This window comes from Aythya fuligula, chromosome 2 (genome assembly GCF_009819795.1).
Source record: "Aythya fuligula isolate bAytFul2 chromosome 2, bAytFul2.pri, whole genome shotgun sequence".
In the NCBI taxonomy this organism is placed as follows: domain Eukaryota; kingdom Metazoa; phylum Chordata; class Aves; order Anseriformes; family Anatidae; genus Aythya; species Aythya fuligula.
In genome coordinates, this window is record NC_045560.1 from 158,544,839 (window position 1) to 158,812,678 (window position 267,840).

Sequence of the window (267,840 nt, forward strand, 5' to 3'; positions counted from 1 at the left end):
ACTGTCACCTGGCCTCTGTCACTTGGCCTTTGTTACCTGGCCTCTATCAACTGTCACTTGGCCTCTGTTACCCAGTCTCAGTCAACTGTCACCTGGCCACTGTCACCTGGCCTCAGCCAACTGTCCCCTGGCCTCTGTCAAGTGTGACATGGCTTCTGGTACATGGCCTCAGTCCCCTGGCCTCTGTCACCTGGCCTCAGTCAGTTGTCACCTGGCCTCTGTCACTTGGCCTTTGTTACCTGCCATCAGTCAGCTGTCACCTGGCCTCTGTTACTTGGTGTCTGTTACTTGGCCTCTATCAACTGTCACTTGGTCACTGTCACTTGGCCTCTGTCACTTGGCCTCTGTTACAGAATCACAAAATCACAGAATTTCTAGGTTGGAAGAGCCCTCCAAGATCACCCAGTCCAACCCCTGACCTAACCCTAACCAGTCCTCCACTAAACCACATCACTGAGCTCTACATCTAAATGTCTTGTAAAGACCTCCAGGGTTGGTGACTCAACCAGGGCAGCCCATCCCAGTGCCTCACAACCCTTTCCGTGAAGAAGTTTTTCCTAATATCCAACCTAAACCTCCCTTGGCACAACTTTAGCCCATTGCCTCTCATCCTGTCACATGGGGGAATAGACCAACCCTCACCTCACTACGGCGAGTTACCTGACCCTGTCACCTGCCCCAGCTGGCTCCATCCCATCTCTTGTCCCACCAGCTCCCCTTGTCCCTCTCCCAACCCTTCCATGATCCCAGCTCCCCCAACCCCACCTAAGTCCGGAGACCTGGACATAGTGGAAAGTCCAACGGAGGGCCACCAAGAATCTCTCTCCTGTGAGGAGAGGTTGGGAGAGCCGGGCCTGATCGGGTTGGAGAAGAGGGGCTGGTCCATATCCATCAATATTTGAGAGGAGATGCTGAGAGGACAGAGCCGGGCTCTGCTCCACCGGTGCCAGTGCCAGCTGCTCTGGGTGTCCCTGCTCCAGCAAGGGGGGTTGAACCAGATGGCCTCCAGAGGTCCCCCTCAACCATTTTGTGGTTTTGGGATCTGCTTTTCCCTGTGCCCCAGCCCCATCACGACCAGGTCTCCCACCCTAACGTGGCACAAGGAGGAGGATCTGCTCATGACGGACTCCGTCTCATAATCATCTCCCTTAACTTCACACATCAGCCCCTTATTTCTCATATGTAGGTCCTAATTGTTGAAAACGCTTTGCAGGAGAGATATTCCCAAAGCTGAGCTGCAGCAGTGGTGCTAAGTGGGGTAACCCACAGCTGTTTTAGCCTCCTGCAAGAACGGGCAAGTTGGGTCCCTCATTTGAAGTCTTTGTTGTGTGCTGGATGTAGCAGTAGGGTTTCGGCAACAGCACGGGTGAAATAGCTGCACAGTCAGGGTAATTATGAGACATGCAGCTGAACAAGGGAATTTGCACCTTCGGATTAAATGAGAGAAGAGGGTGAGTGGCTCTGCGAGTCTCGTTTTGTAACACGTTTCCTCAGCAGCTTTCAGGGCAGTTCCTGTTGCCCCATTACTCAATTCCTGTCAGAAACAAATCCAGGAGCAGGAGGCAGTTTTCTTAGGTCTGGTACCACTTTCTGTCTCTCTAAAAGTATTTTTTATGAGCTGAACTGTCCCCCTGAGCTCACTTCCCATCCTGAAAGTCAGATGGCCCCATGTTAACTGCATAAACCAGAAGTATCCACAAAGTATAACCATAAAATTGAGAGCACAAGCACAGAAGAACATTATTTGTACGGACGTTATCCTTAAGGAGCTTGTTTTCTGAATAATCTCCTTCTTTCCTAAGGGAACCAAACCCGTAATAACGTTAAACAAAGCTGGAACAATAGCTCAAGTCTGCAAAGGAGATAAAAAGCCATCCTAAAATTATTTCTGAAACAATTTGGGGAAAAAAAAAATAAATAAATAAAATAAAAAAGCTGAGCCAAGTCGTTGTAGCAGCACACTATTTCCTTCTAAACACTCCCATGATAGGAACTTTATAAAAGCAACCGATCATCAGCCTCGGATGGCTGCAAACAGAAGCTGTCTCCTGGGACAACTCCCTTCCCATCGCAGTTCGGGAACTCTGCCTGTCCCAGCTCTGATCAAATAACGTCCCCGGGACAAGCCCATGATCCGCCTGCCTGGAAAGGTGGCTTTAGTAAATTATTTACAGCGTGCTGAGTGGCTTTTTAAAGATATTCGGCGGAAAAATATGGGGAAGAGCCAGCCCGGAGGAATATACCACTTGGTGCAGATGGTAGCAGAGGCTTCAAAACGTGAAGCAGGCGAGGAGCCTGGCCCCTGTTAGCCTCCCTTGAAGCCTTCCAACTGGAAAAAAAAATATATAATTAAAAAAATAAACCACACAGCCTCCGTTTACACAGTCCTGCATAGGTGGGACGGGGACAGGGATCGGGGGTGGCGGCCTCAGATCAGCTTCGATCGATTCGCAAGCCTCACCCAGAGTTTCGTAACTGCTCCGAACTGGTAGAAATTGGCACTCGTGCCAAAAGAAGCCTCCTCCGCTCCCAGCTGCTCGCTCCCTCCCTCGTGCTGGCACACGGATTGGAGCGGCTTTGCATACACGAGCTAGAACGGGCTGCTCCGAATTAAAATTCATTCAGCACACGCAGGGGGAAAAGCGGATTTTTCACAGAGGGAAGCCAGGCACCCACCACTCCCACAACACCCAGCCTTGGGAAAGAGTGAGCTAAAAGCAGGGAGGGGGGGGGGAGCTGCCCTGTTTTGCTGGTCGAAACACCAAAATACATCGCTAGAAAAAGCAAGCTACGGGGCAAGGCAGTGCTGGGGGGTCTCAGGCTCCTCGCGGAGCTGCTTAAAATAAATCTTTTTTGTTTTTTTTTTGTGTTTTTTTTTTTTCTTTTCAGAGCATTGCGAGGAAGGATTACGCATTCAGCCACCTCGCCGCTCGCTGCCTGTTCCGAGCAGCACGTCTGAAACCTGCAGGAATTCGCGGGGCTCGTCCTTTGTTTCTTTTGGTTTGTGACTTGTATGAGACTTGTTTTGTCTAATTTAATTAAAAAAAAAAAAAAAAAAAACACAGTAAAATGCGAGTGCAAGGTTTTGGCGCTGCACTAGCAGGGTGTCTGCGTGTGAGAAAACGCCCGAGGGATGGTGGCACGTTTAAGGGATATTAAATTGCCTCGTTCAGCCCAGGATCAACGTGGTGCTCATCCCTCTAATGGCCTTAAACATCACCAGAACTGCGGCTCCAGCGACAGGCGTGCTGTAGGCCCCGACGAAGCTGCTCACACGTTCAAAACCGTGGCCTCAGCAGCTTGTTTTTCGTCTGGAGTCTCTCGGTGGCTTGCCGTGAACTTGCTGAGACAAGCTGAAGCCCTAAACCTCGTGGAGCCCTGCACCAGCAGATTGCAGGGACCTGATGACAAGGGTGAGTGGGAGGCAGCGGCGTTTCTGCTCCCACAAGACACTTCCCAAAGGGACGGGGGTCTCCTAGGATCCCCAGATCTTCCAGCTTTGTCTAAAATACCCAGCGGTGCTCAGAATTCATTAGCAGAAGCATCCTTCATAGGACAGAAGAGTAATTAGTCCGTGGGGACACCTGCGGGTCTCGGCTGGGGCACTGCACCAAGCCCCGAGGGAGAAAAGTTAATGAACATGTAGGAAAATTGGTGGGCATCCAGAAGGATGCGGGAAATCAAAGTGGCAAAGGTTTAGAAAGTAATGGTTGATGAAGAAAAAATGAAAGCTTTTTGTGTAGTGTTATTGAAAAGAAAAGAGGAAAGGGGAAGGGGAAGGGGAAGGGGAAGGGGAAGGGGAAGGGGAAGGGGAAGAGAAAAAGGAAAAAAGGAAAAGGAAGAGGAAAAGAAAAAGAACAAGAAAAAGAACAAGAAAAAGAAAAAGAAAAAGAAAAAGAAAAAGAAAAAGAAAAAGAAAAAGAAAAAGAAAAAGAAAAAGAAAAAGAAAAAGAAAAAGAAAAAGAGAAGGATAAAAATAAATTTAAAAAAAAAAAGGAAAAGGAAAAGAGATAAAAGAAAGGAAATAATATTAGAAATAGATAGCTGATCAGATGTGCTTGGTGTTCACTAGTAGTAGGGATTTGCTTCATTTATGGCAAAGGAGACTCAGGTTACATCTCTGGCAAAACTTTCCAACTTCCCAGAGAAGAAATAATTCAGGCGGATGGGAAGGTTTAAGGTCAGTGTGTTCCTGGGAAGGTCGATTTGTGCCAAACCTGCCAGGGGCTCAAATTAAGGTGTTCTCCTCAGCTTGTTCTCAGCCCTCTGTTTCTACTGTCTTGTTGGCTCCGTGGTGTCCTGTGTTTGTTGTTCCAACGCCGGTGGTTGCATCCTGCATCTTTCTGCTGAAACATCACCAAGTGTGTCGAGTTCCCTCCTGTGCCAGCAGCAGCACTTGTTCAGGCATGGCATGGATTTACGGGATGTGATCTGATTGCAGAGCAACTCCTCCTTCTCCTTCTCCTTCTCCTTCTCCTTCTCCTTCTCCTTCTCCTTCTCCTCCTCCTCCTCCTTCTCTTTATTTCTCCTTCTCCTTCTCCTTCTCCTTCTCCTTCTCCTTCTCCTTCTCCTTCTCCTTCTCCTTCTCCTTCTCCTTCTCCTTCTCCTTCTCCTTATTTCTCCTTCTCCTTCTCCTTATTTCTCCTTCTCCTTATTTCTCCTCCTTTTCCTTCTCCTCCTCCTCCTCCTCCTCCTTCTCCTTTTCCTTCTCCTCCTCCTCCTCCTCCTCCTTCTCCTTCTCTTTCTCCTCCTCCTTCTCCTTCTCTTTCTCCTCCTCCTCCTCCTCCTCCTTTTCCTTCTCCTCCTCCTCCTCCTCCTCCTCCTCCTTCTCCTTCTCCTTCTCCTTCTCCTTCTCCTTCTCCTTCTCCTTCTCCTTCTCCTTCTCCTTCGCCTTCTCCTTCTCCTTCGCCTTCGCCTTCTCCTTCGCCTTCTCCTCTCCTTCCTGCTCCTTCTCCTGCTTCTCCCTTCTCTTTTCTTTTTCTTTCTGCTTTAGTTTTCAGCTTGATCTGGCCTCTGATGGGATTCACCATGTACCCTCAGGAGTGTAAGCAATGGGATAAAGGTCCATGGGAGGAGAGTAGCATGGGGAGCTCTTTTCTAGGCAGCACCATGGACCTGAATTGCTCTAACCCAAACACAAAACCACACCGTTTCAGGACATCTCGGGGTGGCCCATCACAAGCTGAAAGCCTCTTTATTAGACAGAAGGCTCAAATCCACGCTCCAGCTGCTGAGAAATCTCCACCTCAGCTTTCTCGTGGCTGTCCAGGTACCCGTTTCCCCAAAACGAGTTGCTCAGGTGGCTGGTGGGAGCTGTGGGGGCTCCTTGGAGGAAGATGGAGCATCCGAATTCACCGTGGAAGAAGACCAGGAGCTGATGCAGAGCTTCAGGAGGAGGTGCGACACGGGCCAAGCAGCAGGCAGGGGAGATAATTTTAGCAGCAGCAGCAGCTCGCTGGCCAGACTTAAGCAATGAAAAGGCAAAAAAAAATAAAAATAAAAAATAAAAAAAGAAGGGGAAAAGAACGGACCACGGAGAGGATTGTAGGACATGTTCATGGTCCTGGTAGCATCGTTGTAGAAGACAGAGGTGAAAACTGCCTTGCAGTGTCGTGTATCAGGCTGTATTGGAGAAATAAGTTCAGACTGGAAGAAGTGTAAGGAATGAGATTGGGAACGGAGAGCCTTTTGCTGGAAATGCCCAAAACAGCCGAGTTTTCTTAGCCTCGCACTCGAAGCGAAGACGTGGCTGCTCTCTCAGCGGTGTCCAAGGCAGAAGGGCAAATACCAAGGGAAAAGGAGGAGCTATTTTCTATTTTAACTCTTGGAGAAAAAGAAAAAAAAAAAGAATAATAATAAAAAAAAAACTGCCTCCCAAGGGCAAGCAAACTCCAGAATCTCATTTTTGCTGATAACAGCTCAGGAGCGCGGGCTCTGGGGAAGGACGCGTCTCCTGGGTTCGATGGAAACCGGAGAGGAAAATGTCAGTAAGAGGAGAAGAAACTGCTGCGTGGTCCTAAAGGAAAAGCCACCTGCATTTATCCAGTGGGCAACAGTTTTTTGCTACGATGCCTCTTTTTTTTTTTTTTGCCCTCTTTCTCGCCTGCAGTCTCGCCGCCGGCGTGTGAGCTGCACGCAGACCCCAATGAATGGGGGAATTGCCTGGAAATGGCAAACATAAACCCCCAAATAATTGGGGAAGGGCAGAAATCGGATGAATAATCCGTGCACTTCTTCGCTGCTGTTCCTAGAATTATTTTCCGGGATATTTAACGTTTTCTCTCCACTTTCACCTGCTGAAGTATGCTTTGAACTTGCACGGGGATGGCAGGGACTGAACATCCCCAGCTACTGCCGCTGGCTCTCCTGCCCTGTGAGGCCAGAGACGTCCCCGCAGGACGTCCCCTTGTCCCCTGGGTCCCCTCTGCTGCCACCTCGGAGCCTCCCCACCCTCACTGTGCCCACCACCGACAACGTTTTTTGGGCTGGAGCCAGAGCTCTCGCAACACCGGCTGCACGAGCAGTTGCAACACTCCCGCTGTGCAAACCTACTTGGAAAGCAACTTGAGGACATTTCGGGATGTTTGGGGGGTTTGTTTTGACCTGTCTCATCTCCTCCCAGGGGTTTGGGACTCCGCAGGTAGCTTTACCTCCAGGAAGGGACATGGGTGAGCGGCTGAGGCTCACGTCTAGCAGTGATTCTCCAACCCAGAAAGCTGCAGAAGAAGCTAAACTTGCTGGAAGGAGAATTTTCTCCCGGAATTGTTCTTTATTTTTTCCACCATACAGATAAATTGCACCCTCTGGAGCTCCCCTGTGCTTTGCTGGGGGGTTGTTGGCCCCTTTTGGTGGAGATTTGCTCTTGCAACACCCTTTGGTGCCTTTGTGGCTCTGCTGTCCTTGCATGGGCACCAGCACCACTACACCATTCCCCCGTCTGAGCTGCAGGGATGAGTCGTGTTGGGGTTTTTAAGAAGGGACACGCAGATTTTGGGGTGCTTGCCTTCACCTTTCGGGGTCCCTTCCCTCCCTGGAGTCCCACACATGGGAGGATGGGGAGGCTGCGATCCCTCAGCCTCTTCCAGCCTCCGTAGGGTGCTTTGCTTTGGTAACGGCTTGCTTACAGCTTTGCTCCGGGGAAGCTAAAATTAAAACAGTGACTCCATTGCAGACTGAAAACAGAGCATTCCTTCTCCGCCCGCGTGCTTTGGATGGACATCAGAAGCCCAAGCCCTGCTGCAAAGTCCCCTGTGTCAAAACAATCTGCTATTCTGATCCTCGGCTCGCCGCGGTCGGGATGTTCAGTTCCCAGACCCACGTTCGGGGGGCTCCGAAATGGGATTTGCCTGGAAATGGAAAACGTAAACACCAGAAGCCGGCATCTCTGCAGCTCGTCGCTTGAAACAAAAGCTGATTCTGCTCCAGAGAAGGGGGGAAAAAAAAAAAAAAAAAAAAAAAAAAAAAAAGAAAAAACAGAAGTTGATTCATGAATAAAGGAAGAAAAAAGCAACTTCAGGATCTCGTTTTTACCCCAGGGGTCCCCTGATTCCTCAAGGAAGGGGAGATGTGGGCGGCCAGAGCCCAGGTGGAGATTTCTGCCTGTCCCCATCACCGCGGCGATGCACAAAGCTGCTCCTGGTGCATCCAGTCCCTGTTAAAGTCCTGCCAAAATCGCCGTGGATCGGTGGCAGCACCCTCCCAAGCTGGGAGGACTTAACGTTATGGTTTTGTCCTCAACTTTATGGTTTTGGAGGGGTGAATGGCTTTAATTTGAAGCTCTCCCTTCGGTATTTGCATGTGAGCACCAAGGGAAGCCAGCACACCCCATGCCATGGCACTGGGGACCCCGTCAACCCATACTGGTTTCCACTGGGTCCATACATGCCTGTCCACCACCACCACCATAGGGGCCATCGGTGGCCTTCACCGCGTGGCGCTGGGCTCCTCTGGGCCAAAAAATAAATCAAACGTGGCTGGGGAGAGGGAAAAAACAGGTGAGTTTTCAAGGAAGGGGAGAGCTAAAATGCAGGCGAGGATTTTTCTCCGTGGAGGAGAGAAACGAACGGCTCCTGGCAGCGGAGGGTAAAGCTGCAAATCTGGGGGGATTTTGGAAACCCCCAGGATGGGGATAAGGGTTTGATGTTGTCCAGATTGAAATATGAATTGCTCCTGTATTTGAAATATTAATCGCTCCTGTTTTTAAGGACCATACAGGATTTTGAGGGACTTCAGTGAGGCTTGAAACAAGTCCATATTCACAGCAGGTCCTGTGTCCCCCCCATATCACCTGTTTTCCCCTTTTATTAGTCGTTTTCCCCCCGAAATGCCCCATAATCCCCCAAAATGAGCAGGGCTGCAGCCCCATCGCGCCACCGCCTCTTTGCCCACCCAGCACCGGGCACGGGGGTGAAAGAGGGGCTGTGAGGCTGTGCCCTGTCCCCCTGTCCCACCTTCCCCTTGCTCCCCGTCCCCGTTTTTGTCCCCCCCACCACCCCCATCCCAATTTCAGGCAGGACAAAACTCATCACAGCAGTGGCTCGTGGGCTTCGGTCCTGGCTCAGCGCTGCAGGCACCCGGAGCTCAACCCAACACAACCATTTTCTCTACATTTCCTCCCTTTTTTCACCAATTTTCCACCCAGATCCCCCCCAGCCCTGATTTTTTTGCCCTTTCCCCCTACTCGGGGCAATAATTCCTACAAGCAGGAGCACGGGGACCACCTGCATTCACGCGCCCGCGCCGTGCCAAAAAATCCACCACCCCCCTTGCTCACGGAGCCCCCACCTTCTGCAGCCCCCGACCCCGCTGCCGCGTCCCCCTTGGGGGAAGCCAGCACCCACCCCGTCCCCAAGGTGCCCCATCCTTGGGGTGCCCCCCAGTTGTCTGTAGGGCCTGGGGACACCCCCCTTCAGGAGCCCTTCCCCGGTTCGCCTTCCTCTAGATGTCACCCTCAGCCGCCTCTTCCGTCGCTGCGATTTTCCTTTCTCCAAGATCCTGCATTTTTTTTTTTTTTTTTTAAATTCCTTTCTGATCTCTTTCCGGCCATGTGTGATTGCAGTTTCCTCTGGGCGTCCATTTCATCAGCCCGAAATTAAGGAGCGGAGAGGGGCAGCGGGCGACCGGCGAGAGCGAACCTCCCCCCCCCTTTTCCTATCCCCTCACCCCATCCCAAAAAAAAAAAAAAACAAACCCACCACCCGCATCCCACCCTGGGGGGTCCCCGAAGACCCCACACCCTACCTCCCCTCCTCACCCCTCTCCCCTCTTTGCACGGAGGCCGGGGATCCTCCGGCTCCTCTCCGCTTGCTTTTGGGGTGACTTTGCTTTTTCGGGGCGCTCGCTCCCGCGGCCTTTTTTTTTTTTTTTTGCCACCCTCTCCTTTTTTTTTTTGGCCCCGCCGAGGTGTCCGTCCCCGAGGCCTTGAGGTGGCCGGATGGTTTGTAGCCCTCTGGCTCTGAAGCCGTCCCCCGTCTCTCCTCGCCACCGCTGGATGCCAACGCCGGAGCCGGGGCCGCACGGCGAGAAGGTCGCGGCGCCTCCAACCCGAGCCTCCCACCCCGACGCCGGGGGAATCGGCAGCAGAGGAAACCCGTGCTCGGAGCAAATCCCCGGGGAGGCTTCGTTTTTTCCCTTTCATGCATGAGACAACTCCGCGGCTCCGGCGGGCGATGGCCACGCAGTGAAGATGTCCGTCTCCAGGCTCAACAGCGTCAATGGCTTTTTGGAGGACGGCAGGATGGAGGCGGGGGACATGGGCAGGATCCTCCGCTGCCTGGAGATGGGCACCGTCCTCACCTTGTTCTACCAGAAGAAGTCGCAGAGGCCGGAGCGAAGGACCTTCCAGGTCAAGCTGGAAACCCGGCAGATCATCTGGAGCCGGACGCCTGAGAAGGTGGAAGGGGACAGTGAGTATCGGTGGCGGCGGTTGGGGACGGGTTGGCGGGGTGCGTGGTCCCCGTGGGATGTCCTGCCCCGATGGGGTGATCTGCTGCCGTGGGGTGCGTGGCCGTGGTGGGGTGTTCTACCCCGGTGGGATGCCCAACTGTGGTGGGATTCCTGGTTTTGGGGTGCCTGGACATATTGGGATGTCCTACCATGGTGGGATGTCCTACTACAGTGGGATTCCCAGATGTAGTGGGATACCAGGATTTGGGGCACCTGGCCATACTGGGATCTCTTACTATGGTGAGATGTTCTATAAGGATAGGATGTTCTACCCCAATGGGATGTTCTACCCCAGTGGGATGTTCTACCCCAATGGGATGTTCTACCCCATTGGGATGCCCAGATGTAGTGGGATACCAGGATTTGGGGCACCTGGCCATACTGGGATCTCTTACTATGGTGAGATGTTCTATCAGGATGGGATGTTCTACCCCAGTGGGATGCCCAAATGTGATGGGATTCCTGGTTTTGGGGTGCCTGGCCATACTGGGATGTCCTACCATGGTGGGAAGTTCTATCAGGATGGGATGTTCTACCATTTGTGGGTTGTTCTACCCCAGTGGGATGCCCAAATGTGGTGGGATTCCTGGTTTTGGGGTGCCTGGCCATACTGGGATGTCCTACCATGATGGGATATCCTACTACAGTGGGATGTTCTGCCAAGGTGGGATGTTCTACCACGGTGGGATGCCTGGCCATGATGGGATGCCCAGAGGTGCAAATGCACTCGCCTCCTCCATCCCAGCTCCCCTCGACCCTAAACTGCCATGGGGCTTGAACTGCTGCCGTGTCCGTCCTGGGGCTTGATACCTTAGAAAGGGGGTAAAGGGACCATCTGCTGCCTCGCCTCCTGGGGGTGTTTGTAACCCCGAAACTGGCACCAGACCTCGCTGCCCATGGGGTTCCCGGGCTCCTGGGGAAGGCAGGCCGGGTGGGGTGGTCACGGTGGTGGCCCCATGCGACGTAAACGGGGCTGAAATGCAAAATTTGGATGGTGCCGAGGCCTCTTTGGGGAGAGGGGATTTGGGGGCTGAGCGCCAGCTTGTGGGGTGCCACCAAGCACAAAGGGGCACAGGAGGGGACCGGCTGGTCCCTCGTGGCCGGCTGATGTCCCCTGCAGGTTTGTTCCCCCATGGCCTTTGTAGGGAAGAGCTCGTTCCCTGCTCGCGGAAATAGCGCCTTTCCGGCTCCTTGTTTTTATTCGGGAGCACCGCACACAGCCAGGTCGGGAACTCGGCGCCGCTTTCCCCTTGCCATAGATCTCCTGCCTCAGTTTCCCCAATCAGTGCCCGGAATCTCCCACACAGCAACCCAAAACCTCCCTCTGGGAATGCGTGAGCGTCCTCTGAGGTCATCCAAGAGGGAAAAAAAAAAAAAAAGGAAAACCCCTAAAAATGTTATAATCCTTCCATCCAACCCCACCACCTGCTTCCCCAGCGGGGCTGGGAGCAATCCCAGTCCTGGCGTGGGGCTGGAGCACCTTCACCAACCCTCTCCAGCCCCATTTGGGATTTTTCGGGGGCTCTGGGACCTTCAGCTTCGCTCCCGAACCTCACGCCTGCCCGGGCCGTTTCAAATCCTCTCTTCTCACCCGGCTTGAGAAGGGATTAGCGAGAAAACCGACAGAGCTGATGTCTCTGTTAGGAGGCAGGACGGGGAACCTGGTTCTGCTGGAGATGCCCCGCGCCCTGCAGGCTAATTACACGCTTCGTTAAGCTGCTGTTAAGTCGCGTGGCCACGCGGATGGGGTCCCCCGGCGCGGCAAGGAGATGCTCTGCAGCTTCAAGGTTAAGAGCTACAGGGGAGCGTGGTGTCCGGCTTTGCCTCCAAAATTCGTCTCTTCCCAGGTTGTTTCCAGTCCCTGGCAACCCCAAAAACATTTTGGGGGGGTGGTTCGCAGCTTGGTGACGGCTAACTGGGACTCACCCCTTCGTCCTTGCTGATGCCAGATGATTAGAAATAGGATGGTTTGGGGAGGAGAAAACCCAGGTTTGGTTTCACACCTCTGGCCCGGGAGGAAATCTTTTATTTCAGGTTTTAAATCAGCTCCTCAGCCTCACAGGGAGCCCTCGGGGACGTGACCGCCCGGTCCTTCACACAGGGGCTCCCACAGGAAGGACCAAGGCGACCCCGAGGGGACACAACTCGGCCACCCGGTGGCACTTCCCAGTCCAGCAGCATCCCTCCAGCCACCTCGGTTTGCTTTCCTCTCCTGCATTCAGGAAAATCCCAGGCTCTCAGCCTGGCTAAAAGCTGCTGGGCAAACCCTGGCCCTACAGCACCCGGGAGCCACAACCTCCCCGAGATGTAAAGCCTTTGCAACGTGCTGCTCGCTTTGCATGAGAAGAGAGGAGGGATTTTCGCAGCTGGAACTGGCTTCCAGCATGTTTTAATCACCGGGACCCCGGAGACAATGCAGGGAGGAGTTTGGAGACATACTTCTGCCATGATCCCTGCAAATCCGCTGCAGATGTGGTTTCCAGGAAGCCGCCAGCGCGTTGCATTGTGCTGCACGCTGCTCCCTCGCCGGGAGGCTGGGGCCAACACCGGGTCCTGGCTGTGTTAGCACCCGTCGGCAGAGCCCCCAGCATCTCACCCCGCTGCCACGGGCACGTCTGGGGACACACACCCGGTTCCTATCCTACAAAAGGGTGTCTGGCCCCGAATATCCACCCGGTTGAGCTCAGGACACCACCGTAAGTTAGCTTTGAGCCACGAGCCATGGGTCTGTGCACTGAGGGTGGCACCCAGCTTTCGTTTCCCAAAATCACACGCCTGGGTGCAGACCCCATGAGCATCGCTTTGCCGCCGAGCACTCACAGCCTGCCCTGGCCCGCGAAAGTTGGCTCGCGTTCCTCCCAGGGAAGGCTGGATAAAGCCACCAGTGTTTTCCGGAGCCTTTTCCGCCAAGAAAAACGACCCCGCACCTCTTTTCCCTCTGCCTTTCACTGAATCGGCCCCGTTTCTCCCCCATCCCTTACCCTTCCACACCTCCTCCAGCTTTTTCCCCTCGGCTCCGGCACCCTGCACTCCAGCCCCACCGCCACGTAGGAAGCAGCCGGAGCCGGGCTGGAAATTCTCCGGGAAATGACCCATTTCCTGCAGGACAATGACCCTGCGTGGTGTCCGGCCACCCTCAGCCACACAAAGCCCTTTCCGGAGCCGAGCTCTGCCCGGGAGCAATGCCCGTGGGAAGAGGGATGGGTTCGAGTGTCAGAATCGATCCCCGAATATTATTATCCCCCTTGATCCCCGAATTTTATTATTCTGCTCCCACCACCGGACGTGTCCGCTGTGCGCAAGCAGGGGGGATGGAAATCCCCCTTTTGGCAACGTGGTGGTGAGGAAGACCACGGTCCGGAAACCCAGCCCTCTTGGCTTTATATAGCGAGATAATGAGAGAGCAACGCGGCAGGAAAGAAACGCCCTGCGGTCCGGGCTGCAAATTGCCACCTTTGGGCAGAAATCTTCTATTAAAAGATGAGCTCGGCCCGTCCCAGAGCTTGGGGTTTGTCTCGAAGAGGGGAAGGCAGCTGGAGGGATTGTAGGGCCAGGATGGGAAAGGCTGAGCTGGGAGGAGACGTGGCACCCGTGGTGCCATCACACTAGTGGACACGTCACTGCAGGGCTGCGGGGACATCTCCCTTGGGGGACACACGGTCACAGCACCCAAAGTGCCATGGGGACGTCCTCTCCTGGGGACAAGGTTCCCCAAAGGACACGTGGTTTCTACACAGTCCCACCTCCCACAGCCTCCCCGAGCCCCGCGCGTGGCTCCGCGGTGGCAGGGCGGCAGGGGACAGTCCCGTGTCCAACTCTGTCCCCGCAGTCGACATTCGGGAGATCAAGGAGATCCGCCTGGGGAAGAACTCGCGGGACTTTGAGCGCTACCCCGAGGACGCCCGCAAGCTCGACTTCACCATGTGCTTCATCATCCTCTACGGGATGGACTTCAGGCTGCGGACGCTCAGCGTGGCCGGTGCGTGGTCCCCGCTCACCCTTGTGGCCATCCTGGGGGTGCCGTCTCCCCCATCCCGGCTTCACCACCCTCTCCTCTTCCTCCTCCAGCTTTCTGCGAGGAGGACATCAACCTGTGGATAACGGGCCTCAACTGGCTGGTGGCGGACACCCAGAAAGCCCAGACCCCGCTGCAGATCGAGAGGTGAGGAGGGACGGTCGGTCCCGTTTCTTGGGTCCCCATTTGGGGGTCTGGAAGGATGAACCCCACTCCCTGGGTACAGTCCCCCAGGCTGAGCGCTGTCTGTTTGTCCTTCCCTTCCTCCCAGGTGGCTGAGGAAACAGTTTGATGGGATGGACCGGTCGCGGGAAGGCAGGTGAGCACCATGTGAGGAAACATGCTGATGGGCTCAGCATGCAATGGCCAAAACGTCCCCGTCCTTCTTCTCACAGGGATGTTTTACCAAAGGGCAAAAGTTTGGGAAATGCCAAAATGCCGCAACGCCCTGGCCTCACCCTGCAAGGCTTTGCTGGCCTTGGATGGGGCCGAATCCTCCCAACTGTGCCCCAAATCTGGAGGCTGGGAGCAGGGGATGTGGGGCGAGGCAGTGTTGGTTTATTTGGGGTGCCCAAAGGCACCTAAAAACAGAGTCTGGAGTGCAGGTCCCTTCCTTGCTGCTGTAGGGACAGCAGGAACCCAAATGTCCTCGTGCCCGCTGCAGCACCAGGAGGGGATGGGCCATTAATGCAGCCCATAAAAATCCTGTTGATATAGTAAAAAAAACAAATAAACAAACAAAAACCACAAAGCAAGGGAATGTGGACTTAATTATGGAGATGGGGATAGGGATAATTACGGTATCCAGATGTGACAGATGCCCAGCAGCAGTGTCCCCATCCCCAATCTTCTGCTCAGGGCTCTCACACTCACACCAGAGCCTTCTAAATTATAAAGAAAAAGGGCAAAAATGCTTCTTCTAAAAAATTAGAGAGCACTGTGCACTTGTAGGGATCCAGAGCCTGGCAGAGCGGGAACCCCAAGCCAGAGACAGGGCTGGTGCTGGGATATGGGGTCAGTTTGGGGGCTCTGTCCTTTGTGGGTGTCCCCTGGGGTCCCAGTGGCTCCGGCCGGTGCCCTGACACCAGCTCACCCTCCCGCAGCATCACGGTGAAGGACCTGAAGGCCATGCTGCCCCAGGTGAACTACCGCGTGCCCAACATGAGGTTCCTGCGGGACAAGCTCGTGGTAAGACCCACATTTTGTGGGGAGCGGGGCTTCGAGTCCCCGCAACAGGGCTGGAGCCGGCCCCGCTGTCACTGGATGCCCCTACACCAACCCCCCTCTCTCACACCCTGCCCCACAGGAGGTGGAAGCCAGGAATGAGATGACCTTCTCCCACTTCATCCAGTTCTACAAAAACCTGATGTTCGACGCGCAGAAGTCGGTAAGAGCCGCGATCCGTCCCCCTGAGCATCCCTACCCCGCAGCGCGTCCCCGGCCGTCTCAGCCCCGTTCCCTTTTGCCTTGCAGGTCATCGAGCAGCTGGAGCTCTCCTTCCCCCTGCGGTGAGTCCCGGGAGCCCCACGGCTCCCATCCAGCCCCACCACCAAGGGTGGGAGCTGTCAAGGGGCAAACCCCGGGATAGAGGAGGTCCCGGTGGATGCACGCATCCCTGGAGCATCGCCCAGTGCCTGGGGTGCAGGGAGTGGGGAAGACAAACGTGGTCTGAGGGGCAGGGATGGGAGAAAGGGTGAAAGAAAGGATGGGAGTGGAAACGTGAGTGCAAATGGAGATGGGAGCAGAAATGAGAGCAGGGACGCTCACCCCAAATTCTTCGCTCTGAGGGCGGTGAGGGACTGCAGGGCCAGGGGATGCAGTGATGTGGTTTGACGCCTGCTTCCCCACATCCTTGGGCATCCTCGTGCCCAGCTCTCCCGGGTCATGGGGTGCCACTGGGAGTGTTTGCACGGCCAGCACCCAGCAGCTCAGGCTTCCCCTGGGCTACTCTTTCCCAAGTCCCTCTCCCAGCTTCTGCTGCGGGCAGGAGCAGGGCAGGAGCCGGGGACATCAGGGGCTGAGCCGCGGGTGGGCAGCAGTGGCATCTGCCCCGACTTCTGCACCCAGTTCCCCTGACGGCCCCTCTGTGCCCCAGGAACGTGGACCGCCCCGAGCTCTGCCAGGTCTCCCTCTACGACTTCCAGAAATTCCTGCTGCACGACCAGAAGGTTGGTTGCCCTTTGAGACCCCCCCGGGGACCCCTTTCGGTCCCAGTCTCGAGGATCCCCATGGGATGCCCCAGCCCAGCTGCTGCACCGCCGTGGCTCCCCCCGTAACGGCAGCCGTGTTTGCACCCCCAGGAGCCCTGGGCCAGCGACGTGGGCATGGTGAGGGACTACATGTGCTCCTACCTCAAGGATGGCTCCAACGATGCAGCAGACCCCTCCTTCCAGCTGGATGAGGTGGGTGGCCCCGTGCGGCACCTGCCCGATGAGACCTCCTCATCCCCAGCGAGCCCTGACCTCTCTGCTTCCCCCCCTCCAGTTCCTCACCTACCTCTTCTCCAAGGAGAACATGGTGATGGACCCCAAGTACGAGCGCGTGGTGCCCGAGGAGATGAACCACCCTCTGTCCCAGTACTGGATCTCCTCCTCCCACAACACGTAAGGATGGGGTGGGCTCACCTCGGGGACCCCCATGAGCATCCCCTCCTGGCCAGGGCAGCCCCAGCTGCTGAGCATCCCTCTCGCTCCTCCTCAGGTACCTGACAGGGGACCAGTTCTCCAGCGAGTCCTCCCTGGAGGCGTACGCCCGCTGCCTGCGCATGGGCTGCCGCTGCATCGAGTGTGAGTCCCCCCCCCAGCACCCAAAATTGCATCAGATGGACCATCCCGCTCACCCATCCCATGGCAAAGGGAAGAGGGGAGCCTTCCAATTTCTTTCGGGGTCCCAAAAACATCGTTCTGGTGCACAGTTAGTGGCCAGCATGCGTTAACCAAGGTGTCTCCCCCTTCAGTGGACTGCTGGGATGGCCCGGATGATCTCCCCATCATCTACCACGGCCACACGCTCACCTCCAAGATCAAGTTCCTGGATGTGCTGCACACCATCAAGGAGCACGCCTTTGTCACATCCGAGTAAGCCCTGGCTCCCCCGAGACAGACCAGTTTTTGGCTGCTCAAATTCCCCCTCTCCTTCGTCTTCATCCCAAGCCACCTTTCCCACCTGCTTCCTCCAGGTTCCCCATCATCCTCTCCATCGAAGATCACTGCAGCATTGTCCAGCAGAGGAACATGGCTTCGCACTTCAAGAAGGTCTTCGGGGACATGCTGCTCACCAAGCCGGTTGACATCAACGCCGATGAGCTGCCCTCACCCACCCAGCTCAAGAAGAAGATCCTAATCAAGGTGTGAAGCCAGGCACCATCCCATAGCCCTTGTCTGCAGGAGGGTCAAAGACTGTATTGGGCTGGGGGACAACCCTAAATCTTGGGGCTCAGAAGCAAGCTCTCTCCATGCACAGGCAGTGCAATGTGAGGGTTGTCTGCAAGGAGAGATCTGCAGGGAATGGGAGGTGGTGGTGATGGTGGATCTGTAGATACTTAGGGCTGGGATCTCAGCATGATGGGGACACCATGCCCCCTGCTGAGCTCCCATTCCTGGCCTGTCCCCAGCACAAAAAACTGGTCGAAGGGAACCTGTATGAGGAGGTCTCCACTGCCAGTTACTCAGAGAACGACATCAGCAACTCCATCAAGAACGGCATCCTCTACCTCGAAGACCCCATTGACCACGTAAGTGTCTCTGCCGCTGATGGCCGGGGGCAGAGCAGGACCTGTAAGATGGGGATGCCCTAGAAGGGCAGAGCACCAAGCTTTGGGGTGGGCATGGGGTACTGGTGCAACGCCACATGGAGGGATGCAAGGCAGGAACGGGGGTCTCAAATCCCTGTGCCTCCATGCCACCATCCTTCCTGTCCTGGTGATGCTCTTCCTCCCTCCCAGACCTGGAGCCCACATTATTTTGTCCTGACGAGCAACAAGATCTACTACTCAGAGGAGACGTCCCGCTACCAGTTCAATGAGGACGAGGAGGAGGTGGAGCAGAAGGAGGTGCGTGGGGGGCAGGATTTCCACAAGAACGGGGAGAGGGCGGCGATACCCTCGTCGATGGCATCTGCTCAGGAGGACACTGACCTTGGGGTGTCTCTGGTCTCTGCGTGGACTTGCAGGAGTTCAACAACAACGAGCTGCACTTCACGGAGAAGTGGTTCCACGGGAAGCTGGGAGGTGGCCGCGATGGGAGGCAGATCGCCGAGAAACTGCTGCACGAGTACTGCACCGAGACGGGCGGCAAGGACGGCACCTTCCTGGTGCGCGAAAGCGAGACCTTCGTGGGCGACTACACCCTCTCCTTCTGGTAGGAGGCCTGGTCTGGTCCCCATGGGGTGGAAGGCAGGATCACACCTTCCCCAAGAGGCAGATCCCCAGGCATCTGGTGGCTGCCTCCTGCAGGCCCCAGTTTGGAGGCAGAAATGAAGTTTTGAGGGAAAAGCCACCTTTTTGAGCACTGTGGTGCCCTGAACCTGATTATCCCCAAGCACAACATGTCATGGTCATGGATGTGAATTGACTCGCTCCCATCTTGTCTCCCCATGGCAGGAGGTCGAACCGCGTGCAGCACTGCCGGATCCACTCGCGGCAGGAGGCTGGTGCCACCAAGTTCTACCTGACGGACAACCTGGTCTTTGACAGCCTCTACAGCCTCATCTGCCACTACCGCGAGGTGCCGCTCCGCTGCAATGAGTTCGAGATGCGCCTCACTGACCCCGTGCCCCAGCCCAACGCCCACGAGAGCAAAGAGTGAGGGTGAAACCTGGCCCCTTGGTCCCTTGGGTCCACCATCCTCTTCCACCATGTGTCCCACCCTTGGGTCCACCATCTTCTTCCACCACTTGTCCCACCCTTGGGTCCGCCATCCTCTTCCACCATGTGGTCTACCGTTGGGTCCACCATCCTCTTCCACCACGTGTCCCACCCTTGGGTCCACCATCTTCTTCCACCACTTGTCCTGCCTTGGGTCCACCATCTTCATCCCTCCCCGTGCTGGCTCCGATACAGCTGGTGTCACATTTGGGGTGCTCCCTGGGACGCGGGGATGCCATTGCCAGCCCTCTGCCTCCTTCTTGTGCCTGCCCAGGTGGTACCACGCCAGCCTAACGCGCCTGCAGGCTGAGCACATGCTGATGCGAGTCCCGCGGGACGGAGCCTTCCTGGTGCGCAAGCGCAGCGAGCCCAACTCCTACGCCATCTCCTTTCGGTGAGTGCGGCCATCCCGGCACTGGGGAGCACTGGGCCCCCAGTACTGGTAGGACCTAGCCCAGGGCCCTGAGGAGAGGCTGCGAGAGGTGGGGCTGCTCGGCCTGGAGAGGAGGAGGCTCAGGGGAGCTCCCCCACATCTCTGTGGCCCTGTAGGGTGCGAGGGGCTGGGGCCGGGCTCTGCTCGGGGGGGCCCAGGACCAGCCTGGAGCCCAGGAGGCTCCCCCTGGCCCCCACACAGCACTGCTGGGCCAAGAGGGTGCTGGAGCCGTGGCACCGGGACCAGGAGCTGGGGGCTCCTCTTTGGGGGCTCCCCGAACCCACCAGGCCTCGGGGCTGGGCACCCTGCTATGGCGGGGGTTGACCTGATGGCCCTGAGGTGCCTCCAACCTCCATCACTCCGTGCTTCTTTGGGGACACCACATCTACATGCTGCTCCCATGGGTGGGACAACCTGGCTGTGGTGATGGTGAAGCCACGTCCTCAGGGCTCTCACACCAGCAGCACCCCACACCCATTTACCTCCTGCCCGTCCCCCCTTTTTTGAGGTGGGGTCCGGCCACCCCTCACGGCTCCCCCCACTGGATCTCTTGGCCCCAGGGCGGAGGGGAAGATCAAGCACTGCCGCATCCAGCAGGAGGGCCGGCTCTTCATGCTGGGCAGCTCGGCTGAGTTCGAGAGCCTCGTGGACCTCGTCAGCTACTACGAGAAGCACCCGCTCTACCGTAAGATGAAGCTGCGCTATCCCATCAACGAGGAGACCCTGGAGAAGATGGGCACCACGGTGAGTGGTCCCAGTGGTGGGGACAACGAGGACGGGGGCTCTGTGCCATGCTATCCATCCCCATCTCCATAAAGGTGGGAAGGTCTCCAGCTGTCCCAAATCTTTGGGACAACAAAGATTTGCCCAAAGGCCAACCCAAACCAGCCAAGTTGTAATCTACTGCCATTGTCCCTGGCTATGGCCAGGCATCTGTGCCAAACATAAGTCCCCTTCGATGAGTTTTAAAGGTTCATTGGGTCCTTGTCAGCCTCCTCTCGGCCACCCATGGTGGCCCAACTTCATGAGTGTTCCCTCAGTGTCCCCACAGCCAGGTGACCTGCCTTGATGTCTCTCCTTGCAGGAGCTGGACTATGGAGCTCTGTACGAGGTGCGGACACCCCACTTCTACGTGGAGGCCAACAAGATGCCGATGGCCAGGGTAAGAGGCTGAGCTGGTGTCCCCAGGAGGTGCAGGGTGATGGGACATAGCGATTCTGGTGCTGGGACTCCTGCAGGGTTCCTCTACCACATCTCCCACCATGAACCTGAGCAAGCCCCAACAGCAAGGACGCCTTGATGGGTCCTCTTGCACTGGGGAGAACCCAAAAAGAGCAGCTTTAGGGTCATCTCCCAGCTGGTGCACTCTCCATCCTTGGAGGTTTTCAGAACCAGGCTGTTCTCAGAGCTGACCCTGCAGGAGCCCTGAGGGCCCTTCCCTGTGACCCTACAATCCCATGGTCCAGCACTGCTGTGCTTTCAAAGTCCTTTTGCAGCAAAACAGCCCTCAGGTTAAGATCAGACATAGGAAGACTTAACCCAAAGGGGTTTCTTCCAGGGGGGTGTGGGAATATCAGGGGATAATCCCCTTGAGTGAAACAGGAAAAAAAAAATTGGGAACCCAGAAGAGAAATGTGGTGGTTGCATGGAACCACGGGCACTTCTTGTCCTCTCTAACATATCTCACTTTTGGGATGGGCTTTTAGGGGACAATGTTTGGGGGGTCGCGCACCCAGGAGTGCCAACCCTGGGTCACGACAACCCCCGTGCATCATTGTGGGGGCTGAGTGAGCAGCGCTGCCCATCGGCATCCCCAAACTGGGCATCCCAGGCTGGGTGGTGACACGTGTGTCCCTCTCCCTGGTGGCCTAGTGCACGGTGAAGGCTCTTTACGACTACAAAGCGCAGCGGGAGGACGAGCTGTCGTTCTGCAAGCAGGCCATCATCCACAACGTCGACAAGCAGGACGGGGGCTGGTAAGGGTGGTCCAGTGCCCTGGGCAGCATCACGGCGGACAGGGGCGGTGGGTTTTCCTGCGGGTCTTCCTGCGGTGGGTTTTAACAACCTTCTTTTCTGTCCCTCTCCCCCTCCCTTCCTTCTCCAACTGCTCCCCGACATCACATGCGGCGTTAACACCCCCTGTCCCCCCAGAATTTGTCCGCTTGCCTTGATCCTCTCACCCCTTGCAGGTGGCGGGGGGACTACGGGGGCAAGAAGCAGCTGTGGTTCCCGGCCAACTACGTGGAGGAGATCGTCAGCACGCTGGCACAGGAGCAGGACGAGGCTGTGAGTACGATGTCCCCGTGTCACCTCCCTTCTCCAATGCACCTGGGACCAAAGCCACCTGAGATGCTTCCAACACCAGTCCAGCCCAGACCCTTCTCCGGAGGCTGTGGGGTGCTCCAGGCTCAAGCCATGCTGTGTTTTTTTTGACTTTTGCTCAGACTTGGCCAATTTGGAGGGCTGGATGGAGGCTCGGCCACCACCTACCTCTCCCTCTTCTTTCTTCTCTTGCAGTCATCCGAAAACAGCCCCCTGGGGAACTTCCTGAAGGGCTTCATCGACGTGCCATCCTGCCACGTGGGTGAGTGTCCCCACCACGTCCCCAGTAAGCCTGGGGGGACATTCTAGGGTGGTGCATGCCCCAAGCTGGAGCTCAGCACCATGCGCTGAGGCTCTCCAAACTCATCACACACATGGGGGTGGCTGGTGGTGAACCACGTGCTGATGGGCACTGGCAGCTCTGGCGTGAGGCACGGCTGGCAAAAATATCCAACCACAGAGAAGGAAAGGCCTTGTGCTTGGCACGATGTGCTGGGGGCAATTTTGAGCTGATTTCGGAGAGATTTGGCTGATTTTGGAAGGATTCAGAGGGATTCAGAGGGCTGGATGGTTTGAGGGGGGGATATTTACCCCTGGCTCAAAGGAAAATGCATTTCGGAGTGAAAAGCTGAAACCACAAAAAGGGGAAAAAGAGACCATTTTGGGTTGCTGCTTTCACTTCCAGCACATTTTCAGGGACTGACCGCAGTTTGATGGGTGTTTGGGTTTGCCTTGCCCACCTTGTGCTTCTCATCGATTTGCAATTTTGGGGAGGACCCTCAAAAGGAGGAGGATCCCGGCGGGTGCTCGGGGAGGGCTGGTGGGGGCCCAGGAGCAGGACCGCTGAGGTTTCGTTTGCTCCACAGAGCCATCCGTTGGGAATGTCTTCAAGTAAAGCCCCCCCTCTGATGTCCTTATAGTTATCTCCAAAGACGGGAGGAGCTCCAAACCATTTGTCTTCACCATCCATTCCCAGCAGATGTCCCACGCAGCCCAGTCGCTGGACGTGGCCGCGGACACGCAGGAGGAGCTCAGCGAGTGGGTGGCCAAGATCCGAGAGGCCACGCAGAACGCCGATGCCAGGGTGAGGGGCCCTGGGGTGCAGCCGGTGGGGGAGGGACATCCTTGTCCCCAGGGGATAGACGCTGGGTGGTGGTGGATGTCCTATCCCGTGGTGGGCAGATGATGGATGAACGATGGTGGTGGACATCCCCGTTGCCTGGTGGACGGTCCCTGGTACCCCTGAGGAGAAAGAGTTTCAGATCCTGTTTTCCCTCGTGCAGATGCAAGAGGGGAAGATCATGGAGCGGAGGAAGAAGATTGCCCTGGAGCTCTCCGAGCTGGTCGTGTACTGCCGCCCAGTGCCGTTTGATGAGGACAGTAAGAGCCGGGCCAAGGGGGCTGGTGGGATCAGGAGGGGAAGAGCCGGGTAGAGGGGAACGGAGCGGTCACAGGGCTCCCAGAAAACCCCACATCCTCTTCTGATGGCCACCTTGGTGCTTTCAGAGATCGGCACGGACAAGGCGTGCTACCGGGACATGTCCTCCTTCCCGGAGACCAAGGCGGAGAAGTACGCCAACCGCAGCAAGGGCAAGAAGTTCCTGCAGTACAACCGGCGCCAGCTCAGCCGCATCTACCCCAAAGGGCAGCGCCTGGACTCCTCCAACTACGACCCGCTGCCCATGTGGATCTGCGGCAGCCAGCTGGTGGCCCTCAACTTCCAGACGCCCGGTAAATCGTCCTCATCACCACAGGACACCCCAAAAAAATTCACATTTCTGGTGGCTCAGCCACCGGGCCCGTGGTTGGAGGTGGTTTGGATGAGCTCGCCAACCTCTGTCCCTACCTTGATGGGGATATCCCGTGGGTGTTTCGTGCAAAATCCTTCTAGCCAGGGTTGGGGGCTTTCAGCAGGGGGCTTGCCAGGGCTCAGGGACCTTCTGCTTGAGCCCCGGGGCTCAGATCTGCTCTGTCCCCCACAGACAAGCCGATGCAGCTGAACCAGGCGCTCTTCATGCTCGGCGGCCGCAGCGGCTACGTCCTGCAGCCCGACATCATGAGGGACGAGACGTTCGACCCCTTTGACAAGAACAGCCTGAAGATCGTGGAGCCCATCACAGTGCAGCTGCAGGCAAGTGGGCAAGGATGGCGAGTCCGTCCCAAGGTGGTCACCATCACAGTTCTTCCTGGGTTTTGGGTCAATTTTTACATGTTTCAGACCCGCGTTTGCTTCGTAGAGTTCAGCACCCTGTGATCTTTCATGGCGTGATCTTTCCAGGAGGAGAACCCCACAATTACACAAAGCTGAGCACAACCTGAGTGAATTTGAGATAGAGATAAAATAGCTAAAACATGCCCAGAAGCACCTTACCCAACCTTTTGGGTCCTTTTGTGGGATGGGTTGGTTCATAGGCATCTGACTTTTGGGCATTGCATGGACAAAGCAAAAGTTTTTCAAATCATTTTGCAGGTATGGCAAAAACCAGGCTAAGGCCATAAATAGGTCCTAAATAGGGGGTTGGACCCAATGATCTCGGGGGCTGGACCCAATGATCTCTCGAGGTCCCTTCCAACCCCTACAATTCAGTGATTCTGTGATAAAAAAAGGTGTAGGGTGGCTAATTATGGCCATGAAGCTTATGGCAAGCCCAAACCAGCCAACCCACAGGAGTTGGAAACCCACTAGCATGAAGAGCCCTTCCTTGACCACAAGGTCATCATGGCCAGCCCTCACTCTCTTCCTCCTCCTCCTCCTCTTCCTCCTGCAGATCCTCGGCGCCCGGCACCTGCCCAAGAACGGGAGGAGCATCGTGTGCCCCTTTGTGGAGGTGGAGGTGTGTGGCTCCGAGTACGACAACAGCAAGAACAAGACGGACGTCGTAGGTGAGGCTCCATGGGGACATCGGGACACCCTTTAGGGTCCCATTGGGGCTGGGTTTCACGAGGAGCAAAAGGGAAAAGCATCTCCCACCAACGGGGGAGCCGTGGTGCTGTGCTGGTGCTGTCCGTGTGTCCAGCCCTGCTCTGTCCTCACCCCCTAGCCGACAACGGCTTCAATCCCGTGTGGCTCTTCAAGCAGTTTGTCTTTGACATCAACAACCCCGAGTTTGCCTTCCTCCGCTTCGTGGTGTACGAGGAGGACATGTTCAGCGACCCCAACTTCTTGGCACAAGCCACCTTCCCCGTCAAGGGTCTCAAAACAGGTACGCTCCCTCCCTCCACGCCCATCATCTTCATCACCCTCAGCCCCTTGGAGACCCAACCGTGGCCACGGCGAGGGGCTGGGACCCGGATAGAGGTCGAGGACTTGTTAGTGCTAGGTCAGGGGTTGGACTGGGTGATTTTGGAGGTCCCTTCCAACCTAGATGATTCTGGGATTGATTTTGTGAGCTTTTATCATGGTGTCGTGTCCAGGCTACCGGTCGGTGCCGCTGAAGAACAGCTACACCGAGGACCTGGAGCTCGCCGCCCTCCTCATCCACATCGAGATCATCAACGCCAAGGCAGGTGTTGGGGCCAACCCGGGAACCCCTGATCCTCGTTCCCCCGACCCGCAGCCATCTTGGGGCGTCCCGGCCCGCTCCCAAAACCTCACCCTCTTTGTGTCAGAGCAGGAGGAAGACGAGGAGAACCTCTACTCGTCCATCCAACAGCTACGGGACCGCGCCAGCGAGCTCTCCAGCCAGGTCTCCAGCTACGAGCGCACCAACAACTGCGACTCCCGCTACCAGCAGCGCCTCGACGAGCTGCGGGCGGCCCAGGAGCGGCTGATGGAGCTCACCGAAGTCCGAAACCGCAAGTGAGTGCCCCCCCCGAGCTCGTCCCCGGACCCTTCTACTCGAATAGGGTCCCTAAACGCCACCCCCTTGCTCCACCCCAGGCTGATGGAGAAGAAGAAGAGGGACCGGCAGCTGGTCACCAAACGCAGCTGAGCCAGGCGGGCTCGAGGCCACCAGCCCCTCGTGGACCTTCCACCCCCTCCCCGCTGCCTCCCACCACCTCCTCTCCTGCTGCAGAGGGACAGGAGGAGGTGGAGGGGGGCCGGATCCGGACCTCCTCCACCCCATAACAGCCCCTAAAGCCTCCGGGGGGGGGCGAAGGTCCCGGAGGTGACAGCGGTGTGACAAATCTGGGGAGAAAAAGGGAGTTTTGAGTGGGTCTGCCCGTGAGGTTTCCCCGTCGGAGGACGTAAATCTCAGACGCCTCGGTGTCACCTCGTGTCCCCGATGTCCCCTGGGGGGGGGTGACATTCCCTCGGGGGGGGGAATCACTGCGACCGATGGGGAAACTGAGGCACGGAGGAGCTCTCCCGGTCCCTATTTGATCCGGGATGGGGCAGGACCGGCCACCCCCCTCCTGGGGACAGTGGGGACAGCGGCATGAGGACGCGTGGGGGACGTTTTGGGGGCAGAGGGGCGTGTTTCGGCCCCCCCCACCCCACTATAAATATCTGTATTTTCTTCTTTTATCCAGCCTGTACATATGGCGGGGGGATTGTAGGGGGGGAGGGCTCTGTGTCAGCACAGTATTAAGGCACGAGGGGACCCCAAAATGTCCAGAGATGTCCCTGAAATGGGAACAAGGCAGCGGGGGGGGGACCCCAAAATATCTGGAGATGTCCCCAGCACAGGAGGTGCCCGGTGCAGGTAAAATTCGGGCACCGAGGCAGCCCTGGGGTGGCTGGGGACGTCCTTGGGGTCACCTGGGGATGGGGACGTTCCTGGGGTCACCCGGGGATGGGGACATCCCTGGGGTCACCTGGGGAGGGGGACGGATCCTGCCGCTCCTTCAAGGTAAGTCCCACAGTTTGGGGCATTTCCTAAAAAAAACGCCAATGAGGGAATCCGTTGGAGGCCCCAAAAAACCCACACAGGACAGGGACGACCCCAAAAATCTCACCTCCGGTCCCCGCGAGGCCAGGATAGGGACTGGGGACATCTCGGGGTGTCCCCCCGGGTCGGGGTGCCCCCATGGGGGTGGGGGTGGGGGATCTGTGTATTCTTTGTATGAAAATAAATCTATTTAGCCAATATTTATACCCCGCTGTCGTGGTCCGGTTCCCCCAGCTCTGCCAGCGCTGGGTTACGGGGTTTGGGGTGTCCCCAAATGGGGTGGTGTCCCCAAAGGGGGTGGTGTCCCCAAAGGGGGTGGTGTCCCTAAATGGAGTGGTGTCTCCTTGGGGCCATAGGGACACAGGGACAGCCCATGGGGAAACAGGGCTATGGGACTACGTGCCATAGGGTTATGGGGTCACAGGACCCTGGGGACACCTGACTAGGGGGACACAGGGATATGGGGCCATGGGGACACAGGGGACAGAGCTGTAGGGATAGAGGGCTGTGGGACTATGTGGCATAGGGTTATGGGGACACAGGACCATGGGGACACCTGACTATGGGGACACAGGGATATGGGACCATGGGGACACAGAGCTTTGGGGATACAGGGCTATGGGACCATGTGACATAGGGTTATGGGGACACAGTGGACAGGCCATGGAGACACAGGGCTATGGGAGTTATGTGGGATAGAGTTATGGGAACACAGGACCATGGGGACACCTGACTATGGGAATACATGGATATGGGACCATGGGGACACGGGGCTATGGGGACACGGGGTTATGGGGACACAGGGCTATAGGGCCACGGGGACGCAGGACACAGAGCTATGGGGACACAGGGCTATGGGACTATGCAGTATAGGGTTATGGGGACACAGGACCCTGGGGACACCGGACTATGGGGACACAGGGATATGGGGCCATGGGGACATAGGGCTCTGGGACCGTGTGGCATGGGGTTATGGGGACACAGGACCATGGGGACACTGGGATACAGGGCCAGGGGGACACAGGGCTTTGGGAACACAGGGAGATGGGGACTCAGGGCTATGGGGACACAGGGCTATGGGACTATGTGGCATGGGGTTATGGGGACACAGGACCATGAGGACACCTGACTATGGGGACACAGAGATATGGGGCACAGGGATATGGGACTATGTGGCATAGGGCCATGGGGACACCTGACTATGGGCATACATGGATATGGGACCATGGGGACACAGGGCTATGGGGACACAGGGCCATGGGGACACGGGGATATGGGGCCATGGGGACATAGGGGACAGGCTATGGGGACACAGGACACAGAGCTATGGGGCCACAGGGCTATGGGACTATGCAGTATAGGGTTATGGGGACACAGGACCCTGGGGACACCTGACTATGGGGACACAGGGATATGGGGCCATGGGGACACAGGGCTATGGGACTGTGTGGCATGGGGTTATGGGGACACAGGACCATGGGGACACTGAGATACGGGGCTATGGGGCCACAGGGCTTTGGGAACACAGCGATATGAGGCCATGGGGACACAGGACTATGGGGCTATGTGTTATAGGGCCGTGACACCACAGCCCCACGGGGACCCAGGGCCATGGGCCCATGGCACCACAGCACCCTGAGAGGGGGGGCGGGGCTAAAGGCGGCGCGGTCCCGCCCCCCCTCCTCTCTCATTGGGCAGCCGTGGCTCCGCCGCCGCTTCCTATTGGCTGGCCGCCCGGCGCCTGGTGGTTGTGACGGGGCGGACCGGAAGTGCCGGCGTGAGGGGGCTCCGTGAGGGCCGCGGCCGGGGGCCGGTGAGGAGCTGGGGGGGGGGACACGGGGACAAGGGGACAAGGGGGGGGACACGGGGACACCGGGGGGGACATGGGGACACTGAGGGACATCACTGGGGTCGCGCTGAGGCACCCCCGGGGGAGTGGAGGGGGTTTCTTGGGGGGTTGAGGGGGTCCCTGGGATTGGGGGGGGCATAAGGGGGGCCTTGGGGACAGTAGGGGGGCAAAGGGGGGCCTTGGGGACATTGCGGTGGCAGGGGGCCTCTGGAAGCAGCAGGGGATAAAGGGGGGAGCTGGGAACAGCAGGGGACAGAGGGGGCCTTGGGGATAGGGGTGTGAAAGAGGGGTCCCTGGGGACATTGGGGTGGCAGAGGGGGGCCTTGGGGACATGGGAGTGGCAGAGGGGGGCCTTGGGGACAGTAGAGGGTCAAAGGGGGGCCCTGGGGGCAGCAGAGGGACAGAGGGGGGGCCTGGGGACATTGGGGTGGCAGGAGACCTCTGGGAGTAGCAGGGGATAAAGGGGGGAGCTGGGGACAGAGGGGGACCCTGGGGACAGGGGGTGGCAGAGGGGGACCCTGGGGACAGCAGGGGACAGAGGGGGTCCTTGGGGATAGGGGTGTGAAAGAGGGGTCTCTGGGGACATTGGGGTGGCAGAGGGGGGCCTTGGGGACAGTAGAGGGACAAAGGGGGGCCCTGGGGGCAGCAGGGGGACAGAGGAGGGGGGCTGGGGACATTGGGGTGGCAGGGGACCTCTGGGAGCAGCAGGGGATAAAGGGGGGAGCTGGGGACAGCAGGGGACAGAGGGGGGCCCTGGGGACCTTGGGGTGGCAGAGGGGGACCCTGGGGACAGCAGGGGAGAGAGGGGTCCCTGGGGGCAGCAGGGTGACAGGGGACATTTGAGGACATTGGGGTGACAGAGGGGGTACCTGTGGGGACATGGGAGTGGCAGATGGGGGGGCCTTGGGGACAGTAGAGGGACAAAGGGGGGCCCTGGGGGCAGCAGGGGGACAGAGGGGTCCCTTGGGGACAGCAAGGTGGCAGAGGAGACCCCTGAGGACAGCAGGGTGGCAGCCCACCCACCCTCCCCTGGTGCTTCCCCCCCATCTCCTCCATCCCCATGCCCTCGTCCCTCACGTCCCTATCACCTAGGACGCTTCCCCCACTGTCCCCACCGTGCCCCCGTCTCCTCCTGCTGCGGGGGGGGGACAGCAAAAAGCCCTGAAAGACCCAAATGCCACCCGTCAGTCTGAACTCACGCTCATTTCTGTCACCCGGGGGGCAAATCACAAATCTTTTGGTGCTGGAGAGATCGGGAAAATGTTGAATTTGTTCTTGTTTTTCTCTTTGCACGATCAGAAATTAGCTCGATTTTATTTTATTATTTTCTCTATTTTAATTTTTCTCTATTTTATTTTATTTTCTCTATTTTATTTTATTTTCTCTATTTTATTTTATTTTCTCTATTTTATTTTATTTTCTCTATTTTATTTTATTTTCTCTATTTTATTTTCTCTGTTTTTCTGTCCGACAGCTGCCTTCACGTTTCCTGCCGTGAGCCCTTCCACTTCCCTTAACGCCGCCTCTCGATTCCTCCTCTCTCCTCTTTGAAGTTTTAAGAGCTTTTAATCTCCCTTTTTAATATTAAAACAAGCAGCCTGGGTCCCGTTTCGGTGCGCTATCAGCCAGCAGGGGCTGATTACATGAAAGCAATGGACAAATTTGTACCTTTTCACCCCGGATATTTAATTAATTTGGACGTATTTGCTTTTAAAGTGGCGATCTTTAGGATCTTAGCCTAGCACCGAGGTGGTTTCCATCCTCTGCGTGCGTTTGGAGTATTTATTTGCTTCGAGGCAACTTTTTCAGACCAGAAGTGGCTTTTTAGAGGATTTTTAAAAGGGAGAAGCTCGCCTTTACCCCCATTCAGCGAGTAAGCTGCAGGAGAAGGCAGAGCTTAACGATGCGATGAGCCTGAAGCGGGGGAATTTGGGGTAGATGCTGAGGGATCTGTCCTCCCCGGGAGGGTGGGCTGGTGCTGGAGCTCAGAACAAGGCAGAAGACACTCAAAATCTTTTGGAAGACGCTCCAAATTCAGACGGACGAGGGCTTGAGTGCGCTGCTGGGTTTGAGACCTCCCAAAACCTCTTCCAACCTGATAAAAATCCTACAATATCACGCATGGCTCATCCTTGACTTGGCTCTCCTATTTCTCACAACTCAGGGCACCGACGATGAGCCTCCCGCCTTCGGTCGGGGATGGGAACTGCTACTACATCCTGACGGAGGGCTGTGCCTACGGCAGCAAATACTTCCCCCCCGGCAGCCTCTGCTTCTGCAGCGAGCGGAGTTACCTGCGCAGCTTCGCCGACCGGCCCTCGGCTCGTTTCCTCAAGGTCGTGATGCTGGACGAGGGCTCCACCGTCGCCGTCACCGTGGAAATCCTGCAGCCGGTGCGCAGGGAGGTGGCCGCCCTCCTCCTGGGCATCGGCGGCCCCAGCGAACGTTTGGATTCCTTCCTGGAGAGGCTGAGCCTCGAGGCAGCTCTGCAAGCCGGGCCGGGCCAGAAGGTGACGGTGGAAATCGAGCGGCAGCACTTCCCCGGCGTCGTCCGCTACGTGGGGAGCATCCACAAAAGCCCCCTGGCTGCCTTGTCCCCGGTCTTTTTCGGGGTGGAGTTACAGGTGAGCGGGCGAAAAAGGGCAAGCTGCTGCTTTTTTTTTTCCCCCCCCTCCTGTTTGTCACCACGCCGAGCTTTTCCGGCTTCTTTTTCTTTATTTTTTAGGGCGAGGGGGAGAACAGAGGGCGCAGCGACGGCTCCTACCGCGGCACCGAGTATTTCAAGTGTAAGCCCGGCTGCGGGATCTTCCTGCCCTTCAGCAAAATCCGTTTCACTCCCGGCCCGGAGAACGAGCCCGGGAAGCAAAAGCCAAAAGTGGAAGCGGAGGAGGGGGTGCCCGTGAAGGTGGGGGACGCCGTCAGCTTCTACGTGGACGAGGTCCTCAGGAAAGGAATAGCGATGGCAGTCTACAGGGAGGGATCCCAGTGGTTCGTGAAGGTTTGCCCGGTAAGAGCAGCCTTGCTGCCTTTTCCTGATTATCTTTTGTGTTTTTTGTTCTTTTTTTTTAATCCCCGTTTGTTTGAAATTTTATACGAGTGAGGCCTTAAAGAGGAGTGGAAGCCGCATCCAAAAGGTTTCACGCAGAGTCTTTGGGCCTGTTGGAAAAAATTGGTTCATATTCCAACCGCTTAGCTGATGTGTTCTTTGCGCCTTTCAGGAAGAAGAAGGAACAACTGACATCTTCAGAGAAATCCCTCTGGACTCCGTCGTGAAGGAAAACCTGATTTCTCAGAGTAGGTTGTCATCAGATGGGTCCACACTGTGCGTGTCCTCAAGCGTTTAGCGCTTCTCTGCGGGTTACCTGTGAGCTGAAGGTCCAAAAAACCTTCATCTCGTCCCAACTAATTAAATCAGGAGGCTTGAAAGGTCTATAGAAACATCTCAAGTTCGTTGCAGCATGCTTGGCATTAGGCACCTAGAGCTGAGCCTGCCATTTAGCAGGAAGAAGAAGAGAGATCACGGCGCGTAAATATGTCCTAGGACAGAAAGCTCCATGGGCTAAAATCTTTAATTTAGCTGTAGGAGGTGGAGCAAGCCTTGTGCTGACGCCAGAGGATCTCAGGAAGGCACAGATGCTGGCAGTGGTGTTGTGAATCACTGGACAAGCCAACAGATTCGTGGGATTTCTCTGTTGCCATCAAGAAATGCTGTGGAGATGTCCAGGCCAGACCGAGGGGAGCTGTTGTTAGACTTTCCATTGAATTAACCTCACTAAAGGCAGAAAAATAACCCGGAGACACCCCCACTGCCATTTCCATAGCCTGAAATGGCTCTGCGAAGAGCTGTGCTAGCTCCGGGGCTGGAGAGAGCAAGGAAACAAGGGGTGGAATCATCTCCTCTCGCCCTCAGCAAGCTGCTAGACCAGCTTGGCCCTGTCATCGAGACATTTCCGGAGGATTACAGTTCGTGGCCCTGGCGCTCAGCTTTGTGCTTGCACGTTTAGTCTCTAATTTCAAAGCCGACCTGCTATTAGGGACGGCGACGGGATCCCAAGGTGGCTGTCACTAAGCGTCGCCTTCCTGTCTCTCCTGACGTGCTTTTTTTTCTTTTTTTTTTTGCCTCCCAGGTGTTTTTCCAACCTTCGGCTCCGACGTGGGCCTGGGCCACGCGAAGCAACCGAAACGGCAGGCGAGCGAGAGCGGCGAGGAGGGCGAGAGCGGGAACCCGCCCTTGGAGGTGAACTCCATGGTCCAGATCACCTTGGACAAGGGCAATCAGGTGTTCGGAATCATCCGCTGGCTGGGGTACCTCCCCCAGATCAAGCACAAAATGGCAGGAGTCGAGCTGGTAAGGAGCAAAAGGAGTTTTACTCGATGATCCTCGTGGGTTCTTTCCTTTTTGGGGTGTTTTATAAGCTGTCAGGTTGCAAATCAAAGCACCCTGAAGACCTTCAGCTCGTGATTATATTTCACAGCCTGAGCAGAGACGAGGCTCTGGCGTGTCAGGGTCTGGACTATGAGGGCAAGCACACCTGATCCCGAATGATTTGGATGGGTTGAGCCGGGGAGGGCTGCGTGCCCCCTTGAAATGGGGAGGAGGAGCTGCAGAGAGACTCTGAGGGTTTATTTAATGTCTTCAGGAGCAGTTATTGGAGCATGGGGCAAAATAATTTGAGAATCCTACAAGTGGGGTCGATAAATATAAAAAAATAACCAGAGTAGGTGAAAGCAGCCAGCGAACCAGCACCAAAACCTGTGCACAGCTCTTAAAATCCTAAATGGCCGTAGGGGAAATCACACCTGCCTCATATAAAACCTGCTCTCATGGCGTTCCTCGATGTTTTTTTTCCCCCCCAGGATGAAGATAAGGGGGTCACTGCTGGCGAGTGGCTGGGCAAATATTACTTCCACTGCGCCCCGAAGCGCGGCCTCTTCGTGAAGCTGCAGTCCTGCCAGCCTGACGTCCGCTTCCAGAGTTCGCGCGGCAGCGACCTGAACCTCGTGGAGGACAGTAAGTTCTCTGGGAGAGGGGGACACGGTGCCGTGCTGGGCCAAAGCAGGCTACAGGGGAGCCCTTTGTGCAGTTTTTTGCCCGGTGGTTTCATCCCCGGTGCTTTCTTGGAGTGTCCCAAGAGATGCTGGTTTTGGCTGCGGAGAGCTGGAGGCAGGAGGTAACGGTACCCGGGGACGGAGAAATAAAGGGAAGTTTGGGAAGTGAGAGTATTAAACCCGTTTTCATGTCGAGTTTGATGTGGTAACACGTTCACAGGAAGACACGGGGAAGAACGGGTCGGTGTTGTCGTTTAAATAGGGAGAAACGCCTCCAGAGCAGAGAAGATGAAATGAAACAGCCACTTAAGATGTTGTAAATGAGATCAAAGTAAATAAAAATGCAGGATTCCCATAGGGACTGCCCAGAAACTAGGGACAGGGACAGGGGAGGATTGTTTGAAGGACCTGCTGAAGAGAGGAGATGGGATTGTAAAGGGAGAACACTGAAAAAATCAAAAAATATCACGCTGAGAAATCGACTTAATCTTCAAAGGTGGACGTAGGTCGTTTTAAAGGATTTAAAATGACGTGGGACATCTTAAAGGTCTTTCCAAAGAGCTTGCATATAACACAGCACCAGCCTGTTTGTGTTTTTCTCCTTGTCTTGCTTGGCGCAGCAGTGGCAGAGGCGTTGTGGGTTGCTCTGGGGAGGAAGGGCAGGTTTTCTCTCCGTTTCCAGCAGATAAATGACTAAAGAGACCGATTCCCATCCCAACGTGGTTCAGTCCCAGCAGGAGCAGCACAGAACAACGCTGTGCTGACCTCTGAGCTGTCTTTTGGGGCTCTGGGGAAGGGCAAGAGCGGTCCCAGCCGAGGTGGGAAGCTAAAAGGGAGCTGCTTGTGTCGCTTCTCTTGCAGGTGAGCACGAAGCTCTTCCCCATGCTCCCGTCAGTTTTCCTCCCCTCAGGAATGAGGACGCGGTGTCCGTCCTGCGAGGGCGGATGAAAGGGATCCAGGGCCACTGCAACTCCTGCTACATGGACGCAGCTCTCTTCAGGTAAGTGGTGGTTGATGTTTGCCCAAACATAAAGCGATCGTTTAAGAGCTGCAGCACTTCCCCGGACTCCCCACGTGGCTGGAAATTTTGCCCTAGACCAGAAAATAACTGCGGGGGGATGCAGCTCGCTGCCTCCTGCTCTCCTTCCTAACCTCTGAGGTTCTCAGGCCCTGAAGCACCCTCGTGAGTACCTCAGGTACCGTGCGTCTGTCACGCAGGGTGCTGAGATCTTGTAGCCCTCTGGACTGGACTGTGCTGCTTCTGTCACTGGAGGGGAGGCAGTGGCTGGAAAAATATTTCGAAAGAAACCACCCGGGAAGTCCCAGCTTCACTGTGCAGCAGTGTTGGGAGCCGAACAGACTCGGTGGTGCCCCCACGAGCAGTTTTGGCTGCAGAGTACGAGATTTCCTTCTCCCTGGGCTGCTTCCTTGCTCCCACCGGGTGTTCCTTAAAGCAGCTTTGGTCTTGCTGTGGAGATGTGCTGGCGCTCACCCCTCCGCCATCGGCACGCGTGGCCTGTTGGAAATAAAACCCACCGATTGTCCCGGAGCACAGCGCTTTGGTTCTAACTGCTGCTGCAAACCCGTCGGGACTCACGCAGCCCTCTCTCTTCCCAGCCTCTTCTCCTGCACCTCCGTGCTGGACTCCATGCTCTTCACGCCCTTCACGCTGTGCGACAGGAACGTGCAGGAGATTCTGCGGGAGGAGATCGTTAACCCCCTCCGAAAGTGAGTACAGCGCGTGGGGATGCTCCAGCTCTTCCAGTTGTTCCTTCTCCTTCACAGTAATGCTGTCCCAACACTTCCTGCACACCTGTGAGCTTCCCCTGCTCGGCAGAAGCCTTGTGATGCTTCGATTTCTGAATGAGAGATCACCTGTGGCTGCTTTGCTTCTTGTTTCTAGGACTGGCTTCGTCAAGGCTCGGAGCGTGATGCACCTTCGGGAGCAGTTAACCGAGAAGGGCAAATGCTCGAGCTTTACCAACGCTGAGAAAGGTAACGTGCTTCCCCAAGCTGCTTCAGCTTCTGCTGCCTCACCCAGGCACCAAACTGGCAGCTTAATTGCGTGCTTCTCCCGTGCACACGCGTTGACGTGCGAGCTGTGCTGCTCATTTATGTTAAAAAAAAGTGCCTGTGAGATATTTTCGGCTTCTGAGAGCTCCCCGTGCTTCTCGACTGACATTTGTCTGATGGGAGGATGGGGATTGCTGGGGCTCTCTGCCGCCTCCCAACTGGTGGCAGCTGCTGCCAGGAGGGGAGAGGATGAACCGCGTGAGCAGAATTTCAATCAGGGGGATTTCCTTGACCTTTATACTTTGAATCGGCCCTGATAAATCCGTCCCTGGCGGCCCTGCCAGAATCCAGCGTGGTTTTCTCGTGTTGCCGAGATCAATTTCTCTTCCGAGCTCTGATAAATTATTTGGGGTTCCTCAGAGACGCTAGTTTGGTTAAAAATAAGCCAGAAAACGCCGACATCTGGAGCCCACCTCTCTGATTCCCATTGCTACATCCCTGTCTGTGCTCAGCAAGGCTCCCTGTAGTTTATGACACAAAAGCAGGTTGTGCCAAACATCGTTGCAGCAAGCTCTGGGTTCCCAAATAGCAAACGAGTGGCATTGATTCTCCTAGAAGCAGCAGGTAGCTCATCACTGAACAGCAGCTGTGGTTCTGTACGGCTGTGTATTTATTTTAGCTGGGGGGTGGTTTAATTATTGTTTGGTTTCTTGAATTTCTGAATTTTTCTAAATTTTTCTGAAATTTTTCTTGGTTTCTTGAACTTCTCTTTGAATTCCTGCTCCTGGTCTTGGCTTCCCCTTAACGCCTGTGGAGTGACCCCTGCTTTTCTCTGCCCTTCCAGATCCCGAGGAGTTCCTCAGCCTCATCATGCAGAAGATCCTGGGGATAGAGCCGCTCCTGAAACTGCAGTAAGTTACCCGGGCCCGAGTGATGCAACTCCCCTAGGCTCACGAGTTCTTCGCCTCGCAACCACCAGGTGTTACTGCACCTTCTCAGCAAGGCCGTGGAGGCACAGCTCAGGGATTTGTGCTCAGCTTTCTGCTCTCCAGTAGCTGTAGCCCGTGATCTCGCTTGCTGTCAATTTATCCCGGGTGGGCCCACCCAGGAAAAGACATTTTTAAGTTCTCCCCGGAGGCGCCACCTTTGGAAAACGCTGAAAAAAAACCCTCGTGCCAGCCTTAGGCAAAGAAAGCAGTGGTCTGAGAAACGTGGAGGGCTCTGTTTGACAGCCTTGGGATGCGTTTGGGATGCGTCCAGGCTGTTCGAGCTGGCTCGGATCCCGCAGCCTCTCAAAACAGGGAGCCCCGTGGATGCGGTCCCGGTTTCTCAGGACCCTACAAAGAGGATGAGAGGCTGGAGGAAGGCCAAAATAACCGGGCTGTTGGGAAGCATAGAAGGGGATTGTTCGGTTTCTGTGCTCGTTTGTGGGGCCGTTGGCCAAGCCTCACATTGTGGAGCGCTCGCAAGGGCCGAGCACAAAGGGAACTCTGTGCTGCAGCTCCCCTGCGGAGGGGCATCTGAAGGAAATCCCTTCTCTGCCAGTTCAGGGATGGAGAGTTTTTGGGGGACCTGCTCACAGCTCACCTTTTGAATGCCCGAAGCCTCGCTCTGTGGGTTTTCTACGTGCAGTTATAAAGAGATCCTTCATTTGAGAAGGAGTTTGCTGGTCGTGCTCCGTAGCAGTTGGCTTAAAAATACCAAAATGTCTTTGCTTCGTGTCCTTGCAGGTCTGGAGGCCACGAGGGACTGGACTGTTACTGCTACCAGATATTTATGGACAAACAGGAGGACCTGGTGGTTCCTGACGTACAGCAGTTGGTGGAACATTCCTTCCTGACCTATGACCAGAAGCTAGTGGAGGTGAGCCCAGCTCCTTTCCGTCTTCGTTGCCATCTGCTGCCTCTTTCTTGCTTTCTCCACCATCCCTGCGCCCGCCAGTGGATCTGGTGGATCATCCCCAAGAGATGTTGTAGGGGATTTGACCTGGGAAGAGGGCCGTGCTTTCCCTGCTGCTCTCAGCCCTCGGGAATAACCTGAGCAGAAAACCTTTCCTCCCAGGAGCAGCACCGAGACGAAACTCTCCGGGATTTGCCTCTTCTGGAGCAGTGACTCGTTTGCCTTCGTTTTCCCAGATCCCCTCTTGCTTCATTATCCAAATGCCGCGGTTTGGGAAGGAATACAAAATGTTCAGCAAGATCATCCCTTCCTTAGAGCTGGACATCACCGATCTGCTGCTCGACAGTAAGTCGTTAGGTGGTGGTGGGAGTCACCAGGACACGGGGCTGGGCTCTTGGGGCCGTGAGCAGGAGCTGAGGTGGGATCGTGGAGTGATTCCCATCCCCTGAATGCCTCAATTCTGCGGGGTTGCAGCTGAGGCTGAGGGAAGCTGCCTCCTCTCACCCCTTTTTCCCTCTGCAGGTCCCAGGGAGTGCTGCGTGTGCGGCGACGTCGCCACCCTGGAGTGCTCGGGGTGTTTTAAGGACAAGATGTTCGCGCCTACGGGCCTGAAGCAGTTCTGCAGCACCTGCTCCAAACAGGTATTCGGTCTCTCTGGGCGCTCGTGACATCTGCCGTGGTGACCCCACAGCAGGTTAAACCCCAAAAAACGCCCACGTTCCCCTCGCTGCCCCTGCAGCTGGCCAGGTTGGGTCCAGAGGAGGATAAACTGGAGGTCTGACCCCTTCACGCTCCTCTTCCTAGCAGGCCAGGCTCGGTCCTGCCCTCTCAGCGCTGCCACCCCGTTGTCTTCCCTCAGGTTCACTCCCACTACCGCCGCAGAACCCACAAACCCACCAGGCTGCACGTCCCGGAGGAGTTTCAGTGCCGGAGCCCCCAGGGAAGCCAACGGGTCCCCCGCGAGAAGATGGAGCTCTTCGCCGTGCTCTGCATCGAGACCAGTCACTACGTCTCCTTCGTTAAATACGGCCCCGAGAACGAGCACTGGATGTTTTTCGACAGCATGGCCGACAGGCACGGTGAGGATGGAGCCAGGAGGGTGTAGGGTGAGCGGGGCGGGCGCTGCTCTGCATCGGGGCAGCGTCAGGGAGGTTCTGCACCGATCCTAAAAGGAGCCCGAGGCTTTCGGAGGGAACGCAGGGTGCTGGGAGGGGGCAGCTTCGTGTGACAACGGACAGCCCGTTGCTCTGAACCCGTGAATTAGGATCCCAGTGCCACCAGTATGCGTTTAAGCCAACCCCAGAGAAGAGCAGGAGCAGGGCAAGGATATTTGGGAGTTGCTCCTGGTGCTCTTGTCCCCTGGCTGCATTCAGGTTGGGGACTTCCCGAGCCTGCAGGTGGCCCCCAGATCTCCCAGCCGAGGCTTGGACTTGCTGCCGGGCGCGACGGTGACTGCTCAGGCTGTGGGCCCTCATCCTTTGGGGCCACGTTTTGGACTCAAACGTCTCTCCCTTTCCCCGATTTTAGGTGACGAGAACGGCTTCAACATCCCCACGGTGACTCTGTGCCCCGAAGTCGCCAAATACCTGGACTTGCCGCTGGCTGTGCTGGCCCTGGAACAGCCCCGGGACATGGACGGGGTGGCCAAACGCCTCTTCTGCGACGCCTACATGTACATGTACCAGAGCAACAAGATGGCTCTCTACAAGTGACGCCGTTTCGGGCTGGTGTCAGAGATTTGAGCTTGGGGTGGCCCCGCAGCCTGTAACGGGTGAAAGCAGCCGGAGCCTGGGTGCCCCGAGCTTGCACTTCTTGCCTCTTCTTGCCTCTTTTTACCTCTTCCAGCGTCTGCCCTTCAGGCTAGCTACGGGAGCCTGGCTGGGTTTGGAAATCCTGCGCCGGGTTTGATGGAGAGAGAGCTTGGGCCTTGCTGCAGACCTGGATTCGGCGTTTTTACGCTCAAATTCTCTCATTCCTGCCTTCTTTCTTCCTACCTCCTTCCTCCGCAGGTGCTCTGCCCTACCTCAGTGTTCTCCCCGCACCCTTTCCCTCCCAGGACCAGCATCTCGAAAACTCGAGGAGTTTCCCTCAGGTTTGTAAAGACCGAGAGAAAAACCACGGCCTGGCGTGGACACGAGTGAGAGAACCAGGTGCCAGCCGTGTGGCTGAGATGGGTCAGGAAGGTTTTCCCTGATCCCACCCCAAAAGCTGGGGCCCTGAACTGTCCTCCCTTCCCTTACCCAGCTTCTTAATACCTGTGGCACTTTTACCCACTTTTATTTTCCACCGCGAGGTTAATTGGATGTCGTGGGCTGCAAACATGCTCGAAACCACGTATTTCTGTAGGAACAAACATAGGAAAAAAGGTGGAGCAGAGGAACAGCAGGTGAGCACGAGGCACGCTGTCATCTTTTTGTGAAGCCTGCATTATTGCTACGGGGCAGGAGGCGTCCTAACAGCCCTTCTCTCTTGCTGTCCCATCTTTAAATCCACTTCTGGGATCCGTACCAAACACCAACAACAATTTCAGGACAAAACTGGAAGAATGAGCACTTTTTACGTTCCCTTTGCCACGGCAGCAGGAAGGATTAGGGTCCCCGAGTTGGGAAGAGGCGTCCTTTAAGTTAAATAATTTAAATTTGCGAGTTAGGAGGGTGTCAGGGCAGTGGGAAGCCAGTTGGGGACTCAGTGCTGTGAGCTGTTTGAGCCAGCTTCGAAGGATGGATGCAGTGTAATGAACCCAGGCTAATTAATTTTTAATTTTTGGGAACACTGCCATCTGATTTAGCTCCCACCCTTCGGAGAGCTGATGTTTGGAGGAGAGCCACGGACAGCGGTGTGCAGGGATGGGGAAGGCTGTGACCCTGCTTCTGAGCCCTGAGGGCAGCCTCGCTGCCTTTTCTTCTCTGCTCAATGGTACTTTTATTTGTTGTCATGTAGGAACTCAGCCCAGGCTCTTTTTGAGAGTACTGGGCGCAGGTTTAATAACAAAAAGTGTTTTTTTTTCTCTCTTATAGTGCAGTTACAGTGCCTTATGGAGCGCAGGCTCAGCTGTGCTCCAGCCTGACGTTTTTTTTTTTTTATAAACAGGACACAATCAGGCAACTCTTTGTGTTTTTTGTTTTTTTTCCCATCAACATATGCTGCCAGGACCTAAGCGATGGAGAGAAAAAAATAAAATAAAGCATCTTTTATCAAGCTTTCTGCTGGGAGAGGGCTCAAGTCATTGGGGTCGGTGTTCAACCACGCGTTGCTTCATCTGTCCTGCCTGCCCCCCAGGTGAGCTGTGCTCCAGCTGCCACCCCGGAGGCTTCGCTGCTGGAATTAGGTACAGGATCCCCAAAAATGGGGACGTGAACATGTGCTGGGGTCCCCCCCAGCTGCTATCATCGCTCAACGCTCGCTTCTCGTTTCAGTTTTATTCAAATGTACACCACGAAGTGAAATGACAGGTGATGAATTAGACATTCAAGCTGAAGGAGAGTTGTTTTTTTTTAGGATTGGGGCAGGCACGCAGCGTGCTCGCAGCACTGGTGTGTAAGGCTTTGATTTTGTTTTGTGCTTTGGATGAAGTAAGGGCAGGGCTTGGTGCCACGCTTCCTCTCTAAGAATCGAGGTTTGAGGTCATGGGGTTTGATCTGAAACCGCCTTCCATGCTCGGGAGCCCTCGTAGAAAATGGAAAGGTAAAAAACGGGGCCACAGAGCCAAAGCTTAGGGGAGAAAGGGGGGCAAAGTGCATCTGCCACGGCTCCGTGGGTGGGAAACCTTCTCGGCAGGGATTTTAGTGCCACCGCTGAGCCTCGCTGGGAGCTCTGGGACACGAGGATGGTCCCCGTGGCCTGGAGATGCCACCACAGAAGGCACAGGGCGGGTAAGGCCACCAAGGCAGGCAGCGTGGCCACCGTAGAAGGCACAGGGGTGGCAGGGCCACCGAGAGGGGCAGAGAAGGAAGGGAAGTCCCAGGCAATGCGGTGACAACGCCGGTCACCGCCGTGTCCCAGCCCAGGACGTGGTGGCCCCGCCACCTCCCAGCTCTGCCTGCCCCATCCGCGGGCACCCGGGGCGCGCGGGGAGCGCTTCCAGTTCCAGCGTGGTCCTCGGAGGGGATCGGCGGAGCAGCAGCCTCATTAGCCTCATTAATTCCCAATTAATCACCCGGCCTTCCGAAGAGGACTTGGGAAGCGCTGGCCCCCAGGCGGGGGCTTGGCAGAGCGCGGGGGGCGCGCGGGGACCCCCCTCACTGCCTGGCCTGCCGCAGCTCTGCGAGGAGGAGGTGCAGCTTCTCCGTCACGGCCACCTGGGGCGAGAGGGGACATTGAGTGTCCCCAGGGACACCGCAGGAGCCCGAGGGCTTCACCAGGGCAGAAAATTGGGGATGGGATCGGGATTAATCAAGCCAAGCAAGCGGCGGATGTACCGGGTAGGGCTGCGGCTCGCGGAGCCGGCGGTGAGCGGGGCTGAGCTGGCTGAGGGATTTCTGCGCGTGGCTCCGCACCTCCGGCAGGCTGGGCAGTTCCTCACACACCTGTAGGATGGGGATAAAAGAGTGTCCCTACATGGGGCTGCCACCCCGACCCGATCCTGAATGACCCAGGGCTGCGGTGGCAGCGGCACAGCTCCGCCAGCACCGTGGGGACGGGGTGACAGCAACGGTGACGGTGCAGCTGGCAGGGTTGTCCCCATGCAGGACAGTTGCTCAGTATTGAACTTGAACAAGGGATGGTGTCTTTTATGCAGAAACTTTTAGGGTTTTCGCAGCAGAAGCCCCAAAACTTCGTGGTGAGAGCCACCTGGCCGAGAGCAGCCCCAAACCACGTCTCCACCTGCGTGCCCAGACCCCACAGACCCTTCTGGAAAACCCCGGGGGACCCGTTTCAGATGGGGCACAACCTCATCCCTCCCCTGGGAACCCGAATTTCCCAGGGAACGGGGAATTTCCCATCCCCTCACCTGGCCGTCTCTGAAGTACGTGCGATGCAGGGGCTCCACGGTGCTCGGCAAGACCTTGGTGGCTTCTCCTCTCCTCCCCAGGACGTGGGCCACCAGCTCCTGCCCTGCCTTGGGTGCGGGTTCATCCTCCAGGGCCATGAGGTCCATGACGGGGTGACCTGCAGGGGGGCTGGGTTAAGGGTGCTGACAATGGCGGGGACAGGATTTAGGGGCGATCAGGATTTAGGATCAACGGGGTTCCCAACACTCACCAGCATCGTCGTAGAGCCGATACACTGCCTTAATCCCGGGGATCGTCATCTTCTCCTCCTCCTCCGTGAGCTTCAGGCAAGGCGAGCCGTTGACCTCCACCAGCTGTGGGACAAGAGGACGTTATGGGGACGGGCGCCTTGTTTTTGCCACGTGAAACTGGTGCCAAGAGCCGTGCAGAGCTCCGTGGCCCCTTGCGTGCCGGGGAGGCCACTGAGGCAAAACAGCCGAATAAATCATTAAAAAAAAAAAAAAAAAGAAAAGAAAAAAAAAGAAACAACCCTCAAACCTAATAAATTATTAAAAAAAAACCATAAACTATCCCCAAGCCAAGCGGGGCCGCGCTGCCTCTCCTACCTTGTAGACGCAGCCCAGCGATGGCTGCAGGGGACACGTCACCAGGTTCGTCCCCACACCGATCACGTCGATCTCGCTCCCCTGGTGCAGCGGAGAAGACAACAACCATCAGCAGCCCGTCCTGCCTCTCATTTTTTTTTTTAAATCCATGCTAAAACCAGAGCCACGGGGCAGGTCAGAGGCTGCTCTGCCCAAAAATGTTTGGTTTCTGTCTGGCACACCCAAAATCCGCTTATTCCAGCCTGGAAACTGCTCTTACGCAGGAGAAACTGAGTCACGGGAGGGTGACAGTCCCGTTGCCACCCCTCGTGGCTGCCTCACCTCCTGGATGAAGCTCTCCAGGCTCCGTTCGCTGATGTCGTTGCTCACGGCGATGGGGATGCTCCCAAACCAGGGCACCTGGAAGCTGGAAAAGGAAGGTGAGGAGCTGGGGAGGGAGCAGAAGGATGGCCCCGGGGGACTTGGGGGGGGGAAAACCTGGGAGCCTACAAGCACCCAAAGGTGTCCCAGCACCCCCATCGAGCAGGGAGGGCACCCACCCCAATACCCAGGGACGACGGAGGAGGTGCTGGGTACCCGGGGCAGGGGATGCTCTCCGCAAGCTCCCTGCTCGTTTCGGGGGACTCACGTGGTGCCACAGGCTCGGAGCACCCGCCGGATCTCCTTGGACTGTTGGCCCAGGTCCCCGCTGTCCAGGCGCACCCCGATGGCGCGGTAGCCCAGCTGGTGCAGGGCCAGCGCCACGGCGCAGAAATTGGGCAGGCCGCTCCTGGAGAGGGCGAGGAGAAGGATTAGAGCCCGTGGCCTCTTCGCACAGGGGTCGAGGACCAAGGGCAAGCTGAGCAGGAGGCCAAAGACCTGAGGCAGGTGATAGAGAAGGATGGGGACACTGCGAGGAGGCGTTTCGGGAGCTGCCCTCTCCTCCCAGCTCCTCCTGCAAGCCCAGGGGGACGGGAAGGGACAGGAAGGGACCCGTCCGTCCTCACCTCATAACGCAGTAGGTGTCCAGCAGCCCCTGGAAGTTGTGCGGGAAGGTGATGGCGTAGGACACGAAGGCGGCCAGCTCGCCCCGGTTGGCCTTCTCGGGGGGGCTCTGCAGCAGCTCGCACACCTGCTGCAACCACAACTCGGCCAGGGCTGCGAGATCCACCGGCTCCCCGCCCGCCAGCGGTGCCAGGACCTGCTCGGGGACATCAGCACCGCGTCCAGGGTGTCCCTGCACCACGCACGTCCCACAGCAGCCCCGTTGCCCTTCCGCGAACCCGGAGCAGCAGCACTGGGGGGGACACACGAGGTCCCGTGGCCGGAGCTGGGGCGTCCCATCCCGCTCACCTTGGGCTGCACCTCGTCCAGCGACGTGAAGGACATGATGAAGGAGTGGGCGATGGTGCCGCGCACCGGGATGCCGTAGAGCTTCCCCGCCAGGACGTTGCTGGTGAAGTCGAAGCCTGCGAGGAGGGACGGGGAGGGTGGGGTGACGGCACGGCCGCGGCACCGCGCGGCGCTGCGGGGCACCACTCACCCCCGATGTAGGAGTATTTGGAGGCGGACAGGCCGCCGTCCGGCCCCTGGGCGCGACGCAGCCCGATCTCCATCAGCTTCACCTCAGGGCCAGCGAGGAGGCGGAAGCGGGCGGCGTTGGTGGCCACCAGGCTGGGAGAGAAAGGGACAAAAACGGGGTTTCGGAAGAGCTTCTTCACCAAAAGGGGCGTCAGGCATTGGGGCGGGCTGCCCAGGGAAGCGGTGGAGGGCTTTAAAAGACGTTTAGACGCAGAACTTGGTGATGGGGTTTAGTGGAGGACGGGTTAGGGTTAGGTCAGGGGTTGGACTGGGTGATCTTGGAGGGCTCTTCCAACCTAGATGATTTTTTGGGATTTTCTCAGGGTGCTGCTTAGCTCGGACACAGACAAGGTTCAGGGACAATTGGTGCAGCAGGGACGGATGAATTCTGCAGCCAGGGCATCCCCAAAAAGCAGGAAGGGCCCTTACCTGGCGTAGTTGACCAGGCACAGCAGCGTGGTCTCCAGCAGCTGCACCACCAGCAGCGGCCCCTTCACCTGCAGGAGCGGGACCTGCGGGGACAGCGGCGGTGACGTCTCCCTGGCTGAGCTTGGGGACGTGGGGACGCGGCCGAGCCCCGTTTGCTGGCGGCCCCGGGTCCCCCTGCGAGGCTCAAGCCAGGTCCCACCCTGGAGAAGACGACGGAGCCTTCTGGCACGGAAGAGACGGTGACCTCCGAAGCGTCCACGGTGCAGAGGTAATCGAAGAAGGCGTCCTCCGTCGTGCTGGGCAGGACCGAGCGCAGGTAGGCGATGTCTGCGGGGGCAGGGGACACCTCAGCCCGCGGGGACGGGACCCCAGAGCCCGTCCCCACCCCTCAGAGGGCACCACGCCGAGCCCCCATCCCTCTGAGGGGCTGTCCAAGGGACCCCCCCGAGGGGCGCCCTGGTGTCCCCTCGGTCCCCAGGCTCCTCTGAGGGAACCCCAAGTGGCACTGAGGGGGCTCCTGGTCCCTCTGGGTGATGTCCCCGTTCCCTTCCTGGTCCTTCTGAGGGGTCCCTCTATGCCCTGAGACCCTCTGAAGGCTCTGCTGTTCCCTCTAAGGGATGTCCCCATGTCCCCACACCGGGTATCCTGTCCCCAGGTCCCTCTGAGGGGTCCCCCATCCCACTGAGGGCTTTCCCTGCCCCTCTGCCAGGTCCCACAGTGCTTTTGAGGCCCCCCGTATCCCCCATAGGGACATCTCTGTCCCCTCCTCCCCCCCACCCAGAACTCCTGCCCCTTAATTCCCTCTGAGGCATGTCCCTGTCCCATTACCTCAGCCCCTTGTCCCTCAATGTCCCCTAAGGAGTCCCTTTGAGGCACATCCCTGTCCCCTCTACCTCCCCCTGAGGACTCAGATCCCTCTGAGGAATGTGAGGAATGTCCCCGTACCTGTCCCCCCCCCCCCAACACCCCCATCCCCCAAGACCCTCTGAGGCATGTCCCTGTCCCTCTCAGTCCCCCTGAGAACTCAGATCCCTCTGAGGGATGTCCCTGTCCCCCACCACCCCAGATCCCTTGTCCCCAAAAAACCTCTGAGGCACATTCCTGTCCCCTCACCTCAGTCCCCCCTTCCCTCAAATCCCCCTGAGGAACCCCCTGTCCCTCTGAGCCACGTCCCTGTCCCCTTTACATCCCCCAAAGACTCAGATCCCTCTGAAGTTTGTCCCTGTCCCCCCCCAAACATCTCCCCAGGTCCCCTTCCCCCAAAACCCTCTGAGGCACGTCCCTGTCCCCTCTCCTCAGCCCCCCCCCCCCTTCCCTCAAGTCCCTCTGAGCCACGTCCTGGTCCCCCTGAGGAGCCCCCTGCCCCCACTATGTCCCCCAAAGACTCAGATCCCTCTGAGGGATGTCCCTGTCCCCCCCCCACCCCAGATCCCTTGTCCCCAAAACAATCTGAGGCACGTCCCTGTCCCCCCTACATCCCCCAAAGACTCAGATCCCTCTGAAGTTTGTCCCTGTCCCCCCCCAAACATCTCCCCAGGTCCCCTTCCCCCAAAACCCTCTGAGGCACGTCCCTGTCCCCTCACCTCAGCCCCCCTTCCCTCAAATCCCCCTGAGGATCCCTCTATCCCCCCTACGTCCCCCCAAAACTCAGATCCCTTTGAAGTTTGTCCCTGTATCCCCCCCCAAACACATCCCCGGGTCCCCTTCCCCCAAAACCTTGTCCCCTCACCTCAGCCCCCCTTCCCTCAAGTCCCCCTGAGGCGCGTCCCCGTCCCCCCACCCCACCAACCCTCCACCCACCCCTCTTTCCCCCAACCCCACCCCGTAACCCCCAAATCCCCCGACTTTCCCCAAACCCCAAGAAGCGACGACGACCCCCGCTTGTCCCCCTATCCGCGTCCCTCACGCACCGGCGGCGGAGAAGCGAAAGGCGCGGAGGAAGCGGAGCCCCTCGGCCAGGCCCGCGCCCAGGGCGAAGGCGCCATGGAAGGGCTCGCGACGGAAAAAGAGCTCGGCGGCGGCGGGGACACGGTGGCGACCGGCCCGCCAGTAGCCGTAGGCCATGGTGAGCTGGTAGAGGTCCGTCAGCAACGCCATGGCCGCCACACGGCGCGAGGGAGCCTGGGAGTCATGGCCTGGCGGGGAACAGCGGGGCGGGCAGAGGGCGAGAGGGAACGTGGTGGCTTGAGGGGGGACGTTGGGACACGGGGAGGGATGGTGGGGGCATAGGGCAGAGGGCACGAGGGGACGTGGTGTGTGGAAGGGCATAGGACGGAGGGGGAGGTGGGGTATGGGGTGTGGGGCTGCGTGAAGGGGACACGGGCAGCAGGAGGGGGGAGCATATGGGACACGGGATATCGTGGAGTATATAGTAAGTGTGACATGGAACATCAGGGATAGGACACAGGACATCATGAATTATATAGGACATGGGACATTAGGGATGGCAGCATGTGGGACACGGGACATCATAGTGTGTATAGCACATGGGACATAGGATATCATGGAGTGTATAGTACATGGGACATAGGGCATCATGGATCATATAGCATATGAAACACATGACACCAGGGATGGGACACAGGACATCATAGATTCTATAGGACATGGGACATCATGGATAGGACACGGGACATCATAGAGTGCATAGTACATGTGACACGGGACATCAGGGATAGGACACAGGATGTCATGGAGTATACAGCACATGGGACACATGACACCAGGGATGGGACACAGGACATTGAGTGTATAATACATGGGACACAGGACATCACGGATCATGTAGCACATGAAACACATGACACCAGGGACAGGACACGGGATGTCATGGAGTGCACAGTACATGTGACACGGGACATCAGGGATAAGACACAGGATGTCATGGATTATATAGGACACGGGACATTAGGGATGGCAGCATGTGGGACACAGGACATCATGGAGTGCATAGTACATGGGACACATGACACCAGGGATAGGACACAGGATGTCATGGAGCATATAGCACGTGACACATGACACCAGGAATGGGACACAGGACAGCATGGATTATGTAGGACATGGGACACGGGACATCAAGGGTGGCAGCATGTGGGACACAGGACACCAGGACAGGTAGCAGATGGGACACAGGACACCGTGAAGGGTAGCTCGTGGGACACAGGACATCACGGAATGCATAGCACATAGGACACATGACACCAGGGATAGGACACAGGACATCATGGAGCATAGAGCAGGTGACATGGGACATCAGGGATAGGACACAGGACATCACAGAGTGTGTAGCACAGGGGACATCAGGGATAGTGCAGAGCACACAGGACATCATAGAAGGTATAGCACAGGGGACACCACACAGCTGGGACACGGTACATGCAGCACCAGGCACCTATGGGACCCGGTGGGCCAGGACACAGGGCTCTGGGGACAGCAGGACATGAGACAAAGCATACAGGACACCAGCCAGGACAACACCTGGGACTCTGAACATGCAGTTACAGGCACGTGGGGCTCCAGGGATGACAAAATATTACTACCAAGGACCCTGGGCCCATCCAGCCACCAGGAGATGTGGCACACGTGACACCAGATGTGCCAGCAGATGGGACACCAGCCCCATGAGGCTCTGGGGACAGCAGCAACCGTGACACCAGGCTCCTGGGAACTGGAGCCATCACCACTTGGCTGGGGGCTGCTGCAACTCCATCCCGTGCTCGCAGCGGGGCCCCACGGTGCTTCTCATCTGCTCCGTGTTGGTGGCGTGCAGCCTGCACCCAGACCTTGGACTCTGGCACCGTGACAGAGGACTCTGGCCTACGGTTAGGAATTCCACCTCCCCTTTCCGCGGGCCACACTCAGCACAGCCCCAGCTCCTCACGAAGCAAAGGATCGGCTGAAGCGACCTGCACAGGGTATTAAAAGCAGCAAGGAGAAAATTAAAGAGGAAATTCAGTGGCTTTTTTTTTTGTAGTAGTAGTAGACCTTCATTTCAACACAGAAACACATCTTGAGGTCTTTCCTTTTATGAAGGGAAACACCCAAAGTCTTCAAGACATCACTTTGGGGAAGCTACACTCAGGAGAGAAAAAACATACAATCTGCATTCCTTGATCTTTATTAGTTACAGTTTCAGAGAGGATACAGGTTTGCTTCTAGATCTTGTTGAAAGCAGCAATGTCGACGCTCTGCACCTGCAAGAGAACGAGAACAGCAGCTAGAGGTCACCAAGGTGTTTTCAGACACAAAAGAAAGCACTCACAGTGGGGATTTCTTCACAGCATGCACTAGTTCTGCTCAAAAACAGATCAAGCATCGCCCAGGGCTCTGAGGCCAGCTCCCCAGCTGTGCTGAGAGCCACCTTCACGGACTGTTATTTAATATTCCTGTAACACCAGTCATAACAGGACACCACACTGTGCTCATCATTGCACGAATCTTTAGGCAGTCCAGCTGATGAAGAACATCCATATTTAGCTTCTAGCAACACACCTAAGATCAGTTCCTGATTTACTGTAAATATAAGCAAAAAAGTATGCGAGGAAAATGAATAAAAACGGGTATTTGGCCTGCTGCTTCCCCCTTCCAGTGGTGAGGCAGGAAGCACTACTAAATCTGTGTATTATCTGGCACAGAGCTGGAGCTCCTGCTGCCATTTCCATGAAATTGGAGGCAGGATGGGGCTGGAGACATCTCCAGCCCCAGCCACCAGGGTTAAACGCATGCATTTGTTGGGGCTCCTCAAAGTAAGGCTGGGTGGTAAGGAGCAAGAGGCTGTAAAAATGGCTCTGTGAAGTATCTGCAAGGTGTCTACGTCAGGCAGAATTAAATATCTACACACACAAACACACAGGAGTATCTCAGCAGGCAGAGATATCACTCCACGTGGTTTTCGATTTGAGACCCAAGCTTGCCAAAGTCTTATTTAAAAGTGACCCCATGGGCTAGGCGCCTCCCACCCCAAAAAAAGACTTACGTAGTCCTCAAACTTGGTGATCTCCTCCTCCAGGATGTCAGTCCCGACTTTGTCGTCCTCCACCACGCACTGGATTTGGAGCTTTTTAATACCGTAGCCTACCGGGACCAGCTTGGAGGCTCCCCACACCAGCCCATCCATCTGGACGGAGCGGACGCACTCTTCCATCTTGGCCATGTCAGTCTCGTCGTCCCACTGCAAGGGGCACCAAGTTGGAACTTTAAATGCTCTCCTAGATGTCACCGTCAGCCCCAGGAGGTGGCCAGTGACCGAGGACTCTGCGATCTCCTCCAGGGGTGCACGATAGCCCTCATCCCACAAAAATTAAGGCGTCCTCCTTGATCAGGCTGGTTAAGCTGAGATAATCAACGTGCAGGCAGTTGTTTTATTACACATCTGCGTGCAGTCTGACCAACAGGTAACACTCACCACTCCTCTCCTCCTCCTCTCAGTAGATTTCAGCTGATGCAAACTGCCCTTTCTGGGCTGTTATTTTCGCCAGAATTAGCTGCAGGGGTTAGACGAGCTAAGTTTTGCAGCAATGCTACAAAACACGTTGCTTCAATTCTGCCCTGCAGGGACAAATTTTGTCCCTTTTGTCCCTGCAGGGACAAATCTGGCCCTGCAGATGCAGGGGGGATCCCTCTGCAGCAGCAACATCCCTGTTTCGAAGCCCTCATTTTAAAGTGACTTTTACCAAAGGCAACTCTCTTGTGCAAACGGAGCACTAGACAGCCCATAGTTTGGTTCTACTGTGACAATTTGACAAAAACGGGTTTCTTTTCATTTTTAGGACATTATTTGGGTTTGGTTTAACTGATGGAAGTCCTTTCTTCAAAGACAGGAGCCAGTCCTGCTCAGAGAGGGATCCTTCAGCCAACAGCCTGCGCTTGCCATGGTCCAAGGACCAGAGCAGAAGCTCAAGTGCTGCAGATCCCAGCTCACCCAACCTCACTCTGAACCCTCGTTTGGAAACGTGCAGGTCAGATCTATCCCCGGTCAATACAGATGTGAAAATGAGATGGTTTAAAGCCTCCTGCACGGGACATGCAGCCTCAGGCAGGAGCTCTTACTCACCGGCTTCACGTCCAGGAGGATGGAGGACTTGGCAATGAGACCTGGTTTCTTGGCCTTCTTCTCCGCGTACTGCCGCAGCCTCTCCTCCCGGACCTTGGCAGCCTCTTGGTCTTCCTCTTCATCGTCACTGCCAAAAAGGTCGATGTCATCATCGTCATCTTCCTCTGCAGCAGCTGGCTCGGCTTTCTTGGCAGGTGAAGCAGATGGCAGCTCCACTTTCTTGGAGGGAACGCTGAAGGGTTCCACTTTCTTCATCGGGGTGACGTGGATTCAAGTTTGCATTCAGGAAAAAAAAAAACAGGAGAACGTCAGTGCTGCTGTGATATAACTTCAGGCTCAGGAAAAACTCAGGAAGAGAAACCTACTTTGCTAAAAGCAGACCTCTGAGCTATCCCAACGCAGCTCTACTTCGTAGAGAAAAAAATATTCATGGAGAAAAAATACCCTGAAGCCAAGAGCTGACCCTTCTCTTAAGGACTCAGCGGTTCAATATATCTAGAACATAAAGGGGGGAGAGCTATTGGGAACCTGGCCTTACAAATCAGCCTTACGACGTGCCCCAAGGCAAGGACTTATCTAGAGGAGACCATATCTTGCCCTGAAAACCTTCTAACAAGGAAGGTTTCCTTCTAACAAGGAAGATTTGTTTAAAAATAAAAGTAAAAGAAATAAAAGTCACCAGTTCTGCTCACTTATTTTAACAGTGGTGCTTTACGTGGTGTGTGCTGAGAAACTTGCAGCACCGTGGGCTAAATCCTTACCAAATACTTGTTAGCTCCAAACTGCCACAGATCTGTGTCAGCTCTCCTTTGTTGAAATCTCTTAACATCATTTTTCTATCTTTGGGCAGAAAAACTGCCTTTTTGTCTTCTTTCTACACATACCAATTAGGGAAAGATGACAAAGCAGCTGCCAAAACTGCTTGAAAAGCAGCAGCGAGCTCTTCCTAAGCTCTTCCATCTCTCTTTTTCATCCTCCAGCCAGGCAGGAGGCCTCAGAAATGACCCAGCACTTTGTGACAGCGAAGGATTCGAGAAGAGAACTTGGCTGAGGCTCACCTGGGTCGGTGGAACTGGGGAGGGCTGGTGGGAGGTAGATTTTTCCAGAGCATTCAGGCGGCTTTCCAACTTGAAGATGGCCATCTGAAGATCTGCAACGACTGCAAAAAGGGGTGTGGGGGGGGAGAACCTTAGCTTGTAGGCTCTCAAGACAGATTTGCTCTTGCTCAAAGTGGGATTTAAGATCACCAGGCACACCAAGGTTAATAAAGGAGACAACCCACAGGAGCAGGACCCCGCTCGGTTTGGTTTTTTGCTTTCATGCCAGGAGATTCTCCTACTTACCACTGCGAAGGTTTTGATTTTCTACCTCCAGGTGAGAAATTCTGGAAAGAAGCTCATTTTGGTCACCGGGCCCCGAAGAGGTGGTGCTCGCGCTCTGCAACAAGGAAAATTGAGATGAAACAGATTTGTTCACTTACATGTACTCCCACAAAACAGTGAAACAAAAGGTCAAGCCTTCGGGAAAACAAAATCTGAGAGCCCATCTAAGAACAAGGCCATTTTATCTGCAGGCTTTGAAGGCAATTTAACAAGTTCTACAGAACAAAGTATGAAACTTCACAAAATTTCAGCTGGCAATGATGAGCAGGGGATGAAATCACTCTCAGATCACTAAAAACACACAAAGTTTTTTGGGTTTCACACTGAGCTCCTCCAGAAGGGCAGCTGGTTGTCTCTTAGAGCTGAGCTGAGGCACGGAGCACAGGACCTGCCTAACGTCATGCAGCAAGTCCCCGTGGAAGCTGGAAGGAGATCCCAGCATTTCTGCACTCCCACTTACCCCAGTCTGGCCTTTGGTTCCTCTCAAAGAGGATTAAACTGATTTTAACACGTCCTGAGGGAACAACGACAGCGATTCGGCTTCAAAAAGTATTCAACAGCAAAAAAAAAAGAAGGAAAAAAAGGCTTCTTTTTTAAAACAAGCCCTTATCTGCTATTTGAAATCGGTGAAAGGGAAGAAAATGCAGCCCTTCATGCCTCAAGTGCCATTTATAACTGAACACAATAGGAAAAAATTGTATTTGAGTGCACCCTGCATGTAATTACGGTGGTTCTCTGGCAGAGCTGACGTGCTCCTGGTACCTCGGCAGTCAGCAGAGATGAAGAAAAAGGAACAGGGGGGCAGAGGGAAAGCAGTTAAGGATGCCAAGCGCAGATCTGCAGCCCCTAAATGCTGGCAAGACCCTGTTGTATAGGGTAAACTACAACCACGAGTGGAAGGACAGATGCTCCTCGTGGTAAGGACCAAGAAGTGGAGCTGTTTCTCCCTGCAGCCTCCTCTCAGATCCCAAAAGCAGCTCAATCCGTGCAGAGGTGACTTACAGTTGAGCGGCCCGACTGCCTCTTTTGACGGGCAGGAGCTTCTTTGCTCCGCGGGGCTGTCTTCTGCTGGAAAGGGCAAGAGGTTTGGGGGTTTGGTTCAACGAGGAGAGGACAGAAAAAATGGTTTTGCTCATGCTGGAGAGCAGCTGGAGTGCAGGACAGGGATCCACATGCAGGCAAATTCATCAAGCAACACCAATTCATCAGCGGCACACCAACTCCACACCAAACAAAGCCTGCTTCAAAAAAAAAAAAAACTCATCCACCTTCTTGCTGCACGTCTCAAGAGCCTGCAGAACACGCTCAGCTGGGAGGCAGAGCTAGGATAAGACGCCTGGAGCATGCTCTTAGTCGTGTCTGGCGACACGAGTCGAGTTATCTCTCTTCTACCTTGATAATATTGAAGAATTTCAAGTCTTGCCAGCCTGGCAGCCACTAACCAAACCCCTGGGAGATGGCAGAGCCGAGCAGGGGCAGTCCCTTCGTGCTTGTCAAGCAGTGTAAGATCCTGGGATAAGAACCAAGCTGTCTATTAGCTCAGGTGCTGTTTGTGTAGCACCACACAGCGCTCATGGGATGGTGCAGAGCTCTACAAAGCAGAAATCAGCTCCCTGAAGTTGCTTAAAACTATTGCTTAAGTTTAAGCAATAATTTTGGAGCTGATCTCATTAGTGATACGCTGAGTAGCAGTAAAATCGACTTAAAATATTCCACGTAGCAAGCCTGGAAACCCTCTAGGGACCCAGAGGACACAAGGAGCACAAATTCAGCCACCCAAGCAAATTAAAACCCTGGGAACCTCCTTGCTTATTGCAAAGGACAGAAAATAGGAATTGCTCTCTTAGCCTCAAGAGGCTTTCAGCATCTGGTCCTCTCTAAAGCGTGACTCTAAAATATTACTTTAAAAATCAAGAGAAAATACTAACGAAGGAGAAAAACCGGCAAAGGTCACACTTCCCTCGCTCCAAGAAGTACCTGGAGGCATCAGCCCTTTCCCTTCAATTGAGTAAACCAGTTACAACCAGCACGGAGATTTTACAAGCTGTTGTAGATTGGATAACGTGCAGGTTCTCCTGTCTGGTGTTCACAGAGCACTCACAGCTTCAGAAATTAAACCTATTTTATGCACGTAGGAGTCTGACACCTCTCCCCTTGGGTCAGTCTAGCTGAGCTCTGAGCTGAATCAACTCTACCTGAGCTCTGGAAACCCCAGAAGCTTTGGAAATCATCAGATAAACCATGCTGAAGGACTAGAGCAGGCTTTTAGGGATGAGCAGGATGGATCCGGGCTGGTTTCCTACAGAATGTGCACCACTCGTGCACATGGATGTGTTTCTGAACATGGCACAGGTGCCTACCTGTAGGATCTCTCCCCACCTGTAGGATCTCTCCCCACAAGCTGCAGTCTCTCCAAAATTTGGCCTGGGAAAGCGTCAGTGATCTAGCAGGAGGCGGCCTGGGGTGACGGTTCAAAGCAGAGATGACCATGCAAAGCAGGATGAAAGGTATGTGCAAACAAATGTTTCGGGCACGGCAAGTTCCGTGCTCTCCTTCAGGAGGTGCAGAAGGATTCCCTTCAAGCCTTGGAGCGCTCCAGCAAACATTTCAGACCACCACCAACCAGCTGAGGCAGATCTGCAGTCAGCCTCGGCTGAATTTCACGGGGATAAGCGCTCATCTCCCACCTTCCCAGCGTGCTAAAACCACGTCTGCTCGTTTCACCTTTACATTCCTGACCAGAGCTCTGAGTATTCAGGTGGAAAGACTAAATCCTGACTAGGAAAACACCATTCTGGATTGTTCTGCACGTTCAGAAGTATGAATCTGGCCTTCTGAGATCTAAAAATGAAGGTTAATCATGTTCTGAATTCAAGCTTACCCTACGGCGTGGCTGTCCAAGGTTAATAATCCTTTAGATAAGAAAGCTACAAAAAAAAAACCTACAAAAATCTTGATGTTTCAGCTTTATTTCTCAACAGCTGAGCTCTTCTAACCCGCCCAAGAGCAGAGAAGATCCAGCTGTGGCTTACTGCTTCAGGTTGCTGAGATATGGCAACGTGTGGAGAAACACAACGCTTTCCCTTCGAGCCATCGCTGGAGAACCCCAAACCACTTTTTATCATGCCCCAAATTCCCAATTTGAGGTCCTGCTGCTCAATCTTGGCCTAAAATCCTCAAACCTACTGAGTCTTCGTTGCAGGAAAGGAAAAAAAGCAGAATAATTGTTGATATTCAATGCTAACTCCCCCAAGAAACACCACAGGGGGCCAAAGGACTTGACTCTCAGCTCTGTTCTGGTTTTAGCCTGGGTTTTTACCAGTTCCCCCAGTCCTGCCTGTTACAGGACTTGGCCATCCCAAATTTAGGTGCTTCTCACATGCAGGAGGTGCAGGCCAGGACAAGGAAGTCCTCAGGCTGAGCTTGGCTTGGCAAACCAGATGCTGGATCTGTTTGAAAAGGTTTTTGAGTCCTTCAACTCTTTCCGTGCCTGAAGTCCTCCAGCTCTGTTGGAGCTGGAGCTCAATTCCCCACGGATTTGCCCCAAGTCCAAGCTAAAATCTTAGATAGGGGCTGGTAAATCCTACTGAGCACCCAAGCAGGGTATTATTTTCCCTAAGTTGTTGGCCGAAAAACCAGTGCTGAAGTCAGAAATTAGCATTAGAAACCTTCCAGGTATTTTCTTTCTCTTTTTTTTAAAATGTTACTGAGTTCAACAGGCAAAGCGAGATCTCAATCAGGCACAGAAATCAAGACATGTCAGCTGCATTCTGTCTTTTCTCACCTTTTTTCACCCACAAAACCAGCCCACTTTTCCATTTAAGCCACCAGCTTTGTCTTGAAAAAATTTCTGCCCAGTCAACCTTTAATTTCAGCACGAAAACACCTCCAGAAAGCACTCGGCTTTTACGGGGTGGCGAGCTAGCAGCCAGGCTGAATTCCCCAGCTGGAAGACACCTTTTTTTTTTTTTTTGCACATACCCTAAACCCAAAGTGAGACAGGAGAGAGAAGGTGGCAGCTCAGTGTACCCCACGAGAGACGAAGCAGCTTGGTGCTTTGCTGCCCGGCGAGGTTATTTTAAGCATTACCCGTTAAGATAAGACTCGGGGGAACAAACTAACATCCCACCAGGAGAAAAAAAAGTAGAGAAATGCACAGCCAAAGAATTTTGCCCCAAATCCAGTTTGGTTTTCAAAGCCAAGCGAGCAGATAAGCAGCACGAGCTCTGGACGGAGCTACGCGGGTGGTACACAGCACCGCACACCTTAACTTCTCTCCTCTAAACTGAAAAAAAAAAAAAAATCGGCCCCACAATTTGGGAAGTGGGATCCCGAGGGGATTTCTGCGAGATGCGCCACGGCTAAAAATGGTTGCGGGTAGCCAGCTGGTGAGAGAGCTCGGGTACTCACTCCGGCCAGCGATTTCTGGATATTCTCCCTGGCTCTGGCAATGTCGCGGAGGATCGTGCTGGCTCCGTTCTCCTGCAAACAGTGCAGAAAGAACCGAGGTTTTTTTCTTTTTTTCCCCAAAAAATAGGAAAACGCGGGAAACCGATCAGGGAAAATTAATAAAAAATAATAATAATGTAAGGGTAAGAACTGGGGGGAGGGTTCCTTCCAAGGATTCAGCACGCGCTGGCTCCTCGCCTCTCCCAGCCTGCAACCTCCCCCCCCACCCCGAGGAAGATCTGTGAGAGGAAAACTCTCCACGAGCCCCCGTCGTGTAAGCCCGGGCTGTTGCGTGGGCGTTTTCAGGTGGGCAGCCACTTCCACGCCGCAGATGGGCTTTAAGGGACCGTGATTTTTTTTCCCTCAGCAGAGAAAAGGCTGAAAAACCACTAGAGAAGCCTTCAAACCCCCTCTCGCAGGCTGAACTTCCTCACTGGAAGCTCCTGACGTGGCTCAAAGTCGCCTAACTCCCTGCAGCCACCTCAAAAGCACATTTATTTGCTCTTTTCAGGCACTGAAAGCTCCTAGTTTTTAGGCAAGAGTCCTAAGGTGCTGTTCCACCGCTCCCCTAGCAGCAGGAACGGGCGGAGAGTGCCTGGAAATTCAGCGAGAAGCTTCCCCCTTCACCACCCCGGGGAAAGAAAGAAGCAAGGGAAACTCTAAGCAGCTTTCCAGGGAACCGACTCAACGCACAAGCAGTTAGCAGCCTTTTTGCGTCGCAGGAAGAGGTTACGGCAGCTCCGGGCTTTAAAAGGGAGACTTTTGGGACTAAAAAAAATCGAGGGAAAACTGCTTGAGGTGGGCTGTGCTGCGGCAGCACCGCGCTCCCACTCCTCCCCTCCAGGTGATTGGTAGTGGGGTGAGACTTCCAGGCTTAAAAGTGCAGGGGTGCAACGAGAGGAACCTAATTCCTGGTCTTTTCGGGGTCCTGGCACCTCCCTTCCAACATCACCTCCTCTATTTGATGCAACCCCTGCCAGGAAAAGCGTAGCTGCTCCAGGAGTGCAGACAGAAGGCTTGGGGAGCCTCTCAACCCTTGGAAAAAGCAAAACCCCGAGTGGAAATCATACAGAAGAGCAAGCCCAGGTGGATAATTTCATTCTGCCTGCTCTGTGATAGCTCATGAGGCTGCTAAAAGCTGAGCTCAGCACATTTTTACCTGCTGCTGCTGCGAGGAGCCGCCCACCGGGCCGTTCATCTGCTCGTAGTACCTCCGCTCGGCCTCGTCATACTTGAACTTCTCGAACCAGATCCTCTCGTGGGCGAGGAACTCGACTGCCATTTTTCTGCAGGAAAAAGGAGAAAAAAGAACAACGAAGTGAGGTCCTGGAAGCGGTTGAGGTTGGCAGCTTGCAGTGGGGGTGGGAGAAAAGAGCTCTCTGCCCTCACAGAGCTGCTCCTGCTGCTCGTCTCCCCCTCTGGGGTATGGGGTTTAAGTGAGCAGGATCCTCTTAGGAAAGCAGGGCAGGCTAATCGGCCGCCCGTCTGCCTCGCCTGACCTGCATTTGGCCACAGGGCACCGAGTGGGGACAAGAAATCAGCTCCTTCCCCCAAAAAAAAGCTCTAGGAGCAGGGTTTTCTACGTCAGGTTTCAACACGTGATTAAATCTGGAGGAAATTCCCCGCGACAGGCAACTCCTGACCCCGTGCCTGGTGTTATTTCAAGCTCGGACACAGCTCCAGACCCAACGTTGGTCCAAGAAGGTGGTGGGAGCAAGAATCAAGCATCACGACCCGGCCACGCCGTTACCAGGCTGTATCACGCGATAGAAAAGGCAAAAAAAAGCCCCAAAAGCACCTCCAAAACCCCAAATCTCTCCTGTGAAACACGCGCCCTCCTCACCTACCATCCTCCATCGGGTCAAGGTCTTCCACCTCGAAACCCTGCTCGAGGTGCCAGACAGGATTACAGAGAAAGAATCCCAGAAACAGACAAATTACACCCAATTTTACCCCACCCCGACTTCCCTGGGGAAGGGAAAAAGGCGTAACACCTGCTTCTGTCCAGCTAAGGGGAAATTATCCTAATTAGGACAGGGTGAAAGGCTCTGAAAGCGCTCTCTAACCCCGTATCTATCACGTTTCACATTAAAACTTCTCAAACAACCCCTAGAAAACCCTGAAATCTCCTTTTTTTTCCCCCCTCCGAGGGCAACTGCACGGTAATATTTGAGCGCCGACCTTGAGACGAGCTCCCCCCTCGTTACAGCAGCAAATTTCAGGGTTCAAAAAAAACCCCAAAACGGGTGTTTAAGAGACAACAGCATCGGGCAGCGCCTTACCCAAGGCTTCACAGGGAAGCTTTTTTTTCCAAGAGCTCTGCCCTCAAGATGCTTCACACCTCTGATTTAGGTGACCCCCAGAGGTCACCCCAACGAGCTGGAACCCAGCCAGCCTCATCCCGCAATTAGCAGCTCGCAGGGCCCATTTCCTAACGAATTAACCAAGCAGCCTTCCCCCTCTGCGAGGTGAGGGGCTCAGGGGAGCTTCCCAAAAACATTTTGCCCGCAAACGGGGGGCTCCCCGCGCACGCAAACGCCGCCAAGCTCAATCCTGAGCCACCCCAAAAGAAAATTCCTCCTACTTGGGTTCTGGAGCGGCCGCGCTCGGAGGTTTGGCAGCTGGCTGGGAGGGTTTTAGGACCGGAGGTTGGGGTGTTTTCGGGTTTTCTCCTGCTTTGGATGCTTTCAGAGCCTCGGCCGCGTAGTACCGAGCCTCGGCGCGGTCGTACGTGGGCTTGCTGAGCCACACGGCCTCGCTGTCCTGGTGCAGGAAGAAAAAAGGAGGCTGGAGGTGCTCGGCGCCGCTCGGAGGAGGAGAACCGGTGGGCTCCGTGCGCTCAGCACCCTCTTTTTGCCCCCTGCCGGGGTTCTTCCCATCCTCCTGGGGTTTTTTGGAGGCTTCGGGGCTGTCGATTTGTTCCGCCGGGGCACCCTCGAACATGTTCTCGTAGAAGCTCTTCTCAGCACCGTCGTAGAGAGGTTTTTCCAACCACACCTCCGAGACCAGAGCCTGCAAACTGGAAGCTTGGGGCTTGCCGTTCACCGTCGGGTGGAGGGAATCCGGCAAAGGGGTATCGAGGGGAGGAGAGCTAACGAGGTCGGCAGAGCTAACGAGGTCCGGAGCCAAGCTGGGAGTAGCGGGGGTGGGCAGGGCTGTCCCGTAGCCTTCATCCGGCGTCCTCGACCCCCCGGTTTCGGCGCTGGGCACGAGGGAGGGGATGGCCAGGAGGTTCGGAGGAGCGAAGAGCTGAGACCTCTGGACGAAAAGCTTCTCGGCTTTCTCGAAGTCAGCTTTGTTGAGCCAGACGCCCTGAACCACGTGGTGGCAGGCGCTCAGGCTGCCGTGGGTGCACGGCAGGGCCGCCAAGAGCATCCGCGGTTTTTGGGGAAGCTCTTGGGCAGCTTTGGAGGCCGGCTGCTGGGTCTCAAAAGCCTCCTGGCTCTGCAAATCCGCCGCTTTTTTCCTGGCCAAGCTCTCGGCGTGATCGTGGGAGGGTTTCTCAAACCACACGTGCTCGGTGGACAAACCTGAGAGGACCGAGTCGGCCGCCTTGGGGGCCGCTGCCGCCGCGCCTTTGGGTTTGGGAGACCTCTTCCTCTTCCTCTGCTTTTTCCCGTTCCTCCCTCTTTTCGGATCCCCTTTGGGCTCACCCTCGACGATTCCCTCATCGTTGAGGACCCCGTTCACAGCCTCAAGCTCCGGGCACTCCTCGGGGGCAGCAGCCAGCATGGCTTCACGCTCGTAGTGCAGCCGCTCGGCTTCGTCGTATTTGGGTTTGTCTACCCAAACTTTCTCTACCGGGCACGGAGTTTTCCTCGTCCTCATCTTCCAAAGAAGGGGCAGCATTAAAAAAGAGAAGCACAACAGTGTAGTCGCGGCAAAAGCCAACAAAGCGAGGGCATGCAGGCTTCAGGAATTAACAGAGAGCTGACAAAAGGCACCGTGCTGTCATAATTCACATTTAAGAGCCTAAGAATTTAGCTATTTCTCTTTTTTTTTGGTATAAATTGTAGCTCAGAGAAGCAAAACCGCCTCCAAACATGCTTAATTTGTGACGAATCGGATTCCTCCTCAAAACACTTCCCTTTTGAGAACTATATAATGATTTAAAAATAAAGGCACTGATTGAAGTCACCTCCAATTTCACTTTTGGGTGATAACCACCAGGATAAGGCTGCTGGGGTCCTGCTCAAAGCCCTGGGACCTAAGAGATTGGCTCAAATTAGCAGGTTAGCGCTTAATTACCTGCTAGGTATCGTCAACCAGGCACTGATTTGCTAAAAAAAGTAAGTTGTCCTAATTCCTGAGGATTTTTTAGAGGTCATTGCTTGCAACTCTTTGGGTTTTTGCTAGCAGAAAGCCAGCAGGGGGAGCTGACGGAGAAATTATGAAAATTTGGGGTCAAAAGCCTGGGTGCTGGTGAACCAAAAGCGACCAAAAGCTGGAGATTGTTCATGTAGATTACACAAAAAGATCAGTTCAGGTAAAAAAACATTGCTCGTGCTTTGGGTTTTCCTGCCTTAATCGTAGTGGACAGGGGAAAAAAAATAATCGGGCAGGTTCTAGTAGATGCAGATAATTGGAAATGGTGAAGGAAATACCTCTGATTGTTGGAAATGGTAAAAGAAATAAAATTTTAAGCACAGAATTCACTGCTCAGGTAGCTAACGAGCAGGTAGGCGAGCAGGATGACGTGGTCAGACCCCTGGATAAAAACAAGCAGGAGGCCAAGTGCCCCTAAATCAGCTCAGCTCCCCTTTTAGCGACAGACAGCTGTGGGTTTCGTAACTGCAGCTCATTTGGCAGCCTGGCACAGATCAAAACTCAGGCAGCAAGGAAATATCCGCCAGGACTCAGCCACGGCTCGCAGTTCCAGGAAGGTTTTACGAGCCTGGAGCTCAGGGAGCGACAACTGGCCGTTATTCCAACCGAAAACCTTTGTCTTTTTAAGCTTTGTTTGAAAAAAATGCAGTTTAGATTAGTAGAGCAGTGAATTTAAGTCATCAATGTACCAATTTAAACGGGATTTTCGGAGGGGAGCATCAAGACGAGGCAACATCTGCGAGCTGCACCTGAATTTTACTCATCTGATTTCTCCCAGGCGACAAAGGAATAAAGTAAAAGCTCCAGGCCAGCATTTCTATACCCCGATTTTCCACGGGACAGCTGGGAGTACTTACATTTTTCACTCCTACGACAGCATTAAGAGAAAATAAAAAGAGTTAAGAGAGATTTCCAAGCACTAGAGACGCAGCAGCTCGGCAGCAAGGACAGAAACAAGAGCTGAATGTATTAAAATCGAGTTAATTGCCCCCATAATATGTAAGATCATATATTTAATTCAACTTACAGCTGGGTAACTCGCCAGAACTATGCATCTTCAGCAGGCACCACCACAGCCACCCAATTACCTTTAATTTTAAGCAACAATTACAATGTATTTATGCAAAAAGGCTCCCGGTGATGACAGGGAGCAGGGAGAGCAGGTGACCAAGGGGAGCTCGGGTGCCCCTGGTTTAAGGTAAGCAAGGACAAAGAGCAAATCCTTAAATAAACACTGAAAATTTAAGGATTCTAGGGTCAAGTCATGAATTTGCAGTTATTTCGAGCCAGCAATTTATGTATGAGATGGAAATTGGATGTTAGTGCCTATTTTCTCAGCCTAATTTTTCAGAAAAATCCTCAAAACGACGTGTGTGAGCTCGCAGAATCCTTCCAGAATTAATAAACGGAGCCACGGCCACGGGGCTGCACCTCTGCAGCCCGACGAGACGCGGATCCTCCGGTCACCGAGCACCCCAAACCGGTCGGTTCTGCACGGGAGAACAAACCCCAAGCCCAAACGACCACAGATTCCCCAGCAGATTTTAGCTCGGAGGAACTCAAAGGCTTGTGGTTTCCTGAGATTATGGCCGGGGAAGGGTTTTGCAGAGGGAAAACACCACCCAGAGGAGGCATCAGCACGCCCAAGACGCTCGTGGTCCCGTGGTGGCCAAAGCTGAGGCTCACTCGGGGCCAAAAACCCCATTTTCAATGAGTTTATAACCAAGAAAGGAGAAAAAAAAAAAACACATTTTTTCATCTAACAACATCTGCAGGGACAAATTTAGCTCTTCCGAGGATTTGGAACAAATTTTAACCAGGTAAGCTTGGACTCCTACCACCCTGAGCTTTATTTTTAAAAGCTTCAAAAGCTGAGCAAGGTCCCTCAAAAGCCCAGGCACACTCAGAGCCAAGAAAACCAAGAGTTTTTTCCTCCTCCAATGACTTTACGATGGGAAAAACAAATTAATATTTCTCAACGCCAAATATCAAACGCTCCCCGGGAGCGAAGCACCTCGGGTGAACGTCCCCCAGCATCTCCTGAAGAGCTGACCAAAAGCCCGACGGGTTTTTCACTCTCTGCTCACCACTTCCCGGGTGTTTCGAGCCAGAACAAACCTTCCAGCACTGCAGGACAATGCCTGGAGTTTAAAAATAGGCCCTGAAAAGGTCCCTGCTGCCCGTCTGTCAACCCTTTTTATTGTTGTTCCGTGTAAGCTTTGGGTTTAAGCTATTCGGCGGCGTTATCCCCTGAAATCCTGCTACTTTTTGGGTAAAAGCACGGCGCACAACGCATCGTCCCGCGGCTGCAGGCAAAAAAAAATAAAGTTTGGTCAACTCTGAGCATCGATTTAGCAGCAGCTGGTCCTTTTCTGTCCAGGAACACGTTTGTGCTCTTCCTGACGGCGGGGCTGTAAAGGAAACGCACCTTTTTGGCTGTAAAAGTGCACGTTGCAGCTTGCCAGGGTCCTAAATCGCAGCAGAGAGGTGTTGGGAGTGCTTTCTGGTGATTCAGAGCGAGTTAAAGAGAACCCAGACTGGGAAACTGGGAAAAAAAGAGGCTGCTTTTGCACCGGAGGGGCTGGAGGCCTCTCACAGAGGTTTCACCCCCTCCTCCACATGGGCACCAGGTCGGCACAGGGAGCAGAAGGGAAAGGAAACGTTAAGGCTTGTGTGGTGCAGGTTTTTTTTTTGCTGGTTTCACTCCTTGAATCAGCTCTGCCCTCGTCAGATCACCTCTGCTGGAAGAGGAAGCTCCCCGCTAACGTTTAGGCAGGGAAACGACGACGACACCAACCTCAGCCGCCCGAAACCTTGACTCTTTGCTCCCCCAGCGATTTTCAGTGCTAATTAAAACACAAACCCCGGGCTTGGGAAAGCAGCAGCAGGGGAAGAGAGGAGGGGAGCAGTCACCTTCACACGGCGTGGCACAGTCAACAGCAAGAGGAACAGGAAAAAAAAAAAGGCGTACCTGCAAAGTCAGGGAGGGAAAAGGCACACCTAGAAAAGGAGAGGACAGGGTTACAGCCCCACGGCCCAGCAACGGCGTTTTCCTCTCTGTTCTGAGCACAAAAGGGCTGGGAACATCAGATTGCAACCAGTTGGGAAGCATCAGCAGCCTGGATAGCAAGAAATAACCCTGCAATGATCGAAAGGACAACCCCGTGCTGGTTTTGGTGACCACCAGGAGGGGAAAAAAGGATGGAAAAAGGAATGGCAGCAGCCTCAACGACTCCAGCTACCGCTGCAAATCCTCGGAAATCCCAAGAGGGCACGGGGAGCCCCCTGGGCTCTGCCTGCTCCCCCAGCAGAGGGCTGAAGCTGGGTTTCCTGGGTGGAAAAAAAGAATAGTAAAGGAAAAACACGAGCAGAAGGAGGACGGAGGAGAAGACAAGGCGAGACGAGCAGGGAAAACGTGAAGGGATTCGAGCAGAGCCCTGACACAGCAGAGCCCAGGCTGGGTCCCAGCCTGCTGCAGGGGGGTGGAGCGGTGCCAGGCACCAGTAACGGGGTGGCAGCGGCCAGTAAAGCTTACTGGGAGCCTTCAGAGAGTTTAATCCACGCCGATCTCTGTCCCTTAATGAAGTAAGGATGATTGGGGGGGTGTGTGGATGGTGCAGGGCTCCAGGGTTGGAGCTGCCAGGTTGAATTTCCCCCCCCTTGAACCCCCCAAAATATCCTTGCCAAGGGTCTGGGGGGCTCTCACAGCCTCCTCCTTCAGGTTTGGGATTAAAAAGGGGTTTGGGAGCCCTAAAAGCCCCTTCAGTGAGCCTGGAAAAAAAAAAAGGGGTGTTTTTTTTTGGGGGGGGGGCTGTGAGGGGGTAATTATGCTTGGAGGAGCTCGCAGGGTTGATATAACAAGGGAAGGGTGCTCGGAGATTTGGGGAGGGGCAGCACACACCCCTCTGAGGGAAAAAAAATAAAACCTAAAGGGTAAAAACACCCCAAAAACTGCTCCGTGGGGGGGGGGGGGCACATGGGACACCCTCTTTGTGGAGATAGAAGGAGGGAGGAGACCCCACAGGGGATGGAAAAAAGAAATAACCCCGTTCCCTGCGGCAACATGAGGGGAACGGACCCCAAACCCCTCAGGGGACCCCAAATCCCTCAGGGGACCCCCAAAAACCGCTGCCCGTGAGGGAAAGGCCCCCCCAGAACCCCCCCAACCCCCTCACCGCGGCCTGGAAACGTGACGAGGCCCAACGGGCGGCGCCCCCGGTGGGCTGCGAGATGCTGAAGAGGCTCCAAAAGGGGTTTAAAAGGGGAAAAAGGGGAAAAAAAAGGGGTCGTGGGGGCGGCACTCACCGGCGGCGCTGAGGCGCGGGCGGCTCCTCTCCGCTCGGCGTCCGCTGGGCAAAAGGGGGCAGCGCCCGGCGCGCGGGGGGTTGTGGGGGCGGCGCGAACCACGCGCGGCGGCGGCGGGGGGGGGACGAGGTGAGGGGAGGGGAGGATAAACGGGATAAGAGGGGCAAATCGGGCAGAAAAGGGTATAGTAAAGATTATTTTATTAAGTTATGCTAGGAAAGGGGGGATAAAAGGTGAAGGGAGGTGGGGAGGCGGAGAGAAAAAGCGAGGCGCCCCCCCCGCGGTGCGAATGGTACCCCCCGAAGAGGCACGGGAGGGATTGAGGGAAGAGTCCAACTGCGCGGCGGGGCGGGGGGGGAGAGAGGAGAGATGGAGGGGGGGAGGGAGGAAAGATGGAGGGGGGGGAGCGCGCATGCGCAGTAGGCGCCGGGGCTGGGAGCGGAGACAAAGGCGCCCCCCCCCCCCCCCCGCGAGCCCCTCCCCCCCCGCTTATAACGCGCCCCCATGGCGGCGGGGGCGGCTGCGAGCCCGGGGGGGGGGCAGAGGCGGGGAGGGGGTTTTAAGGGCTTTAAAGGCGTTAAAAGGGAAACGAGGGGGGCTCGGGGGGGCGAGAAGGGGCCGAAGAAGGAGGCTGGGGGGGCGGCGATGGCGGGGGGGCGGCGGGGGGGTGGCAAAAGGAGGGAGGAAGAGGAGGGGGTGGGGGGTAGGGGGGTGTCGGTGAAGATGGCGCTGAGGCGGGCGTACTCCATCAAGGACAAGCTGCAAGCCATCGAGAGGGTGAAGAAGGGCGAGAGGCAGGCGTCGGTGTGCCGGGCTTTCGGGGTGCCGGGGGGGACGTTGCGGGGTTGGTTGAAGGACGAGGGGAAGCTGAGGTGGTTCCTGGAGCAGCTGGGGGGGGAGGTGGGCACCCAGCGCAAGAAGATGAGGTTGGCCAACGAAGAAGAGATCGACCGAGCCGTCTACGCTTGGTTCCTCGCCCTACGGCGTCACGGCGTCCCCCTCTCCGGACCTCTCATCCAAGCACAAGCCGAAGCCTTCGCCCGGCAGATTTACGGCCCCGAGTGTACCTTCAAGGCCAGCCACGGTTGGTTTTGGCGCTGGCAGAAGCGCCACGGCATCTCCAGCCAACGCATCTACGGCGAGCACGAGCAGGCGCCCGCCGTTCACCCCAAACCACCACCACCACCATTATCACCAGTTCCCGATACTGGGGGTTACGGGGACGAGCAGATCTACAACGCCAACGTCACCGGGCTCTACTGGAAGCTTCTGCCCCATCAACGACCGGCTCCTCGCCACCGCGTCACCGTCCTGCTGGCCGCCAACTTGACCGGCGCCCACAAGTTGAAACCTTTGGTGGTTGGAGGCCTCCGCCAGCCTCCCAGCCTCCGCCACCACAACCAGGACAAATTCCCCGCTTGTTATCGCTACGGTCCCGAAGCCAGGTTGGGACCGGCTCTCCTCCGGGCTTGGTTTTTCGAGGACTTCGTGCCGGGCGTCAAGCGGTACCTGCGGCGGAGCTGCTTGCAGCAGAAGGCGGTGTTGTTGCTCAGCTCGCCGACGCCGCTCAACGGGGGCGGCCACGAGGAGCTCCCCCAGCTGCAGACACCCGACGGCTCCATCCGTGCCCTATTTCTCTCCAAAGGTCCGGCCGGAGGGGGCGGCTCGGCCGGAGGGGGTGGCCGAATCCCGGCCCCATTGGAGCAAGGGGTGGTGGCCGCCTTCAAGCAGCTCTACAAGCGGGAGCTGCTGCGTTTGGCCGTCTCGTGCGCCGCCGCCGGGGGTGGCGGCGGTGGCCCCGCGGACTTCGTGAGGTCCTTTCTCCTCAAGGACATGCTCTACTTGGCCGGCCTCTCCTGGGACCTCATCCCCCCCGGCGCCATCGAGAAGTGCTGGCTGCTGGGGCTGCGCGCCGCCTTCGAGCCCCAGCCCGGCGAGGAAGAGCGTGGAGATGGGGCGGAGGGGGAGGAAGGCGGCGGGGACGCCAAAGTCTTCAGCGACCTGACCCACTTGGCCGCCTTGGCCTACAAGTGCTTGGCTCCCGAGGAGGTGGCCGACTGGCTGCACTTGGACGACGCGGCCCCGGGTCTCGGGGAGGACGATGGGGACGAGGACGGCGAGGAGGAAGGCTCCAGAGGCTGTAGGGTGGAGGAGGAGGAGGAGGAGGAGGAAGAAGTTGCCGGAGATGGGGCTGGTGGAGGGGACATCGGGGCTGGTGGGCTTGGGGAAGAGGGTCCCCCTTTGGTCCCCACGGCCCGGGAAGCCATCAGAGGGCTGGAGACGGCGCTGCGCTGGCTGGAGGGCCAGGACCCGCGGCAAGTGGGGCCGCTGAAGCTGGTGCAGCTCCGTTCCCTCATCAGCACGGCCCAGCGGCTGCACCGCGCCGGCAACCCCGATCCTTAGGGCAAGGATCCCGTCGCCTACCGCCCGCCTCGCCTCCCCGGGGACACCCGCGGGGTTGGGGACACCCCGTTTGTCCCGGCAGGGCTGGCAGCAGAGGTGCCAGCTCCTCTCCGAGGAGGCTCAGATGCCCGTGGGTTACCGTGGCTGAAAGGGGGGAAGAGTCACGTTTTAGGGCTAATGGTTTGGGGGTTTTATTTTTGTGCGACACGCTCCATACGTCGCAGATCCATGGGGACGGGGTGGGCGGCGTCCGTGCTGCCCCCGCGGGGAGATGGGGTGACGGAGAGACCCGCGAGGAGCCGGGACCGTGGGGCCAAGCTCTGATTCCCCAAATCTCAGAGCAGGATCGGGACGTGATCGGGATGTTTCTCACCCCACAGCAGCGTGGAAGACGGACGCGGAGTCGTAGCGAAGATCTTCGAGGAAAGGGATGGGGTTTGGGGGGGCACAGATCCTGCGGGGAGGCGATGCGGGTGCAGGATCTGGCCGGGGAGCATCGCCTCGGCGTCCTCACCTCGTCAACCAGACGGCGGGGTGCTGCCCTAAAGGGGATGGCGACGCCCTTCCCGCTGCCAAAAACGGTTTCCTGCGAAACCGGGGGGATTTGGGGCTGCTTTAAGACAACTTTTGTCATGCACTGGATTGGGACGGGGACACGGGGACAGCTGCAGATCCCCTGGTGAGGGTCGCTAGCGGCACAGCAGCACCGGGACCACAGGTGCCATCACCCCAGCGCCCTCCTAAAACCAAGTTTTGGGGTCCAGGCTCCCGTTTTGCCCTGTGTCTCGTGTGAGATATGATTAGGAACAGCTCCCGGAGCTGTCATGAAATATCGGAGGCATCGGATGTGAATTCAGCCGCTCTTTTCTCGACCTGATTTTGATAAAATTTTAGCCTACTTAGCCGAATTGTTGGAAAAAAAAGGGGAAAAAAAAATAAAAATCAAGCTGACGGGGCCCCGTGTCAGCAGGCGGGATGGGTGTTTTTACTTGTCGGGTCTTTGTCTCATGATTTCAGAGTTTATGGAGATTAAATGGATTTTTATGCCCGCTCGGAGGTTGTCTTTTGTAAATGGTCCCTCGGAGCTGCCGCTCCGCCGTGCTCCCAAGCACGGGCAGCTCGGTGCCCAAAACGCTGCATCTGTCCCCAAAACGCTCCAAGCTGGGGTCAGCCTTTCCTTCCGAGCCCTATTTCCAAATACAATCCCATAAACTGAGTCCAGGAATTAATAAAGTGGCCTTTAAAGCCCGTTTTCTCCTCCAGTTGGATGCTCAGCTTCCAAGACCTCGACATCAAGCGGGGATTTTGCGTTACTGCGTTATTCCCATCCCAAAACTGCCGCAGAACCACGGTCAATATTCCAACTACTGGAGAAATAAAATTATTTTTCCCCTTCAAACCCAACCAGCCTCCCAATTTCGGCCGCTGCCAGGCTCCGAGCGTAGAGCCCGACCGCTTTTGCGCTTTTCCCTTCCAGCCTTGCACCCTAAAATATCCTAAAACTTGAGCTGTGGCTGACTTCAAGCACCCAACTGGGAGGAAACTGGTGGAGGACAGTTTGGATTTCACTCCCCTGGCAAAACCAGTAAGGCAGTGGCAATAATTGACCCCAAAATAGAGCAGAGGACCGGGCACTGGTGCCCACGGGTAACCAAGAACCGGGTGCTGCAGCTTAGGATCAGCTCCAGCCCTATAAAGCTGCTATAGGGGAGGGTCAGGATGGGTGGTAGGGAAAGGATCTGCACCCAGAGGGTGGTCGGGCACTGGGGGCATGGTCATGACCCCAAGACTGTTGGAGTTCAAGAAGCGTTTGGACAACGCCCTCAGACACAGGGTCTGGTTTTTGGGTGCTCCTTGGTGCAGCCAGGGGAACTTGACGAGCCCTCATGGGTCGTAACTTGAAATATTTTGTGATTTTACGATTCGTCCTGGCCCTGATCCCCCAAAAACCATGTCCCCATCCCTTTTTTAGTGCCAGAAGCGCCAGCAGCCATCCTGGCATGCATCCAACGTGGTGCCACCACCGCCAGCCCTTTTGTGCCATGTGGGTGCCGAAACGCCGCCACAGGCTGCCCAGTGGTGGAGTCTCCTCCTTGGAGATCTCCAAAAATCGCTTGGACGTGGTGTGCTGGGCACCCCGGGATGTCCCTGCTTGAGCAGGGAGCTGGAGCTGATGGCTTCAGAGGTGCCTCCCACCCTCGTCCCCTCCAATTCTGCCACCTCCCTCTCCCCGCTGCCCCAGCGTGCCACGAACCCCACTGCCGTCACCTCCTCATGAAAAAAAAGGACCAAAAAGACCAGAAAAAGCCAAGCCCGCCTCCGTGCCGCCCGCATTTATTAGGTCCCAGCCCTGCAGCCGCGTGCGCGCCTCCCGTCTCCACCCAGCATCTCCCCAAGGCTTCGAGTGCTCCCTCGTAGGGCTTTGGTCCGGGCTCGCCCCGGCTGGAGGACGAGAAGCAGCAGCACCTCTGGTCCCTGGCACCAGGGATGGGGACGGAGGTGGCCGTCCCCAAGCCGCCCTTTAATCCTCGCCCACGTCGCAGGCTCGCTGGGTGGCAGCCTCCACGGCGTTCATGACGGTGGCGCGCAGGGCGCCCTTCTCCAGCTGGTGCAGGCCGTGGATGGTGGTGCCGCCGGGCGTGCAGACGTCCCCGCGCAGCTTGGCCGGGTGCTCCCCGCTCTCCAGCAGCATTTTCGCCGCCCCCTGAGGGTGCACGGAGCAAAAAAAAAAAGGGGTCGTTCCCACCTCCTCCCAACCTCCGTTTCGCTCGGGGGGGACCGCGGCGTCCTCCCGTCTCCTCCTGTTTTTCGGGGAGAGGAGGTGCTGAAGCCCCCTCGCCACGGCTTTGCTCCCAAGAGGGGAAACTGAGGCAGGACGAAGGCAGCTCCGATCCTCCGATCTGCCACCCCGTTGGCGATGCCGCCTTTATCCCGGGTTGAAACTCAGCCCTGACTTTTCCCTCACGGCCTCGTGGCGCTGATGGGGCGCCCGATGCTGCGTGGGGACCGCTCGCGTCCCTCTCAGCCCCGTTCCCAGCCCCGTTCCCACTTTTATTCCTCGCTGCCCCCCCCGTTTTGGCTCCGGGAGGAGCCGATGACATTAAAAACTCGCACCCAGCCTGGATGGTGCTGCAAAAACAGGGGGAACGTGGGGTGAAGAAGGACGCGGGGAGCCCCCCGAGCGCCGACCCCGACTCACCAGCAGCGTCTGGGCCGCGATCCTACTGGCCAAGCCCCCCGGCATCCCCATTTTCACGGCCCCCTCGGCCAAGGCTTCGGCAAAGAGGTAGACCTGGGGAAGGCGAAGCAGCGAAGGGGAGCAAAAAAAAGAAGAAAAAGGGACCCCGAAGCTACGAGGAGCGGGGGTCTCCGGCGCCGCTGTGCGCTTTTGGGGTGCGCGGCGCTTACGTAGGCGACCCCGCTGCCGCTGAGGCCGGTGTGGGTGTTGATGTAGGATTCGGGCACCTCCTCGCAGAGCCCGCAGGAGGTGAGGAGGTTTTGGAGGAGGGCGGCGTCCTCGTCGCTGGCCCCGTTGCCCCGGGCGAAGACCATGGCCCCCGCTTGCACCACGCACGGGAGGTTGGGCATGAGCCGCAGCACCTTGGTGCCGGCGGGGAGGAGCTGGGGGCGAGATGGGTTCGGAGAGGGGGGTGAGGGGGGGTTTTTTTTGGGGGTTTGGAGATGCTGGGTGTCAGCCGTGGGGGGTGGCGGGGGAGGGAGGTGGAGGGGGTGGCGGCTCGGGGGGGATGGAGGGGGAAAAAGGGAAAAAGGGAGGAGGGGGAAAAGGGGAAAAAGGGAGGAGGGGGGGAAAGGGAAAGAGGGAGGAGGGGGAAAAAAGGGAAAAAAGGGAAAAAGGAAAAAAGGGAGGAGGGGAAAAGGGAGGAAAAGGGGAAAAAAGGGAAATAAAGAAGGAGAGAAAAGGGAAAAGGGAGGATGGGGGAAAAGGGAAAAAGAGAGGAGGGGGAAAAGGGGGAAAAGGGGGAAAAGAGGGAAAAGAGGGAAAAGGGAGGAGGGGAGAAAGGGGAAAAGGGGGAAAGGGAGGAGGGGGGGAAAGGGAAAAAGGGGAAAAAGGGGAAAAAGGGGAAAAAGGGGAAAAAGGGGAAAAAGGGGAAAAAAGGGGAAAAAGGGGAAAAAGGGGAAAAAAGGGGAAAAAAGGGGAAAAAGGGGAAAAAGGGGAAAAAGGGGAAAAAGGGGAAAAAGGGGAAAAAGGGGAAAAAGGGGAAAAGAGAAAGAGGGAGGAGGGGGAAAAAGGGAAAAAGGGAGGAGGGGGAAAAGTGGGAAAAGGGAAAAAGGGAAAAGGGGAAAAGGGGGAAAAGAGAAAGAGGGAGGAGGGGGAAAAGGGGGAAAAGGGGGAAAAGGGGGAAAAGGGGGAAAAGGGGGAAAAGGGAGGAGGGGGGAAATGGAAAAAGGGAAAAGGGGAAAAGGGGGAAAAAGGGAAAAAGGGAAAAAGGGAGGAGGGGGAAAAAGGGAAAAAGGGAGGAGGGGAAAAAAGGGAAAAAGGGAAAAAAGGGAGGAGAGGGAAAAGGGAAAAAAGGGAAAAAGGGAGGAGGGAGAAGAAGGAGGAGAAAAGAAAGAAAAAAGACTAGAGGAAAAAGGGAGGAGGAAAAAAGGAGGAGGAAAACGGATGGAGGAGGAAAACGGAGAAAAGAAAAAGGAGGGGAAAAAAGAAGAGGGGGAAAAAGGAAAGAGGAGGAGGAGGAGGAGGAAGGGGCTGTCGGGGTGCCCTCACCCGCTGCAGCTTCTGGAGGGTGACGCCGGCCGCCAGGGAGACGATGAGGTGGTGGGGCCCCACGGCCGGCCGGATCTCCTGCAGGACCCCCGGCAGGACGTGGGGTTTGGTGGCCAGGAAGACCAGGGTGCTCTCCTGCAGCACCTCCAGGTTGCAGTGCGTGGTCCTACAGCCCAAATCCTACAAGGCCGAGCGTCACAGCAGCCCCCACAACCCCGCAGCGTCCCCCCCCGTCCTCCCATCCCCACGTGCCGGGCATTTGGGGACCCCCCACCCGCCTCCTAATTTCACCCCGATCCTTGCAAGGATGAGACAAAGCTTTGCAAAAGGGGGAAAGGGCGCCCTAAAACCGTGACCCCAATGTGCCCCGTGGCACCACCGAGGGGTTCATGGCCGGCCCCGTGGCCCCACTCACCCGCCAGGCGTCCAGGTTCCTGTCCGAGGGCGCGCTGGCCAGGATGCTGCTGGCTGGCACCTTCCCTTGGGGGGGACACGGGGATATGGGGTGGCCCCACAGCAGTGGGGACAGCCCAGCAGGGTGGGGACGCGCTGCTCTGTCCCCAACCCCAATAGCCGGGGGGGGGGATATGGGATGATGGGGGCCTGATCCTGGCTTCGGGGCACACAGGGGGCTGTCCCCATGTCCCCGTGTCACGCTTATAGGGGCCAGGACCACCCCCGTATCCCCTCAGCGCGCTATGGGGCAGGGATATCTCAAGGAGGACAGACCTGACCCCGTGTCCCAAGGTCCCAATGTGCCCACATCCCTAGGTCCTCATGTCCCCACGTCCCCACATCCCTAGGTTCCCACATCCCTAAGTCCCAATGTCCCCACATCCCAACGTCCCCACCCCCCTACGTCCCCATGTCCCCATACCCCCACATCCCAACGTCCCCACGTCCCAATGTCCCCACCATCCCACATCCCAGGCTCCCCATGTCCCAACGTCCCCACATCCCCAAATCCCAATGTCCCCAGGACCCCACATCCCAAGGTCCCCATGTCCCAGGGTCCCTGCGTTCCAAGGTCCCCATGTCCCAATGTCCCCCACATCCCCATGTCCCTAAATCCCAATGTCCCCACATCCCAGGGTCCCCACGTCCTCATGTCCCAAGGTCCCTGGGTCCCAATGTCCCCACTCCCTAATGTCCCCAGGTCCCCACATCCCAATGTCCCCACGCCCCTACATCCCCATGTCCCCATACCCCCACATCCCAATGTCCCCATGTCCCAATGTCCCCACGATCCCACATCCCAGGCTCCCCATGTCCCAATGTCCCCACATCCCCAAATCCCAATGTCCCCATGTCCCCACATCCCTAGGTCCCCACGTTCCTAAGTCCCAATGTCCCCAGGTCCCCATACCCCAATGTCCCCCACATCCCTAGGTCCCCACACCCCCATGTCCCTAAATCCCAATGTCCCCACATCCCACGGTCCCCATGTCCCCAGGTCATCATGTCCCAAGGTCCCCGGGTCCCAATGTCCCCACACCCCCACACCCCAATGTCCCCATGTCCCTGCGCCCCCAATCCCTGCGCCCCCAAATCCCTGCGCCCCCACATCCCCGCGCTCCCCACGCCCCAAAATCGCCCTCCCCACCCCCCCCCACATTTCCGGGCCACCCCGGGGGAGGTGACAACGTTGTCCCCAAGCCCCCCCCGTGTCCCCCCCCCCACGTCCCCAGCCCCCTACCTGCCCTCAGCAGCCCCCTGGCCATGCCCCCCGCCATGCGCCCTGCGCCCACGAAGCCCACCCGCAGCTCCGCCGCCTCCATCCCTGACGCCCCCCCCACTCCGTGGACACCCCCCCCGGACCCCTCCCTCGCCTTCCCATTGGTCAATCTTCCCCCTCCCCCCTCCTCTGATTGGTGGATGGGGCCGTAAGAGGCGGGACTTGGAGGTGGGGGGGGCTTGGGGTGTGCGCAGCTGCGGGTGCGCCACGTGGAGGGGGGCGCAAAATTGGGGACCCCCCTCCCCGGGGGGGTGGTGGGGAGGGGCTGACCCCAACCCTATGGGTGGGGGAGTCCCTAACCCTGCCCTATAAGCTTATGGGGTGCTGGGGGCCCCCTTCTTGGGGAGGGGGCCCCCTTCTTGGGGAGGGGGCCCCCTTCTTGGGGAGGGGGCCCCCTTCTTGGGGAGGGGGCCCCCTTCTTGGGGAGGGGGCCCCCTTCTTGGGGAGGGGGCCCCCTTCTTGGGGAGGGGGCCCCCTTCTTGGGGAGGGGGCCCCCTTCTTGGGGAGGGGGCCCCCTTCTTGGGGAGGGGGCCCTCGTGTCCCCATGCCCTGCTGCTGTAGGGGCAGGGACCCCTGGGGGAGGCATCATCGGGGAGGGGGTCCCCTCGTTGGGGAGGGGGCCCCAGTTGCGTGCCCTCCCCAGGATTTGGGGAGGGGGCTGCCCTAGCTTTTTGGGTGCCCCCCCCCCCTTATTTTTTATGCTGCAGGACCCCCCCCACCATGCTGCCCCCTTGTTGCTGCTGGGCTCTGCTTCTCCTCTGCGCCCCCGCTTTTGGGGGGGGGCTGCTGGGCTGGCTGGGTTTCGGGACCCCCCCAGGACCACCGAGCCCCCCCCATGTCCCCTTCGAGATGACAACAGGGGACGAGCGCTTCCAAGCCGAGGGGGTGCAGTGGGAGCTGTCCCCCCTGGACGCCTGCCACCGCCAGGTGTGGCCACGGGGGTCCCCTTGGGTGGGAAATGGGGGGCACAGGGGGTCCCCCCACCTTGGGGTGCCACCCTAGGGTGCTTTAGGGAAAGGTGCTGGCCCCTTCATGGCACTTTTAGGGTGAAGGCGAAACGCTGGGGTTATCTTTGGCTTTGCTTCTCGATTGCCACCCTAAAAACCACCCCGGGGTGATCCGGGAGCACCCGTGGGTGCCAGGTCCCGGTGACACCGGTGTCCCCGCCGCCAGGTCGTGGCGCGGCTCCGCTCGTCCTGCGCCGACCTGAGCGAGGAGGAGGTGGCCAAGCTGGGGGTGGCCCTGTTCAACTGCCAGGCCAGCGCCGAGGGCCGCCGCACCTACCCCTGCACCCCGGAGATGGTAAGGGGGTGGCGAGCCCCAATTCCCCCCCCCTTTAAAACCCTATAGCGACGCCCAACCCCGCAGCAAGCAGCCTGAGCTGCTCCTGGCCTGCTCTGCCTGCCTTCTCGCCCTCATTTTGGGGTAAAAAAAGTCTCTATCCCATTCCCCGTGATGCCATATTTGTGCTCCGTCCTTGGGCACTGCTGAAATTTCCCCCCCTAAAAAAAAAAAAATGCGCTCAGGGGATGGCTCCTGGAGCCCACGCTGCTCCTCGTAGCATCCCCTCTCCCTCAACCGAGCGCTTTTGGAGCGGGATTTGGCTCCGGGGGGCTCCTTTTGGGGATAAAAAGTGGGTTCTGCGGTGGTGGGGGTGACGCCAGCGCCCTCGCGGTGCCGTCCCCAGCCGCTGGCGAGCTGCACGGCCCCCATGGACCCCGACACCTGGAGCGCCTACCACGTCGTCTCCAACCGTGCCCGCGCCGTCTGCTACGCCGCCCGGCAGCTGGAATTTCGGCGCCGCGCCGAGCACGCCGTGGCCGCCTTGGCCGCCGCCGCCTCCGACCAGCTCGCCGCCGCGCGGGCCCTCAAGGTGCGCGGCGGGGGACGGCGGGGTCGGATACGGGGTGGGTGGCCGCGGGGTCGCTGCCTCACTCCTCCGTGTCCTCCTCCCCGCGGGCAAGGAGAGGCACGAGGAGCTGCGGGAGAGGATGGCCGAGGGGCTGCGGCGGGCGCTGAGCGGGCAGAAGGCGCTGGAGGAGCAGCAGGAGCGGCTCGCGGGCGAGCAGGGCAGGATGGAGGCCGCCATCCGCCGCGGGTTGCGGCAGCGGGCGCTGGAGGAGCGGCTCCTCGACGGCGGGCGACGCCGGCTGGCCCGGCTCGTGGAGGGCATGGCACGCAGCGTGGGTAAGAGTTGGTGGCCGCCGGGTGGGGTGACACGTCCCCGTTGCACCCCGGGGACCGAGGTGGCTTTTCTCGCCCAGGGGACATCGGCAGGAGCTTGGCTACGCGGGACCGGGGGCTGCGGGACGGGCAGCGAGCCATCCTGGCCGACCTCCGCCGCCTGCAGGAAAGAGCTCGGGACATCTCCACTCAGCTAGGTGGGAGCAGGGCGACCCCAAATCCCGGATTTTTATCCTTTTGGGGTGCCCCCGTCATCCGTTTGATGGCTCACCCCATCCTCGGTGCGCAGAGAGCGACCTGGCCTCGCTGCTGGCGCAGCGGAGCCGCGCGGCGCGGTCCTTCGAGGAGGTGGCGGGGACGCTGCAACGCCTCAACCGGAGCTTGGGGCTGGTGCTGGCGGCCGCCGAGGGCGTGAGGAGGGTGCAGAAGGGAGTGGAGAGCCACCTGGAGAGCTTCCACGCCGCCCTCGCTTGGGCCGGTGAGCGGGGCGAGGGGTGGCGGGGTGCTGGGTGCCTTCATCTGGGTGCTGGGTGCCTTTTTCTGGGTGCTGACGCTGGGATCTGCTCCTAATCCCTCAGGGTTGAGCCCCGGGGCCGTCCCCACCTGCGTCCTGCACGGTTCCTATTTCCTGCTGCTGGCCCTGCTGCTGGCCTTCCTCCAGGTGCCCGCGCCGCCCCGCGCCCTCCTCCTCCTCCTCGTCCTCTCCAGCGCCCTCAGCGAGCTCCGTGGCGCCGAGCCCATCGGTTTCCCGGCCCTCGCCGCTCTCCTGGCCCTGGCTGTGGCAGGTGGGATGGGTTTTGGGGTCGGATTTGGGGACGTGGGCCGAGGATGCAGCGGGGTTGAGCCGCCCTAGGGTGCTGCAACCCATGTGGGGATGGGTTGGGGTGCTCGGCCCTCTCCCACCCTCCTTTCCCTGCAGGGCACTGGGTGCTGGTGGCTGCCCTCCGCGTTGCTCGGCTGATTTTCCACCAGGCTGAGCCTCACCGTCACCTCACCTCCACCCCAGAAAGGTAGGGGGCAGGGGGAGACGGGCACAGCACCCTTGGGTGCTGCTCGCACCCAGCTGAAGGAGCAGAGGTCCTGGTGGGGAGGGTGGGCTGCGGGTACCCGAGGGCGCAGGACGCGTTTTGGTGAGCTTCCCGTGACCTCGGGCGCCTCATCCCGGAGGCTTTTGGTGGTGGGTGGGTGGAGAAGGGTCCCCCCCATGGTGAGTGGGGCCGAGGAACGAGGCGGGGAGGTGACGGAGCTCGAGGCTTTCCCCCCCTTTTCCTTCCCAGGGACTGCAAAATGGGGTTGTTGCAGGAGGAGCTGGCCAGGATGGAGATGAGCTGCCTGCAAGGTGAGGGCTGGGGGGGGCCTCTAAGAGCCCCGCGGGGTACTTGTGCCACCCCGTGGTGACCCCATAACCCTGGGACACCGCTGGGAGCCCATCACCACCCCCAATGCGTCTTGCAGAGCCCTCGTGCCTGGAGCAGCCCCCGGTGATGGCCGGGGACCCCCACGCAGCAGGGAGGACGTCGCTGGTCCCCGGCAAAAAGGGGCTGAGCTTGGTCCCTTCGCCCGGGCACCCCATCCCCAGGAGGAGCCCATTTGGGGTAAGCCCGAGCCAGGATACGGAAAATATGGAAATATTGTGGGGTATGTGGGATAAAGGGACATCTGCAGCACAAACGGGTCACCGGGGATCATCCCTGTGCCCCGCCAAACCTCTTCTTCCCTCGGCCAGGTGATGTTGGAGCCAGGTTTTGGAGCTGGGCAGCGCTGGGAACCCAAACCCTACAGCCCGAGCCAGTCCCTGGCCAGCAGCAACGCGTGAGTACCGCCTGCAGGGGACATCCCGGACTTCGGGGACGCTTTGGGGGACTGGTGTCACCACCCTTATGGCTGGGAGCCTTTTGGGGCCGTGGTGCTGATGGGTTTTCTCCCCCCCCCCAGGTCCTCGCTGTCCCCACGGACCCCGTGCCGGGGGCTCACCAGGGCCGGGCAGCGGTGTCGGAAGAGAGCGGTCCCCGGGCAGGATTTCTGCCACGTCCACATGGATGGGTCCCCACGCCTCTGACCCCCCGAAGTGGGGCTTTTTAACCCAGTTTTGGCTCAGTTTTGGCAGGTGGAGAACGCGGAGCTGTGCTCAGCACCCTATTGGTGCCCCTTGGTGTGGCTATGGGACTGCTGGGCTCCCCCTCGAGCCCCGTGGGGTGGATACTCCTCGTCCCACCCGTTTTATGCTATTTTTACATATTTTAATAAATGCCAGGTTTATTTATAGCTATTTATTTTCCCTCTTCTGGTTCCTTTCCACCCTAAGAGTCGCTGGGAGCTATGGGGCTGTCCCCACCCCGTTGTGCTTACCCCATGCACCACCCCACTCCTGTGCTGCAGGAACAGCCCCAATCAGCTTCTCTTTATTACAGCCTAATTACACGTAATTAGCAGCAGCCAATTAGCAGCAGCTTCCAGCCTCTGCCCTGGGGGAGGAACACGGCCAGTGGTGGCTGCTACTGCCCCATTTAGGGTCCACCAGCACTTTTGGGGTCCCCAATCCTCCCCCTACCTGAGCACGAGGTCTTTTCCTTCGCCTTTTCTACCTAAGATGCTACTTTTGATTATTTTTTTCACTCTTCCCCGCTCACCCTCAAGCCTAACCAGCACCCCGGTCCCCCTCTGGCTTTGGAAATGTCACCGTCACCCCCCGAACCCTGTCCCCTGCCCCAACAGGGGACAACCCTGAGTCGAAGAGGATGCCAAGAGCGCCGCTCCCTCACTTCCTCGCGCTGGCGTAGTTGGCGCTGAACCAGGCGCAGGTCTCCTGCACGGCTGGGGAAGGAGAGGAGAGGATTTTTGGGGATGGGGGCGTGACGGGGTGGCCGTACCCTTTGCCCTCGGTGCCCCCTTCTTTTTTTTTTTTTTTTTTTTCTCACCTTGTTTAAAGGGGGTGAACTGGAAGCCGGGGAGGTAGCGCCGGAGCTTGGCGTTGCTGGCTGTCTTCTTGAACTGCCCGTCCGCCTTGGTGGTGTCAAACTGGCACGGGGAGGGAGGTTAAGGGGAAAAAAAAAAAAAAAAGGGGAAAATTTGGAGGCTAGCGGGGTGAGGTTGCGCTCTGTGCCCCCTTACATCCTGGATGGGGATGCTCCGGGCACGGTTTTGCCCTGGTGTCTGCGTTGGGGGGGCTCTACAGGGACTGTGGGGTCGCAGGTGGGATGTGGGGGCTCTGCTGCGACCCCACAGTCCCTGGTGGGATTTGGGGCACCCCCCTTTGCTCCAAAAGCCTTGCCCTAAAGGATACGATGAGCTCTCCTTTGAAGTCCATGGCCTCCACGATGGCATCCGCCGCCTCCTTGATGGAGACCTCATCTTCTTCGCCCACTGTGGAGAACGGGGATGAGCTGAGGCTTTATTTTTATTATTATTTTTATTTTTATTATTTTTTTTTTTTCCCCCTTCCTTCTCCCTCGTGGAAGGGGGCCGCTGCTTCTCACCTGACAAGATGATGGGCTCCACCTCCTCGTATTCCCGCAGCACCCAAAGGAAGAGCCGGGCCAGATCCTGATGAGAGGAGTCGAGTTGTTGGGTTTTTAGGGGGGTGGCTGCTCCCCCCCCAGCCCCAGGACGACCCAGGAAGGCTCAGCCTGGGTTGAAATCCAAGCTCTACACCTACCAGAGAGTAGATGAACTGCCTCCGGGGCTTCCCCGTGCCCCAAACGGTCAAAGCAGAGCCCGATTCTGCAGGAGAACAGAGAGAGCATCTCCAGACCACGGCTACCCCTCCCAAAAATAAAAAAAAAACAACCCCCAAAAATGCCCCAAACTGCTCACGTTTGGCCAGGTACACCTTGTGGATGAGCCCCGGCAGCACGTGGCCGTCCTCGATGTTGAAGTTGTCGTGGGGCCCGAAGATGTTGGTGGGGATGACGGCGGTGAAGCGGCAGCCGTGCTGCTCGAAATAGCCCCTGGGGGGGGAGAGAGCATGGGGTGAGTGCCATCCCATAAAGCAATTCTTGGGGTTTTCCCCATGTGTTCCCTGGCAGCTCTGGCTGCTGAGCTCAGGTGTCACCCCAGCCCCATTAGGCAGCCCTAGAGGTTTCCCCTGCCCCGATATTTATAGGATGCTCACAGCCCTCTGGCACCGGGATGGGTTTCCTGTGGCCCCGCACCTATTCTGGACGTCGATCATCCTCTTGGCGTAGGAGTAGCCGAAGTTGGAGCTGTGGGGTGGCCCGTTGTGGATCTGGGGACAGGAGAACAGAGAAATCCGGTGGGAATTCAGCAGCCACCTCCTGCCACGTGCTATGGGAGCCGTGTGGGGTCAGAAACTCAGCGCAATTTTGGATGTGGGGAGCCGGGGTGGGTTTTGACCCCGCTGCACACCTCGGAGAAGCCAAAAATGCTCCACGGAGAGGTTTTGCCCACGGATGGGCTGGATAAAAAGGGTGGGGATCAGCAAAAGCATGCCAGGACCTGGCTGCATCCCCGTGTGTGAGGGGATGGAGACCCTCACCATGGTCTCGTCGATGGGGTATGTCGTCTTGTCCGGGAAGATGCAGGTGGAGAGGCAGGAGACCACCTTCTGCACCCCGCACTCGTAGGCCGAGTGCAGGACGTTGTCGTTGATGTGGACGTTTCTCCTCTGGGGACAGAGAGAGAGAGAGAAATTCGTCAGCGGCATCCTCAGCGGGTGGAGCTGGAGGGGGGAACCCCAAAACCCTGCGCTCTGTAGGGTGCAGGCTACAGAAACCAGAGCAGATGTTTCGGCTCCAGGACGGAGCAAACTGGGTCTCGGGACCCCAACGCTGCGTGCTCACCCAGAAATCCAGGTTGCAGCGGATGTTTTTGAAGAGGCCCCCGACCATGGCCGCCAGGTGGATGACGTGGGTGGGTTTGTGCTTCTCGAAGAGGGCTTTGGTCTCCGCGGCGCTCCTGGCGGGACGAAATCGCGGGGTTCGGCGGGGCGTGGGACAAAAAGGAGCACGGTAAGGGGTGTGGGGGGGGTCACCCAGACTCACGTTAGGTCGGCGTCCTTGGAGGACACAAAGAGCCACTCCTCGTCCGGCCGCCCCTCTCCATCTGCCACCACCTTCTGGATGGCTCTGCCCACCAAGCCGGTGCCACCCGTCACCAGGATGCGCTTGGACTTCGGCCCCGCCGCCTCCGTCATGGCCACAGCCCTGTGCCACGAGGGGAGGAGAGGGAAAAGGGGGGGAGTTAAGGCAGAGCCACCTTAGGGGGTCCTATTTGGGACCACTGAGGCGACCCCGACCCTGGCACCGGCACCGGTGCAGCCGGGCGAGCCGGTGGGCTTTTTTCTTCTGCCTTCGAGCTGCTGCAGCCAGCAGGGACAGAAAGGAAAATGAAAGCGGTGTGCCTGGCGGTGCCGCTCCCGGGGGCGGCAGAAACTCGTCAGCTGCAGTCGCTAATTAATGGGAACGGGGTGGCGGCCCGCGGGCTCGTGTGCAGGTGGCTGTGGGACACGGCCACACGGTGCCACGCGGCACCGGGATGGCACGGCCTCCCGGAAACAGCTGCGGGTCCACCCCACCTTGCACCCTAAAACATGGGGATGCGACCCCCCCCACCGCACCCCAAATCCCAGGGCTGCACACCCACACCTCCCTGTGCACCCCGAATCCCAGAGCTGCGCCCCTCTGCACCCCAAATCCCCCCCAACACCCACCCTGCACCCCCCAATCCTACTGTTGCCCCTCCCCACGGTGCCCCCCGCACCCCAAATCCCATGCAGCCCCCCCCAGGAGCTGCCCCATTTTGTGTAGGGGGCTCAGGCCCCGCACCCCCCTTAGGGTCTTTCCCCTCCCTGCTCCCCCCCAACCCCAGGGGTGCCCCCACTCCTTTGGCACCACCACAAACAGGGGTCTCCCTCCCTCGACCCCCTAGAGGGGGGTGCCCTCTGCTCCCACCCCCCCCAAAACTTGACGGGGGGGATCCCCCACCTGTGCCCCCTCCCTATTTCAGACGATCCCACCCCACCCCGTGTTGGGAGCGATCCCCATCCCCACCCCACCCCCGGCACGGAGAGGGGGCTCCATTCCCCAAGCCCACCCTGGGCGCGGGGGGGGGTAAGGGAAGGCGGAGAGCTCCCTAACCCCGGGTACCCCCACCTCGGGGGATTTCCCCCCCCCCTGTTATAGGGCTCCCCACCTGCCTCGGCACGGCTCGGCTCAGCCCAGCCGCGCTTCCTTGGCCGTCACCGGGCGCCGCCGCTCGGCTCCTCGGGAAATGGAGTCCAAGCAGCGGGGGCGGGCACCGAGGCGGGGTGGGGGGGCGTGGGGGGAGGAGGTGGCATCGGTGTCCCTCGGCTGTGCAAGAGGGGACAGGTTGGGGACCGGCATCGCGGCTCCTTGCTCGCCGGAGAGCTTTGCGCACGGACGCGCAAATGCGCAAATGCGCACTTTACGCGCGGGCACGCTCCCGCGGAGCGGCACTCGCACAGGCGTGAGCGCGCACAGGCGCGTGGCAGCTCACGCGCGTGCACACGCGTGTGCACGCCCGCATACACACGCGTGTGCGCGCCCGCACGCGTGTGCGCGCTCCCCAGGGGCACTGCCCAGGGCACCCCCCAAGGCAACGCAGGGTGCCCTGACCCCCCCCCCCTCCCAAAGGCACCTGAAGGTTTTGGGGTAACTCAAGCTGAAGGTTTTAGGGGAACCTCAGCCCCCCCTGCAGGTCTCGCCTCCAGGACCATCGTGGTTTCCTAGGAAAGAGCCCCAGATCTGCTCCTCTGCTTGCCCTGAAGCTTTCACCGCTGAGATTTCACCCGGGGGGTGGCCCAGCTTGGAGCTGGCACCCCAGCTGGGGGTGCTGGGCAAAGCCCCCCTTGCCAGAAGGTTGGGATCTGGTGGGAACAACATTATGGGGGGCATGAGCAGTGCCCCACATCCTCCTCCTGGGCTTTCCATCAGGCAGCGGTGCAGGGGAAAGGGGTGCGCAGCCTCCGTCCCCTCCTCCCCAAAGCAAGGGCTCGCCCAGCTCTTAAAAAAGGATTTTAATGAGCACCTTTAATGCACTGAAGCGGAGATTAAAACCCAGCAGGGCTTTCTGGTGGCTGGGGGAAGGTTTTAAAGCCCCTCCAAGCTGGCTCGTCCTTTGGGATTTCTGCTAAGCGAAGGCAGGGCCCTGCACTGCTCTTGATTGAAGAATGGGACTAAGGGACACCCAGGCAGGATTTCCCACTTCTCTTCCAAAGATGTGGTCCCCTTATGGAGGAGTAGTAAAATATCTCAGCTTTTTATGCCTTTTCTTCCTCTTTCTTTCTACTGGGTGAGCCCTGGAAGAGGAACAACCCTTTTTCCTTTGGGGAAATCTGAGGAAAAGCAATTTCTTTGGGGAACCCCTTCCTGGAGCTCTCTTTTTTTTTTTTTTTTTCCCTTTTTTCCCCAGCACACCAAAGGGTGTCACCTTGTCCTGTTTGTGCTGTGTTGTGTGGAAGCATCCGGCCCTTCTCTCCCAGCTGGGTGAGTCCCAGACTAACCCCACAGCCACAGGGTCCTGCCTGCCCAAAAAGGGTCACAGAAAAGGGGCACGGCAATGGGATAAACCTGGGGGTCTGGTGGCTCCACATGCAGGCATTTCTGGGGAAAGAGGCCCCACCACTTGTCCCTGAGCCATGGTGCCACTTCACGGGGTGGGACATTTGGGGATTAGCCCCTCGCCTTGCTCAGAGCAGCCCCCAGCCCTCCCAGGGCTTTCCCAACTCCAGCATCCCCCTCCTGGGAGCCACTCCAGCCCCGCTGCTCTTTCCCCCGTGAAACACGCCGGCTGATTTTACACCTGGAGCCCGTGAAGAGGCATGGAGGGTTGAAGCTGCCTCGCCATGCGAGGCAATGCCTCGTTTGCCCTGCAAACCTCTTTCATCCTCCAGCAGACGCCAAGAAGAAACCTCATCCCGGTGTTTTCTGCGCGGCCCCTCCACCTGCCCCAGCCCAAGGCAGGGGGATGAATCGCAGCCGCCCCACATCCAGCTGCATCCACGCTTCCAGCTCGCCGCAGCCGGTGGCTTGCGGTAAAATTAGCCGAGCCAGGGAAATGCAAAAAAGGCCAGGGAAGGCTCTCCAGGTGCCTGTGGGTGGAGAACGGCTTCCTGCCGTACCCCGAGGCCTTCGGAGAGTAATCACGGGTAACTCCTGTTCCTGCCAAGGCATTGCCACGTGCAGCTGGAGCTGCAGTCCGGCGCCTGGACCGCTGAGCCGCCCGCCGCCCCGCCGCCTTCCTGGGCGACCGCGGCGCTGGATTTGAGCATGGCAGCGCTGGAAGCAATGTTAGGGCAAGGAAGGAAGGGGAAGATCACAGGGAGAGGTGTAAACGTGCACTGACCGCACGGGATGGGGCTGGCTCTCTTGCTTCTGAAACCTGGGCTTTTGGTACAATCCAGCAAGATCTGTCGAGTATGGAAGCGTGGAGCAGACCCCGTAGCTCAAGCAGAGAGGTCTCCAGGGTGGCACAACCCGGAGACCTCGCAGCAGCCAGGGGAAAGCTTGGGTGGCTTCGTCAGATCCAGCAGCAGCTGGAGAGCCCACTGCCTTCGCCTGCTGCCTCATTTCTGCAACGAAGCTTCCTCGTGGGTGACCTATTTCTCTCCAACTGGTCTGGTTTCGGCTCCAGCCCTTCTCTGCCCTCCCCGTTCCACCCAGGGAAGTGGGGAAGACGGAGCCGAGCCACCCAGATGCTGCCCACCCCAGGGTGGGAGCCAGCTCGAAGCGATGATTCAAGGAACAACGGCCACAGCTTGCCCCAGACCCAACCCCCCACCCTCCGTCCTTGCTCTTGCTAATGATGGGAGGTTTCTCTGCATATGAAATACGAACCAATCGCAATTCAAATGAAGCATTTCTGGCCTTGGGTATAAATAAAAGGTATAAATCCGGCTCCTCGCAGGCTCCTGGCTTGTGGGGAGCGGCTGCTGCGCGCTAATGCCCTCGCCACCGCTTCGCCTTTGGCCCTGCCGAGTCCAGTCCTCCCGAGGGAGACGAGGGAAAGACCCCGCGTGGCTGCAGGCTGTGACCACTCTGTGACGAGTTTTGGGCCAGCTGAGAGTCACAACGCGAGTCAGACACTGGGAGAGGTGCCACCCGCTCCACCTGTAGCTCAGGAGGGTGAAGGTGGACCTGCTCCGGCAGGTTTCTCCTGCTGCGTGCCTGGCTTGGGGTCTCCTAAGGATGAGGTACAGCAAATATCCAGGCTGGGCAGGGAAAAGCCAAGGCGACCTCGCCTCTGGCTCCCCTGGGGGTTGCTGGCACGAGGGTGGATGGGAGGGAAGCATGCGCCGGTCCATCCGTGCTGCCAGGAGGTGGGGGATCTGGGTGGAGGACAACGTGGCTGTGAGCCTCCTCCCAAGCGCTCCCTGAACCCGTCTGAGCTGACTGTGCCCGAAACGAGCAGCTCTGGAGCAAGTTTGGGCTCAGACGGCCTCTGAAGCATGAGGCAGACATCCCGCTGGGCCTGGCTGCTCAGGCATGTCACAGGGCTGCAGAGAGACGAGATCGGCACCCGTTCCAGTCCAAGGGTTGACGTCGAGCTGGCAGAACTCCAAGGAGAACAACTCTCTCGTAAGAGCAGGTAATAAGATTTATATTTTTTTTTTTTCCTTGTATTGAATAGAGATTAGTAGAAGATGAACTGAAATAAACCCCTCAAGGCCAACGAGGCACGTCTCCAGGGGAGATGAGCTATCTGCACTAAATCACGGCATGAAAACGCCAAACAGATCCAAGCCCATTCCTCCTCTCTTTGCCTGGCTCCAAGGCAGGTGATGCTTGGTTTTGATTTCAGGGAAGGCCTTTGTTCCCAGCAAAAGCTTCGTCTTTGAAATGAGGCCGACTGCAGCTGTGTGCCGAACTCTCCAGCGCTCTGGACTCCAGCTGCTGCGGAGAGGTTCTCTAAATTTGCTTTTGATGAATATTTCAGTGCTGCCAATAGCCCCAGAGACTGCAAGTCTCACCCCAGAGCTCACCTGTTTTGCAGGAGCCTTCCTGCACGGCAGGAATTACAGAGAGCAAAAACTGAAAATAAAAAAATAATAAAAAAAATAATAATAATAGAAAAAAAAAAAAAAAGAAATGAGAAGAAAAAGTGAACGGCATCGGTGATGGGCAACAGGAGGAGGGGGGAGGTGGTAGTACTCAGAGATCAATGTTTGAGTACCAACATGGGAAGGTGGCACAAGGGAAAGTGCCTTCACCCCACCAGCTCTTACCCGTGCAGCCCCACAGGAGTCCCATCTCCACAGCAGAGCAGGGTCTTGTTCCTGCTCCTGGTCCCCAGCGTCCCCATACGATGCCTTGAGGACCCCTCCGTGGGGAGGATGGTGACCAGGAGCTTCCTGCATGGGTACCTCGGGGACACTGGGGCAGAAGGATGGTGACTTGTGTGAGAAAAAAACTCAGTAATTTTCTCAGACAGGGTCTTCTGTAAAGCTATTTTCTTTGTGATTGCAATGGCAGGAGTACACAGGAAAAGGATATCATAACCTTATATTCCCTAGTACCCAACGCTCAATTCCTCCCCTGGTTCCTCACTACAGGTTCACAAACTACTCAACGCACTTCTGTACCATAAACGTACAATTTTATTTGTCCAACCGTTCATTTCTCCTTTTTCCTTTTATTTATTATTTTTCCTTCTTCTCTCATGACTAGAGGGCCCATGGTTTTTGCTTTTACCAATTTCATACTGCTCATCCTGTTTTTCTTAGCTACCCTCCTTATTTTGGGACTGTGGGTCCTTCCCCTTATCTTCTTAACGTACTCCCCACTGTTATGCTGCATAATCACTCTTGAATATGAAAGGTTAGTGGAATTTTTCACTGCAAAAACACATTCTGCTGCAAAAACACCTTTGTTTCTCACACTTGGGGTCCCCTACACAGGTGGCCCAGGGACCTTGCAGGAGTCAGGTTGGTGGCCTGATGGTCACCTGGGCATCCCCCCAAAACAGATCATTTGGTGACCCTGGAGCAAGAAGTGACCAAGGCCTGAGGACTCCCGTGTGGGCAGAATGGGAACCACACGGCGGGGTGGATGGTGGAAAAAGGACCCTCTTCTTGGTCAGCTGAGGACTCCATGGCAAGGGGGTGGTGACATGGGCACCTTGCATGGCTTTAGCAGGGTCCTCACAGCAAGGGGGACCATGTGAGGATGACCGTGGTTCCCCACAGGGAGAGGACACCGTGTCATGGAGACTCCTAGGCGGTTGGACACCAAAGGGAGATCGTGACAGGGGAATCATGACAGGACCATGAACAGGTCTCCCTGGCATCTTGCAGCACAGCCAAGATGAACAGTGCGTGTTGAGGTATTGACTGCAGCTTTTGGGTGTTACCTTAATGGGGCATTTTGCTTTTCTTCAATCCTTCTAATCTCCCTAATATCTGTACGTGCAGTATTTTGTCTGTTTTTCAGCAGTATTTCTAGTCATTTGTTTCCTCACTTGCCCCCACCGCAGCCCAGCAGTTGTTTGGCGGGCAGTTTGGTGAAGATCATGTCCTTATTTTACGGGGAGGTGTTGATTGTGGGGTCCTGGTGGGCACTTTCTGGAAGCTTCCAGAAGCTTCTGCAGGTGCTGGGGCTGCCAGGTGCCCTATGACTGGCAGGCTCTGGTTGTTAGCTGCCTGCTGGGGCTGTGAGTGCCCAGCTCTGCTGAGGGCAGGCTGTGGTTGCTGGGGCAGAGGCTGGTGGCATTGCCCAAGGAGGAATACAAGCCACAGGAATGGCAGCCTGGTTAGTGATGGCCTTTATGGTCTCTTGGGGGGGTGGTTGAGTGTCATGGGGTGAGGCCATTTCTCTGTTTTTGCTGAGCCTGGAGTGGGATTGAATAGAATAGTTTGGGTGGAAGGGACCTTCAAAGATTATCCAGTCCAACTGCCTAGCCACTTCTGGGCTAACCAAAAGTTAAAGTTAAAGACATGGATCTATTGTAGCAGGTTCAGAGGAGGGACACAAAAGTGATGAGAAGGCTAAAACACCTCTTAAAAACTGAGAGAATTGTGTTCTCGCAGAAGAAGGCTTTGGGGAGATCTCATTGTGGCCTTTAAGTATTAAAGGAAGCCTATAAGAAAGATGGAAAAGAGCTTTTTACCTGTAGTGACAGCACAAAATGTAACGGTTTTCAAAAAGGAGGACGGATTTAGATTAGCTATTAGGAAGACATAATTTACTGTGAGGGTGGTGAGACACTGGAACGGGTTGCCCACAGAAGCTGTGGAAGTGTTCAAGGTCAGGAGAGTGGAGCCAGGCTCTTCTCGGTGATACCCAGTGATAGGACAAGGGGCAATGGGTGTAAGCTGGAACAAAGGAGGTTCCACTTAAATATGAGACAAAAATGTTTTACAGTGAGGGTGACAGAACACTGGAAGAGGCTGCCCAGGGGGGCTGTGGAGTCTCCTTCTCTGGAGACTTTCAAAACCCTCCTGGATGTGTTCCTGTGTGACATGATTTAGGTTTTCCTGCTCAGGTAGGGGCATGTGACTAGATGATCTTTTGAGGTCCCTTCCAATCTCTAATATTCTGTGATTCTGTGAAAAAGTAATGTTGTTGGTACCACTGTGAGAGCATATTTAACTGAACTTCCCCTGCGGCACATGGAGAGTCCCCTGGTGGAGCAGGCTGTGCCCCTGCAGCCCATGGGTCCCACATGGAGCAGATCTCCACGCTGCAGCCCCTCCATGGGTGGAGGAGCCCCCAGTGGAGCAGGTGGATGTGGCCTGGAGGAGGCTGCGGCCCATGGAGAGCCCCCACAGGAACAGGCTCCTGTCTGGACCTGCAGCCCATGGGAGACCCACGTTGGAGCAGTTTGCTCATGATTGATGACCCTGGGGTATGGACCCATATTTGGAGCAGTTCTTGAAGAGCTGCTGCCTGTGGGAAGCCCACACAGGATCAGTTCAGGAAGGATGGCAACATAAGGGGAGGGACCCCACCTTGGAGCAGAAGAAGAGAGTGACCCAGAAGGAGCGGCGGAGATGAAGTGTTACAGACTGATCACAGTCCCCATTCCTCCATTACCCTTTGTCACTCAGTGGGGAGGAGGTGGAAGAGGTTGGATGGGTGAGAGGCATTTTTAGTTTGTTCTCGTTGTCTCTCACTTCTCTAGTTTGTTAACAACAGTTAATATATTTCTCTCATCTCCCTATACTGAGTCTGTTTTGCCTGTGACGGTAATTGTTGAGTGATCTCCCTGCCCTTATCTCAATATTTGAGCGTTTTTCATCGTATTTTCACCCCCTTTCCCTTTGAGGAGAGGGAGTGAGAAAACAGTTGTGGTGGAGCTCGGCTGCACACCTGAGTACAACCACCACAACAGAGGATTAGTTTTTGGGTCCTCATCCTTGGAGATATCGAGAACCCAACTTCACGTGGTCAGAACAGACTTAGTATGTTGTGGGAGTCCACTCTTCTCCTGCGCTTGACATAAGTGTGGCAGAGGCTTATGAGGTCTATTATGAATCACAATAGACCTTAATGTGACCCTTCCTTGACGGGCAAATCCATGACCAAAAAGAAAGGCGGGTACCTCCTTAAAAAATGTGCCTATTGAAATAATTCATGGGAAAATGATGTATCACATCAGAATCGAAAAATTGTATGACTACATGACAATCACGTTAACTTATAAATAAGTTAGAGAAAAATGTGGTGGAGTATATTTTTCTCAAACTCTGCTATGATTCATGATTAACTAATGTTACATCAGTCCTGAAACTCAGATGCCCAGCTGGGTGAAACCACAACAGCCCATTTCTGTGCTTCTCTGGATTGTGCCTTGACAGAAATAGCCATGGTTGTGGAGCTGATGACCCAGTGGGTCAGGGACGGCACAAAGGTGCAAACACGATCCACGAGGAGTCTCGCACCATACTGTGTCTGTGTGAAGGACAACTCTGTTTAATAATACTGGCCTCAATAGAGACCACAGAGGGACACCACTCCTCCCTGGTGTCCACCTGGGCACCGAGCTGTTGAGCGCAACTCTTGAGATGTGACCATGCACACAACTCCTTATCTGCTGAGTGGCCCATCATATCTTTCCATGGTAGTGAGAAGGAGCTATGTAAGAGCCTCGTCCAAACACTTCTTGAACACCAAGAGGCTTGGACCCTGATGGCCACTTGAGCCCTGCTTTTTGTTCTTTTTGTCGGGTGAAGTTGGAAGAGCGTTGGGAGAAGAAAACAAGAGGAGGCATCTGAGGATATGGGATGCAGATTGATTTTATTGAGGAAAACATGAAACAGAGGGAGCGTCAAGGTGCACATTCTGAGGTGCCTGAAGGGCGACCACCAGCCTGTGTGCCTTGCGCAGAGCAGATTTTCCCAGAGCCCCAAGGTCTCCCTACTCCGTGGTAGGAGCAGCCCCAGAAGGTTTCCGGAGGGATTGTGCTAGTGAGCAAGGCATTGCAGCAGAGAGTAGCAGCTGTAGGTGGTGGTGCTATGGAAAGGAGAAAAAAGAAGAAAGAAGAAGGTATGTTGGCCATGTTTCCTGACAGCAAGGGCTGGCCCCTTCCTTGCTTGCTGGCTTTCTTGTGCCATGGAATGATGAGCCGAAGCCGGTGAGCCCGTGTGCCATGAGCGGCACAGAGGAGCGTCCTCAGCCTGAGAGCTGGCTTGCACGGTGTTGGAGGCTGCTGTCAGGGGTGTTGGCGTGGGTCCTTAGCAGGGGTAGCAGGCTCTTCCACCAGAGAAGCAGCCCAGGCCTCCGAAGCCATAGCCCCCAAAGCCAAAGCCTCCGAAGCCTCCAGAGGAGATGGGCACTCCCTGGGCGCTGAGGTTGCTGCCCACAGCAGCTGATGCGGAGGATCCAACGGCGGTGTTCTGGGGGAAGGAGCTGAGGATGGGTCCTGGCAGGGTGACCAGCACGGCAGGAGGCTGGATGACGACGCGGGAGTCCTCGCACTGCCTGACACAGGGCTCGTTGCAGCTGTTAGCCAGCGGGGTGGGTCCGCAGGGGTTGCAGAAGTTGTAGCAGGACATGTCTGCGGTGTGGAGGGTCCCTGGAAGAGAGAGTGTTGTGAAGGCTGAGGGTGTTGGGGGTGTGTGGAGCGGTGGTGGGGGAGGCCAAGGGGGTAGGGAGCCTAGGGTTGTGTGGAGCATGGCTTTGGGGAGGCAGAAAGGCTGCTGAGGCTGGGGGGGCAGAGGGCGTGTGGAGAGATGGGTCAGATGGGGCAGGCAAAGGTTGGGAGTGGGGTTCAAGCTCACCTTGTTGGTCGCAGGGGAGAAGGTGTCGAGAGGAGTGTGTGAGGGTGCGAGGCGCAGGGCCGGCTTTTATGCCGGTCCTTGAGTGCCTGGGGGCAAGAGAGCCTTTGCGCACAACAGCATTTTGCAAGAGCCGCTCTTGTATACCAAAGCCTGGCAAGTAATGAGGTGGGGTGTGCTGTTCTTCCCGCAACTCTACCTTTTCATTTCCTCCTGTTTTCCTCCTGTTGAGTTGTCCATTCCAAAGTCCATTGTTGTCCATTCCAAATCTAGTGATTCCTTTGGAATGAAAAAATTAGAAGTTCAAATATGTATTGTCTCAAATGTTTACTGTCTGACCAAAAATTGCCTAAGGAGTGGTATCAGTCACTTCTAGTCCTCAGGAACCGCTCACAAATCCTGTGATATTCAACAAGTAATTGAAAATGGCCTCAGAGAGACATGAGGGAGCTCTGACAGTATTCATGGGTGCAACCTTTTTGGTTTCCACCTGAGCTGAGGAAATATTCGATCCCTGCTAAATACCCGTGTCAACAAGACCCATGTCAACTGCCAGACAGTCACGTTCCTTGACCAGCCAGCAGTGCTTTTGATTTATCCCAGTACATGGTTTGCTCTTTTGGCTACAAGGGCACACTGTTGACTCATACTCATCTTGCTGTCAACTAGAAGCCCCAGATCCCTTTCCACAAGGCAGCTCTCCAGCTCTCTCATCTCCCATTCTGTACATATTGCCAGGGTGCCCTGTACCAAGTGCCAAATATGACAATTAGTCTTCAACTTCATGGGATTGGTGGTTGCACAGCCCTGTGGTCTATCAAGATCTCTCTCGACAACATTGAGGGAGACAACAGCAACTCCTTATTTCCTATCATCTGCAAACTTACTTAGTATGCATTTGAGACTTATATCCAGATGATTTACAGAAACATCACAGAGAACTGGGTCCAAAATGAAGACCTGGTGAACCCCACTAGTGACTGGCTGCAGGACTCATATAACCCCATTTACTACAACCCTTTGAACTTGACCAGTCAGCCAACAGTCCACCAACTGTGTTATGTATTTATATAACTACATGCTAGACATTTTGTTCCGGAGGATGTTGTGAGAAACAGTATCAAAAGGTTTGCTGAAATCCAAAGAAATTGCATGTACTGCCTTCCTTTGGTCAATTAGATGGGTAACCTTGTCGTAATAGGAAGTGGCTGCACCTCATGCCCACTGTATGCAGGAAGCCCCTCTTGACAATGAAGCCGCAACCACACCACATGAGAGCAGCACCATGACCTCACTGAAAACACCACTCCTCTCCTATGCTTGGGTCACGTCTTCTGCCCGCCCTGACATGCACCTTCAAGAGCAATCCCTTGGCCTCTAATAATTACTTTCACGTGAAAGGTGCAACCATTGCCAAATAGATGTCCTCAAGAGGAGGACGTGAAAATTGAGTGTTGCAGGATCAAAAACACACCCCACCTCATTACTTTCCAAGCTTTGACATGTAAGAGCAGGTCACGCCAAATGCTGTCATGCGCAAAGGCTCTCTTGCCCCACGGGCACTCAAGGACCAGCATAAAAGCCGGCCCTGCACCTCGCACCCTCACACACTCCTCCCGAAGCCTTCTCCTCTGCGAACAACAAGGTGAGCCTGAACCCTGATTCCCTCCTTCGCCCACCCCACCAGGCCTGTCTTTCCATACGCCCTGTGACCCCAGCCTCAGCAGCCCTTCCAGCTTCCCACCCCCATGCTCCCCACAACCCCAGGCCTCCCCACTCCCTTGGCCTCCCCCACCACCGCTCCACACACCCACAACACCCTCAGCCTTCACAACACCCTCTCTTCCAGGGACCCTCCACACCACAGACATGTCCTGCTACGACATCTGCCGCCCCTGTGGACCCACCCCGCTGGCTAACAGCTGCAACGAGCCCTGTGTCAGGCAGTGCGAGGACTCCCGCGTCGTCATCCAGCCTCCTGCCGTGCTGGTCACCCTGCCAGGACCCATCCTCAGCTCCTTCCCCCAGAACACCGCCGTTGGATCCTCTGCATCAGCTGCCGTGGGCAGCAACCTCAGCGCCCAGGGAGTGCCCATCTCCTCTGGCGGCTTCGGAGGCTTTGGCTTTGGGGGCTATGGCTTCGGAGGCCTGGGCTGCTTCTCTGGCGGAAGAGCCTGCTACCCCTGCTAAGGACCCACGCCAACACCCCTGACAGCAGCCTCCAACACTGTGCCCGCCAGCTCTCAGGCTGAGGACGCTCCTCTGTGCCGCTCATGGCACACGGGCTCACCAGCTGTAGCTCATTCCATGAGCAAGAAAGCAAGAAAGGAAGGAATAGGCCATCCCATGCTGTCAGGAAACATGGCCAACATACCTCCTTCTTTTTTCCTCTTTCTCCTTTCCATAGCACCACCACCTACGGCCACTACTCTCTGCTGCTATGACTGGTTCATAAGCCAAATGCCAACATGGATTGACACTCTCTCTGCTACTCTCCTCAGTAGGACAGGAAGTTCTCAGTGCTCTGGGGAAATGTGCTGTAGATGACGGAGAGCAGGTGGTGGTCACTCTAATAGGACCTCAAACCCTGGCTCTTGTATTGTTGCTCCTTCCTTTTATTTTTTTTTCCTCTCAATAAAATCTATCTGCATCCCATCCTGACATTTGTTGTCTTTCTTTTTTTCAACCCAATGCGCTTTCTGCTTTACCTACTACTAACGCTTTGCTCAAGAGGCCATCGTGTGGGGTTGTAAAGGCTCACTGAACCTCCCCTCTCAAGGATGTCATCACCAACAACACAGGTGGGCACCAGCTGGTTTTCCAGCCCATCATCAATACATATGGATGACCACACTAAGGGTTGGGCACGTCATGGAATTAGATTTCACACTGCTTTAATAGAGCAGCAATTTGGGATTTATTTTCTATTTTGAGGTATAGATGGTATGATTTTAAACAGCTCTTCATCAACGTTTGATCATCTGAGAATTTAAAAGAATTATTTTAATGGTATTTGCTACAATAGAAACAGTGACTTAAAGGCTCAAGAATGGCAAAGTTCAGCTGCGACTTACTGCAGGGTTCTTGGGGGTATATAAATTCAGTCATGCACTTCCAAAATACACCCTAGAGTATACCCTAATTCCTTGTTGGTGTTTGTCTGCATCTGAGATTGTTCCTCAAGGAGATAGGCCTGAGATGCACTTCCCTTCAGGGCTATGCTGTGAGGCATACCCTTTCTCCTGGCACCAGGCAGTAACTGAATTTAGTCTGGGTCCCTTGTCTTTGTACCCAGCCATCTGGGATTTGGAACAAGAAGGAGATTCAGCCTGAGCACCCTTCTCTGTGGGTTGAAATCGCCCAGCTCTCTCACCTTCTCCTCATATTGAAGAGGCTCGAGGCCCTCCAGCATCTTGGTAGCAATGCACTGGAATTGCTCCAGCCTGTCTGCTTCAACCTTCCACTGGGGCGCCTCAAACAGGACAAAGGACTCCACAAGGGGCCTCACCGGTGCTGAGGAGAGATGACGGAGCACCTTCCTCAATTTGCTGGCAACGCTCTTCCCCATGCCCTCCTGGAGTCTGGTGGCCTCTTTTGCCGCAAGGCTGCATTGCTGACTCCAGGTTCTGCTCGGTAAAGCTGACTGCCACTGTAAGTCTGGTTACATTCAATGTATCTTGAATTATCACCATCATGCATGCACACTTAATGCAATAAGCATTATAAGCACAATTACACAATCACGATCACGGATTCACAAACAAGAGAATACACTTTCAGGCTAGTAAATTAGAAGCAACAGGAGTACAAGTTCTTGTTCACCAAAAGGTCATGCTTTGGTTATCAGTTTGAGCCAGAGCTGCCCATGCAGTCTGTCAGTTCCACAATACCATCTGGTTCCTGATCCCGGAAGGGATGTCACAGAGTCTGACCACAGTGCCTTTGCTCTGCTCCACTCTCCATACTATGTCTCTTAGACTCAGCACACCAAGAGTCCCTGGTGTTACAGATACCTAGGGTTGCAGGCTTTGTTGCCAAAGACAATACCATGTAAGTACTTCATTGCATATCCTCCGCATCTGAGCCTTGAAGTTTCCTCAACACTGAACCATCACTTAAGAGGTGAACAAGTGTTTAGCCTCACCGAGACACCTCGAGCACTTATTCCAAAATTTCAAATAGATGTCTCTCCATTTTACTGAGACATCAGTCTCACTAAACTCTCAACTAACTTCTCAAGACAAGCTAGCTGTGTGTGCAACTCTTGAGATGTGACCATGCAGGCAATTCCTTATCTGCTGAGTGGCCCATCATGTCTTTCCATGGTAGTGAGAAGGAACTATGTAAGAGCATTATCCAAATGCTTCTGGAACACCAAGCGGCTTGGGCCCTGATGGCCACTTGAGCCCTGCTTTTTGTTCTTTTTGTCGGGTGAAGTTGGAAGAGCGTTGGGAGAAGAAAACAAGAGGAGGCATCTGAGGATATGGGATGCAGATTGATTTTATTGAGGAAAACATGAAACAGAGGGAGCGTCAAGGTGCACATTCTGAGGTGCCCGGAGGGCGACCACCAGCCTATTTTCCTTGCGCAGAGCAGATTTTCCCAGAGCCCCAAGGTGTCCCTACTCCGTGGTAGGAGCAGCCCCAGAAGGTTTCCGGAGGGATTGTGCTAGTGAGCAAGGCATTGCAGCAGAGAGTAGCAGCTGTAGGTGGTGGTGCTATGGAAAGGAGAAAGAGGAAAAAAGAAGGAGGTATGTTGGCCATGTTTCCTGACAGCAAGGGCTGGCCCCTTCCTTCCTTGCTGGCTTTCTTGTGCCATGGAATGAGCTACGGCTGGTGAGCCCGTGTGCCATGAGCGGCACAGAGGAGCATCCTCAGCCTGAGAGCTGGCTTGCACGGTGTTGGAGGCTGCTGTCAGGGGTGTTGGCGTGGGTCCTTAGCAGGGGTAGCAGGCTCTTACGCCAGAAAAGCAGCCCAGGCCTCCGAAGCCAAAGCCTCCAAGGCCAAAGCCTCCGAAGCCGCCGGAGGAGATGGGCACTCCCTGGGCGCTGAGGTTGCTGCCCACGGCAGCTGATGCGGAGGATCCAACGGCGGTGTTCTGGGGGAAGGAGCTGAGGATGGGTCCTGGCAGGGTGACCAGCACGGCAGGAGGCTGGATGACGACGCGGGAGTCCTCGCACTGCCTGACACAGGGCTCGTTGCAGCTGTTAGCCAGCGGGGTGGGTCCGCAGGGGCGGCAGATGTCGTAGCAGGACATGTCTGCGGTGTGGAGGGTCCCTGGAAGAGAGGGTGTTGTGAAGGCTGAGGGTGTATTGGGGGTGTGGAGCGGTGGTGGGGGAGGCCAAGAGAGTGGGGAGGCCTTGGGTAGTGGGGAGCATGGCTTTGTGGAGGCAGAAGGGCTTCTGAGGCTGGGGGGATTGTAAGGTTGGGGAGGTAAGGCTGGTCAGGTGGGCGAATGATTGGAGTGGGGTTCAGGCTCACCTTGTTGTTCGCAGGGGAGAAGGTGTCGGGAGGAGTGTGTGAGGGTGCTACGAGCAGGGACGGCTTATATATTGGCCCCCGAGTGCCTTTGGGGCAAGAAATCCTTTGCGCATGACAATATTTGGTATGAGCTGCTATTACATGCCTAAGCCTGGCAAGTAATGAGGTGGGGTGTGTTGTCATTCCCACAACGCTCTGGTGTCCTTTTCTCCTGTTGAGGATGTGGCTCTGTGGCCATGGCGGCAGCTTTTAAAAGTGGGTCTTTGGGTGGATTTGCATGGAGCGTTCGTTTGAGGGCAGTCAGCAGATGCGGCCAAAGCATGGGAGAGGTGGGGTGTCATGAAGTGAGGTCATGGCGTGTCACTCGTCCAGTGCTGTTTTCGGCTGCATTGTTGCAAGGAAGGGGCCCTAGATGCTGGCCTCGCCATAATGCAGGCTGGTCTGGGATTCCCAGGTGTGCTGTGCGCGAGGCACAGGCATTGATGTCACACTCGTTCCCTCCTTGCCATCCTGCAATCTCCCAGCGCTTGTGTTCATTCCTTCTCTTTCACATTGCGTGTTCTTCAGCGGTCGGTGGTTTGGTGGCCTTTGTGCCTGAAAGGTCCTTTTGTGGGAGACGAGAGGCTGCGTGTTTTCTTCTTGTGGCAGCTTGGGGGTTTGTTCATGCGGAGGAGAGGTGTTTGCGACAGCAGGACGTTGTCCTCTCAGGCCTGGTTGAGAGCTTGCAAGCCCTGAGCTGAGGGGCAGTGGTTTGTCAGGAAGACTGAGGCAGAGCTTTTGGGGTCTTGTTCGGTGCTGAGCGTTCAAGGGTGAGACCCTTTCCCTGCCTAGGTTTGATGGTCAGACGCAGGGTTGGGACCCTGCAGCAGGCAGTTGGAGACATGCATGGTGCGCAGGTCCGCAGCTGTGAGCACCTCGTGGATGCGTGGTCCTGGCATGGCTGCCCAGTAGCAAGGCCTGTCCCCATTCGGCTGAGGTGGATTTGGCTTGCTGCTGAAGTGAGTAGTGTTGGTTGCTGAGGAAGATGAAGCAAGGTAGGAAGGGGGGCTGTGCAACTGGGTGTGCCATGGTCCGTGAGGCCTGCTGCATTGAAGCCAGGAATGCTTAGGGCACGGTGTGGTGTCCTTGCAAGGCCACTACTAATTCTCTTGGAAAGGTCCTGGTGAGTGGGAGAGGCTCCTGAAGGCTGGAAGAGACTCACCCCGCTCCTCTGTTCAAGAAGGTGAAGAAGGAAGGGTTTAGGAAACCAGAGGTTAGCCTGACTTCAGTCACTGGGAAGGTTCTAAAGGAAATCCTCCCAGAAAGCGCTGTCAAGCAGACGAAGAACCAGAATGTGATGGGCAGTAGTCAGCAAGGATTTACATAGGGAAAGTCACACGGGAGCCTCCTCAGCGTCTTCTATGTTGAAGTGAGTAGCTTGTTGGATGAGGAAAAAACAGTGGCAGCTGCTCAAGTTTAGTAAAGCCTGTATGTAGTAAGGGCTTTCTTTGGCTCTTGCTCCCATGATACGTTCATAGAAAAGCAAAGAAAGTATGGGTTAGATAAAGGTATGCTGAGGTGGGCTGAAAAATGGCCAATTGCTTAGGTGCAGAGGCTTGTGCTGAATGGCACGGAGCGGAGTTAGAGGCAAGGCCCTATCAGTGTGGTCCAGGAGTCAGCAGCGAGGCCAGCACTGTTCCATATCCTCATTTGTGAAGTGGGTGATGGGATGGAGTGACCCCGCAGGAAGTCTGAAGATGTCCCGAGAATGGGAGGAGCAACTGATGCACGTGATGAACGTGGCACCATTCAGAATGATGTGCAGAGGCTGGAGAACTGGGCAGAGAGGAACATCATGAAGTTGCAGAAGGGGCAAAGCAAAGTTCTGCCTATAGGGAGGACTAACGGCGGGCAGCAGGACATGGTGATGTCCTACAAAGGGGCAGACACTTTGCCCAGCAGGACCTTGCGTTGCTTTTGGAGAGCAAGCTGACGATGAGTCAACAATGCAGCCTTGAGGCAAAAGAGGCAACCAGGCTCCAGGAGGGCATGGGGAAGAGCATTGCCAGCAAATTGAGGAAGGCGCTCCGCTATCTCTCCTCAGCACTGGTGAGGCCCCTTGTGGAGTCCTTTGTCCCGTTTGAGGAGCCCCAGGGAAGGTTGAAGCAGACAGGCTGGAGCAATTCCAGTGCAGGGCTACCAAGATGCTGAAGGGCCTGGAGATTCTTCCAAGATTAGGAGAAGGTGAGAGAGCTGGGCGATTTCAGCCTGCAGAGAAGGGTTCTCAGGCTGAATCTCCTCCTTGTTCAAAATCCCGGATGGGCAGGAAGGAAGACAAGGGAGCCAGACCACCCCCAAGCTGCCACAAGAAGAAAACACACAGCCTCCCGTCTCCCACAAAAGGACCTTCCAAGTATAAAGGCCACCAAGCCACCAATTGACACAGGACACCCAAGGTGAAAGACAAGGAATGAACACAAGCGTAGGGAGAGGGCAGGATGGCAAGGAGGGAACGAGTGTGAAACCACTGCCAGTGCCTCATGCCTAGCACATCTGGGAAGCCCACACCAGCCAGTATTATGGCGAGGCCAGCAAATAGGGCCCCTTCCTCGCAACAATGCAGCCGCAAACAGCACCGCACGAGTGACACGCCATGACCTCACTTCATGACACCCCACCTCTCCCATGCTTTGGCCGCGTCTGCTGACTGTCCTCAAACGCACGCTCCATTCAAATCCACCCAAAGAGCCACTCAAAAGCTGCCGCCACGGCCACAAAGACACATCCTAACAGGAGAAAAGGACACCAGAGCGTTGCGGGAACGACAACACACCCCACCTCATTACTTGCCAGGCTTAGGCATGTAATAGCAGCTCACGCTAAATGCTGTCATGCGCAAAGGGTTTCTTGCCCCAAAGGCACTCAAGGACCAGCATAAAAGCCTGCCCTGCTTGTAGCACCCTCACACGCTCCTCTCGACACCTTCTCCCCTGCGACCAACAAGGTGAGCCTGAACCCCACTCCCATCATTCGCCCACCTGACCAGCCTTGTCTGCCCAGCCTTACTATCCCCCCAGCCTCAGAAGCCCTTCTCCCTCCCCAAAGCTATGCTCCCCACTACCCAAGGCCTCCCCACTCCCTTGGCCTCCCCCACCACCACTCCACACACCCCTAACACCCTCCGCCTTCCCAACACGCTCTCTTCCAGGAACCCTCCACACCACAGACATGTCCTGCTACGACATCTGCCGCCCCTGTGGACCCACCCCGCTGGCTAACAGCTGCAACGAGCCCTGTGTCAGGCAGTGCGAGGACTCCCGCGTCGTCATCCAGCCTCCTGCCGTGCTGGTCACCCTGCCAGGACCCATCCTCAGCTCCTTCCCCCAGAACACCGCCGTTGGATCCTCCGCATCAGCTGCCGTGGGCAGCAACCTCAGCACCCAGGGAGTGTCCATCTCCTCCGGCGGCTTTGGAGGCTTTGGCCTTGGAGGCTTTGGCTTTGGAGGACTGGGCTGCTTCTCTGGTGGAAGAGCCTGCTACCCCTGCTAAGGACCCACGCCAACACCCCTGACAGCAGCCTCCAACACCGTGCAAGCCAGCTCTCAGGCTGAGGATGCTCCTCTGTGCCGCTCATGGCACACGGGCTCACCAGCCTTAGCTCATTCCATGGCACAAGAAAGCCAGCAAGGAAGGAAGGGGCCAGCCTTGCTGTCAGGAAACATGGCCAACATACCTCCTTCTTTCTTCCTCTTTCTCCTTTCCGTAGCACCACCACCTACAGCTGCTACTCTCTGCTGCAATGCCTTGCTCACTAGCACAATCCCTCCGGAAACCTTCTGGGGCTGCTCCTACCACGGAGTAGGGAGACCTTGGGGCTCTGGGAAAATCTGCTCTGCGCAAGGGACGTAGGCTGGTGGTCGCCCTCCAGGCACTTCAGAACGTGCACCTCCCACATGACGCTCCCTCTGTTTCATGTTTTCCTCAATAAAATCAATCTGCATCCTATATCCTCAGATGCCTCCTCTTGCTTTCTTCTCCCAACGCTCTTCCAACTTCACCTGACAAAGAGGAGAAAAAGCAGGGCTCAAGTGGCCATCAGGGCCCAAGCCGCTTGGTGTTCAAGAAGCGTTTGCACAACACTCTTACATAGATCCTTCTCACTACCATGGAAAGACAAGATGGCCATGCAGCAGATAAGGAACTGCCTGCATGGTCACATCTCAAGAGTTGCGCTCAATAGCTAAGTTGTCTTGAGAAGTTAGTTGAGAGTTTAGTGAGACTGATGTCTCAGTAAAATGGAGAGACATCTACTTGACATTTTAGAATAATTGCTGGAGGTTACTTGGTTAAGCTAAACACTTGTTCACCTCTTAAGGGATCGTTTAGCATTGAGAAAACTTCAAGGCTCAGATGCGGAGGATATGCAATGAAGTACTTACATGGTATTGTCTTTGGCAACAAAGCCTGCAACCCTAGGTATCTGTAACACCAGGGAATCTTGGTGTGCTGAGTCTAAGAGACATAGTATGGAGAGTGGAGCAGAGCAAAGTCACTGTGGCCAGACTCTGTGACATCCCTTCCGGGATCAGGAACCAGATGGTATTGTGGAACTGACAGACTGCATGGGCAGCTCTGGCTCAAACTGATATCCAAAGCATGGCCTTTTGGTGAACAAGGACTTGTACTCCTGTTGCTTCTAATTTACTAGACTGAAAGTGCATTCTCTTGTTTGTGAATCCGTGATCGTGATTGTGTAATTGTGCTTATAATGCTTATTGCATTAAGTGTGCATGCATGATGGTGATAATTCAAGATACATTGAATGTAACCAGACTTATAGTGGCAGGCAGCTTTACCGAGCAGAACCTTGAGTCAGCAATGCAGCCTTGTGGCAAAAGAGGCCACCAGGCTCCAGGAGGGCATGGGGAAGAGCGTTGCCAGCAAATTGAGGAAGACGCTCCGTCATCTCTCCTCAGCACTGGTGAGGCCCCTTGTGGAGTCCTTTGTCCAGTTTGAGGTGCCCCAGCGGAACCTAGAAGCAGACAGGCTGGAGCAATTCCAGTGCATTGCTACCAAGATGTTGAAGGTCCTGGAGCTTCTTCAATATGAGAAGGAGAGAGAGCTGGGCGATTTCAGCCTGCAGAGAAGGGTGCTCAGGCTGAATCTCCTTCTTGTTCCAAATCTCAGATAGGCGGGAATGAAGGCAAGGGACCTAGACTAAATTCAGTTACTGCCTGCTGCCGGGGGAAAGGAGAGTGAAAGCCACAGAGAAGCAATTTCCTTGGAAGAGAAGGAACCCCTTTTTCCCTGTGAGAGTGGTCAAGCAGTGGACCTCAAGCAGAGGTTTTGCATTTCCATCCTGGCAGATATGAGAAACCCAGGAACTGCACATGGTCCTGGACAGCCTGCTGTAGCTGCCTGTGCTTGAGCAGGGCGCTTGCAGTACATGGTGTCCAGAGGTTACTTCCAAACGGAAGGCATTCTGTGGCTGCATCTGTTGTCAATGCGGGAGAACGTGCTGGGTGAGAAAGCAGTCCAGTGTGTGCTGACACAGAGGGATTGTTTCAGAGGGCATGTGCAGCAGAGCCTTTGCGTGCCCAAGCCTTTGTTTGGTGAAGTGTAGGTCTTGTGTGATGTGCTGCAAGGTGTGGTGGCCCTTCTTGACTAGCCCCGATGATGTCTTGAGCTTTGGCTTTGTAGTGAGGGAAGTGGGAAGAAGAAGGGAAGAGGAGGAGCGTCAGCCTAGCATGAGACCTTTAGACCTTTATTGAGGAAAGCGCATGGAAAGGAAGGAGTAGCAAGTGGAACATCCCCGGGGTTCTTGGGTGCATGATGGGTGACCAACAACGTCATCCTTGTGCATGAAAGATTTTCCCAGAGCATGGAGATCTTCCTGCCCTGTGATGGGAGCAGCAGAGAGGGAGTCCATCCCTGGTGGCGTTTGGCTTGTGAGCCCATCATAGGAGCAGGGAGAACCAGATATTGGAGACAGTGCAAGTCAAGGAAAGAAGGGGGAGAATGGTAGAATATAAGTGGGCCATGTTTCCAAGCATCGTGGAATAGTCCACGTCCTTGCTTCTCTGGTTCATGCCTTGAGAGAAATAGCCGTGCTTGTGGAGCTGATGACCCAGAGGGTCAGGGACGGCGCACAGGAGCATCCATAATCCACGAGGAATCTCACACCGTACGTGTGGTGTCCTTGTGAGGGACAACTCTGTTAAATAATACTGGTTTCAATTGCGACCCCAGGGGGACATCACTCCTCCCTGGTGTCCACCTGGGCACCGAGCTGTTGAGCGCAACTCTTGAGATGTGACCATGCAGGCAGTTCCTTATCTGCTGCATGGCCATCATGTCTTTCCATGGTAGTGAGAAGGAGCTATGTAAGAGCGTTGTCCAAAGGCTACTTGAACACCAAGAGGCTTGGGCCCTGATGGCCACTTGAGCCCTGCTTTTTCTCCTCTTTGTCAGGTGAAGTTGGAAGAGCGTTGGGAGAAGAAAGCAAGAGGAGGCATCTGAGGATATGGGATGCAGATTGATTTTATTGAGGAAAATATGAAACAGAAGGAGCGTCAAGGTGCATATTCTGAGGTGCCTGGAGGGCGACCACCAGCCTATGTCCCTTGCGTAGAGCAGATTTTCCCAGAGCCCCAAGGTGTCCCTACTCCGTGGTAGGAGCAGCCCCAGAAGGTTTCCGGAGGGATTGTGCTAGTGAGCAAGGCATTGCAGCAGAGAGTAGCAGCTGTAGGTGGTGGTGCTATGGAAAGTAGAAAGAGGAAGAAAGGAGGTATGTTGGCCATGTTTCCTGACAGCATGGGCGAGCCCTTTCAGGGCTTCTTAGCTTTCATGTGCCATGGAATGATGAGCCGCAACTGGTGAGCCTGGATGCCATGAGCAGCACAAAAGAGCGTTCTCAGTCTGAGAGCTGGCGGACACAGTGTTGGAGGCTGCTGTCAGGGGTGTTGGAGTGGGTCCTTAGCAGGGGTAGCAGGCTCTTCTGCCAGAGAAGCAGCCCAGGCCTCCCAAGCCATAGCCTCCAAGGCCAAAGCCTCCAAAGCCGCCGGAGGAGATGGACACTCCCTGGGCGCTGAGGTTGCTGCCCACGGCAGCTGATGCGGAGGATCCAACGGCGGTGTTCTGGGGGAAGGAGCTGAGGATGGGTCCTGGCAGGGTGACCAGCACGGCAGGAGGCTGGATGACGACGCGGGAGTCCTCGCACTGCCTGACACAGGGCTCGTTGCAGCTGTTAGCCAGCGGGGTGGGTCCGCAGGGGCGGCAGATGTCGTAGCAGGACATGTCTGTGTTGTGGAGGGTGCCTGGAAGAGAGGGTGTTTGGAAGGCTGAGGGTGTTGTGGGTGTGTGGAGCACTGCTGGAAGAGGCCAAGGGAGCAGGGAGTCCTTGGGTAGTGTGGAGCAGAGCTTTGGGGGGGCAGAAGGGCTGCTGAGGCTGGGGGGAGACAGGGAGTAGGGAGATAAGGCTGGTCTGTGGAGGAATGGATGGGAGTGGGGTTCAGGCTCACCTTGTTGGTCGCAGCGGAGAAGGCGTCGGGAGGTGTGTGTGAGGGTGCTATGTGCAGGGATGACTTTTATGCTGGTCCTTGAGTGCCTTTGGGCAAGAAACCCTTTGCGCATGACAGCATTTGGCGTGAGCTGCTCTTACATGCCTAAGCCTGGCAAGTAATGAGGTGGGGTGTGTTGTTGTTCCCACAGCGCTCTGGTGTCCTTTTCTCCTGTTGAGGATTTGTCTCTGTGGCCGTGGCGGCAGCTTTTAAGTAAGAGTTGTTATTTGGGTGGCTTTGCATGGAACGTGCGTTTGAGGGCAGTCGACAGACGCGGCCAAAGCATGGGAGAGGTGGGGTGTCATGAAGTGAGGTCATGGCGTGTCACTCGTGCGGTGCTGTTTTCGGCTGCATTGTTGCGAGGAGGGGGCCCTATTTGCTGGCCTCACCATAATGCAGGCTGGTCTGGGATTCCCAGGTGTGCTGTGCGCGAGGCACAGGCATTGATGTCACACTCGTTCCCTCCTTGCCATCCTGCAATCTCCCAGCGCTTGTGTTCATTCCTTCTCTTTCACATTGCGTGTTCTTCAGCGGTCGGTGGTTTGGTGGCCTTTGTGCCTGAAAGGTCCTTTTGTGGGAGAAGAGAGGCTGTGTGTTTTCTTCTTGTGGCAGCTTGGGGGTTTGTTCATGCGGAGGAGAGGTGTTTGCGACAGCAGGACGTTGTCCTCTCAGGCCTGGTTGAGAGCTTGCAAGCCCTGAGCTGAGGGGCAGTGGTTTGTCAGGGAGACTGAGGCAGAGCTTTTGGGGTCTTGTTCAGTGCTGAGCGTCCAAGGGTGAGACCCTTTCCCTGCCTAGGTTTGATGTTCAGACACAGGGTTGGGACCCTGCAGCAGGCAGTTGGAGACATGCATGGTGCGCAGGTCCGCAGCTGTAAGCACCTCGTGGATGTGTGGTCCTGGCATGGCTGCCGAGTGTCAAGGCCTGTCCCCATTCGGCTGAGGTGGATTTGGCTTGCTGCTGAAGTGAGTAGTGTTGGTTGCTGAGGAAGATGAAGCAAGGTAGGAAGGGGGGCTGTGCAACTGGGTGTGCCATGGTCCGTGAGGCCTGCTGCATTGAAGCCACGAATGCTTAGGGCACGGTGTGGTGTCCTTGCAAGGCCACTACTAATTCTCTTGGAAAGGTCCTGGTGAGTGGGAGAGGCTCCTGAAGGCTGGAAGAGACTCACCCCTCTTCTCTTTTCAAGAAGGTGAAGAAGGAAGGGTTTAGGAAACCAGAGGCTGGTTGGCCTGACTTCAGTCGCTGGGAAGGTTCTAAAGGAAATCCTCCCAGAATAGTGTTGTCGAGCAGATGAAGAACCAGAATGTGATGGGCAGTAGTCAGCAAGGATTTACATATTGAAACTCATGCAGGACCCTTCCTAGTGTCTTCTACGTTGAAGTGACCAGCTTGGTGATTGAGGGGAGAGCGGTAGCAGCTGCTCAACATTAGTAAAGGCTGTAGTAAGGGCTTTCTTAGATGGTTGCTCTCGTAATACTCTCAAAGAGAAGCAGACAAAGTATGGGTTAGATAAAGGTACGCTGAGGTGGGCTGAAAAATGACAAATTGCTTAGGTGCAGAGGCTTGTGCTGAGTGGCACAGAGCGGTGTTGGAGGCAAGGACCTAGCGGTGTGGGCCAGGGCTCGGCAGTGATGCCAGCACTGTTCCATATCCTCATTAGTGAGGTGGGTAATGGGATGGAGTCGCCCCGCAGGAAGTCTGCAGATGACCCGAGACTGGGAGGAGCGACTGATGCACGTGATGAACGTGGCACCATTCAGAAAGATGTGCAGAGGCTGGAGAACTGGGCAGAGAGGAACATCATGAAGTTTCAGAAGGGGCAAAGCAAAGTTCTGCCTATAGGGAGGACTAACGGTGGGCAGCAGGACATGGTGATGTCCGACAAAGGGGCAGACACTTTGCCAAGCAGGACCTTGCGTTGCTTTTGGAGAGCAAGCTGACGATGAGTCAACAATGCAGCCTTGAGGCAAAAGAGGCCACCAGGCTCCAGGAGGGCATGGGGAAGAGCATTGCCAGCAAATTGAGGAAGGCGCTCCGTTATCTCTCCTCAGCACTGGTGAGGCCCCTTGTGGAGTCCTTTGTCCCGTTTGAGGAGCCCCAGGGAAGGTTGAAGCAGACAGGCTGGAGCAATTCCAGTGCAGGGCTACCAAGATGCTGAAGGGCCTGGAGATTCTTCCAAGATTAGGAGAAGGTGAGAGAGCTGGGCGATTTCAGCCTGCAGAGAAGGGTTCTCAGGCTGAATCTCCTCCTTGTTCAAAATCCCGGATGGGCAGGAAGGAAGACAAGGGAGCCAGACCACCCCCAAGCTGCCAAAAGAAGAAAACACACAGCCTCCCGTCTCCCACAAAAGGACCTTCCAAGTATAAAGGCCACCAAGCCACCAATTGACACAGGACACCCAAGGTGAAAGACAAGGAATGAACACAAGCGTAGGGAGAGGGCAGGATGGCAAGGAGGGAACGAGTGTGAAACCACTGCCAGTGCCTCATGCCTAGCACATCTGGGAAGCCCACACCAGCCAGTATTATGGCGAGGCCAGCAAATAGGGCCCCTTCCTCGCAACAATGCAGCCGCAAACAGCACCGCACGAGTGACACGCCATGACCTCACTTCATGACACCCCACCTCTCCCATGCTTTGGCCGCATCTGATGACTGTCCTCAAACGCACGCTCCATTCAAATCCACCCAAAGAGCCACTCAAAAGCTGCCGCCATGGCCACAAAGACACATCCTAACAGGAGAAAAGGACACCAGAGCGTTGCGGGAACGACAACACACCCCACCTCATTACTTGCCAGGCTTAGGCATGTAATAGCAGCTCACGCTAAATGCTGTCATGCGCAAAGGGTTTCTTGCCCCAAAGGCACTCAAGGACCAGCATAAATGCCTGCCCTGCTTGTAGCACCCTCACACACTCCTCTCGACACCTTCTCCCCTGCGACCAACAAGGTGAGCCTGAACCCCACTCCCATCATTCGCCCACCTGACCAGCCTTGTCTGCCCAGCCTTACTATCCCCCCAGCCTCAGAAGCCCTTCTGCCTCCCCAAAGCTATGCTCCCCACTACCCAAGGCCTTCCCACTCCCTTGGCCTCCCCCACCACCACTCCACACACCCCTAACACCCTCCGCCTTCCCAACACGCTCTCTTCCAGGAACCCTCCACACCACAGACATGTCCTGCTACGACATCTGCCGCCCCTGCGGACCCACCCCGCTGGCTAACAGCTGCAACGAGCCCTGTGTCAGGCAGTGCGAGGACTCCCGCGTCGTCATCCAGCCTCCTGCCGTGCTGGTCACCCTGCCAGGACCCATCCTCAGCTCCTTCCCCCAGAACACCGCCGTTGGATCCTCCGCATCAGCTGCCGTGGGCAGCAACCTCAGCGCCCAGGGAGTGCCCGTCTCCTCCGGCGGCTTCGGTGGCTTTGGCCTTGGAGGCTTTGGCTTGGGAGGCCTGGGCTGCTTCTCTGGCGGAAGAGCCTGCTACCCCTGCTAAGGACCCACGCCAACACCCCTGACAGCAGCCTCCAACACCGTGCAAGCCAGCTCTCAGGCTGAGGATGCTCCTCTGTGCCGCTCATGGCACACGGGCTCACCAGCCTTAGCTCATTCCATGGCACAAGAAAGCCAGCAAGGAAGGAAGGGGCCAGCCTTGCTGTCAGGAAACATGGCCAACATACCTCCTTCTTTCTTCCTCTTTCTCCTTTCCGTAGCACCACCACCTACAGCTGCTACTCTCTGCTGCAATGCCTTGCTCACTAGCACAATCCCTCCGGAAACCTTCTGGGGCTGCTCCTACCACGGAGTAGGGACACCTTGGGGCTCTGGGAAAATCTGCTCTGCGCAAGGGACGTAGGCTGGTGGTCGCCCTCCAGGCACTTCAGAACGTGCACCTCCCACATGACGCTCCCTCTGTTTCATGTTTTCCTCAATAAAATCAATCTGCATCCTATATCCTCAGATGCCTCCTCTTGCTTTCTTCTCCCAACGCTCTTCCAACTTCACCTGACAAAGAGGAGAAAAAGCAGGGCTCAAGTGGCCATCAGGGCCCAAGCCGCTTGGTGTTCAAGAAGCGTTTGCACAACACTCTTACATAGATCCTTCTCACTACCATGGAAAGACAAGATGGCCATGCAGCAGATAAGGAACTGCCTGCATGGTCACATCTCAAGAGTTGCGCTCAATAGCTAAGTTGTCTTGAGAAGTTAGTTGAGAGTTTAGTGAGACTGATGTCTCAGTAAAATGGAGAGACATCTACTTGACATTTTAGAATAATTGCTGGAGGTTACTTGGTTAAGCTAAACACTTGTTCACCTCTTAAGGGATCGTTTAGCATTGAGAAAACTTCAAGGCTCAGATGCGGAGGATATGCAATGAAGTACTTACATGGTATTGTCTTTGGCAACAAAGCCTGCAACCCTAGGTATCTGTAACACCAGGGAATCTTGGTGTGCTGAGTCTAAGAGACATAGTATGGAGAGTGGAGCAGAGCAAAGTCACTGTGGCCAGACTCTGTGACATCCCTTCCGGGATCAGGAACCAGATGGTATTGTGGAACTGACAGACTGCATGGGCAGCTCTGGCTCAAACTGATATCCAAAGCATGGCCTTTTGGTGAACAAGGACTTGTACTCCTGTTGCTTCTAATTTACTAGACTGAAAGTGCATTCTCTTGTTTGTGAATCCGTGATCGTGATTGTGTAATTGTGCTTATAATGCTTATTGCATTAAGTGTGCATGCATGATGGTGATAATTCAAGATACATTGAATGTAACCAGACTTATAGTGGCAGGCAGCTTTACCGAGCAGAACCTTGAGTCAGCAATGCAGCCTTGTGGCAAAAGAGGCCACCAGGCTCCAGGAGGGCATGGGGAAGAGCGTTGCCAGCAAATTGAGGAAGACGCTCCGTCATCTCTCCTCAGCACTGGTGAGGCCCCTTGTGGAGTCCTTTGTCCAGTTTGAGGTGCCCCAGCGGAACCTAGAAGCAGACAGGCTGGAGCAATTCCAGTGCATTGCTACCAAGATGTTGAAGGTCCTGGAGCTTCTTCAATATGAGAAGGAGAGAGAGCTGGGCGATTTCAGCCTGCAGAGAAGGGTGCTCAGGCTGAATCTCCTTCTTGTTCCAAATCTCAGATAGGCGGGAATGAAGGCAAGGGACCCAGACTAAATTCAGTTACTGCCTGCTGCCGGGGGAAAGGAGAGTGAAAGCCACAGAGAAGCAATTTCCTTGGAAGAGAAGGAACCCCTTTTTCCCTGTGAGAGTGGTCAAGCAGTGGACCTCAAGCAGAGGTTTTGCATTTCCATCCTGGCAGATATGAGAAACCCAGGAACTGCACATGGTCCTGGACAGCCTGCTGTAGCTGCCTGTGCTTGAGCAGGGCGCTTGCAGTACATGGTGTCCAGAGGTTACTTCCAAACGGAAGGCATTCTGTGGCTGCATCTGTTGTCAATGCGGGAGAACGTGCTGGGTGAGAAAGCAGTCCAGTGTGTGCTGACACAGAGGGATTGTTTCAGAGGGCATGTGCAGCAGAGCCTTTGCGTGCCCAAGCCTTTGTTTGGTGAAGTGTAGGTCTTGTGTGATGTGCTGCAAGGTGTGGTGGCCCTTCTTGACTAGCCCCGATGATGTCTTGAGCTTTGGCTTTGTAGTGAGGGAAGTGGGAAGAAGAAGGGAAGAGGAGGAGCGTCAGCCTAGCATGAGACCTTTAGACCTTTATTGAGGAAAGCGCATGGAAAGGAAGGAGTAGCAAGTGGAACATCCCCGGGGTTCTTGGGTGCATGATGGGTGACCAACAACGTCATCCTTGTGCATGAAAGATTTTCCCAGAGCATGGAGATCTTCCTGCCCTGTGATGGGAGCAGCAGAGAGGGAGTCCATCCCTGGTGGCGTTTGGCTTGTGAGCCCATCATAGGAGCAGGGAGAACCAGACATTGGAGACAGTGCAAGTCAAGGAAAGAAGGGGGAGAATGGTAGAATATAAGTGGGCCATGTTTCCAAGCATCGTGGAATAGTCCACGTCCTTGCTTCTCTGGTTCATGCCTTGAGAGAAATAGCCGTGCTTGTGGAGCTGATGACCCAGAGGGTCAGGGACGGCGCACAGGAGCATCCATAATCCACGAGGAATCTCACACCGTACGTGTGGTGTCCTTGTGAGGGACAACTCTGTTAAATAATACTGGTTTCAATTGCGACCCCAGGGGGACATCACTCCTCCCTGGTGTCCACCTGGGCACCGAGCTGTTGAGCGCAACTCTTGAGATGTGACCATGCAGGCAGTTCCTTATCTGCTGCATGGCCATCATGTCTTTCCATGGTAGTGAGAAGGAGCTATGTAAGAGCGTTGTCCAAAGGCTACTTGAACACCAAGAGGCTTGGGCCCTGATGGCCACTTGAGCCCTGCTTTTTCTCCTCTTTGTCAGGTGAAGTTGGAAGAGCGTTGGGAGAAGAAAGCAAGAGGAGGCATCTGAGGATATGGGATGCAGATTGATTTTATTGAGGAAAATATGAAACAGAAGGAGCGTCAAGGTGCATATTCTGAGGTGCCTGGAGGGCGACCACCAGCCTATGTCCCTTGCGTAGAGCAGATTTTCCCAGAGCCCCAAGGTGTCCCTACTCCGTGGTAGGAGCAGCCCCAGAAGGTTTCCGGAGGGATTGTGCTAGTGAGCAAGGCATTGCAGCAGAGAGTAGCAGCTGTAGGTGGTGGTGCTATGGAAAGTAGAAAGAGGAAGAAAGGAGGTATGTTGGCCATGTTTCCTGACAGCATGGGCGAGCCCTTTCAGGGCTTCTTAGCTTTCATGTGCCATGGAATGATGAGCCGCAACTGGTGAGCCTGGATGCCATGAGCAGCACAAAAGAGCGTTCTCAGTCTGAGAGCTGGCGGACACAGTGTTGGAGGCTGCTGTCAGGGGTGTTGGAGTGGGTCCTTAGCAGGGGTAGCAGGCTCTTCTGCCAGAGAAGCAGCCCAGGCCTCCCAAGCCATAGCCTCCAAGGCCAAAGCCTCCAAAGCCGCCGGAGGAGATGGACACTCCCTGGGCGCTGAGGTTGCTGCCCACGGCAGCTGATGCGGAGGATCCAACGGCGGTGTTCTGGGGGAAGGAGCTGAGGATGGGTCCTGGCAGGGTGACCAGCACGGCAGGAGGCTGGATGACGACGCGGGAGTCCTCGCACTGCCTGACACAGGGCTCGTTGCAGCTGTTAGCCAGCGGGGTGGGTCCGCAGGGGCGGCAGATGTCGTAGCAGGACATGTCTGTGGTGTGGAGGGTGCCTGGAAGAGAGGGTGTTTGGAAGGCTGAGGGTGTTGTGGGTGTGTGGAGCACTGCTGGAAGAGGCCAAGGGAGCAGGGAGTCCTTGGGTAGTGTGGAGCAGAGCTTTGGGGGGGCAGAAGGGCTGCTGAGGCTGGGGGGAGACAGGGAGTAGGGAGATAAGGCTGGTCTGTGGAGGAATGGATGGGAGTGGGGTTCAGGCTCACCTTGTTGGTCGCAGCGGAGAAGGCGTCGGGAGGTGTGTGTGAGGGTGCTATGTGCAGGGATGACTTTTATGCTGGTCCTTGAGTGCCTTTGGGCAAGAAACCCTTTGCGCATGACAGCATTTGGCGTGAGCTGCTCTTACATGCCTAAGCCTGGCAAGTAATGAGGTGGGGTGTGTTGTTGTTCCCACAGCGCTCTGGTGTCCTTTTCTCCTGTTGAGGATTTGTCTCTGTGGCCGTGGCGGCAGCTTTTAAGTAAGAATTGTTATTTGGGTGGCTTTGCATGGAGCGTGCGTTTGAGGGCAGTCGACAGACGCGGCCAAAGCATGGGAGAGGTGGGGTGTCATGAAGTGAGGTCATGGCGTGTCACTCGTGCGGTGCTGTTTGCGGCTGCATTGTTGCGAGGAGGGGGCCCTATTTGCTGGCCTCACCATAATGCAGGCTGGTCTGGGATTCCCAGGTGTGCTGTGCGCGAGGCACAGGCATTGATGTCACACTCGTTCCCTCCTTGCCATCCTGCAATCTCCCAGCGCTTGTGTTCATTCCTTCTCTTTCACATTGCGTGTTCTTCAGCGGTCGGTGGTTTGGTGGCCTTTGTGCCTGAAAGGTCCTTTTGTGGGAGAAGAGAGGCTGCGTGTTTTCTTCTTGTGGCAGCTTGGGGGTTTGTTCATGCGGAGGAGAGGTGTTTGCGACAGCAGGACGTTGTCCTCTCAGGCCTGGTTGAGAGCTTGCAAGCCCTGAGCTGAGGGGCAGTGGTTTGTCAGGGAGACTGAGGCAGAGCTTTTGGGGTCTTGTTCAGTGCTGAGCGTCCAAGGGTGAGACCCTTTCCCTGCCTAGGTTTGATGTTCAGACACAGGGTTGGGACCCTGCAGCAGGCAGTTGGAGACATGCATGGTGCGCAGGTCCGCAGCTGTGAGCACCTCGTGGATGCGTGGTCCTGGCATGGCTGCCGAGTGTCAAGGCCTGTCCCCATTCGGCTGAGGTGGATTTGGCTTGCTGCTGAAGTGAGTAGTGTTGGTTGCTGAGGAAGATGAAGCAAGGTAGGAAGGGGGGCTGTGCAACTGGGTGTGCCATGGTCCGTGAGGCCTACTGCACTGAAGCCAGGAATGCTTAGGGCACGGTGTGGTGTCCTTGCAAGGCCACTACTAATTCTCTTGGAAAGGTCCTGGTGAGTGGGAGAGGCTCCTGAAGGCTGGAAGAGACTCACCCCTCTTCTCTTTTCAAGAAGGTGAAGAAGGAAGGGTTTAGGAAACCAGAGGCTGGTTGTCCTGACTTCAGTCGCTGGGAAGGTTCTAAAGGAAATCCTCCCAGAATAGTGTTGTCGAGCAGATGAAGAACCAGAATGTGATGGGCAGTAGTCAGCAAGGATTTACATATTGATACTCATGCAGGACCCTTCCCAGTGTTCTCTACATTGAAGTGACCAGCTTGGTGAATGAGGGGAGAGCGGTAGCAGCTGCTCAACATTAGTAAAGGCTGTAGTAAGGGCTTTCTTAGATGGTTGCTCACGTAATACTCTCAAAGAGAAGCAGACAAAGTATGGGTTAGATAAAGGTACGCTGAGGTGGGCTGAAAAATGACAAATTGCTTAGGTGCAGAGGCTTGTGCTGAGTGGCACAGAGCGGTGTTGGAGGCAAGGACCTAGCGGTGTGGGCCAGGGCTCGGCAGTGATGCCAGCACTGTTCCATATCCTCATTAGTGAGGTGGGTAATGGGATGGAGTCACCCCGCAGGAAGTCTGCAGATGACCCGAGACTGGGAGGAGCGACTGATGCACGTGATGAACGTGGCACCATTCAGAAAGATGTGCAGAGGCTGGAGAACTGGGCAGAGAGGAACATCATGAAGTTGCAGAAGGGGCAAAGCAAATTGCTGCCTCTGGGGAGGACTAACACCGAGCAGCAGGACATGGTGTTGTCCGACACAGGGGCATGCAGCTTTGCCAAGCAGGACCTTGTGTTGCTGTTGGAGAGCAAGCTGACGATGAGTCAGCAATGCAGCCTTGCGGCAAAATAGGCCACCAGGCTCCAGGAGGGCATGGGGAAGAGCGTTGCCAGCAAATTGAGGAAGGCGCTCCGTCATCTCTCCTCAGCACTGGTGAGGCCCCTTGTGGAGTCCTTTGTCCCGTTTGAGGCGCCCCAGTGGAAGGTCGAAGCAGACAGGCTGGAGCAATTCCAGTGCCTTGCAACCAAGATGCTGAAGGGCCTTGAGCCTCTTCAATATAGAAGAGAAGATGAGACGGGCATTTTCAGCCCGCAGCGAAGTGTGCTCAGGCTGAATCTCCTCCTTGTTCTAAATCCCGGATGGGCGGGAAGGAAGACAAGGGAGCCAGACCACCCCCAATCTGCCACAAGAAGAAAACACACAGCGTCCCTTCTCCCACAAAGGACCTTCCAAGCATAAAGGCCACCAAGCCGCCAACTGACGCAGGACACCCAAGGTGAAAGACAAGGAATGAACACAAGTGTAGGGAGTGGGTAGGATGGCAAGGAGGGAACGAGCGTGAAACCACTGCCAGTGCCTCGTGCCTAGCACATCTGGGAAGCCCACACCAGCCAGTATTATGGCGAGGCCAGCAAATAGGGCCCCTTCCTCGCAACAATGCAGCCGCAAACAGCACCGCACGAGTGACACGCCATGACCTCACTTCATGACACCCCACCTCTCCCATGCTTTGGCCGCGTCTACTGACTGTCCTCAAACGCATGCTCCATTCAAATCCACCCAAAGAGCCACTCAAAAGCTGCCGCCATGGCCACAAAGACACATCCTGAAAGGAGAAAAGGACACCAGAGCGTTGCGGGAACGACAACACACCCCACCTCATTACTTGCCAGGCTTAGGCATGTAATAGCAGCTCACGCTAAATGCTGTCATGCGCAAAGGGTTTCTTGCCCCAAAGGCACTCAAGGACCAGCATAAAAGCCTGCCCTGCTTGTAGCACCCTCACACGCTCCTCTCGACACCTTCTCCCCTGTGACCAACAAGGTGAGCCTGAACCCCACTCCCATCATTTACCCACCTGACCAGCCTTGTCTGCCCAGCCTTACTATCCCCCCAGCCTCAGAAGCCCTTCTGCCTCCACAAAGCTATGCTCCCCACTACCCAAGGCCTTCCCACTCCCTTGGCCTCCCCCACCACCACTCCACACACCCCTAACACCCTCCGCCTTCCCAACACGCTCTCTTCCAGGCACCCTCCACAACACAGACATGTCCTGCTACGACATCTGCCGCCCCTGTGGACCCACCCCGCTGGCTAACAGCTGCAACGAGCCCTGTGTCAGGCAGTGCGAGGACTCCCGCGTCGTCATCCAGCCTCCTGCCGTGCTGGTCACCCTGCCAGGACCCATCCTCAGCTCCTTCCCCCAGAACACCGCCGTTGGATCCTCCGCATCAGCTGCCGTGGGCAGCAACCTCAGCGCCCAGGGAGTGTCCATCTCCTCCGGCGGCTTCGGAGGCTTTGGCCTTGGAGGCTTTGGCTTTGGAGGCCTGGGCTGCTTCTCTGGCGGAAGAGCCTGCTACCCCTGCTAAGGACCCACGCCAACACCCCTGACAGCAACCTCCAACACCGTGCAAGCCAGCTGTCAGGCTGAGGATGCTCCTCTATGCCGCTCATGGCACACGGGCTCACCAGCCTTAGCTCATTCCATGGCACAAGAAAGCCAGCAAGGAAGGAAGGGGCCAGCCTTGCTGTCAGGAAACATGGCCAACATACCTCCTTCTTTCTTCCTCTTTCTCCTTTCCGTAGCACCACCACCTACAGCTGCTACTCTCTGCTGCAATGCCTTGCTCACTAGCACAATCCCTCCGGAAACCTTCTGGGGCTGCTCCTACCACGGAGTAGGGACACCTTGGGGCTCTGGGAAAATCTGCTCTACGCAAGGGACGTAGGCTGGTGGTCGCCCTCCAGGCACTTCAGAACGTGCACCTCCCACATGACGCTCCCTCTGTTTCATGTTTTCCTCAATAAAATCAATCTGCATCCTATATCCTCAGATGCCTCCTCTTGTTTTCTTCTCCCAACGCTCTTCCAACTTCACCTGACAAAGAGGAGAAAAAGCAGGGCTCAAGTGGCCATCAGGGCCCAAGCCTCTTGGTGTTCAAGAAGCGTTTGCACAACACTCTTACATAGATCCTTCTCACTACCATGGAAAGACAAGATGGCCATGCAGCAGATAAGGAACTGCCTGCATGGTCACATCTCAAGAGTTGCGCTCAATAGCTAAGTTGTCTTGAGAAGTTAGTTGAGAGTTTAGTGAGACTGATGTCTCAGTAAAATGGAGAGACATCTACTTGACATTTTAGAATAATTGCTGGAGGTTACTTGGTTAAGCTAAACACTTGTTCACCTCTTAAGGGATCGTTTAGCATTGAGAAAACTTCAAGGCTCAGATGCGGAGGATATGCAATGAAGTACTTACATGGTATTGTCTTTGGCAACAAAGCCTGCAACCCTAGGTATCTGTAACACCAGGGACTCTTGGTGTGCTGAGTCTAAGAGACATAGTATGGAGAGTGGAGCAGAGCAAAGGCACTGTGGCCAGACTCTGTGACATCCCTTCCGGGATCAGGAACCAGATGGTATTGTGGAACTGACAGACTGCATGGGCAGCTCTGGCTCAAACTGATAACCAAAGCATGACCTTTTGGTGAACAAGAACTTGTACTCCTGTTGCTTCTAATTTACTAGACTGAAAGTGCATTCTCTTGTTTGTGAATCCGTGATCGTGATTGTGTAATTGTGCTTATAATGCTTATTGCATTAAGTGTGCATGCATGATGGTGATAATTCAAGATACATTGAATGTAACCAGACTTATAGTGGCAGGCAGCTTTACCGAGCAGAACCTTGAGTCAGCAATGCAGCCTTGTGGCAAAAGAGGCCACCAGGCTCCAGGAGGGCATGGGGAAGAGCGTTGCCAGCAAATTGAGGAAGACGCTCCGTCATCTCTCCTCAGCACTGGTGAGGCCCCTTGTGGAGTCCTTTGTCCAGTTTGAGGTGCCCCAGCGGAACCTAGAAGCAGACAGGCTGGAGCAATTCCAGTGCATTGCTACCAAGATGTTGAAGGTCCTGGAGCTTCTTCAATATGAGAAGGAGAGAGAGCTGGGCGATTTCAGCCTGCAGAGAAGGGTGCTCAGGCTGAATCTCCTTCTTGTTCCAAATCTCAGATAGGCGGGAATGAAGGCAAGGGACCTAGACTAAATTCAGTTACTGCCTGCTGCCGGGGGAAAGGAGAGTGAAAGCCACAGAGAAGCAATTTCCTTGGAAGAGAAGGAACCCCTTTTTCCCTGTGAGAGTGGTCAAGCAGTGGACCTCAAGCAGAGGTTTTGCATTTCCATCCTGGCAGATATGAGAAACCCAGGAACTGCACATGGTCCTGGACAGCCTGCTGTAGCTGCCTGTGCTTGAGCAGGGCGCTTGCAGTACATGGTGTCCAGAGGTTACTTCCAAACGGAAGGCATTCTGTGGCTGCATCTGTTGTCAATGCGGGAGAACGTGCTGGGTGAGAAAGCAGTCCAGTGTGTGCTGACACAGAGGGATTGTTTCAGAGGGCATGTGCAGCAGAGCCTTTGCGTGCCCAAGCCTTTGTTTGGTGAAGTGTAGGTCTTGTGTGATGTGCTGCAAGGTGTGGTGGCCCTTCTTGACTAGCCCCGATGATGTCTTGAGCTTTGGCTTTGTAGTGAGGGAAGTGGGAAGAAGAAGGGAAGAGGAGGAGCGTCAGCCTAGCATGAGACCTTTAGACCTTTATTGAGGAAAGCGCATGGAAAGGAAGGAGTAGCAAGTGGAACATCCCCGGGGTTCTTGGGTGCATGATGGGTGACCAACAACGTCATCCTTGTGCATGAAAGATTTTCCCAGAGCATGGAGATCTTCCTGCCCTGTGATGGGAGCAGCAGAGAGGGAGTCCATCCCTGGTGGCGTTTGGCTTGTGAGCCCATCATAGGAGCAGGGAGAACCAGATATTGGAGACAGTGCAAGTCAAGGAAAGAAGGGGGAGAATGGTAGAATATAAGTGGGCCATGTTTCCAAGCATCGTGGAATAGTCCACGTCCTTGCTTCTCTGGTTCATGCCTTGAGAGAAATAGCCGTGCTTGTGGAGCTGATGACCCAGAGGGTCAGGGACGGCGCACAGGAGCATCCATAATCCACGAGGAATCTCACACCGTACGTGTGGTGTCCTTGTGAGGGACAACTCTGTTATATAATACTGGTTTCAATTGCGACCCCAGAGGGACACCACTCCTCCCTGGTGTCCACCTGGGCACCGAGCTGTTGAGCGCAACTCTTGAGATGTGACCATGCAGGCAGTTCCTTATCTGCTGCATGGCCATCATGTCTTTCCATGGTAGTGAGAAGGAGCTATGTAAGAGCGTTGTCCAAAGGCTACTTGAACACCAAGAGGCTTGGGCCCTGATGGCCACTTGAGCCCTGCTTTTTCTCCTCTTTGTCAGGTGAAGTTGGAAGAGCGTTGGGAGAAGAAAGCAAGAGGAGGCATCTGAGGATATGGGATGCAGATTGATTTTATTGAGGAAAATATGAAACAGAAGGAGCGTCAAGGTGCATATTCTGAGGTGCCTGGAGGGCGACCACCAGCCTATGTCCCTTGCGTAGAGCAGATTTTCCCAGAGCCCCAAGGTGTCCCTACTCCGTGGTAGGAGCAGCCCCAGAAGGTTTCCGGAGGGATTGTGCTAGTGAGCAAGGCATTGCAGCAGAGAGTAGCAGCTGTAGGTGGTGGTGCTATGGAAAGTAGAAAGAGGAAGAAAGGAGGTATGTTGGCCATGTTTCCTGACAGCATGGGCGAGCCCTTTCAGGGCTTCTTAGCTTTCATGTGCCATGGAATGATGAGCCGCAACTGGTGAGCCTGGATGCCATGAGCAGCACAAAAGAGCGTTCTCAGTCTGAGAGCTGGCGGACACAGTGTTGGAGGCTGCTGTCAGGGGTGTTGGAGTGGGTCCTTAGCAGGGGTAGCAGGCTCTTCTGCCAGAGAAGCAGCCCAGGCCTCCCAAGCCATAGCCTCCAAGGCCAAAGCCTCCAAAGCCGCCGGAGGAGATGGACACTCCCTGGGCGCTGAGGTTGCTGCCCACGGCAGCTGATGCGGAGGATCCAACGGCGGTGTTCTGGGGGAAGGAGCTGAGGATGGGTCCTGGCAGGGTGACCAGCACGGCAGGAGGCTGGATGACAACGCGGGAGTCCTCGCACTGCCTGACACAGGGCTCGTTGCAGCTGTTAGCCAGCGGGGTGGGTCCGCAGGGGCGGCAGATGTCGTAGCAGGACATGTCTGTGTTGTGGAGGGTGCCTGGAAGAGAGGGTGTTTGGAAGGCTGAGGGTGTTGTGGGTGTGTGGAGCACTGCTGGAAGAGGCCAAGGGAGCAGGGAGTCCTTGGGTAGTGTGGAGCAGAGCTTTGGGGGGGCAGAAGGGCTGCTGAGGCTGGGGGGAGACAGGGAGTAGGGAGATAAGGCTGGTCTGTGGAGGAATGGATGGGAGTGGGGTTCAGGCTCACCTTGTTGGTCGCAGCGGAGAAGGCGTCGGGAGGTGTGTGTGAGGGTGCTATGTGCAGGGATGACTTTTATGCTGGTCCTTGAGTGCCTTTGGGCAAGAAACCCTTTGCGCATGACAGCATTTGGCGTGAGCTGCTCTTACATGCCTAAGCCTGGCAAGTAATGAGGTGGGGTGTGTTGTTGTTCCCACAGCGCTCTGGTGTCCTTTTCTCCTGTTGAGGATTTGTCTCTGTGGCCGTGGCGGCAGCTTTTAAGTAAGAGTTGTTATTTGGGTGGCTTTGCATGGAGCGTGCGTTTGAGGGCAGTCGACAGACGCGGCCAAAGCATGGGAGAGGTGGGGTGTCATGAAGTGAGGTCATGGCGTGTCACTCGTGCGGTGCTGTTTTCGGCTGCATTGTTGCGAGGAGGGGGCCCTATTTGCTGGCCTCACCATAATGCAGGCTGGTCTGGGATTCCCAGGTGTGCTGTGCGCGAGGCACAGGCATTGATGTCACACTCGTTCCCTCCTTGCCATCCTGCAATCTCCCAGCGCTTGTGTTCATTCCTTCTCTTTCACATTGCGTGTTCTTCAGCGGTCGGTGGTTTGGTGGCCTTTGTGCCTGAAAGGTCCTTTTGTGGGAGAAGAGAGGCTGCGTGTTTTCTTCTTGTGGGAGCTTGGGGGTTTGTTCATGCGGAGGAGAGGTGTTTGCGACAGCAGGACGTTGTCCTCTCAGGCCTGGTTGAGAGCTTGCAAGCCCTGAGCTGAGGGGCAGTGGTTTGTCAGGGAGACTGAGGCAGAGCTTTTGGGGTCTTGTTCAGTGCTGAGCGTCCAAGGGTGAGACCCTTTCCCTGCCTAGGTTTGATGTTCAGACACAGGGTTGGGACCCTGCAGCAGGCAGTTGGAGACATGCATGGTGCGCAGGTCCGCAGCTGTGAGCACCTCGTGGATGCGTGGTCCTGGCATGGCTGCCGAGTGGCAAGGCCTGTCCCCATTCGGCTGAGGTGGATTTGGCTTGCAGCTGAAGTGAGTAGTGTTGGTTGCTGAGGAAGATGAAGCAAGGTAGGAAGGGGGGCTGTGCAACTGGGTGTGCCATGGTCCGTGAGGCCTACTGCACTGAAGCCAGGAATGCTTAGGGCATGGTGTGGTGTCCTTGCAAGGCCACTACTAATTCTCTTGGAAAGGTCCTGGTGAGTGGGAGAGGCTCCTGAAGGCTGGAAGAGACTCACCCCTCTTCTCTTTTCAAGAAGGTGAAGAAGGAAGGTGTGCGCAACCAGAGGCTGGTTGTCCTGACTTCAGTCGCTGGGAAGGTTCTAAAGGAAATCCTCCCAGAATAGTGTTGTCGAGCAGATGAAGAACCAGAATGTGATGGGCAGTAGTCAGCAAGGATTTACATATTGATACTCATGCAGGACCCTTCCCAGTGTTCTCTACATTGAAGTGACCAGCTTGGTGAATGAGGGGAGAGCGGTAGCAGCTGCTCAACATTAGTAAAGACTGTAGTAAGGGCTTTCTTAGATGGTTGCTCTCGTAATACTCTCAAAGAGAAGCAGACAAAGTATGGGTTAGATAAAGGTACGCTGAGGTGGGCTGAAAAATGACAAATTGCTTAGGTGCAGAGGCTTGTGCTGAGTGGCACAGAGAGGTGTTGGAGGCAAGGACCTAGCGGTGTGGGCCAGGGCTCAGCAGTGAGGCCAGCACTGTTCAATATCCTCATTAGTGAGGTGGGTAATGGGATGGAGTCACCCCGCAGGAAGTCTGCAGATGACCCGAGACTGGGAGGAGCGACTGATGCACGTGATGAACGTGGCACCATTCAGAAAGATGTGCAGAGGCTGGAGAACTGGGCAGAGAGGAACGTCATGAAGTTGCAGAAGGGGCAAAGCAAATTGCTGCCTCTAAGGAGAACTAACGCCGAGCAGCAGGACATGGTGTTGTCCGACACAGGGGCATGCAGCTTTGCCAAGCAGGACCTTGTGTTGCTGTTGGAGAGCAAGCTGACGATGAGTCAGCAATGCAGCCTTGCGGCAAAATAGGCCACCAGTCTCCAGGAGGGCACGGGGAAGAGCGTTGCCAGCAAATTGAGGAAGGCGCTCCGTCATCTCTCCTCAGCACTGGTGAGGCCCCTTGTGGAGTCCTTTGTCCAGTTTGAGGCGCCCCAGTGGAAGGTCGAAGCAGACAGGCTGGAGCAATTCCAGTGCATTGCAACCAAGATGCTGAAGGGCCTTGAGCCTCTTCAATATAGAAGAGAAGATGAGATGGGCATTTTCAGCCCACAGAGAAGGGTGCTCAGGCTGAATCTCCTTCTTGTTCTAAATCCCGGATGGGCGGGAACGAAGACAAGGGAGCCAGACCACCCCCAATCTGCCACAAGAAGAATACACACAGCGTCCCTTCTCCCACAAAGGACCTTCCAAGCATAAAGGCCACCAAGCCGCCAACTGACGCAGGACACCCAAGGTGAAAGACAAGGAATGAACACAAGCGTAGGGAGTGGGTAGGATGGCAAGGAGGGAACGAGCGTGAAACCACTGCCAGTGCCTCGTGCCTAGGACATCTGGGAAGCCCAGACAAGCCAGTATTATGGCGAGGTCAGCAAATAGGGCCCCCTCCTTGCAACAATACAGCTGCAAACAGCACCGCACGAGTGACACGCCATGACCTCTCTTCATGACACCCCACCTCTCCCATGCTTTGGCCGCGTCTGCTGACTGCCCTCAAATGTACGCTTCATGCAGATCCACTTAGAGAGCCACTCTCACTAAAAAGCTGCCGACACGGCCACAAAGACACATCCTCAACAGGAGAAAAGGACACCAGAGCGTTGTGGGAATGACAACACACCCCACCTCATTACTTACCAGGCTTTGGCCTGTAAGTGCAGCTCACGCCAAATGCTGTCATGCGCAAAGGGTTTCTTGCCCCAAAGGCACTCAAGGACCAGCATAAAAGCCTGCCCTGCTTGTAGCACCCTTACACACTCCTGCTGACACCTTCTCCCCTGTGACAAACAAGGTGAGCCTGAACCCCACTCCCATCATTCGCCCACCTGACCAGCCTTGTCTCCCCTACCTCACTATCCCCCCAGCCTCAGCAGCCCTTCTGCCTCCCCAAAGCTATGCTCCCCACTACCCAAGGCCTCCCTGCTCCCTTAGCCTCTTACAGCAGTGCTCCACACACCCATAACACTCTCCGCCTTCACAATACCATCTCTTCCAGGCACCCTCCACACCACAGACATGTCCTGCTACGACATCTGCCGCCCCTGCGGACCCACCCCGCTGGCTAACAGCTGCAACGAGCCCTGTGTCAGGCAGTGCGAGGACTCCCGCGTTGTCATCCAGCCTCCTGCCGTGCTGGTCACCCTGCCAGGACCCATCCTCAGCTCCTTCCCCCAGAACACCGCCGTTGGATCCTCCGCATCAGCTGCCGTGGGCAGCAACCTCAGCGCCCAGGGAGTGCCCATCTCCTCCGGCGGCTTCGGAGGCTTTGGCCTTGGAGGCTATGGCTTGGGAGGCCTGGGCTGCTTCTCTGGCAGAAGAGCCTGCTACCCCTGCTAAGGACCCACGCCAACACCCCTGACAGAAGCCTCCAATACCACGCAAGACAGCTCTCAGCCTGAAGACTCTCCTCTGTGCTATTCATGACGCATACGCTGACCAGATGCAGCTCATCATTCTATGACACAACAAAGCAAGCAAGCATGGAAGGAGCCAGCTCATGCTGTCAGGAAACATGGCCAGCATACCTCCTTCTTTCTTCCTCTTTCTCCTTTCCGTAGCACCACCGCCTACAGCTGCTACTCTCTACTGCTATGACTGGTTCATAGTCCAAATGCCACCATGGATTGACTACCTCTCTGCTACTCTCCTCATTAGGACAGGATATTCTCAGTTCTCTTCAGAAATGTGCTGTAGACAAGGGAGAGCAGCTGGTGGTCACTCTAATAGCACCTCAGACTCAGGTGCTTTTATTTTTGCTCCTTCCTTTTATTTTTTTTTCCCCTCAATAAAATCTATCTGCATCCCATCCTGACATTTGTCCTCTTCCTTTTTTCAACCCAACGCTCTTTCCAGTTCACCTACTACTAACGTTTTGCTCAATAGGCCATCGTGTGGGTTTGTAAAGGCCCACTGAACCTCCCCTCTCAAGGATATCATCACCAACAACACAGGTGGGCACCAGCTGGTTTTCCAGCCCATCATCAATACATATGGATGACCACACTAAGGGTTGGGCACATGTCGTGGAATTAGATTTTACACTGCTTTAATAGAGCAGCAATTTGGGATTTATTTTCTATTTTGAGGTATAGATGGTATGATTTTTAACAGCTTTTAATCAACCTATGATCATCTGAGAATTTAACAGAATTATTTTAATGGGTTTTTCTACAATAGAAACAGTGGCAAAGTTCAGCTGAGACTTACTGCAGGGTTCTTGGGGGTATATAAATTCAGTCACGCACTTCCAAAATACCCCTTGGAGTGAATTACTCACCCTAATTCCTTGTTGGTGTTTGTCTGCACCTGAGTCCTCAAGGAGTCAGCCCTGAGATGCACTTTCCCTCAGGGGTATGCTGTGAGGTGTCCCAGCTCAGGTAGAGATTGAGTTTTCAATGCCTAGAGAGCTCATGGGGTTCTTTGCTTAGGACTACTATTTATAGGACCACAAGATGATTGACTGTTATTTGCCATCCTGGCTACAGTTCAGATAAGGCAATTTTGGTACTTTACACCAACCTTGCAATTCTGGTACAGGCCTGGAGCTTCTTCAATATGAAGAGAAGGTAAGAGAGCTGGGCATTTTCAACCCGCAGAGAAGGGTGCTCAGGCTGAATCTCTTCCTTGTTCTAAATCCCAGATGGGCGGGTACAAAGACAAGGGAACCAGGCTAAATTCAGTTACTGCCTGCTACCAGGACAAAGGTGAGTGGACGCCACAGAGAAACAATTTCTTTGGAAGGGAAGGAACCCCTTTTTCCCTGTGAGAGTGGTCAAGCAGTGGACCTCAAGCAGAGGTTTTGCATTTCCATCGTTTTTAATATGAGAAACCCAGGAACTGCACATGGTCCAATACAGCCTCCTGTAGATGCCTGTACTTGACAAGGGCACTTGGCAGTGCATGGTCTCCAGAGGTTACTTCCAAACGGAAGGGATTCTGTGGCTGCATCTGTTGTCAATGGGGGAGTATTATGGTGAGGCCAGCAACTAGGGCCCCCTCCTCGCAGCAATGAAGCCACAAACAGCACCGCACGAGTGACACGCCATGACCTCACTTCATGACACCCCACCTCTCCCATGCTTTGGCCGCGTCTGCCGATTGCCCTCAAATGTACGCTCCATGCAGATCCACTTAAAGAGCCACTCTCACTCAGTGAGAAACAGCCGTGATTATGGAGCTGATGACCCAGTGGGTCAGGGACGTCGCAAAGCAGCATACACAATCCACGAGGAGTCTCACACAAAACGTGTGGTGTCCGTGTGCAGGACAACTCTGTTAAATACGAATGGCCTCAGTAGAGACTCCAGAGGGACACCACTCCTCCCTGGTGTCCACCTGGGCACAAAGCTGTTGAGCGCAAATCTTGAGATGTGACCATGCACACAATTCCTTATCTGCTGAGTGGCCCATCATGTCTTTCCATGGTAGTGAGAAGGAGCTATGTAAGAACGTTGTCCAAATGCTTCTTGAACACCAAGAGGCTTGAGCCCTGATGGCCACTTGAGCCCTGCTCTTTGTTCTTTTTGTCGGGTGAAGTTGGAAGAGCGTTGGGAGAAGAAAGCAAGAGGAGGCATCTGAGGATATGGGATGCAGATTGATTTTATTGAGGAAAACATGAAACAGAGGGAGCGTCAAGGTGCATATTCTGAGGAGCCTGGAGGGCGACCACCAGCCTTTGTCCCTTGCGTAGAGCAGATTTTCCCAGAGCCCCAAGGTGTCCCTACCCCGTGGTAGGAGCAGCCCCAGGTTTCCGGAGGGATTGTGCTAGTGAGCAAGGCATTGCAGCAGAGAGTAGCAGCTGTAGGTGGTGGTGCTACGGAAAGTAGAAAGAGGAAGAAAGAAGGAGGTATGTTGGCCATGTTTCCTGACAGCAAGGGCTGGCCCCTTCCTTCCTTGCTTGCTTTCTTGTGCCATGGAATGATGAGCCGCAACTGGTGAGCCCGTGTGCCATGAGCAGCACAGAGGAGCTTCCTCAGACTGAGAGCTGGCGGGCACAGTGTTGGAGGTCTGCTGTCAGGGGTGTTGGCGTGGGTCCTTAGCAGGGGTAGCAGGCTCTTCCTCCGGTGATGCAGCCCAGGCCTCCGAAGCCAAAGCCTCCAAGGCCAAAGCCTCCGAAGCCGCCGGCGGAGACGGGCACTCCTTGGGCGCTGAGGTTGCTGCCCACGGCAGCTGATGCGGAGGATCCAACGGCGGTGTTCTGGGGGAAGGAGCTGAGGATGGGTCCTGGCAGGGTGACCAGCACGGCAGGAGGCTGGATGACGACGCGGGAGTCCTCGCACTGCCTGACACAGGGCTCGTTGCAGCTGTTAGCCAGCGGGGTGGGTCCGCAGGGGCGGCAGATGTCGTAGCAGGACATGTCTGTGGTGTGGAGGGTGCCTGGAAGAGAGGGTGTTTGGAAGGCTGAGGGTGTTGTGGGTGTGTGGAGCACTGCTGGAAGAGGCCAAGGGAGCAGGGAGTCCTTGGGTAGTGTGGAGCAGAGCTTTGGGGAGGCAGAAGGGCTGCTGAGGCTGGGGGGAGACAGGGAGTAGGGAGATAAGGCTGGTCTGTGGAGGAATGGATGGGAGTGGGGTTCAGGCTCACCTTGTTGGTCGCAGCGGAGAAGGCGTCGGGAGGTGTGTGTGAGGGTGCTATGTGCAGGGATGGCTTTTATGCTGGTCCTTGAGTGCCTTTGGGGCAAGAAACGCTTTGCGCATGACAGCAGTTGGTATGAGATGCTCTTACATGACAATGCCTGGCAAGTAATGAGGCGGGGTGTGTTGTTCCCACAACGCTCTGTTGTCCTTTTCTCCTTTTGAGGATGTGTCTTTGTGGCCATGGCGGCAGGTTTTGAATGGCTCTTTGGGTGGATTTGCATGGAGCGTGCGTTTGAGGGCAGTCAGCAGACGCGGCCAAAGCATGGGAGAGGTGGGGTGTCATGAAGTGAGGTCATGGCGTGTCACTCATGCGGTGCTGTTTGCGGCTGCATTGTTGCGAGGAGGGGGCCCTATTTGCTGGCCTCGCCATAATGCAGGCTGGTCTGGGCTTCCCAGATGTGCTGGGCGCGAGGCACAGGCATTGATGTCACACTCGTTCCCTCCTTGCCATCCTGCCCTCTCCTTGCGCTTGTGTTCATTCCTCCTCTTTCACATTGCGTGTTCTTCAGCGGTCGGTGGTTTGGTGGCCTTTGTGCCTGAAAGGTCCTTTTGTGGGAGAAGGAAGGCTGCGTGTTTTCTTCTTGTGTCAGCTTGGGGGTGGTAGTTTGATCATGCGGAGGAGAGGTGTTTGCGACAGCAGGACGTTGTCCTCTCAGGCCTGGTTGAGAGCTTGCAAGCCCTGAGCTGAGGGGCAGTGGTTTGTCAGGGAGACTGAGGCAGAGCTTTTGGGGTCTTGTTCGGTGCTGAGCGTCCAAGGGTGAGACCCTTTCCCTGCCTAGGTTTGATGGTCAGACGCAGGGTTTGGACCCTGCAGCAGGCAGTTGGAGGCATGCATGGTGCGCAGGGCCGCAGCCGTGAGCACCTCGTGGATGGGTGGTCCTGGCATGGCTGCCGAGTGGCAAGGCCTGTCCCCATTCGGCTGAGGTGGATTTGGCTTGCTGCTGAAGTGAGTAGTGTTGGTTGCTGAAGAAGATGAAGCAAGGTAGGAAGGGGGGCTGTGCAACTGGATGTGCCATGGTCCGTGAGGCCTGCTGCATTGAAGGCAGGAATGCTTAGGGCACGGTGTGGTGTCTTTGCAAGGCCACTACTAATTCTCTTGGAAAGGTCCTGGTGAGTGGGAGAGGCTCCTGAAGGCTGGAAGAGACTCACTCCGCTCCTCTGTTCAAGAAGGTGAAGAAGGAAGGTGTGCGCAACCAGAGGCTGGTTGGCCTGACTTCAGTCGCTGGGAAGGTTCTAAAGGAAATCCTCCCGGAAAGCGCTGTCAAGCAGACGAAGAACAAGAATGTGATGGGCAGTAGTCAGCAAGGATTTACATAGGGAAAGTCACACGGGAGCCTCCTCAGCGTCTTCTACGTTGAAGTGACTAGCTTGTTGGATGAGGAAAAAGCAGTGGCAGCTGCTCAAGTTTAGTAAAGCCTGGATGTAGTAAGGGCTTTCTTTGGCTCTTGCTCCCATGACACGTTCATAGAAAAGCAAAGAAAGTATGGGTTAGATAAAGGTACGCTGAGGTGGGCTGAAAAATGGCCAATTGCTTAGGTGCGGAGGCTTGTGCTGAATGGCACAGAGCGGAGTTAGAGGCAAGGCCCTATCAGTGTGGTCCAGGAGTCAGCAGCGAGGCCAGCTCTGTTCCATATCCTCATTTGTGAAGTGGGTGATGGGATGGAGTGACCCCGCAGGAAGTCTAAAGATGTCCCGAGACTGGGAGTAGCAACTGATGCACGTGATGAACGTGGCACCATTCAGAATGATGTGCAGAGGCTGGAGAACTGGGCAGAGAGGAACGTCATGAAGTTGCAGAAGGGGCAAAGCAAATTGCTGCCTCTGGGGAGGACTAACACCGAGCAGGAGACATGGTGTTGTCCGACACAGGGGCATGCAGCTTTGCCAAGCAGGACCTTGTGTTGCTGTTGGAGAGCAAGCTGACGATGAGTCAGCAATGCAGCCTTGCGGTAAAAGAGGCCACCAGGCTCCAGGAGGGCACGGGGAAGAGCGATGCCAGCAAACTGAGGAATGCACTTCGTCATCTCTCCTCAGCACTGGTGAGGCCACTTATGGAGTCCTTTGTCCATTTTGAGGCGCCCCAGTGGAAGGTCGAAGCAGACAGGCTGGAGCAATTCCAGTGCATTGCAACCAAGATGCTGAAGGGCCTTGAGCCTCTTCAATATAGAAGAGAAGATGAGATGGGCATTTTCAGCCCACAGAGAAGGGTGCTCAGGCTGAATCTCCTCCTTGTTCTAAATCCCGGATGGGCGGGAACGAAGACAAGGGAGCCAGACCACCCCCAATCTGCCACAAGAAGAAAACACACAGTGTCCCTTCTCCCACAAAGGACCTTCCAAGCATAAAGGCCACCAAGCCGCCAACTGACGCAGGACACCCAAGGTGAAAGACAAGGAATGAACACAAGCGTAGGGAGTGGGTAGGATGGCAAGGAGGGAACGAGCGTGAAACCACTGCCAGTGCCTCGTGCCTAGGACATCTGGGAAGCCCAGACAAGCCAGTATTATGGCGAGGTCAGCAAATAGGGCCCCCTCCTTGCAACAATACAGCTGCAAACAGCACCGCACGAGTGACACGCCATGACCTCACTTCATGACACCCCACCTCTCCCATGCTTTGGCCGCGTCTGCTGACTGCCCTCAAATGTACGCTTCATGCAGATCCACTTAGAGAGCCACTCTCACTAAAAAGCTGCCGACACGGCCACAAAGACACATCCTCAACAGGAGAAAAGGACACCAGAGCGTTGTGGGAACGACAACACACCCCACCTCATTACTTACCAGGCTTTGGCCTGTAAGTGAAGCTCACGCCAAATGCTGTCATGCACAAAGGGTTTCTTGCCCCAAAGACACTCAAGGACAAGCATAAAAGCCTGCCCTGCTCGTAGCACCCTTACACACTCCTGCTGACACCTTCTCCCCTGTGACCAACAAGGTGAGCCTGAACTCCACTCACATCCTTCGCCCACCAGACCAGCCTTGTCTCCCCAACCTCACTATCCCCCCAGCCTCAGCAGCCCTTCTGCCTCCCCAAAGCTATGCTCCCCACTACCCAAGGCCTCCATGCTCCCTTAGCCTCTTACAGCAGTGCTCCACACACCCACAACACCCTCCGCCTTCCCAACACGCTCTCTTCCAGGCACCCTCCACAACACAGACATGTCCTGCTACGACATCTGCCGCCCCTGCGGACCCACCCCGCTGGCTAACAGCTGCAACGAGCCCTGTGTCAGGCAGTGCGAGGACTCCCGCGTCGTCATCCAGCCTCCTACCGTGCTGGTCACCCTGCCAGGACCCATCCTCAGCTCCTTCCCCCAGAACACCGCCGTTGGATCCTCCGCATCAGCTGCCGTGGGCAGCAACCTCAGCGCCCAAGGAGTGCCCGTCTCCTCCGGCGGCTTCGGAGGCTTTGGCCTTGGAGGCTATGGCTTTGGAGGCCTGGGCTGCTTCTCTGGCAGAAGAGCCTGCTACCCCTGCTAAGGGCCCACGCCAATACCCCTGACAGAAGCCTCCAATACCACGCAAGACAGCTCTCGGCCTGAAGACTCTCCTCTGTGCTATTCATGACGCACACGCTGACCAGATGCAGCTCATCATTCTATGACACAACAAAGCAAGCAAGCATGGAAGGAGCCAGCTCATGCTGTCAGGAAACATGGCCAGCATACCTCCTTCTTCCTTTCTCCTTTCCGTAGCACCACCACCTACAGCTGCTACTCTCTACTGCTATGACTGGTTCATAGTCCAAATGCCACCATGGATTGACAACCTCTCTGCTACTCTCCTCATTAGGACAGGATATTCTCAGTTCTCTTCGGAAATGTGCTGTAGACAAGGGAGAGCAGCTGGTGGTCACTCTAATAGCACCTCAGACTCAGGTGCTTTTATTTTTGTTCCTTACTTTCATTTTTTTTTTTTCCCCTCAATAAAATCTATCTGCATCCCATCCTGACATTCGTCCTCTTCCTTTTTTCAACCCAATGTTCTTTCCAGTTCACCTACTACTAACGCTTTGCTCAATAGGCCATCGTGTGGGGTTGTAAAGGCCCACTGAACCTCCCCTCTCAAGGATGTCATCACCAACAACACAGGTGGGCACCAGCTGGTTTTCCAGCCCATCATCAATACATATGGATGACCACACTAAGGGTTGGGCACATGTCATGGAATTAGATTTTACACTGCTTTAATAGAGCAGAAATTTAGGATTTATTTTCTATTTTGAGGTATAGATGGTATGATTTTTAACAGCTTTTAATCAACCTGTGATCATCTGAGAATTTAACAGAATTATTTTAATGGGTTTTTCTACAATAGAAACAGTGGCAAAGTTCAGCTGAGACTTACTGCAGGGTTCTTGGGGGTATATAAATTCAGTCACGCACTTCCAAAATACCCCTTGGAGTGAATTACTCACCCTAATTCCTTGTTGGTGTTTGTCGGTGTTTGTCTGCACCTGAGTCCTCAAGGAGTCAGCCCTGAGATGCACTTTCCCTCAGGGGTATGCTGTGAGGTGTCCCAGCTCCGGTAGAGATTGAATTTTCAATGCCTAGAGAGCTCATGGGGTTCTTTGCTTAGGACTACTATTTATAGGACCACAAGATGATTGACTGTTATTTGCCATCCTGGCTACAGTTCAGATAAGGCAATTTTGGTACTTTACACCAACCTTGCAATTCTGGTACAGGCCTGGAGCTTCTTCAATATGAAGAGAAGGTAAGAGAGCTGGGCGTTTTCAACCCGCAGAGAAGGGTGCTCAGGCTGAATCTCTTCCTTGTTCTAAATCCCGGATGGGCGGGTACAAAGACAAGGGAACCAGGCTAAATTCAGTTACTGCCTGCTACCAGGACAAAGGTGAGTGGACGCCACAGAGAAACAATTTCTTTGGAAGGGAAGGAACCCCTTTTTCCCTGTGAGAGTGGTCAAGCAGTGGACCTCAAGCAGAGGTTTTGCATTTCCATCGTTTTTAATATGAGAAACCCAGGAACTGCACATGGTCCAGTACAGCCTCCTGTAGATGCCTGTACTTGACAAGGGCGCTGGCAGTGCATGGTCTCCAGAGGTTACTTCCAAACGGAAGGGATTCTGTGGCTGCATCTGTTGTCAATGTGGGAGTATTATGGTGAGGCCAGCAACTAGGGCCCCCTCCTCGCAGCAATGAAGCCACAAACAGCACCGCACGAGTGACACGCCATGACCTCACTTCATGACACCCCACCTCTCCCATGCTTTGGCCGCGTCTGCCGACTGCCCTCAAATGTACGCTCCATGCAGATCCACTTAAAGAGCCACTCTCACTCAGTGAGAAACAGCCATGATTATGGAGCTGATGACCCAGTGGGTCAGGGACGTCGCAAAGCAGCATACACAATCCACGAGGAGTCTCACACAATACGTGTGGTGTACATGTGCAGGACAACTCTGTTAAATACGAATGGCCTCAGTAGAGACTCCAGAGGGACACCACTCCTCCCTGGTGTCCACCTGGGCACCGAGCTGTTGAGCGCAACTCTTGAGATGTGACCATGCACGCAATTCCTTATCTGCTGAGTGGCCCATCATGTCTTTCCATGGTAGTGAGAAGGAGCTATGTAAGAGCGTTGTCCAAATGCTTCTTGAACACCAAGAGGCTTGAGCCCTGATGGCCACTTCAGCCCTGCTCTTTGTTCTTTTTGTCGGGTGAAGTTGGAAGAGCGTTGGGAGAAGAAAGCAAGAGGAGGCATCTGAGGATATGGGATGCAGATTGATTTTATTGAGGAAAACATGAAACAGAGGGAGCGTCAAGGTGCACATTCTGAGGAGCCTGGAAGGCGACCACCAGCCTATGTCCCTTGCGTAGAGCAGATTTTCCTAGAGCCCCAAGGTGTCCCTACTCCGTGGTAGGAGCAGCCCCAGGTTTCCGGAGGGATTGTGCCAGTGAGCAAGGCATTGCAGCAGAGAGTAGCAGCTGTAGGTGGTGGTGCTACGGAAAGGTGAAAGAGAAAGAAAGAAGGAGGTATGTTGGCCATGTTTCCTGACAGCAAGGGCTGGCCCCTTCCTTCCTTGCTGGCTTTCTTGTGCCATGGAATGATGAGCCGCAACTGGTGAGCCCGTATGCCATGAGCAGCACAGAGGAGCGTCCTCAGACTGAGAGCTGGCAGGCACAGTGTTGGAGGCTGCTGTCAGGGGTGTTGGCGTGGGTCCTTAGCAGGGGTAGCAGGCTCTTCCGCCAGAGAAGCAGCCCAGGCCTCCGAAGCCAAAGCCTCCAAGGCCAAAGCCTCCAAAGCCGCCGGAGGAGACGGGCACTCCCTGGGCGCTGAGGTTGCTGCCCACGGCAGCTGATGCGGAGGATCCAACGGCGGTGTTCTGGGGGAAGGAGCTGAGGATGGGTCCTGGCAGGGTGACCAGCACGGCAGGAGGCTGGATGACGACGCGGGAGTCCTCGCACTGCCTGACACAGGGCTCGTTGCAGCTGTTAGCCAGCGGGGTGGGTCCGCAGGGGCGGCAGATATCGTAGCAGGACATGTCTGTGTTGTGGAGGGTTCCTGGAAGAGAGGCTGTTGTGAAGGCGGAGGGTGTTGGGGGTGTGAGGAGCAGTGATCAGGAAGGCCAAGAGAGTGGGGAGGCCTTGGGTTGTGGGGAGCATAGCTTTGGGGAGGCAGAAAGACTGCTGAAGCTGGGGAGAGAGGCCGCGTGCGAGGTAAGGCTGGTCTGGTGTGCAAAGGATGGGAGTGGGGTTCAGGCTCACCTTGCTGGTCGCAGGGGAGAAGGCGTCGGGAGGAGTGTGTGAGGGTGCTACGCGCAGGGTCGGCTTTTATGCTGGTCCCCGAGTGCCTTTGGGGCAAGAAACCCTTTGTGCATGACAACACCTTGCGTGAGCTGCTCTTACATGATAATGCCTGGCAAGTAATGAGGTGGGGTGTGTTGTTTTTCCCACAATGCTCTGGTGTCCTTTTCTCTTGTTGAGGATGTGTCTTTGTGGCCGTGGCGGCAGCTTTTTAGTGAGAGTGGCTCTTTGGGTGGATTTGAATGGAGCGTGTGTTTGAGGACAGTCAGCAGACGCAGCCAAAGCATGGGAGAGGTGGGGTGTCATGAAGTGAGGTCATGGCGTGTCACTCGTGCGGTGCTGTTTGCGGCTGCATTGTTGTGGTTGGAAACTGTCTTGGGCAGAGTGATCGTGAAATGCTAGAATTCTCCATTCTTGGAGAAGCAAGGAAGGGGACCAGTAAAACCACTGGATTGGACTTACGGAGGACCGACTTTGAACTTTTCAGGACACTTGGGAGGCGGTTCTGAAGGGCAGAGGAGTCAAAAAGGCTGGGCGCTCGTCAGGAAGGGAATCTTAATGGCACAGGAGCGGTCTGTCCCCACGTGCCCAAAGACAAGCCTGTTGGGATGAAGGCCGGCATGGCTCTTCAGAGAATTGTGGCTTGAGCTTAGGAGGAAAAAAAGGGATTACAATCTTTGGAAAAGAGGGCGGGCCACTCAGGAGGACTATAAGGATGTTGCGAGGCAGTGCAGGGACAAAATTAGTGTCCTGGTTTCAGTTAGCACAGAATTAATTTTCTTCCTAGTAGCTGGTGGAATGCTGTGTTTTGGCTTAGAATGAGAAGAGTGCTGATAACACCCCGATGCTTTAATTGTTGCAGAGCAGTGCTTATACTAAGCCAAGGACATCTCAGCCTTTGCTCTGTCCTGCCAACGGGCAGGCTGGGGGGTGCAGTAAGAGCTGGGAGGGGACAGACCCAGGACAGGTGACCCAAACTAGCCAAAGGGGTATTCCATACCATCTGACGTCATGCTAAACAATATATAGGGGTGGCTAGCCGGGGGGAGGGGGGCGGACTGCTCGGGGTTAGGCTGGGCATCGGTCAGCGGGTGGTGAGCAATTGCATTGTGCATCACTTGTTTGTACATACTATTATTACTTTCGTATTATCACCATTGTATCATCATTATTATTATTGTTATTATTATTTTGTTATTTTTTTTTTCCTGTCTTATTAAACTGTCTTTATCTCAACTCACGGGCTTCACTTTCCATTTCTCTCCCCCGTCCCAGAGAGGGAGGGGGGAGGGTGACCCAGGAGGATACAGGGGTGGTGAAGGAGAAAGGGAGAGTAAGCAAGTAAGGAAAAATATCCTCCCCTTTCCCCTCCACAGATTGACTCTCTAATGGAGAAAAACAATAGGTATAATTGCTAATAGTTCCCAAGATGCTGTTTCCAAAGTACAGAGTCCATGATGTTACTGAGTATAAATACCAAGTTAGAATCATGACCAGATATCTTATCGTCTCATAAGCCATTGCTATAACACTTAGTACCATAATGGTCTGAAACCAGGGCCCGGAGAGGAGAAACAACACTACAGAGAGCAAATACGGAAAATAATGTACTATAATACTCAATTTGGAAAACAGGCGCAGCAGAGTTGTGATTAAAGCAATCAGCATCATGACAAGTGACTATTAAGCAGGTCTAATCCTTACACCAATTTTAGTTTAACACACTCTGATCAGATCTGCCGTTATCTCAACCTTTCGGGCCCCACGTTGGGCGCCAAAAAGACTGTCGTGGTTTAACCCGACCGGCAGCTAAACACCACGCAGCCGTTCGCTCACCCTCCCCCCTCCCTCTCTGGGACGGGGGAGAGAAATGGAAAGTGAAGCCCGTGAGTTGAGATAAAGACAGTTTAATAAGACAGGAAAAAAAAATAACAAAATAATAATAACAATAATAATAATGATGATACAATGGTGATAATACGAAAGTAATAATAGTATGTACAAACAAGTGATGCACAATGCAATTGCTCACCACCCGCTGACCGATGCCCAGCCTAACCCCGAGCAGTCCGCCCCCCTCCCCCCGGCTAGCCACCCCTATATATTGTTTAGCATGACGTCAGATGGTATGGAATACCCCTTTGGCTAGTTTGGGTCACCTGTCCTGGGTCTGTCCCCTCCCAGCTCTTACTGCACCCCCCAGCCTGCCCGTTGGCAGGACAGAGCAAAGGCTGAGATGTCCTTGGCTTAGTATAAGCACTGCTCTGCAACAATTAAAGCATCGGGGTGTTATCAGCACTCTTCTCATTCTAAGCCAAAACACAGCATTCCACCAGCTACTAGGAAGAAAATTAATTCTGTGCTAACTGAAACCAGGACAATTAGAAAGGGTAAAGCTCATTTGGAGATCAATCTGGCTACTGCCATCAAAGACAACAAAAAATGTTTCTACAAATACATGAATGCAAAATGGAGGACTAAGGAGAACCTCCAGCCTTTGCTGGATGCAGGGGGAACTTAGTTATAAAAGATGAGGAAAAGGCGGAGGTGCTTCATGCCTTCTTTGCCTCAGTCTTTAGCGGCAAAGCCAGTTGCTCTCTGGATACCCAGTACCCTGAGCTGGTGGAAGGGGATGGGGAGCAGAATGTGGCCTTCACTATCCGTGAGGAAATGGTTGGCAACCTTCTCCGGCACTTGGATGTATGCAAGTCGATGGGGCCAGATGGGATCCACCCGAGGATACTGAGAGAACTGGCGGAGGAGCTGGCCAAGCCGCTTACCATCATTTATCAACAGTCCTGGCTATCGGGGGAGCTACCAGTTGACTGGTGGCTAGCAAACGTGAGGCCAACTACAAGAAGGGCCGGGGGGTAGACCCAGGAAACTCTAGGCCTGTCAGTTTGACCTCAGTGCCAGGGAAGCTCATGGAGCAGATTATCTTGGGTGTCACCACGCGGCACTTACAGGGCAACCAGGTGATCAGGCCCAGTCAGCATGGGTTTATGAAAGGCAGGTCCTGCTTGACGAACCTGATCTCCTTCTATGACAAAGTGACGCGCTTGGTGGATGAGGGAAAGGCTGTGGACGTGGTCTACCTTGACTTCAGCAAGGCTTTTGACACCGTTTCCCACAACATTCTCCTCAAGAAACTGTCTGATCATGGCTTGGACTGGCGTAGGCTTCGTTGAGTTAAAAACTGGCTGGATAGCCGGGCCCAAAGAGTCGTGCTGAATGGAGTCAAATCCAGTTGGAGGCCGGTCACTAGTAGCATTCCCCAGGGCTCGGTACTGGGGCTGGTCCCCTTTAAGATCTTCGTTGATGATCTGCATGAGGGCAGTGAGTGCACCCTCAGTAAGTTCGCAGATGACACCAAGTTAGGTGCGTGTGTTGATCTGCTTGAGGGTAGGAAGGCTCTGCAGGAGGATCTGGATAGGCTGGACCGATGGGCTGAGGTCAACTGTATGAGGTTCAACAAGGCCAAGTGCCGGGTCCTGCACCTGGGGCACAACAACCCCAAGCAGAGCTACAAGCTGGGACATGAGTGGACAGCTGCCAGGCGGATAAGGACCTGGGAGTATTGGTTGATAGTCGGCTGAATATGAGCCAGCAGTGTGCTCAGGTGGCCAAGAAGGCCAACAGCGTCCTGGCTTGTATAAGAAGCAGTGTGGCCAGCAGGTCTAGGGAAGTGTTTGTCCCCCTGTACTCGGCTCTGGTGAGGCTGCACCTCGAGTACCGTGTTCAGTTTTGGGCCCCTTGCTACAAGAAGGACATGGAGGTGCTCGAGAGAGTCCAGAGAAGGGCAGCGAAGCTGGTGAGGCATCTGGAGAACAAATCCAAGGAGGAGCGGCTGAGGGAGCTGAGTTTGTTAAGCCTGGAGAAAAGGAGACTCAGAGGCGACCTTATCACTCTTTATAAGTACATTAAAGCAGGCTGTAGCGAGGTGGGGGTTGGTCTATTCTCCCACGTGCCTGGTGACAGAACAAGGGGGAACGGGCTAAAGTTGTGCCAGAGGTGTTTTAGGTTGGATATTAGGAAGAACTTCTTTACTGAGAGGGTTGTGAGGCATTGGAATGGGCTGCCCAGGGAAGTGGTGGAGTCACCATCCCTGGAGGTTAAAAGACATTTAGATGTTGAACTTAGCGATATGGTTTAGTGGAAGACTTACAATAAGGTCAGAGGTTGGACTAGGTGGTCTTGAGATCTCTTCCAACCTCGACAATTCCGTGATTCTGTGAGTCTCGCCCCATATGTGTGATGTCCGTGTGAGGGACAATTCTGTTAAATAATACTGGCCTCAGTAGAGACCCCAGAGGGACACCACTCCTCCCTGGTGTCCACCTGGGCACCAAGCTGTTGAGCGCAACTCTTGAGATGTGACCATGCACGCAATTCCTTATCTGCTGAGTGGCCCATCATGTCTTTCCATGGTAGTGAGAAGGAGCTATGTAAGAGCGTTGTCCAAATGCTTCTTGAACACCAAGAGGCTTGAGCCCTGATGGCCACTTCAGCCCTGCTCTTTGTTCTTTTTGTCGGGTGAAGTTGGAAGAGCGTTGGGAGAAGAAAGCAAGAGGAGGCATCTGAGGATATGGGATGCAGATTGATTTTATTGAGGAAAACATGAAACAGAGGGAGCGTCAAGGTGCACATTCTGAGGAGCCTGGAAGGCGACCACCAGCCTATGTCCCTTGCGTAGAGCAGATTTTCCTAGAGCCCCAAGGTGTCCCTACTCCGTGGTAGGAGCAGCCCCAGGTTTCCGGAGGGATTGTGCCAGTGAGCAAGGCATTGCAGCAGAGAGTAGCAGCTGTAGGTGGTGGTGCTACGGAAAGGTGAAAGAGAAAGAAAGAAGGAGGTATGTTGGCCATGTTTCCTGACAGCAAGGGCTGGCCCCTTCCTTCCTTGCTGGCTTTCTTGTGCCATGGAATGATGAGCCGCAACTGGTGAGCCCGTATGCCATGAGCAGCACAGAGGAGCGTCCTCAGCCTGACAGCTGGCTGGCACAGTGTTGGAGGCTGCTGTCAGGGGTGTTGGCGTGGGTCCTTAGCAGGGGTAGCAGGCTCTTCCGCCGTTGATGCAGCCCAGGCCTCCGAAGCCAAAGCCTCCAAGGCCAAAGCCTCCGAAGCCGCCGGAGGAGATGGGCACTCCCTGGGCGCTGAGGTTGCTGCCCACGGCAGCTGATGCGGAGGATCCAACGGCGGTGTTCTGGGGGAAGGAGCTGAGGATGGGTCCTGGCAGGGTGACCAGCACGGCAGGAGGCTGGATGACGACGCGGGAGTCCTCGCACTGCCTGACACAGGGCTCGTTGCAGCTGTTAGCCAGCGGGGTGGGTCCGCAGGGGCGGCAGATGTCGTAGCAGGACATGTCTGTGTTGTGGAGGGTGCCTGGAAGAGAGGGTATTGTGAAGGCGGAGAGTGTTATGGGTGTGTGGAGCACTGCTGGAAGAGGCCAAGGGAGCAGGGAGTCCTTGGGTAGTGGGGAGCATAGCTTTGGGGAGGCAGAAGGGCTGCTGAGGCTGGGGGGAGACAGGGAGTAGGGAGATAAGGCTGGTCGGTGGAGGAATGGATGGGAGTGGATTTCAGGCTCACCTTGTTGTTCGCAGGGAAGAAGGCGTTGGGAGGAGTGTGTGAGGGTTCGAGGCACAGGGCCGGCTTTTATGCTGGTCCTTGAGTGCCTTTGGGGCAAGAAACGCTTTGCGCATTACAGCAGTTGGTATGAGGTGCTCTTACATGACAATGCCTGGCAAGTAATGAGGTGGGGTGTGTTGTTGTTCCCACAACGCTCTGTTGTCCTTTTCTCCTGTTGAGGATGTGTCTCTGTGGCCGTGTCGGCAGCTTTTAAGTGAGAGTGGCTCTTTGGGTGGCTTTGCATGGAGCGTGTCTTTGAGGGCAGTCGGCAGACGCGGCCAAAGCATGGGAGAGGTGGGGTGTCATGAAGTGAGGTCATGGCGTGTCACTCATGCGGTGCTGTTCGCGGCTGCATTGTTGAGAGGAGGGGGCCCTATTTGCTGGCCTCGCCATAATGCAGGCTGGTCTGGGCTTCCCAGATGTGCTGGGCGCGAGGCACAGGCATTGATGTCACACTCGTTCCCTCCTTGCCATCCTGCCCTCTCCCAGCGCTTGTGTTCATTCCTCCTCTTTCACCTTGGGTGTGCTTCATTGGTCGGTGGTTTGGTGGCCTTTGTGCCTGAAAGGTCCTTTTGTGGGAGAAGGAAGGCTGCGTGTTTTCTTCTTGTGTCAGCTTGGGGGTGGTAGTTTGATCATGCGGAGGAGAGGTGTTTGCGACAGCAGGACGTTGTCCTCTCGGGCCTGGTTGAGAGCTTGCAAGCCCTGAGCTGAGGGGCAGTGGTTTGTCAGGGAGACTGAGGCAGAGCTTTTGGGGTCTTGTTCGGTGCTGAGCATCCAAGGGTGAGGCCCTTTCCCTGCGTAGGTTTGATGTTCAGACGCAGGGTTTGGACCCTGCAGCAGGCAGTTGGAGACATGCATGGTGCGCAGGTCCGCAGCTGTGAGCACCTCATGGATGCGTGGTCCTGGCATGGCTGCCGAGTAGCAAGGCCTGTCCCCATTCGGCTGAGGTGGATTTGGCTTGCAGCTGAAGTGAGTAGTGTTGGTTGCTGAGGAAGATGAAGCAAGGTAGGAAGGGGGGCTGTGCAACTGGGTGTGCCATGGTCCGTGAGGCCTACTGCACTGAAGCCAGGAATGCTGAGGGCACGGTGTGGTGTCCTTGCAAGGCCACTACTAATTCTCTTGGAAAGGTCCTGGTGAGTGGGAGAGGCTCCTGAAGGCTGGAAGAGACTCACCCCTCTTCTCTTTTCAAGAAGGTGAAGAAGGAAGGGTTTAGGAAACCAGAGGCTGGTTGGCCTGACTTCAGTCGCTGGGAAGGTTCTAAAGGAAATCCTCCCAGAATAGTGTTGTCGAGCAGATGAAGAACCAGAATGTGATGGGCAGTAGTCAACAAGGATTTACATATTGAAACTCATGCAGGACCCTTCCTAGTGTCTTCTACGTTGAAGTGACCAGCTTGGTGATTGACGGGAGAGCGGTAGCAGCTGCTCAACATTAGTAAAGGCTGTAGTAAGGGCTTTCTTAGATGGTTGCTCTCGTAATACTCTCAAAGAGAAGCAGACAAAGTATGGGTTAGATAAATGTACGCTGAGGTGGGCTGAAAAATGACAAATTGCTTAGGTGCAGAGGCTTGTGCTGAGTGGCACAGAGAGGTGTTGGAGGCAAGGACCTAGCGGTGTGGGCCAGGGCTCAGCAGTGAGGCCAGCACTGTTCAATATCCTCATTAGTGAGGTGGGTAATGGGATGGAGTCACCCCGCAGGAAGTCTGCAGATGACCCGAGACTGGGAGGAGCGAATGATGCACGTGATGAACGTGGCACCATTCAGAATGATGTGCAGAGGCTGGAGAACTCGGCAGAGAGGAACATCATGAAGTTGCAGAAGGGGCAAAGCAAATTGCTGCCTCTGGGGAGGACTAACACCGAGCAGCAGGACATGGTGTTGTCTGACAGACGGGCAGGCAGCCTTGCCAAGCTGGACCTTGCGTTGCTGTTTGAGAGCAAGCTGACAATGAGTCAGCAATGCAGCCTTGCGGCAAAATAGGCCACCAGGATAAAGGAGGGCACGGGGAATAGCGATGCCACCAAACTGAGGAATGCACTCCGTCATCTCTCCTCAGCACTGGTGAGGCCCCTTGTGGAGTCCTTTGTCCCGTTTGAGGAGCCCCAGTAAAAGATGGAAGCAGACATGCTGGAGCAATTCCAGTGCAGGGCTACCAAGATGCTGAAGGTCCAGGAGCCTCTTCAATATGAGGAGAAGGTGAGAGAGCTGGGCGTTTTCAACCCACAGAGAAAGGTGCTCAGGCTGAATCTCCTCCTCGTTCTAAATCACGAATGGGCAGGAAGGAAGACAAGGGAGCCAGACCACCCCTAAGCTGCTACAAGAAGAAAACACACAGTGTCCCTTCTCCCACAAAGGACCTTCCAAGCATAAAGGCCACCAAGCCACCAACTGACGCAGGACACCCAAGGTGAAAGACAAGGAATGAACACAAGCGTAGGGAGTGGGCAAGGAGGATGGCAAGGAGGGAACGAGTGTGAAACCACTGCCAGTGCCTCGTGCCTAGCACATCTGGGAAGCCCAGACCAGCCAGTATTAATGCGAGGCCAGCAAATAGGGCCCCCTCCTCACAACAATGCAACCGCAAACAGCACCGCACGAGTGACACGCCATGACCTCACTTCATGACACCCCACCTCTCCCATGCTTTGGCCGCGTCTGCTGACTGCCCTCAAATGTACGCTTCATGCAGATCCACTTAGAGAGCCACTCTCACTAAAAAGCTGCCGCCACGGCCACAAAGACACATCCTCAACAGGAGAAAAGGACACCAGAGCGTTGTGGGAATGACAACACACCCCACCTCATTACTTGCCAGGCTTTGGCCTGTAAGTGCAGCTCACGCCAAATGCTGTCATGCGCAAAGGGTTTCTTGCCCCAAAGGCACTCAAGGACCAGCATAAAAGTCTGCCGTGCTTGTAGCACCCTTACGCACTCCTGCTGACACCTTCTCACCTGTGACCAACAAGGTGAGCCTGAACTCCACTCCCATCCTTCGCCCACCTGACCAGCCTTGTCTCCCCAACCTCACTATTCCCCCAGCCTCAGCAGCCCTTCTGCCTCCCCAAAGCCATGCTCCACACTACCCAAGGACTCCCTGCTCCCTTGGCCTCCCCCAGCACCGCTCCACACACCCATAACACTCTCCGCCTTCACAATACCATCTCTTCCAGGCACCCTCCACAACACAGACATGTCCTGCTACGACATCTGCCGCCCCTGCGGACCCACCCCGCTGGCTAACAGCTGCAACGAGCCCTGTGTCAGGCAGTGCGAGGACTCCCGCGTCGTCATCCAGCCTCCTACCGTGCTGGTCACCCTGCCAGGACCCATCCTCAGCTCCTTCCCCCAGAACACCGCTGTTGGATCCTCCGCATCAGCTGCCGTGGGCAGCAACCTCAGCGCCCAGGGAGTGCCCATCTCCTCCGGCGACTTCGGAGGCTTTGGACTTGGAGGCTTTGGCCTGGGAGGCCTGGGCTGCTTCTCTGGCAGAAGAGCCTGCTACCCCTGCTAAGGACCCACGCCAACACCCCTGACAGAAGCCTCCAATACCGCGTAAGACAGCTCTCGGCCTGAAGACTCTCCTCCGTGCTATTCATGACGCACACGCTGACTAGATGCAGCTCATCATTCTATGACACAACCAAGCAAGTAAGCATGGAAGGAGCCAGCTCATGCTGTCAAGAAACATGGCCAACCTACCTCCTTCTTTCTTCCTCTTTCTCCTTTCCGTAGCACCACCACCTACGGCCGCTACTCTCTACTGCTATGAATGGTTCATAGTCCAAATGCCACCATGGATTGACTACCTCTCTGCTACTCTCCTCATTAGGACAGGATGTTCTCAGTTCTCTTCGGAAATGTGCTGTAGACAAGGGAGAGCAGCTGGTGGTCACTCTAATAGCACCTCAGACTCAGGTGCTTTTATTTTTGCTCCTTCCTTTTATTTTTTTTTTTCCCCCTCAATAAAATCTATCTGCATCCCATCCTGACATTTGTCCTCTTCCTTTTTTCAACCCAACGCTCTTTCCAGTTCACCTACTACTAACGTTTTGCTCAATAGGCCATCGGGAGGGGTTGTAAAGGCCCACTGAACCTCCCCTCTCAAGGATATCATCACCAACAACACAGGTGGGCACCAGCTGGTTTTCCAGCCCATCATCAATACATATGGATGACCACACTAAGGGGTGTACACATGTCATGGAATTAGATTTTACACTGCTTTAATAGAGCAGAAATTTAGGATTTATTTTATATTTTGGGGTATAGATGGTATGATTTTTAACAGCTCTTCATCAATCTTTGATCATCTGAGAAGTTAACAGAATTATTTTAATGGGATTTTCTACAATAGAAACAGTGGCAAAGTTCAGCTGAGACTTACTGCAGGGTTCTTGGGGGTATATAAATTCAGTCACAAACTTCCAAAATACCCCTTGGAGTGAATTACTCACCCTAATTCCTTGTTGGTGTTTGTCTGCACCTGAGTCCTCAAGGAGTCAGCCCTGAGATGCACTTTCCCTCAGGGGTATGCTGTGAGGTGTCCCAGCTCAGGTAGAGATTGAGTTTTCAATGCCTAGAGAGCTCATGGGGTTCTTTGCTTAGGACTACTATTTATAGGACCACAAGATGATTGACTGTTATTTGCCATCCTGGCTACAGTTCAGATAAGGCAATTTTGGTACTTTACACCAACCTTGCAATTCTGGTACAGGCCTGGAGCTTCTTCGATATGAAGAGAAGGTAAGAGAGCTGGGCATTTTCAACCCGCAGAGAAGGGTGCTCAGGCTGAATCTCTTCCGTGTTCTAAATCCCAGATGGGCGGGTACAAAGACAAGGGAACCAGGCTAAATTCAGTTACTGCCTGCTACCAGGACAAAGGTGAGTGGACGCCACAGAGAAACAATTTCTTTGGAAGGGAAGGAACCCCTTTTTCCCTGTGAGAGTGGTCAAGCAGTGGACTTCAAGCAGAGGTTTTGCATTTCCATCGTTTTTAATATGAGAAACCCAGGAACTGCACATGGTCCAGTACAGCCTCCTGTAGATGCCTGTACTTGACAAGGGCGCTGGCAGTGCATGGTCTCCAGAGGTTACTTCCAAACGGAAGGGATTCTGTGGCTGCATCTGTTGTCAATGTGGGAGTATTATGGTGAGGCCAGCAACTAGGGCCCCCTCCTCGCAGCAATGAAGCCACAAACAGCACCGCACGAGTGACACGCCATGACCTCACTTCATGACACCCCACCTCTCCCATGCTTTGGCCGCGTCTGCCGACTGCCCTCAAATGTACGCTCCATGCAGATCCACTTAAAGAGCCACTCTCACTCAGTGAGAAACAGCCATGATTATGGAGCTGATGACCCAGTGGGTCAGGGACGTCGCAAAGCAGCATACACAATCCACGAGGAGTCTCACACAATACGTGTGGTGTACATGTGCAGGACAACTCTGTTAAATACGAATGGCCTCAGTAGAGACTCCAGAGGGACACCACTCTTCCCTGGTGTCCACCTGGGCACCGAGCTGTTGAGCGCAAATCTTGAGATGTGACCATGCACGCAATTCCTTATCTGCTGAGTGGCCCATCATGTCTTTCCATGGTAGTGAGAAGGAGCTATGTAAGAGCGTTGTCCAAATGCTTCTTGAACACCAAGAGGCTTGAGCCCTGATGGCCACTTGAGCCTTGCTTTTTGTTCTTTTTGTCGGGTGAAGTTGGAAGAGCGCTGGGAGAAGAAAGCAAGAGGAGGCATCTGAGGATATGGGATGCAGATTGATTTTATTGAGGAAAACATGAAACAGAGGGAGCGTCAAGGTGCATATTCTGAGGAGCCTGAAGGGCGACCACCAGCCTATGTCCCTTGCGTAGAGCAGATTTTCCCAGAGCCCCAAGGTCTCCCTACCCCGTGGTAGAAGCAGCCCCAGGTTTCCGGAGGGATTGTGCTAGTGAGCAAGGCATTGCAGCAGAGAGTAGCAGCTGTAGGTGGTGGTGCTACGGAAAGGAGAAAGAGGAAGAAAGAAGGAGGTATGTTCGCCATGTTTCCTGACAGCAAGGGCTGGCCCCTTCCTTGCTTGCTGGCTTTCTTGTGCCATGAAATGATGAGCCGCAACTGGTGAGCCCGTGTGCCATGAGCAGCACAGAGGAGCGTCCTCAGCCTGAGAGCTGGCGGGCACAGTGTTGGAGGCTGCTGTCAGGGGTGTTGGCGTGGGTCCTTAGCAGGGGTAGCAGGCTCTTCCGCCGTTGATGCAGCCCAGGCCTCCGAAGCCAAAGCCTCCAAGGCCAAAGCCTCCGAAGCCGCCGGAGGAGACGGGCACTCCCTGGGCGCTGAGGTTGCTGCCCACGGCAGCTGATGCGGAGGATCCAACAGCGGTGTTCTGGGGGAAGGAGCTGAGAATGGGTCCTGGCAGGGTGACCAGCACGGTAGGAGGCTGGATGACGACGCGGGAGTCCTCGCACTGCCTGACACAGGGCTCGTTGCAGCTGTTAGCCAGCGGGGTGGGTCCGCAGGGGCGGCAGATATCGTAGCAGGACATGTCTGTGTTGTGGAGGGTTCCTGGAAGAGAGGCTGTTGTGAAGGCGGAGGGTGTTGGGGGTGTGAGGAGCAGTGATCAGGAAGGCCAAGAGAGTGGGGAGGCCTTGGGTTGTGGGGAGCATAGCTTTGGGGAGGCAGAAAGACTGCTGAAGCTGGGGAGAGAGGCCGCGTGCGATATAAGACTGGTCTGGTGTGCAAAGGATGGGAGTGGGGTTCAGGCTCACCTTGCTGGTCGCAGGGGAGAAGGCGTCGGGAGGAGTGTGTGAGGGTGCTACGCGCAGGGTCGGCTTTTATGCTGGTCCCCGAGTGCCTTTGGGGCAAGAAACCCTTTGTGCATGACAACACCTTGCGTGAGCTGCTCTTACATGATAATGCCTGGCAAGTAATGAGGTGGGGTGTGTTGTTTTTCCCACAATGCTCTGGTGTCCTTTTCTCTTGTTGAGGATGTGTCTTTGTGGCCGTGGCGGCAGCTTTTTAGTGAGAGTGGCTCTTTGGGTGGATTTGAATGGAGCGTGTGTTTGAGGACAGTCAGCAGACGCGGCCAAAGCATGGGAGAGGTGGGGTGTCATGAAGTGAGGTCATGGCGTGTCACTCGTGCGGTGCTGTTTGCGGCTGCATTGTTGTGGTTGGAAACTGTCTTGGGCAGAGTGATCGTGAAATGCTAGAATTCTCCATTCTTGGAGAAGCAAGGAAGGGGACCAGTAAAACCACTGGATTGGACTTACGGAGGACCGACTTTGAACTTTTCAGGACACTTGGGAGGCGGTTCTGAAGGGCAGAGGAGTCAAAAAGGCTGGGCGCTCGTCAGGAAGGGAATCTTAATGGCGCAGGAGCGGTCTGTCCCCACGTGCCCAAAGACAAGCCTGTTGGGATGAAGGCCGGCATGGCTCTTCAGAGAATTGTGGCTTGAGCTTAGGAGGAAAAAAAGGGATTACAATCTTTGGAAAAGAGGGCGGGCCACTCAGGAGGACTATAAGGATGTTGCGAGGCAGTGCAGGGACAAAATTAGAAAGGGTAAAGCTCATTTGGAGATCAATCTGGCTACTGCCATCAAAGACAACAAAAAATGTTTCTACAAATACATGAATGCAAAACGGAGGACTAAGGAGAACCTCCAGCCTTTGCTGGATGCAGGGGGAACTTAGTTATAAAAGATGAGGAAAAGGCGGAGGTGCTTCATTCCTTCTTTGCCTCAGTCTTTAGCGGCAAAGCCAGTTGCTCTCTGGATACCCAGTACCCTGAGCTGGTGGAAGGGGATGGGGAGCAGAATGTGGCCTTCACTATCCGTGAGGAAATGGTTGGCAACCTTCTCCGGCACTTGGATGTATGCAAGTCGATGGGGCCAGATGGGATCCACCCGAGGATACTGAGAGAACTGGCGGAGGAGCTGGCCAAGCCGCTTACCATCATTTATCAACAGTCCTGGCTATCGGGGGAGCTACCAGTTGACTGGTGGCTAGCAAACGTGAGGCCAACTACAAGAAGGGCCGGGGGGTAGACCCAGGAAACTCTAGGCCTGTCAGTTTGACCTCAGTGCCAGGGAAGCTCATGGAGCAGATTATCTTGGGTGTCACCACGCGGCACTTACAGGGCAACCAGGTGATCAGGCCCAGTCAGCATGGGTTTATGAAAGGCAGGTCCTGCTTGACGAACCTGATCTCCTTCTATGACAAAGTGACGCGCTTGGTGGATGAGGGAAAGGCTGTGGACGTGGTCTACCTTGACTTCAGCAAGGCTTTTGACACCGTTTCCCACAACATTCTCCTCAAGAAACTGTCTGATCATGGCTTGGACTGGCGTAGGCTTCGTTGAGTTAAAAACTGGCTGGATAGCCGGGCCCAAAGAGTCGTGCTGAATGGAGTCAAATCCAGTTGGAGGCCGGTCACTAGTAGCATTCCCCAGGGCTCGGTACTGGGGCTGGTCCCCTTTAAGATCTTCGTTGATGATCTGCATGAGGGCAGTGAGTGCACCCTCAGTAAGTTCGCAGATGACACCAAGTTAGGTGCGTGTGTTGATCTGCTTGAGGGTAGGAAGGCTCTGCAGGAGGATCTGGATAGGCTGGACCGATGGGCTGAGGTCAACTGTATGAGGTTCAACAAGGCCAAGTGCCTGGTCCTGCACCTGGGGCACAACAACCCCAAGCAGAGCTACAAGCTGGGACATGAGTGGACAGCTGCCAGGCGGATAAGGACCTGGGAGTATTGGTTGATAGTCGGCTGAATATGAGCCAGCAGTGTGCTCAGGTGGCCAAGAAGGCCAACAGCGTCCTGGCTTGTATAAGAAGCAGTGTGGCCAGCAGGTCTAGGGAAGTGTTTGTCCCCCTGTACTTGCTTCTGGTGAGGCTGCACCTCGAGTACCGTGTTCAGTTTTGGGCCCCTCGCTACAAGAAGGACATGGAGGTGCTCGAGAGAGTCCAGAGAAGGGCAGCGAAGCTGGTGAGGCGTCTGGAGAACAAATCCAAGGAGGAGCGGCTGAGGGAGCTGAGTTTGTTAAGCCTGGAGAAAAGGAGACTCAGAGGCGACCTTATCACTCTTTATAAGTACATTAAAGCAGGCTGTAGCGAGGTGGGGGTTGGTCTATTCTCCCACGTGCCTGGTGACAGAACAAGGGGGAACGGGCTAAAGTTGTGCCAGAGGTGTTTTAGGTTGGATATTAGGAAGAACTTCTTTACTGAGAGGGTTGTGAGGCATTGGAATGGGCTGCCCAGGGAAGTGGTGGAGTCACCATCCCTGGAGGTTAAAAGACATTTAGATGTTGAACTTAGCGATATGGTTTAGTGGAAGACTTACAATAAGGTCAGAGGTTGGACTAGGTGGTCTTGAGATCTCTTCCAACCTCGACAATTCCGTGATTCTGTGAGTCTCGCCCCATATGTGTGATGTCCGTGTGAGGGACAATTCTGTTAAATAATACTGGCCTCAGTAGAGACCCCAGAGGGACACCACTCCTCCCTGGTGTCCACCTGGGCACCAAGCTGTTGAGCGCAACTCTTGAGATGTGACCATGCACACAACTCCTTATCTGCTGAGTGGCCCATCATGTCTTTCCATGGTAGTGAGAAGGAGCTATGTAAGAGCATTGTCCAAATGCTTCTTGAACACCAAGAGGCTTGAGCCCTGATGGCCACTTGAGCCCTGCTCTTTGTTCTTTTTGTTGGGTGAAGTTGGAAGAGCGTTGGGAGAAGAAAGCAAGAGGAGGCATCTGAGGATATGGGATGCAGACTGACTTTATTGAGGAAAACATGAAACAGAGGGAGCGTCAAGGTGCATATTCTGAGGAGCCTGGAAGGCGACCACCAGCCTTTGTCCCTTGCATAGAGCAGATTTTCCTAGAGCCCTAAGGTCTCCCTACCCCGTGGTAGGAGCAGCCCCAGGTTTCCGTAGGGATTGTGCTAGTGAGCAAGGCATTGCAGCAGAGAGTAGCAGCTGTAGGTGGTGGTGCTACGGAAAGGAGAAAGAGGAAGAAAGAAGGAGGTATGTTCGCCATGTTTCCTGACAGCAAGGGCTGGCCCCTTCCTTGCTTGCTGGCTTTGTTGTGTCATGGAATGATGAGCCGCAACTGGTGAGCCCGTGTGCCATGAGCAGCACAGAGGAGCGTCCTCAGACTGAGAGCTGGCGGGCACAGTGTTGGAGGCTGCTGTCAGGGGTGTTGGCATGGGTCCTTAGCAGGGGTAGCAGGCTCTTCTGCCAGAGATGCAGCCCAGGCCTCCAAAGCCAAAGCCTCCAAGGCCAAAGCCTTCGAAGCCGCCGGAGGAGACGGGCACTCCCTGGGTGCTGAGGTTGCTGCCCACGGCAGCTGATGCGGAGGATCCAACGGCGGTGTTCTGGGGGAAGGAGCTGAGGATGGGTCCTGGCAGGGTGACCAGCACGGCAGGAGGCTGGATGACGACACGGGAGTCCTCGCACTGCCTGACACAGGGCTCGTTGCAGCTGTTAGCCAGCGGGGTGGGTCCGCAGGGGCGGCAGATGTCGTAGCAGGACATGTCTGTGTTGTGGAGGGTGCCTGGAAGAGAGGGTATTGTGAAGGCGGAGAGTGTTATGGGTGTGTGGAGCACTGCTGGAAGAGGCCAAGGGAGCAGGGAGGCCTTCGGTAGTGGGGAGCATTGCTTTGGGGAGGCAGAAGGGCTGCTGAGGCTGGGGGGAGAGGCTGCGTGGTCAGGTGGGCGAATATGAGTGGGGATCAGGCTCACCTTGTTGGTCGCAGGGGAGAAGGCGTCGGGAGGAGTGTGTGAGGGTTCGAGGCACAGAGCCGGCTTTTATGCTGGTCCCCAAGTGCCTTTGGGCAAGAAACTCTTTGCGCATGACAACATTTGGCGTGAGCTGCTCTTACATGCCTAAGCCTGGCAAGTAATGAGGTGGGGTGTGTTGTCGTTCCCACAACGCTCTGTTGTCCTTTTCTCCTGTTGAGGATTGCTATCTTGCATGCATTTGAGGGCAGTCAGCAGACGCGGCCAAAGCATGGGAGAGGTGGGGTGTCATGAAATGAGGTCATGACGTGTCACTCGTGCGGTGCTGCTTGCGGCTGCATTGTTGCGAGGAGGAGGCCCTATTTGCTCGTGTCACCGTACTGCAGGCTGGTCTGGGCTTCCCAGATATTCTGGGCATGAGGCGCTGGCATTGATGTCACAGTTGCTCCCTCCTTGCCATCCTACCCACTCCCTACGCTTGTGTTCATTCCTTGTCTTTCACATTGGGTGTGCATCACCGGTCGGTGGTTTGGTGGCCTTTGTGCTTGGAAGGTCCTTTGTGGGAGAAGGGAGGTTGTGTGTTTTCTTCTTGTGGCAGCTTGGGGGTGGTCTGGCTCCCTTGTCTTCGTTCCTGCCCATCCGGGATTTAGAACAAGGAGGAGATTCAGACTGAGCACCCTTCTCTGCAGGCTGAAAACACCCAGCTCTCACACCTTCTCCTCATACTGAAGAGGCTCCAGGCCCTTCAGCATCTTGGTAGGAACGCTCTGGAATTGCTCCAGCATGTCTGCTTCGACCTTCCACTGGGGCGCCTCAAACTGGACAAAGGACTCCACAAGGGGCCTCACCAGTGCTGAGGAGAGATGACGGAGCGTCTTCCTCAATTTGCTGGCAACGCTCTTCGCCATGCCTTTCTGGAGCCTGGTGGCCTCTTTTGCCGCAAGGCTGCATTGCTGATTCATCGTCAGCTTGCTCTCCAACAGCAACACAAGGTCCAGCTCGGCAAGGCTGCCTGCCCCTTTGTCAGACAACCCCATGTCCTGCTGCTCGGCATTAGTCCTCCCTAGAGGCAGCAATTTGCTTTGCCCCTTCTGCAACTTCATGATGTTCCTCTCTGCCGAGTTCTCCAGCCTCTGCACATCATTCTGAATGGTGCCACGTTCATCACGTGCTTCAGTCGCTCCTCCCAGTCTCGGGTCATTTGCAGACTTCCTGTGGTGTCACTCCATCCCATTACCCACCTCACTAATGAGGATATGGAACAGTGCTGGCCTCACTGCTGAGCCCTGGCCCACACCGCTAGGTCCTTGCTTCCAAGACCGCTCTGTGCCACTCAGCACAAGCCTCTGCACCCAAGCAATCGGCCACCTTTCAGCCCACCTGTGTGCCTTTATCTAACCTATATTTTGTCTACTTCTCTATGAGCGTGTCATGGGAGCAAGTGCCAAAGAAAGCCCTTACTACATACAGGCTTTACTAAACTTGAGCATCAGGCACTGCTTTTTCCCCATCCACCAAGCTGGTCACTTAAACATAGAAGACGATGAGGAGGTTCTCGCGTGACTTTCCCTATGTAAATCCTTGCTGACTACTACCCATCACGTTCTTGTTCTTCGTCTGCTTGACAGCGCTTTCCGGGAGGATTTCCTTTAGAACCTTCCCAGCGACTGAAGTCAGGCCAACCAGCCTCTGGTTGCGCACACCTTCCTTCTTCACCTTCTTGAACACAGGAGCGGGGCAAGTCTTTTGCAGCCTTCAGGAGCCTCTCCCACTCACCAGGACCTTTCCAAGAGAATTAGTAGTGGCCTTGCAAGGACACCACACTGTGCCCTCAGCATTCGTGGCTTCAATGCAGCAGGCCTCACGGACCATGGCACACCCAGTTGCAGAGCCCCCATTCCTACCTTGCTTCATCGTCCTCAGAAACCAACACTACTCACTTCAGCTGCAAGCCAAATACACCTCAGCTGAATGGGGACAGGCCTTGCCACTGGGTAGCCATGCCAGGACCACCCAGCCAGGAGAGGCTCGCAGCTGCGGCCCTGCGCGCCATGCATGCCTCCAATTGCCCGCTGCAGGGTCCAAACCCTGCGTCTTACCATCAAAGCCTACGCAGGGAAAGAGCCTCACCCTTGGACGCTCAGCACTGAACAAGACCCCAAAACCTCAGCCTCAGTCTCCCTGACAAACCACTGCCCCTCAGCTCAGGGCTTGCAAGCTCTCAACCAGGCCTGAGAGGACAATGTCCTGCTGTAGCAAACACCTCTCCTCCACATGATCAAACTACCACCCCTAAGCTGACACAAGAAGAAAACACGCAGCCTCCCTTCTCCCATAAAAGGACCTTCCAAGCACAAAGGCCACCAAGCCACCGACCGATGAAGCACACCCAATGTGAAAGATGAGGAATAAACACAAGCGCTGGGAGAGGGCAGGATGGCAAGGAGGGAGCGAGTGTGAAACCAGTACCAGCGCCTCGTGCCCAGCACATCTGGGAAGCCCAGACCAGCCTGCAGTACGGTGACATGAGCAAATAGGGCCCCCTCCTCGCAACAATGCAGCTGCAAACAGCACCACACGATTGACACGCCATGACCTCACTTCATGACACCCCACCTCTCCCATACTTTGGCCGCGTCTGCTGACTGCCCTCAAATGCACGCTCCATGCAAATCCACCCAAAGAGCCACTCTCACTAAAAAGCTGCCGCCACGGCCACAAAGACACATCCTCAACAGGAGAAAAGGACACCAGAGCGTTGTGGGAATGGCAACACACCCCACCTCATTACTTGCCAGGCTTTGGAATGTAAGAGCAGCTCACGCTAATTGCAGTCATGCACAAAGGGTTTCTTGCCCCAAAGGCACTCGGGGACCAGCATAAAAGCCGACCCTGCGCGTAGCACCCTCACACACTCCTCCCGACGCCTTCTCCCCTGCAACCAACAAGGTGAGTCTGAACCCCACTCCCATCCTTCACCCATCTGACCAGCCTTCTCTCTAGCGGCCACTCCACCAGCCTCAGCAGCCCTTCTGCCTCCCCAAAGCCATGCTCCACAATACCCCAGGCCTCCCCAGTGCCTTGGCCTCACCCAGCTCTGCTCCTCACACCCCCAACACCTTCCGCCTTCCCAACACCCTCTCTTCCAGGCACCCTCCACAACACAGACATGTCCTGCTACGACATCTGCCGCCCCTGTGGACCCACCCCGCTGGCTAACAGCTGCAATGAGCCCTGTGTCAGGCAGTGCGAGGACTCCCGTGTCGTCATCCAGCCTCCTGCCGTGCTGGTCACCCTGCCAGGACCCATCCTCAGCTCCTTCCCCCAGAACACCGCCGTTGGATCCTCCGCATCAGCTGCCGTGGGCAGCAACCTCAGCACCCAGGGAGTGCCCATCTCCTCTGGGGGATTCGGAGGCTTTGGCTTTGGGGGCTATGGCTTGGGTGGCCTGGGCTGCTTCTCTGGCAGAAGAGCCTGCTACCCCTGCTAAGGACCCACGCCAACACCCCTGACAGCAGCCTCCAACACTGTGCCCGCCAGCTCTCAGACTGAGGATGCTCCTCTGTGCTGCTCATGGCACACGGGCTCACCAGTTGCAGCTCCCTCAGTTTCATGTTTTCCTCAATAAATCAATCTGCATCCTGAGATTCCTCCTCTTCCTGTCTTCTCCCAATGCTTTTCCAACTTCACCCGACAAAAAAAAAAAAAACAAAAACCAAAAGCAGGGCCATCATGCCCAAGCCTCTTTGTGTTCAAGAAGCATTTGGACAACGCTGTTACATAGTTCCTTCTCACTACCAGGGAAATACATGATGGGCCACTCAGCAGATAAGGAGTTGCCTGCATGGTCACATGCCAAGGGTTGCGCAGAACAGCTAGCTTGTCTTAAGAATTTAGTTGAGAGTTTAGTGTGACTGATGTCTCGCTAGAATGGAGAGACATATATTTGACATTTAGAATAGAATAATTGCCAGAGGTTACTCGGTGAAGCTAAACAGTTGTCCACTTCTTAAGTGATGGTTCAGTGTTGAGGAAACTTTAAGGCTCAGATGCGGAGGATACGCAATGAAGTACTTACATGGTATTGTCTTTGGCAACAAAGCCTGCAACCCTAGGTATTTGTAACACCAGGGAATCTTGGTGTGCTGAGTCTAAAAAACAGTATGGACAGTGGAGCAAAGCAAAGGCACTGTGGCCAGACTCTGTGACGTCTCTTCAGGGATCAGGAACCGGATAGTATTGTGGAACTGACAGACTACATGGGCAGCTCTGGCTCAAACTGATAACCAAAGCATGGCCTTTTGGTGAACAAGGACTTGTACTCCTGTTGCTTCTAATTTACTAGACTGAAAGTGTATTCTCTTATTTGTGAATCCGTGATCGTGATTGTGTAATTGTGCTTATAATGCTTATTGCATTAAGTGTGCATGCATGATGGTGATAATTCAAGATACATTGAATGTAACCAGACTTATAGTGGCAGGCAGCTTTACCGAGCAGAACCTTGAGTCAGCAATGCAGCCTTGTGGCAAATGAGGCCACCAGGCTCCAGGAGGGCATGGGGAAGAGCGTTGCCAGCAAATTGAGGAAGGTGCTCCGTCATCTCTCCTCAGCACCGGTGATGCCTCTTGTGGAGTCCTTTGTCCAGTTTGAGGTGCCCCAGTGAAAGCTGGAAGCAGACAGGCTGCAGCAATTCCAGTGCATTGCTACCAAGATGCTGAAGGGCCCAGAGCTTCTTCGATATGAGAAGAAGGTGAGAGAGCTGGGCGATTTCAACCCACAGAGAAGGATGCTCAGTCTGAATCTCCTCCTTGTTCTAAATCCTGGATGGGCGGGAACGAAGACAAGGGAGCCAGACTAAATTTAGTTACTGCCTCGTGCCAGGACAAAGGGCACGCCTCACAGCATACCCCTAAAGGAAGCACATCTAAGGGCTGACCCCTTGAGGAGTCAGATGCAGACAAACACCAACAAGGAATTAGGGTGAGTAATTCACTCCAAGGGGTATTTTGGAAGTGCGTGACTGAATTTAAATACCCCCAAGAACCCTGCAGTAAGTCTCAGCTGAACCTTGCCATTCTTGAGCCTTTAAGTCACTGTTTCTATTGTAGCAAATACCATTAAAATAATTCTGTTAAATTCTCAGATGATTAAAGATTGATGAAGAGCTGTTAAAAATCATACCATCTATACCTCAAAATATAAAATAAATCCTAAATTTCTGCTCTATTAAAGCAGTGTGAAATCTAATTCCATGACGTGCCCAACCCTTAGTGTGGTCATCCATATGTATTGATGATGGGCTGGAAAACCAGCTGGTGCCCACCTGTGTTGTTGGTGATGACATCCTTGAGAGGGGAGGTTCAGTGAGCCTTTACAACCCCACCCGATGGCCTCTTGAGCAACGAGTTGGTAGTAGGTGAACTGGAAAGAGCATTGGGTTGAAAAAAGGAAGGGGACGAATGTCAGGATGGGATGCAGATAGATTTTATTGAGGGGAAAAAAAAATGAAAGGAAGGAGCCACAATACAAGTGCCAGGGTTTGAGGTGCTATTAGAGTGACCACCAGCTGCTCTCCCTTGTCTACAGCACATTTCCCCAGAGCACGGAGAACATCCTGTCCTATTGAGGAGAGTAGCAGAGAGAGTGTCAATCCATGGTGGCATTTGGCTTATGAACCAGTCATAGCAGCAGAGAGTAGCGGCCGTAGGTGGTGGTGCTACGGAAAGGAGAAAGAGGGAGAAAGAAGGAGGTATGTTGGCCATGTTTCCTGAAAGCATGGAATGGCCCCTTCCTTCCTTGCTTGCTTTGTTGTGTCATGGAATGATGAGCCGCGGCTGGTGAGCCCGTGTGCCATGAGCAGCACAGAGGAGCATCCTCAGTCTGAGAGCTGTCTTCCGTGGTGTTGGAGGCTTCTGTCAGGGGTGTTGGAGTGGGTCCTTAGCAGGGGTAGCAGGCTCTTCTGCCAGAGAAGCAGCCCAGGCCTCCCAAGCCATAGCCTCCAAGGCCAAAGCCTCCAAAGCCACCGGAGGAGACGGGCACTCCCTGGGCGCTGAGGTTGCTGCCCACGGCAGCTGATGCGGAGGATCCAACGGCGGTGTTCTGGGGGAAGGAGCTGAGGATGGGTCCTGGCAGGGTGACCAGCACGGCAGGAGGCTGGATGACGACATGGGAGTCCTCGCACTGCCTGACACAGGGCTCGTTGCAGCTGTTAGCCAGCGGGGTGGGTCCGCAGGGGCGGCAGATGTCGTAGCAGGACATGTCTGTGTTGTGGAGGGTGCCTGGAAGAGAGGGTGTTGGTGAGGTGGGGGGTGTTGGGTACATGAGGAGTGGTTCTGGGGGAGGCCAAGGGATTGGGGTGGCCTGGGGTTATAGGAAGTATGGCTTAGTGGTGGCAGAAGGGCTGCTGAGGCTGGGGTCAGAGGGCATGTGGAGAGATAGGCCTAGTGGGGTGGGTGAAGGAGGGGAGAGGGGTTCAGGCTCACCTTGTTGATCACAGGGGATAAGGTGTTGGGAGGAGTGTGTGAGGGTGCTACACGCAGGGCCAGCTTTTATGCTCGTCCTTGAGTGCCCATGGGGCAAGAGAGCCTTTGCGCATGACAGCATTTGGCATGACCTGCTCTTGCATTCCAAAGCCTGGCAAGTAATGAGGTGGGGCATGTTTTTGATCCTGCAACGCTCAATTTTCATGTCCTTCTCTGGAGGACATGTCCATTTGGCAATGGTGGCACCTTTTACGTCAAAGTAATTATTAGAGGCCAGAGGATTGCTCTTGAAGGTGCATGTCAAAGCGGGCAGAAGACGTGACCCAGGCATAGGAGAGGAGCAGTGTTTTCAGTGAGCTCATGGTGCTGCTCTCATGTGGTGTGATTGCGGCTCTGTTGTGAGGAGGGGCTTCTTGCATGCGCTGGGCATGAGGTGCAGCCACTTCCTTTTATGACAAGGTTACCCATCTAATAGACCAAAGGAAGGCAGTACATGCAATTTCTTTGGATTTCAGCATACCTTTTGATACTGTTTCTCACAACATCCTCCTGGACAAAATGTCCGGTATGCAGGTAGATAAATACATAACACAGTTGGTGGACTGTTGGCTGACTGGTCAAGTTCAAGGGGTTGTAGTAAAGGGGGGTTCATCACACTTGCTCCCAGTCACTAGTCGTGTTTCCTAGGACTCCATTTTAGACCCAGTTTTCTTTGATGTTTTTGCATATGGTCTGGATACAGGACTCAAAAGAATACTAAGTAAATTTACAGATTATATGAAATAAGGCGTTGCTGTTGTCTCCCTTAAGGGTGGGGAGGTTGTGCAAAGAGTTCTTGACAGACCACAGGGCTGCGCAATCACCAGTCATATGAAGTTTAAGAAGAGTAAGTACCAGATTCTGCATCTGGGGCACGGTAACCTGTCCTAGTGTATGTACAGACCAGGGGATGAGGTACTGGGGAGCTGCCCCACAGAAAGGGATCTGTGGCTTCTAGTTGACAGTAAGTTGAGTAATGAAGTGGGGTGTGTTTTCTTACCTCAAATGTTCCCTTTTTGGGTCCTGCTGTTCAGGACATGGCCAATTATCATGGCAGTGCATTTCAAGTGTCAGTATTAAAGGCCAAAAAATAGTTCTTGAATGTGTGTGTAAGAATCATTAAATGATTGAATGTTTTCAGTGGGAAGGCATGTTAATTCTAAGATTCCTGTAGGCCTGTTTTAGTTACTGGTGTGTTATAAATGGCTAAGCAAACTTGCTGAGTGCCTGCTCAATAGCACCATGCATATCAGTGACAAAGAGGTCAAATAATACTGGTCCCAGGACAAAATCCTGAGAGAAAGCACTCCTCCCTGGTCTCTATATGAGCATTGAGCTGTTGCCCACAACTCCTTGAATGTTCTCATCCAGCCAATCAGTTGTCTGCTAAGTGGTCCATCTGTCAAACCCGTGAGAATCCTCTTTAAAAACAAGGATATATATGTAAGAGAGCTGTCCAGATCCTTCTTGAACATCAACAGGCTTGGGCCCAGCCAGCCTGCTGATCCTTGCTTTATTTTGAGTGAAGTTGAAGGAGTTTTGGGAGCAGAAAGGAAGAGAAGACATCACAGGCTGACATACACAAGAACTTTGTTGTGGAAAAAGAGTGCAAAGATGTGAGAGTAGAAGGGGCCTGTTCTGTGCTGCAAGTAGTGCAAGTAGTCAGGCTGTGTCCCATTGTAGAGCAGATTTTCCCAGAGCCCCAAGTTCTTCCTGCACTGCAATAGAATCAAGACATGGAAGGTGCTGGGTGGGTTTGTGGCTGCGAGCACGTCATTGCAGTGGAGAGTACTGGACATGGAAGACGGTGGTAGGAGTAGAAGGAAATGAGAGTAGACTGTTGATCAGCCATGTTACCATGCAGCATGGACTGGCCCCCTTTCCTACTTGTGTGTGGAGTACCATGAGAAGTAGAACTGTGGCTGGTGAACCCATGCACCACGAACAGCACAGAGATGCATCCTCACTCTGAGAAGTGGCTTGCACAGTCTTGAAGGCTTCAGTCAGGGACGTTGGCGTGGGTCTTTCGCAGGTGTAGCAGCGTCTTCTGCAGCCAAGGCCTTCGGAGCATCAATAATAAATTCAATAATCATGGATTTATAAAGAACACATCCGATGTGACCATCTGCAGAATCTTCTATGTAGAAGTGACTGACATTCTACATATACGACTCTGTGATAATGTTTGTTGTGAAGGCGTAGGACCATGTTGCAGAAGAAATCAGGTCAAGTTGTGCTGACATGAGGAGATTGTTTAAGAGGGCATAGTCAGAAGAGCCTTAGAGTGCCCAAGGCTTTAGTTGGGCACATATATCACAGAATCATAGAATCACAGAATTGTCTAGGTTGGAAGAGATCTCAAGACCACCTAGTCCAACCTCTGACCTAACACTGACAAGTCCTCCACTAAACCACATCACTAAGCTCTACATCTAAACGTCTTTTAAAGACCTCCAGGGATGGTGACTCAACCAGGGCTGCCCATTCCAATGCCTCACAACCCTTTTGGTAAAGAAGTTTTTCCTAATATCCAACCTAAACCTTCCCTGGAGAAATTTTAGCCCATTGCCCCTCGTCCTGTCACCAGACATGTGGGAGAATAGACCAATCCTCACCTCGCTACAGCCTGCTTTAATGTAGCTATAGAGAGCGATAAGGTCACCCCTGAGCCTCCTCTTCTCCAGGCTGAACAATACCAACTCCCTCAGCCGCTCCTCTTAAGACTTGTTCTCCAGGCCCTTCACCAGCTTTGTTGCCCTTCTCTGCACTCTCTCGAGCACCTCCATGTCCTTCTTGTAGCGAGGGGCCCAAAACTGAACATGGTACTCAAGTTGCGGCCTCACCAGAGCCGAGTACAGGGGGACAAACACTTCCCTAGACCTGCTGGCCACACTGCTTCTTATACAAGCCAGGACGCTGTTGGCCTTCTTGGCCACCTGAGCACACTGCTGGCTCATATTCAGCCGACTATCAACCAATACTCCCAGGTCCTTCTCTGCCTGGCAGCTGTCCTACCACTCATGTCCCAGCCTGTAGCTCTGCTTGGGGTTATTGCGCCCCAGGTGCAGGACCAGGCACTTGGCCTTGTTGAACCTCATGCAGTTGACCTCAGCCCATCGGTCCAGCCTATCCAGATTCTCCTGCAGAGCCTTCCTACCCTCAAGCAGATCAACACACGCACCTAACTTGGTGTCATCTGCGAACTTACTGAGGATGCACTCACCACCCTCATCCAGATCATCGATAAAGGTATTAAAGAGGACCGGCCCCAATACCAAGCCCTAGGGGACACCACTAGTGACCAGCCTCCAGCTGGATTTGACTCCATTCATTTGACTCTTTGGGCCCGGCTATCCAGCCAGTTTTTAACTCAACGAAGCGTACACCAGTCCAAGCCACAAGCAGCCAGTTTCTTGAGAAGAATGTTGTGGGAAATGGTGTCAAAAGCCTTGCAGAAGTCAAGGTAGATGACATCTGCAGCCTTTCCCTCATCCACCAAGCGCGTCACTTTGTCATAGAAGGAGATCAGGTTCGTCAAGCAGGACCTGCCTTTCATAAACCCATGCTGACTGGGCCTGATCACTTGGTTGCCCTGTAAGTGCCTCGTGATGTAAGTGCCTCCATGAGCTTCCCTGGCACTGAGGTCAAACTGACTGGTCTATAGTTCCCCGGTTCTACCCTCCAGCCTGTCTTGTAGATGGGCGTCACATTTGCTAGCTGCCAGTCTAATGGGACCTCCCCCAATAGGGGGGTCTTGGGTGTAGGTCTTGGGTGATGCGCTGGAAGCCCAGGTGGTGCCCACTTGTGGTGATGTTGGTGACATCCTTGCCAGGTGTGGTGGTTTTACTCATCTGGACAGCTGAGCTCTGCCCACAACTGTTCTCTCACTCCCCCTCCTCAAATGGAAAGGTTGGAGAAAATATAATGAAAAGGGCTCAAGGGTTGAGATAAGGACAGGGAGATCACAAAACAACAATAGTCACAGGCAAAACAGGCTCAGCACTGGGAGATTAATAAAACTTATTATTCATTCCTAATAAGCTAGAGCAATGAGAAAGAAACAAAACATAAACAAAGTAAAGATATCTACCTCTGCCCACCCTATTCCATCTCCTCCCCTCGAGTGGCATAGGGCAACATGAAAGGTGGGCTGCAGTCAGTCCTTGTTGCTTCATGTCCGCCGCTCCTTCGTGGTCCCTCTCTGCCCCTGCTCCAAGTTGGGTCCCTCCAATGGGGCATTCATAGCTTCTTTTGGCAACCTGTTCCAGTACCTCACCACCCTCACAGTAAAGAATTTACTCCTAATATCTAATCAAACTCTATCCTCATTTCATTGAAAACCATTCCCCCTTGTCCTATTATTATCTACATGAGTAAAGAATCCTTCTCCATCTTTTTTAGAAACCCCCTTCAAGTACTGAAATGTCTCAAGGAAGTCTCCCTGGAGCCTTTTCTTCTCCGGGCTGAACAACCCAGGATCTATGAGCCTTGCTTCATAGGAGACATGCTCCAGCCCTCTGATTTTCTTTGAAGCCTTCCACTGCACTAAGTATAACAGGTACACATCTTTCTTGTGCTGGGGGCCCAAAACCTGAAAGCAGTACTCTACGTGGGGCCTCACAAGGTGTGCTAGTTTTACCCTGCTAGGCAGCTAAACACCACAACTGCTATCTCACTCCCCTTCCTTAGATGAGGAGGGGAAGAGGTAAAATAAAGAACAACTTACGGGTTGAGATAAAGATAATTTAATTAAAGGGAAAAATAATAATAATAAATATTAAGGAAATATTAGTATTAACTAAACAATTTAACTAAAGGGAAAAAAATGAAAGGTGAAAAGGGGGGAAGGGAAAAAAGGAAAAACAAGCAAACAAACAAAAACAAACAACAAATAAAGGTTATGTGGAAGTGTAGAGGAAATAAATTACTCTCTACTTCCCACAGATGAGCGATGCTTGACCACATCCTTGAAGCAGGGCCTCAAAGTACGTAGCCTATTTTCAGTAGGAGGATCGACATTTTCACAATGAGAACCCAGCCCTCCCCTCTTCTGTTTCCACCTTTTATTGTTGAGTGTGACATCATATGGTATGGAATATCCCTTTGTCTGGTTTAAGTCAGCTGCCCTGGTGATGTTTCTCTTCTCACTTTTTTGCCCACCCCCTAGGAGGGTTAGAGAGAGTCCTGATGTGCCAGCACTGCTCCACCATAGACACAGCACTGGTGTGATAACACTGCTGTTCTAGCTACAAGTGCAGAGCACAGCACTGTATGGGCTGCTGCAGGGTAAGTTGACACAGCACTGGTGTGATAACTCTGCTGTTCTAGCTACAAGTGCAGAGCACAGCACTGTATGGGTTGCTGCAGGGAAAGTTAACATCCCAGCCAGACATAGTACACAAAGGCAGAGTAGAGCGGGACAATCAACTCACTCGACCTGCAGGTCACACCTCTGTTGATGCAGCACAGGATGCAGTTGGCCTTCTGGGCTGCAGGTGTGCACTGCTGGGTCCTGTTGAGCCTTTGGTCCCCCAGAACAACCCAAGTCCTTCTCTGCAGGGCTGCTCTCAATGAGTTCTTCTCCCAGTCTGTACTCGTATCTGGGATTGCCCCAACCCAGTTGGAGCACCTTGCACTTTGACTTGTTGAACCTCATGTGGTTCACATGGGCCCACTTCTCTAGCCTGTCCGGGTCACTTTGACTGGAGAGCGTTGTGTGAAGAAAGGAGAAGTGACAGTCTGGCATGCATTAGAACTTTATTGAGGAAGACTCATGAAAAGGAAGGAGCACAAGCAGCAGGGCCCTGGTCAGAGGTGCAGGCACAGTGACCATCAACAGCTATGCATTTTGTGTGGAAGGTACTCCCAGACCCCAGAGATCAGAGCATCCTCAGTCCATGAAATTGGCTGCAGGGCATTGTTAGCTGCGGTCAGGGGTGTTGGCGTGGGTCCTTAGCAGGGGTAGCAGGCTCTTCTGCCAGAGAAGCAGCCCAGGCCTCCCAAGCCATAGCCTCCAAGGCCAAAGCCTCCGAAGCCACCAGAGGAGATGGGCACTCCCTGGGCGCTGAGGTTGCTGCCCACGGCAGCTGATGCGGAGGATCCAACGGCGGTGTTCTGGGGGAAGGAGCTGAGGATGGGTCCTGGCAGGGTGACCACCACGGTGGAAGGCTGGATGGCGACGTGGGAGTCCTCGCACTGCCTGACACAGGGCTCGTTGCAGCTGTTAGCCAGCGGGGTGGGTCCGCAGGGGTTGCAGAGGTTGTAGCAGGACATGTCTGTGGTGTGGAGGGTGCCTGGAAGAGAGGGTGTTGCGAATTCAGAGGGTGCTGGGGATGTGTGGAGCACTGCTGGGGGAGGCCAAGGGAGTGGGAAGGCCAAGAGTGGGGCTGTGGGGAGCCTGACAGAGGGGAGGTGGACTGGCTGCTGAGGCTGGGGTCAGAGGGCGTGTGGAGAGATAGGCCTGGTGGGGTGGGTGAGAGAGGGGACCGGGGTTCAGGCTCACCTTGTTGGTTGCAGTGGAGAAGGCGTTGGGAGGAGTGTGTGAGAGTGCGAGGAGCAGAGCTGGCTTTTATGCTGGTCCCCGAGTGCCTGCAGGGCAAAAGAGCCTTTGCACATGACAGCATATGGCATGACCTGCCCTTGCATGCCAAAGCCTGGCAAGTAATGAGGTAGGCTGTGTTGTCATTCCCACAATGCTCCCTTTTCATTTTCTCCTTTGAGGATGTGTCTTTTTAACTTGGCAGTACATTTCAAGTGAGCGTATTAAAGAACAAAGGATAGTTCTTGAAGGTGCATGAAAGAGCGAATAGAAGATGCATCTAAAGCATGTGAGAGGTTCATTGTCATCAGTGACATCATGGTTTGGCACTCCTGAGGTTTGGTTGTTGGCTTTGTTGTGAGGAGGGGGCCTTTGCTGTTGGCTTCCTCAGCAGGCTGGTCTGGATTTCCCAATTGTGCCAGGTATGATGCTCTTCCAATTGCATCACATTCACTTCCTCCATGCCTTCATCCCAACCCACCAGCCTACGTTTAGCCCTTGTTTTTCCCTGTTGGGTGTGCTACATTGGTGTCTTGGTGGCCATCTTGCACGTAGAGGCTGTATGTGGGAGCAAGCGGGTTCCCTGTCTTGTCCCTGGGACTGCAGTCTGAGGAGGCAGAGGACGGGTGTTTGCATAGCAGGGTGTTGTAGTCTTGGGCCTGTCTCAGGGGTGACAAGACTAAGTGCGCTGGGAGTCCTGCCATGCTTCCCAAAGGGTTGCATTGGCACCTCAATAATGCTCCATTTTCTGGGGCCAGCATGTTGACAGCCAGGGCTTTGGCATCCTGCGGTTTGATGGGAGTCCCTTGGGCTGTCTGGTGAGGCATGGTAGAGGCTCACAGGAGAGAGGCTGTCCCTCATTAGAGGTAGAAGACAGACATGTGGAACTGTCCACAAGGTTTGGCCCCATGGTTCATGGGAGTTCTCTGGGGTGAGCTAAAGGGGGAATCCTACTCCTGTGCATGGTGTTTGATGTTGAGACAGACGATGTGGACCTTTCAGAGGGGAGCTGGAGGTGTGCATGCTGCTTGTGGTTGTGGACCTGAGGCCGCAGTGGTGATGGCTGCATTCCAAGGAGTGGGGGATTTGCAATGCCACTCCCTGATCTGCCGAGGTGAGTGTTTTGTAGGCTGTCTCACTGGAGCTTGTTGATGAGGATGCTGGGAAGAATGTGTGGCTGGTTATGCAGGAGTTCTTGGGACCTGAAGGGCTGCACCTGCAAACACTGAGCATCCTGGCTGATGTTTCACATACTTTTTGTACTGTGGTGCCCAGAACTGCACACAGTACTTAAGGTGAGGCTGCACAGCGCAGAGCAGAGCCGGACAATCCCTTCCCTTGACCGACTAGAAATGTCGTGCTTGATGCACCCCAAGATACATTTGGCCCTCCTGGCTGCTAGGGCACATTGCTAGCTCATCTTCAACTTGCTATCAACCAAAACCCCCAGATCCCTCTCTGCGGGGCTGCTCTCCAGCGTCTCGTCACCCAGTCTGTGCATATAGGCAGGGTTGCCCCTTCCCAGGTGCGGGACCTGGCACTTGTGCTTGTTAAACTTCACGCAGTTGGTGATTGCCCAGCTGTCCAGTCAGTCCAGATCTTTCTGCAAGGCCTTTCCACTCTCAGCAGAGTCCACAACTCCTCCAAGTTTATTATCATTGCCAAATTTGCTCAAAACACCTTCTAATCCTAATTCCTAATAGTTTAAAACAACATTGAAATGAACTGGCCCTAAAATGGAGCCCTAGGGGACCCCACTGATGACTGGCTGCCAGCTTCATGTGGCCCCATTTACCATAACCCTTTGAGCCCTACCCATTAGCCAATTGTTCGCGCATCATATTATTTTTGTATCTAGCTATATGCTGGACATTTTGTCCACTAGGATCCTATGGGAAACTGTCAAAATCTTTACTGAAATCCAAAAAGATCACATCAGCTGGTTTCCCTTGATCGAATAAACAAGTGATCTTATCAAAAAACAAAATCAAATTTGTTAAACAGGACCTACACCTCATTAAACCAAGTTGGCTGGGACCAATGACTCCTCCCCCTGAGTAGCACAGGGGAACGGGGAGTGTGTGCTGCAGTAGGTCCCTGTTGCTTCATGTCCACCGCACCTTCACAGTCACTCTCTGCTCCTGCTCCACGTAGCGTCACTCCCACGGGATGCTGTCCTTCCCAAACTGAGCCCATGTGGGCTTCCCACAGGCAGCAGCTCTTCAAGAACCGCTCCCATACAGGTCCATAACACGGGGGCCCTATATCAGGAGCAAACTGCTCCAGCACAGGCCCCCCACAGGTGGCAGCTCCCCCCAGACTCCCTGCTCCTGCGTGGGCTCCTCTCCACAGGCTGCAGCTCTGTCCTGGGGGCCTGCTCGTGCAGGGGCTCTCCATGGGCTGCTACCTCATCTCCACTGCATTTGTACAGGGTGAAGTGGGAATCATCATAGAATCATAGAACGGCTCACCTTGAAAGGGACCTTAAGGATCCCTTAAAGACCTTAAGAATCATCAAACTCCAGCCCCCTGCCATAGGAAGGGATGTCACCCACCAGATCAGGTTAGCCAAGACCCCATCCAAACTGGTCTTTAACACCTCTAGGGATGGTGCATCCACAGCTTTTCTTGGCAACCTGTTCCAATGCCTCACCACCCTCACAGTGAAGAATTTCCTCCGAATTTCTAGTCTAAATCTGTCATCTTTTAGCTGAAGACTGTTCCCCCTTGTCCTATCATTTTCTACATGAGTAAAGAGTCCTCCATCTTTTTTAAAAGACTCCTTTAAATATGGAAAGGTCTCAAGGAAGTCTCCCCAGAGCCTTCTCTTCTCTGGGCTGAACATCACAGAATCACAGAATTACATAACATTAAGGATTGGAAGGGACCTTGAAAGCTCATCTAGTCCAACCCCTCTGCCGGAGCAGGAACACCTAAATCATGTCAAAAGGGAATGTGTCCAGGTGGGTACTGAAAGTCTCCAGAGAAGGAGACTCCACAACCCCCCTGGGCAGCCTGTTCCAGTGTTCTCTAAACCTCAACATAAAAAAAAGATTTGCCTAATATTTAAGCAGGACTTCCTGTGTTCTAGCTTACACCCATTAACCCTTGTCCTATCACTGTGTGTCACCTAGAAGAGCCTGGCTCCATCCTCCTGACACTTGTCCTTTACATATTTATAAACATCACCAACTTTCTCAACGTTTCTTCATAGGAGAGGTGCTCTAGCCTTCTGATCATCTTTGGAGCCATCCGCTGGACTCGCTCTAACAGGTACACATCATCTTGTGCTGTGGGACATAAAGCTTTAGGTAGTACTCCATGTGGGGCTTCATGAGGGCAAAGGGGAACAATCACCTCCCTCAACCTGTAGGTCACACCTCTGTTGATGCAGCCCAGGATGCAGTGGGCCTTCTGGGAGGGCAACGCTGGGTGTTGTCAAGCCCTTGGTCCACCAGAACCCCCAAGTCCTTCTCTGCAGGGCTGCTCTCCATGACTTCTTCTCCCAGTCTGTACTCCTGTCTGGGATTGCCCTGACCCAGGTGCAGCACGCTACACTTAGAATTGTTCAACCTCATGCAGTTCATATGGGCCCACTTCTCCAGCCTGTCCAGGACCCTTTCAGTGGAGAGTGTTGGGTGGAGAAAGGAGGAGTGTCAGGCTGGCATGCATTAGAACTTTATTGAGGAAGACTCATGAAAAGGAAGGAGCAGAAGCAGCAGGGCCCTGGTCAGAGGTGCAAGCAAAGTGACCATCAGAAGCTATGCAATTTGTGTGGAAGGTATTCCCAGACCCCAGAGATCAGAGCATCCTCAATCCATGAAGTTGGTTGCAGGGCATTGTTAGCTGCTGTCAGGGGTGTTGGCGTGGGTCCTTAGCAGGGGTAGCAGGCTCTTCCACCAGAGATGCAGCCCAGACCTCCAAGGCCAAAGCCTCCGAAGCCGCCGGAGGAGATGGGCACTCCCTGGGTGCTGAGGTTGCTGCCCACGGCAGCTGATGCGGAAGATCCAACGGCGGTGTTCTGGGGGAAGGAGCTGAGGATGGGTCCTGGCAGGGTGACCAGCACGGTAGGAGGCTGGATGACGACGTGGGAGTCCTCGCACTGCCTGACACAGGGCTCATTGCAGCTGTTAGCCAGCGGGGTGGGTCCGCAGGGACGGCAGATGTCGTAGCAGGACATGTCTGTGTTGTGGAGGGTGCCTGGAAGAGAGGGTGTTGGGAAGGCAGAGGGTGTTGGTGGCATGAAGAGCTGTGCTGGGGGGGGGCAAGGGAGTGGAGAGGCCTGGGGTCATGAGGAGCATGGTGGTGGGGAGGTGGAAGGGTTTTTGAGGCTCAGGGCAGAGGGCGTCTGGAGAGATAGGGAGATGAGGCTAGTGGAGTGGGGAAGGAGGGGGTCGGGGTTCAGGCTCACCTTGTTGGGTGCAGGGGAGAAGGCGTCTGGAGGAGTGTGTGAGAGTGTGAGGTGAAGGGCCGTCTTTTATGCTGGTCCCTGAGTGCCCGCGGGACAAGAAACCCTTTGTGCATGACGGCATTCGGCGTGAGCTGCTCTTACATGCCAAAGTGTGACAAGTGGGGTGTGTTGTCCTTCCCACAACGCACCTTTTTCATTTCCTCCTGTTGAGGACATGTCTATTTGGCCTTCGCAACAGCTTTTAAGTAAGGATGGCTCTTTGGGAGGATTTGCATTGAGAGTGATAGTGAGGGCAGTACGCAAATGTCGCCAAAGCATGGGAGAGGTGGGGTGTCATGAAATGAGGTCATGGCATGTCACTCATGTGGTGCGGTTTGCAGCTGCATTGTTGCGAGGAGGGGGCCCTATTTGCTGGCATCGCCATACTGCTGGCTGGTCTGGGCTTCACAGAATTGCTGGGCATGAGACACTGGCACACTTATTTATGATGATCTTACCCCTCTCATTTATAATGTGTAGCCACCGTTTGTTGTAATCTCTTAGGAGTTCAGCAGAGATTTGATTAAGTTCCTCAGAATATCCTTCCAGACAAAAATGTCAAGCACACAGCTAGTCTAATATCTAATGTGATGGTTGAGCAGTTGGCTGATAGGTCAGACTCAAAGTGTAGTTGTAAATGGGGTTACCTGTGCCTGGCAGGGAGTCACTGTGGGGGTTCCCGAGGTCTCCATTTTGAGTAGAGAAGCCTCGCACATAGATGCTGAGAAATTAGAGGGCCGGGCTATGAGCAACAGCATGAAATTTAACAAGGGCAACTGGCGAATTCCCCATCTGAGACAGGGCAACCCTGGATCTATGTCCAGACTGCGGGAGGAGAGGCAGGAGAGCAGCCCCGCCTGAAAGGGCATGGGAGTTCTGGTTGACAGCAAGTGGACTGAGAGTCAACTGGGTGCCCTGGCAGCCAAAGTTCCCCCGTTTCCTGGGTTACATCAAGCACAGCATTGCTAGCTGGTCAAAGGAAGTGATTGTCCCACTCTACTGCGCACTGGTGTGGCCTTCCCTCAAGTGCTGTGTACAGAATTGGTCACCACAATCTAACAACACAAAACTCTTAGACATTGTCAAAAGGAGAAGTACAGAGATGGTGAAAGGTTTAGAGGGCAGGATGTATGAGGAGTGGCTGCAGTCCCTTGTTTTGTTGAGCCCAGAGAAGAGGAGACCTCACCAGAGCTTACAGCTTCACCACGAAGGGAGCAGAGGGACAGGCGCTGATCTCTTCTGTCTGGTGAGCAGCAGTGGGGCCTGAGGGAACAGCCTGAAGAAGCTGTGTCAGGGCAGGTTCAGCTTGGATATTAGGGAAAGGCTATTTCCCGAGAGAGTGGCTGGGCACTGGAACAGGCTCCTGTGGAAGCCATCACAGCACCAAGCCTGCTGCAGCACAACACTCTCAGAAATGCGGTTTGATTTTTGGGTAGTCCTGTGTGGAGCCACGAGTTGGACACAATGTTCCTTGTGGGTCCCTCACAACTTGGTCTATTCTGTGATTCCGTGATTCCATCGCATTTGCTGCCTCCCTGCCTTTCTAACAACTCGCTAAGCCAGTCTTTACCCTTGTCTTTCCTGTTGGGTGTACTGTATCAGTGACTTGGTGGCTGTGGTGCTTGGAAGGTTGTAGGCGGGAGAAAGGAAGCTGCCTGCTTTGTCTTGTGCAAACCTGGGGCCATCCCTGCGGGTGGCTGCCCAAGCAGGCAGGAGAAGGCTGTTTGTGAGAGCAGGCTGTTGTCCCCTGCGGCCTGGTACTGAGCTCGCAAGCCCTTTGATGTCAGCAGTCCTGCCATTCTTCTCAAAGACTTGCTTTGGCCACTCCGTAGCACTTCCCTTTGCTGATGCCAGCATGTTCCCAGGCTAGGCTTTGGCCCAACACACTGCTTGATAGGGGCCCCTTGGGTTGATTGGGGATGCAAGCAAGATAGCTTGAGACTCATGAGGGGCTGAGGGAGTGGAACTGTGGGGAAGGGCTAGCTGGGGACCCAGGTGTTGGGGGTCTTCTTTAGGGTGAGTGTCAAGGTGACAGCTATTTTTCTGCCCCATGTTTGATGGTCAGAAAGAGGATTTGGATATTTCAGAGGGGAGCTGGAGGCATCTAGATTACTAGACCTTGCGCTGGTGTTTGCATTGCAAAGGGAGGAATGATGGCAAGGCCTGCCTGAGGGCAGCTGAGGTGAGTGTTTTGCAGGCTGTCTCTCAGGTGAGCAGAGCTTCTTGCAGAGGCAGATGGGTAGGTTGTGCATCTGGATATGCAGAAGTAATCAGGATCTGATAGGCTGCACCCAAGGAAGGTGAGGGTTCTGGCTGATGTCTGTGCAAGGCCATTTTCAATTATCTTTGAAAGGTTATGGCAACTGGGACAGGACCTGGAAACTCAATGAAACTCACCCGACTCCTATGTTCAACAAGCAGGAGAAGGAAGGCCTGGGACTCTGCAGGCTGTTCGGTCTGTCATGCGTCACTGTGAAGGTTCTGAAAGTAATCCTCCTGGAAAGCACACCACAAGCACACGAATGATAAGAAAGAGCTGGGGAGTAGTCAGCATGGATCTATGAGGAGCAGATTATACTGGAGCCTTCTCAGTGTCTTCTACATTGAAGTGACCTGCTGGGTACACAAGGGGAGAGCAACAGCTGTTGCTTACTTTACCTTTAGGAAAGACTTTGATGCTTGCTCCCATGACACGCTTGCAGAGAAGCTGACAAGTACAGGTTACACAAACAAACAGTGGGGTGGTCTGAAAAGAGGCAGCATGCCACTGCACATGGTCCTGGACAGCTTGCTGACCGTTCTTGACCACAGCTGTTGCCCTACCCGTTGTCAAGATGTCCTTCCTGACTATATCATTCTGAGATAGTGTTTGTTGTGACGGTGTAGGATTATAGAACAGAAGAAAACAGTGGTAGTGTGTGCTAATGAGGGGAATTTTTTTGAGAGGGTGTGGTTAGAAGAGCCTTAGCAGGATGAAGCCTGTGTTTGGTCACTTCTAGGTCTTGGGTGATGTCATTTAAGGTGTTGTGGCCCTTTCTGACCTGCCCTGATGACCTTTTGTGCTTGGGCAGCGGCAGGCCCCTTTGTAGCTTGCTGAAAGAGTCCCTGTTCAAATGTGGGATAACTGCTGGATTCTCCTCAGAGAGGCCATCCCTGCAGTACCTACTACCAAAACCTTGCCAAGTAAACACAATACACTAGGGGAGGTCTTGTGGCATTTTTTGACCTGCCCTACCAATGTCTTGAGCCAAGCATTCCTGGGGCCTCACAATGGCAGAGAAGAAGGGGACAATCAACTCCGTCACTATGCTGGCCAGTCCTCTGTTGATGCAGCAGAGCATGCAGTTGGCCTTGTGGGCTGCAGGCGTTCATTGCTGGATCCTGTAGAGCCTTTCATCCAGCAGAACAACCCAAGTCCTTCTCTGCAAGGCTGCTCTCAATGAGTTCTTCTCCAAGTCAATACTCCTGTCTAGGATAGCCCTGACCCAGGTGCAGCACCTTGCACTTCGACTTGTGGAACCTCATGTGGTTCACATGGGCCTGCTTCTCCAGCCCGTCCAGGTCCCTTTGAATGAAGAGCATTATGTGAAGAAAGGAGGAGTGTCAGGCTGGCATGCATTAGAACTTTATTGAGGAAGACTCATGAAAAGGAAGGAGCACAAGCAGCAGGGCCCTGGTCAGAGATGCAAGAAGAGTGACCATCAGCAGCTACGCATTTTGTGTGGAAGGTATTCCCAGACCCCGGAGATCAGAGCATCCTCAGTCCACGAAGGTGGTTGCAGGGCATTGTTAGTTGCTGTCAGGGGTGTTGGCGTGGGTCCTTAGCAGGGGTAGCAGGCTCTTCTGCCAGAGAAGCAGCCCAGGCCTCCCAAGCCATAGCCTCCCAGGCCAAAGCCTCCGAAGCCGCCGGAGGAGATGGGCACTCCCTGGGCGCTGAGGTTGCTGCCCACGGCAGCTGATGCGGAGGATCCAACGGCGGTGTTCTGGGGGAAGGAGCTGAGGATGGGTCCTGGCAGGGTGACCACCACAGTGGAAGGCTGGATGGCGACGTGGGAGTCCTCGCACTGCCTGACACAGGGCTCATTGCAGCTGTTAGCCAGCGGGGTGGGTCCGCAGGGGTTGCAGAGGTTGTAGCAGGACATGTCTGTGTTGTGGAGGGTCCCTGGAAGAGAGGGTGTTGGGAAGGTGGAGGGTATTAGAGGTGTGTGGAATGGTGGTGAGGGAGGCCAAGGGAATTGGAAGGCCTGGGTTTGTGGGGAGCATGGTGGTGGGGAGGTGGAATGGCTGCTGATGCTGGGGTCAGAGGGCATGTGGAGAGATGGGCCTAGTGGGGCAGGGGAAGGAAGGGATCAGGGTTCAGGCTCACCTTGTTGGTCGCAGGGGAGAAGGTGTTGGAAGGAGATTGTGAAGGTGTGAGGCACGGGGCCGGCTTTTATGCTGATTCTTGAGTGCCCGCAGGGCAAGAGAGCCTCTGTGCATGACAACATTTGGCGTGAGCTCCTCTTACATGCCAAAGCCTGGCAAGTAATGAGGTGGGGTGTGGTGTCCTTCCCACAACTTGACCTTTTCTTTTTCTCCTGTTGAGGACATGGTGTTGGGTCCTGACGGCACCTTCAAAGTTTGATAATTAGAGGCTGGAGCATTTCTGAGAAAGGTGCATGGGAGGGCAGGTAGGTGAGGTGTCTGAAGGCTGCCTGAGGTGCAGTGTCATGAGTGAGGTCTTTCTGTGGCATTCATGTGGTGCGGCCCAGCCACACTTGGCTTTGTCGCTCTAAGGAAGTCCTTGCAATGGAGAGCATCGGGCATAGAAGCAGGTACTATGAAAAGAAGGAATGAGAGATGAGTAGGTCCTACAATGGCCATGTTTTCTGACACCATAGGCTTCCCACCCTTTCCTCCGAAGCTGAACTCCTCAGAGAACACAAGATTTGACACTCTACTTGATGGGATTTCTCGGGCTGGGTTGTGTGGTCTGTGAGCAGCCCTGAGATTCATGAAAGGCAGAGGACAAGTGGGATTGTGAGAAAGGGCCAGCTGGGAGCCATTGTGTTATTGGGAATTATATTTGGGATTTGTGTCAAGGGGGAAACTTATTTCTCTGCCCAGTGTTTGATTTTGTGAAAGATGATTTGGAAATTTCAGATAGAAATTGGAGGCATGCGGTCTGCAACTCAAAACGGTGGGTAATATGATGGCCTACCACTCAGTAGCCAAAGGCAGTATTTCGTGGGCTGTCTCTCAGGTGAGTAGTGCATGTTACTGAGGAAGATGGGGAGGCTTTGGCACTGGATGTACTGAAGTACACAGGACCTGTAAGGTTCCACCCACAAATGCTGAGAGTCCTGGCTGATATTTTAACAAGGCTACTTTCTTCTTTCTTTGAAAGTTGATGGCGACTGGGTTCCTGAAGACTGGAAGGGAATCATTCCACTCCTATGTTCAACGAGATGGAGCAAAAATGTCTGGAAACTGCAGACCGGTTGGTCTGTCATGCGTCACTGGGAAGGTTCTGAAAGAAATCCTCCTGGAAAGCACATGAGAAGCACATGAATGATAAGAAAGAGATGGGGAGTAGTCAGCATGGATCTACGAAGAGCAGATCATAGTGGAGCCTGCTCGGTGTACTCTACCTTGAAGTGACCTGCTGGGTGCACAAGGGGAGAGCAACAACTGTTGCTTAACTTACCTTTCAGAAAGGCTTAGATGCTTGCTCCCATGACATACTCGCAGAGAAGCTGACAAGTACAGGTTACACAAACAAACAGTGGGGTGGCCTGGAAAGTGGCTGCATGCCACTGCACATGGTCCTGGAGAGCCTGCTGACAGTTCTTAACCACAGCTGTTGCCCTACCCGGTATCAAGAGGTTCCTTCATGACCATATCATTCTGAGATAGTGTTTGTTGTGACTGTGTGGGATCACAGTAGAGAAGATAGCAGCTGTAGTGTGTGCTAATGAGGGGAATTTTTTTGAGAGGGCGTGGTTAGAAGAGCCTTAGCATGATGAAGTTTGTGTTTGGTCACTTGTAGGTTTTGGGTGATGTCATTTAAGGTGTTGTGGCCCTTTTTGACCTAGCCCTATGATCTCTAGATCTTTGCCTTTGTACTGATAGAAATGGGAAGAAGAAGGGAAGAGGAGGAGCTTCAGGCTGGCATTCTTGAGAACTTTATTGAGGAAAGCACATGGAAAGGAAGAAGCAGCAAGTGGAACAGCCTCTGGGGCTCTTGGATGCCGGTAGGGTGACCAAAATCTCATCCTTGTGTGCGGAAGATTTTCCAGGATCAAGGAGATCTTCCTGCCCTGTGATGGGAGCAGTGGAGAGGGAGTCAATCCCTGGTGGTGTTTGGCTTTTGAGCACATCATAGCAGCAGAGCGTACTGCACGTAGGAGACAGTGCAAGTCAAGGAAAGAAGTGGGAGAATGGTAGAATGTAAGTTGGCCATGTTTCCAAACATTGCGGAATAGCCCACATCCTTGCTTCTCTTGTTCATGCCTTGAGAGAAATAGTCGTGCTTGTGGAGATGATGACACAGTGGGTCAGTGACAATGCAAAGGTGCAATCTCAATCCACAAGTAGTCACACATCACATATGTGGTGTTGATGTGGGGGACAACTCTGTTAAATAATACTGGCCTCAGTAGAGACCCCAGAGGGACACCACTCACCCCTGGAGTATACCTGGGCACTGAGCTGCTGAGCACAACACTTGGAATGTAATCATTTAGGAAATTCCTTATCTGCTGAGTGGCCCATCATGTCTTTCCATGGTAGTGAGAAGGAGCTATGTAAGAGCGTTCTCCAAACGCTTCTTGAACACCAAGAGGCTTGGGCCCTGATGGCCACTTGAGCCCTGCTTTTTGTTCTTTTTGTTGGCTGAAGTTGGAAGAGCGTTGGGAGAAGAAAGGACGATGACGCATCTGAGGATATGGGAAGCAGACTGATTTTATTGAGGAAAACATGAAACCGAGGGAGCATCAAGTGGAAGGTGCACATTCTGAGGTGCCTGGACGGTGTCCACCAGCCTGTGTGCCTTGCGTAGAGCAGATTTTCCCAGAGCCCCAAGGTCTCCCTACCCCGTAGTAGAAGCAGCCCCAGAAGGTTTCGCGACAGACTGTGCTAGTGAGCAAGTTATTGCAGCAGAGAGTAGCATCTGTGGAAGTTTGTGCTATGGAAAGGAGAAAGAGGAAGAAAGAAGGAGGTATGTTGGCCATGTTTCCTGAAAGCATGGCCTGGCCCTTCCTTCCTTGCTTGCTTTGTTATGCCATGGAATGATGAGCTGCGGCTGGTCAGCCTGTACGCCATGAATAGTGCAGAGGTGCATCCTCTGACCGAGAAGTCAATGGCACGGTGTTGGAGGCTGCTGTCAGGGGTGTTGGCGTGGGTCCTTAGCAGGGGTAGCAGGCTCTTCTGCCAGAGAAGCAGCCCAGGCCTCCCAAGCCATAGCCTCCCAGGCCAAAGCCTCCGAAGCCGCCGGAGGAGATGGGCACTCCCTGGGCGCTGAGGTTGCTGCCCACGGCAGCTGATGCGGAGGATCCAACGGCGGTGTTCTGGGGGAAGGAGCTGAGGATGGGTCCTGGCAGGGTGACCACCACGGTGGAAGGCTGGATGGCGACGTGGGAGTCCTCGCACTGCCTGACACAGGGCTCGTTGCAGCTGTTAGCCAGCGGGGTGGGTCCACAGGGGCGGCAGAGGTTGTAGCAGGACATGTCTGTGTTGTGGAGGGTGCCTGGAAGAGAGGGTGTTGTGATATCGCAGGGTTTTTGGGGCATGAGGAGTAGTGGTTGTGGAAGGCCAAGAGAGTGGGGAGGCCTTTGGTGAGCTTGTGGGGAGCATGGTGGTGGGGAGGTGGAAGGGCTGCTCAGGTTGGCAGCATAAGGCATGTGGAGAGATGGGGTCGATGGGGTGGGTGAAGGAGTGGAGCGGGGTTCAGGCTTACCTTGTTGGTCACAGTGGAGAAGGCCTCTGGAGGAGTGTGTGAGGGTGTGAGGCACAGGGCTGGCTTTTATGCTGGTTCTTGAGAGCCCACAGGGCAAGAGAGCCTTTGTGCATGACAGCATTTGGCAAGAGCTGCTCTTACATTCCAAAGCCTGGCAAGTAATGAGGTGTGGTGTGGTGTCATTCACACAATACTCCGTTTTTATTTCCTGTTGTTTAGGATGTTTTTGTTTCACAGAATCTTGGCAGCATATTACAAGTGACAGTAATAAAGACTAAAGGATAGTTCTGAAGGTGCATGAAATATTGGGAAAAGATGAATCCAAAGCATGTGAGAGGTGCATTGTCATCAGTGAGGTCATAGTTTTGTACTCAAGAGGTCTGCTGCTTTGTTGTGAGATGGAGCTCCATTTGCTGACATCCCCAGCAGGATGGTCTTAGCTTCAATTCTCTTCAATGCTTTTGATTATCATCTGGATTTAGGCTCAAATGTGTACTCAGTAAGTTTGCAGATGATAGTAAATAACGAGAAGCTGTTGTCTCTCTCAGGAGCTGAGAGGCTTTGCAGAGAGATCTTGAGAGACCATAAGGCCAGTCACCAATTCTAAAAATATTATCCTGGCTATACAGTGTAACATGCTGGCTCCCCAGCTGGCCCTTAATGACTGTCCCTGTCGTCAATCTCAGGGCCTCTCCCAGCCAGCCTAATGGAATCCATCAAGCAGAGTATCAAGTCACATGGTTTTGGCTTTGGAGTAAAGAGAAAGATGTGAGGAATAATGGCAAGTGTATGGCCTAGTCTTCTCTTAATCCCTTCTTGTCATAGCACTGACTTCTAGGTCCAATACTCTCCACTGCAATGACTTAGTCACAGTCACAAGCCCAGTGTGGCTGAGCCTTACGACATAAACGCCACATAAAAACCTCACTCATGACACTGCAATCAGTCAGGCTTTGGCACATCATTGACATGCCCTGCCATGCACCTTTAAAAGAAATCATTTGGCCTCTAATACTCTCACTTTGAAGGTGCCACTGGAACCAAGCAACATGTCCCAAACAGGATGAAATACAAAGAGACGGTTGTGGGAAGAACAACATGCTCATTACTTGATGGGCATTGGCGTGCAAGAGCAGCTCACACCAAATGTTGTCATACACAAAGGCTCTCTTGCCCCACGGGCACTCAAGGACCAGCTTAAAAGCCAGCCCTGTGCCTCACACCCTCACACACTCCTCCAGAGGCCTTCTCCCCTGAGACCAACAAGGTGAGCCTGAACCCTGCTCCACTCCTTTACCCACCCCATCGACCCCATCTCTCCACACGCCTTATGCCACCAACCTGAACAGCCCTTCCACCTCCCCACCGCCATGCTCCCCACTGTCCCATCCTAAGCTTCCCCGCTCTCCTGGCCTTCCACCACCACCACTCCTCATGCCCCCAGTACCCTCCGCCATCCCAACACCCTCTCTTCCAGGCACCCTCCACACCACAGACATGTCCTGCTACAACCTCTGCCGCCCCTGTGGACCCACCCCGCTGGCTAACAGCTGCAACGAGCCCTGTGTCAGGCAGTGCGAGGACTCCCACGTCGCCATCCAGCCTTCCACCGTGGTGGTCACCCTGCCAGGACCCATCCTCAGCTCCTTCCCCCAGAACACCGCCGTTGGATCCTCCGCATCAGCTGCCGTGGGCAGCAACCTCAGCGCTCAGGGAGTGCCCATCTCCTCTGGCGGCTTCGGAGGCTTTGGCCTTGGAGGCTATGGCTTGGGAGGCCTGGGCTGCTTCTCTGGCAGAAGAGCCTGCTACCCCTGCTAAGGACCCACGCCAACACCCCTGGCAGCAGCCTCCAACACCTTGTCTGCCACTTCTCGGACAGAGGATGCACCTCTGCGCTGTTCATGGCGCACTGGTTCACTAGCCACAGCTCTACTTCTCATGGCACTGCACACTCTAGCAGGGAAGGGGGCCAGTCCATGCTGCATGGAAACATGGCTGATTGATGGCCTACTCCTCTCTCACTCCTTTCTTGTCCTTCCACCATCTACCATGTCCAGTACTCTCCACTGCAATGACGTGCTCGCAGCCACAAACCCACCCAGCACCTCCCATGTGCTGATTCTATTGCAGTGTAGGAAGAACTTGGGGCTCTGGGAAAATCTGTTGTACCATGGGACATAGCCTGATGGTTGCACTACTTGCACCACAGGACAGGTCTCTTCTACTCTGCACGCCTTTTCACTCTTTTTCAACAATAAAGTTCTTGTGTATGCTAGCCTACGATGTCTCCTCTTTCTTTCTGCTCCCAACACTCCTTCAACTTCAGTCAACATAAAGCAGGGCTCAACAGGCTGGCTGGGCCCAAGCCTGTTGCTGTTCAAGAAGGATCTGGACAGCACTCTTACATATATCCTTAATTTTAAAATGGATAGTCACGGGCTTGACAGATGGACCACTTAGCAGACAAATAATTGGCTGGATGAACACATTCAGGGAGTTGTGGGCAACAGCTCAGTGCTTATATAGAGACCAGGGAGGAGTGCTTTCTCTCAGGATTTTTTCCTGGGACCAGTATTATTTGACCTCTTTGTCACTGACATGCATGGTGGTATTGAGCAGGCACTCAGCAAGTTTGCGCATGGCACCAAGCTCAGTGGGGTGGCCGACACCTTAGAGGAAAAAGGGATGCCATCTGGAAGGACCTTGACAGGCTTAACAAGTGGGCCCAAGCAAACCTCAAGGAGTTCAACAAGGCTGATTGCAAGGTCCTGCATTTGGGTTGAGACCATCCCCAGCATGAATACAGCCTGAGCAGCAAGTGGATTGAGAGCAGCCCTGCACGGAATGACTTGGGGGTACTGGTGGAGAAATGTCTTAATATGACCAGCGATGTAAATTAACAGCCCAGAAAGCCAGCCATTTCCTGGGATGCACCAATAAAAGTGCTGCTAGCAAACAGAGGGATGCCATTCTCCCTCTCTACTCTGCTCTTGTCAGACCCCACCTGGAAGACTGTGTTGAGTGCTTGGGCCCCCAGCATAAGACAGATCTGTACCTGTTAGAGCAGGTTGCAAGGAGCGATACAAAGATGGTCAAAGAGCTGGTGCACCTCTCCTACAAAGACAACCTTCCCTTCCCTACGCTGAGAAGGCAGGCTTGGTCAGCCTGGAGAAGAGAAGGCTCCAGGCAGGCATTATAAAGAACCTCCAGTAATTAAAACAGGCCTACAGGAATCATAGAATTAACATGCCTTCCAACTGAAAACATTCAATCATTTAATGATTCTATCTGGTTTAACATTCATGTTGCCTTGTATGTTCTCAGGACTTGGACTCATGAAGCCTCAAGGATCTGGATACTCTATAGCATCTCACAGTCAAGATAGTCTACAATTCTAAGAGTCTATGAAAAGGGACACAAGGACTCTCCTAGCAAGTATGTCACTGAGAACAGCACCAACGAGCTGCTGCTGTTCTTTTGGCACGTGACACAAGCCCTTCATTTGCCCAAAGGCCTGTGCATGCTAAGGGACTTTAGCATGGGTCAGAAGTCAGCACGCACTGAACATCTCTCTTTCCCATAAGGATTTTCTGGCCACCATCCCTGACTGATAGCATCAAGACACTGCAATCAACGTCATGGAGTGAGGGTTGCACCTCTGGGATGAGGCTGGATCTTGGGCTCACCAAATCCTCAACTATGGCTCCTTCTCAAAGCCACCCATACTTTCTCAGCTTGTCCCTGAGGAGGCAAAGCACTGGCTTTATGGTATGGAGACCATTTCAGAACCATCACTAGGAGCACCTGGGTCTTACAGGGGAACATTGTGCTTCAAGCCCTTCCTGAGCTTATCAGACAGCAAATGAAAAATGACAGCTTCTGGAAACGCACCTCTGGGGAGCAGCATAGATAAGATGCAGGAGCATTGCAGGGGCTCGCAGGTGAAAGCAAATCAGTTTGGGGCTTCTGGGCACCGTGCCTACACCACCGGCCCTCCCTGGGCACTGATGACACCACACCTCTCCCTTTCTTTGGATGCATCTTCTATCCAGCCTTACACACACTTTCAAGAACTATTTTTTGGTCTTTAAAACTGACACTTGAAATGCACCGCCATGATAATTGGCCATATCCTGAATAGCAGGACCCAAAAAGGGAACATCTGGGGTAAGAAAACACACCCCACTTCATTGCTCAACTTACTGTCAACTAGAAGCCACAGATCCCTTTCTGTGGGGCAGCTCCCCAGTACCTCATCCCCTGGTCTGTACATACACTAGGACAGGTTACCATGCCCCAGGTGCAGAATCTGGTACTTACTCTTCTTAAACTTCGTATGACTGGTGATTGCACAGCCCTGTGGTCTGTCAAGAACTCTTTGCACAACCTCCCCACCCTTAAGGGAGACAACAGCAACGCCTTATTTCATATCATCTGTAAACTTACTGAGTACTCATTTGAGTCCTGTATCCAGACCATATGCAAAAACATCAAAGAAAACTGGGTCTAAAATGGAGTCCTAGGAAACACGACTAGTGACTGGGAGCAAGCGTGATGAACCCCCCTTTACTACAACTCCTTGAATTTGACCAGTCAGCCAACAGTCCACCAACTGTGTTATGTATTTATCTACGTACATGCTGGACATTTTGTCCCAGAGGATGTTGTGAGAAACAGTATCAAAAGGTATGCTGAAATCCAAAGAAATTGCATCTACTGCCTTCCTTTGGTCTATTAGATGGGTAACCTTGTCATAAAAGGAAGTGGCTGCACCTCATGCCCAGCGCATGCAAGAAGCCCCTCCTCACAACAGAGCCGCAATCACACCACATGAGAGCAGCACCATGAGCTCACTGAAAACACTGCTCCTCTCCTATGCCTGGGTCACGTCTTCTGCCCGCTTTGACATGCACCTTCAAGAGCAATCCTCTGGCCTCTAATAATTACTTTGACGTAAAAGGTGCCACCATTGCCAAATGGACATGTCCTCCAGAGAAGGACATGAAAATTGAGCGTTGCAGGATCAAAAACATGCCCCACCTCATTACTTGCCAGGCTTTGGAATGCAAGAGCAGGTCATGCCAAATGCTGTCATGCACAAAGGCTCTCTTGCCCCATGGGCACTCAAGGACGAGCATAAAAGCCGGCCCTGCGCATAGCACCCTCACACACTCCTCTCAACGCCTTTTCCACTGCAACCAACAAGGTGAGCCTGAACCCCTCTCCCCTCCTTCACCCACCCCACTAGGCCTATCTCTCCACATGCCCGCTGCCCCCAGCCTCAGCAGCCCTTCTGCCACCACTAAGCCATACTTCCCATAACCCCAGGCCACCCCACTCCCTTGGCCTCCCCCAGCACTGCTCTTCATGCCACCAACACCCTCAGCCTTACCAACACCCTCTCTTCCAGGGAACATCCACACTACAAATATGTCCTGCTACAACCTCTGCCGCCCCTGCGGACCCACCCCGCTGGCTAACAGCTGCAACGAGCCCTGTGTCAGGCAGTGCGAGGACTCCCACGTCGCCATCCAGCCTTCCACCGTGGTGGTCACCCTGCCAGGACCCATCCTCAGCTCCTTCCCCCAGAACACCGCCGTTGGATCCTCTGCATCAGCTGCCGTGGGCAGCAACCTCAGTGCCCAGGGAGTGCCCATCTCCTCTGGTGGCTTCGGAGGCTTTGGCCTGGGAGGCTGTGGCTTGGGAGGCCTGGGCTGCTACTCTGGCAGAAGAGCCTGCTACCCCTGCTAAGGACCCACGCCAACACCCCTGACAAAAGCCTCCAAAACCATGCAAGGAAGCTCTCAGAGTGAGGATGCACCTCTGTGCAATTTATGGCACATTGGCTCACCAGCTATAGCTCTTCTTTTTGTGGCACTTTCTTTCTCTTTCTACTTTCCATAGCACCTCATTCTATGTCCAGTACTTTCTGCTGCAATTACTTGCTCAGAGCAAGAAGCCCCTTGGGGACCTCCTTTCTGGTGAATTTATTACAGTACAGGAAGGCCTTTTTGCTCTTAGAATATCTGCTGGACACAAGGGACGGAAGCCGATGATCGCCCTTCTTGCACCTTAGAATTTGTCCCTTCTATTCTGTATGCCTTCCTTTTTGATGTTTTTTCTTCAATAAAATCATTCTGTATCACATTCTGATATGCCTCCTCTTTGTTTCTTCTCTCAACGCTCTTCCAACTTCTTTGACAATAAAGATAGGGCTCAAGAGGCCATCATTCCAGATGGTGAAGGGTCTTGTGCTCAGACTCCATCAAGCCTAACATAGGAATCCCATCCCAACATACACACAGGGATGGTTGGAGAAAGCTATTGGTGAGTTCCCCAAGGTGCCAAGACCTATCCCAGGAAGTATGTTCACCACAGCCAGCATAGCTTGGCACAATTTTTACTTCCAGAACATGACACGAGCCTTTCATTTGCCCAAACGATGGCTTGGGTACATAAAGGCCATCTGGTCAGGTATCTGATGCAATCTCCCTATGTCACCACACACCTAATTCTCTTCCCCAGCACCACTCTCCAGCCCTCCTAAGATATGTTCCCACAGAAGCAGAAAGAAAATCAAAGAAACAAACAGTGAAAAGAAAGAAGAGAGGAACAACGTGACTTCACAGGAAGGCCTCATTTCTATAGTCACAAAGGGAACATTACTGGCCATGGCCTATGCCCCGTGTCATGTAAAGGCTAAAAACGCCCTACAGGAAGCATTGCACACCTCATCCAACCACTCTCCTCCTCCTCAGCTATTCACGTATGCAAGGCTTTAGGGCTCTTGCACATTTTCCTGAACAAACTGAGACTGTAATAGGCTGCAAGGGAATCTCACAAAAATATCCACAGAGCCTTCTGCTGGCTGTTTCACACAGAAAGATGAATGGAGCAGGAATTGCAGTTCTCAATGGCCACATAGCCTTTGCCAAGACTTCCAGGGCTAAAGGCAAAGACACACAACAGGAAAGAGGGCCTGCAAGCAACTATATGGCCACAAGCACAATGAGGATCGAGCACGAGAGTCGTTACAAGGGTTCTGGCACAAAGATGCACCTCACATTGCACTCACCCTTCCAAGTCTCATTCGACCAGCACAGAAACCTTTCTCTCCACTCCACAAAGTCACCAACCTGTCTCACAGCAGGCCCCCAGCCCAGCATGGCATTCCTCTCCTAAGCCTCTTGCCTGCCAGTCACCCCAGTGCCCAACAACAGAGAAGCACAGTCACCCTTCCCACCTCACCTCATCTCCTTCAGCAACAAGCCCTGCTCACCTGAGGGACAGTGCACAGGACATACACATGCATCGCAGGAAGGCAGGCCACCCACAAGTTCCCAGACAGCGATTTACCAATCCCATCAAACGTCTCTAAAAACCTGGGATGGTCCTTCACGAAACAGCGTGTCCCCTGCCTCCTCCCTGCACATCTCTCCTGCACAGTCCATGCTATTGCAGCCCTCCAGTCACACAAGCTGCTCCACCAGCCTCAGGTAATCCCAGTTCTCTGAGCTGACACAGGGCTCTTGTGCCTCCTGCCTACTTCCCAAGCTCTATGCTTTTGCATACAGGCACCTCAGGTGTATCCTTTTCCCACCTCTTGTTTCTTCCTAGGACTTCTCTGGCTCAGTCAGCACACCCTATGTACTGACAACCCACCGTGTGTTTCCCCACTTACCTGCAACCTACAGTCTTCCAACAGAACCAGCTTACATCCCTAGTCATCTGGTTTCACAGTATTGTGGAATGGTTGAGGTTGGAAGGGACCTCTGGACGTCACCTCATTCATCCCCTCCACTCAAGCAGTACCACCAAGACCAGATTACCCCGGACTGTCTCCAGGTGGCTTTTGAGTACCTCCAAGGAGAACTTGGTCACCCACACTATAAAAAATGTTTATACAGATTTACACAGAACATCTGGTCTTCTACTTTGTGCCCATTGCCTCTTGTCCTGGCACCACAGAATCACAGAATGGTTGAAGTTGGAGGGAACCTCTGAAGATCATCTAGTCCAACCCTCCTGCCAAGCAGGATCACCTAGAGCACATTGTACAGGATAGCATCCAGGCATGTTTTGAATATCTCCAGAGAAGGAGACTTCACGACCTCTCTGGGCAACCTGTTCCAGTGCTCTCTCACCCTCACAGTAAAGAAGTGCCCTCTCGTATTCAGATGAAACTTTCTGTGCTTCAGTCTATGCCCCTTGCCTCTCATCCTGGCACCGGGCACAACTGAAAAGAGTCTGGTTCCATCCTCTTGACACCCTCCCTTCATATATTTATATGCATTGATGAGATCTCCCTTCAGTCTTCTCTTTTCCAAGCTAAACAGGCACAGTCCTCTCAGCCTGTCCTCATATGACAGGTGCCTTAGTCCTCTAATCATCTTCATAGCCCTCCTCTGGCCTTGCTCCAGTAGTTCCATGTCCCTCTTGTACTGGGGAGCCCAGATCTGGACACAATACTCCAGGTGTGGCCTCACCAGGGCTGAGTAGACAGGCAGGATCACCTCTCTCGACCTGCTGGTAACACTCTTCTGAATGCACCCCATGATACCAATGGCCTTCTTGGCCACAAGGGCACATTGCTGACTCATGGTCAGCCTGCTGTCCACCAGGACTCCCAGCTCCCTCTCTGCAGAGCTGCTCTCCAGCAGATCAGCCCCCAGCCTGTATTGGTACTTGGGGTTATTTCTCCCTAGGTGCAGGACCCTGCACTTGCCTTCATTGAACTTCATGAGGTTCCCCTTGGCCCATCTCTCCAGCCTGTCCAAGTCCCTCTGAATGCCAGCACAGCCCTCTGGGGTATCAGCCACTCCTCCCAGCTTTGTGGCATCAGCAAACTTCCTGAGGGTGCACTCTGTTCCATTGTCGAGGTCACTGATGAATAAATTGAACAAAACTGGACCCAGTACTGATGCCTGGGAGACACTTCTAGCCACAGGCCTGCAACTAGACTCCTCACCACTGAGCCCAACCCACTAAGCTCTGCCATCCAGCCAATTAGCAATCCACCTCACTGTCCACTCATCTAGCCCACACTTCCTGACCTTGCCTATGAGGATGTTATGGGAGATAGCATCAAAAGCCATGCTGAAGTAAAGGTAAATCACATCCACTGCTCTCCCCTCATCTACCCAGCTAGTCATCTCATCATAGAAGGTTATCTAGGTTATCATAGAAGGTTAAGCACAATTTCCCCTTGGTGAATCCATGCTGACTACTCCTGGTCACCTTCTAATCCTCCACATGCTTGGAGATGACCTCCAGGATGAGCTGCTCCATCACCTTTCCAGAGATGGAGGTGAGGCTGACTGGTCTTTAGTTTCCTGAGTCCTCCTTCTTGACCTTTTTGAAGACTGGTGTGACACTGGCTTTCTTCCAGTCCTCAGGCACCTCTCTTGCACAACTCGCAAGAGCCTGGTTTCATCCTCTCTGCATCCTCCCTTCAGGTATTCATAGACATACATGTATGTGAGTTCTCTCATGAGCCAAGTCTTCTCCAGGCTCAACAGTCCAAGGTCCCTTAGCATTTCCTCATTGAGAAGGCCCAGGTTGGGCCTTACCACTGCTGAGCAGAGGGGAAGGATCACCTCTCTTGATGTACTGGCAACACTCCCTCTAATATAATGCAAGACACCATTAACCCTCCTACCTTCAAGTGCACATTGCTGCCCCGTGTTCAATCTGGTGTCCACCAGGACACCCAGGTCCTTTTCTGCTAAGCTGCTTTCCAGATGGGCAGCCCCCAGCATTTCCTGGTGCCTGGGACTGTTCCTACTGAGCTGCAGGGCTTGGCACTTCCCCGCTTGAACTCCAAGAGCTTCCCATCAGCCTGTTTCTCCAGCCTGTCAGGGTCCTTCAGGATGGCAAGACAATGCTGTGGCAGGTCAGCCATTCCTCACCATTCTGTCAGCAGGAACCACGCAGAGGGTATGCTCTGCTCCATCACCTGCACCATAAATGAGGATGTTCACCAGGACTGGACCCAGCATTCTCCTCTGGGATCAATTTCTGACCCTTGACCTTAGGCCTGGCTGCTCACCCCGTTTTTGATCCACCTCACTGCGTAGTCATCAAGCCGATACTTCAACAGCTTCTTCATAAAAATCTGATGGGAGACAGTGTCAAAAGCCTGGCTGAAGGCAGGCAGAGAGACAACATCCACTACTCTCCTGTCACTTACCAAGCCAGTTGTTTCAGCCCAGAAGGTTATCAGGCCAGTCAAGTATGACTTCCCCTTTGGGAATCCATACTGCTGATGATGTTCTTGTCCTCTGTGTGCCTGGAAATGAATCACCTTCCCAGGGATCAGGCTGACTGGCTTCCAGTTCCTCGGGTCCTCCTTCCTGCCTTTCTTCGAGGAGGAGTGACTTTTGCTTTCCTCCAGTCCTCAGGCATCTCCTTCACTCTCCATGACCATTTGCACATTAATGAGAGTGGCGTTGCAATGACATCAGCCAGCTCCATCAGCACTCCTGGTTGCATCTCATTGCAGCCCTTAAACTTGTTTATGTCTGCTTGACTAGGGGACATCTTCCTTGCTCCTGAGTTTTGCGCTGGTCTCTGGGACACCGGATTACTGAAGGCTGCTCTTGCTATTGGAGACTCAAGTGAAAAAGACATTCACTACCTCTACCTTTTCCATGTCCTCTGTCAACCATCTCCACCTCATTCAGTGCCTTCGCTACTCTTCCTTTTACTGCTTTACACTTTGAGAACCCTTTCTCGTTGCCTTTGACATCCCTGGATGTTTGTAAGTGAGTGGAAAAAGAGCTCTTTAAAAATAAATAAATAAGGGGGGAGGGAGGAGCAAGTGGGGCTGGCAAAATGCTGATTAAAAAGTAGTCGTGAAAATAGCATAGATAGACCACAAATGTAGGGTCCTGTCATGGCTCCCCCATACTGCAGGGTCCCAGACTCAATGTCCCCATGACTTGCTAGGGCCACCGTCTCACTAAGTGCATATTACCCACTCAGTGTATGAGAGCTATAAAAAATACTGTCCAGCCTTCATCTGCAGTCCAGAAAACCCACATGGTCTCAACATTCTCAAGACTGCAACCCAGGCAGCATGAAACGTCCTTTCTTGTAGCTACAACCTTACAAGCAAGAAGGGCGCTACGCCACTGACACTGCACACCCAATGGGAAAGGCAAGGGCTGCAGAGATGCTAAGCAAGTTGGGACGAAATAGTCTACCTAGACTTCAGCAAGGCCTTTTGACACAGTCTCCAATAGTATTCCCCTGGAGAAGCTGGCAACCCATGGGTTGGACAGGTACACTCTTTGCTGGGTTCAAAACTGGCTGGACGGCCGGACCAAGAGAGTGGTGGTGAACAGAGTGAAATCCAACTGGCAACCGGTCACCAGTGGTATTCCCCAGGGGTTGGTGTTGGGGCCCATCCTCTTTAATATCTTTATTGGTGATTGGATGAGGGAATTGAGTGCACCCTCAGAAAGTTTGCAAATGACACCAAGTTGGGGGGAAATGTTGATTTGCCAGAGGGTAGGAAGGCCCTGCAGAGGGACCTGGACAGGATGGGTCAATGGGCAGAGGCCAACGGGATGAGGTTCAACATGGCTAAGTGCCGGTTCCTGCACTTTGGCCACAACAACCCCGTGCAGTGCTACAGGCTTGGGGAAGAGTGGCTGGAAAGCTGTGCAGATGAAAAGGATCTGGGGTTGCTAATTGATGCTCACCTGAGCATGAGCCAGCAGTTTGTCCAGGTGGCCAAGAAGGCCAACGGCATCCTGGCCTGTATCAGTAATGGTGCAGCCAGCAGGACCAGGGAGGTAATCATCCCCCTGTACTTAGCTCTGGTGAGGCTGCACCTCAAGTACTGTGTTCAGCTTTGGGCCTGTGAGAAAAATCTCAATTTTCTTCAGACAGGATCTTCTGTGAAGCTATTTTATTCGTGATTGCAATGGGGGGAGTCCTGTCAATCAGGAGCGCATTTTAGTAAATGAATCACAACCTTTTATTCCCTAGTACCCAACACCTATCACCTCCCCTGTTTCCTCATTGACTGAATAGTACAGGTTCACAAGCTACTTGACACTCCTCTATACCATGTATGTACATTTTTTCTTTTTTTTTTCAACACTTTAATTTCTCCTTTCTTATGTTTTGAGAACTTGTGATCTTTGTTTTACTGTTCTCACACTGCTCATCCTGTATTTCTCAAGCTTCTACCTTATTTTAGAACAGTGAGGCCTTCTACTATCCACTTATCTACTTAGCATTTCTCCTTATTAGGACTACACAACTACCTTGGAATACAGAAAAGTAATTCTCTACTGCAAAAACACAACTTTGTTTCTCACAGGCCCCTCACTACAAGAAGGACATTGAGGCCCTGGAACCTGTCCAGAGAAGGGCGACAAAGCTGGTGAAGGGCCTGGAACACAAATCCTATGAGGAGCACCTGAGTGAACTGGGGTTGTTTAGTCTGGACAAGAGAAGGCTCAGGGGAGACCTTACTTCTCTCTACGACTACCTAAGAAGAAGTGGTGGGTAGCTGGGGGTCAGCCTCTTCTTGCAGATAACTAGTGAGAGGACTAGAGAGACTGGCCTTGAGTTGCGCCAGGGGAGGCTTAGGTTGGCAATTAGGAAACATTTCTTCTCAGAAAGAGCAGTCAGGCATTGGAACAGGTTGCCCAGGGAAGTAGTGAAGTCACCGTTCCTGGGGGTGTTCAAGGAAAGGTTGGACCTGGTACTTAGGGACATGTTTTAGTGGATGACATTGGTAGCAGGGGGATGGTTGGACCAGGTGATCTTGAAGGTTTTTTCCAACCTCAGTGATTCTGTGAATCTGTGAAGCAATTTTATTCATGATTGAATAAAAGGCATCCTGCAAGTAGGAGTTCACAGCAAAAGTATATCATAACCTTATATTACCTATTACCCAACTCCTGATTCCTCCCTGGTTCCTCATTGACTGAGTAATACAGGTTCACAAACTACTTGACACTTATTATTATACCATGCATATACAATTTTACTTGACCAACTATTAATATCTCTTTTTCCTTTTCCTTTTCCTTCTCATCTCATGACAAGAAGGCCCTGATTATTTCTTTATACTGATTTTGCACTTCTCGTCCTCTTTGTAAGCTATGCTCCTTATCTGGGGACAGTGGCACTGGCACTGGTTAACATACTCCCCACTCCTATGCCACTGTCATGCCTGGGCAATCACTTTTTAATATGCAAGGTTCGTGGAATTTTCCACTGAAAAATTCCATTCAATGGCAAAGACACCACTTTCTTTTCTTTTCTTTTCTTTTCTTTTCTTTTCTTTTCTTTTCTTTTCTTTTCTTTTCTTTTCTTTTCTTTTCTTTTCTTTTCTTTTCTTTTCTTTTCTTTTCTTTTCTTTTCTTTTCTTTTCTTTTCTTTTCTTTTCTTTTCTTTTCTTTTCTTTTTTTTTTTTCTCACATAAGCTGACAAAGCAGCACACATAATGGGAAAGACAGGGGCTAGACTCAGACTTGCTGAGTTGGGTTGAAGGCATGGACAGAGTAAATGTGATGCAACTGGTAGCACATCACGTCCAGACACCTGGGAAGCCCAGAACAGATTGCTGGGGATACCAGCAAATGGCCCCCCCTTCTCAAAACAAAGCCACCGACCACACCTCATGAGTGCCAACCATGACCTCACTGATGACAACGCACCTCTCCCATGCCTTGGATGCATCTTCTACCCACCCTTTTACACACCTTAAAGAACTACACTTTGGTCTTTATTACTCTCACTTAAAATGTACTGCCAAGTTCAGACACAAACTCAACAGTAGAAAATGAAAAGATTGAGTTCTGGGAACAACAACTCACCCAACCTCATTACTTGATCGTCTTTGGCATGTAAGAGCAGCTCACGCCAAATGCTGTCATGTGCAAAGGGTTTCTTGTCCCGTGGACACTCAAAGACCAGCATAAAATCCGGCCCTGCACCTCGATCCCTCACACACTCTTCCAGACGCCTTCTCCCCTGCACCCAACAAGGTAAGCCTGAACCCTGATTGCCTCCTTTTACTCTCCACCTGTCCTCTGCCCCCAGCATGAGCAGCCATTCTGCCTCCCCAAAGCCAGGCTCCCCAAATCCTCACCCTAGGCCGCTTGGCCTCTCTTGGCCTCTCCCAGCACCGCTCCACACACCCACAACACCCTCAGCCTTCACAACACCCTCTCTTCCAGGCACCCTCCACACCACAGACATGTCCTGCTACGACATCTGCCGCCCCTGCGGACCCACCCCGCTGGCTAACAGCTGCAACGAGCCCTGTGTCAGGCAGTGCGAGGACTCCCGCGTCGTCATCCAGCCTCCTGCCGTTCTGGTCACCCTGCCAGGACCCATCCTCAGCTCCTTCCCCCAGAACACCGCCGTTGGATCCTCCGCATCAGCTGCTGTGGGCAGCAACCTCAGCGCTCAGGGAGTGCCCATCTCCTCCGGCGGCTTCGGAGGCTTTGGCCTTGGAGGCTTTGGCTTGGGAGGCCTGGGCTGCTTCTCTGGCAGAAGAGCCTGCTACCCCTGCTAAGGACCAGCACCCCTGACAGCAGCTAACAATGCCCTGCAGCCAACTTCATGGACTGAGGATGCTCTGATCTCTGTGCTCTGGGAGTACCTTCCACACAAAATGCATTGCTGCTGATGGTCACTGTGCCTGCACCTCTGACCAGGGCACTACTGTTTCTGCTCCTTTCAGAACTCAGTTCTCAGTTTCTGAACTGAAACAGAGAACTCTGCAAGTTGAAGTCCTGAGAACATACAAGGCAACCTGAGCATTAAAGCAGATGGAATCATCAAATGATTGAAAGTTTTGGGTTAGAAGGGATGTTAAGCATCATGTAGGTCCAACCAATCTGCCATGGGCAGGCATTTTTTGCAGTGGATCAGGATGCCCAAAGTCCCATCCAAGTTGGCCTCAAACACTTCCAAGAGGTGAGGCATCCACAGCTTTTTTGGGTTAGCTCACCATCCTCAGGGTAAAGAATTTCTTCCTTATATCTAATCTAAATCTAATCTCTTTTAGTTTAAAACTGTTAACACTTGTCATATCACTACACGCCCTGATAAAGAGTTCCTCCCCACCTTTCCTGTAGCCTCTTCTAAGTACTAGAGGGCCTCTATACTGTCTCCTGGAGCCTTCTCTTCCCCAGGCTGACCAAGCCCGGCTCTCTCAGCCTGTGTTTGCAGGAGAGGTGCTCCAGCTCTCTGAACATCTCATGCTCTGACAGGTCCAGATCTGTCTTATGCTGGCTGAAGGCTCAAGCACTTAACACAGTCTTCCAGGTGGGATATGATGAGCAGAGTAGAGGGAGAATCGCATCCCTCTGTTTGCTAGCTGAACTTCTATTGGTGCAGCCCAGGAAACAGCTGGCTTTCTGGGCTGTCAGTGTATATCGCTGGCTCATGTAAAGACGTTTCTCCACCAGTAACCCCCAGGTCATTCTCTGAAGGGCTGCTCTCAATCCAGTTGTTGCTCAGGCTGTATTGGTGTTGGGGATTGTCTTGACCCAAATGCAGGACCTTGCAATCAGCCTTGTTGAACTCCTTGAGGTTTGCTTGGGCCCACCTGCTAAGCCTGTCAAGGTCCTTCCAGGTGGCATCCCTTTTTCCTCTAAGGTGTCGGCCACCCCACTGAGCTTGGTGCCATGCACAAACTTGCCGAGGGCCCGCTCAATCCCACCATGTATGTCAGGGATGAGGAGGTGAAATAAAACTGGTCCCAGGACAGACTCCCGTGAGATAACACTCCACCCTGGTCTTTACCTGGGCATAGAGATGTTGGGTGCTTCTCCTTGAATGTTCTCATCCAGACAATTAGTTGTCTGAGAAGCAGACCGTCAGATAAATCTATGACTTCTTGTTTAAAAACAGAGTGCAGTCCAGCTGCATCTTGATCATAACCAGCTTGGGCCCTGCTGGCCTGCTGAGCCCTGCTTAATGTTGAGTGAATTAGAAGGAGTGTTGGGAGCAGAAAGGAAGAGGAGACATCACAGGCTGACATGCACAAGAACTTTATTGTGGAAAAAGAGTGCAAAGGTATGAGAGCAGAATGGACCTGTTCTGTTGTGCAAGTAGTGCAACCATCAGGCTGTGTCCCATGGTACAACAGATTTTCCCAGAGCCCCAGGGTCTTCCTCCACTGCAATAGAATCAACACATGGAAGGTGCTGGGTGGGTTTGTGGCTGTGAGCAAGCCTTTGCAGGGGAGAGTAGTGGACATGGAAGATGGTGGTAGGAGTAGAAGGAAATGAAAGAGGATGGGCTGTCCGTGAGCCATGTGTCCAGGCAGCACGGACTGGCCCCCTTCTCTGCTAGAGTGTGGAGTGCCATGAGAAGAAGAGCCGTGGCTGGTGAGCCTATGTGCCTCGAACAGTGCAGAGGTGAATCCTCAGTCGGAGTTCTGGCTTGCATGGTGTTGCAGTCTTTTGTCAGCGGTGTTGGCATGGGTCCTTAGCAGGGGTAGCAGGCTCTTCCACCAGAGATGCAGCCCAGGCCTCCCAAGCCATAGCCTCCAAGGCCAAAGCCTCCGAAGCCTCCGGAGGAGATGGGCACTCCCTGGGCGCTGAGGTTGCTGCCCACGGCAGCTGATGCGGAGGATCCAACGGCGGTGTTCTGGGGGAAGGAGCTGAGGATGGGTCCTGGCAGGGTGACCAGAACGGCAGGAGGCTGGATGACGACGCGGGAGTCCTCGCACTGCCTGACACAGGGCTCGTTGCAGCTGTTAGCCAGCGGGGTGGGTCCGCAGGGGCGGCAGATGTCGTAGCAGGACATGTCTGTGGTGTGGAGGGTGCCTGGAAGAGAGGGTGTTCTGAAGGTGGAGGGTGTTGGTGGCATGAGGAGCTGTGCTGGGGGAGGCCAAGGGAGTGGGGAGGCCTGGGATTTTATGAGAGCATGGCAGTGGCGAGGCGGAAGGGCTGCTGAGGCTGGGGACTGAGGGCATATGGAGAGTTACCCCGGTGGGGCAGGTGAAGGAGGGGGTCGGGGTTCAGGCTCACCTTGTTGGTCGCAGGGGAGAAGGCGTCTGGTGCAGTGTGTGAGGGTGCGAGGTGTAGAGCCGGCTTTTATGCTGCTCCTTGAGTGCCTTTGGGGCAAGAAACCCTTTGTGAATGACAGCATTTGGCGTGAGCTGCTCTGAAATGCCAAAGCCTGGCAAGTAATGAGGTGAGGTGTGGTGTCCTTCCCACAACGCACCCTTTTCATTACCTCCTGTTGCGGACATGTCTATTTGCCTTGGTGGCACCTTTTAAGTGAGAGTGGTTCTTTGGATGGATTTGCATGGAGAGTGCGTTTGAGGGCAGTCGGCAGACGCGGCCAAAGCATGAGAGAGGTGGGTTGTCATGAAGTGAGGTCATGGCATGTCACTCGTGTGTTGTGGTTTGCGGCTGTATTGTTGTGAGGAGGGGGCCCTATTTTCTGGCATAGCCATACTGCAGGCTTGTCTGGGCTTCCCAAATGTGCTGGGCATGAGGCACAGGAATACTTATTTATGATGATGTTACCCCTCTCATTTATAATGTGTAGCCACCAGTAGGTGTAATCTCTTAGGAGCTCAGCAGAGATTTGATTAAGTTCCTCAGAATATCCTTCTGGACAAAATGTCAAGCACGCAGCTAGACTAATATCTAATGTGATGGTTGAGCAGTTGGCTGATTGGTCAGACTCAAAATGTAGTTGTAAATGGGGTTACCTGTGCCTGGCAGGGAGTCACTCTGGGGGTTCCTGAGGGCTCCATTTTGAGTAGATAAGCCTCGCACATAGATGTTGAGAAATTAGAGGGCCCGGCTATGAGCAACAGCATGAAATTTAACAAGGGCAACTGGCGAATTCCCCATCTGAGACAGGGCAACCCTGGATCTATGTCCAGACTGGGGGAGGAGAGGCTGGAGAAGACCCAGCATGAAAGAACATGGGTCTTGGATGCAGGTAGGGTGACCAAAACCTCATCCTTGTGTGCAGAAGACTTTCTTGAAGCATGGAGATCTTCCTGCCCTGTGATGGGAGCAGTGGAGAGGGAGTCGATCCCTGGTGGTGTTTGGCTTGTGAGCATGTTATAGCAGCAGAGAGAACCGGACATAGGAGACAGTGCAAGTCAAGGAACGAAGTGGGAGAATGGTAGAATGTAAGTCGGCCATGTTTCCAAACATCATGAAATAGCCCACTTCCTTGCTTCTCTGGTTCATGCCTTGAGAGAAACAGCCGTGGATGTGGAGCTGATGACCCAATGGGTCAGCGACGGCGCAAAGGAGCATCCATACTCCACAAAGAGTCTCGCAACATATGTGTGGTGTCCGTGTAACAGACAACTGTGTTAAATAATACAGGCCTTAATAGAGGCCCCAGGGGGACACCATGCCTCCCTGGTCTGCACCTGAGCACCGAGCTGTTGAGTGCAAATCTTGCTATGTGACCACGTAGGCAACTCATTATCTGCTGAGTGGGCACTGGGAGATCCCTTTATAGCTTGCTGAAACAGACCCTAATCAAACGTGGGATAAGTAAGTGCTGTATTCTCCTCACAGAGGCCAGACCTGCAGCTCCTTCTACCAAAACCTTGCCACGTAAACCCAAAACACTAGGGGAGGTCTCGTGGCATTTTTCAACCTGCCCTACCTATATCTTGACCAAGCATATGTGGGGCCTCACAAGGGCAGAGTAGAGGGGGACAATCAACTCCCTCACTATGCTAGCCAATCCTCTGTTGATGCAGCCAATGATGTAATTGACATTCCGGTCTGCAGGCGTGCACTTCTGGGTCCTGTTGAGCCTTTCATCTACCAGAACAACCCAAGTCCTTCTCTGCAGGGCTGCTCTCAATGAGTTCTTCTCCCAGTCTGTACTCCTGTCTGGGATTGCCCTGAACGAGGTGCAGCACCTTGCACTTGGACTTGTTGAACCTCATTCTGTTCTGATTGGCCTGCTTCTCCAGCCCATTCAGGTTCGATTGGATGAAGATTGTTGTGTGAAGAAAGGAGGAGTGTCAGGCTGGCATGCATTAGAACTTTATTGAGGAAGACTCGTGAAAAGGAAGGAGCACAAGCAGCAGGGCCCTGGTCAGAGGTGCAGGCACAGTGACCATCAGCAGCTGTGCATTTTGTGTGGAAGATATTTCCAGACCCTGGAGATCAGAGCATCCTCAGTCCATGAAGTTGGCTGCAGTGCATTGTTAGCTGCTGTCAGGGATGTTGGCGTGGGTCCTTAGCAGGGGTAGCAGGCTCTTCTGCCAGAGAAGCAGCCCAGGCCTCCCAAGCCAAAGCCTCCAAGGCCAAAGCCTCCGAATCCCCCAGAGGAGATGGGCACTCCCTGGGCGCTGAGGTTGCTGCCCACGGCAGCTGATGCAGAGGATCCAACAGCAGTGTTCTGGGGGAAGGAGCTGAGGATGGGTCCTGGCAGGGTGACCACCACGGTAGGAGGCTGGATGGCGACGTGGGAGTCCTCGCACTGCCTGACACAGGGCTCGTTGCAGCTGTTAGCCAGCGGGGTGGGTCCACAGGGGCGGCAGATGTCGTAGCAGGACATGTCTGTGGTGTGGAGGGAGCCTGGAAGAGAGGGTGTTAGTAAGGCGGAGGGTATTGGTGGCATGAAGAGCTGTGCTGGGGGAGGCCAAGGGAGTGGAAAGGCCCAGAGTGGGGCTATGGAGAGCCTGGTGGTTGGGAGGTGGAAGGGCTGCTGAGGCTAGGGACAGAAGGTTGGTGGAGAGATGGGCAAGGTGTGTTGGGTGAAGGAGCGGAGCAGAGTTCAGACTCACCTTGTTGGGTGCAGGGGAGAAGGCTTCGGCAGGAGGGTGTGAGGGTGAGAGGCGCAGGGCCGGCTTTTATGCTGGTCCCCGAGTATACACGAGGCGAGAGAGCCTTTGCGCATGACAGTATTTGGCGTGAGCTGCTCTTACATGCCACAACCCCTCAAGTAATGAGGTGGGTTTGTGATCTTCCCACAATGTTCTGCCTCCATTTCTTCCTGTTCAAGATGTTAGAAGTGGTGGAACATTTCAAGTGAGAGTATTAAAGACTGAAGGATAGCTTTTGAGAGTTTGTGTATGGGCAGGTAGATGGTGCATGCATGACATGGGAGAGGTGCATTGTTGTCCATGAGGTCATAGTTTGGCACTCATGAGGTGTGGTCGGTGGCTTTGTTGTGAGGAGGAGGCCCCCCTTGTTGGCATCTCCATCAAGCTGGCCAGTGCTTCTCAGGTATGCTGGGCGTGATGCGCTACCACTTGCATCACATTCACTCCCTCCGTGCCTTCATCCCAACTCACCAGCCTGCGTTTAGCCCTTGTCTTTCCCTGTTGGGTGTGCTTCATTGGTGGCATGGTGGCCATCTTGCATGTAGAGGCTGTATGTGGGAGCAAGTGTATGGGAGCAAGACCCCTGTCTTGTCCCTGGGGCCGCAGTCCAAAGAGGCAGAGAAGAGGTGTTTGCATAGCAGGGTGTTGGAGTCGCGGGCCTGTCTCAGGGCTGACAAGACTAAGTGCATTGGGAGCCCTGCCATGCTTCTTCAAGGGTTGCATTGGCAACTCTGTAATGCTCCCTTTTCTGTGGCCAGCACAAGGGCTTTGGCCTAATGCAGTTTGGTGGGAATCCCTTGGGCTGTCTGTTGAGGCCTGGGAGAGGCTGTGCGATTTGTGAGGGGCAGGGACAGACATGTGGGAGTGTCCAGAAGGTCTGGGCCCAAAGCACTGGGGTGTTCTTTGAAGTGAGTATCAAGAGGGAATCTTATTTCTGTGCATGGTTTTCAGTGTTGACTCATACAATGTGGACGTTTCAGAGGGGAGCTGGAGGTGTGCATGCTGCTTGTGGCTGTGGACCTGAGGCCCCAGTGGTCGTGGTTGCATTCTGAGGAGTGGGGAATGGCAAGTTGTGGTGGTTTTACTCAAGTGGGCAGCCGAGCTCCACCACAACCGCTCTCTCACTCCCCCTCTCCTCAAAGAGGAAGGGGGAGAAAATACAACACAGAGAACTCGAGGTTTGAGATGAGAAAGATTTAATTAAAGGGAAAGGGAATGGGGAGGAAAATCAGAAACAAAAGAAACAATTGGTCTGTGTGGAAGCACAGAGAGAGAAAAAATTATTCTCTACTTCCCATCAGCGAGTGGTGTTTGGCCACGTCCTGGGAAGCAGGGCCTCGAACGCGTAGTGGTTGTTCAGAAGGAACAGCCCCCTCCCCCACGAAAGCCCCCCCTTTTATTGCTGAGTGTGACATCAGGTGTTATGGAATATCACTTCGATTGGTTGAAGTCAGCTGCCCCGGCAATGTCCCCTCCCCATCACTTGCCCACCCCCAGCCTGCTGGCTCTTTGGGGCTTTGAAGGAGTCCTGATGCTGTGCCAGCACTACGCAGCAATAGACACAACACTGGAGTGGTATCAGTGCTGTTCCAGCTACGAGTGCAGAGTACAGCACTGTGCGGGCTGCTGCAGGGAAAAGGTGACTCCAGCTCAGACAGACCCAACACACAAGTGCAGCCCTGATCTGCCAAGGTGAATGTTTTGTAGGCTGTCTCAATAGAGTTTGTTGGCGAAGATTCTGGGGAGTCTGTGTAACTGGTTATGCAGGAGTACATGGGACCAACAAGCTACACCTGCAAACAATGAATGTCCCAGGTGATATGTTTGCAATAGCAGTTTCAGTTATTTTTGAAAGGTCATGGTGACTGGGAGAGGTTCCTGAAAACTGGAAGAGACTCATCCCACTCTTTTGTTCAAGAACAGATGAAGGGATGAATATCTGGGAAACTGCAGCCTGGTCAGCCTGACATCAGCCTTTGGGAAGGTTCTGAGGAAATCCTCCCTGAATGTATTCTCAAGTACGGAAACGTGATGGAGCGTAGTCAGCATGGATTTTTAGAGAGCATATCCCATGTGTGCCTACACAGCATCTTCTATGTAGAAGTGACTGACGGCCTACCTATATGTAGGACTCTGTGATAGTGTTTGTTGTGAAGGTGGAGGATCAGAGAGGCACAAACAACATCGATTATTGGCTCGGCAGTATGCAGCATCAGGTCCCTTTGTAGATGGCTGAAACAGGCCCTTATCAAACATGGGGCAACTGCTTAATTCGTCTCACAGAGGCCACCTCTGTAGTCCCCACTACCAAAACCTTGCCACATAAAACCAGCACAATAGAGGAGGTCTTGTGGCACTTTTTGACCTGATCTAGAACCATGAACTTAAACAGGGTCAAGAAGGAATCATCATCAAATGGCTCACCTTGGAAGGGACTTTAAGGATCATCTTACTCCATCCCTCAGCCATAGGCAAGGATGCCACCCACTACATCACGTTGGCCAAGGTCCCATCCAGGCTGGCCTGGAACACCACTGGGGCTGGGGTAACCAAAACTTACCTGTACCATTGCCTCACCACCCTCACAGTGAAGAATTTCCTCCTAATGTCTAGTCTAAATCTATCCTCTTTTAGTTGAAGACCATTACCCCTTCTCCTATCATTATCTACACAAGTAAAGAGACATTCTCCGTCCTTTGTGAAGACCCCTTTAACTATTGAAAGATCTCAACGAATTCTCAGCAGAACCTTCACTTCTCCAGGCTGAACATCCCCAGCTCTCTGAGCCTTCTTTTAAAGGAGAGGTGCTCAAGATGGTGCCTCACAAGAACAGAAAAGAGGGGGGCAATCAACTCCCTCACTATGCTGGTTACTGCTCTGTTGATGCAGCACTGCATGCAGTTGGCCTTCTGGGATGCAGGCGTGCATTGGTGGATCCTATTGAGCCTTTCATCCACCAGAACAACCCAAGTCCTTCTCTGCAGGGCTGCTCTCAATGAGTTCTTCTCCCAGTCTGTACTCCTGTCTGGGATTGCCCTGACCCACGTTCAGTACATGGACTTGTTGAACCTCATGCAGTTCTGATTGGCCTGCTTCTCCAGCCTGTCTAGGTTCCTTTGGATGAAGTGTGTTGTGTGAATAAAGGAGGAGTGTCAGGCTGGCATGCATTAGAACTTTATTGAGGAAGACTCATGAAAAATGAATGAGCAAAAGGAGCAGGGCGCTGGTCAGAGATGCAAGAAGAGTGACCATCAGCAGCTGTGCATTTTGTGTGGAAGGTACTCCCAGACCCCGGAGATCAGAGCATCCTCAGTCCATGAAGTTGGCTGCAGGGCATTGTTAGCTGCTGTCAGGGGTGTTGGTATGGGTCCTTAGCAGGGGTAGCAGGCTCTTCCACCAGAGAAGCAGCCCAGGCCTCCCAAGCCAAAGCCTCCAAGGCCAAAGCCTCCGAAGCCGCCAGAGGAGATGGGCACTCCCTGGGCGCTGAGGTTGCTGCCCACGGCAGCTGATGCGGAGGATCCAACGGCAGTGTTCTGGGGGAAGGAGCTGAGGATGGGTCCTGGCAGGGTGACCACGACGGTGGAAGGCTGGATGGCGACGTGGGAGTCCTCGCACTGCCTGACACAGGGCTCGTTGCAGCTGTTAGCCAGCGGGGTGGGTCCACAGGGGCGGCAGATGTCGTAGCAGGACATGTCTGTGGTGTGGAGGGTCCCTGGAAGAGAGGGTGTTGGGAAGGTGGAGGGTGTTGGGGCTTTGAGGAGTGGTGCCTATGTAGGGAAGGGGAGCAGGGAGGCCTGTGTGTGTGGGGAGCATGGTGGTGGGGAGGTGGTAGGCCTGCTGTGTTTAGGGGCATAACACCTGTGGAGAGATGGGTTCAATGGGGCGGGTGAAGGAGGGAATTGGGGTTAAGACTCACCTTTGTTGCAGAGGAGAATGTGTTGAAAGGAGTGTGTGAGGGAGCGAGGTGCAGGGCCGGCTTTTATGCTGCTCCTTGAGTGCCCGCAGGGCAAGAGAGCCTCTACACATGACAACATTTGGCGTGAGCTGCTCTTGCATGCCAAAGCATGGCAAGTAATGAGGTGGGGTGTGGTGTCATTCCCAGAACTTGACCTTTTCATTTCCTCCTGTTTGGACATGGTGTTGGGTCCTGACGGCACCTTCAAAGTGAGGGAATAAGAGGCTGGAGAATTTCTTTGAAAGTTGCACAGGAGGTCAGGTGTATGTTGTGTCCAAAGGCTGCTTGAAGTGCGGTGTCATGAGTGAGGTCTTTGCGTGGCATTCATGTGGTGTGGCCCAGTCACAGTGGGCTTTGTGGCTGTAGGCAAGTCATTGGAGTGGAGAGCATTGGGCATAGAAGAGGATGCTATGAAAAGAAGGATCGAGAGATGAGTAGGTCCTACACTGGCCATGTTTCCTGCCTTTTCCATGTTTCCCCTTTTCGTCCAAAGCTGAAGTCCCCAGAGAACACAAGGCTTGATGCTCGCCTTGATGGGATTTCTCGGGCTGGGTGGTGTGGTCTGTGAGCGGCCCTGAGGTTCATGAAAGGCAGAGGACAAGATGGACTATGAGAAAAGTAGCCATCATATTATTGGGGATGGTGTTTGGGATTTATGTCAAGGGGGAGACCTATTTCTCTGCCCAGCGTTTAATTTTCTGGAAGATGATTTGGACATTTCGGTGACAAACTGGAGGCATGTGAGCAAAAACTGCAAAGGGTGAGTGAACATCAAGGCCTTCCACTGGTTCGCCAATGTGAGTGTTTCGTGGGCTGTCTCTCAGGTGAGTAGTGCACATTGCCGAGGAAGATGGAGAAGCTGTGCCACTGGATGTACTGAAGTGCACAGAACCTGTCAGGTTGCACCCACAAATGCTGAGAGTCTGTACTGTGTCTGGCTGGGATGTTAACTTTCCCTGCAGCAGCCCATACAGTGCTGTGCTCTGCACTTGTAGCTAGAAGAGCATTGTTATCACACCAGTGCTGTGTCTACGGCGGAGCAGTGCCGGCACATCAGGACTCTCTCTAACCCTCCTAGGGGGTGGACAAAAAGGTGAGAAGAGCAACATCACCAGGGCAGCTGACTTAAACCAGACAAAGGGATATTCCATACCATGTGGTGTCACACTCAGCAATACGAGATGGAAGCAGGAAGAAGAGGGGAGGGCTGGGCTCTCATTGTGAAAACGTCGATCCTCCTCCCAAAAACAGGCTACATGTGTTGAGGCCCTGCTTCAAGGATGTAGTCAAGCATTACTCATTTGAGGGAAGTCGAGAGTAATTTCTTTCCTCTGCACCGCCACATAGCCTTTAGTTTTTATTTGTTTTGTTTTGTTGTTTTTTTTTTCCCTTTCCCCCTCCCTTTTCCCCTTTCCTTTTTTTTTCCTCTTTAGTTAGATTGTTTAGTTAATAATATTCATTTCTTAATAATAATTATTATTATTTTTCCCTTTAATTAAATTATCCTTATCTCAACCTGTGCGTTGTTCATTACTTTTCTTCTTCCCCTCCTCATCTAAGGAAGGGGGGTGAGAGAGCAGTTGTGGTGTTTAGCTGCCTAGCATGGTAAAACCACCACAGAGTCCTGGCTGATATCTTCACAAGGCTTTCAGTTTTCTTTGAAAGTTGATGGCAACTGGGTTCCTGAAGACTGGAAGAGACTCATCCCGCTCCTATGTTCAACAAGATGGAGAAGGAAGGTGTGGGGAACTGCAGGCTGGTTGGCCTGCCATCAGTCTCTGGGAAGGTATAGAAGTAAATCTTCTTGGGAAGCATTGCCAAGCACACAAAGGAGAGGAACACGAAGGGGAGTATTGAGCATGGATTTAGAGAACTGAAGTCATGCCTGGGCCTTTTCAGTGTCTTCCACATTGAAATAACTCTCCTGGTAGATGAGGGAAGATCAGCAGCTGTTGCTTATGTTGCCTTTAGTAAAGGCTTTGATGCTCCCTCCAATGACATGGTCATTCAGAAACTGAGAAAGTACAGGATTCTTTGAGAATGAGCTGGGGTTGAGGATTTGGTGAGCCCTAGATCCAGCCTCATCCCAGAGGTACAACCCTCATTCCATGACAGTGATTGCAGTGTCTTGATGGTATTTGTCAGGGGTGGTGGCCAGGAAATCCTGATGGGAAAGAGAGTTATTCAGTGCATGTTGACTTCTGACTCATGCAAAAGTCCCTTAGCTAGCCCAGACCTTTGGTTGGGCAAGTGAAGGGCTTGTGTCACATGCCAGAAGAACAGCAGCAGCCCATTGCTGCTGTTGTCAGTGACATAGTTGGTAGGAGAGCTCTTGTGTCCCTTTAGCTCACCATCCCCAGGGTGAAGAATTTCTTCCTTATATCTAATCTAAATCTACTCTCTTTTAGTTTAAAGCTGTTAACACTTGTCATATCACTACACGCCCTGATAAAGAGTTCCTCCACACCTTTCCTGTAGCCTCTTCTAAGTACTAGAGGGCCTCTATACCGTCTCCTGGAGCCTTCTCTTCCCCAGGCTGACCAAGCCCATCTCTCTCAGCCTGTGTTTGTAGCTGGAAATCCTTTCCTCTAAGGTGTCGGCCACCCCACTGAGCTTGGTGCCATGCACAAACTTGCCGAGGGCCCGCTCAATCCCACCGTGTATGTCAGGGATGAGGAGGTGAAATAAAACTGGTCCCAGGACAGACTCCCGTGAGATAACACTCCACCCTGGTCTTCACCTGGGTATAGGGATGTTGGCTGCTTCTCCTTGAATGTGCTCATCCAGCCAATATGTTTTATGCTATGTGGTCCTTCTGTCAAATCTATGACTCTTCTTGTTTTAAAACAACGCTATATGCATGAGTGCTGTCAAGAAGCTCCTTGAACAACAACAGACTTGGGCCCTGCTCGCCTGCCGAGCCCTGCTTAATGTTGAGTGAATTAGAAGGAGTGTTGGGAGCAGAAAGAAAGAGGAGACATCACAGGCTGACATGCACAAGAACTTTATTGTGGAAAAAGAGTGCAAAGGTATGAGAGCAGAATGGACCTGTTCTGTGGTGCAAGTAGTGCAACCATCAGGCTGTGTCCCATGGTACAACAGATTTTCCCAGAGCCCCAAAGTCTTCCCCCACTGCAATAAAATCAACACATGGAAGGTGCTGGGTGGGTTTGTGGCTGTGAGCAAGCCTTTGCAGGGGAGAGTAGTGGACATGGAAGATGGTGGTAGGAGTAGAAGGAAATGAGAGAGGATGGGCTGTCCGTGAGCCATGTGTCCAGGCAGCACGGACTGGCCCCCTTCCCTGCTAGAGTGTGGAGTGCCATGAGAAGAAGAGCCGTGGCTGGTGAGCCCATGTGCCTCGAACAGTGCAGAGGTGAATCCTCAGTCGGAGTTCTGGCTTGCATGGTGTTGCAGTCTTTTGTCAGCGGTGTTGGCATGGGTCCTTAGCAGGGGTAGCAGGCTCTTCCGCCAGAGATGCAGCCCAGGCCTCCAAGGCCAAAGCCTCCGAAGCCTCCAGAGGTGATGGGCACTCCCTGGGCGCTGAGGTTGCTGCCCACGGCAGCTGATGCAGAGGATCCAACGGCGGTGTTCTGGGGGAAGGAGCTGAGGATGGGTCCTGGCAGGGTGACCAGCACGGCAGGAGGCTGGATGACAACGCGGGAGTCCTCGCACTGCCTGACACAGGGCTCGTTGCAGCTGTTAGCCAGCGGGGTGGGTCCGCAGGGGCGGCAGATGTCGTAGCAGGACATGTCTGTGGTGTGGAGGGTGCCTGGAAGAGAGAGTGTTGGGAAGGTGAAGGGTGTTGGGGGCATGAGGAGTGGTGGTGGGGAAGGCCAAGAGAGTGGGGAGGCCTGTGTTTGTGGGGAGCATGGTGTTGGGGAGGTGGAAGGGCTGCTAAGTGTGGAGGCAGAGGGCAAGTGGAAAGATAGGGCTGGTGGGGTGGGTGAAGGAGGGGGCCGGGGTTCAGGCTCACCTTGTTGGTCGCAGGGGAGAAGGCGTCTGGTGGAGTGTGTGAGGGTGCGAGGTGCAGGGCCGGCTTTTATGCTGGTCCGTGAGTGCCCGCGGGGCAAGAAATCCTTTGCACATGACAGCATTTGGCGTAGCTGCTCTGAAATGCCAAAGCCTGGCAAGTAATGAGGTGAGGTGTGGTGTCCTTCCCACAACGCACCCTTTTCATTTCCTCCTGTTGAGGACATGTCTATTTGCCTTGGTGGCATCTTTTAAGTGAGAGTGGCTCTTTGGATGGATTTGCATGGAGAGTGCATTTGAGGGCAGTCAGCAGACGCGGCCATAGCATGGGAGAGGTGGGGTGTCATGGAGTGAGGTCATGGAGTGTCACTTGTGTGGTGTGGTTTGCGGCTGCATTGTTGTGAGGAGGGGGCCCTATTTGCTGGCATCGCCATACAGCAGGCTTGTCTGGGCTTCCCAAATGTGCTGGGCATGAGGCACAGGAATACTTATTTATGATGATGTTACCCCTCTCATTTATAATGTGTAGCCACCAGTAGGTGTAATCTCTTAGGAGTTCAGCAGAGATTTGATTAAGTTCCTCAGAATATCCTTCTGGACAAAATGTCAAGCACGCAGCTAGACTAATATCTAATGTGATGGTTGAGCAGTTGGCAGATTGGTCAGACTCAAAATGTAGTTGTAAATGGGGTTACCTTTGCCTGGCAGGGAGTCACTGTGGGGGTTCCCGAGGGCTCCATTTTGAGTAGAGAAGCCTCGCACATAGATGTTGAGAAATTAGAGGGCCGGGCTATGAGCAACAGCATGAAATTTAACAAGGGCAACTGGCAAATTCCCCATCTGAGACAGGGCAACCCTGGATCTATTTCCAGACTGGGGGAGGAGAGGCTGGAGAACGTCCCACCATGAAAGAACATGGGTCTTGGATGCAGGTAGGGTGACCAAAACCTCATCCTTGTGTGCAGAAGACGTTCCTGGGGCACGGAGATCTTCCTGCCCTGTGATGGGAGCAGTGGAGAGGGAGTTGAGTGAGCAGCAGTGGGGCCCGAGGGACCAGCCTGAAGCTGTGTCAGGGCAGGTTCAGCTTGGATATTAGGGAAAGGCTGTTTCCCGAGAGGGTGGTTTGGCACTGGAATAGGTTCCCCATGCAGATGGCACAGCCCATCCCTGCAGACCCTACTACCAAAACCTTGCCATGTAAACCCAAAACAGTAGGGGAGTTCTTGTGGCATTTTTCGACCTGCCCTACCTATATGTTTACCAAGCATTTGAGGGGCCTCACAAGGGCAGAGCAGAGGGGGCCAATCACCTCCCACACTATGCTGGCCAATCCTCGGTTGATGCAGCACTGCATGCAGTTGGCCTTCTGGGCTGCAGGCGTGCATCTATGGATCCTGTTAAGCCTTTCATCCACCAGAACAACCCAAGTCCTTCTCTGCAGGGCTGCTCTCAATGAGTTCTTCTCCCAGTCTGTACTCCTTTTTGGGATTGCCCTGACCCACGTTTAACACTTGGACTTGTGGAACCTCATGTGGTTCATATGGGCCTTCTTCTCCAGCCCGTCCAGGTCCCTTTGAATGAAGAGCGTTGTGTGAAGAAAGGAGGAGTGTCAGGCTGGCATGCATTAGAACTTTATTGAGGAAGACTCGTGAAAAGGAAGGAGCACAAGCAGCAGGGCCCTGGTCAGAGGTGCAGGCACAGTGACCATCAGCAGCTGTGCATTTTGTGTGGAAGATATTTCCAGACCCCAGAGATCAGAGCATCCTCAGTCCATGAAGTTGGCTGCAGTGCATTGTTAGCTGCTGTCAGGGGTGTTGGCGTGGGTCCTTAGCAGGGGTAGCAGGCTCTTCTGCCAGAGAAGCAGCCCAGGCCTCCCAAGCCATAGCCTCCAAGGCCAAAGCCTCCGAAGCCGCCGGAGGAGATGGGCACTCCCTGGGCGCTGAGGTTGCTGCCCACGGCAGCTGATGCGGAGGATCCAACGGCGGTGTTCTGGGGGAAGGAGCTGAGGATGGGTCCTGGCAGGGTGACCACGACGGTGGAGGGCTGGATGGCAACGTGGGAGTCCTCGCACTGCCTGACACAGGGCTCGTTGCAGCTGTTAGCCAGCGGGGTGGGTCCGCAGGGGCGGCAGATGTCGTAGCAGGACATGTCTGTGGTGTGGAGGGAGCCTGGAAGAGAGGGTGTTGGGAAGGTGCAGGTTGTTTTGAAGGTGTCAGGGGTGTCTGGAGCGGTGGTGAGGGAAAGGAAGGGATTGGGGAGGCCTGGGTTTGCAGGTAGCATGGTGGAGGGGAGGCGGAAGGGCTGCTGAGGATGGGGACAGATGGTGTGTGGAGAGATGGTTTCGATAAGGCAGGTGAAGGAGGAAAATGGGGTTAAGACTCACCTTTTTGGTCGCAGGGGAGAAGGCTTCAGGAGGAGTGTGTGAGGGTGTGAGGCGCAGGGCCGGCTTTTATGTTGGTCCTTGAGTGCCTGCAGGGCAAGAGAGCCTCTGCGCATGACAACATTTAGCGTGAGCTGCTCTTGCATGCCATAGCCTGGCAAGTAATGAGGTGGGGTGTGGTGTCCTTCCCACAACTTGACCTTTTTATTTCCTCCTGTTGAGGACATGGTGTTAGATCCTGACGGCACCTTCAAAGTGAGAGAATTAGAGGCTGGAGCATTTCTCTGTAAGCGGCATGGGTGGGCAGGTATATGATGTGTCGAAAGGCTCATAGATGTGCGGTATCATGAGTGAGGTCTTTGTGTGGCATTCATGTTGTGTGGCACAGACACACTGGACTTTGTGGCTGTCAGCAAGTTATTGCAATGGACAGCATAGGGCATAGAATTGGGTGCTATGAAAACAAGGAATGAGAAGTAAGTAGGTCCTACACTGGCCATATTTCCCAACTTTACCATGTTTCCCCTTTTCCTCCAAGCTGCAGTCCTCAGAACAAGCATATCTTTTGAAGGCTCATGTAGGGATGGATAGATGTTGCATTCAAGACATGGGAGAGGTGCATTGTTGTCCATGAGGTCATGGTTTGGCACTCATGAGGTGTTCTCGGTGGCTTTCTTGTGAGGAGGGGGCACCCCTTGCTGACATCTCCAGCAGGTTGGTCAGTGCTTCTCAGGTATGCTGGGCGTGATGCACTACCACTTGCATCACATTCACTCCCTCCGTGCCTTCATCCTAACCCACCAGCCTGCGTATAGCCCTTGTTTTACCCTGTTGGGTGTGCTTCATTGGTTGCTTGGTGGACATTTTGCATGTGTAGTTTGTAGTTGAGAGAAAGTACACTCCCTGTTTTGCTCCTGGGTCAGCTGTCTGAAGAGGCAGAGGAGGGATGTTTGCATAGCAGGGTGTTGTAGTCGCGGGCCTTTCTCAGGGCTGACAAGACTAAGTGTGTTGGGAGCCCTGCCATGCTTCCAAAAGGGTTGTGTTGGCACCTCCATAGTGCTCCCTTTTCTGTGGCCAGCATGTCGACAGCTGGGGCTTTGGTCTCCAGCCATTTGCTGGGAGTCCCTTGGGCTGTCTGTTGACGCCTGGGAGAGGCTGTGAGATTTGTGAGGGGCAGGGACAGACATGTGGGAGTGTCCAGAAGGTCTGGGCCCAAAGCACTGGGGTGTTCTTTGAGGTGAGTGTCATGGGGGAATCCTATTTCTCTGTGTGGTGTTCAGTGTTGACATATACGATGTGGACGTTTCAGAGGGGAGCTGGAGGTGTGCATGCTGCTTGTGGCTGCGGACCTGAGGCCCCAGTGGTCGTGGTTGCATTCTGAGGAGTGGGGAATGACAAGTGCAGCCCCTGATCTGCCAAGGTGACTGTTTTGAAGGGTTTCCCACTGCAGCTTGTTGACGAAGATGCTTGGGAGGCTGTTTGGCTGGTTATGCAGGGGTCTGTGGGACCCAGCAGACTAGACCTGCAAGTGCTGAATGTCCCAGGTGATATATTTGCAATAGCAGTTTCAGTTATTTTTGAAAGGTCATGGTGACTGGGAGAGGATCCTGAATGCTGGAAGAGACTCATCCCATTCTTCTGTTTGAGAGCAGATGAAGGAGGAATTTCTGGGAAACTGCAGCCTGGTCAGCCTGATATTAGTCCCTGGGAAGGTTCTGAGGAAACCCTCCCTGAATGTATTCTCAACCACAGAAAAGTGAAGGAGAGTAGTCAGCATGGATTTATAGAGAGCATATCCCATGTGTGCCTACACAGCATCTTCTACGTAGAAGTGACTGACGTCCTACCTCTATGTAGGACTCTGTGATAGTGTTTGTTGTGAAGGTGGAGGATCAGAGAGGCACAAACAACATCGATTATTGGTTCGGCACTATGCAGCATCAGGTCCCTTTGTAGATGGCTGAAACAGGCCCTTATCAAACATGGGGCAGCTGCTGGATTCTTCTCACAGAGGCCACCTCTGCAGTCCCCACTACCAAAAACCTTGCAATGTAAAAACAGCACAATAGGGATAGCCTTGTGGTACTTTTTGACACGATCTTGAACTGTGTACTTAAACAGGGTGAGGTGGGAATCATCATAGAGTCATAGAGTGTCTCACCTTGGAAGGAACTTTAAGGATCATCTTACTCCAGCCCCCTGCCGTAGGAAGGGATGTCACCCACCAGATCATGTTGGACAAGGCCCCATCCAGGCTGCCCCTGAACTCCACCAGGGATGGGGCATTCACAGTCTTGTCTTGAGAACCTGTTACAGTGCCTCATCACCCTCGCACTGAAGAATTTCCTCCTAATATCTAGTCTAAATCTATCCTCTTTTCAGTTGAAGACCATTACCCCTTCTCCTATCATTATCTACACGAGTAAAGAGATATTCTCCATCCTTTTTGAAGACCCCTTTGACTATTGAAAGATCTCAACGAATTCTCAGCAGAACCTTCACTTCTCCAGGCTGAACATCCCCAGCTCTCTGAGCCTTCTTTCACAGGAGAGCTGCTCAAAGTGGAGCCTCATGAGAACAGAAAGGAGGGGGGCAATAAACTCCCTCACTATGCTGATTACTGCTCTGTTGATGCAGCACTGAATGCAGTTGGCCTTCTGGGCTGCAGTCATGCATTGCTGGATCCTGTTGAGCATTTCATCCACCAGAACAACCCAAGTCCTTCTCTGCAGGGCTGCTCTCAATGAGTTCTTCTCCCAGTCTGTACTCCTGTCTGGGATTGCCCTGACCCAGTTACACCACGCTGCACTTGGACTTGTTCAACCTCATTCTGTTCTGATTGGCATGCTTCTCCAGCCTGTCTAGGTTCCTTTGGATGAAGAGCATTGGGTGAAAAAGGAGGAGTGTCAGGCTGGCATGCATTAGAACTTTATTGAGGAAGACTCGTGAAAAGGAAGGAGCACAAAAAGAAGGGCCCTGGTCAGAGGTGCAGGCACAGTGACCATCAGCAGCTATGCATTTTGTGTGGAAGGTATTCCCAGACCCCGGAGATCAGAGCATCCTCAGTCCATGAAGTTGGCTGCAGGGCATTGTTAGCTGCTGTCAGGGGTGTTGGCGTGGGTCCTTAGCAGGGGTAGCAGGCTCTTCTGCCAGAGAAGCAGCCCAGGCCTCCGAAGCCATAGCCTCCCAGGCCAAAGCCTCCAAAGCCGCCGGAGGAGATGGGCACTCCCTGGGTGCTGAGGTTGCTGCCGACGGCAGCTGATGCAGAGGATCCAACAGCAGTGTTCTGGGGGAAGGAGCTGAGGATGGGTCCTGGCAGGGTGACCACCACGGTAGGAGGCTGGATGGCGACGTGGGAGTCCTCGCACTGCCTGACACAGGGCTCGTTGCAGCTGTTAGCCAGCGGGGTGGGTCCGCAGGGGCGGCAGATGTCGTAGCAGGACATGTCTGTGGTGTGGAGGGTCCCTGGAAGAGAGGCTGTTGGGAATGTGTAGGGTGTTGGGGGTGTGAGGAGTGGTGCCTAAGTAGGCAAGGGGAGCGGGGAGGGCTGTGCTTGTGGGGATCCTGGTGGTTGGGAGGCGGAAGGGCTGCTGGGGCTGGGGGCAGAGACTGTGTGGAGAGATGGGTCTGATGGGTAAGGAGAAGGAGGGGATCGGGGCTAAGGCTCACCTTGTTGGTCACAGGGGCGAAGGCGTCAGGAGGAGTGTGTGAGGGTGCGAGACACAGGGCTGGCTTTTATGCTGCTCCTTGAGTGCCCACAGGGCAAGAGAATCTCTGCGCATGACAACATTTGGCGTTAGCTGCTCTTACATTCCAAAGCCTGGCAAGTAATGAGTTGAGGTGTGGTGTCCTTCCCACAATTTGACCTTTTCATTTCCTCCTGTTGAGGACATGGTATTAAATCCTGACGGCACCTTCAAAGTGAGAGTAATAGAGGCTGTTGCATTTCTCTGAAAGTTGCATGGGAGGACAGGTAGATGATTTTTGCGAAAGGCTGGTTGAGGTGCGGTGTCATGAGTGAGGTCTTTGCATGGCATTCATGTGGTGTGGCCCAACCACACTGGGCTTTGTGGCTGTGAGCCAGTCATTGCAGTGGAGAGCAGAGAGGGGGACAATCAACTCCCTCACTATGCTGGTTACTGCTCTGTTGATGCAGCACTGCATGCAGTTGGCCTTCTGAACTTCAGGTGTGCATCTGTGGATCCTGTTGAGCCTTTCATCCACCAGAACAACCCAAGTCCTTCTCTGCAGGGCTGCTCTCAATGAGTTCTTCTCCCAGTCTGTACTCCTGTCTGGGATTGGCCTGTCCCAGGTGCAGCACGCTGCACTTGGACTTGTTGAACCTCATGCAATTCACATGGTCCTGCTTCTCTAGCCCGTCAGGGTTCCATTGGATGAAGAGTGTTGTGTGAAGAAACGAGGAGTGTCAGCCTGGCATGCATTAGAACTTTTAGATTAGAACTATCATAGAAGACTCGTGAAAAGGATTCTATGAGAAAGAGCTGCAGTTGAGGATTTGGTGAGCCCAAGATCCAACCTCATCCCAGAGGTACAACCCTCATTCCATGACACTGATTGCAGTGTCTTGATGGTATTTGTCAGGGGTGGTGGCCAGAAAATCCTGATGGAAAAGAGTTACTCAGTGTGTGCTGACTTCTGACCCATGCAGAAGTCCCTTAGCTAGCCAAGACCTTTGGTTGGGCAAGTGAAGGTCTTGTGTCACATGCCAGAAGAACAGCAGCAGCCCATTGCTGCTGTTGTCAGTGACATACTTGGTAAGAGAGGTCTTGTGTCCCTTTTCATACACTTCTACAACTCCAGAGGATCTAGACCTGTGAGGCTCTCAGTTCACAGTTCTCAGTGAGTTCTCAGTTTCTGAATGGCCATGAACTTCTCAGTTTCTGAACTGAGTTTCAGAACTTCTCAGTTTCTGAATGACCATGTCATTGGAGGGAGCATCAAAGCCTTTACTAAAGGCAATGTAAGCAACAGCCACAGCTCTTTCCTCATCTACCAGGAGAGTTATTTCAATGCAGAAGACACTGAGAAGGCCCAGGCATGACTTCAGTTCTCTAACTCCATGCTGAAAACTCCCCTTCGCGTTCCTCTCCTTTGAGTGCTTGGCAATGCTTCCCAAGAAGATTTCCTTCCGCACTTTCCCAGAGACTGATGGCAGGCCAACCAGCCTGCAGTTCCCCACACCTTCCTTCTCCATCTTGTTGAACATCACAGTGGGATGAGTCTCTTGCAATCTTCAGGAACCCAGTTGCCATCAACTTTCAAAGAAAGCTGAAAGCCTTGTGAAGATATCAGGCTGGACTCTGTGGTGGTTTTACCGCGCTAGGCAGCTAAACACCACAACCTCTCTCTCACTCCCCCTTCTTAGATGAGGAAGGGAAGAAGAAAAGTAAAGAACAACACACAGGTTGAGATAAGGATAATTTAATTAAAGGGGAAAATAATAATAATAATAAATAAGGAAAGAATATTATTAACTAAACAATCTAACTAAAGTGGAAAAAAAAGGAAAGGGGAAAAAGGAGGGCGAAAGGGATAAAAAAGGAGAAAAAAATATAAAAATTAAGTCTGTGTGGCAGTGCAGAGGAAAGAAATCACTCTCTACTTCCCTCAAATGAGCGATTCTGGACCATGTCCTTGAAGCAGGGCCTCAATGTACGTAGGCCGTGTTCGGGAGGAGGACTGAAGTTCTCACAATGAGAGCCCAACACTCACTCTTCTTTTTCTTTCCATTTTTATTGCTGAGTGTGACACCACATGGTATGGAATATCCCTTTGTCTGGTTTAAGTCAGCTGCCCTGGTGATGTTGCTCTTCTCACCTTTTTGTCCACCCCCTAGGAGGGTTAGAGAGAGTCCTGATGTGCCGGCACTGCTCCGCCGTAGACACAGCACTGGTGTGATAACAATGCTGTTCTAGCTACAAGTGCAGAGCACAGCACTGTATGGGCTGCTGCAGGGAAAGGTAACATCCCAGCCAGACACAGTACAAACACTCAGCATTTGTAGGTGCAACCTGACAGGTCCTCTTCACTTCAGTACATCCAGTGGCAATGCCTCCCTATATTCCAAAGCAACATGCACTACTCACCTGTTGGACAGCCTGCAAAACGTTCACCTTGGCTAACCAGTTGAATGCCTTCGGAGTTTTAGCTCACATGCACTAGTTCTGCCTCAAATGTCCAAATCATCTTTCAGAAAATCAAACACTGCGCAGAGAAATAGGTTTCCCCCTTGACACAAATTCCAAATATCCCCAATAACGCAATGGCTGCCAGCTAGCCATTTTTCACACTCCCTCTTCTCTTCTGCCTTTCATGAAAATCAGAACCACTCCCAGACCACACGACCCAGCCTGAGAAATCCCATCAAGCTGACTGTCAACCCTAGGGTTTTCTCTAGGGACTTTAGGTTTGGAGGAAAGGAGGGGAAGCCTATGCTGTCAAGAAACAAGGCCACTGTAGGACCTATTCACCTCTCATTCCTTCTTTTCATAGCATCTTCTTCTATGCCCAATACTCTCCACTGCAGTGACATGCTCAGTGAGACAAAGCCCAGTGAAGCTGGGCCACACCACATGAACGCTATGCAAAGACCTCACTAATGACACCGCAGCTCATCCAGCCTCTGGCCACATCATCTACTTGCCCTCCCATGCACCTTTCAGAGAAATGCTCCAGCCTCTAATTCTCTCACTTTGAAGGTTCTGTCAGCATCTAACACCATGTCCTCAACAGGAGGACATGAAAAGGTCAAGTTGTGGGAAGGACACCACACCTCAACTCATTACTTGCCAGGCTTTGGAACGTAAGAGCAGCTCACGCCAAATGTTGTCATGCGCAGAGGCTCTCTCGCCCTGCAGGCACTCACGGACCAGCATAAAAGCCGGCCGTGCACCTTGCTCCCTCACACACTCCTTCCGACACCTTCTCCTCTGCGACCAACAAGGTGAGACTGAACCCCGATCCCCTCCTTCACCCGCCTCCCCACATACTCTCTACCCCCAGCCTCAGCAGCCCTTCTGCCTCCCCAAAGCCATGCTCTCATAAAATCCCAGGTCTCCCCGCTCCCCTTGCCTACCTAGGCACCGCTCCTCACGCCCCCAGCACCCTCCACCTTCCCAACACCCTCTCTTCCAGGCACCCTTCACACCACAGACATGTCCTGCTTCGACATCTGCCGCCCCTGCGGACCCACCCCGCTGGCTAACAGCTGCAACGAGCCCTGTGTCAGGCAGTGCGAGGACTCCCACGTCGCCATCCAGCCTTCCACCGTGGTGGTCACCCTGCCAGGACCCATCCTCAGCTCCTTCCCCCAGAACACTGCCGTTGGATCCTCCGCATCAGCTGCTGTGGGCAGCAACCTCAGCGCCCAGGGAGTGCCCATCTCCTCCGGTGGCTTCGGAGGCTTTGGCCTTGGAGGCTATGGCTTGGGAGGCCTGGGCTGCTTCTCTGGCAGAAGAGCCTGCTACCCCTGCTAAGGACCCACGCCAATACCCCTGACAGCAGCTAACAATGCCCTGCAACCAACTTCAGGGACTGAGGATGCTCTGATCTCCGGGGTCTGGGGATACCTTCCACACAAAATGCACAGCTGCTGATGGTCACTGTGCCTGCACCTCTGACCAAGGCCATTCTGCTTGTGCTCCTTCCTTTTCATGAGTCTTCCTCAATAAAGTTCTAATGCATGCCAGCCTGACACTCCTTTCTTCACACAATGCTGTTCATTCAAAGGGACGTGGACGGGCTGGAGAAGCAGGCCCATGTGAACCACATGAGGTTCAACAAGTCCAAGTGTTAAACGTGGGTCAGGGCAATCCCAGACAGGAGTACAGACTGGGAGAAGAACTCATTGAGAGCAGCCCTGCAGAGAAGGACTTGGGTTGTTCTGGTGGATGAAAGAATCACAGAATCACAGAATCACAGAATTTCTAGGTTGGAAGAGACCTCAAGATCATCGAGTCCAACCTCTGACCTAACGCTAACAATCCCCACTAAACCATACCCCTAAGCTCTACATCTAAACGTCTTTTAAAGACTTCCAGGGATGGTGACTCCACCACTTCCCTGGGCAGCCTGTTCCAGTGTCTAACAACCCTTTCGGTAAAGAAGTCCTTCCTAACATCCAACCTAAAACTCCCCTGGTGCAACTTTAGCCCATTCCCCCTCGTCCTGTCACCAGGCACGTGGGAGAACAGGCCAACCCCCACCTCACTACAGCCTCCTTTAAGGTATCTGTAGAGAGCAATAAGGTCGCCCCTGAGCCTCCTTTTCTCCAGGCTGAACAAGCCCAGCTCCCTCAGCCGCTCCTCATAGGACTTGTTCTCCAGGCCCCTCACCAGCTTCATCACCCTTCTCTGGACCCGCTCAAGCACCTCGATATCCTTCTTGTAGTGGCTCAATAGGATCCAGCAGTGCACAACTGCAGCCCAGAAGACCAACTGCATGCAGTGCTGCATCAACAGAGGACTGGCCAGCATAGTGAGGGAGGTGATTGGCCCCCTCTGCTATGCCCTTGTGAGGCCCCTCAAATGCTTGGTAAACATATAGGTAGGGCAGGTCGAAAAATGCCACAAGAACTCCCCTACTGTTTTGGGTTTACATGGCAAGGTTTTGGTAGTAGGGTCTGCAGGGATGGGCTGTGCCATCTGCATGGGGAACCTATTCCAGTGCCAAACCACCCTCTCAGGAAACAGCCTTTCCCTAATATCCAAGCTGAACCTGCCCTGACACAGCTTCAGGCTGGTCCCTCGGGCCCCACTGCTGCTCACTCAACTCCCTCTCCACTGCTCCCATCACAGGGCAGGAAGATCTCCGTGCCCCAGGAACGTCTTCTGCACACAAGGATGAGGTTTTGGTCACCCTACCTGCATTCAAGACCCATGTCCTTTCATGGTGGGCCGCTATCCAGCCTCTCCTCCCCCAGTCTGGACATAGATCCAGGGTTGCCCTGTCTCAGATGGGGAATTCGCCAGTTGCCCTTGTTAAATTTCATGCTGTTGCTCATAGCCCGACCCTCTAATTTCTCAACATCTATGTGCGAGGCTTCTCTACTCAAAATGGAGCCCTTGGGAACCCCCACAGTGACTCCCTGCCAGGCACAGGTAACCCCATTTACAACTACATTTTGAGTCTGACCAATCAGCCAACTGCTCAACCATCACATTAGGTATTAGTCTAGCTGCGTGCTTGACATTTTGTCCGGAAGGATATTCTGAGGAACTTAATCAAATCTCTGCTGAACTCCTAAGAGATTACACCTACTGGTGGCTACACATTATAAATGAGAGGGGTAACATCATCATAAATAAGTATTCCTGTGCCTCATGCCCAGCACATCTGGGAATCCCAGACCAGCCTGCTGTATGGCGATGCCAGCAAATAGGGCCCCCTCCTCACAACAATGCAGCCGCAAACCACACCACACAAGTGACTCTCCATTACCTCACTCCATGACACCCCACCTCTCCCATGCTTTGGCCGCGTCTGCTGACTGCCCTCAAATGCACTCTCCATGCAAATCCATCCAAAGAGCCACTCTCACTTAGAAGCTGCCGCCATGGCCAAATAGACATGTCCTCAGCAGGAAGAAATGAAAAGGGTGCGTTGTGGGTTGGACAAAACACCTCAACTCATTATTTGCCAGGCTTTGTTGTTTAAGAAGAGCTCACGCCAAATGTTGTCATGCACAAAGGGTTAATTGCCCCGCGGGCACTCAAGGACCAGCATAAAAGCCAGCCCTGTGCCTCGCTCTCTCACACACTCGTTCTGAAGCCTTCTCCCCTGCGACAAACAAGGTGAGCCCGAACCCCACTCCCATCCTTCACCTACCCAACCAGCCTTATCTCCCCACACAGCCTCTCCCCCCAGCCCCAGCAGCCCTTTTTCCTCCCCAATGCCATGCTCCCCACAACAGTAGGCCTCCCTGCTCCCTTGGCCTCCTCCAGCAGTGCTCCACACACCCCTAAAACCCTCTGCTTTCCCAACACCCTCTCTTCCAGGCTCCCTCCACACCACAGACATGTCCTGCTACGACATCTGCCGCCCCTGCGGACCCACCCCGCTGGCTAACAGCTGCAACGAGCCCTGTGTCAGGCAGTGCGAGGACTCCCACGTCGCCATCCAGCCCTCCACCGTCGTGGTCACTCTGCCAGGACCCATCCTCAGCTCCTTCCCCCAGAACACCGCCGTTGGATCCTCCGCATCAGCTGCCGTGGGCAGCAACCTCAGTGCCCAGGGAGTGCCCATCTCCTCCGGCGGCTTCGGAGGCTTTGGCCTTGGAGGCTATGGCTTGGGAGGCCTGGGCTGCTTCTCTGGCAGAAGAGCCTGCTACCCCTGCTAAGGACCCACGCCAACACCCCTGACAGCAGCTAACAATGCCCTGCAACCAACTTCAGGGACTGAGGATGCTCTGATCTCCGGGGTCTGGAAATACCTTCCACACAAAATGCACAGCTGCTGATGGTCACTGTGCCTGCACCTCTGACCAGGGCCCTTCTTTTTGTGTTCCTTCCTTTTCACGAATCTTCCTCAATAAAGTTCTAATGCATGCCAGACTGACACTCCTCCTTTCTTCACCCAATGCTCTTCATCCAAAGGAACCTAGACAGGCTGGAGAAGCAGGCCAATCAGAACAGAATGAGGTTCAACAAGTCCAAGTGAAAGGTGCTGCACCGAGTTGGGGGCAATCCCAGACAGGAGTACAGACTAGGAGAAGAACTCATTGAGAGCAGCCCTGCAGAGAAGGACTTGGGTTGTTCTGGTGGATGAAAGGTTTGAACAGGACCCAGCAGTGCACGCCTGCAGCCCACAAAGCCCACAGCATCCTGGGCTGCATCAACAGAGGTGTGACCTTCAGGTCAAGGGAGGTGATTGTTCCCCTCTACTCTGTCCTTATGAGGCCCCACATGGAGTACTACCTGAAGCTTTATGGCCCACAGCACAAGGGGGAATGGTCTCCAAATAAAGAGGATAGATTTAGACTAGACATTAGGAGGAAATTCTTTACTGTGGGGGTGGTGAGGCACTGGAACAGGGTGCCAAGAGAAGTAGTAGATGGCCCATCCCTGGAGGTGTTCAAGGCCAGGCTACATGGGGCCTTGGCCAGACTGATCTGGTGGGTGCCATGCCTTCCTATGGCAGGGCTTTGGAGTTAGGAGATCCTTATATTCCCTTCCAAGACAAGCCATTCTGTGATTCTATGATGATTCCCACTTCACCCTGTACAAATTCAGGAGAGAAGAGGCAGCGGCCCGTGGAGAGCCCCTGTAGGAATAGACCCCTGGGACAGAGCTGCAGGTTGTGGAGAGGAGCCCATGCAGGAGCAGGGGATCTGGGGAGAGCTGCTCCTTGTGGAGGACCCATGCTGGAGCAGTTTGCTCCAGATATATGAACCCTGTGGTACGGAGTCATATTGAAGCTGTTCTTGAAGAGCTGTTGCCTGTGGGAAGCCCACATAGGCTCGGTTCGGGAAGGATGGCATCCTTTCGGAAGGACCCTTGTGGAGCAGGCACAGAGAGGGACTATGAAGGAACGGCGGACACGAAGCAACAAGAACTGACTGCAGCCCACATTGGTCCTTCCCCTACGCCGCTCAAGTGGAGGAGGTGGAATGGGGTGGATGAAGTAGATATCTTTAGTTTGTTTGTGTTTTGCTTCTTTCTCACTGCTCTAGCTTGTTAGTAATAGATAACATGTTTTATTTATCTCCCTGTGCTTCAGCTTGTTTTGACCATGACTAACACTGCTGAGTGATCTCCCAGTTCTTATGTCAACCCTTGAGCCCTTTTCATTGTATCTTCTCCCCCTTTCCCTTTGAGAAGGGGGAGTGAGAAAGCAGTTATGGCAGAGCTCAGCTGCCCAGCTAGGTGAAACCACCACACCTGGCGAGGATGTCACCAACATCACCACAAGTGGGCACCACCTGGGCTTTCAGCGCATCACTCAAGACCTACATGTGCCCAGCTAAAGCCTTGGGCACATTAAGGCTCGTCTTCTATGCCCTCTGAAGCAATCTGCCCATGTCAGCACATCCTTGACTGCTTTCTTCTGCAACATCATCCTACACCTTCACAACAAACGCTATCACAGAGTCATGTATGTGACATATATGTAAGACATCAGTCAATTCTATGTAGAAGACTCTGCGGAGGCACACATGGAATTTGCTCTTTATAAATCCATGGTGACTCTTCTCCATCACTTCTCTGTGCTTGAGAATACATTCTGGGAGGATTTCCTTCAGAGCCTTTCCAGATACCTTGAGAAACAAGGTTGTGTTTTTGCAAGAGAAGGTGTTTTCGCACCGTAAAATTTCACTAAACTTGCATATTCAAAAGCGATTGGGCAGGCATGACAGTAGCTTTACAGTGGGGAGTATGGTAAGAACATAAGGGGAAGGTCCTACTGTCCCAAAATAAGCAAGATAGCTAGAAAAACAGGACGAGCAGTGCAAAATCAGTAAAAACAAAAAATTGCGATCCCTCTGGTCATGAAAGAAGAAGGGGAAAAAAAAATGAAAAGGAGAAATTAAAGTTTGGTCAAATAAAATTGGACATATATGGTATAGAAAGGCGTCAAGTAGCTTGTGAACCTGTAGTATGCATCCAGTGAGGAAACGGGAGAAACCAGGCGTTGGGTACTAGGGAATACAAGTGATTATGATATACTTTTCCAGTGTACTCCTGCTTCCAGGATGCACACCATTGCAATCACAAATAAAACAGCTACACAGAAGACCTTGCCTGGGAAAATTATTGAGATTTTTGTCACAACACTGATGTCAGGCTGCCCAGGCTGCAGATTCGCAGAAATTCTTACTTCATCTGCTCTCAAACAGAAGAATGGGATGACTTTCCTCCAGTTTACAGGAACCTCTCCCAGTCACCATGACCTTTCAAAGATAACTGAAACTGCTATTGCAAACATATCACGTGGGACATTCAGTGTTTGCAGGTGCAGCCTGTCAGGTCCCACAGACTCCTGCATAACCAGCTATACAGACTCCCCAGCATCTTCGTCAACAAGCTCCAGTGAGACAGCCTAAAAAAACACTCACCATAGCAGATCAGGGGCTGCACTTGGAATTCCCCACTCCTCAGAATGCAACAACGACCAATGGGGCATCAGGTCCACAGCCACAAGCAGCATGCACACCTCCAGCTCCACTCTGAAACGTGCACATCGTACGAGTCAACATTGAACAACACACAGAGAAATAGACACTCCCCTTGACACTCACCCCAAAGAACACCCCAGTGCTTTGGGCCCAGACCTTCTGGACACTCCCACATGTCTGTCCCTGCCCCTCACAAATCTCACAGCCTCTCCCAGGCCTCAACAGACAGCCCAAGGGATTCCAACCAAACTGCATTAGGCCAAAGCCCTTGCTGTCAAGGTGCTGGCCACAGAAAAGGGAGCTCAATGGAGGCGCCAACGCAACCCTTTGGGAAGTATGGCAGGGCCCCCAATGCACTTAGTCTTGTCAGCCCTGAGACAGGCCCGCAACTACAACACCCTGCTATGCAAAAACCTCTTCTCTGCCTCTTTGGACTGCGGCCCCAGGGACAAGACAGGGGTCTTGCTCCCATACACTTGCTACCACGTACAGCCTCTATGTGCACGATTGCCACCAAGACACCAATGAAGCACACCCAACGGGAAAGACAAGGGCTAAACACAGGCTGGTGAGTTGGGATGAAGGCACAGAAGGACTGAATGAGATGCAAGTGGTAGCGCATCACGCCCAGCATACCTGAGAAACACTGGCCAACCTACTGTGGATGCCAACAAGGGGGGCCTCCTCATCACAACAAAGCCAACGACCACAACTCATGAGTGCCAAACTATGACCTCACGGACAACAAAGCACCTCTCCCATGTCTTGAATGCAACATCTATCCACCCCTACATGAACCTTCAAAAGCTATCCTTCGGTCTTTAATACTCTCACTTGAAATGTTCCGCCACTTCCAACATCCTCAACAGGAAGAAATGCAGGCAGGACATTGTGGGGAGATCATACACCACCTCATTACTTGACGGGTTGTGGCATGTAAGAGTAACTCACACCAAATTCTGTCATGCGCAAAGGCTCTCTCACCTCACGGATACTCGGGGACCAGCATAAAAGCCAGCCCTGCGCCTCGCACCCTCATACGCTCATCCTGACACCTTCTCCCCTGTGACCAACAAGGTGAGTCTGAACTCTGCTCCGCTCCTTCAACCACAACACCTTGCCCAACTCTCCACAAAACTTCTGTCCCCACCCTCTACAGCCCCTCCACCTCCCAACCACCAGGCTTTCCATAGCCCCACTCTGGGCCTTTCCACTCCCTTGGCCTACCCCGGAACTGCTCTTCATGCCACCAACACCCTACACCTTCACAATACCCTCTCTTCCAGGGACCCTCCACAACACAGACATGTCCTGCTACGACATCTGCCGCCCCTGTGGACCCACCCCGCTGGCTAACAGCTGCAACGAGCCCTGTGTCAGACAGTGCGAGGACTCCCACGTCGTCATCCAGCCTCCTACCGTGCTGGTCACCCTGCCAGGACCCATCCTCAGCTCCTTCCCCCAGAACACCGCCGTTGGATCCTCCGCATCAGCTGCCGTGGGCAGCAACCTCAGCGCCCAGGGAGTGCCCATCTCCTCCGGTGGCTTTGGAGGCTTTGGCCTGGGAGGCCTGGGCTGCATCTCTGGTGGAAGAGCCTGCTACCCCTGCTAAGGGTCCCATGCCAATATTCCTGACAGTAGCCTCCAACACCATGCCAGTCAGCTCTCAGTCTGAGGACCCAATTCCATGCTGTCCATGGCATACGAGCTGACAAGCCACAGCTCGTCATTCCATGGCACAGCAAAGCAAGCAAGCAAGGAAGGGGACAGCCCTTGCTGTCAGGAAACATGGCCAACATACCTCCTTCTTTCTTCCTCTTTCTTCTTTCCATAGCACCACCACCTACCACCACTACTCTCTGCTGCAATGCCTTGCTCACTAGCATAGTCCCTCGGGAACCTTTCTGGGGCTGCTCCCACCATGGGTAGGGAGACCTAAGGGCTCTGGGAAAATCCGCTGTATGCAAGGACATAGGTTAGTGGTCACCCTCCAGCCACCTCAGAATGTGCATCTCCCACATGACTTTCCCTCTGTTTCATGTTTTCCTCAATAAAATCAATCTGCATCCCAAATCCTGAGATGCCTCTTCATTATTTCTTCTCCCAACGCTCTTCAAAATTCACCCGATAAAAAGAGCAAACACCAGGGCTGAAGTGGCCATCAGGCCCCAAGTCTCTTGGTGTTCAAAAAGTATTTGGACAATGCTCTTACATATCTCCTTGGCACTAAAATGGAAAGACATGATGGGCCACTCAGCAGATAAGGAATTGACTGCACGGTCACATTCCAAGAGTTGCGCTCAACAGCTCGGTGCCCAGGTGGGGACCGGGGAGGAGTGGTGTCCCTCTGGGGTCTCTATAGAGGCCAGTATTATTTCACCGAGTTGTCCCTCACACGGACACCACACGTATAGTGCAAGACTCTGGTGGATGTGGATGCATCTTTGTGCCGTCGCTGACCCACAAGTTCTCAAGCATGCCGGCCTGACGTGCTTCCTCTTCCCTTCTTCTTCCCACTTCCCTCAGCACAGAGGCAAAGCTCTAGAGGTCATCAGGATAGGTTGAAAAGGGCCTCAACACTTTCTCTCACCTACAACCTTCCAAGCACCACGGCCACCAAGCCACCAATACAGCACACCCAACGGGAAAGACAAGGGTAAAGACTGGCTTATCGAGTTGTTAGAAAGGCAGGGACGCAGCAAATGTGATGGAATCATGGAATCCCAGAATAGAACAAGTTGTGAGGGACCCACAAGGAACATTGCATCCAACTCCTGGCTCCACACAGGACTACCCAAAAATCAAACCGCATTTCTGAGAGTGTTGTCTTGTGCTGCAGCAGGCTTGGTGCTGTGATGGTTTCCACGGGGAACCTGCACAACCACCCTCTCAGGAAATAGCCTTTCCCTAATATCCAAGCTGAACCTGCCCTGACACAGCTTCAGGCTGTTCCCTCAGGCCCCACTGCTGCTCACCAGACAGAAGAGATCAGCGCCTGTCCCTCTGCTCCCTTCGTGGTGAAGCTGTAAGCTCTGGTGAGGTCTCCTCTTCTCTGGGCTGAACAAAACAAGGGCCTGCAGCCACTCCTCTTACGTCCTGCCCTCTAAACCCTTCACCATCTCTGTAGTTCTCCTTTTGACAATGTCTAAGAGTTTTGTGTCGTTCGATTGCGGTGACCAATTCTGTACACAACACTTGAGGGAAGGCCGCACCAGTGCGCAGTAGAGTGGGACAATCACTTCCTTTGACCAGCTAACAATGCTGTGCTTGATGTAACCCAGGAAACGGGGGACCTTTGGGTTGCCAGGGCACCCTGTTGACTCTCAGTCCACTTGCTGTCAACCAGAACCCCCATGTCCTTTCATGCTGAGCCACTGTCCAGCCTGTCCTCCCGCAGTCTGGACATAGATCCAGGGTTGCCCTGTCTCAGATGGGGAATTCGCCAGTTGCCCTTGTTAAATTTCACGCTGTTGCTCATAGCCCGGCCCTCCAATTTCTCAACATCTATGTGCGAGGCTTCTCTACCCAAAATGGAGCCCTCAGGAACCCCCATAATGACTCCCTGCCAGGCACAGGTAACCCCATTTACAACTACACTTTGAGTCTGACCAATCTGCCAACTGCTCAACCATCACATTAGGTATTAGTCTAGCTGCGTGCTTGACATTTTGTCCAGAAGGATATTCTGAGGAACTTAATCAAATCTCTGCTGAACTCCTAAGAGATTACACCTACTGATGGCTACACATTATAAATGAGAGGGGTAACATCATCATAAATAAGTATTCCTGTGCCTCATGCCCAGCACATCTGGGAAGCCCAGACCAGCCTGCTGTATGGCTATGCCAGCAAATAGGGCCCCCTCCTCACAACAATGCAGCCGCAAACCACACCAAATGAGTGACATGCCATGACCACACTTCATGACACCCCACCTCTCTCATGCTTTGGCCACGTCTGCTGACTGCCGTCAAATGCACTCTCCATGCAAATCCATCCAAAGAGCCACTCTCACTTAAAAGATGCCGCCAAGGCCAAATAGACATGTCCTCAACAGGAGGAAATGAAAAGTGTGGGACGGGCAACACACCCCACTTCATTACTTGCCAGGCTTTGGAATGCAAGAGCAGCTCATGCCAAATGTTTTCATGCGCAAAGACTCACCCTGCGGCCAATCAAGGAGCAGCATAAAAGCCAGCCCTGCACCTCGCACCCTCACACACTCCACCAGACGCCTTCTCCCCTGTGACCAACAAGGTGAGCCTGAACCCCGACCCCCTCCTTTACGCACCCCACCGGCCCTATCTCTCCACTTGCCCGCTGTCTCCACACTTAGCAGCCCTTCCACCTCCCCAACACCATGCTCCCCACAAACACAGGTCTCCCCACTCTCTTGGCCTTCCCCACCACCACTCCTCACGCCCCCAATACCCTCCACCTTCCCAACACCCTCTCTTCCAGGCACCCTCCACAACACAGACATGTCCTGCTATGATATCTGCCGCCCCTGCGGACCCACCCCGCTGGCTAACAGCTGCAACGAGCCCTGTGTCAGGCAGTGCGAGGACTCCCGCGTCGTCATCCAGCCTCCTGCCGTGCTGGTCACCCTGCCAGGACCCATCCTCAGCTCCTTCCCCCAGAACACCGCCGTTGGATCCTCTGCATCAGCTGCTGTGGGCAGCAACCTCAGCGCCCAGGGAGTGCCCATCTCCTCTGGAGGCTTTGGAGGCTTTGGCCTGGGAGGCCTGGGCTGCATCTCTGGTGGAAGAGCCTGCTACCCCTGCTAAGGACCCATGCCAACACCGCTGACAGAAGACTGCAACACCATGCAAGCCAGAACTCCGACTGAGGATTCACCTCTGCACTGTTCGAGGCACATGGGCTCACCAGCCACGGCTCTTCTTCTCATGGCACTCCACACTCTAGCAGGGAAGGGGGCCAGTCCGTGCTGCCTGGACACATGGCTCACGGACAGCCCATCCTCTCTCATTTCCTTCTACTCCTACCACCATCTTCCATGTCCACTACTCTCCCCTGCAATGGCTTGCTCACAGCCACAAACCTACCCAGCACCTTCCATGTGTTGATTCTATTGCAGTGGAGGAAGACCTTGGGGCTCTGGGAAAATCTGTTGTACCGTGGGACACAGCCTGATGGTTGCACTACTTGCACAACAGAACAGGTCCATTCTGCTCTCATACCTTTGCACTCTTTTTCCACAATAAAGTTCTTGTGCATGTCAGCCTGTGATGTCTCCTCTTCCTTTCTGCTCCCAACACTCCTTCTAATTCACTCAACATAAAGCAGGGCTCGGCAGGCGAGCAGGGCCCAAGTCTGTTGTTGTTCAAGGGGCTTCTTGACAGCACTCATACATATAGCGTTGATTAAAACAAGAAGAGTCATAGATTTGACAGAAGGACCACATAGCATAAAACGCATTGGCTGGATGAGCACATTCAAGTAGAAGCAGCCAACATCCCTATGCCCAGGTAAAGACCAGGGTGGAGTGTTATCTCACGGGAGTCTGTCCTGGGACCAGTTTTATTTCACCTCCTCATCCCTGACATACACGGTGGGGTTGAGCGGGCCCTCGGCAAGTTTGTGCATGGCACCAAGCTCAGTGGGGTGGCCGACACCTTAGAGGAAAGGATTGCCAGCTACAAACACAGGCTGAGAGAGCCGGGCTTGGTCAGCCTGGGGAAGAGAAGGCTCCAGGACATGGTATAGAGGCCCTCTAGTACTTAGAAGAGGCTACAGGAAAGGTGGGGAGGAACTCTTTATCAGAGCGTGTAGTGATATGACAAGTGTTAACAGCTTTAAACTAAAAGAGAGTAGACTTAGATTAGATATAAGGAAGAAATTCTTCACCCTGAGGATGGTGAGCTAAAGGGACACAAGACCTCTCCTACCAACTATGTCACTGACAACAGCAGCAATGGGCTGCTGCTGTTCTTCTGGTATGTGACACAAGACCTTCACTTGCCCAACCAAAGGTCTGGGCTAGCTAAGGACTTCTGCATGGGTCAGAAGTCAGCACACACTGAGTAACTCTCTTTCCCATCAGGATTTTCTGGCCACCACCCCTGACAAATACCATCAAGACACTGCAATCATTTTCATGGCCTGAGGGTTGTACTTCTGGGATGAGGCTGGATCTAGGGCTCACCAAATCCTCAACCCCAGCTCATTCTCAAAGAATCATGTACTTTCTCAGTTTCTGAATGGCCATGTCATTGGAGGAAGCATCAAAGCCTTTACTAAAGGCAACATAAGCAACAGCTGCTGATCTTCCCTCACCTACCAGGAGAGTTATTTCAATGTGGAAGACACTGAAAAGGCCCAGGCATGACTTCAGTTCTCTAAATCCATGCTCAATACTCCCCTTCGTGTTCCTCTCCTTTGTGTGCTTGGAAATGCTTCTCAAGAAGATTTACTTCTATACCTTCCCAGAGACTGATGGCAGGCCAACCAGCCTGCAGTTCCCCACACCTTCCTTCTCTATGTTGTTCAACACAGAAGTGGGATGAGTCTCTTGCAGTCTTCAGGAACCCAGTCGCCATCAACTTTCAAAGAAAGCTGAAAGCCTTGTGAAGATATCAGGCTGGACTCTATGGTTGTTGTACCGTGGTGAGATAAAGGCATCTAAACACCACAACTGCTCTCTCACCCCCCGTCCTTAGATGAGGAGTGGAAGAAGAAAAGTAATGAACAACGCACAGGTTGATATAAGAATAATTTAATTAAAGGGGAAAATAATAATCATAATTATTAAGGAAAGATTATTATTAACTAAGCAATTTAACTAAAGCGGAAAGAAAAGGAAAGTGAAAAAGGTAGGGGAAAAGAGAAAGAATCACAGAATCACAGAATTTCTAGGTTGGAAGAGACCTCAAGATCATCGAGTCCAACCTCTACCTAACGCTAACAATCCTCACTAAACCATATCCCTAAGCTCTACGTCTAAACGTCTTTAAGAAGGGAGTTAAAAAAATGAATGCTATGTGAAATGCAGAGGAAAGAAATTACTCTCTACTTCCCTCAAATGAGCGATGCGTGACCACATCCTTGAAGCAAGGCCTCAATGCACATAGCCAATTTTCAGTAGGAGGACCGACATTTTCACAATGAGAACCCAGCCCTCCCCTCTTCTTCCTGTTTCCACCTTTCATTGCTGAGTGTGACATCATATGGTATGGAATATCCTTTTGGCTGGATGCCAAAAGGCTGCCCTGGATGCCATTTCAGCTGCCCTGGTGATGTTTCTCTTCTCACTTTTTTGCCCACCCCCTAGGAGGGTTAGAGAGAGTCCTGATGTGCCAGCACTGCTCCGCCGTAGACACAGCACTGGTGTGATAACACTGCTGTTCTAGCTACAAGTGCAGAGCACAGCACTGTATGGGCTGCTGCAGGGAAAGCTAACATCCCAGCCAGACACAGTACAGACTCTCAGCATTTGTGGGTGCAACCTGACAGGTCCTGTGCACTTCAATACATCCAGTGGCACTTCCTCCCCATATTCCAAAGCAACATGCTCTACTCACTTGTTGGACAGACAGAAAAACACTCACCTTGGCTAACCATTGGAATGCCTAGACTTTCACACACTTCGGAGTTTCAGATCACATGACACGGCACCTCAACCAGCCTTTGGACACAACATACACTTGACCTCACATGCAACTTTCAGAGAAACGCTCCAACCTCTAATTCTGTCACTTTGAAGGTGCCGCCAGGACCCAATACCATGTCCTCAACAGGAGGAAATGAGGTCAAGTTCTGGGAATGACACCACACCCCACCTCTTTACTTGCCAGGCTTTGGCATGTAAGAGCAGCTCACACCAAATGTTGTCATGCGTAGAGGCTCTCTCACCCCGCAGGCACTCACAGACCAGCATAAAAGCCGGCCGTGCACCTCGCTCCCTCACACACTCCACCAGACACCTTCTCCCCTGCAAACAACAAGGTGAGTCTAAACCCCGATGCCCTCCTTCTCCTGACCCATTGGAGCCACCTCTCCACACAACTTCTGTCCCCAGCCTCAGCAGCCCTTCCACCTCCCCACCACCATGCTCCCTAAAAACACAGGCCTCCCCACTCTCTTGGCCTTCCTGATCACTGCTCCTCACACCCAAAACACCCTCGACCTTCCCAACACCCTCTCTTCCAGGCACCCTCCACAACACAGACATGTCCTGCTACAACCTCTGCAACCCCTGCGGACCCACCCCGCTGGCTAACAGCTGCAACGAGCCCTGTGTCAGGCAGTGCGAGGACTCCCACGTTGCCATCCAGCCTTCCACCGTGGTGGTCACCCTGCCAGGACCCATCCTCAGCTCCTTCCCCCAGAACACCGCCGTTGGATCCTCCGCATCAGCTGCCGTGGGCAGCAACCTCAGTGCCCAGGGAGTGCCCATCTCCTCCGGCGGCTTCGGAGGCTTTGGCCTTGGAGGCTATGGCTTCGGAGGCCTGGGCTGCTTCTCTGGCAGAAGAGCCTGCTACCCCTGCTAAGGACCCACGCCAACACCCCTGACAGCAGCTAACAATGCCCTGCAGCCAACTTCATGGACTGAGGATGCTCTGATCTCCATGCTCTGGGAGTACCTTCCACACAAAATGCATAGCTGCTGATGGTCACTCTGCTTCCACCTCTGACCAGGGCCCTGCTGCTTGTGCTCCTTCCTTTTCCTGAGTCTTCCTCAATAAAGTTCTAATGCATGCCACCCTGACACTCCTCCTCTCTTCACACAAAAATCTTCATTCAAAAGGACTTGGACGGGCTGGAGAAGCAGGCCCTTGTGAACCACATGAGGTTCAACAAGTCCAAGTGCAAGGTGCTGCCACTGTTTCAAGGCATTCCCAGACAGGAGTACAGACTGGGAGAAGAACTCATTGAGAGCAGCCCTGCAGAGAAGGACTTGGGTTGCTCTGGTGGATGAAAGGCTCAACAGGATCCAGCAATGCACACCTGCAGCCCACAAGGCCGACTGCATGCAGTGCTGCATCAACAGAGCAGTAACCAGCATAGTGAGGGAGTTGATTGTCCCCCTCTTTTCTATCCTCATGAGGCTCCACTTTGACCAGCTCTCCTATGAAAGAAGGCTCAGAGAACTGGGAATGTTCAGCCTGGAGAAGTGAAGGCTCTGCTGAGACTTCCTTGAGATCTTCCAGTACTTAAAGGGGTGTTCTTAAAAAGATGGAGAATGTCTCTTTACTCATGTAGATAGTGATAGTTGAAGGGGTAATCGTCTTAAACTAAAAGAGGATAGATTTAGACTAGACATTAGGAGGAAATTCTTCAGTGTGAGGGTGATGAGGCACTGGAACAGGTTGTCAAGACAAGTAAAATGATCCTTAAAGTTCCTTCCGAGGTGAGACAGTCCAAGACTCTATGATGATTCCCACCTCACCCTGTATAAGAACACGGTTCAAGATCAGGTCTAAAAGTGCCACAAGACCGCCCCTGTTGTGCTGTTTTTACATTGCAAGGTTTTGGTAGTGGGGACTACAGAGGTGGCATCTGTGAGAAGAATCCAGCAGCTGCCCCACGTTTGATAAGGGCCTGTTTCAGCCATCTACAAAGGGGACCTGCTGCTGCATAGAGCCGAGCCAATAATCGATGCTGTTTGTGCCTCTCTGATCCTCCACCTTCACAACAAACACTATCACAGAGTCCTACATATAGGTAGGACGTCAGTCACTTCTACGTAGAAGATGCTGTGTAGGCACACGTGGGATATGCTCTATATAAATCCATGCTGACTACTCTCCATCACGTTTCCGTACTTGAGAATACATTCAGGGAGGATTTCCTCAGAACCTTCCCAGAGGCTGATATGAGGCTGACCAGGCTGCAGTTTCCCAGAAATTCCTCCTTCAACTGTTCTTGAACAAAAGAGTGGGATGAGTCTCTTCCAGTTTTCAGGAACCTCTCCCAGTCACCATGACCTTTCAAAGATAACTGAAACTGCTATTGCAAACATATCACCTGGGACATTCAGCATTTGCAGGTGTAGCCTGTTGGGTCCCACGTACTCCTGCAAACCCAGCCACACAGACTCCCCAGAATCCTCATCAACAAGCTCCAATGGGACAGCCCACAAAACAGTCACCTTGGCAGATCAGGGGCTGCACTTGCCATTCCCCACTCCTCAGAATGCAACCACAACCACTGGGGCCTCAGGTCCACAGCCACAAGCAGCATGCACACCTCCAGCTCCCCTCTGAAACGTCCACATTGTATGTGTCAACAATGAAAACCATGCACAGAAATTGCGTTCCCCCTTGAAATTTAACTCCAAGAACACCCCAGTGCTTTGGGCCCAGACATTCTGGACACTCCCACATGTCTGACCCTGCCCCTCACAAATCTCACAGCCTCTCCCAGGCCTCAACAGACAGCCCAAGGGATTCCCACCAAACTGCATTAGCCCAAAGCCCTTGCTCTCAACGTGCTGACCACAGAAAAGGGAGCAATATGGTGTTGCCAATGCAACATTTGAAGAAGCATAGCAGGGCTCCCAATGCACTTAGTCTTGTTAGCCCTGAGACAGGCCTGCGACTCCAACACCCTGCTATGCAAACACCTCTTCTCTGCCTCTTTGGACTGCGGCCCCAGGGACAAGACAGGGGTCTTGCTCCACATACACTTGCTACCACGTACAGCCTCTACGTGCACGATTGCCACCAAGACACCAATGCAGCACACCCAAAGGGAAAGACAAGGGCTAAACGCAGGCTGGTGAGTTGGGATGAAGGCACGGAGGGAGTGAATGTAATGCAAGTGGTAGCGCATCACGCCCAGCATACCTGAGAAACACTGGCCAACCTACTGGGGTTGCCAACAACAGGGGCTTCCTCCTCACTACAAAGCCTCTGACCACACCTCATGAGTGCCAAACTATGTCTTCATGGACAGCAAAGCACCTCTCCCATGTCTTCAATGCAACATCTATCCACCCCTACGTCAACCTTCAAATGCTATCCTTCAGTCTTTAATACTCTCACTTGAAATGTTCCGCCACTTCCAACATCCTCAACAGGAAGAAATGGAGGCAGAACATTGTGGGGAAACCACACCCCACCTCATTACTTGAGGGGTTGTGGCATGTAAGAGCGGCTCACGCCAAATACTGTCATGCGCAAAGGCTCTCTCACCTCATGGATACTCGGGGACCAGCATAAAAGCCGGCCCTGCGCCTCTCACCCTCACACACTCCTGCCGAAGCCTTCTCCCCTGCACCCAACAAGGTGAGTCTGAACTCTGCTCCGCTCCTTCACCCAACACACCTTGCCCATCTCTCCACAAACCTTCTGTCCCCAGCCTCAACAGCCCTTCCACCTCCCAACCACCAGGCTCTCCATAGCCCCACTCTGGGCCTTTCCACTCCCTTGGCCTCCCCCAGCACAGCTCTTCATGCCACCAACACCCTCCGCCTTCACAATACCCTCTCTTCCAGGCTCCCTCCACACCACAGACATGTCCTGCTACGACATCTGCCGCCCCTGCGGACCCACCCCGCTGGCTAACAGCTGCAACGAGCCCTGTGTCAGGCAGTGCGAGGCCTCCCACGTCGTCATCCAGCCTCCTACCGTGCTGGTCACCCTGCCAGGACCCATCCTCAGCTCCTTCCCCCAGAACACCGCCGTTGGATCCTCCGCATCAGCTGCTGTGGGCAGCAACCTCAGCGCCCAGGGAGTGCCCATCTCCTCTGGTGGCTTCGGAGGCTTTGGCCTGGGAGGCCTGGGCTGCATCTCTGGCGGAAGAGCCTGCTACCCCTGCTAAGGGTCCCATGCCAATATTTCTGACAGTAGCCTCCAACTGCCTGCCAGTCAGATCTCAGTCTGAGGACCCAATTCCATGCTGTCCATGGAATACGAGCTGACAAGCTACAGCTCGTCATTCCATGGCACAGCAAAGCAAGCAAGCAAGGAAGGGGACAGCCCTTGCTGTCAGGAAACATGGCCAACATACCTCCTTCTTTCTTCCTCTTTTTCCTTTCCATAGCACCACCACCTACGGCCACTACCTATGGCTGCAATGCCTTGCTCACTAGCACAATCCCTCCGGAAACCTTCAGGGGCTGCTCCCACCATGGGATAGGGATTCCTGAGGACTCTGGGAAAATCTACTGTATGCAAGGACATAGGTTAGTGGTCACCCTCCAGCCACCTCAGAATGTGCATCTCCCACATGACTTTCCCTCTGTTTCATGTTTTCCTCAATAAAATGAATCTGCATCCCAAATCCTGAGATGCCTCTTCATTATTTCTTCTCCCAACGCTTTTCCAAATTCACGCGACAAAAAGAACAAAAAGCAGGGCTCAAGTGGCCATCAGGGCCCAAGCCTCTTGGTGTTCAAGAAGTATTTGGACAATGCTCTTACATATCTCCTTGGCACTAAAATGGAAAGACATGATGGGCCACTCAACAGATAAGGAATTGACTGCACAGTCACATTCCAAGAGTTGCACTCAACAGCTCCGTTCCCAGGTGGGGACCAGGGAGGATTGGTGTCCTTCTGGCGTCTCTATAGAGGCTAGTATTATTTCACTGAGCTGTCCCTCACACGGACAGCACACATATGTTGCAAGACTCTGGTGGATGTGGATGCATCTTTGTGCTGTCTCTGACCCACAAGCTCTCAAGCATGCCGGCCTGACGTGCTTCCTCTTCCCTTCTTCTTCCCACTTCCCTCAGCACAGAGGCAAAGCTCTAGAGGTCATCGGGATAGGTTGAAAAGGGCCACAACACTTTAAAATACATCACGCAAGTCCTACAAGTGACCAAACACAAGCTTCATCATTCTAAAGCCCTTCTGCCCATGCCTTCTGAAACAATTTCCCGTCATTAGCACACCCTATAGCTGCTTTCTTTTGCACCACGACCGTACACAGCGTCTGATCACAAAGTGACGAGCCTGCAGTTCCCCACACCTTTCTTCTGCATCTGTTGAACATCACAGTGGGATGAACCTCTTCCAGTCTTCAGGAACCCAGTTGCCATCAACTTTCAAAGAAAGATGAAAGTAGCCTTCTGAACATATCTGCCAGTACTCTCAGCATTTCTAGGTGCAACCTGACAGGTTCTGTGCACTTCAGTACATCCAGTGGCACAGCTTCTCCGTCTTCCTCGGCAACGTGCACTACTCCCCTGAGAGACAGCCCACGAAACACTCACCTTGGCTAACCAGTGGAAGACCTTGATGTTCATTTACCCTTTGCAGGTTTTGCTCGCATGCCTCCAGTTTCTCACTGAAAAGTCCAAATCATCTTCCAGAAAATTACACACTGGCCAGAGAAATAGGTTTCCCCCTTGACACAAATCCCAAACATCATCCCCAGTTATATGATGGCTACCAGCTGGCCCTTTCTCATAGTCCATCTTGTCCTCTGCCTTTCATGAACCTCAGGGTCGCTCACAGACCACACCACCCAGCCCAAGAAATCCCATCAAGCAGAGTGTCAAGCCTTGTCTTCTCTGGGGACTTCAGCTTTGGAGGAAAAGGGGAAACATGGAAAAGGCAGGAAACATTGCCAGGGTAGGATCTACTCATCTCTTGTTCCTTCTTTTCATAGCATCTTCTTCTATGCCCAATGCTCTCCACTCCAATGACTTGCCTACAGCCACAAAGCCCAGTGTGGCTGGGCCACACCACATGAATGCCACGCAAAGACCTCACTCAAGACACCACACCTCAACCAGTCTTTGGACACAACATACACTTGACCTCACATGCAACTTTCAGAGAAACGCTCCAGCCTCTAATTCTGTCACTTTGAAGGTGCCGCCAGGACCCAATACCATGTCCTCAACAGGAGGAAATGAGGTCAAGTTCTGGGAATGACACCACACCCCACCTCATTACTTGCCAGGCTTTGGCATGCAAGAGCAACTCACGCCAAATGTTGTCATGCGCAGAGGCTCTCTCACCCCGCGGGCACTCACGGACCAACATAAAAGCCGGCCGTGCACCTCGCTCCCTCACACACTCCACCAGACGCCTTCTCCCCTGTGACCAACAAGGTGAGCCTTAGCCATGATCCCCTCCTTCTCTTGACCCATTGGAGCGACCTCTCCACACATCTTCTGTCCCCAGCCTCAGCAGCCCTTCCATCTCCCCTCCACCATGCTCCCTAAAAAAAACAGGCCTTCCTGTTCTCTTTGCCTTCCCGATCACTGCTCCTCACACCCAAAACACCCTCCGCCTTCCCAACACCCTCTCTTGCAGGAACCCTCCACACCACAGACATGTCCTGCTACAACCTCTGCAACCCCTGCGGACCCACCCCACTGGCTAACAGCTGCAACGAGCCCTGTGTCAGGCAGTGCGAGGACTCCCACGTTGCCATCCAGCCTTCCACCGTGGTGGTCACCCTGCCAGGACCCATCCTCAGCTCCTTCCCCCAGAACACCGCCGTTGGATCCTCTGCATCAGCTGCCGTGGGCAGCAACCTCAGCACCCAGGGAGTGCCCGTCTCCTCCGGTGGCTTTGGAGGCTTTGGCCTTGGAGGCTTTGGCTTCGGAGGCCTGGGCTGCTTCTCTGGCAGAAGAGCCTGCTACCCCTGCTAAGGACCCACACCAACACCCCTGACAGCAGCTAACAATGCCCTGCAACCAACTTCATGGACTGAGGATGCTCTGCTGCTTGTGCACCTTCCTTTTCATGAGTCTTCCTCAATAAAGTTCTAATGCATGCCAGCCTGACACTCCTCCTTTCTTCACACAACAATCTTCATCCAATGGAACCTGAACGGGCTGGAGAAGCAGGCCCATGTGAACCACATGAGGTTCAACAAGTCCAAGTGTAAGGTGCTGCACCTGGTTCGGGGCAATCCCAGACAGGAGTACAGACTGGGAGAAGAACTCATTGAGAGCAGCCCTGCAGAGAAGGACTTGGGTTGTTCTGCTGGATGAAAGGCTCAACAGGATCCAGCAGTGCACGCCTGCAGCCCACAAGGCCAACTGCATGCAGTGCTGCATCAACAGAGCAGTAATCAGCATAGTGAGGGAGTTGATTGCCCCCCTCTTTTCTGTCCTCATGAGGCTCCACTTTGACCAGCTCTCCTATGAAAGAAGGCTCAGAGAGCTGGGAATGTTCAGCCTGGAGAAGTGAAGGCTCTGCGGAGGCTTCCTTGAGGCCTTTCAGTAGTTAAAGGGGTCTTCACAAAGGATGGAGAATGTCTCTTTACTCCTGTAGATAATGATAGTTGAAGGGGTAATGGTCTTCAACTAAAAGAGAATAGTTTTAGCCTAGACATTAGGAGGAAATTCTTCAGTGTGAGGGTTATGAGGCACTGGAACAGGTTGTCAAGACAAGACTTTGAATGCCCCATCCCTGGAGGAGTTCAAGGCCAGCCTGGACTGGGCCTTGTCCAACATGATCTGTTGGGTGACATCCCTTCCTATGGCAGAAGGCTGGAGTAAGATGATCCTTTAAATTCCTTCCAAGGTGAGCCATTCGATGATGATTCCTTCTTGACCCTGTTTAAGTACATAGTTCTAGATCAGGTCGAAAAGTGCCACAAGACCTCCCCTATTGTGCTGTTTTTACATTGCAAGGTATTGGTATTGGGGACTACAGAGGTGGCATCTGTGAGAAGAATCTAGCAGCTGCCCCATGTTTGATAAGGGCCTGTTTCAGCCATCTACAAAGGGACCTGATGCTGCATAGCGCCGAGCCAATAATCAATGTTGTTTGTGCCTCTCTGATCCTCCACCTTCACAACAAGCACTATCACAGAGTCCTACATATAGGTAGGACGTCAGTCACTTCTACGTAGAAGATGCTGTGTAGGCACACGTGGGATATGCTCTCTAAAAATCCATGCTGACTACGCTCCATCACGTTTCCGTACTTGAGAATACATTCAGGGAGGATTTCCTCAGAACCTTCCCAGAGGCTGATATCAGGCTGACCAGGCTGCAGTTTCCCAGAAATTCCTCCTTCAACTGTTCTTGAACAAAATAGTGCGATGAGTCTCTTCCAGTTTTCAGGAACCTCTCCCAGTCACCATGACCTTTCAAAAATAACTGAAACTGCTATTGCAAACATATCACCTGGGACATTCAGTGTTTTCACGTGTAGCTTGTTGGATCTCACGTACTTCTGCATAACCAGATACACAGACTCTCCAGCATCTTCGTCAACAAGCTGCAGTGGGAAACCCTTCAAAACAGTCACCTTGGCAGATCAGGGGCTGCACTTGTCATTCCCCACTCCTCAGAATGCAACCACAACCACTGGGGCCTCAGGTCCACAGCCACAAGCAGCATGCACACCTCCAGCTCCCCTCTGAAACGTCCACATTGTATGTGTCAACAATGAAAACCATGCACAGAAATTGCGTTCCCCCTTGAAATTTAACTCCAAGAACACCCCAGTGCTTTGGGCCCAGACATTCTGGACACTCCCACATGTCTGACCCTGCCCCTCACAAATCTCACAGCCTCTCCCAGGCCTCAACAGAAAGCCCAAGGGATTCCCACCAAACTGCATTAGCCCAAAGCCCTTGCTGTCAAGGTGCTGGCCACAGAAAAGGGAGCTCAATGGAGGTGCCAATGCAACCCTTGAAGAAGCATGGCAGGGCTCCCAATGCACTTAGTCTTGTCAGCCCTGAGACACGCCCACGACTACAACACCCTGCTATGCAAACACCTCTTCTCTGCCTCTTTGGACTGCGGCCCCAGGGACAAGACAGGGGTCTTGCTCCCATACACTTGCTCCCACATACAGCCTCTACGTCCAAGATGGCCACCAAGACACCAATGAAGCACACCCAACGGGAAAGACAAGGGCTAAACGCAGGCTGGTGAGTTGGGATGAAGGCACGGAGGGAGTGAATGTGATGCAAGTGGTAGCGCATCACACCCAGCATACCTGAGAAGCACTGGCCAACCTACTGTGGATGCCAACAAGGAGGGCTTCCTCCTCACAACAAAGGCAACGACCACACCTCACGAGTGCCAAACTATGACTTCATGGACAACAACGCACCTCTCCCATGTCTTCAATGCAACATCTATCCACCCCTACATGAACCTTTAAAAGCTATCCTTCAGTCTTTAATACTCTCACTTGAAATGTTCCGCCACTTCCAACATCCTCAACAGGAAGAAATGGAGGCAGAACATTGTGGGGAGATCACACCCCACCTCATTACTTGAGGGGTTGTGGCATGTAAGAACAGCTCACGGCAAATGCTGTCATGCGCAAAGGCTCTCTCACCTCATGGATACTCGGGGATCAGCATAAAAGCCGGCCCTGCGCCTCTCACCCTCACACACTCCTGCCGAAGCCTTCTCCCCTGCACCCAACAAGGTGAGTCTGAACTCTGCTCCGCTCCTTCACCCACCGCACCTTGCCCATCTCTCCACAAACCTTCTGTCCCCAGCCTCAACAGCCCCTCCACCTTCCAACCACCAGGCTCCCCATAGCCCCACTCTGGGCCTTTCCACTCCCTTGGCCTCCCCCAGCACAGCTCTTCAAGCAAAGAACACCCTCTGCCTTACTAACACCCTCTCTTCCAGGGACCCTCCACACCACAGACATGTCCTGCTACGACATCTGCCGCCCCTGCGGACCCACCCCGCTGGCTAACAGCTGCAACGAGCCCTGTGTCAGGCAGTGCGAGGCCTCCCACGTCGTCATCCAGCCTCCTACCGTGCTGGTCACCCTGCCAGGACCCATCCTCAGCTCCTTCCCCCAGAACACCGCCGTTGGATCCTCCGCATCAGCTGCTGTGGGCAGCAACCTCAGCGCCCAGGGAGTGCCCATCTCCTCTGGTGGCTTCGGAGGCTTTGGCCTGGGAGGCCTGGGCTGCATCTCTGGCGGAAGAGCCTGCTACCCCTGCTAAGGTCACATGCCAATATCCCTGACAGTAGCCTCCAACACCATGCCAGCCAGCTCTCAGTCTGAGGACCCAATTCCGTGCTGTCCATGGAATACGAGCTGACAAGCCACAGCTCGTCATTCCATGGCACAACAGAACAAGCAAGCAAGGTATTGGACAGCCCTTGCTGTCAGGAAACATGGCCAACATATCTCCTTCTTTCTTCCTCTTTCTTCTTTCCATAGAACCACCACCTACGGCCACTACCTACAGCTGCAATGCCTTGCTCACTAGCACAATCCCTCCGGAAACCTTCAGGGGCTGCTCCCACCATGGGGTAGGGAGACCTAAGCGCTCTGGGAAAATCTGCTCTACGCAAGGACATTAGCTGTTGGTCGCCCTCCAGGGACCTCAGAATGTGCAACTTCCACTTGACGTACCCTCTTTTTCATGTTTTCCTCAATAAAATCAATCTGCATCCCATATCCTGAAAGCCTCGTCTTCCTTTCTTCTCCCAACACTCTTCCAACTTCACCCGACAGAAAGAAAAAAAAAGCAGGGCTCAAGTGGCCATCAGGGCCCAAGCCTGGTGGTATACAAATAGCGTTTGGAAAACGCTCTTACATAGCTCCTTCCTGCTGAAGTAGAAAGACATGATGGGCCACTTGGCAGATCCTTAACTGGCTGCATGATCACATTCCAAGAGTTGCACTCAAGAGCTTGGTGCCCAGCTGGAGACAAGGGAGGCATGGTGTCACTTTAGGGTCTCTCTTAAGGCCTGTATTATTTAACACGTCTGTCACAGAAACATCTCACATATGGTACAAGACTCGTCGTGGATTGTGGATGCAACTTTGCGTTGTCACTGACCCACTGGCTCATTAGCTCCACAACCACAGCTATTTCTTTCAAGGCATGAACCAGAGAAGCAAGAACATGGGCTATTCCATGATGTTTGGAAACATGGCCCACTTACATTCTACCATTCTCCTACTTCTTTCCTTGGCTTGCACTGTCTCCTACATGCAGTACGCTCTGCTGCTATGATGTGCTCACAAGCCAAACACCACTGCCAAACACCACCAGGGATCTACTCCCTCTCCGCTGCTCCCATCACAGGGCAGGAAGTTCTCCGTACTCCGGGAAAACCTTCTGTGCACAAGAGTGAGATTTTGGTCACCCTACCTGCATCCAAGACCCGCAGGAGCTATTCCTTGCTGCTCCTTCCTTTCCATGCACTTTCCTCAATAAAAGCCTCAAGCCTGCCAGCCTGACACAACTCCTCTTCCCTTCTTCCCACTTCCCTCACCACAAGGCCAAAGCTCAAGAGGTCATCGGGATAGATCAAAAAGGGCAAAAACACCTTAAAATATATCACCCAAGAACTTAAAATATATCACCCAAGTGACCAAACACGGGATTCATCATGCTAAGGCTCTTCTCCCCATGCCTTCTGAAACCATTTCCCCTCATTAGCACACCCTACCACTGCTTTCTTCTCTACTATGATCCTACACTGTCACAACAAACACTATCTCAGAATGATATAGTCAGGAAGGACATCTTGACACCGGGTAGGGCAACAGCTGTGGTCAAGAACGGTCAGCAGGCTGTCCAGGACCATGTGCAGTGGCATGCTGCCTCTTTTCAGACCACCCCACTGTTTGTTTGTGTAACCTGTACTTGTCAGCTTCTCTGCGAGCGTGTCACGGGAGCAAGCATCAAAGTCTTTCCTAAAGGTAAAGTAAGCAACAGCTGTTGCTCTCCCCTTGTGTACCCAGCAGGTCACTTCAATGTAGAAGACACTGAGAAGGCTCCAGTATAATCTGCTCCTCATAGATCCATGCTGACTACTCCCCAGCTCTTTCTTATCATTCATGTGCTTGTGGTGTGCTTTCCAGGAGGATTTCTTTCAGAACCTTCCCAGTGATGCATGACAGACCGAACAGCCTGCAGAGTCCCAGGCCTTCCTTCTCCTGCTTCTTGAACATAGGAGTCGGGTGAGTTTCATCGAGTTTCCAGGTCCTGTCCCAGTTGCCATAACCTTTCAAAGATAATTGAAAATGGCCTTGTACAGACATCAGCCAGAACCCTCACCTTCCTTGGGTGCAGCCCATCAGATCCTGATTACTTCTGCATATCCAGATGCACAACCTACCCATCTGCCTCTGCAAGAAGCTCTGCTCACCTGAGAGACAGCCTGCAAAACACTCACCTCAGCTGCCCTCAGGCAGGCCTTGCCATCATTCCTCCCTTTGCAATGCAAACACCAGCGCAAGGTCTACTAATCTAGATGCCTCCAGCTCCCCTCTGAAATATCCAAATCCTCTTTCTGACCATCAAACACGGGGCAGAAAAATAGCTGTCACCTTGACACTCACCCTAAAGAAGACCCCCAACACCTGGGTCCCCAGCTAGCCCTTCCCCACAGTTCCACTCCCTCAGCCCCTCATGAGTCTCAAGCTATCTTGCTTGCATCCCCAATCAACCCAAGGGGCCCCTATCAAGCAGTGTGTTGGGCCAAAGCCTAGCCTGGGAACATGCTGGCATCAGCAAAGGGAAGTGCTACGGAGTGGCCAAAGCAAGTCTTTGAGAAGAATGGCAGGACTGCTGACATCAAAGGGCTTGCGAGCTCAGTACCAGGCCGCAGGGGACAACAGCCTGCTCTCACAAACAGCCCTCTCCTGCCTGCTTGGGCAGCCACCCACAGGGATGGCCCCAGGTTTGCACAAGACAAAGCAGGCAGCTTCCTTTCTCCCACCTACAACCTTCCAAGCACCATGGCCACCAAGCCACTGATACAGTACACCCAACAGGAAAGACAAGGGTAAAGACTGGCTTAGCAAGTTGTTAGAAAGGCAGGGAGGCAGCAAATGCAATGGAATCACGGAATCACAGAATAGACCAAGTTGTGAGGGACCCACAAGGAACATTGCGTCCAACACCTGGCTCCACACAGGACTACCCAAAAATCAAACTGCATTTCTGAGAGTATTGTCTTGTGCTGCAGCAGGCTTGATGCTGTGATGGTTTCCATGGGGAACCTGCACAACCACCCTCTCAGGAAATAGGCTTTCCCTAATATCCAAGCTGAACCTGCCCTGACACAGCTTCTTCAGGCTGTTCCCTCAGGCCCCACTGCTGCTCACCAGACAGAAGAGATCAGCGCCTGTCCTCCGCTGCCCTTGTGAGGAAGCTGTAAGCTCTGGTCAGGTCTCCTCCTATCTGGGCTCAACAAACCAAGGGGCTACAGCCACTCCTCATACATCCTGCCCTCTAAACCCTTCACCATCTCTGTAGTTCTCCTTTTGACAATGTCTAAGAGTTTTGTGTCGTTAGATTGCGGTGACCAATTCTGTACACAGCATTTGAGGGAAGGCCGCACCAGTGCGCAGTAGAGTGGGACAATCACTTCCTTTGACAAGCTAACAATGCTGTGCTTGATGTAACCCAGGAAACGGGGGAACTTTGGGCTGCCAGGGCACCCTGTTGACTCTCAGTCCACTTGCTGTCAACCAGAACTCCCATGTCCTTTCATGCTGGGCCGTTCTCCAGCCTCTCCTCCCCCAGTCTGGACATAGATCCAGGGTTGCCCTGTCTCAGATGGGGAATTCGCCAGTTGCCCTTGTTAAATTTCATGCTGTTGCTCATAGCCCGGCCCTCTAATTTCTCAACATCTATGTGCCAAGGCTTCTCTGCCCAAAATGGAGCCCTCAGGAACCCCCATAGTGACTCCCTGCCAGGCACAGGTAACCCCATTTACAACTACACTTTGAGTCTGACCAATCAGCCAACTGCTCAACCATCACATTAGGTATTAGTCTAGCTTTATGCCTGACTTTGTCCAGAAGGATATTCTGAGGAACTTAATCAAATCTCTGCTGAACTCCTAAGAGATTACACCTACTGATGGCTACACATTATAAATGAGAGGGGTAACATCATCATAAATAAGTATTCCTGTGCCTCATGCCCAGCACATCTGGGAAGCCCAGACCAGCCTGCTGTATGGCTATGCCAGCAAATAGGGCCCCGTCCTCACAACAATGCAGCCGCAAACCGCACCAAACGAGTGACACGCCATGACCTCACTTCATGACACCCCACCTCTCCCATGCTTTGGCCACGTCTGCTGACTGCCCTCAAATGCACTCTCCATGCAAATCCATCCAAAGAGCCACTCTCACTTAAATGATGCCGCCAAGGCCAAATAGACATGTCCTCAACAGGAGGAAATGAAAAGGGTGCGTTGTGGGAAGGACACCACACCTCACCTCATTACTTGCCAGGCTTTGGCATTTCAGAGCAGCTACGCCAAATGCTGTCATGCGCAAAGGGTTTCTTGCCCCGCGGGCACTCATGGACCAGCATAAAAGCCGGCCCTGCACCTCGCACCCTCACACACTCCACCAGACGCCTTCTCCCCTGCGACCAACAAGGTGAGCCTGAACCCTGGCCCCATCCTTCACCCACCCCACCGGCCCTATCTCTCCACTTACCCTCTGCCTCCACACTTAGCAGCCCTTCCACCTCCCCAACACCATGCTCCCCACAAACACAGGTCTCCCCTCTCTCTTGGCCTTCCCCACCACCACTCCTCACGCCCCCAACACTCTCCGCCTTCCCAATACCCTCTCTTCCAGGGACCCTCCACAACACAGACATGTCCTGCTACGACATCTGCCGCCCCTGCGGACCCACCCCGCTGGCTAACAGCTGCAACGAGCCCTGTGTCAGGCAGTGCGAGGACTCCCGCGTCGTCATCCAGCCTCCTGCTGTGCTGGTCACCCTGCCAGGATCCATCCTCAGCTCCTTCCCCCAGAACACCGCCGTTGGATCCTCCGCATCAGCTGCCGTGGGCAGCAACCTCAGCGCCCAGGGAGTGCCCATCTCCTCCGGAGGCTTTGGAGGCTTTGGCCTTGGAGGCCTGGGCTGCATCTCAGGTGGAAGAGCCTGCTACCCCTGCTAAGGACCCATGCCAACACCGCTGACAGAAGACTGCAACACCATGCAAGCCAGAACTCCGACTGAGGATTCACCTCTGCACTGTTCGAGGCACATGGGCTCACCAGCCACGGCTCTTCTTCTCATGGCACTCCACACTCTAGCAGGGAAGGGGGCCAGTCCGTGCTGCCTGGACACATGGCTCACGGACAGCCCATCCTCTCTCATTTCCTTCTACTCCTACCACCATCTTCCATGTCCACTACTCTCCCCTGCAATGGCTTGCTCACAGCCACAAACCTACCCAGCACCTTCCATGTGTTGATTCTATTGCAGTGGAGGAAGACCTTGGGGCTCTGGGAAAATCTGTTGTACCATGGGACACAGCCTGATGGTTGCACTACTTGCACAACAGAACAGGTCCATTCTGCTCTCATACCTTTGCACTCTTTTTCCACAATAAAGTTCTTGTGCATGTCAGCCTGTGATGTCTCCTCTTCCTTTCTGCTCCCAACACTCCTTCTAATTCACTCAACATTAAGCAGGGCTCGGCAGGCGAGCAGGGCCCAAGTCTGTTGTTGTTCAAGGAGCTTCTTGACAGCACTCATGCATATAGCATTGTTTTAAAACAAGAAGAGTCATAGATTTGACAGAAGGACCACATAGCATAAAATGCATTGGCTGGATGAGCACATTCAAGGAGAAGCAGACAACATCCCTATGCCCAGGTAAAGACCAGGGTGGAGTGTTATCTCACAGGAGTCTGTCCTGGGACCAGTTTTATTTCACCTCCTCATCCCTGACATACATGGTGGGATTGAGCGGGCCCTCGGCAAGTTTGTGCATGGCACCAAGCTCAGTGGGGTGGCCGACACCTTAGAGGAAAAAGGGATGCCACCTGGAAGGACCTTGACAGGCTTAGCAGGTGGGCCCAAGGAAACTTCAAGGATTTCAACAAGGCTGATTGCAAGGTCCTGCATTTGGGTTGAGACAATCCCCAGCATGAATACAGCCTAAGCAACAAATGGATTAAGAGCAACCTATCAGAAAATGACTTGGGGGTACTTGTGGAGAAACATCTTAACATGAGCCAGCGATGTACACTCACAGCCCAGAAAGCCAGCCGTTGCCTGGGCTGCACCAATAGAAGTGCAGCTAACACACAGAGGGATGCGATTCTCCCTCTCTACTCTGTGTTTTTCCAACCCCACCTGGAAGACTTTGTTGAGTGCCTGGGCCCCCAGCATAAGACAGATCTGGACCTGTTAGAGCATGAGATGATCAGAGAGCTGGAGCACCTCTCCTACAAACACAGGCTGAGAGAGCCAGGCTAGGTCAGCCTGGGGAAGAGAAGGCTCCAAGAGATGGTATACAGACTGTGTAGTACATAGAGCAGGCTACGGAAAGGTGGGGAGGAACACTTTATCAGGGTGTGTAGTGATATGACAAGTATTAACAGCTTGAAGCTAAAAGAAAGTAGATTTAGATTAGATATAAGGAAGAAATTCTTTACTCTGAGGATGGTGAACTAACCCAAACAAGCTGTGGATGCCTCACCCCTTGGAAGTGTTTGAGGCCAACTTGGATGGGGCTTTGGGCATCCTGATCCACTGGAAAGAACACCTGCCCATGGCAGATGGTTGGAGCTACATGATCCTTAACATCCCTTCCAACCCAAAACACTCAATCATTTGATGATTCCGTCTGCTTTAATGCTCAGGTTGCCTTGTATGTTCTCAGGACTTGGACTCGCAAAGCCTCATGGGTCTAGATCGTCTACAGTTATAGGAGTGTATAAAAAGGGACACAAGAGCTCTCCTACCAACTATGTCACTGACAACAGCAGCAATGGGCTGCTGCTGTTCATCTGGCATGTGACACAAGCCCTTCACTTGCCCAACCAAAGGTCTGGGCTAGCTAAGGCCTTCTGCATGGGTCAGAAGTCAGCACACACTGAGTAACTCTTTTCCATCAGGATTTTCTGGCCACCACCCCTGACAAATACCATCAAGACACTGCAATCAGTGTCATGGAATGAGGGTTGCACCTCTGGGATGAGGCTGGATCTAGGGCTCACCAAATCCTCAACCCCAGCTCATTCTCAAAGAATCCTGTACTTTCTCAGTTTCTGAATGGCCATGTCATTGGAGGGAGCATCAAAGCCTTTACTAAAGGCAACATAAGCAACAGCTGCTGATCTTCCCTCATCTACCAGGAGAGTTATTTCAATGTGGAAGACACTGAGAAGGCCCAGGCATGACTTCAGTTCTCTAACTCCATGCTCAATACTCCCCTTCACGTTCTTCTCCTTTGTGTGCTCGGCAATGCTTCCCAAGAAGATTTCCATCCGCACTTTCCCAGAGACTGATGGCAGGCCAACCAGCCTGCAGTTCCCCACACCTTCCTTCTCCATCTTGTTCAACATAGAAGTGGGATGAGTCTCTTGCAGTCTTCAGGAACCCGATCACCATCAACTTTCAAAGAAAACTGAAAGTCTTGTGAAGATATCAGCCAGGACTCTGTGGTGGTTTTTCCGCGCTAGGTAGCTAAAAACCACAACTGCTCTCTCACTCCCCCTCCTTGGATGAGGAGGGGAAGAACTGAAGAACAACTCACTAGTAGAGATAAAAATAATTTAATTAAAGGGAAAAGCTAATGATAATTAATATTAAGGAAAGATTATTATTAACTAAACAATTTAACTAAAGAAAAAAAAAAAAAGGAAAGGAGAAATGGGAGGAGGAAAGGGAAAATAAATAAATAAATAAATAAATAAATAAATAAATAAATAAAGGCTTTGTGGCAGTGCAGAGGAAAGAAATTACTCTCTACTTCCCTCTAATGAGTGATGCTTGACCACATCCTTGAAGCAGGGCCTCACCTTGAAGCAGGGCCTCAACGCACGTAGCCGGTGTTTGGGAGGAGGACTGAAGTTTTCACAATGAGAGCCCAACAATCCGCTCTTTTTCCTGTTTCCATTTTTATTGCTGAGTGTGACATCATATGGTATGGAATATCCCTTAGCCTCGTTTAAGTCAGCTGCCCTGGTGATGTTTCTCTTCTCAATTTTTTGCCCACCCCCTAGGAGGGTTACAGAGAGTCCTGATGTGCCAGCACTGCTCCGCCGTAGACACAGCACTGGTGTGATAACACTGCTGTTCTAGCTACAACTGCAGAGCACAGCACTGTATGGGCTGCTGCAGGGAAAGCTAACATCCCAGCCAGACACAGTACAGACTCTCAGCATTTGTGGGTGCAACCTGACAGGTCCTGTGCACTTCAGTACATCCAGTGGCACAGCTTCTCCGTCTTCCTCGGCAATGTGCACTACTCACCTGAGAGACAGCCCACAAAACACTCACCTTGGCTAACCAGTGAAAGGCCTTGATGTTCACTCACCCTTTGCAGGTTTAGCTCGCATGCCTCCAGTTTCCATCTGAAATGTCCAAATCATCTTTCAGAAAATTAAACACTGGGCAGAGAAATAGGTTTCCCCCTTGACACAAATCCCAAACATCATCTCCAATAAAATGATGGCTACCAGCTGGCCCTTTCTCATAGTCCATCTTCTCCTCTGCCTTTCATGAACCTCAGGGCCGCTCACAGACCACACCACCCAGCCCAAGAAATCCCATCAAGCAAAGTGTCAAGCCTTGTCTTCTCTTGGGCCTTCAGATGTGGAAGAAAAGGGGAAACATGGAAAATTCGGAAAACACGGCCAGGGTTGGACCTACTCACCTCCCCTTCCTTCTTTTCGTAGCACCCGCTTCTATGCCCAATGCTGTCCACTGCAATAACTTGCTGACAGCCACAAAGTCCAATATGGCTGGGCCACACCACATGAATGCCACACAAAGACCTCACTCAAGACACTACACCTCTACCAGTCTTTCGACACATCACCTACCTGCCCTCCCATGCCACTTTCAGAGAAAGGCTCCAGCCTCTAATTCTGTCACTTTGAAGGTAACGCCAGGATCTAACACCATGTCCAAACAGGAGGAAATGAAAACGTCAAGTTGTGGGAAGGACACCACACCCCACCTCTTTACATGCCAGGCTTTGGCATGCAAGAGCAGCTCACGCCAAATGTTGTCATGCGCAGAGGCTCTCTCACCCTGCGGGCACTCAAGGACCAGCATAAAAGCCGGCCCTGCACCTCGCTCCCTCACACACTCCTTTCAACACCTTCTCCTCTGCGACCAAGGTGAGCCTCAATCCCAATCCCCTCCTTCACCCGCCCCATCGAAACCGTCTCTCCACAGGTGCTATGCCCCTAAACCCAGCAGGAATACCACCTCCCCTACGACCATGCTCCCCACACAAACAGGCCTCCCTATTCTCCTTGCCTACCTAGGCACCACTCCTCACACCACCAACACCCTACACATTCCCAACAGCCTCTCTTCCAGGCACCCTCCACACCACAGACATGTCCTGCTACGACATCTGCCGCCCCTGCGGACCCACCCCGCTGGCTAACAGCTGCAACGAGCCCTGTGTCAGGCAGTGCGAGGACTCCCACGTCGCCATCCAGCCTTCCACTGTGGTGGTCACCCTGCCAGGACCCATCCTCAGCTCCTTCCCCCAGAACACCGCCGTTGGATCCTCCGCATCAGCTGCCGTGGGCAGCAACCTCAGCACCCAGGGAGTGCCCATCTCCTCTGGGGGATTCGGAGGCTTTGGCCTTGGAGGCTATGGCTTGGGAGGCCTGGGCTGCTTCTCTGGCAGAAGAGCCTGCTACCCCTGCTAAGGACCCACACCAACACCCCTGACAGCAGCTAACAATGCCCTGCAGCCAACTTCATGGACTGAGGATGCTCTGATCAACGTGCTCTGGGAGTACCTTCCACACAAAATGCACAGCTGCTGATGGTCACTGTGCCTGCATCTCTGACCAGGGCCCTGCTGCTTGTGCTCCTTCCTTTTCACGAGTCTTCCTCAATAAAGTTCTAATGCATGCCAGTCTGACACTCCTCCTTTCTTCACACAACAATCTTCATCCAATGGAACCTGGACGGGCTGGAGAAGCAGGCCCATGTGAACTGCATGAGGTTCAACAAGTCCATGTACTGAACGTGGGTCAGGGCAATCCCAGATAAGAGTAGAGACTAGGAGAAGAACTCATTGAGAGCAGCTCTGCAGAGAAGGACTTAGGTTGTTCTGCTGGATGAAAGGCTCAACAGGATCCAGCAGTGCACGCCTGCAGCCCACAAGGCCAACTGCATGCAGTGCTTCATCAACAGAGGACTGGCCAACATAGTGAGGGAGTTGATTTTCCCCCTCTTTTCTGTTCTCGTGAAGCAGCACCTTGAGCACCTCTCCTGTGAAAGAAGGCTCAGAGAGTTGGGGGTGTTAAGCCTGGAGAAGTGATGGCTCTGCCAAGACTTCCTTGAGATCTTCCAGTACTTAAAGGGATGTTCATAAAAAGATGGAGAATGTCTCTTTACTCATGTAGATAATGATAGTTGAAGGGGTAATCGTCTTCAACTAAAAGAGGATAGATTTAGACTAGACATTAGGAGGAAATTCTTCACTGTGAGGATGGTGAGGATGGTGAGGATGTTGTGGTTAAACACAACAGGTAAGTTGTGGTTACCCCAGCCCCAGTGGTGTTCAGGGCCAGCCTGGATGGGACGTTGGCCAACGTAATGTAGTGGGTGGCATCCTTGCCTATGGCCGGGGGCTGGAGAAGATGATCCTTAAAGTCCCTTCCAAGGTGAGCCATTCGATGATGATTCCTTCTTGACCCTGTTTAAATACATGGTTCTAGATCAGGTCGAAAAGTGCCACAAGACCTCCTCTATTGTGCTGTTGTTACGTGGCAAGGTTTTGGTAGTGGAGACTACAGAGGAGGCCTCTGTGAGATGAATTCAGAAGTTGCCCCATGTTTCATATGGGCCTGTTTCAGCCATCTACAAAGGGACCTAAAACTGTCCAGTGCCGAGCCAATAACCGATGTTGTTTGTGCCTCTCTGATCCTCCACCTTCACAACAAACACTATCACAGAGTCCTACATATAGGTAGGATGTCAGTCACTTCTACGTAGAAGATGCTGTGCAGGCACACAGGGGATATGCTCTCTAAAAATCCATGCTGACTACTCTCCATCACTTTTCCGTACTTGAGAATACATTCAGGGAGGATTTCCTCAGAACCTTCCCAGGGACTGATATCAGGCTGACCAGGCTGCAGTTTCCCAGAAATTCCTCCTTCAACTTTTCTTGAACAAAAGAGTGGGATGAGTCTCTTCCAGTTTTCAGGAACCTCTCCCAGTCACCATGACCTTTCAAAAATAACTGAAACTGCTATTGCAAACATATCACCTGGGACATTGCACGTGTAGCTTGTTGAGTCCCACGCACTCCTGCATAACCAGTTACACAGACTCCCCAGAATCTTCTTCAACAAGCTGCAGTGGGAAACCCTTCAAAACAGTCACCTTGGCAGATCAGGGGCTGCACTTGCCATTCCCCACTCCTCAGAATGCAACCACGACCACTGGGGCCTCAGGTCCACAGCCACAAGCAGCATGCACACCTCCAGCTCCCCTCTGAAAGGTCCACATTGCATGTGTCAACACTGAAAACCATGCACAGAAATTGCATTCCCCCTTGAAATTCAACTCAATGAACACCCCAGTGCTTTGGGCCCAGACCTTCTGGACACTCCCACATGTCTGTCCCTGCCCCTCACAAATCTCACAGCCTCTCCCAGGCCTCAACAGACAGTCCAAGGGATTCCAACCAAACTGCATTAGGCCAAAGCCCTTGTGCTCGCCACAGAAAAGGGAGCAATATGGTGTTGCCAATGCAACCCTTGAAGAAGCATGGCAGGGCTCCCAATGCATTTAGTCTTGTCAGTCCTGAGACAGGCCTGCAACTCCAACACCCTGCTATGCAAACACCTCTTCTCTGCCTCTTTGGACTGCGGCCCCAGGGACAAGACAGGGGTCTTGCTCCCATACACTTGCTCCCACATACAGCCTCTACGTGCAAGATGGCCACCAACCACCAATGAAGCACACCCAACGGGAAAGACAAGGGCTAAACGCAGGCTGGTGAGTTGGGATGAAGGCACGGAGGGACTGAATGTGATGCAAGTGGTAGCGCATCACGCCCAGCATACCTGAGAAGCACTGGCCAACCTACTGTGGATGCCAACAAGGGGGACCTCCTCATCACAACAAAGCCAACGACCACACCTCATGAGTGCCAAACTATGACCTCATGGACAACAACGCACCTCTCCCATGTCTTCAATGCAACATCTATCCACCCCTACATGAACCTTCAAATGCTATCCTTCAGTCTTTAATACTCTCACTTGAAATGTTCCGCCACTTCCAACATCCTCAACAGGAAGAAATGGAGGCAGAACATTGTGGGGAGATCACACTCCACCTCATTACTTGAGGGGTTGTGGCATGTAAGAGCAGCTCAAGGCAAATGCTGTCATGCGCAAAGGGTTTCTAGCTCCGCAGACTCTCGGGAACCAGCATAAAAGCCGGCCCTGCGCCTCTCACCCTCACACACTCCTGCTGAAGCCTTCTCCCCTGCACCCAACAAGGTGAGTCTGAACTCTGCTCCGCTCCTTCACCCACCGCACCTGGCCCATCTCTCCACAAACCTTCTCTCCCCAGCCTCAGCAGCCGTTCCACCTCCCAACCACCAGGCTCCCCATAGCCCCACTCTGGGCCTTTCCACTCCCTTGAACTCCCCCAGCACAGCTCTTCAAGCAAAGAACACCCTCCGCCTTACTAACACCCTCTCTTCCAGGGACCCTCCACACCACAGACATGTCCTGCTACGACATCTGCCGCCCCTGCGGACCCACCCCGCTGGCTAACAGCTGCAACGAGCCCTGTGTCAGGCAGTGCGAGGCCTCCCACGTCGTCATCCAGCCTCCGACCGTGCTGGTCACCCTGCCAGGACCCATCCTCAGCTCCTTCCCCCAGAACACCGCCGTTGGATCCTCTGCATCAGCTGCTGTGGGCAGCAACCTCAGTTCCCAGGGAGTGCCCATCTCCTCCGGTGGCTTCGGAGGCTTTGGCCTGGGAGGCCTGGGCTGCATCTCTGGTGGAAGAGCCTGCTACCCCTGCTAAGGTCGCATGCCAATATTCCTGACAGTAGCCTCCAACACCATGCCAGCCAGCTCTCGGTCTGAGGACCCAATTCCGTGCTGTCCATGGAATACAAGCTGACAAGCCACAGCTTGTCATTCCATGGCACAACAAAGCAAGCAAACAAGGTATTGGACAGCCCTTGCTGTCAGGAAACACGGCCAACATACCTCCTTCTTTCTTTTTCTGTCTTCTTTCCATAGAACCATCACCTACGGCCACTACCTACGGCTGCAATGCCTTGCTGACTAGCACAATCCCTCAGGAAACCTTCAGGGGCTGCTCCCACCATGGGGTAGGGAGACCTGAGGGCTCTGGGAAAATCTGCTCTACGCAAGGACATTGGCTGGTAGTCACCCTCCAGGCACCTCAGAATGTGCACCTTCCACTTGACGTACCCTCTGTTTCATGTTTTCCTCAATAAAATCAATCTGCATCCCATATCCTGAAAGCCTCGTCTTCCTTTCTTCTCCCAACGCTCTTCCAACTTCACCCGACAGAAAGAAAAAAAAAGCAGGGCTCAAGTGGCCATCAGGGCCCAAGCCTGGTGGTATACAAATAGCGTTTGGAAAACGCTCTTACATAGCTCCTTCTGACTGAAGTAGAAAGACATGATGGGCCACTCAGCAGATCCTTAACTGGCTGCATGATCACATTCCAAGAGTTGCGCTCAAGAGCTTGGTGCCCAGCTGGAGACAAGGGAGGCATGGTGTCCCTTTAGGGTCTCTCTTAAGGCCTGTATTATTTAACACATCTGTCACACAAACACCTCACATATGGTACAAGACTCCTCATGCATTGTGGATGCGAACTCCTGCATTGTCACTGACCCACTGGCTCATCAGCTCCACAACCACAGCTATTTCTTTCAAGGCATGAACCAGAGAAGCAAGGACGTGGGCTATTCTGTGATTCTTGGACACATGGCCCACTTACATTCTAGCATTCTCCCACTTCTTTCCTTGGCTTGCACTGTCTCCTATGTCCAGTTCTCTCTGCTGCTACGACGTACTCACAAGCCAACCAACACCAGGGATCGACTCCCTCTCTGCTGCTTCCATCATAGGGCATGAAGTTCTCCGTGCTCTGGGAAAGTCTGCCGCACACAAGGATGAGATTTTGGTCACCCTACCTGCATCCAAGACCCCCAGCGGCTGTTCCACTTGATGCTCCTTCCTTTCCATGCACTTTCCTCAATAAAAGTCTCAAGCCTGCCAGCCTGACGCAACTCCTCTTCTCTTCATCTTCCCACTTCCCACAGTACAAACCAAAGATCAAGAGGTCATTGGCGTACGTCAAAAAGGACCACAACACCGTAAAATACATCACCCAAAACCTACAAGTGCCCAAACAGAAGCTTCATCATGCTAAGGCTCTTCTCCCCGTGCCTTCTGAAACAATTTCCCCTCTTTAGCACAAACTACCACTGCTTTCTTCTCTACTATGATCCTACACTGTCACAACAAACACTATCCCAGAATGATATAGTCAGGAAGGAACCTCTTGACACCAGGTAGGGCAACAGCTGTTGTCAAGGACGGTCAGGAGGCTCTCCAGGACCATGTGCAGTGGCATGCAGCCACTTTTCAGACCACCCCACTGTTTGTTTGTTTGTGTAACCCGTACTTGTCAGCTTCTCTGCAAGCGTGTCACGGGACCAAGCATCAAAGCCTTTCCGAAAGGTAAGGTAAGCAACAGCTGTTGCTGTCCCCTTGTGCACCCAGCAGCTCACTTCCATGAAGAAGACACTGAGAAGGCTCCAGTATGATCTGCTCTTTGTAGATCAATGCTGACTACTCCCCATCTCTTTCTTATCATTCATGTCCTTGTGGTATGCTTTCCAGGAGGATTTCTTTCAGAACCTTCCCAGTGATGCATGACAGACCGAACAGCCTGCAGAGTCCCAGACCTTCCTTCTCCAGCTTGTTGAACATCACAGTGGGATGAACCTCTTCCAGTCTTCAGGAACCCAGTTACCATCAAATTTCAAATAAAGATGAAAGTAGCCTTGTGAAGATATCAGCCAGCATTCTTAGCATTTGTGGGTGCAACCTGACAGGTCCTATGCACTTCAGAACATCCCGTGGCACATCTTCTCCATCTTCCTCAGCAACATGCACTACTCACCTGAAAGACAGCCCGTGAAACACTCACCTTGCCTAGCAGTGGAAGGCTTTCATATCCACCCAGTCTTCTGAGTTGCAGATTGTGAAATGTGTTCATCTGATTCGTGTCAATATGGAACAATGCTAGGGCTGCATGGTATGCTGAATGTGGTCTTCTGTCTTACATACCCTTGAATAACCACAAGTCTAAGAAAAACAGAGTGGTTAATGTATATAGTTCTTGTATCTATCAAAGGAATGTTTTAACAATTCCTGTCAATAGAGAGCTTGAAGGGAAATCTATTTGTAGGTTTCTCCTTGAAGTCTCTGATATATGGGGGGGGGATTCAGAATAAGTGCTAACTATTATGACTATTGCATGGGACACTATGCAAGTCTGCTGTTATCTGGCCAGGAGATTAAGGAGAAAGGGAAAGCTGAGGGACGACTAAAAGACAAAGCTTGCAGAGAACGCTGCACAAGTCTCTGACATACAGCCAAGTTGGACAAAGGAGAAGGACAAGAAAACAAAAGCCTGGGAGGAAGACTATGAGCCTTCAGCACGAGAGACCCCCAGAGACCTCAGAGGGACCACCGGAGACTGATACGCATGCTCCAGTTGGAGGGTTTGGATTCAGGAAACTAATTAATAACCCTGCTTTTTTCTAGAAGTAGTAATGAATATTTGTTAGCCTTGGAGCATAAAAATCATCTGCTTGATGTAACTGGCATGGGTCTTGGTGGAGCAGAGACTCCCAGCACACCCAGAGCTGTTTGCGTAGCTCTATTCCTTTAATAAATTGTAAACTTTGATTATAGTCCTATTTTGAAGACTGAGCCATTTATAACAAGATCATACAATTCCAAGTTTGCCTGAAATTTCCAAACCATCTTTCACAAAATCAAATGCTGGGCAGAGAAATAGGTTTTCCCCTTAACGCAAATCCCAAAATCATCCCCAATAACAAGATAGCTCCCAGCTGGCCCTTTCTCACACTCCCTCTTGTCCTCTGCCTTTCATGAACCTCAGGACCGCTCACAGACCACACAACTCAGCCCGAGAAATCCCATCAAGCCGAGCGTCAAGCCTTGTGTTCTCTGGGAACTTCAGCTTTGGACGAAAAGGGGGGGAAGCCTATGGTGTCAGGAACCAAGGCCAGTGTAGGACCTACTCACCTCTCATTCCTTCTTTTCATAGCACCCAATTCTATGCCCGATGCTGTCCATTGCAATAACTTGCTGACAGCCACAAAGCCCAGTGTGGCTGGGCCACACCACATGAATGCCACGCAAAGACCTCACTCATGACACCGCACCTCAGCCAGCCCTTGGCCACATCATCTACCTGCCCTCCCATGCACCTTTCCGAGAAATGCTCCAGCCTCTAATTCTCTCACTTTGAAGGTGCTGTCAGGATCTAACACCATGTCCTCACTAGGAGGACATGAAAAGGTCAAGTTGTGGGAAGGACACCACACCCCACCTCTTTACTTGCCAGGCTTTGGAATGGAAGAGCAGCTCACGCCAAATGTTGTCATGCGCAGAGGCTCTCTCGCCCTGCAGGCACTCACGGACCAGCATAAAAGCCGGCCCTGCGCCTCGCTCCCTCACACACTCCACCACACGCCTTCTCCCCTGCACCCAACAAGGTGAGTCTAAACCCCGATCCCTTCCTTCACCTGCCTCCCAACACAGTCTCTGCCCCCAACCTCAGCAGCCCTTCCACCTCCCCACTACCATGCTCTCATAAAATCCCAGGCCTCCCCACTCCCTTGGCCTCCTGCACCACCACTCCTCACGCCCACAACACCCTCCACCTTCACAACACCCTCTCTTCCAGGCACCCTCCACAACACAGACATGTCCTGCTACGACATCTGCCGCCCCTGCGGACCCACCCCGCTGGCTAACAGCTGCAACGAGCCCTGTGTCAGGCAGTGCGAGGACTCCCACGTTGCCATCCAGCCCTCCACCGTCGTGGTCACCCTGCCAGGACCCATCCTCAGCTCCTTCCCCCAGAACACCGCCGTTGGATCCTCCGCATCAGCTGCCGTGGGCAGCAACCTCAGCGCCCAGGGAGTGCCCGTCTCCTCCGGTGGCTTTGGAGGCTTTGGCCTTGGAGGCTTTGGCTTGGGAGGCCTGGGCTGCTTCTCTGGCAGAAGAGCCTGCTACCCCTGCTAAGGACCCACGCCAACACCCCTGACAGCAGCTAACAATGCCCTGCAACCAACTTCATGGACTGAGGATGCTCTGCTGCTTGTGCACCTTCCTTTTCATGAGTCTTCCTTAATAAAGTTCTTATGCATGCCAGCCTGACACTCCTCCTTTCTTCACCCAATGCTCTTCATCCAAAGGAACCTAGACAGGCTGGAGAAGCAGGCCCATGTGAACCCCGTGAGGTTCAACAAGTCCATGTACTGAACGTGGGTCAGGGCAATCCCAGACAGGAGTACAGACTGGGAGAAGAACTCAATGAGAGCAACCTGCAGAGAAGGACTTGGGTTGTTCTGCTGGATGAAAGGCTCTACAATATCCAGCAGTGCATGCCTGCAGCCCACAAGGCCAACTGCATGCAGTGCTGCATCAACAGAGCAGTAACCAGCATAGTGAGGGAGTTGATTGCCCGCCTCTTTTCTGTCCTCGTGAGGCTCTACTTTGACCAGCTTTCCTATGAAAGAAGGCTCAGAGAGCTGGGGATGTTCAGCCTGGAGAAGTGAAGGCTCTGCGGAGGCTTCCTTGAGGCCTTTCAGTAGTTAAAGGGGTCTTCACAAAGGATGGAGAATATCTCTTTACTCGTGTAGATAATGATAGGAGAAGGGGTAATGGTCTTCAACTGAAAAAGGATAGATTTAGACTAGATATTAGGAGGAAAATCTTCACTGTGAGGGTGGTGAGGCAATGGTACAGGTAAGTTGTGGTTACCCCAGCTCCGGTGGTGTTCAAGGCCAGCCTGGTTGGGACCTTGGCCAACGTAATATGGTGGGTGACATCCCTTCCTACGGCAGGGGGCTGGAGTAAGATGATCCTTAAAGTTCCTTCCAAGGTGAGACAGTCTATGATTCTATGATGATTCCTTCTTCTCCCTGTTTAAGTACATGGTTCAAGATCAGGTCGAAAAGTGCCACAAGACCTCTCCTGTTGTGCTGTTGTTACGTGGAAAAATTTTGGTAGTGGGGACTACAGAGGAGGCCTCAGTGAGATGAATTAAGCAGCTGCCCCATGTTTGATAAGGGCCTGTTTCAGCCATCTACAAAGGGACCTAAAACTGTCCAGTGCCGAGCCAATAACCGATGTTGTTTGTGCCTCTCTGATCCTCCACCTTCACAACAAACACTATCACAGAGTCCTACATATAGGTAGGACGTCAGTCACTTCTACGTAGAAGATGCTGTGCAGGCACACAGGGGATATGCTCTCTAAAAATCTATGCTGACTACTCTCCATCACTTTTCCGTACTTGAGAATAAATTCAGGGAAGATTTCCTCAGAACCTTCCCAGGGACTGATATCAGGCTGACCAGGCTGCAGTTTCCCAGAAATTCCTCCTTCAACTTTTCTTGAACAAAAGAGTGGGATGAGCCTCTTCCAGTTTTCAGGAACCTCTCCCAGTCACCATGACCTTTCAAAAATAACTGAAACTGCTATTGCAAACATATAACCTGGGGCATTCAGTGTTTGCAGGTGTAGCTTGTTGGGTCCCACGTACTCCTGCATAACCAGCCACACAGACTCCCCAGCATCTTCGTCAACAAGCTGCAGTGGGAAACCCTTCAAAACAGTCACCTTGGCAGATCAGGGGCTGCACTTGCCATTCCCCACTCCTCAGAATGCAACCACGACCACTGGGGCCTCAGGTCCGCAGCCACAAGCAGCATGCACACCTCCAGCTCCACTCTGAAAAATCCACATTGTATGTGTCAACACTGGAAACCATGCACAGAAATAGGATTCCCCCTTGACACTCACCTCAAAGAACACCCCAGCACTTTGGACCCAGACCTTCTGGACACTCCCACATGTCTGTCCCTGCCCCTCACAAATCTCACAGCCTCCACCAGGCCTCAACAGACAGCCTAAGAGATTCCCACCAAACTGCATTAGGCCAAAGCCCTTGCTGTCAACGTGCTGGCCACAGAAATGGGAGCTCAATGGAGGTGCCAATGCAACCCTTTACGAAACATGACAGGGCTCCCAATGCACTTAGTCTTGTCAGCCCTGAGACAGGCCTGCGACTCCAACACCCTGCTATGCAAACACCTCTTCTCTGCCTCTTTGGACTGCGGCCCCAGGGACAAGACAGGGGTCTTGCTCCCATACACTTCCTCCCACGTACAACCTCTATGTGCACGATTGCCACCAAGACACCAATGAAGCACACCCAACAGGAAAGACAAGGGCTAAACGCAGGCTGATGAGTTGGGATGAAGGCACGGAGGGACTGAATGTGATGCAAGTGGTAGCGCATCACACCCAGCATACCTGAGAAGCACTGGCCAACCTACTGTGGATGCCAACAAGGGGGGCCTCCTCCTCACAACAAAGCCAACGACTACACCTCATGGCTGCCAAACTATGACCTCACGGACAACAATGCACCTCTCCCATTTTTTGAATGCAACATTTATCCACCCCTACATGAACCTTCAAAAGCTATCCTTCAGTCTTTAATACTCTCACTTGAAATGTTCCGCCACTTCCAATATCCTCAACAGGAAGAAATGGAGGCAGAACATTGTGGGGAGATCACACCCCACCTCATTACTTGAGGGGTTGTGGCATGTAAGAGCGGCTCACGGCTAATGATGTCATGCGCAAAGGCTCTCTCACCTCATGGATACTCGGGGATCAGCATAAAAGCCGGCCCTGCGCCTCTCACCCTCACACACTCCTGCCGAAGCCTTCTCCCCTGCACCCAACAAGGTGAGTCTGAACTCTGCTCCTCTCCTTCACCCACCGCACCTAGCCCATCTCTCCACAAACCTTCTCTCCTCAGCCTCAGCAGCCGTTCCACCTCCCAACCACCAGGCTCCCCATACCCCCACTCTGGGCCTTTCCACTCCCTTGGCCTCCCCCAGCACAGCTCTTCAAGCAAGGAACACCCTCCGCCTTACTAACACCCTCTCTTCCAGGGACCCTCCACACCACAGACATGTCCTGCTACGACATCTGCCGCCCCTGCGGACCCACCCCGCTGGCTAACAGCTGCAACGAGCCCTGTGTCAGGCAGTGCGAGGCCTCCCACGTCGTCATCCAGCCTCCTACCGTGCTGGTCACCCTGCCAGGACCCATCCTCAGCTCCTTCCCCCAGAACACCGCCGTTGGATCCTCCGCATCAGCTGCTGTGGGCAGCAACCTCAGTTCCCAGGGAGTGCCCATCTCCTCCGGTGGCTTCGGAGGCTTTGGCCTGGGAGGCCTGGGCTGCATCTCTGGTGGAAGAGCCTGCTACCCCTGCTAAGGTCACATGCCAATATTCCTGACAGTAGCCTCCAACTCCATGCCAGCCAGCTCTCGGTCTGAGGACCCAATTCCGTGCTGTCCATGGAATACGAGCTGACAAGCCACAGCTCGTCATTCCATGGCACAACAAAGCAAGCAAACAAGGTATTGGACAGCCCTTGCTGTCAGGAAACATGGCCAACATATCTCCTTCTTTCTTCCTCTTTCTTCTTTCCATAGAACCACCTCCTACAGCCACTTCCTACAGCTGCAATGCCTTGCTCACTAGCACAATCCCTCAGGAAACCTTCAGGGGCTGCTCCCACCATGGGGTAGGGAGACCTGAGGGCTCTGGGAAAATCTGCTCTACGCAAGGACATTGGCTGGTAGTCACCCTCCAGGCACCTCAGAATGTGCACCTTCCACTTGACGTACCCTCTGTTTCATGTTTTCCTCAATAAAATCAATCTGCATCCCATATCCTGAAAGCCTCGTCTTCCTTTCTTCTCCCAACGCTCTTCCAACTTCACTTGATAGAAAGAAAAAAAAGCAGGGCTTAAGTGGCCATCAGGGCCCAAGCCTGGTGGTATACAAATAGCGTTTGGAAAACGCTCTTACATAGCTCCTTCCTGCTGAAGTGGAAAGACATGATGGGCCACTCGGCAGATCCTTAACTGGCTGCATGATCACATTCCAAGAGTTGCGCTCAAGAGCTTGGTGCCCAGCTGGAGACAAGGGAGGCATGGTGTCCCTTTAGGGTCTCTCTTAAGGCCTGTATTATTTAACACTTCTGTCACACAAACACCTCACATATGGTACAAGACTCCTCATGCATTGTGGATGCGCCTCTGCATTGTCACTGACCCACTGGCTCATCAGCTCCACAACCACAGCTATTTCTTTCAAGGCATGAACCAGAGAAGCAAGGACGTGGGCTATTCTGCGATTCTTGGACACATGGCCCACTTACATTCTAGCATTCTCCTACTTCTTTCCTTGGCTTGCACTGTCTCCTATGTCCAGTTCTCTCTGCTGCTACAACGTGCTCACAAGCCAACCACCACCAGGGATCAACTCCCTCTCTGCTGCTTGCTTCCGTCATAGGGCATGAAGTTCTCCGTGCTCTGGAAAAGTCTCCCGCACACAATGATGAGATTTTCGTCACCCTACCTGCATCCAAGACCCCCAGGGACTGTTCCACTTGAAGCTCCTTCCTTTCCATGCACTTTCCTCAATAAAAGTCTCTGCCAATAATCGATGTTGTTTGTGCCTCTCTGATCCTCCACCTTCACAACAAACACTATCACAGAGTCCTACATAGAGGTAGGACGTCAGTCACTTCTACGTAGAAGATGCTGTGCAGGCACACAGGGGATATGCTCTCTAAAAATCCATGCTGACTACTCTCCATCACTTTTCCGTACTTGAGAATAAATGCAGGGAGGATTTCCTCAGAACCTTCCCAGGGACTGATATCAGGCTGACCAGGCTGCAGTTTCCCAGAAATTCCTCCTTCAACTTTTCTTGAACAAAAGAGTGGGATGAGTCTCTTCCAGTTTTCAGGAACCTCTCCTAGTCACCATGACCTTTCAAAAATAACTGAAACTGCTATTGCAAACATATCACCTGGGGCATTCAGCATTTGCAGGTGTAGCTTGTTGGGTCCCACGTACTCCTGCATAACCAGTTACACAGACTCCCCAGCATCTTCGTCAACAAGCTGCAGAGGGAAACCCTTCAAAACAGTCACCTTGGCAGATCAGGGGCTGCACTTGCCATTCCCCACTCCTCAGAATGCAACCACGACCACTGGGGCCTCAGGTCCACAGCCACAAGCAGCATGCACACCTCCAGCTCCACTCTGAAACGTCCACATTGTATGTGTCAACACTGAAAACCATGCACAGAAATAGGATTCCCCCTTGTCACTCACCTCAAAGAATGCCCCAGTTTTTGGGCCCAGACCTTCTGGACACTCCCACATGTCTGACCCTGCCCCTCACAAATCTCACAGCCTCTCCCAGGCCTCAACAGACAGCCCAAGGGATTCCCACCAAACTGCATTAGGCCAAAGCCCTTGCTGTCAACGTGCTGGCCACAGAAATGGAAGCTCAATGGAGGTGCCAATGCAACCCTTTACGAAACATGACAGGGCTCCCAATGCACTTAGTCTTGTCAGCCCTGAGACAGGCCTGCGACTCCAACACCCTGCTATGCAAACACCTCTTCTCTGCCTCTTTGGACTGCGGCCCCAGGGACAAGACAGGGGTCTTGCTCCCATACACTTCCTCCCACATACAGCCTCTACGTGCAAGATGGCCACCATGCCACCAATGAAGCACACCCAACGGGAAAGACAAGGGCTAAACGCAGGCTGATGAGTTGGGATGAAGGCACGGAGGGACTGAATGTGATGCAAGTGGTAGCGCATCACACCCAGCATACCTGAGAAGCACTGGCCAACCTACTGTGGATGCCAACAAGGGGGGCCTCCTCCTCACAACAAAGCCAACGACTACACCTCATGGCTGCCAAACTATGACCTCACGGACAACAACGCACCTCTCCCATGTCTTCAATGCAACATCTATCCACCCCTACATGAACCTTCAAATGCTATCCTTCAGTCTTTAATACTCTCACTTGAAATGTTCCGCCACTTCCAATATCCTCAACAGGAAGAAATGGAGGCAGAACATTGTGGGGAGATCACACCCCACCTCATTACTTGAGGGGTTGTGGCATGTAAGAGCAGCTCATGCCAAATACTGTCATGCGCAAAGGCTCTCTCACCTCATGGATACTCGGGGACCAGCATAAAAGCCGGCCCTGCGCCTCTCACCCTCACACACTCCTGCCGAAGCCTTCTCCCCTGCACCCAACAAGGTGAGTCTGAACTCTGCTCCGCTCCTTCACCCACCGCACCTGGCCCATCTCTCCACAAACCTTCTCTCCTCAGCCTCAGCAGCCGTTCCACCTCCCAACCACCAGGCTCCCCATAGCCCCACTCTGGGCCTTTCCACTCCCTTGAACTCCCCCAGCACAGCTCTTCAAGCAAAGAACACCCTCCGCCTTACTAACACCCTCTCTTCCAGGGACCCTCCACAACACAGACATGTCCTGCTACGACATCTGCCGCCCCTGCGGACCCACCCCACTGGCTAACAGCTGCAACGAGCCCTGTGTCAGGCAGTGCGAGGCCTCCCACATCGTCATCCAGCCTCCTACCGTGCTGGTCACCCTGCCAGGACCCATCCTCAGCTCCTTCCCCCAGAACACCGCCGTTGGATCCTCCGCATCAGCTGCCGTGGGCAGCAACCTCAGCGCCCAGGGAGTGCCCATCTCCTCCGGTGGCTTCGGAGGCTTTGGCCTGGGAGGCCTGGGCTGCATCTCAGGTGGAAGAGCCTGCTACCCCTGCTAAGGTCGCATGCCAATATTCCTGACAGTAGCCTCCAACTCCATGCCAGCCAGCTCTCGGTCTGAGGACCCAATTCCGTGCTGTCCATGGAATACGAGCTGACAAGCCACAGCTCGTCATTCCATGGCACAACAAAGCAAGCAAACAAGGTATTGGACAGCCCTTGCTGTCAGGAAACATGGCCAACATACCTCCTTCTTTCTTCCTCTTTCTTCTTTCCATAGAACCACCTCCTACGGCCACTACCTACAGCTGCAATGCCTTGCTCACTAGCACAATCCCTCAGGAAACCTTCAGGGGCTGCTCCCACCAGGGGGTAGGGAGACCTGAGGGCTCTGGGAAAATCTACTGTATGCAAGGACATAGGTTAGTGGTCACCCTCCAGCCACCTCAGAATGTGCATCTCCCACATGACTTTCCCTCTTTTTCATGTTTTCCTCAATAAAATCAATCTGCATCCCAAATCCTGAGATGCCTCTTCATTATTTCTTCTCCCAGCGCTTTTCCAAATTCACGCAACAAAAAGAACAAAAAGCAGGGCTCAAGTGGCCATCAGGGCCCAAGCCTCTTGGTGTTCAAGAAGTATTTGGACAATGCTCTTACATATCTCCTGGGCACTAAAATGGAAAGACATGATGGGCCACTCAGCAGATAAGGAATTGACTGCACAGTCACATTCCAAGAGTTGCGCTCAACAGCTCGGTGGCCAGGTGGGGACCGGGGAGGAGTGGTGTCCCTCTGGGGTCTCTATAGAGGCCAGTATTATTTCACTGAGCTGTCCCTCACACGGACACCACACATATGTTGCAAGACTCTGGTGGATGTGGATGCATCTTTGTGTCGTCGCTGACCCTCAAGTTCTCAAGCACGCCGGCCTGACGTGCTTCCTCTTCCCTTCTTCTTCCCACTTCCCTCAGCACAAAGGCAAAGCTCTAGAGGTCATCGGGATAGGTTGAAAAGGGCCACAACACCTTCAAATACATCACCCAAGACTTACAAGTGACCAAACACAAGCTTCATCATTCTAAAGCCCTTCTGCCCATGCCTTCTGAAACAATTTCCCCTCATTAGCACACCCTATAGCTGCTTTCTTTTGCACCACGATCGTACACAGTGTCCGATCACAAAGTGACCAGCCTGCAGTTCCCCACACCTTTCTTCTGCATCTGTTGAACATCGCAGTGGGATGAACCTCTTCCAGTCTTCAGGAACCCAGTTGCCATCAACTTTCAAAGAAAGATGAAAGTAGCCTTCTGAAGATATCTGCCAGGACTCTCAGCATTTGTAGGAGCAACCTGACAGGTCCTGTGCACTTCAGTACATCCAGTGGCACAGCTTCTCCGTCTTCCTGGCAATGTGCACTACTCGCCTGAGAGCCAGGCCATGAAACACTCACCTTGGCTAACCAGTGGAAGACCTTGATGTTCACTCACCCTTTGCAGGTTTAGCTTGCATGCTTCCAGTTTCCAACCGAAATGTCCAAATCATCTTTCAGAAAATTACACACTGGCCAGAGAAATAGGTTTCCTCCTTGACACAAATCCCAAATATCATCCCCCAAAAGATGATGGCTCCCAGCTGGCCCTTTCTCACACTCCCTCTTGTCCTCTGCCTTTCATGAACCTCAGGACCGCTCACAGACCACACAACTCAGCCCAAGAAATCCTAACAAGCCGAGCGTCAAGCCTTGTGTTCTCTGGGAACTTCAGCTTTGGACGAAAAGGGGGGGAAGCCTATGGTGTCAGGAACCAAGGCCAGTGTAGGACCTACTCACCTCTCATTCCTTCTTTTCATAGCACCCAATTCTATGCCCGATGCTGTCCATTGCAATAACTTGCTGACAGCCACAAAGCCCAGTGTGGCTGGGCCACACCACATGAATGCCACGCAAAGACCTCACTCATGACACCGCACCTCAGCCAGCCCTTGGCCACATCATCTACCTGCCCTCCCATGCACCTTTCAGAGAAATGCTCCAGCCTCTAATTCTCTCACTTTGAAGGTGCTGTCAGGATCTAACACCATGTCCTCACTAGGAGGACATGAAAAGGTCAAGTTGTGGGAAGGACACCACACCCCACCTCTTTACTTGCCAGGCTTTGGAATGGAAGAGCAGCTCACGCCAAATGTTGTCATGCGCAGAGGCTCTCTCGCCCTGCAGGCACTCACGGACCAGCATAAAAGCCGGCCCTGCGCCTCGCTCCCTCACACACTCCACCACACGCCTTCTCCCCTGCACCCAACAAGGTGAGTCTAAACCCCGATCCCTTCCTTCACCTGCCTCCCAACACAGTCTCTGCCCCCACCTCAGCAGCCCTTCCACCTCCCCACTACCATGCTCTCATAAAATCCCAGGCCTCCCCACTCCCTTGGCCTCCTGCACCACCACTCCTCACGCCCACAACACCCTCCACCTTCACAACACCCTCTCTTCCAGGCACCCTCCACAACACAGACATGTCCTGCTACGACATCTGCCGCCCCTGCGGACCCACCCCGCTGGCTAACAGCTGCAACGAGCCCTGTGTCAGGCAGTGCGAGGACTCCCACGTTGCCATCCAGCCCTCCACCGTCGTGGTCACCCTGCCAGGACCCATCCTCAGCTCCTTCCCCCAGAACACCGCCGTTGGATCCTCCGCATCAGCTGCCGTGGGCAGCAACCTCAGCGCCCAGGGAGTGCCCGTCTCCTCCGGTGGCTTTGGAGGCTTTGGCCTTGGAGGCTTTGGCTTCGGAGGCCTGGGCTGCTTCTCTGGCAGAAGAGCCTGCTACCCCTGCTAAGGACCCACGCCAACACCCCTGACAGCAGCTAACAATGCCCTGCAACCAACTTCAGGGACTGAGGATGCTCTGCTGCTTGTGCACCTTCCTTTTCATGAGTCTTCCTTAATAAAGTTCTTATGCATGCCAGCCTGACACTCCTCCTTTCTTCACCCAATGCTCTTCATCCAAAGGAACCTAGACAGGCTGGAGAAGCAGGCCCATGTGAACCACATGAGGTTCAACAAGTCCATGTACTGAACGTGGGTCAGGGCAATCCCAGACAGGAATACAGACTGGGAGAAGAACTCAATGAGAGCAGTCCTGCAGAGAAGGACTTGGGTTGTTCTGCTGGATGAAAGGCTCTACAGGATCCAGCAGTGCACGCCTGCAGCCCACAAGGCCAACTGCATGCAGTGCTGCATCAACAGAGCAGTAACCAGCATAGTGAGGGAGTTGATTGCCCGCCTCTTTTCTGTCCTCATGAGGCTCTACTTTGACCAGCTTTCCTATGAAAGAAGGCTCAGAGAGCTGGGGATGTTCAGCCTGGAGAAGTAAAGGCTCTGCGGAGGCTTCCTTGAGGCCTTTCAGTAGTTAAAGGGGTCTTCACAAAGGATGGAGAATGTCTCTTTACTCGTGTAGATAATGATAGGAGAAGGGGTAATGCTCTTCAACTGGAAAAGGATAGATTTAGACTAGATATTAGGAGGAAAATTTTCACTGTGAGGGTGGTGAGGCAATGGTACAGGTAAGTTGTGGTTACCCCAGCTCCGGTGGTGTTCAAGGCCAGCCTGGTTGGGACCTTGGCCAACGTAATATGGTGGGTGACATCCCTTCCTACGGCAGGGGGCTGGAGTAAGATGATCCTTAAAGTTCCTTCCAAGGTGAGACACTCTATGACTCTATGATGATTCCTTCTTCTCCCTGTTTAAGTACATGGTTCAAGATCAGGTCGAAAAGTGCCACAAGACCTCTCCTGTTGTGCTGTTGTTACGTGGAAAAATTTTGGTAGTGGGGACTACAGAGGAGGCCTCAGTGAGATGAATTAAGCAGCTGCCCCATGTTTGATAAGGGCCTGTTTCAGCCATCTACAAAGGGACCTAAAACTGTCCAGTGCCGAGCCAATAACCGATGTTGTTTGTGCCTCTCTGATCCTCCACCTTCACAACAAACACTATCACAGAGTCCTACATATAGGTAGGACGTCAGTCACTTCTACGTAGAAGATGCGGTGTAGGCACACATGGAATATGCTCTCTAAAAATCCATGCTGATTACGCTCCATCACGTTTCCGTACTTGAGAATACATTCAGGGAGGATTTCCTCAGAACCTTCCCAGGGACTGATGTCAGGCTGACCAGGCTGCAGTTTCCCAGAAATTCCTCTTTCAACTTTTCTTGAACAAAAGAGTGGGATGAGTCTCTTCCAGTTTTCAGGAACCTCTCCCAGTCACCATGACCTTTCAAAAATAACTGAAACTGCTATTGCAAACATATCACCTGGGACATTCAGTGTTTGCACGTGTAGCTTGTTGAGTCCCACGTACTCCTGCATAACCAGCCACACAGACTCCCCAGCATCTTTGTCAACAAGCTGCAGTGGAAACCCTTCAAAACAGTCACCTTGGCAGATCAGGGGCTGCACTTGCCATTCCCCACTCCTCAGAATGCAACCACGACCACTGGGGCCTCAGGTCCACAGCCACAAGCAGCATGCACACCTCCAGCTCCCCTCTGAAAGGTCCACATTGCATGTGTCAACACTGAAAACCATGCACAGAAATAGGATTCCCCCTTGACACTCACCTCAAAGAATACCCCAGTTTTTGGGCCCAGACCTTCTGGACACTCCCACATGTCTGTCCCTGCCCCTCACAAATCTCACAGCCTCCACCAGGCCTCAACAGACAGCCTAAGGGATTCCCACCAAACTGCATTAGGCCAAAGCCCTTGCTCTCAATGTGCTGGCCACAGAAAAGGGAGCATTATGGAGTTGCCAACACAACCCTTGAAGAAGCATGGCAGGGCTCCCAATGCACTTAGTCTTGTCAGCCCTGAGACAGGCCTGCGACTCCAACACCCTGCTATGCAAACACCTCTTCTCTGCCTCTTTGGACTGCGGCCCCAGGGACAAGACAGGGGTCTTGCTCCCATACACTTGCTCACTCATACAGCCTCTACGTGCAAGATGGTCACCATGCCACCAATGTAGCACACCCAACGGGAAAGACAAGGGCTAAACGCAGGCTGATGAGTTGGGATGAAGGCACGGAGGGACTGAATGTGATGCAAGTGGTAGCGCATCACGCCCAGCATACCTGAGAAGCACTGGCCAACCTACTGTGGATGCCAACAAGGGGGACCTCCTCATCACAACAAAGCCAACGACCACACCTCATGAGTGCCAAACTATGACCTCATGGACAACAACGCACCTCTCCCATGTCTTCAATGCAACATCTATCCACCCCTACATGAACCTTCAAATGCTATCCTTCAGTCTTTAATACTCTCACTTGAAATGTTCCGCCACTTCCAATATCCTCAACAGGAAGAAATGGAGGCAGAACATTGTGGGGAGATCACACCCCACCTCATTACTTGAGGGGTTGTGGCATGTAAGAACAGCTCACGGCAAATGCTGTCATGCGCAAAGGCTCTCTCACCTCATGGATGCTCGGGGATCAGCATAAAAGCCGGCCCTGCGCCTCTCACCCTCACACACTCCTGCCGAAGCCTTCTCCCCTGCACCCAACAAGGTGAGTCTGAACTCTGCTCCGCTCCTTCACCCAACACACCTTGCCCATCTCTCCACAAACCTTCTCTCCCCAGCCTCAGCAGCCCTTCCACCTCCCAGCCACCATGCTCTCCATAGCCCCACTCTGGGCCTTTCCACTCCTTTGGCCTCCCCCAGCACAGCTCTTCAAGCAAAGAACACCCTCCGCCTTACTAACACCCTCTCTTCCAGGGACCCTCCACACCACAGACATGTCCTGCTACGACATCTGCCGCCCCTGCGGACCCACCCCGCTGGCTAACAGCTGCAACGAGCCCTGTGTCAGGCAGTGCGAGGCCTCCCACGTCGTCATCCAGCCTCCTACCGTGCTGGTCACCCTGCCAGGACCCATCCTCAGCTCCTTCCCCCAGAACACCGCCGTTGGATCCTCCGCATCAGCTGCCGTGGGCAGCAACCTCAGCGCCCAGGGAGTGTCCATCTCCTCCGGCGGCTTCGGAGGCTTTGGCCTGGGAGGCTTGGGCTGCATCTCTGGTGGAAGAGCCTGCTACCCCTGCTAAGGGTCCCATGCCAATATCCCTGACAGTAGCCTCCAACACCATGCCAGCCAGCTCTCGGTCTGAGGACCCAATTCCGTGCTGTCCATGGAATACGAGCTGACAAGCCACAGCTCGTCATTCCATGGCACAACAAAGCAAGCAAACAAGGTATTGGACAGCCCTTGCTGTCAGGAAACATGGCCAACATACCTCCTTCTTTCTTCCTCTTTCTTCCTTTCCATAGAACCACCATCCTACGGCCACTACCTACGGCTGCAATGCCTTGCTCACTAGCACAATCCCTCCGGAAACCTTCAGGGGCTGCTCCCACCAGGGGGTAGGGAGACCTGAGGGCTCTGGGAAAATCTACTGTATGCAAGGACATAGGTTAGTGGTCACCCTCCAGCCACCTCAGAATGTGCATCTCCCACATGACTTTCCCTCTGTTTCATGTTTTCCTCAATAAAATCAATCTGCATCCCAAATCCTGAGATGCCTCTTCATTATTTCTTCTCCCAGCGCTTTTCCAAATTCACGCAACAAAAAGAACAAAAAGCAGGGCTCAAGTGGCCATCAGGGCCCAAGCCTCTTGGTGTTCAAGAAGTATTTGGACAATGCTCTTACATATCTCCTGGGCACTAAAATGGAAAGACATGATGGGCCACTCAGCAGATAAGGAATTGACTGCACGGTCACATTCCAAGAGTTGCGCTCAACAGCTCGGTGGCCAGGTGGGGACCGGGGAGGAGTGGTGTCCCTCTGGGGTCTCTATAGAGGCCAGTATTATTTCACTGAGCTGTCCCTCACACGGACACCACACATATGTTGCAAGACTCTGGTGGATGTGGATGCATCTTTGTGTCGTCGCTGACCCTCAAGTTCTCAAGCACGCCGGCCTGACGTGCTTCCTCTTCCCTTCTTCTTCCCACTTCCCTCAGCACAAAGGCAAAGCTCTAGAGGTCATCGGGATAGGTTGAAAAGGGCCACAACACCTTCAAATACATCACCCAAGACTTACAAGTGACCAAACACAAGCTTCATCATTCTAAAGCCCTTCCTGCCCATGCCTTCTGAAACAATTTCCCCTCATTAGCACACCCTATAGCTGCTTTCTTTTGCACCACGATCGTACACAGTGTCCGATCACAAAGTGACCAGCCTGCAGTTCCCCACACCTTTCTTCTGCATCTGTTGAACATCGCAGTGGGATGAACCTCTTCCAGTCTTCAGGAACCCAGTTGCCATCAACTTTCAAAGAAAGATGAAAGTAGCCTTCTGAAGATATCTGCCAGGACTCTCAGCATTTGTAGGAGCAACCTGACAGGTCCTGTGCACTTCAGTACATCCAGTGGCACAGCTTCTCCGTCTTCCTGGCAATGTGCACTACTCGCCTGAGAGCCAGGCCATGAAACACTCACCTTGGCTAACCAGTGGAAGACCTTGATGTTCACTCACCCTTTGCAGGTTTAGCTTGCATGCTTCCAGTTTCCAACCGAAATGTCCAAATCATCTTTCAGAAAATTACACACTGGCCAGAGAAATAGGTTTCCTCCTTGACACAAATCCCAAATATCATCCCCCAAAAGATGATGGCTCCCAGCTGGCCCTTTCTCACACTCCCTCTTGTCCTCTGCCTTTCATGAACCTCAGGACCGCTCACAGACCACACAACTCAGCCCGAGAAATCCCATCAAGCCGAGCGTCAAGCCTTGTGTTCTCTGGGAACTTCAGCTTTGGACGAAAAGGGGGGGAAGCCTATGGTGTCAGGAACCAAGGCCAGTGTAGGACCTACTCACCTCTCATTCCTTCTTTTCATAGCACCCAATTC

At 53.7% G+C, this 267,840-nt stretch overlaps 46 protein-coding genes, 1 long non-coding RNA gene and 5 pseudogenes across 56 annotated transcripts; 28 read left to right on the plus strand and 24 right to left on the minus strand.

Annotated features, from left to right (window-relative positions):
* Positions 1 to 6,734: 6,734 nt before the first annotated feature.
* Positions 6,735 to 9,066, minus strand: LOC116486201. Its single transcript, XR_004252935.1, has 2 exons — positions 8,841 to 9,066; positions 6,735 to 7,416 (listed from the first exon to the last, which is right to left on the minus strand). It is a non-coding gene; the product is annotated as an uncharacterized LOC116486201 (long non-coding RNA).
* Positions 9,067 to 9,246: 180 nt separating this feature from the next.
* Positions 9,247 to 25,716, plus strand: LOC116486200 (1-phosphatidylinositol 4,5-bisphosphate phosphodiesterase gamma-1-like). The gene is made up of 32 exons (XM_032182256.1): positions 9,247 to 9,905; positions 13,775 to 13,924; positions 14,014 to 14,107; positions 14,232 to 14,279; positions 15,064 to 15,148; positions 15,267 to 15,347; positions 15,434 to 15,468; positions 16,056 to 16,128; positions 16,261 to 16,362; positions 16,445 to 16,563; positions 16,661 to 16,746; positions 16,917 to 17,037; positions 17,139 to 17,307; positions 17,574 to 17,693; positions 17,904 to 18,011; positions 18,131 to 18,318; positions 18,561 to 18,761; positions 19,099 to 19,218; positions 19,818 to 20,001; positions 20,342 to 20,419; positions 21,130 to 21,233; positions 21,447 to 21,543; positions 21,775 to 21,841; positions 22,500 to 22,663; positions 22,863 to 22,959; positions 23,086 to 23,310; positions 23,562 to 23,710; positions 24,348 to 24,462; positions 24,621 to 24,782; positions 24,994 to 25,082; positions 25,194 to 25,378; positions 25,460 to 25,716. The coding sequence occupies exons 1-32, from the start codon at positions 9,686 to 9,688 to the stop codon at positions 25,509 to 25,511; spliced, it is 3,888 nt and encodes a 1,295-aa protein (XP_032038147.1). The 5' UTR covers positions 9,247 to 9,685; the 3' UTR covers positions 25,512 to 25,716.
* Positions 25,717 to 28,173: 2,457 nt separating this feature from the next.
* On the plus strand, positions 28,174 to 40,324 carry LOC116486716 (ubiquitin carboxyl-terminal hydrolase CYLD-like). 5 transcript variants are annotated; one of them, XR_004252985.1, is made up of 17 exons: positions 28,176 to 28,224; positions 29,735 to 30,326; positions 30,425 to 30,884; positions 30,986 to 31,267; positions 31,479 to 31,554; positions 32,388 to 32,608; positions 33,118 to 33,271; positions 34,171 to 34,309; positions 34,927 to 35,037; positions 35,213 to 35,304; positions 36,167 to 36,233; positions 37,053 to 37,185; positions 37,458 to 37,566; positions 37,744 to 37,862; positions 38,081 to 38,300; positions 38,749 to 40,137; positions 40,312 to 40,324. XR_004252985.1 is itself a non-coding variant. In XM_032183154.1 (16 exons), exons 2-16 carry the CDS (start codon positions 30,199 to 30,201, stop codon positions 38,931 to 38,933), a joined length of 2,496 nt encoding a protein of 831 aa, XP_032039045.1. In that variant the 5' UTR covers positions 28,176 to 28,224; positions 29,735 to 30,198; the 3' UTR covers positions 38,934 to 40,315. The 5 variants fall into 5 exon arrangements, 4 of the variants coding, with proteins under 4 accessions (XP_032039049.1, XP_032039045.1, XP_032039047.1 ...); XM_032183154.1 differs by having other exon boundaries at positions 38,749 to 40,315; XM_032183156.1 differs by having other exon boundaries at positions 29,735 to 30,314; positions 38,749 to 40,315.
* Positions 40,325 to 40,592: 268 nt separating this feature from the next.
* On the minus strand, positions 40,593 to 46,864 carry NAPRT (nicotinate phosphoribosyltransferase). Its single transcript, XM_032182010.1, has 13 exons — positions 46,678 to 46,864; positions 44,967 to 45,094; positions 44,768 to 44,850; positions 44,301 to 44,431; positions 44,111 to 44,226; positions 43,765 to 43,958; positions 43,407 to 43,547; positions 43,100 to 43,184; positions 42,779 to 42,859; positions 42,424 to 42,526; positions 42,173 to 42,330; positions 41,640 to 41,747; positions 40,593 to 41,519 (listed from the first exon to the last, which is right to left on the minus strand). The coding sequence occupies exons 1-13, from the start codon at positions 46,862 to 46,864 to the stop codon at positions 41,460 to 41,462; spliced, it is 1,575 nt and encodes a 524-aa protein (XP_032037901.1). The 3' UTR covers positions 40,593 to 41,459.
* Positions 46,865 to 48,864: 2,000 nt separating this feature from the next.
* On the minus strand, positions 48,865 to 65,338 carry EEF1D (eukaryotic translation elongation factor 1 delta). 5 transcript variants are annotated; one of them, XM_032181859.1, is made up of 11 exons: positions 65,285 to 65,333; positions 61,837 to 61,847; positions 59,238 to 60,481; positions 57,813 to 57,939; positions 56,615 to 56,686; positions 53,207 to 53,269; positions 52,166 to 52,259; positions 51,881 to 51,981; positions 50,823 to 51,071; positions 49,746 to 49,940; positions 48,865 to 48,963 (listed from the first exon to the last, which is right to left on the minus strand). In XM_032181859.1, the coding sequence occupies exons 3-11, from the start codon at positions 60,479 to 60,481 to the stop codon at positions 48,925 to 48,927; spliced, it is 2,184 nt and encodes a 727-aa protein (XP_032037750.1). In that variant the 5' UTR covers positions 61,837 to 61,847; positions 65,285 to 65,333; the 3' UTR covers positions 48,865 to 48,924. The 5 variants fall into 5 exon arrangements, with proteins under 5 accessions (XP_032037750.1, XP_032037749.1, XP_032037751.1 ...); XM_032181858.1 differs by having other exon boundaries at positions 53,207 to 53,272; XM_032181860.1 differs by lacking the exon at positions 53,207 to 53,269.
* A 663-nt stretch (positions 65,339 to 66,001) lies between these two features.
* TIGD5 (tigger transposable element derived 5) lies at positions 66,002 to 68,623 on the plus strand. The gene is made up of 2 exons (XM_032182139.1): positions 66,002 to 67,370; positions 67,413 to 68,623. Exons 1-2 carry the CDS (start codon positions 66,008 to 66,010, stop codon positions 67,685 to 67,687), a joined length of 1,638 nt encoding a protein of 545 aa, XP_032038030.1. The 5' UTR covers positions 66,002 to 66,007; the 3' UTR covers positions 67,688 to 68,623.
* A 1,370-nt stretch (positions 68,624 to 69,993) lies between these two features.
* On the minus strand, positions 69,994 to 74,194 carry PYCR3 (pyrroline-5-carboxylate reductase 3). The gene is made up of 6 exons (XM_032182185.1): positions 74,113 to 74,194; positions 72,832 to 72,896; positions 72,417 to 72,596; positions 71,096 to 71,308; positions 70,887 to 70,979; positions 69,994 to 70,391 (listed from the first exon to the last, which is right to left on the minus strand). Exons 1-6 carry the CDS (start codon positions 74,192 to 74,194, stop codon positions 70,209 to 70,211), a joined length of 816 nt encoding a protein of 271 aa, XP_032038076.1. The 3' UTR covers positions 69,994 to 70,208.
* A 4,396-nt stretch (positions 74,195 to 78,590) lies between these two features.
* Positions 78,591 to 82,538, minus strand: TSTA3 (tissue specific transplantation antigen P35B). 2 transcript variants are annotated; one of them, XM_032181885.1, is made up of 11 exons: positions 82,486 to 82,538; positions 81,336 to 81,497; positions 81,135 to 81,249; positions 80,831 to 80,959; positions 80,487 to 80,560; positions 80,149 to 80,282; positions 79,991 to 80,055; positions 79,812 to 79,878; positions 79,619 to 79,698; positions 79,254 to 79,353; positions 79,028 to 79,149 (listed from the first exon to the last, which is right to left on the minus strand). In XM_032181885.1, the coding sequence occupies exons 2-11, from the start codon at positions 81,485 to 81,487 to the stop codon at positions 79,094 to 79,096; spliced, it is 972 nt and encodes a 323-aa protein (XP_032037776.1). In that variant the 5' UTR covers positions 81,488 to 81,497; positions 82,486 to 82,538; the 3' UTR covers positions 79,028 to 79,093. The 2 variants fall into 2 exon arrangements, with proteins under 2 accessions (XP_032037775.1, XP_032037776.1); XM_032181884.1 differs by having other exon boundaries at positions 78,591 to 79,149; positions 79,619 to 79,878.
* Positions 82,539 to 93,394: 10,856 nt separating this feature from the next.
* LOC116486586 (feather keratin 1-like) lies at positions 93,395 to 93,715 on the plus strand. Its single transcript, XM_032182946.1, has one exon. The coding sequence runs from the start codon at positions 93,395 to 93,397 to the stop codon at positions 93,713 to 93,715; it is 321 nt and encodes a 106-aa protein (XP_032038837.1).
* A 2,745-nt stretch (positions 93,716 to 96,460) lies between these two features.
* Positions 96,461 to 96,781, minus strand: LOC116486605 (feather beta keratin-like). The gene has a single exon (XM_032182968.1). The coding sequence runs from the start codon at positions 96,779 to 96,781 to the stop codon at positions 96,461 to 96,463; it is 321 nt and encodes a 106-aa protein (XP_032038859.1).
* A 3,431-nt stretch (positions 96,782 to 100,212) lies between these two features.
* Positions 100,213 to 100,533, plus strand: LOC116486807 (feather keratin 1-like). The gene has a single exon (XM_032183287.1). The coding sequence runs from the start codon at positions 100,213 to 100,215 to the stop codon at positions 100,531 to 100,533; it is 321 nt and encodes a 106-aa protein (XP_032039178.1).
* Positions 100,534 to 103,959: 3,426 nt separating this feature from the next.
* On the minus strand, positions 103,960 to 104,280 carry LOC116485391 (feather beta keratin-like). The gene has a single exon (XM_032180691.1). It carries the CDS (start codon positions 104,278 to 104,280, stop codon positions 103,960 to 103,962), a length of 321 nt encoding a protein of 106 aa, XP_032036582.1.
* Positions 104,281 to 107,715: 3,435 nt separating this feature from the next.
* LOC116486883 (feather keratin 1-like) lies at positions 107,716 to 108,036 on the plus strand. Its single transcript, XM_032183410.1, has one exon. The coding sequence runs from the start codon at positions 107,716 to 107,718 to the stop codon at positions 108,034 to 108,036; it is 321 nt and encodes a 106-aa protein (XP_032039301.1).
* A 3,426-nt stretch (positions 108,037 to 111,462) lies between these two features.
* LOC116485390 (feather beta keratin-like) lies at positions 111,463 to 111,783 on the minus strand. Its single transcript, XM_032180690.1, has one exon. It carries the CDS (start codon positions 111,781 to 111,783, stop codon positions 111,463 to 111,465), a length of 321 nt encoding a protein of 106 aa, XP_032036581.1.
* Positions 111,784 to 115,215: 3,432 nt separating this feature from the next.
* On the plus strand, positions 115,216 to 115,536 carry LOC116486658 (feather keratin 1-like). Its single transcript, XM_032183057.1, has one exon. The coding sequence runs from the start codon at positions 115,216 to 115,218 to the stop codon at positions 115,534 to 115,536; it is 321 nt and encodes a 106-aa protein (XP_032038948.1).
* Positions 115,537 to 118,962: 3,426 nt separating this feature from the next.
* On the minus strand, positions 118,963 to 119,283 carry LOC116485389 (feather beta keratin-like). The gene has a single exon (XM_032180689.1). It carries the CDS (start codon positions 119,281 to 119,283, stop codon positions 118,963 to 118,965), a length of 321 nt encoding a protein of 106 aa, XP_032036580.1.
* Positions 119,284 to 122,721: 3,438 nt separating this feature from the next.
* Positions 122,722 to 123,042, plus strand: LOC116485336 (feather beta keratin-like). Its single transcript, XM_032180606.1, has one exon. The coding sequence runs from the start codon at positions 122,722 to 122,724 to the stop codon at positions 123,040 to 123,042; it is 321 nt and encodes a 106-aa protein (XP_032036497.1).
* A 2,698-nt stretch (positions 123,043 to 125,740) lies between these two features.
* On the minus strand, positions 125,741 to 126,061 carry LOC116485394 (feather keratin 2-like). The gene has a single exon (XM_032180695.1). It carries the CDS (start codon positions 126,059 to 126,061, stop codon positions 125,741 to 125,743), a length of 321 nt encoding a protein of 106 aa, XP_032036586.1.
* A 3,438-nt stretch (positions 126,062 to 129,499) lies between these two features.
* Positions 129,500 to 129,820, plus strand: LOC116486687 (feather beta keratin-like). Its single transcript, XM_032183114.1, has one exon. The coding sequence runs from the start codon at positions 129,500 to 129,502 to the stop codon at positions 129,818 to 129,820; it is 321 nt and encodes a 106-aa protein (XP_032039005.1).
* Positions 129,821 to 132,523: 2,703 nt separating this feature from the next.
* LOC116486661 (feather keratin 1-like) lies at positions 132,524 to 132,844 on the minus strand. The gene has a single exon (XM_032183065.1). The coding sequence runs from the start codon at positions 132,842 to 132,844 to the stop codon at positions 132,524 to 132,526; it is 321 nt and encodes a 106-aa protein (XP_032038956.1).
* A 5,299-nt stretch (positions 132,845 to 138,143) lies between these two features.
* LOC116485679 lies at positions 138,144 to 141,716 on the minus strand. The gene is made up of 4 exons (XM_032181169.1): positions 141,680 to 141,716; positions 139,545 to 139,713; positions 138,689 to 138,774; positions 138,144 to 138,484 (listed from the first exon to the last, which is right to left on the minus strand). Exons 1-4 carry the CDS (start codon positions 141,714 to 141,716, stop codon positions 138,144 to 138,146), a joined length of 633 nt encoding a protein of 210 aa, XP_032037060.1.
* A 201-nt stretch (positions 141,717 to 141,917) lies between these two features.
* LOC116486644 (feather keratin 1-like) lies at positions 141,918 to 142,238 on the plus strand. The gene has a single exon (XM_032183047.1). It carries the CDS (start codon positions 141,918 to 141,920, stop codon positions 142,236 to 142,238), a length of 321 nt encoding a protein of 106 aa, XP_032038938.1.
* A 2,699-nt stretch (positions 142,239 to 144,937) lies between these two features.
* LOC116486601 (feather beta keratin-like) lies at positions 144,938 to 145,270 on the minus strand. Its single transcript, XM_032182961.1, has one exon. It carries the CDS (start codon positions 145,256 to 145,258, stop codon positions 144,938 to 144,940), a length of 321 nt encoding a protein of 106 aa, XP_032038852.1. The 5' UTR covers positions 145,259 to 145,270.
* A 7,342-nt stretch (positions 145,271 to 152,612) lies between these two features.
* Positions 152,613 to 152,933, plus strand: LOC116485375 (feather keratin 1-like). Its single transcript, XM_032180675.1, has one exon. It carries the CDS (start codon positions 152,613 to 152,615, stop codon positions 152,931 to 152,933), a length of 321 nt encoding a protein of 106 aa, XP_032036566.1.
* Positions 152,934 to 155,383: 2,450 nt separating this feature from the next.
* LOC116485437 (feather beta keratin-like) lies at positions 155,384 to 155,704 on the minus strand. Its single transcript, XM_032180756.1, has one exon. The coding sequence runs from the start codon at positions 155,702 to 155,704 to the stop codon at positions 155,384 to 155,386; it is 321 nt and encodes a 106-aa protein (XP_032036647.1).
* Positions 155,705 to 161,919: 6,215 nt separating this feature from the next.
* On the minus strand, positions 161,920 to 162,240 carry LOC116486794 (feather beta keratin-like). Its single transcript, XM_032183273.1, has one exon. The coding sequence runs from the start codon at positions 162,238 to 162,240 to the stop codon at positions 161,920 to 161,922; it is 321 nt and encodes a 106-aa protein (XP_032039164.1).
* A 4,139-nt stretch (positions 162,241 to 166,379) lies between these two features.
* Positions 166,380 to 166,685, minus strand: LOC116485680 (feather keratin 1-like). The gene has a single exon (XM_032181170.1). It carries the CDS (start codon positions 166,683 to 166,685, stop codon positions 166,380 to 166,382), a length of 306 nt encoding a protein of 101 aa, XP_032037061.1.
* A 4,091-nt stretch (positions 166,686 to 170,776) lies between these two features.
* LOC116486853 (feather beta keratin-like) lies at positions 170,777 to 171,097 on the minus strand. The gene has a single exon (XM_032183359.1). It carries the CDS (start codon positions 171,095 to 171,097, stop codon positions 170,777 to 170,779), a length of 321 nt encoding a protein of 106 aa, XP_032039250.1.
* Positions 171,098 to 174,340: 3,243 nt separating this feature from the next.
* LOC116486735 (feather beta keratin-like) lies at positions 174,341 to 174,661 on the minus strand. Its single transcript, XM_032183183.1, has one exon. It carries the CDS (start codon positions 174,659 to 174,661, stop codon positions 174,341 to 174,343), a length of 321 nt encoding a protein of 106 aa, XP_032039074.1.
* Positions 174,662 to 176,037: 1,376 nt separating this feature from the next.
* LOC116485681 (feather beta keratin-like) lies at positions 176,038 to 176,709 on the plus strand. Its single transcript, XM_032181172.1, has 2 exons — positions 176,038 to 176,144; positions 176,364 to 176,709. The coding sequence occupies exons 1-2, from the start codon at positions 176,038 to 176,040 to the stop codon at positions 176,707 to 176,709; spliced, it is 453 nt and encodes a 150-aa protein (XP_032037063.1).
* Positions 176,710 to 180,321: 3,612 nt separating this feature from the next.
* On the plus strand, positions 180,322 to 180,642 carry LOC116486706 (feather beta keratin-like). The gene has a single exon (XM_032183138.1). The coding sequence runs from the start codon at positions 180,322 to 180,324 to the stop codon at positions 180,640 to 180,642; it is 321 nt and encodes a 106-aa protein (XP_032039029.1).
* Positions 180,643 to 188,779: 8,137 nt separating this feature from the next.
* LOC116485682 (feather beta keratin-like) lies at positions 188,780 to 189,433 on the plus strand. The gene is made up of 2 exons (XM_032181173.1): positions 188,780 to 188,886; positions 189,088 to 189,433. Exons 1-2 carry the CDS (start codon positions 188,780 to 188,782, stop codon positions 189,431 to 189,433), a joined length of 453 nt encoding a protein of 150 aa, XP_032037064.1.
* Positions 189,434 to 191,355: 1,922 nt separating this feature from the next.
* Positions 191,356 to 191,688, minus strand: LOC116485683 (feather keratin 1-like). The gene has a single exon (XM_032181174.1). It carries the CDS (start codon positions 191,674 to 191,676, stop codon positions 191,356 to 191,358), a length of 321 nt encoding a protein of 106 aa, XP_032037065.1. The 5' UTR covers positions 191,677 to 191,688.
* Positions 191,689 to 194,100: 2,412 nt separating this feature from the next.
* On the minus strand, positions 194,101 to 194,421 carry LOC116486812 (feather beta keratin-like). Its single transcript, XM_032183293.1, has one exon. The coding sequence runs from the start codon at positions 194,419 to 194,421 to the stop codon at positions 194,101 to 194,103; it is 321 nt and encodes a 106-aa protein (XP_032039184.1).
* Positions 194,422 to 198,060: 3,639 nt separating this feature from the next.
* Positions 198,061 to 198,745, minus strand: LOC116485684 (annotated as a pseudogene).
* Positions 198,746 to 202,087: 3,342 nt separating this feature from the next.
* LOC116485395 (feather keratin 1-like) lies at positions 202,088 to 202,393 on the minus strand. Its single transcript, XM_032180696.1, has one exon. It carries the CDS (start codon positions 202,391 to 202,393, stop codon positions 202,088 to 202,090), a length of 306 nt encoding a protein of 101 aa, XP_032036587.1.
* A 2,047-nt stretch (positions 202,394 to 204,440) lies between these two features.
* Positions 204,441 to 205,109, minus strand: LOC116486684 (annotated as a pseudogene).
* Positions 205,110 to 208,117: 3,008 nt separating this feature from the next.
* On the minus strand, positions 208,118 to 208,438 carry LOC116486636 (feather keratin 1-like). The gene has a single exon (XM_032183035.1). It carries the CDS (start codon positions 208,436 to 208,438, stop codon positions 208,118 to 208,120), a length of 321 nt encoding a protein of 106 aa, XP_032038926.1.
* Positions 208,439 to 212,168: 3,730 nt separating this feature from the next.
* On the plus strand, positions 212,169 to 212,489 carry LOC116486705 (feather keratin 1-like). Its single transcript, XM_032183136.1, has one exon. It carries the CDS (start codon positions 212,169 to 212,171, stop codon positions 212,487 to 212,489), a length of 321 nt encoding a protein of 106 aa, XP_032039027.1.
* Positions 212,490 to 215,029: 2,540 nt separating this feature from the next.
* On the plus strand, positions 215,030 to 215,350 carry LOC116486686 (feather beta keratin-like). The gene has a single exon (XM_032183113.1). The coding sequence runs from the start codon at positions 215,030 to 215,032 to the stop codon at positions 215,348 to 215,350; it is 321 nt and encodes a 106-aa protein (XP_032039004.1).
* A 4,081-nt stretch (positions 215,351 to 219,431) lies between these two features.
* On the plus strand, positions 219,432 to 219,737 carry LOC116485396 (feather keratin 1-like). The gene has a single exon (XM_032180697.1). It carries the CDS (start codon positions 219,432 to 219,434, stop codon positions 219,735 to 219,737), a length of 306 nt encoding a protein of 101 aa, XP_032036588.1.
* Positions 219,738 to 222,606: 2,869 nt separating this feature from the next.
* Positions 222,607 to 222,912, plus strand: LOC116485337 (feather keratin 1-like). Its single transcript, XM_032180607.1, has one exon. It carries the CDS (start codon positions 222,607 to 222,609, stop codon positions 222,910 to 222,912), a length of 306 nt encoding a protein of 101 aa, XP_032036498.1.
* Positions 222,913 to 225,977: 3,065 nt separating this feature from the next.
* On the plus strand, positions 225,978 to 226,635 carry LOC116486679 (annotated as a pseudogene).
* A 2,968-nt stretch (positions 226,636 to 229,603) lies between these two features.
* Positions 229,604 to 229,909, plus strand: LOC116485685 (feather keratin 1-like). The gene has a single exon (XM_032181176.1). The coding sequence runs from the start codon at positions 229,604 to 229,606 to the stop codon at positions 229,907 to 229,909; it is 306 nt and encodes a 101-aa protein (XP_032037067.1).
* Positions 229,910 to 232,375: 2,466 nt separating this feature from the next.
* Positions 232,376 to 232,696, plus strand: LOC116485434 (feather keratin 1-like). Its single transcript, XM_032180751.1, has one exon. It carries the CDS (start codon positions 232,376 to 232,378, stop codon positions 232,694 to 232,696), a length of 321 nt encoding a protein of 106 aa, XP_032036642.1.
* Positions 232,697 to 235,674: 2,978 nt separating this feature from the next.
* LOC116485686 (feather keratin 1-like) lies at positions 235,675 to 235,980 on the plus strand. Its single transcript, XM_032181177.1, has one exon. The coding sequence runs from the start codon at positions 235,675 to 235,677 to the stop codon at positions 235,978 to 235,980; it is 306 nt and encodes a 101-aa protein (XP_032037068.1).
* A 9,352-nt stretch (positions 235,981 to 245,332) lies between these two features.
* LOC116486861 (feather keratin 1-like) lies at positions 245,333 to 245,653 on the plus strand. The gene has a single exon (XM_032183370.1). It carries the CDS (start codon positions 245,333 to 245,335, stop codon positions 245,651 to 245,653), a length of 321 nt encoding a protein of 106 aa, XP_032039261.1.
* A 3,046-nt stretch (positions 245,654 to 248,699) lies between these two features.
* On the plus strand, positions 248,700 to 249,005 carry LOC116485687 (feather keratin 1-like). The gene has a single exon (XM_032181178.1). The coding sequence runs from the start codon at positions 248,700 to 248,702 to the stop codon at positions 249,003 to 249,005; it is 306 nt and encodes a 101-aa protein (XP_032037069.1).
* A 3,659-nt stretch (positions 249,006 to 252,664) lies between these two features.
* On the plus strand, positions 252,665 to 253,309 carry LOC116486671 (annotated as a pseudogene).
* Positions 253,310 to 256,277: 2,968 nt separating this feature from the next.
* LOC116485688 (feather keratin 1-like) lies at positions 256,278 to 256,583 on the plus strand. Its single transcript, XM_032181179.1, has one exon. It carries the CDS (start codon positions 256,278 to 256,280, stop codon positions 256,581 to 256,583), a length of 306 nt encoding a protein of 101 aa, XP_032037070.1.
* A 3,096-nt stretch (positions 256,584 to 259,679) lies between these two features.
* On the plus strand, positions 259,680 to 259,985 carry LOC116485689 (feather keratin 1-like). Its single transcript, XM_032181180.1, has one exon. It carries the CDS (start codon positions 259,680 to 259,682, stop codon positions 259,983 to 259,985), a length of 306 nt encoding a protein of 101 aa, XP_032037071.1.
* Positions 259,986 to 262,116: 2,131 nt separating this feature from the next.
* LOC116486652 lies at positions 262,117 to 262,760 on the plus strand (annotated as a pseudogene).
* The last annotated feature ends 5,080 nt before the right edge of the window (positions 262,761 to 267,840 follow it).

Excerpts from the sequence above, each read along its gene's own strand:
- LOC116485394 (XM_032180695.1), bottom strand. The coding sequence starts at position 126,061 with ATGTCCTGCTACGACATCTGCCGCCCCTGCGGACCCACCCCGCTGGCT.
- LOC116486706 (XM_032183138.1), top strand. The coding sequence starts at position 180,322 with ATGTCCTGCTACAACCTCTGCCGCCCCTGCGGACCCACCCCGCTGGCT.
- LOC116486687 (XM_032183114.1), top strand. The coding sequence starts at position 129,500 with ATGTCCTGCTACGACATCTGCCGCCCCTGCGGACCCACCCCGCTGGCT.
- LOC116485679 (XM_032181169.1), bottom strand. The coding sequence starts at position 141,716 with ATGGGAGTGGAGTTCAGGCTCACCTTGTTGGTCACAG. Across the intron at positions 138,775-139,544 it reads CTGCAGGGTCCAAACCCTGC|GCACTCAAGGACCAGCATAA; the intron begins GTCTGAACATCA and ends CTTGCCCCAAAG. Across the intron at positions 138,485-138,688 it reads TCTTCCCTGCGAACAACAAG|GCACCCTCCACAACACAGAC; the intron begins GTGAGCCTGAAA and ends CCTCTCTTCCAG.
- LOC116485337 (XM_032180607.1), top strand. The coding sequence starts at position 222,607 with ATGTCCTGCTATGATATCTGCCGCCCCTGCGGACCCACCCCGCTGGCT.
- LOC116486686 (XM_032183113.1), top strand. The coding sequence starts at position 215,030 with ATGTCCTGCTACGACATCTGCCGCCCCTGCGGACCCACCCCGCTGGCT.
- LOC116486807 (XM_032183287.1), top strand. The coding sequence starts at position 100,213 with ATGTCCTGCTACGACATCTGCCGCCCCTGTGGACCCACCCCGCTGGCT.
- LOC116486883 (XM_032183410.1), top strand. The coding sequence starts at position 107,716 with ATGTCCTGCTACGACATCTGCCGCCCCTGCGGACCCACCCCGCTGGCT.
- LOC116485375 (XM_032180675.1), top strand. The coding sequence starts at position 152,613 with ATGTCCTGCTACGACATCTGCCGCCCCTGTGGACCCACCCCGCTGGCT.
- LOC116485680 (XM_032181170.1), bottom strand. The coding sequence starts at position 166,685 with ATGTCCTGCTACGACATCTGCCGTCCCTGCGGACCCACCCCGCTGGCT.
- LOC116486794 (XM_032183273.1), bottom strand. The coding sequence starts at position 162,240 with ATGTCCTGCTACAACCTCTGCAACCCCTGCGGACCCACCCCGCTGGCT.
- TSTA3 (XM_032181884.1), bottom strand. The coding sequence starts at position 81,487 with ATGACGGAGGCGGCGGGGCCGAAGTCCAAGCGCATCCTGGTGACGGGT. Across the intron at positions 80,960-81,134 it reads GCTGCAACCTGGATTTCTGG|AGGAGAAACGTCCACATCAA; the intron begins GTGAGCACGCAG and ends CTCTGTCCCCAG. Across the intron at positions 80,561-80,830 it reads ACCCCATCGACGAGACCATG|ATCCACAACGGGCCACCCCA; the intron begins GTGAGGGTCTCC and ends TCCTGTCCCCAG.
- LOC116485391 (XM_032180691.1), bottom strand. The coding sequence starts at position 104,280 with ATGTCCTGCTACGACATCTGCCGCCCCTGCGGACCCACCCCGCTGGCT.
- LOC116486861 (XM_032183370.1), top strand. The coding sequence starts at position 245,333 with ATGTCCTGCTACGACATCTGCCGCCCCTGCGGACCCACCCCGCTGGCT.
- LOC116485689 (XM_032181180.1), top strand. The coding sequence starts at position 259,680 with ATGTCCTGCTACGACATCTGCCGCCCCTGCGGACCCACCCCACTGGCT.
- LOC116485686 (XM_032181177.1), top strand. The coding sequence starts at position 235,675 with ATGTCCTGCTACGACATCTGCCGCCCCTGCGGACCCACCCCGCTGGCT.
- LOC116486586 (XM_032182946.1), top strand. The coding sequence starts at position 93,395 with ATGTCCTGCTACGACATCTGCCGCCCCTGTGGACCCACCCCGCTGGCT.
- LOC116486658 (XM_032183057.1), top strand. The coding sequence starts at position 115,216 with ATGTCCTGCTACGACATCTGCCGCCCCTGTGGACCCACCCCGCTGGCT.
- LOC116485681 (XM_032181172.1), top strand. The coding sequence starts at position 176,038 with ATGTTGTCATACACAAAGGCTCTCTTGCCCCACGGGCACTCAAGGACC. Across the intron at positions 176,145-176,363 it reads TCCTCCAGAGGCCTTCTCCC|TCCAGGCACCCTCCACACCA; the intron begins CTGAGACCAACA and ends AACACCCTCTCT.
- PYCR3 (XM_032182185.1), bottom strand. The coding sequence starts at position 74,194 with ATGGAGGCGGCGGAGCTGCGGGTGGGCTTCGTGGGCGCAGGGCGCATG. Across the intron at positions 72,897-74,112 it reads CAGGGGGCTGCTGAGGGCAG|GGAAGGTGCCAGCCAGCAGC; the intron begins GTAGGGGGCTGG and ends GTCCCCCCCAAG. Across the intron at positions 72,597-72,831 it reads GGAACCTGGACGCCTGGCGG|GATTTGGGCTGTAGGACCAC; the intron begins GTGAGTGGGGCC and ends TCGGCCTTGTAG.
- LOC116485683 (XM_032181174.1), bottom strand. The coding sequence starts at position 191,676 with ATGTCCTGCTACGACATCTGCCGCCCCTGCGGACCCACCCCGCTGGCT.
- LOC116486200 (XM_032182256.1), top strand. The coding sequence starts at position 9,686 with ATGTCCGTCTCCAGGCTCAACAGCGTCAATGGCTTTTTGGAGGACGGC. Across the intron at positions 15,149-15,266 it reads TCCTGCGGGACAAGCTCGTG|GAGGTGGAAGCCAGGAATGA; the intron begins GTAAGACCCACA and ends CCTGCCCCACAG. Across the intron at positions 24,783-24,993 it reads CGTCAAGGGTCTCAAAACAG|GCTACCGGTCGGTGCCGCTG; the intron begins GTACGCTCCCTC and ends TGTCGTGTCCAG.
- LOC116485685 (XM_032181176.1), top strand. The coding sequence starts at position 229,604 with ATGTCCTGCTACGACATCTGCCGCCCCTGCGGACCCACCCCGCTGGCT.
- LOC116485437 (XM_032180756.1), bottom strand. The coding sequence starts at position 155,704 with ATGTCCTGCTACGACATCTGCCGCCCCTGCGGACCCACCCCGCTGGCT.
- LOC116485687 (XM_032181178.1), top strand. The coding sequence starts at position 248,700 with ATGTCCTGCTACGACATCTGCCGCCCCTGCGGACCCACCCCGCTGGCT.
- LOC116485389 (XM_032180689.1), bottom strand. The coding sequence starts at position 119,283 with ATGTCCTGCTACGACATCTGCCGCCCCTGCGGACCCACCCCGCTGGCT.
- EEF1D (XM_032181858.1), bottom strand. The coding sequence starts at position 60,481 with ATGAGGACGAGGAAAACTCCGTGCCCGGTAGAGAAAGTTTGGGTAGAC. Across the intron at positions 53,273-56,614 it reads TCCAGAAATCGCTGGCCGGA|CAGAAGACAGCCCCGCGGAG; the intron begins GTGAGTACCCGA and ends TGCCCTTTCCAG. Across the intron at positions 51,982-52,165 it reads AAATCAAAACCTTCGCAGTG|TCGTTGCAGATCTTCAGATG; the intron begins GTAAGTAGGAGA and ends CCCTTTTTGCAG.
- TIGD5 (XM_032182139.1), top strand. The coding sequence starts at position 66,008 with ATGGCGCTGAGGCGGGCGTACTCCATCAAGGACAAGCTGCAAGCCATC. Across the intron at positions 67,371-67,412 it reads CTTGGACGACGCGGCCCCGG|GCTCCAGAGGCTGTAGGGTG; the intron begins GTCTCGGGGAGG and ends GCGAGGAGGAAG.
- LOC116486705 (XM_032183136.1), top strand. The coding sequence starts at position 212,169 with ATGTCCTGCTTCGACATCTGCCGCCCCTGCGGACCCACCCCGCTGGCT.
- LOC116485682 (XM_032181173.1), top strand. The coding sequence starts at position 188,780 with ATGCTGTCATGTGCAAAGGGTTTCTTGTCCCGTGGACACTCAAAGACC. Across the intron at positions 188,887-189,087 it reads TCTTCCAGACGCCTTCTCCC|TCCAGGCACCCTCCACACCA; the intron begins CTGCACCCAACA and ends AACACCCTCTCT.
- LOC116486716 (XM_032183154.1), top strand. The coding sequence starts at position 30,199 with ATGCTGAGGGATCTGTCCTCCCCGGGAGGGTGGGCTGGTGCTGGAGCT. Across the intron at positions 30,885-30,985 it reads TTTTCGGGGTGGAGTTACAG|GGCGAGGGGGAGAACAGAGG; the intron begins GTGAGCGGGCGA and ends TTTATTTTTTAG. Across the intron at positions 31,268-31,478 it reads GGTTCGTGAAGGTTTGCCCG|GAAGAAGAAGGAACAACTGA; the intron begins GTAAGAGCAGCC and ends TGCGCCTTTCAG.
- LOC116486735 (XM_032183183.1), bottom strand. The coding sequence starts at position 174,661 with ATGTCCTGCTACAACCTCTGCCGCCCCTGTGGACCCACCCCGCTGGCT.
- LOC116486644 (XM_032183047.1), top strand. The coding sequence starts at position 141,918 with ATGTCCTGCTACGACATCTGCCGCCCCTGCGGACCCACCCCGCTGGCT.
- LOC116485395 (XM_032180696.1), bottom strand. The coding sequence starts at position 202,393 with ATGTCCTGCTACGACATCTGCCGCCCCTGCGGACCCACCCCGCTGGCT.
- LOC116486853 (XM_032183359.1), bottom strand. The coding sequence starts at position 171,097 with ATGTCCTGCTACAACCTCTGCAACCCCTGCGGACCCACCCCGCTGGCT.
- LOC116486812 (XM_032183293.1), bottom strand. The coding sequence starts at position 194,421 with ATGTCCTGCTACGACATCTGCCGCCCCTGTGGACCCACCCCGCTGGCT.
- LOC116485434 (XM_032180751.1), top strand. The coding sequence starts at position 232,376 with ATGTCCTGCTACAACCTCTGCAACCCCTGCGGACCCACCCCACTGGCT.
- LOC116486601 (XM_032182961.1), bottom strand. The coding sequence starts at position 145,258 with ATGTCCTGCTACGATATCTGCCGCCCCTGCGGACCCACCCCGCTGGCT.
- LOC116485396 (XM_032180697.1), top strand. The coding sequence starts at position 219,432 with ATGTCCTGCTACGACATCTGCCGCCCCTGTGGACCCACCCCGCTGGCT.
- LOC116486636 (XM_032183035.1), bottom strand. The coding sequence starts at position 208,438 with ATGTCCTGCTACGACATCTGCCGCCCCTGCGGACCCACCCCGCTGGCT.
- NAPRT (XM_032182010.1), bottom strand. The coding sequence starts at position 46,864 with ATGGCGTTGCTGACGGACCTCTACCAGCTCACCATGGCCTACGGCTAC. Across the intron at positions 43,959-44,110 it reads TGGACGAGGTGCAGCCCAAG|GTCCTGGCACCGCTGGCGGG; the intron begins GTGAGCGGGATG and ends GTCCCCGAGCAG. Across the intron at positions 42,860-43,099 it reads TGGAGAGCTTCATCCAGGAG|GGGAGCGAGATCGACGTGAT; the intron begins GTGAGGCAGCCA and ends CCGCTGCACCAG.
- LOC116485390 (XM_032180690.1), bottom strand. The coding sequence starts at position 111,783 with ATGTCCTGCTACGACATCTGCCGCCCCTGCGGACCCACCCCGCTGGCT.
- LOC116485336 (XM_032180606.1), top strand. The coding sequence starts at position 122,722 with ATGTCCTGCTACGACATCTGCCGCCCCTGCGGACCCACCCCGCTGGCT.
- LOC116485688 (XM_032181179.1), top strand. The coding sequence starts at position 256,278 with ATGTCCTGCTACGACATCTGCCGCCCCTGCGGACCCACCCCGCTGGCT.
- LOC116486605 (XM_032182968.1), bottom strand. The coding sequence starts at position 96,781 with ATGTCCTGCTACGACATCTGCCGCCCCTGCGGACCCACCCCGCTGGCT.
- LOC116486661 (XM_032183065.1), bottom strand. The coding sequence starts at position 132,844 with ATGTCCTGCTACGATATCTGCCGCCCCTGCGGACCCACCCCGCTGGCT.